The sequence below is a fragment of the Ahaetulla prasina genome, chromosome 13 (genome assembly GCF_028640845.1).
Source record: "Ahaetulla prasina isolate Xishuangbanna chromosome 13, ASM2864084v1, whole genome shotgun sequence".
NCBI lineage: Eukaryota > Metazoa > Chordata > Lepidosauria > Squamata > Colubridae > Ahaetulla > Ahaetulla prasina.
The window spans coordinates 7,910,301-8,182,388 of NC_080551.1; the positions used below are offsets into that span (position 1 = coordinate 7,910,301).

General features: G+C 43.1%; 1 protein-coding gene across 1 annotated transcript; it reads right to left on the reverse strand.

Annotated features, from left to right (window-relative positions):
• Window positions 1-21,240: 21,240 nt before the first annotated feature.
• Window positions 21,241-221,378, reverse strand: MCTP2 (multiple C2 and transmembrane domain containing 2). Its single transcript, XM_058156050.1, has 23 exons — window positions 221,233-221,378; window positions 181,347-181,896; window positions 176,342-176,398; window positions 175,037-175,142; window positions 149,718-149,860; window positions 144,921-144,997; window positions 141,710-141,821; window positions 139,060-139,095; window positions 117,017-117,181; window positions 115,214-115,344; window positions 105,342-105,528; window positions 103,976-104,069; window positions 102,533-102,635; window positions 99,143-99,245; window positions 84,252-84,353; window positions 83,085-83,159; window positions 81,524-81,643; window positions 54,050-54,172; window positions 45,729-45,770; window positions 36,367-36,476; window positions 31,445-31,554; window positions 24,670-24,767; window positions 21,241-21,812 (listed from the first exon to the last, which is right to left on the reverse strand). Exons 2-23 carry the CDS (start codon window positions 181,824-181,826, stop codon window positions 21,747-21,749), a joined length of 2,640 nt encoding a protein of 879 aa, XP_058012033.1. The 5' UTR covers window positions 181,827-181,896; window positions 221,233-221,378; the 3' UTR covers window positions 21,241-21,746.
• Window positions 221,379-272,088: the final 50,710 nt, after the last annotated feature.

Below are 272,088 nucleotides of genomic sequence, written 5' to 3' on the forward strand. Positions count from 1 at the left end.
TGATTATACACACTTTTGTTGGCAGGGTTATGTCTCTGCTTTTTAGTAGTTTGGACATGATCAAATGCCAATCCTTCTGGATCTGAAATTTTTGTTCTAATAAGAAGAAGAACTGGAGAGGATAACTCAAAGCAAAGACCTGCAACTAGAAATGGAATGACTGTGGCAAAAGAAAGCAAAGGTAATAACAATAGTCATAGGTGCCTTGGGTGGAATCCCAAAACAACTAGTGCATCCTTTGAATACCATTGGCACTGACTAATTCACCAGCAGTCAATCGCAAAAGGCAGCTCTACTTAGAACAGCTTACATCTTGCGACCATTCCTTTAACACTATCAAACACCCACAATTGCCTAACCCAGGTCTTTGGGAAGGACTCAATAGGTGGATAAAAATGCCAAATCCAGTCTGAACATCTGGCTGACCCGTGCAAAAAGCCCATAATAATAATAAACAACTGGAACACCACTTGAACACCACCGGCATTGACAAATTCACCACCAGTCAATTGCAAAAGGCAGCTCTACTTAGAACAGTTTACATCCTGCAATGATTCCTTTAACACTATCAAACACCCACAACTGCCTATCCCAGGTCCTTGGGAAAGACTCAGTAAGTGGGTATAAAAATGCCAAATCCAGTCTATAGGTGGATTAAAATGCCGGTCTGAACATCTGGTTGACCATCATAGTGCAACTTGTACTTGCTTTGCATTGGTATGGTTTGTTGGTATAAGGTAGGACCCACTTCATCTGTGGATGGGTCACCCACTTCAAATAAAGTTCCAATTTCTGCCAGATAGTAAAATTACCGAATGAAAGCAAATATGCATGTCCCAGGATAATGTTGGAGGAACCATTCTGGGTCAGTAGCTGTTGTCAGTTAACAGGAGTGCTGGTTCCCCGCTTACTTAGGAGGTGAGGGCTTGGGAGCACAAGGAAACAACAGCCAACAAGTTAATGCCAACCGTCAACAGCCAAACCAACCAATTAGAAGCTACACCCATCCAGGCGTCCCATAAATGCGATACATAGAATAGTCCAAAGCACGCATTTTGGTGAGAAAAAAGTTTCCTAAGGATGGGCTCCAACACAAGTCCAAAAACCAGGAAGATTAAACCTCTGTTCCCGGTGACCGACCCAGATTGGATTCTGTGGTAAAATCAGGGGTGAGCTGCTGGGGGTTCGCAGGGGTTCAGGAGAACCTCTAGCTAAGATTCTGTGCAGTTCGGAGAACCTCCAAATCCCCCCTGCCCATCCCTCCCCTCCCAGGAGTCCCCACGCAGCTTGTTTTGGATGCAGGTAAGTGCAGGGTGTGTACGGAGGATTGGGAAGGGTGAAAAATGGCCCTATAGGACGTCCGGGAAGTTCCAGCCTCCAGAGGGCCTCCAGAGCCTGGGGAGGCCATTTTTGCCCTCCCGGAAGCTTGAGGAAAACGTCCAGAGCCCAGAGCATTTTTTCCCTCCCCTCCCCCGTGGTGCAAGAGGCCAATTAGGCCACGTCCACATGGCCACGCCCACCCAGCAACTGGGCAGAGAGCTCCTTGCTAAAACTTTTGAAGGCCACCCCTCAACCCCTGAGGTTGAGGTTATTCTATTGGTCCTCACTCCTTTTGATACAAGAGCGTTTGCTTTCTAGGATTGTGCCACAATTCAGATTGTGGAAAGGTGGAGAGGTTGTGCAGGCGCGCGCATAGCACCTGGAAGCATTTCCTTAAAGGGAAAGTGTCTTTTTCCATGGGTCAATGCAAGACAAGGAAAAAGAAGTCACTTCTTCAGCCAAATTGTCCTACTTGAGAGCCCCCAGGGACCTGTTGCCTTTTGGCATCTGGACAGCTGCATCGCTCTTTCCAAGAACGAGATTCTTCCGTGATTGAAGGACGACACTCATTTAATTCTTGCGATCTGCCAAGGTTCATTGAATTTATTATCTTGTCTGTCTGTCTATTCACCCATCCCGTCCATATCTTAGAGAAGGGCCGATGGAAATAAAAAGGCGGCTTTTTTCTTTCTCTCTCTTTGACAATAATAAAAGCCGAACTGCTTCTTTGGGCCTCTGGGGGCGGGGGGGGGGATGAAATGACTTCTGGAAAGTTCTAATAGTTGCTCTCTTTCTCCTTAGCTACACAGCCCACTCCCCTTTCATTGTTGACCCCAAGGAAACAAGGGAGATCCCTTATGAACCGGCTCAGGTTGCTATGGTGACAGTTCAGAAAGGATTCAAGCATCAGTTTTGAGGGGATGTACAAGAGAAGGCCAGGAATAAACCCCCTCCACCCTTGTCAGGATTTCAGGACAGCTGTAACAACATTTGAGAATCCAAGCAACTATCTGGAAAGAAAAGGGGGGGGAAAACATACTAGCATTATTGTTCCCTTCTAAATGCTAGCAGATGCACATATGTGAAACATGCAAGCATGCATAGAAGTGGGTGCAAACTCTTGATTCGAGTTCTTTGATATACAGGAGGGCAGGAAATATTAAATTTCCTGTTGTGCTTCGTTTTCTAAAATTGGTATTCAAGCAACAAAAGAAAAAGAAAGAAAGGGTTAGGGCAGTGGTGGGATTCAAATCATTTAACAAGCGGTTCTCTGCCCTAATGACCAGCTGGGTAGGCGTGGCTCAGTGGTCATGTGACCGGGTGGGCGTGGCCAACTCAACGTCACTCACGGCGATGGGCGCTTCGCCTTAGCTGTTACAATGTAGTAATAAGGGTTAACCAGAGAGGCACTTTCTGTAAGCAGGGCAATAAAGATGAGGCTAGAAACAACACCAGAATGTTTCCTTCCTGACTTCCTTACAGGATTAGCCCTGTAAAGTGGGAAAAAAAACAAAATGAAATTTCTTCCAACAACCGGTTCTCCAAACTGCTTGGAAAGTTAACAACTGGTTCGCACGAATAGGTGCGAACTGGCTGAATCCCACTAGGTTAGGATGAATTAAGTCTGGGGAAAGAGCAAAACAAATTAGCAGCGCAAACCTCTAAAGTTAATTTTCATGTATGCGCTCTGGCTTGTATTAATTTATTCATTCCTTTAATATCTATCACCTATCCTCTAGGAGTTTAAGGTGGCAGACACCGCATTCCTTTCTCCAACTTTTCTGCACAACCAGCTTGCATCCAGGGCAAGGTGCGTGTGCACGCAGTGCACGCCAAAAGGAGGCATGGGGTAGGTAGAACAGCGCACAGGTGTGTGTGTGTGTGTGTGATCGGCTGTGGCACGCGATCTTTTTTTTTTACTTTTAAAAGCATTTTTTTACAACCTATTCGGCCAAATAGGTTGTAAAAAAATGCTTTTAAAAGTTTTTAAAAAGGCTCTGATGATCGCACGGCTCAGCTAGGATCATCAGAGCCTTTTTTTTACCTTTTAAAAGCATTTTTCACAACCTATTCGGCTGAATAGATTGTAAAAAAAAATGCCTTTAAAAGGTAAAAAAAAAAGCTCTGACGATCCCAGCTGAGCTGCACAATCGTCAGAGCCTTTTTTTTTTTTTTACTTTTAAAAGCATTTTTTTAAAGAAGCAGCAAGCAGGAAAGCGGGCAACCGGGTTTTGGGTGGGCATGGTTGGGGGGGCAGGGATTTTTGCTACTGATTCTCCGAACCACTCGCTGCCATTGCTACCGGATCAGTCGATCCGGTCTGAACTGAGGGCATTTCACCCCTGATTCAGGGGTATCTGCAAGGGGTGTACAAGGAGGTGTATTGTGATCAAATCCCTGTTCCTTTTGTAAATCATGCAATATTGATGGAGGTATGTCCATCGTCCTTCATGCAATGTGAGAGGGATCTTGGAGTCCTAGTAGATAATCACTTAAATATAGGTGGTCCTTGACTTATGGCCACAATGGAGCTGCAAATTTCAAATGGAAAGGAAATGCGCAATTATTGTTCTGCTGTTCTTTCACATGTGGGTTTGTGGGTTTCACTGGACACATCTGCCAGCTGTTTGCTTGCTTTTGTTTCGCGCTTTTGTTTTTTCATATTGCTTGGATTCTGAAATGTCTCTTTCATTGGCATGGCATTATTTTTGTTTTCCTTCTGGGAGTTCCACAATGGCTATAGATTTATTTATCACCCTGCAATTACACCAAGCAAATCTCTAGACTTTATTTTTAGTTAGTATGTTTCTTTCCTTGTAGGGAAAGTGAAGTGTAAGCGGAAACATCACAGCCTTGTCACAGACAATATTCTCCCACATTGCTCCGGCTAACCCTTGACTCGCGGTCTCATTCTCAGACAGGCAGCGCAATCAGTGAATGGGGAAGTCTAGTTTGAAAGAGAAGAAAGACGGAAAACAAACGTTTTAAGCCTTAATCCACTTGTTTTCAAAAAAAAATTCCCCAACCAATGGTAGCGGCCTTTAAACGCGAACCAAACTTCCAGCTCCAGACCCTCTGAGGACTTAGAACTGTGATGGTGAACCTATGGCCCGAGTGCCACAGGTGGCAGGCACTGGCCTCTCTGCGGGCACGCCAGCCATGCCCCAGTCCAGCTCCACCGTGCATGCCCGCGCACCTCCTGCTGGCCAGCTGGTCTTCGTGTCCCTGCCGTGTATGCACAGGGGCGGGGCTCATGCACGGGGAGTGCTCACATTGCATTTTGGGGATTGGGGCACATGCACATGCATTCGTGCACGCATGCTTTGGGCACTCGGCACCAAAAAGGTTAACCATTACTGACTTGGAACCATTAATTAGTGGATTAGTTGTGAATGCTCCAACACTGGAAGTTTTTAAGAAGATGTTGGATAACCATTTGTCTGAAGTGGTGTAGGGTTTCCTGCCTAGGCAGGGGGTTGGACTAGAAGACCTCCAAGGTCCCTTCCAAGTGTTGTGCCTCGGCCGCCCGCCTCTCTGCAGCCGGGCCCCTCTCATCTCCTGTTATCTCAGCCAGAGACGGATAATGAAGACGAACGGACTGGCATGCCTCCAGCCCCCAGTCCTGGCACCATGCCCGGACAGACCGAGCAAGACGAAGGACCTGGCATGCCTCCGGCCCCCGATCCTGGTACCATGCCCAGACAAACCGAGCAAATAAACCCCTCCTCCACAGCATGTGAACATGAAGAACCTGAAGCCAGTCACGAGCTGGAATTGCCGGCAGGTGATTGTGAATTGTGGAGGGTGGATGGATCCACGCTTCCGGAGAATGGGGAGGTGACGTCAGCAGAAGGAAGGGAGGGGCAGGCCTAGATAAGTGCTGAGTCATGGAGCCACACCCCATGGCCTATATAAAGGATCTGCTTTCTGGCATTCTTTGAGTCAGGCAAAGTCTAATTTGGATTGCTGAAGTCACATCTTGGACTCCTGCCTGCCCTGAGAACTCTGACAGAACTTTGGCAAAGCTGCAGAGGCTCTATGGCCACGCTTGATATAGACTTCCCCGACCCGGCCGTCAGAGGAGTGGGACACGACACCAACTCTGTTATTCTGTTCTGTTGTTCTGTTCTGTTCTATTCATTATCTTCACCAAACCGTTGCCACATTCTATAGCTTTCACCCAGCCTTCCTAAAATGTTTGCCCTAGTTCGTTCCACCTATTCCATCAAATTTCTTTTAAGGGTGGAAAGAGTTTTAAAATGTTTTTTTTTTCCTCCAAGTGTCCCAAAGGTGCTTTTTTTTTCCAAAAGGCAACTAGACTTTTTTTAAAAAATGAAGCTTCTTGGATGTAATTTTCAAAAGGAAAAAAAAAAACCAAACAAGAAAGTTCAGTTATCTTTTGGGAAAACTAGCTGTGGGACAACTATGACGTGGATGATTGAGAATCTCCATAGATTTTTCTCAAAGAGGTAAAGAACGTAGTAGACAACAGAGAATTAAAACCCTACGTTTGCAAGCTTTGAGACTTGCTCCGGGTCATAACAGTTAATGGGATAGGAAGGTAAAATTAGTAAACCCCTAAATGGAAAACAGTGTTCTTTATTGTTCCAGTGGTGAAATCCATTTTTTTTTACTACCGGTTCGGTGGGCGTGGCTTGGTGGACATGGTGTGGCTTGGTGGGCGTGACAGGGGAAGGATACTGCAAAATCTCCATTCCCTCCTCACTCCAGGGGAAGGATATTGCAAAATCCTCATTCCCTCTCCACTCCTGGGAGAAGGATATTGCAAAATCTGCTATTCCCACCCCACTCTGGGGCCAGCCAGAGGTGGTATTTGCCGGTTCTCCAAACTACTCAAAATTTCTGCTACTGGTTCTCCAAACTACTCAAAATTTCCGCTACCGGTTCTCTGAACTGCTCAAAATTTCTGCTACCCGTTCTCCAAACTCCTCAAAATTCTCCAGAACCTGTCAGAACCTGTCAGAACCTGCTGGATTTCACCCCTGGTCTGTTCTAATATTTATCTCTTCACTGTTCTGCATTTTGGCTTGGCACTAAGAGCAGATGTAGCCCTTATTATTAGCCCTTATTATTCGTGTATACTGCACAAATCAAGAAGAGGGCCGTGATAATATTTACAGATCCCTCACATCCTGGACATAAAATGTTTCAACTCCTACCATCAAAACGACGCTACAGAGCATTGCATACCAGAACAACTAGACACAAGAACAGTTTTTTCCCAAAGGCCATCACTCTGCTAAACAAATAATTCCCTCAACACTGCCGAACTATTTACTAAATCTACACTACTATTAAACTTCTCATCCTTTTCATCACCCATCTCCTTCCACTTATGACTGTAACTTTTTGTTGCTATCATTAAGGGTTAAATTGCAACCTATGACCATCATTTGTGTTGTAAATGTTGTACCTTTGATGAAGGTATTTTTTTTCTTTCCTTTTATGTACACTGAGAGCATATGCACCAAAACAAATTCCTTGTGTGTCCAATCACACTTGGCCAATAAAATTCTATTCTATTCTATTCTATTCTATTCTATTCTATTCTATTCTATTCTATTCTATTCTACTCTACTCTACTCTACTCTACTCTACTCTATTCCATTCTATTCTATTCTTATCCATGGAAGCGGTATACACCTGTAGCCTTTGATCCATGATCCATTGGCTGAGAAAAAATTGAAAGATCAAGTATAAGGCGTTTTTAGTTCTTCGTTCATCATCAGATACGATAGGAATCCAACCGCCAACCAGACAGATCTTTCTGAGCTGACTAAGGGGAAAACTTTGATTTCCAGTTTGCCGCCGTGTGTACAGCTTCACTAAAAACCCATTAGATTCTTTTATTCTCCTCAATCTCTAAAGCCTCATTGGTTTGCAGCCTCTGCAGCCCCAGAGGCCTTTGTCAAAGATAATTTAAAATTCCTGTAAAAGCAGCTCCCGTGTTCTGCCTTTTGAATGTGGAAATAACCAGCACCTAGCAGATCTCCACAGAGGAAAGAAAAGGTGTCAGAACTTGGCTAGCAAATAAATGTTACGCCGCGAAACTCCTCGGGAGAAATGCAACTCTTCTTTTGTTAAAGGCCCTACCTGGGTAACTTGAAGGGGAGAATTGGTGACAGACACATTAAAACACCATTAGACTGTGAAATGGAACATAGTGTGAAAATAGATTTAACCTTCACAGCCTATTGATCTCTACCCTGTGCAGTGCCTAACTTCTTGGACAACTGTTTTATAATAGGGGTTTTACTCATTTTCCCATTGCTGTTCCGACTACCTCAGAGGAGTATGTCGGTTCTAAAAGATCCTGACAGCTAAAGCCAGAGACAAGGAGGGGCGGGGAGCAGGGAGAAGAAGAAGCAAGAGCGATAACCTGGGTTTGTGTGCGTTCTCCCTTCCAGTGGGGAAGCTGAAACCTTGTCCAAAGCAAACGAACAGCTGAGATGGAATTGATGGAGGGCCAAACATCCAGGCATTTCTACTCTGTTTGCTTCATTCCTTACAAAGCAAACATTTGGCCTCAGGATGATTTTCCTACACCTATTCCAGCTAAACCAAGGTAAGAACAAATCCAGAGTTCAACTGAATTTCCCATTAAACTGATTTCCCATTCAAATCACTGGGACCTAAATTAGTTGCGTCCAGTTTTTAAGAGGGCTGTGAAAATATTTACAGACCCCTCGCATCCTGGACATAAACTGTTTCAACTCCTACCCTCAAAAAGATGCTACAGAGCACTGCATACCAGAACAACTAGACACAAGAAGTTTTTTCCCGAATGCCATTACTCTGCTAAACAAATAATTCCCTCAACACTGTCAAACTATTTACTAAGTCTGCACTACTATTAATCTTCTCATCGTTCCCATCACCCATCTCCTTTCATTTATGACTGTAACTTTGTTGCTTGCATCCTTATGATTTATATTGATATTGTTTCCTGATTGCTTATTTGTATCCTATGACTATCATTAAGTGTTGTAAGTGTTGTACTTTGATGAAGGTATCTTTTCTTTTATGTACACTGAGAGCATCTGCACCAAAGACAAATTCCTTGTGTGTCCAATCACACTTGGCCAATAAAAAATTATATCCTATTCTATTCTATTTTATGAGTCAAGTCGAAACCATCTGGAATGTGGAACTATAATTCTCAGAATGTGGACATGGTGACTAGGAATTAAAGGAACAGTGATCCAAAACATGGCTGGAGAATACTAAGTTAATTTAGGCTAAGGTGTATCGTATAGATGAGTAACTTAGCGGTGGTGTCTCTCAACCTTTCAGCTTGAAGATGTAGAATAAGAGATTTGGGAAGGACCTTTGAGGTCTTCTAGCTCAACTCACTGCTCAAGTAGGAGACTCTATACAATTTCAAATGACTGTCCAATCTCTTCTTTAAAAACTCCAATGTTGGAGCACTTACAACTTCTGGAGGCAACTGTTCCACTGGTTAATTGTTCTCACTGTCATGAAATTATTCCTTATGTCTAGGTTGGTTCTTTCTTTGATTAGTTTCCATCCATCGCTGCTTCTTCTGCCTTCGGGTACTTTGAAGAATAAGTTGACCCCCCTCTTCTTTGTGCCAGCCCCTTAGATATTAGAACACTGCTGTTCTTCCTTTTCATTAAAGTAGACATACCCAATTCCTGCAACTGTTCTTCATGTGTTTTAGCTTTCAAGTCTCCTAATTATCTTTGTTGCTCTTCTCTGCATTCTTGCTAGAGTCTCAACATGTGTGGACTTCTACTCCCAGAATGCTGGCTAGGGAATTCTGGGAGTCAAAAGTCCACACACCTTCTTGCTGCCAAGGTTGAGAAACATTGCAACGAAATGAGAGAAGCTATTGATTTTTATCCTGCCTTTTTGAAGATGTAAAATAAGGGGCAGACCTATCGAGTGTACCTTATCAGGGATATAGAAGAAAACGATGGTGATCAGAACTGTATACAGTATTCTAGATTGGAGGAGAAAAGATTTGAACATGCTATATTTAAACAGAATTTATAACAACAGAGTTGGAAGGGACTTCGGAGGTCTTCTAATCCAACCCCCTGCTCAAGCTGGAGACCCTATACCTATCATGGCGAACTTATGGCATGCGTGCCCAGAGCAGCACATGAAGCCATGTCACCTGGCATGCGTGGTGTCACCCGTTCCTCTTCCTGGTTTCTGGTGCATATGCACACATGACAATCAGCTGTCCTTTATGCATGTGGCAGTGCTGGAAACCAGAAGAGCTGGTCTTCTCTTTTCTAATGAGATCCTGCTTTCTCGCGATTTTAAATCACGCGGCATAGCTGATTGTTGGAAATACCTATTCAGAGCTTTTATCATTACCGGTTCACCAGTGCAAACCGGTAGCATTTCACCACTGGTTAGGAGGTTCCTGTGGCAAACTAACCTTACAATCGAAATTCAATACATGAAGGGAACAGAGCCCTTCCTATTGAAATACTCCCTTTAAAATTTCATCCACATTCGAAAGTCTTCCCCTTTCAAAGTCGTTTCTCAATCCGCTTTTCTTGAATGGAATGGAAGAGGAAACAAAAGGGGGGAACCTACAAGGAGGATGTTTCTGCTTCACCCACAGATCCTATTTAGCTCCAATGGTTGATTAGAGCCAAACCCACTTGCGATCAGGATTAACGCCGGTGAACAGAGGAAATGGAATAGAAAGGAGGATGTGTGAAGATTAGCTTGGGGAACCCGGATTTCTCACATTGTCACTTCCAAGAGACCAAAATGAGAGCTCACTATTCTCGCATGCCATTTGATCCCTGTCTTTCCTCAACACCATTTCGCCCTGCAAGAATATGCCCATTATCCAGGATTTCATTGTCCACACAAAAAAAAAAAATAGCCACCGACAATTAAAGAGAGGTGCTTTTTTCCCCTTTAGAAATAGATAAACAATTAAAAATGTATTGGAAATGGAACGAGGGGGAGGAGAGAGAGAGAGGGAGACAGAGACAGAGAGAGAGAGACAGAGAAATAATTCCTAATTAATTCTGGTGCCCTGCTCAACCTCAGTCTATTTGTAATCCTACAGGGAACATCTTTATTGATCTGGGGGACAGTGCTGCGGATTTTTGCTGCTTATCTCAGCATAAAAATAGGCACTCATGATGAGCAGTGATTTAATTACATGACAATCACTGTTAACAATGCATGGCGAATACCCAAACATATGCAGAATAAGATTGGCAATGATAAATGCGAGACGGTGGTGTTGACTTTCAGTAAAGTCATCCATTGCCAGGAAAGGAAGAAGGTGGAAATTCTACCTTTCTTAGGCTGCCTTTTGCTGTGTGGCGGGCTTTCCTTTCCTTAGGATCAGCTTTTGGGCCTCTGAGAAAGGTCATGAAACAGGAGGAATAGATGGATTGATAGATTGTGAGCTTAGGTAGGGGAGTAAGAAAGAGCTGCTCATCTAGGGAGATTCACCATCATCATCCAGGTCATGGTTGTTCTAAAGGTGCTTTTCTAAAAGGCAACTAGATTTTCTTGGGATTTTTTTCCCCTTGAAAATGTTTTGCTTCTCATCCGGGAAGCTTCTTCAGTTCCTCTGAAGAACTGAAGAAGCTTCTTGGATGAGAAGCAAAATGTTTGCCCAAGATTTCATTTTTGTTTCTTTTTACCGGTGCTCATGAATGTAAGAGAGAATGCTTCAAAATTTCAAAACCCTGTGCACAAAATAGCAGATCTGTCTACTCCCTCCTAAAGATTACCAAAGAGTCAAAGGAAGCTCCACTTAAATGGATCTACTGTATGTGTAATTAAAATGACACAACTCAACCACACAGGAAAATGAGTTCAATCCTTTGAGGGGGGAGGGAGCAATAAAGGTAGTGCTTTCCAGGAAGATTGAGGCTGCCCTGCGTGGTGGGTGGGTATTAGGCAGAGGTGGGTTTTAGCAAGCTCTGACCAGTTCTGGAGAACTGGTACTGGAAATTTTGAGTAGTTCAGAGAACCGGTAAATACCACCTCTGACTGGCCCTGTCCCCATCTATTCTTTGCCTCCCGAGTCCCAGCTGATTGGAAGGAAATGGGGATTTTGCAGTAATGTTCCCCTGGAGTGGGGAAGGAACGGAGATTTTACAGTATCCTTTCCATGCCACGCCCACCAAGCCACGCCCACCAAGCCATGCCCACAAAACCAGTAGTAAAAAATTTTGAGTCCCACCACTGGTATCAGGGGTGAAATGCTACCAGTTTAGACCAGTTCACGTGAACCAGTAGTAAAAAAAACAAAACAAAAAAAACTATCGGTTCGGGTGAACCGGTATTTCTGACGATTAGCTGTGCCACACAATTTATATTTGCTTGAAAGCAGGAAATCCTGCTTTTTAGTGAATCTAAATCGCGTGGCACAGCTGTTCCCATCCTCACTATTCTACTTACCAGAAAAGGCTTCTTAATACTCCTTTTTCAGCACTGCGCAATAGTGCCTGTGGTGCACATGCGGGTGAAGCGCGTGTTTGGCAAGCACCAAGCATGCGCGTACAAAGTAAACCGATAGCGAAGCGAACCAGTAGCAGACTTCAGAGCATTTCACCCCTGGTGGGTATCATATGAGCAAATCAAAATGGCTTATTGTAGCTGTTGCCATCCTGTCCACAAAGTATTATTAACCTGAAAATAAATCAAATCAGAGAGTGGAGACCTGGCTAAGTGGGAAAGAATGACCAGAAAGGAAAGGAAAGTCTAATATGAAAAAACAGATCCAAGGCTAAGAGAAGACTACAGTGAAAGAATGAGTTCCAAGTCAAAATCTCTTAGTTCAACCGGGAAAAGATCTGGTTTTTCCTTCTTCCCAGGATGAGCACTGGTGAAGATTCAGGAGAGAGGTATCAGGCCTGGAAGCCATCTTTTGCACTGGGCCCTCAGACCTGCCATATTTACTACTGTGGGAAACTGGGAGGGGGAACTGTATGGAGCCAGAGTGATATGTAGTCATAATAACATTCCTTTCTCAGAGAGTCAAGGATATCTTGCCCTGTACCTAGAAGGCTGGAACTGGGAGGCATCTCCAATTGGGACGGTGCTTGGATTGGACCTTGCAATAGACTTGTGGGTGCTGGGCAGGGACTTGGACTTTCCTTTGGGTGGGGAAAACCTGGAAGCTTTCAGATTCGGGTTTCCCCAGATGTGCCAATATGACATCTGTAATAAAATGTAGCTTTGAGGAAACCCAAGTCTTGGAGTTTTCTTTCGTTGGGGGTGTTACTTGGAACCCTGACAAGAGGTCTTGCCCAACCTCACCTTCTACCATTCCTCACTTTTGAGCACTGAAGAGGAGTCTCTTCTTTCCAGGAAAATAAATTCTTTCATGATTGCACACCAGTGATTCTTTGCCTGCTTGTCACTACTAATACAGCTTTAAATTGATTTTCAAGGCACAACACACAAAACTCCACTTTTAAAACAAATGCCTTCCCAGTCACACAAGAACATTGCTCCTCTAAATTCACCTTTAAAGCACCAGATAGCTGCATGCTCCTAATGGAGGCATGACCTAATCATTCTGTCCTTATTCAAAATTAAGGGATTGTAAACTGGACTACATATAAAGTTCGTCTCACAGAACTGTGTGAATTGCTACCCTTTTCCCTGCTGCAAAGTTGGACTATGTATGTATGTATCGGGGTGAAATCTATTTACCTTCCTTACCGGCTTGGAAATCCACACGCCGCACGCACAGACTTCCTGCGTGTGCGCAAAACCTTCTGCGCGTGTGCCGAAGGTAAAAAACATATTACTTCTTGGTTAAAACCAGGACGTAATGACACCCGGGGGGGGGGATGTTGGCAGTGGTTCGGCAATCGCTACCGGATTGCGAGATACAGTCAGAACTGGGAGCATTTCACCCCTGATATGTATGTATGTATGCAGTGATGGGATTCAAATAATGTAACAACCGGTTCTCTGACCAGCTGGGTAGGCGTAGCTCGGTGGTCATGTGACCGTGTGGGCGTGGCCAACTCAATATCTTTCACATTGATGGGCGCTTCGCCTTAGCTGTTACAATGTAATAAGGGTTAACCAGAGAGGCAGTTTCTGTAAGCAGGACAATAAAGATGAGGCTAGAAACAACACCAGAATGTTTCCTTCCTGCCTTCTGTACAGGATTAGCCCTGTAAAGTGGAAAAAAAATGAAATAAGATTTCTTCCAACAATCGGTTCTCTGAACTGCTTAGAAAATTAACCGGTTCTCCAGAATAGGTGTGAACTGGCTGAATCCTACCACTGTACACATGCATGTATGTATTTATGTAAGGATGTATGTATGTATGTGTATGTCCTCAACTTACAATCACAACTGAGGCCAAAATTTCCATTGCTAAGGAAGAGAGTTGTTAAGTTTCACCCTATTTTGCGACCTATTTCTTGACCTTTCTTGTTAAGTGAATCCCTGCGACTGATCAGTTAGTTAACATGATTAGTTAAGTGAAACTGACTTCCCCTTGACTTTGCTAGTCAGAAGGTCACAAAAAGTGATCACATCACACGCCGGGACACGCAATCGGCATAATGGCAACATGCCAGTTGCCAAGCCTCCGAAGTTGGTCACATGACCAGAGATGCTGCAACGGGTAGTGTGAAAAATGATGATGTCATTTTTTTCAGTGCTGATGTAACTTCGAGCGGTGACTAAACAAATGGTTGTAAGTTGTGGACATGACAGAAACTATTGGAACCTTATAATTTTTTTCATCAGTTTTCACTGGTACCTTCTAATTTCTTGGGCTACAACCCCTTACGCCTCCCACCGACCCGTACGCTCACACAGAGAGGGTCTTCTTAAGGTGCCGTCCGCCAAGCAATGTCGGCTGGCGGCCCCCAGGGGAAGGGCCTTCTCTGTTGGAGCACCTACCCTCTGGAACGAACTTCCCCCTGGTTTGCGTCAATTACCTGACCTTCGGACCTTTCGCCGTGAATTGAAAACGTACTTGTTCATCCAAGCGGAACTGGCTTAATTTTTAAATTTTTTAAATTTTTTAAATTTTTTGAATTTTAATAATTTTAATTGGGGTATTTTATTTATGGGTCAAATATGACGGTTTTAATTTTTGGCCATTTATAGAATAGGTTATTTTAACTGTGGTTTTAATTTGTATATTGTACTGTTTTAATTTGGCTGTACACCACCCTGAGTCCTTCGGGAGAAGGGCGGTATAAAAATCTAAATAATAAATAAATAAATAATAAAATAAAAATAATAACCAGCCATGGTAGAACAAAGACAGCATCAATCTAAGCACCCCTTGAGTGCACATTGATGTCCAGATGTGTGTCAATAGAACAGATAAAATGGCAACATTTGGAAATCTTGTCACATCTTTGAAAAGATTGCCTTCAGAAGCTATAATTCATAATTACTTCTTCCAAAGATTAGGTTTCTTCTTCTTCTGGAGTATAATGGTATATCAAGAATAAAAGGTATCCCTAATGACACTTACTTAAAAAAAAACAACCCATCAGATAATACTTACTCTTCCATTGGCTTATTGTACATATTGCAACCAGTTGTAAGTGGTTCTTTCTTGTAAGGCCGAAGTTGAGCAAGGTGGCTCCCCAAAACCACTGTTTCTCTCACCAGGACTGGGCCCATTCACTGGAGAAGAACAGGAAAAGGTTCCCCTCGCGCATATGTGCTAGTCGTTCCCGACTCTAGGAGGTGGTGCTCATCTCTGTTTCAAAGCCGAAGAGCCAGTGCTGTCCGAAGACGTCTCCGTGGTCATGTGGCCGGCATGACTCAACACTAAAGGTGCACGGAACGCTGTTACCTTCCCACCAAAGGCAGTCCCTATTTTTCAACTTGCATTTTTTACATGCTTTCGAACTGCTAGGTTGGCAGAAGCTGGGACAAGTAACAGGAGCTCACCCTGTTGCACGGCAGCACTAGGGATTCGAACTGCTGAACTACTGACCTTTTGATCGACAAGTTCAGTGTCTTAGCCACTGAGCCACCTCATCCCTGGAGAAGACCAAGGTACGAGCAAAATCCAGGTTTTGCCCACCATATTTCCCCAAAAGGTATCACAACACACACTGCCTGGATAAGTTGATTTGCCCAACACTTCCCTTTCCTATTTGGAGAAGACCCTGGTAAATAACAGAACATTTCTCAGTGGAGAATATTATAATATAATATAATATAACAACAGAGTTGGAAGGGACCTTGGAGGCTTTCTAGTCCAACCCCCTGCCCAGGCAGGAAACCCTACACCATCTCAGTCAGATGGTTATCCAACATTTTCTTAAAAATTTCCAGTGTTGGAGCATTCACAACTTCTGCAGGCAAGTCGTTCCACTTATTAGAATAGAATAGAATAGAATTTTATTGGCCAAGTGTGATTGGACACACAAGGAATTTGTCTTGGTGCATATGCTCTCAGTGTACATAAAAGAAAAGATACGTTCATCAAGGTACATTGTTCTAACTGTCAGGAAATTATCCTTAGTTCTAAGTTGCCTCTTTCCTTGATTAGTTTCCACCCATTGCTTCTTGTTCTACCCTCAGGTGCTTTGGAGAAGAGCCCAACTCCCTCTTCTTTGTGGCAACCCCTGAGATATTGGAACACTGCTATCATGTCTCCCCTAGTCCTTCTTTTCATTAAACTAGACATACCGAGTTCCTGCAACTGTTCTTCATATGTTTTAGCCTCCAGTCCCCTAATCATCTTTGTTGCTCTTCTCTGCACTCTTTCTAGAGTCTATTAAGGAGGAATGGCTCCACATCTCCAAGGAAAAAATGGGGGACACAGGCAATGTCAAGTGAATCTCCTCCTAGTGGTTCAGATGGCATCTCCCATGACCTCCTTCTGGGAGGTGTCTAAATTGGGACTCTTCCAGAGGACTTTCAAGTTAAACTCTGCTGCCATTGAGACAAATTAGCACTTCACCTGTCATTATTTATATATTTGCTAATCATTAGATGGGGGGGAGGGGCTTCTTGCTGCCCACTTCCTTCTCTGCAAAAACATCCCCCTGTAGATTTGATTTACACCGTAATCAAGGTTGAGGAAAGCAATCAGAATCTAGTCATATCAACCAGCCTTGGAGGAAGAAATGAACTGAAATGAAGAGATTCTTCCTGTGTAGGTGTAGATGATTTGACAAGTGTTTATAATTATCAGCATAGGGATATTTTGCTATTATTGTGTTAAATTTGTGGGTGGTAAGGTCAATTGTTTATCTGGTTCTATCTTTAGTTGTGTTTATGTAGTTGCCAGTTCCATTTATCTCATCTATCCATCATCTATCCATCCATCCATCTATCTGTCTGTCTATCTATCTATCTATCTATCTATCTATCATTGCTCTCTCTCATCTATCTATCTATCTATCTATCTTTCTATCTATCTATCTATCTATCTATCGCTCTCTCTCATCTATCTATCTATCTATGTATCATCGCTCTCTCTCATCTATCTATCTATCTATCTTTCTATCTATCTATCTATCTATCTATCTATCTATCTATCTATCTATCGCTCTCTCTCATCTATCTATCTATCTATCTATGTATCATCGCTCTCTCTCATCTATCTATCTATCTATCTATCTATCTATCTATCTATCTATCTATCTATCTATCTATCATCGCTCTCTCTCATCTATCTATCTATCTATCTATCTATCTATCTATCTATCTATCTATCATCGCTCTCTCTCATCTATCTATCTATCTATCTATCTATCTATCTATCTATCTATCTATGTATCATCGCTCTCTCTCATCTATCTATCATCGCTCTCTCTCATCTATCTATGTATCATCGCTCTCTCTCATCTATCTATCTATCTATCTATCTATCTATCTATCTATCTATCTATCTATGTATCATCGCTCTCTCTCATCTATCTATCTATCTATCTATCTATCTATCTATCTATCTATCTATCCATCATCTATCCATCCATCCATCCATCCATCCATCCATCCTTCTATCTATCTATCTATCTATCTATCTATCTATCTATCTATCTATCTATCTATCTATCTATCTATCTATCTATCTATCTATATCTCATCTATCTATCCTCTAAATATCTTTACATAAATTATCCAGGCCTTCAAATATCATCTACTCCAATCTGATCTTTATTGCATATCAAAACATATTAAAATATGTTTTGATAAAATTAAAATCACCCTCAGCCTGTCAATCCAAAAACTTGCTTGAAGGTCAACCGGTATCTGATAAAGCACAAGTTGACCTAAAGGTAAATGGATTTTTCTCAGTTCTGTTTTCATGGCCTTTTGAAAATGATCTCACCTAGTAAGATTCGTGTGCTACCTTCTTTCAGGATACTGTTTAGTGCCAGTGGATCTATTCTCAGTAATGTGTTTCAGATTTGTTGCCTTCACAGTCATGAACCTTCATCGTTTCAGCTATAAAGGTAATCTCTCAAAGCAGAGATTGCATGATATGTGGACCTCCAGCAACTTGGCAAACATGGACAATAGTAAGAGATGTTGACTGCAGAATCCGTAAGCTGAAAGCCTAACAATGTGCACTTACCAGATCAGGAAAAAGTAAAAGTCTCTCTGGGTTATCTCATTCCAAATCATCTAAATGATCTTCACATTACTCTTAATGGGTTGAGGTCCTTCAACCGTTCCACACTTTCGCTAAAGGACACTTTCTGTGATGAGCCAAGGGCTACCACATGCCACTTTTTCCCAAAAGAAACCGGTGGTCCTGAACAGGACCACTGAGAAGAATGAGAAAGCAACTGGCTTCTAAATCTTTCCCCAGGATCTCACTAAGGATCGCTATTTCTCTATTCCCATTTGTAGCATAGTATTCAACTGATTCAGTATCAGGAATGATGGGATAGATATGGAACCCAATGATTCCCGACAGAGATTTCCAAAGAATGATTGCTCCTTCATCAGCCAAGGGCCCTTTAGAAGCTCACATCAAAATTACTTCCTTTCCTGTCTTCCTGTCTTTGGTGCTACTTTTAAAAAATATAATGATCCCCTTGGAGGGGAAGTTTACCTGGAAGCTGAGCCTTAGAATAGGATGCTATTTCTTTCTGGTCTACAGGCTGTAGATGACATTTGAGAGGCATGCAATGACTAAATCCTAAACAGAGAGATCAGGACAAAACTATGATTGACCTCATGTCATTTATCTTCAGAGTTAGATAAAATTAACAATAACTAAATGTAGTCTTCTCCAGCAATGCATTTAATAATGTTTGTCTTCTTCTACAAGGCAAGCGTAAAATACCAGTAGCTTTCTGAAGACTCCGGTTCAGCAAATCTGTAATCCAAGGCTCAACAACTTTGGACCTCTAGATTTTTTAAAAAAAAAATATTTTAACTGTTTTATTAATGCCATAATCAACTCTGCCTGACCAAAGGCTTGAAAATAATGGCAGTTGTCAGTCAACAATATGGTTGGGAATCACTACTCAACACTCATTTATAATGTCGTTGTTGTTCAGTCGCTAAATTGTGTCCAACTCTTCATGACCCCAGAAGAAGCATCTTCAAAGAAAAACAAAGAAAGTCCAGTTACCTCTTGAAAAACCACCTTTGGAACAACCATGATCTGGATGACTGAGAACTTCCATAGACATATGATGTTACTATGCATCCAAGTTTAAATGGAATTCATGATTTTTGTTGTTCAGTTGCTAAGTCATGTCAGACTCTTGATGACCCTATAGACCATAGCACACCAGGTCCTCTTGTCCTCCATTGTCTCCCTGAGTCTACTCAAATTCATTACCACTGCATCAATGACACCATCTAACCATCTCCTTCTTTGCAGTCCCCTTCTCTTTTTGCCTTCCATCTTTCCCAACATCAGGGTCTTCTCCAAGGAGTCCTCTCTTCTCATTTGGTGGCCAAAGTATTTGATCTTCTTGTAGTCAAACGGACTCTCAAGTGTCTTCTCCAACATTTCAAGAATGTTCTCTGACATCATTTATAGTAATAATACTTACACATTAGTTAGAAGGGCCTGAGACTGAAAGTAGTGGATTCAACAACCAGTTTCTTTGTCCCTTCTGAATATTCTAGCTTTCTAGACGTTTGCCTTAAACGGCACAAGACAGACTAGATCTTAACAACTACTGTACTTGCTCTAAATCCATGTAAACAATACAGCAAACTCAACCTGGATTGCACAATTTAAATACAACAGCTTCTTTTAAAAATACATAAAAACAAAGGTGCCATTCCATTTTTGCCATGTGCTTTTCACCTGTCTATATAGTTATAAAAGTATTTTATATATGCACGATCAACGTATTATTGGAGTATGTCCTGCACTGAGGATGAGAAGACAAAGACTCCAACAAGATGGAGCTCTAGAAGGAAATCAAAACTGAGCAACAAATAACACAATAGAGTTAAATGATGGCTTGAAGGAAGTCTATTGCCAGCAACAGTCTCCTTCGAAATACAATCACTGTGGCCAAAACTTTGGGGGACGGAGGGAGGGAAGGAAGGGAGGAAGGAGAGAAGGGAGGGAGAGAGAGAAGGAAGGAAGGAGGGAGGGAGGGAGAGAAGGAAGGAAGGAGGGAGGGAAGGAGGGAGGGAGGGAGGAAGGAGAGAAGGGAGGGAGAGAGAGAAGGAAGGAAGGAGGGAGAAGAGAATGGAGGAAGGGAGGGAGAGAAAGAAGGGAGGAAGGGTGGGAGGGAGGGAGGAAGGAAGGAGAAGAGAGGGAGGGAGGAAGGAGAGAAGGGAGGGAGGGAAGGGAGGGAGGAGAAAAGAGAGGGAGGGAGGAAGGGGAAGGGAGAGAGAGATGTTGATCATTCCTCTGCAGTTCTGAGAATTTTTAAACTGAGCAGTGCTTTAAAACAGAAAACGAGTTTCAAAGATCTATTAATCTGCAGTTCAGAATCATCTACGTACAGTCATTGTCCAAGCAATGAAACCACTAATATCTTGATGTGTTTCTCTTTGGTGAAAAAAGCCCAGAAAGCAAAATTAAAAATTAATTTTTTTTAAAAAAAATCATCACTTCTCACCTTGAAAGCATTCCCACTTTTTAAGAGCAAACTGGCATCACTCTTAAGAATGGTGGAGGGAAAGAAGTCCTTCCCATGATAGAAAAAAATAAAGTCTTCCATATGATTTTGACTCCAGGTTCCATGCTAAGAAATTCCACTCAAGCTATGAAAAATTCTAGTTCTTTTTCTTCCAGTGTTCAGCTGGTATGCAAGACAGAAACAATTTTGCTTTGTTTGTTTGTTTGTTTTAAAAAAGAGGCACTTTTCTATTTTACAAAATAAGACAAAGTCAACCTGGGCTTCGACTCTGCAACCCATGATGAGAGTCAATCTGGCTTCCGTAGTTTTTTTAACTGTTAATGTCAGGGACAAACTGGCAGGCAAAAAATGGGAAGTTAAAAATAGCTTTTCCATCGTGAGGAAAGAAAGAAAGAAAGAAAGAAAGAAAGAAAGAAAGAAAGAAAGGAGGGAGGGAGGGAGGGAGGGAGGGAGGGAGGAGGAGGAAGGAAGGAAGGAAGGAAAGAAGGAAGGAGGGAGGGAGGAAGGCAGGAAAGAAAGAAAGAAAGAAAGAAAGAGGGAGGGAGGGAGGGAAGGCAGGAAAGAAAGAAAAAAAGAAAGAAAGAGGGAGGGAGGGAGGGAGGGAGGGAAGGGAAGGAAAGAAGGAAGGAGGGAGGGAGGGAAGGCAGGAAAGAAAGAAAGAAAGAAAGAAAGAAAGAAAGAAAGAAAGAAAGAAAGAGGGAGGGAGGGAGGGAAGGCAGGAAAGAAAGAAAAAAAGAAAGAAAGAGGGAGGGAGGGAGGGAGGGAGGGAAGGGAAGGAAAGAAGGAAGGAGGGAGGGAGGCAGGAGGAGGGAAGGAAAGAAAGAAAGAAAGAAAGAAAGAAAGAAAGAAAGAAAGAAAGAAAGAAAAAAAGAAAGAAAGAGGGAGGGAGGGAGGGAAGGCAGGAAAGAAAGAAAAAAGAAAAAAAGAGGGAGGGAAGGGAAAGAAAGAAGGAAGGAGGGAGGGAGGGAAGGCAGGAAAGAAAGAAAGAAAGAAAGAAAGAAAGAAAGAAAGAGAAAGAAAAAAGAAAGAAAGAAAGAAAGAAAGAAAGAAAGAAAGAAAGAAAGAAAGAAAGAAAGAAAGAAAGAAAACATGTCATCTGGCTTTGGTTCTCCAATCTGCGTTCAACGCCATGCTGGATTTGAAGAATTTTTTTTTCTGGTCTTCCAGGGACAAACCAGGCAGGTCAAGCTTCCTATGAACGACTTTGATTTTTTTTTGTTTGTTTGAAGTCCAGATATGACTTCCAGACAAGCCTGGATGGAGTGAACACAGCACTGATCGGATCTGCAAGGCGGAGAGTGAAGGGGGCTCATGGAGAGGCAGCCCATATGTGCAGCGTTCCCGGAAGGGGCACCTTGCATTCCAAGGATCATATCCTACTAGGCGCTCCTTTTCTTCCTAATGGGACTGGAACTGCTATATGGTTTCAATTCAGCCTGTTGCACCTGTAAAAACAAACAGACGCCACGTTGGAGAAAGGTAAGCCCAACTCACTCCTCCGTGTGTTAATGGCTCCCCAGAGAGGAATCAAAGAAAAACTAAGGAAGGTTCAATCGCTATGAATCATTTTCTAAACACAGGAACATGGGGGGATTAATTGCAGGAAGGATTGGAAGAGTCACGGATCATTTCTAGAACACCAAAATATTAAAAACAGATATATATATATATATATATATATATATATATATATATATATATTTCCTGATCATTCCTAATGAAATGCGCCAGAATAGAAATGCGCGGGGAATAGAAAAGCTTTTCACTTGATTAGGGACATGTTGCAGAAAATATCTTTTCTTTCTTCTTTTTGGAGTCTCTTTCTGAAGGTTGGATTTAAAGGAACTAGATTTCCCTGCTAGACACTCAAGGGTCCTTATTTTAAAAAAAAGGCAACTGGGCAATTTTTGGGAGGAGGAGGAGGAAGAAGAGGAGGAGGAGGAGGAGGAGGAGGAGGAGGAGGAGGAGGGGGAAGAAGAAGAGGAAGAAGAGGAAGAGGAAAAGGAAGGGGAAGGGGAGGGAGAAGAAGAAGGAGAAGGAGAAGGAGAAGGAGAAAGAGAAGCAGAAGGAGGAGGAGGAGGAGAAGGAGGAAGAAGAAGAAGAAGAAGAAGAAGAAGAAGAAGAAGAAGAAGAAGAAGAAGAAGAAGAAGAAGAAGAAGAAGAAGAAGAAGAAGAAGAAGAAGAAGAAGAAGAAGAAGAAGAAGAGGTAGTTGTTTCACCTCTCACCCAAGAAGCTTCATCGGTTCTGGTGTGGAGGGATGAGAAGTGAAGTGAAGTGGATGAGAAGTGAAACTTTTTCTTCCTCGAGGAAAAAAACAGTCCATTTGCCTTTTGAAGAAAAAGGTGCTTTTGAGACAACTATGGCCTGGATGACTGAGAATCTCCACAGACATCCTGCTAGACCCTGTTTCGTGAAGTTTGGGAAGATGTCAAGATGGCTAGGTTTGTGAATCAGACATCCAAAGTTTGTTAAAACCTAGGAAAAACCCTGTGGTATAAACTCTTTTTTCCCCTTGCAATCAACTGACTTAGAGTTGGAATCAATCATGTTCTGTTATATGTTCCATGACACTTTAAATCTATTTGACCCAAACTAATACATTCATCTTTATGTATCTGATGAAGTAGTATCTGGTATATGCATGCCACCATAAAATTTCTCACTTTTAAAGAATCGCTAGACACTGCTACGTCTTCGACAGGCATACTTGGACAGTTCGAGTTTATTCAAACTGAAAATCAATTTTGTCCTCTGTGACCCCATTCCTTTTAAAACCAACAATGCCAAGCAAAGCTCTTCTATTTTATTTTATTCCATTTGCAACAGGATTATTAAGCATAGACAACAGTCCTAGAATGCAGTGTTTTCTTGCTGAGTCCTTCTGTGAAACTTACTAATGACTTGAGCTGCTGGCACTCATTTTCAAATGCCTTTTTACTTCCCTAGCTATTTTTCACTCATTTCCCTTCTTCCTATATTTCAGCGGAAGGGGGCTTCTTATAGATGCAACTCAAAATTCCAAGTCTTTATCAAACGCCTTCGTTCCAACTGAAAGATCACAACACCCGATAAAATAATTAAAAGATGATCCAATGCAAGATACATTTATTTTATTTTTTAAAAAATGACCATTCATTTAAGTTTCATGATTTTGCAGTCTGGGAATTGGTCAAAAGCGATTGATTGAAGAAGCATGAACGTAAAAAGAAAAGATATATGATGTAAAGAAGGAGCCACGCAAACCCCAAATACACAGAAATTCTTAGAGGCCATCCAGTTCTCTTTTTATCTTATTAACTCATTCAGGGTGGCAAGACTTCTCCAATGCACCTTCCTCCTTCTATTTTCCCCACAATAACCCTGTGAGATGGGCTGGGCTGAGAGAGAGAGAAACTGGCTCAAAGCCACCCAGCTGGCTTTTGTGCCTAAAACTAGAATTCCCGCTTTCTAGTGTGGTACCTTAACCACTACACCAAACTGGTTTTCTGGTTAATGGTTAATCTCTCGCTCTCTTTATCTCTCTCTCTTTTTTTCCCTCCCTCCCTTTGTCTCCCTCCTTCCCTTTCTCTCTCCCTCCCTTACTCACTCACTCTCTTTCTCTCTCTCTCTCCTTTCCTCTCCCTCCCTTTCTTTCTCTCCCTTACTCCCTCCTTTTCTGTCTCTCTCTCTCTCGCTCTCTCCCTTCATCTTTCTTTCCCTCCCTCCCTTTCTTTCTCTCTCCCTTACTCCCTCCCTTTCTCTCTCTCTCCTTTCCCTCCCTTTCTCTCTCTTTCCCTCTCCCTCTCTCTCTCCCCCTTCCTCTTTCCCTCCCTCCCTCCCTCTCTCTTTCCTCTCTCTCTATAACCCCTAATAAATGCTAACTGACCGACACAGAAGGAATCATATTAAAATCAGAACAATCTTTGCTGGAATGTAAAATTGGGCAAATTTTCTCAATGTTACTTGACCCACCTTTTTTTTTTTAAGGGTTATTATGCTTTGCTTATTAAAAAAAAAGGGGGGGGGTGTAAATTCCTATAAATTCTTGTGAAAATACAAACCCGGGGCAACCTTTTTCTGTACCCCCCCCACCCCCCGGGCTTTTGGGGGGGGGGAAAACGAGAAGCATGTTTCAGAGATTTAGATGGCCTTTTTTTTTTTCCGGTTCCTGTGCCTGCCCTCGATCTTCTCACCCCTCCTGGTTAATGATCCCGTCCCGATGCTTGTGCACTGCTAGCCAAAAATGGCCCTCCAGCATCACACCTGCTGCTCTTTGGCCTCAGCTCCACTTCTCTCTGCTGGAGACCCCAACCCATACTTACCCTCTGAACATCAGATGGGACCCTGGAGAGGAAGTCCAGCAACTCATTATTGTCAATGGCATAAGGATTCCTTAGCTTCTTGGTAAATTTATGTATGCCTGCAAAAGAGAGAAGGGAAAAGGGGTTTTTAAAAAAAGCTGGGCGGGGAAGGGGAGCAGTAAAACACACACACACACACACACACACACACACACACACGCGCACATGCACCCCACAGCATGGAGCTGCCTGACATGCTCAGACAGGAAGGTGGGCGGGTGGCTGAGCGAGTTTTTACAAGGGAAAAGAATGAGTGTGAAAACACAGAGAAGCCGGACACATGTTGCTCTCACGTGGAATCGTGCACAAGCATTTCTTCCTTGAAGAAACCAGTGGGAGGTTTATTACAAAAGTCAGCCAGCCGTTCGCCTCAGGAATGAAAAATCCCATTGTTCGCACAAAGAAGGAGCAAAGGAAGTGAGAGCTGCCACCGGCAAGATGGCTAGCACATTTCTGACAGGCCTCAGAACCTGTCCGAACAAGATCTGGCGACTCTTAAGATGTCTCCTATGAAAATGTCCCTCTTGAGACTACTGTATTATCTATCTATCTATCTATCTATCTATCTATCTATCTATCTATCTATCTATCTATCTATCTAATCTATCATTCTCTCTATCATCTTCCTGTATCTGTCTGTCTGTCTGTATGTTTGTAGCTCTATCTATCGATTGATCGATCTATCATCTATCTATCTATCTATCTATCTATCTATCTATCTATCTATCTATCTATCTATCTATCTATCTATCACCTCTCTATCATCTACCTGTCTGTCTATCTGTCTGTCTGTCTGTCTATCTATCATCTCTATCACCTCTCTATCATCTACCTGTGTCTATCTGTCTGTCTATCTGTCTGTCTGTCTATCTATAATCTATCTATCTATCTATCTATCTATCTATCTATCTATCTATCTATCTATCTATCTATCTATCTATCTATCTATCTATCTACCTACCTACCTACCTACCTACCTACCTACCTACCTACCTACCTACCTACCTATCTATCTATCTATCTATCTATCTATCTATCTATCTAATCTCTCTCTATTGCTATCATCTACCTGTGTCTGTCTGTCTGTCTGTCTGTCTACCTAGGTATCATCTTTCTATCTATCTATCTATCTATCTATCTATCTATCTATCTATCTATCTAATCTCTCTCTATTGCTATCATCTACCTGTGTCTGTCTGTCTGTCTGTCTGTCTGTCTGTCTGTCTGTCTACCTAGGTATCATCTATCTATCTATCTATCTATCTATCTATCTATCTATCTATCTATCTATCTATCATCTTCTATGAAAGTGTCCCTCTTAAGACTTCTGCATTTTATATTTGGGAAGAGAAGCGATTCACCGTATGCCTCTTTCTTGAGAGTAGCTGGATCCTTTCTCAAAAGTAATTCAAGAGCCAGGAAAAACTACACACCAAGCCAGCCTATCATGGTCCCTCCTCCCTGTTCTCGAAAAGAGACTGATAGGGTAGGGCAGAATCATCAAGAGGTCAACTTGGAGGTGCACAAAGCCGTTGACCTGCAAATGTTCTGCAGGGAAGTTGAACACTTCCAAGATCTGCTTTTGCTATCATTTAACACACATGCACAAAAGATACGAGCATAAGAAAAGGAAGGAAAGCGCAAAGCTGGGTGAAAAGTCCCTCAGGAAAGATGAGGGACTCTACAAACACTGGGACCAGTGGTGGGATTCAAATAACAACCGGTTCTCTGTCCTAATGACGAGCTGGGTGAGCGTGGCCATGGTGGCAATGGCCAGAGGGTGTGACAGGCAGCACTCAGCCTCCTGCACCCCCCTGGGAGCAAAAACAGGCTGCGGGCAGGGAGGCACGCTGCCCCCTCCCCCCCATGGCCCGTTTTGGGCCTAGTAGGCCTCCCTGCACTTACCTGGGAGCCAAAACAAGATGCGTGGGGACTCCTGAAAGGGGCAGGGTGGGGAGACAGCAATTTAACAACTGGATCGCCCGAACCGTCCTGAACCGGCTGAATCCCACCACTGACTGGGACACGGATACTGTTAGTCCCTGACTTACAAATATTCCTTTAGTGACCAAAGTTACAACCCCACTGCAAAAAGTGACTTATGACCTCTTTTCACTTACAATCGCTGCAGCATCTCTGTGGTCACATAATCAAAATTCAAATGCTTGGCAACTGGCAGGTATTTAGGACAGTTTCAGTGTCCCAGGGTCCTGCAATCACCTTTTGCGACCTTGCCAGCAAGCAAAGTCAATGGGAAGCCAGATTCACTTAACAACCATGTTACTCACTTAACAACTGCAGTGATTCCCTGAATAACGGCGGCAAGAAAGATTGTCAAGTAGGGCAAAACTCACTTAACAAGTGCCTTACTCAGCAGTGGAGCTATTGGGCTCAATTGTGGTCATAAGCCGAGGACCAAGTTTTATTGTTTTATTTATTTATTCGAATTTTTATACCGCCCTATCTCCCAAAGGACTCAGGGCGGTGTACAGCCAAATAAAACATAGAAAAATACAAGTAAAAACAACAATTAAAAAACTTATTACATAGGCCGAAATTAAAACATCGCTAAAATAATATAAAACCCCATTAAAACTAAATTAAAACTAAACTTAAAACTAAAAACCCTAGGCTAGCCCTGCGCAAATAAATAGATGTGTCTTAAGCTCGCGGCGGAAGGTTCGGAGGTCGGGAAGTTGGCGCAGCCCTGGGGGAAGCTCGTTCCAGAGAGTGGGAGCCCCCACAGAGAAGGCCCTTCCTCTGGGTGTCACCAGCCGGCACTGCCTGGCGGACGGCACCCTAAGGAGTCCCTCTCTGTGAGAGCGTACGGGTCGGTGGGAGGCAATCGGTGGCAGTAGGCGGTCCTGTAAATAGCCCGGCCCTATGCCATTAGTGAATTAGAAAAGGGGGGGGGAAATGTTTTTGTTTTTTAAAAACTTTTTCAATTAAAAAAAAATAATAATAATAAAAAAAGAAACATCCCTTGTACAGGTAGCTGAACAATCACCCACTTCTATGTGGGCTGTTGCTCATCTATAGCCCTGTTCTTCTACCATCATCTGGAGATCCTGGAGGAAAGTATCCCAAAGGTGATTTTTTTCAAACGGCAACTGGACTTTGTTTTTCCTTGAAGACGTTTGGGTTCTCATCCAAGAAATTACTACTACTACTTCTCCTCCTCCTCCTCCTCCTTCTCCTCCTCCTTCTCCTTACTTTATAATCCCTTGCGGGGTAGAGTCTGGGCAACTGAATGGAGCTGAGCATTTACTGGCTGGATGCCCTTCCTGTCACCAATGCAGAGTACACAGCATATACATTCTCATTGCCCAGTGCCCAGAGAGAGAAATAGCTGACTCTACCTAGGATCAAACTCACAGCCTCCTGATGAGGTGAGAGCTCTACCTCTAGGCCACGCACCACTCAAAAACAAAGCCCAGTTGCTGTTTGAAAAAACACCTTTGGGACAACCACGACCTGGATGACTGAGAATCTCCACAGACACTGAAGGAAGTATCTTTCCAGAGGTGGCAGCTTTGATTTTAAAAGGTTTTTCCCACCATCACCCCACCGAGCCCTTACAAAAAGATTACCTGGAGTTCACAGTACGTTTTGGCAGCAGCAAACAAATCCTTCCTGAATATTTCTACAGCATGATTCTGTTTTGGTCTGTTTTGCTTCATCGCTGCTGTTGGGAATGGGCATGCTTGCCTTGCTTACATTAAGTATTAAATGTTGTTATATGGTTAACTAGAATTTAATTGTTATAACAGATATATTTTGGATAAGTTATAGGTGTAATTTTAATAATGTTATTTGATAAGGTAAAGTGAAGATTTTAATTATTACAATTGATATATTGGGGAGATAATATAGGATTAATAATAATATTTGTAATATTATTTGATGTATATAAATGATATCAAAGATATGAAAAGATGGATTATTGTTTACCCTTGAAGGTTGGACAGAAAAATTTAAGAAGTTAAGTTGGAAATATGAACTATTCTTGAGAGACTGCTTAAGGAAGAAAGACATTTTAGAAGAACCCTTGGTGAATATTGGAAGATGGAACGTTGTTTTGGTATTGATTGATGAAGTTTGGATATTAAAAACTATGTACTTTATTGAAGAACAAACACCAACTCAATCGGAAATTTCTGAGAATTCTAGGAGTGGAATGGTCTGATATATAATGGATTGGAAGAAATGTATTTTCTTTGTTTCTGGAAGGGGAGTTGAGGTTTTAAGGAGTGACTATGGATTATGATTTGTGTTATATTTTAATTTTTGCTGTTAGTTTTATACCCTGTATTCGGTTCTGGGAAGTCCCGGGGTGGGGAGGAGGGAAGGGAGGGGAGGGGGATGAGGGTAGAAATTGGATTGATAGTTAATGTACAAAGATGATTGAAGATGTATAATTAATGTAAGATCGGAGCTGCCTGGCTACCATTTCAGAATGGTGGGAAAGAAGGAAGTAGAAGAGAGAAGGAGGTAGGAAAGAGAAGAGGAGGAAGAGGAAAGGAAGGAAGAGGGATAGAAGAGGGAGAAGAAAGGAGTAGGGAGGAAGGAGGAGAGGATGTAGATAAGAGAAGGGGAGGATGGTCGTGGAAAGTAGAAGAAGGTAGAGAAGGGAAGAGTTAAAGGAAGGGGGTAGTGACCGGGCAGGTCCGATTAATTGTATATGATGGTACACTAAATATGTTATAGGATATGAATGTTAAATAAAACTTTTTTATATATAAAAAAAATTAAGTATTAAATTCAATTACTGGTCTTGCTTGTATTAAACTGTTTTTGCAATCTTTTCTAGGCTGTAGTGTAGGATACTCTGTGACCAGCTACGATTTAGGCAATCGCTGGAAATTTAAGTAACTAAACAGATTGTAAAAATTGTGACCAAATTGATTTTTTTTATTTTACTGCATAGATAAATGATTAAATACCTCCTAAGGGGTAATTATATTAACCAGAAATGTGCAAAGAGGCAATCTGGAATTGCCGTGTGTAATTTTTGCCCTGAAATGAGTCAATTAATATCTCAGAGATAGCGTGTGTAATTTCGGCAGAACAGTGGCTGCTACAAGAAATGACCAGAATATTAGAATTGCATGAATTTCTGTCAGTATGTGTCTCTGTCTGTCTGTCTGTCTAATCAGATCTATCTATCTATCTATCTATCTATCTATCTATCTATCTATCTATCTATCTATCTCTATCATCTCTCTCTCTCTATCATCTACCTGTATCTGTCCGTCTCTGTCAATCTGTCTGTCTATCTATCTATCTATCTATCTATCTATCTATCTATCTATCTATCTATCTATCTATCTATCTATCTATCTATATCTCATTATCTATCTATCTGTCTAATTTTTATCCCATCTTTATTACTTTCTAAGTAAATCAAGGCAGTGAACAGACCTAATATTGCTTCCTCCTACTGTCAGAACTGCCACCTCACTGCCCGTCTGCCATGAACCCTTCAGGGACGCTGAAAAGGAGGGCGAGGGGTTGGGGAAAAGGGAAACTGAACTGTGAGAACCGACAAAGACTTCAAGGTCACTTCAGTGGCAGAAGAATGCCAACATGTAGAGTGTTTCCAAAACACCTCTTTTAAAAATTGATTGGACGATGAGAGACAAGCAATGAGAAGGGAGGGAAAATTTGGCGGGCAAACCCTTAGTTCAGGCTTTGCACTACTGTCATTCTATTTTAATGACCTTTTTGGCCACTGTTGTTAAGCGAATCACTGCAGTTCACTAATTCATGTGGATCAAGTAAATGAATCTAGCTTTCCCTCCCCCACCCACCCTGGCACTGTTGACTTTGCTGGGAAAGTCACAAACGGCAATCGCATGACATTGCAGTTATTGTAAATACATACTGGTTGCCAAGCGCCCAAATTTTTGATGACGGGACTGTGGGGATGCTACGACAGTCGTAAATGCAAGAACAGGTCATAAGTCTCTTTCTTTCAATGCTGTTTTGTAACTCTGAATGGTTGGTAAACAGTAGTGGCCAAAATTGTACAGTAGTGGCCAACATTGTGGAAACCTTTTCGGAAAAGTTTATTTTCTAAAACTAGCTCATAACACAACTTTTTTTTAAATAGTACCCTAAAATTATATATCAATGGAAAGATAACTTAATCAAGAATGTAATGCAATAACTTTTATGAAGGATTTGCTAGTAGAATAGCGGTTACAGTAGAAAGAAGAAAAGTGAAACGTAGAAAAAATGAGATGTACAAAAATGATCACCATAGAAAAAAAGAGATATACAAAAATGATCCTCATGTCAGTTAATACTTAGTTGGGTAACCTTTAGCGTGAATTGCGGCCTTACAACATCTTCCCATGGAGTGAACCAAGTCTTTTGAGTTCTGCAGCTGTTATCATGTGAAACCAAGATTGAATGATGGCTTCTATTAACTGGGTTTTATTGCTGGGTCGCTTCTGACTAACAAGTTTCTTTAGTCGGCTCCATAGATTTTTCAATTGGGTGAAGGTCTGGGCTATTCTTAGGCCATTCCAGCAATAGAATATGATTATCTTGAAACTCCAAAAAAAGAATGGTGTTATTAGCCATCAAACCTCAAAAATACACTTTCCCCAAAAGGTTTCCACAATTTTGGCCACTACTGTAAGTGAAGGACTACCAGTATGTCTCCACAGACTGTTATAGAAATGCAGATAGTAGAATCGGCTGAAGTAAATGGAAGGAGGAATAGACTTACCCCATATTAAAACAATGTACCGCAACGGTATATAATACAGCACAATCATGGCTATTGTGAGCACCAAGCAAGCTAGCGCAGAGAGGAAAGGAACAGTCCAGTTGAACGTACTGAAACCAAAATGGAAAAATACATTTTAAAATAATTTTCTATTGATTGCATTTCTTAGTGTTTAATAAACACCGTGTGGTCTGGGTATTTAAATTGCGTAACAATATAGATTTCACTCTTACTTTCCACCCCTTTTTTCCAACCATTGGTAAAATAAATTCCATGTTTCAGAATATTCTGTGTCTTCTTTCTGTTTCATTTTCAATGTAGGTCTATCCATTTCTGCACAATCTAATACAGGGGTCTCCAACCTTGGCAACTTTAAGCCTGGCGGACCTCAACTCCCAGAATTCCCCAGCCAGCAAAGAGACCCCCTGATCTAATATCTTAATGATCTCTTTGTCTTGCGGTGTTTCTTTATTTTTCCAATGTTGTGCAAGGATCATCCTCACTGCTGTTAAGACGTGTGTAATATTAAATACATAATTTTCTTATCAAATTTGTTTTCCTGATATCCTCCCTAATAAAAAAAAGTTCAGGTTTGAAATCTACACTAAGCACGAGAGGCAGAGAGGAAAGGAATGGTCCAGTTGAACATACTGAAATCAACATGGAAAAAGATACCAGGGAAGACGTTAGTGGTTTCAAGTAATCATACTTTATTAATCCAGTAGTGTGACTGACATCTTGCAGAATAGTATCTTGCATGTAAGAGAAAGCTAGAGTACTCTAGTGCAGGGGTGTCAAACTCAAGGCCTGAGGCCCAGATCCGGCCCGCAAGATGCTTAGATCTGGCCCACGGGGCCATTCTGGAAACAGCAAAGGACCGGCCCGCAGTGCCTCTGCCAGCGAAAACAGACCTCGGGAGGGCCGCAGGCAGCCCTCCTGAGCTCCGTTTTCGCTGGCAGAGAGTTGCAGGAGGCCTTCACAGCCGAAAACGGAACTCACTGGCAGAGCGCTCAGGCCACCTCAGGTGCCCCCAACACAAGTGACATCGAGATGGCCACGCCCCCCCGGCTATCCCCCCCCCCTCCCCGAGATCAAACAGAACCCTGATGCAGCCCTCAATGAAATTGAGTTTGACACCCCTGCTCTAGTGCAACGGCCCTCAATGTTTTGGACACCAGGGACCGGTTCCATGGAGAGTGGTTTTTCCATAGACTGGAGAGCACCTGGTTTCACACACTGCCTTTATCCCACTGCGCTTGTTTGAGCAGACCGGTTTCTGGCATGCTGCGGCTCAGTGCTGGTTCACGGACTTGGAGTTGGGGACTCCTGATACTGATTCAAGTGAACTGCACAAGAATTGTTGTTACGGGAACCTGAGCATTCTTGTCCTTTGTTTTGATTCAAAACTTATTAGCTACATTTTTCAGAGGTTGGCAAATTAGGAGGCCCTTGATATCTGTTCATTTATAGATGCAACGGTACTGGTCCTTTCTGAAAATTCACCTCAATTATAATGTGGCCAATTTAATGTTAAGTAAAATACTTAATTTAGGCATTAAGGATTGCATAATTCAAGATTGCAGGTACAGTAGTCTCAAGGATGCTTTCCCCTAAGGCAACTGGACAGAATAGATTAGGATAGGATAGGATAGGATAGGATAGAATAGAAATAATGGAATGGGATGGGATGGAATGGAATGGATTGGATTGGATTGGAATGGAATGGAATAGAATAGAAATAATGGATTGGATTGGATTGGATTGGATTGGATTGGATTGGATTGGATTGGATTGGATTGGATTGGAATGGAATGGAATGGAATGGAATAGAATAGAATAGAATAACAGAGTTGGAAGGGACCTTGGAGGTCTTCTAGTCCAACCCCCTGCTTAGGCAGGAAACCCTACACCACTTTCAGACAAATGGTTATCCAACCTCTTCCTAAAAACTTCCAGTGTTGGAGCATTCACAACTTCTGGAGGCAAGTTGTTCCACTGATTAATTGTTCCAACTGTCAGGAAATTTCTCCTTAGTTCTAGTTGCTTCTCTCCTTGATTAGTTTCCACCCATTGCTTCTTATCCTGCCCTCAGGTGCTTTGGAGAATAGCTTAACCCCCTCTTCTTTGTGGCAGCCCCTGAGATATTGGAACAATAGATATTGCTATCATGTCTCCTCTAGTCCTTCTTTTCATTAAATTAGACACACCCAGCAATTGTTCTTTATATATTTTAGCCTCCAGTTCACCAATCACCTTTGTTGCTCTTCTCTTCCTTGAGTTTTTCCTTGAAAACATTTCACTTCTCATCTAAGCAGCTTCTTCAGTTTCAGTGAACTGAAGAAGCTTGTTGGATGAGAAGCGAAATGTTTTCAAGGGGAAAAAAAAAACCAAGGAAAGTCTAGTTGCTTTTTGGAAAAGCACCTTTGGGATAACTATGACCTGGATGATTGAGAATCTTCATAGACATCGGCGCAGGTCATTGGGAGACCAATGGCACCATCACGCTTCTTGCCTAATAGTGAGAAGTCGTCTCATTTGGCTTCCATGTAGAGCGATGTTGATGGTTAATTGGGCATGAAGGAGACAGAAGGCTTTGTTTTCTTCCCCTCCAAGGTCAGCCTTTAAAAAAAAACAACTAGTGGAAATCCATGGAAACATAGTTTCCAACTATCTTCACATCTAAAGGATGCAAATGAGATCAAAAGAGATCATACCAATTCTGCTTTGAGCATGTGCTTGACGCATATCAAGTCAAACACATGGTTGAAGAGTTGAGTATCTCTGCTTCCAGTTCTTCACCCATCTCTACATGTTATGAAATCCTTTGCTCCCCAGAGTGGCTGTGTGAATTGTGAACTTCGGGGGTCAAGCAGACACCCCCTGGGCCTTGATCAAAAGTAGGTCAGCTCTATCTTTCTGCCCTTTTACAAGACACTAAGAAATAATTCAGTCGGGTCATGAACAATGCTTTCTCTTAATTGATGAGGGTTTTTTAAAAAAATAAATAAATTAATGAATAGAGGAAATAATGCATTTCTCAGCTTCAGTGGAGACTTTCCCATTTAAATTAGAGTGAGGGTGAACGCAGGCCAATTAATATATGAAATGTATTTTTAAATCCCCGGAGTCGGATAGAAGCACGCTATTAAAAAGGTTCTTTGATACCAAGGGTTATGCTGATGGAAATGCTTGTGTAAACCATTGTGACACTTGTTCAAACTACTCCAGCGGACTTCCCCTCCTTCTTCTTCATCCACAGGAACATTACAATTGAGACACAATTGGATTCTTGAGGGATTAGGCAGGGCTACCATATTCATGTCCCACTGGGATCTTAAGGGATCATTGTCATAGAGCTGAATGCCAGAAGGAAGTCACCCAACGTTCACAATCTCATTGCCATCCAGCTGCACATAGAACAGTGCTCCGTTCAGACTCTAAAAGCCATTCTTACATATTCCCGGCCAGCTGGGACAGATGTGGCACAATCACAACACATGGGTTTCCAGTATTTTTAGACCCCACGCGGCTGCACTTTGAAAGAGGGGAATTGTGGACAAGGCTCCATTTGTCAGCTCCATGGGAGGGTTTGGAAGAGGGAGAAGAAAACAAGGTCACACAGTTATGCCAGAAAGCCTCTGTCCTCTTGGCTTCGTGGGGCCTATTCTCCACTGGCTGTGGCCCCAGAAAAAAAGGCTGAAATTTTCAGACGAAACAAAGCAAGGATAGACCTACTCAATGTAGGAATGGCAGACTGCCCGGTGATCGATGTAAAAGGCTGGGTGGAAAACAAGTGAGATATAACTTTGCTGTTAGTTGCGAAGTCGTGTCTGACCCATCACAACCTCATGGACAATGTTCCTTCAGGCCTTCCTGTCCTCTACCATCCCCTGGAGTCCATTTAAGATCACACCGACTGCTTCAGTGACCCCATCCAGCCACCTCGTTCTCTGTCATCCCCTTCTTCTTTTGCCCTCCATCTTTCCCAGCATTAGGCTCTTCTCCAGTGAGTCCTTCCTTCTCATTAGGTGGCAAAAGTAAGATATAACTACAATCAATTAAAAACGAATTTGGTGGCAAAGAAGAGGAGTTTAAATGGAATTCATGATTTTTGTTGTTCAGTTGTTAAGTCATGTCCAACTCTTCGTGAACCCATGGACCATAGCACACCAGGTCCTCCTGTCCTCCACTGGAGTTTGCCCAAATTCATGGTCATTGTGTTGATGACACTATCTAATCATCTCATCCTCTGCTGTAGACCTTCTCCTTCTGCCTTCCATCTTTCTCAACATCAGGGTCTTCTTCAGTGAGTCCTTCCTTCTCACTAGGTGACCAAAGTATCTGCGTTTCAGCTTCAGGATCTGACTCAGAGTTGATTTGACAGATGGGGGAATATGACTTTTCGTTCCATGAAGAGAAATTCACTTGTATGAATCTTGGATTTTTAATGCAGAGTTCAGAATTCCCATAGATTTCCTTCCTTCCTTCCTTCCTTCCTTCCTTCCTTCCTTCCTTCCTTCCTTCCCTCACTCCCCTCTTTCTTTCCTTCCTTCCTTCCCTCACTCCTTTCCTTCCTTCCTTCCTTCCTTCTCTCACTCCTTCCTTCCTTCCTAGGGCTGGGAGAAAGTGACTGGCCCAAGGACATCAAGTTGGCTCCATACTTAACATGGAACTGGAATGCCCGGTTTCTGGTTCTCCGTAAATTTCCAGCCATAATTAAATGTGTAAGAAATTCAGAAAGAAGAATTCTATAACGATAGATTATCACCACTGAGCTGACTTTCAGGTGAAGGAAACAACCTTTATTTCATTCTGCATTGGCTTTTAGAAATTCCCAGTTAAAGAGGTTTTTTTTTTCCAATTGTTTCCAGCCAATGGTGTTCAGAGGTTTTTCAGAGCACGGGAACAAAACTTCAACTTACTTTTTTATCCTTTCTGCAAAAGATGCTATTTCCTCCAGAAGTGTTTGGACGGTTATAACAATGTCTTGGACCATGTGAATTCTTTCTATTAAACCCTTTTTTTCAGACTCCTGCAAGGAGAGAGGAAAGAGAAGAAAAAGAAGAAAAAAATGTATTTATTTCCTTTTTTAAAAAGTGTCCTAGACAATAAAAGGTTATAAGAGAGGTTATCAGAAGTAACAGCATTCAGGATAGTTACATTTCAGATCCATATGTCTTCTTATTGCTGTATTGTAGTTTGGAAAACAGCCGTGTTTTCTCCAAATTACTAACCCTTTTTTTTTAAGACTTACAAACCAGCAAACAAACAACCAGATGCATTTCTTGTTCCAGCATTCTGTGAACATTTCAATCAAACCAGCTAGAATTTTTTTAAAAAAAAAACCCAGGACTGCTTAGGAAAGAAGACAAGAGAAAAAAGCAAAAAGAAACAAAGGGAAGCACCAAAATTATATTACTTAGAGCCAGCACAGCACCCATCACTAACTGTAATTGTTATATTTCTTGCCAATCACACTACTAACTGGATTATTTCTTCGTGAACTATACATTCAGACAATATAGGAAAAGGGGCTACATCTCTTTTTTTTTTTTTATAAATGAAGATCCCAAAATATGTGATGTTACTCCCAAAGGTGCTTTTTCAAGAGGCAACTGGACTTTTTGGTTTTTCTTTGAAGAGGTTTCTTTGAAGAGAGCTGAAGAAGCTTCTTGGAAAAGAAGCGAAATGTCTTCAAAGAAAAACAAAGTCCAGTTGCCTCTTGAAAAAGCACCTTTGGGACAACTATGACCTGGATGACGGAGAACCGCCACAGACATATGATGTAACTATGCATCCAAGTTTAAATGGAACTCACGATTTTTGTGGTTCAGTTGAGAAGTCAAGTCTGACCAGGAGTCGGATTCTATCGGTTTGGGCGAACTAGTAGCTCCCAATATCAGGTGGGCCTACCCATCCGCCAGCCCTGCGCTTTACTGACCTATATCTTCTCAGCTGATTCGTGCGGCAAGCGGTTTGTGCACCTCAGCTGTGTTACTCCCCAGCAGTAACATGGAAGGTAAGTTTTTATAAAACTGCATGCGCGCATAGCGCGCATCACACATATGTGCATGCAGAATGCGATCACCGAACCAGTTGTTAAATTGGCAGGATCCCACCATTGAGTCCGACCCATGGGCCATAGCAAACCAAGTTCTCCTGTCTGTCGTGTCCCACTCCTCCGCTGACGGCTGGGTCAGGGAAATCCGAATCAGGTGTGCCTCTGCAGCTCTGCCAAAGTCCTAGCAAAGTTCTCAAGGCAGGCAGGAGACCAGAAAGTGACTTCAGCAAGATAAAGTAGACTTTGCCTGACTCAGAGAATGCCAGAAAGCAGATCCTTTATATAGGCCATGGGGTGTGGCTCCATGACTCAGCACTTATCCAGGCCTGCCCCTCCCTTCCTTCTGTTGCCGCCACCTATCAATTCTCCTGAAGCGAGGGTCACTCCAGTCTGCAGCTGTTGGTAATTGACCTTCCTCAGGCTCACATGCTGTGGGGGAGGGGTCTAGTTGTTCCGTTTGCCTGGGCATGGAGCCAGAGCTGGGGGCTGGAGGCACTTCTTCCTCCTCGGCCTGTCTGGGCATGGAGCCAGGGCTGGGGCCGGGAGGCATGCTAGGACATTCCTCAGCGTTTGGAAGCAGATAAGATGGGCCCGGCTGCAGGAGAAGCGGACGAGGCACAACACTGTCCTCCACTGTCTCCTGGAGTTTGTCCAAATTCATGGACATTGTGCTGATGACATATCTAACCATCTCATCCTCTGCCATTCCCTTCTCCTTCTGCCTTCCATGTTTCCCAACATTGAGGTCTTCTCCAATGAGTCCTCTCTTCTCGTCTGGTGGCCAAAGTATCAGCTTCAGGATCTGTCCTTCTAAAAAGCACTCAGGGTTGATTTCCTTTAGGGCTGACTGATTTGATAACAAATGAGAAGTGGCTGGATTTTTTAATTCCTTAGAAGCTTTTAGAAGCTGTGTCTATTTTTTCAGCATTATGCAGCCAATAAATCTTAGACATACCAACAAAGGGGTGAACCGAGGAAGGAGATCACTTGGACAAAGAACCTCCATGGACATGTGATGGTACGATGCATCCAAGTTAAATAGGTCTGTTGCGGGCAGGAAAGTATTTCCACCAAGGAGGATGATGATGATGGACTTTGACAGGATTGCAAGTAATCATCCATGGCAAGCAAGACTCCGAGCCAATTAAATTCCTCAAAGAATACTTTTATTGGATTTATCATATTGGCACATATCTGGTGAAAACCGACTCTGAAAGCGCCCGCGGGTTTTTAAAAGCAAAAGATTTTCTACTTTCCCAAAACAATCAGTCACATGGTCCAATCGCTGTATGGTCTGATACACCGGGCAACATTACTCTGCCCTCCTCCGACCAGGTGTGAGAATATCCTTGGTTCCCAAGAGAAAGTATTTTGTTTTACCCCAGAATGCTGCATATGTCACAGTTACATAACAGTTGCTAAGTGCCTAAATTTTGATGACCCTGGAGACGTTATAGTAGTTATAAGCGCAAGGACTATTTGTAAGACTCTTTTCTCAGTGTCATTGTAACTTCAAATGGCCGCTAAATGATTAACTGTAGGTCAAGGACTATGTGCAAATAACTCAAGGTGACAAAGATACCTAATATTCCTTCCTCCACTTTTCACTACACTAAAGTTACTGAACTGGCTTTCATGCTTAAGGCAGAACTACAATAGTGGCCCAAATTGTGGAAACCTTTTGGGGAAAGTGTATTTTTGAGGTTTGATGGCTAATAACACCACTTTTTTGGGGGGGTGGAGTTTCAAGATATTCATATTCCACTGCTGGAATGGCCTGGGAATAGCCCAGACCTTCACCCAATGGAAAATCTATGGAGTCGACTAAAGAAACTTGTTAGTCAGAAGCGACCCAGCAATGAAACTCAGTTAATAGAAGCCATCATTCAATCTTGATTTCACATGATAACAGCTGCAGAACTAAAAGACTTGGTTCACTCCATGGGAAGACGTTGTAAGGCCATAATTCATGCTAAAGGTTACCCAACTAAGTATTAACTGACATGGGGATCATTTTTGTATATCTCGTTTATTCTATGGTGATCATTTTTGTATATCTCATTTTTTCTACCTATTTCACTTTTCTTCTTTATACTGTAACTGCTATGCTAATAGCAAATCCTTCATAAAAGTTATTGCATTACATTCTTGATTAAATTATCTTTCCATTGATATATAATTTTAGGGTACTACTCCAAAAAGAGTGGTGTTATGAGCTAGTTTTAGCAAATACACTTTTCCCAAAAGGTTTCCACAATTTTGGCCATTGCTGTAGAGCTCAGAGTTGCCCAGGTTCTATTCTTTAAAATGTTATGATAAAAGTAAGCAATATGTTGTTCTCTATCAGTGAGGATAGCATAAACGCGGGTTTTTCCCTAATGAATGTTGTACTCAAGATAACTATGAAGAGGGAGATGACCAGCAGGTCTCAAAAGATGCTTAAACTTCTCTTTCTGCTCATGTTTCTTTCCTACACACACACACACACCTCACCCATCCCCATAGTATTGAAAGTTTGATGTCAAGCACTAGTCAGACGTGTCAACAGAATAGAGCTGGAAGGGATCTTGGAGGTCTTCTAGTCCAACCCTCTGCTCAGGCAGGAGACCCTATACCATTCCAGTCCAAATGGATGTCCAGTCTCTTCTTTAAAACCTCCAGTGATGGAGCAACCACAATTTCTGGAGGCAACTTCTGTTCCATTGGTTAACTGTCCTCACTGTTAGGAAATGTCTCCTTAATTCCTGGTTGCTTCTCTCCTGGATTAGTTTCCATCTCTCCTGCCCTGTGGTGCTTTGGAAAATGTTGACACCTCACCCCTCCTTTGTGACAGCCCCTCAAATATTGGAATACTGCTATTCTGCTAATTAGAACTGCAGAAAAAATAATTGCTACCAACCTGCCTTCCATTGAGGACCTGTATACTGCACGAATCAAGAAGAGGGCCGGGAAAATATTTACAGATCCCTCACATCCAGGACATAAACTGTTTCAACTCCTACCCTCAAAACGACGCTATAGAGCACTGCACACCAGAACAACTAGATACAAGAACAGTTTTTTCTGGAAGGCCATCATTCTGCTAAACAAATAATTCCCTCAACACAGTCAAACTATTTATTAAATCTGCACTGCTATTAATATTCTCATCGTTCCCATCACCAATCTCTTTCCACTTATGCCTGTAGGACTGTGACTTTGTTGCTGGTAATCCTTATGATTTATATTGATATATTGACCATCATTTGTGTTGTAAATGTTGTACCTTGATGAAGGTATCTTTTCTTTTATGTACACTGAAAGCATATGTACCAAGACAAATTCCTTGTGTGTCCAATCACACTTGGCCAGTAAAAAATTCTATTCTATTCTATTCTATTCTATTCTATTCTATTCTATTCTATTCTATTCTATTCTATTCTATCATGTCACCCCTAGTCCTTCTCTTCTCTAGACTAGTCATACCCAGTTCCCGGAACCATTCTTGATATGTTTGAGTCTCTAAGCCTTTATGGTTCCCAAGCTCCAGCACACTGCTTCCAAATGTAAATGACTGAAGCGGATTCAAACTCGAGGGACTGAGTGCCATGTTTTTCCCAGTTTGATCTAACTTCTCACCAGTTCTTAACAGCAGCGAAATAAACATTTGCAAGTGAGATCTTTCCAAGCAAGCCTGTTCTTGCAGCATTGAACTGTGAAGGACCGTTATGTGGCAGCTGGATAGCTATCCTGCTGTCTTTGTTTACACATCTCAGATTGCGCTACAAAATTGTGGCGATCGCACAATTTTAGCCACACAATATTACATCTTCTCTTGTGAGCTTGCTGGACTGCCTGGGACTGAGAGATTGAATTAAGTAGGGATCAGGGATTTATTCTGACATCCAAAGAGTCACAAGGACCTTGCTTCGTAGATACATGTCTACATGTCCTATCACCAAGGTAGGAACAGTCTGTAGATGCTTTTCTGCAAGCCATCTCAATTGCAGAATACCTTCCAAAGGAAACACCAAGTCCCTGATCCATTCTTAACAAGTTCTAGAAGGGCAATACCTACCAGTTCTGTGAGCAGGACTTGGTGGGTGTGGCAGAGGAAGGATACTGCAAAGTCTCCATTCCCACCCCACTCCAGGGGAAGGATACCGCAAAGTCTCCATTCCTACCCCACTCCAGGGGGAGGATATTGCAAAATCTCCATTCCCACCCCACTCCAGGGGAAGGATACTGCAAAATACCCATTCCCTCCCCACTCTGGGGCCAACCAGAGGTGGTATTTGCCGGTTCTCCGAACTACTCAAAATTTCTTCTACCGGTTCTCCAGAACTCCAGAACTTGCTGGATTTCACCCCTGGGCAGTACTGCTCTTTTCTATCTTTAATGAATAAAATATTTGTTTTAAATAGAAACCTCATCTTGGTTTTATTCATGGTTATGAGTTGTTAGCATTACCGTATTAATATTGTAAATTAATTTAAGTTTTCATTCTGACAGCCTGTAAGATAAAGGTAAAGGTTCCCCTCGCACATACATGCCAGTCGTTCCCGACTCTAGGGGGCGGTGCTCATCTCCCTTTCAAAGCCGAAGAGCCAGGGCTGTCCAGAGACATTCTCCATGGTCATGTGGCCAGCATGACTCAATGCCAAAGACGCACAGAATGCTGTTACCTTCCCACCAAAGGTGGTCCCTATTTTTCTACTTGCATTTTTTACGTGCTTTCGAACTGCTAGGTTGGCAGAAGCTGGGACAAGTAATGGGAGCTTACCCCGTTATGCGGCATTAGGGATTCAAACCACCGAACTACCGACCTTTCTGATCAACAAGCTCAGCGTCTTAGCCACTGAGCCACGTCCGTATTTTCCTGTTCTGTTCATGTACAGTGAAAGCTCTGATTTTCTATTCTACGCTTTCTATTTTTTTCTTTTTACTCTTTTATTTAATGGTTAATAAAAGTACTATTTAAAAAGGGGAAAAAATTACAACCTTGCAAATAAATTCGCAGTTAAGAATTGATTAAAGAATACTTGCATTATCTTTCCCTCTTCTTCTGAACAGAGAAAGAATTTACTAGACCACAAAAGGGTAAGTTCAATCTTGCAGGGAAAAGAGGTTTGGTTTTTTTTAAAAAAAAAGAAAAAAAATTGTTGAACAGAATAAGAATTTTTAGTCTTTTGCCACAAAATAACCAGCCTGGAATTTTTTTTGGAAAATGAGGTCCATGGACATGGTTCAAGGGAGACTGAAATAGTCAAACATGTAAAATTTGTCATGCAGTCCTGAATAATGAGGTTGTTGAGGATTTATTCCAAAGAAGCAGGGATGAAATGCTCCCGGTTCGGACCGGATCGCGCGATCCGGTAGCGATGGGGGCAGGTAGTTTGGAGAACCGGTAGCAAAAAACCCTGCCCCCACCCCGCCCACGCCTCGTTTTTCCTCTTCTCTGCCCCTGAAGTGCTCAGTGGTGATATAGCTGCAAACGACCTTAAATGACTGCCGTGGCGCTTCAAAGGGCTGCACCTACAGCTGATCAGCACTGTAGGAGGCTAGTAGACCGGTGCCTCTATTTTTAAAGAAGGTAGACCTGTGTCTCCCAAAAAAGGGCAATTGGTAGACCGGTGCCTCTATTTTTAAAGAAGGTAGACCGGTGCCTCCCAAAAAAAGGCACTTGGTAGACCGGGGCCTCTATTTTTAAAAAAGGTAGACAGGTGCGCTCCCAAGTTTTGTATACTTTATTATTTTTATTATTTATTATTATTCCCATTCAGTCACCAAGCCACACCCACCAATTAAGCCACGCCCACAGAATCACTAGGGAAAATTTTTAGATTTCACCCCTGCAAAGAAGGCTATCTTTTTTAACATACCAGGTAATCCCGCTATTGTCTTGGCCAATCTGACCTTCAGGATAAAAGGTCCTGAGCCCCTTTGAGGAATTAACCAATTGGAAATCAGTAAGCAGAGAACGTTTAAGGAATTCCCCCTAACAATGATACAAAGTGGGCAAGGCCATTCTTTTTTGGGGGGGTGGGATCAGTGGTGAAATCCAATTTTTTACTAACGGTTCTGTGGGCGTGGCTTGGTGGGCGTGGTATGGCTTGGTGGGCATGGCAGGGGAAGGATACTGCAAAATCCCATTCCCTACTCACTCTGGGGCCAGCCAGAGGTAGTATTTGCTGGTTTTTCAAACTACTCAAAATTTCCACTACTGGTTCTCCAGAACCTGTCAGAACCTGCTGGATTTCACCCCTGGATGGGATCCTTGTTTTATGGGTGGGAATATAAGTAGGACTTTCATGTCTCTCCCTCCACATAACATAATGAAGCCAACTGTAGGAGCAGGAGTGGGGGTGGATTGAAAGGGGGAATCAGCCTAGAATCGTTACATAGCCACAAACAAAATAAATCGGACCCCACGCCCCTGTGTGTCGTTGGCCCTTATCTAACTCTAACCAGGTATTCATCATTAGTTAAGAAGATTCCTGTATGTAGGCTTTTAGCAATAAAACTGTTGTGGCCCGCCAGCAGCCAGAGGAGCTGGCAGCAGAGTCGGACAATGAGGAGGTTGGGGAGGAACATGGGCCGGTCTTGGGAGCTGGGGAAAGCTTGGACGAAGGTTGTGCATCGGAGGCAGAGAGGGAGATAGACAGCAGCGAGGCAGAGGAACCACTGGAGTCTGTTCCCAGTGTGCGCATGCACAGAGCTGCCAGAAAACAAAAACAACTAAGAAAGCAGGGTCGACTTGGGAGTAAAGCCATACCTTGGAGGTGATTGGCCCCTCCCATAGGAAACAAAAGAGGAGCAAACGGGGAGTGGGCTTTTGCAGGAAACAATTTGTTTGGTCGGTCGGTTCAAGAGTGGGAAGTTCTGTTTGTGACTCTAAGAAACTCTGTGCCAAGTTTTGCCCACACTGCATTTGGAAAATAGTTATCTGGCAGCTTTCCAAGTGAGATAAGGTTTGTGTTAATAAATAGTCCTCTGAAAGACTGTTTGCCAAGCCTTGCTGACTATGAATGAAAGAAATTCACAGTTGTGTAAATAAAAGGGGTTTTGCCGAGACCAAGACTCTGCTTCCTGCTTTTTAAGGAAGCCTAGGTCAGAACAGCAGTCTAATTGAACCTTCATATGTGGTCCTGGTTTTTCACACTTGACACCTGCATCCATCATACTGAAGAGGCTCTAGTCTACGGCCTACCTTAAGGGAGAGTTGTCCACTCTCGCTTTAAGTATACGGAGGGGAAAAACTGCTTTTCACAATACGGTCAGAAATGTAATTGGGCATCGAAGAACTGAATGAGAAAGCTAAGAAACAAAAGAAATGGGGGGGAGGTGTTCTCATTAACTAAGCCTATTTCAGTACACGGTCAAATCCCAGGAAAACTTGGTGAGGCCTTCTTTAATGACAAAATAAGCTCTCTCTCTCTTTTTTTTTTTCAGAAAAAAAAAGAGAATCCTTCTTTTAAAACTTTCATTTGGTACACAATGAAATGAAACCTGTGTCACTCTGGAAGCAGAAGAGAGAAAAGTGACGTTTTAGATGTCTTACAATTTCATGGAAGTAGACAGACTCGGTGGTTAAAGGCCACCACTAAGGAGAAACCTTTAATGGTAGCTTGCTTGGGAAACCAACCATTATTATTTTCCATCACAGTTAGTACTTGGAAAAGGAGGGGGGGGATATTTTTTTTTTTAAAAAAGGATCCAGCAGCCCAACATATTTTTTTTTTAGTTTAAAGTTCGACCGTTCATACGAAAAGGAATTAATTGGTTCCTCTGTTTTTTAATTAACTGTCTAAGGGGTTTCTAAGCTGTAAACAGTTAGTCTCCAAAGACATGTTACAATTCCCAGAAGCTCTCTCTGTTATGGTCAAGAAAGGTCTCTGTATATTTTGACAAGAACACAACCATCCACTTGATAGAAACCATGTTTCTCTGGGTTACATCCCAGCCAACTGTGATCCCTAAAAGTTGTTGCTATTGAGAATGTATTTCATTACATTTTTTTTTTTTAAAAAAGGTTGGTTTTTGTACATTTTACTAACCTGATGCAAAAAAAAAAAAGCAATCATAAATGCTTGAAATGCATAATTGGTTTTCTACAATGCCTTATTTTCTAATGTACAGGAATTACTCTTCTTAGACTAATGTTCCCAGTATGTGTGAATGAATATATGGTTGTAGAATCTTTATCTCCAGTTTAAGGTCTCGGATTCCATTACTCCCTCTTACCTTGTCATCATCATCCTCGTCCTCTTCTACGATAATGTAATCCTTTAAAATAAAAAAGAAGAAGAAAAATATTAGACCGTACATAAAAGTCCATACAATGTATAAGCAGTTCTTTTGAAAAATATATGCTTTTTATGCAAAAAAGGAGCATTAAACAAACCAGAAGAAAGTTCCCTTGTGTATTATTCAAATCTTGTCTCTGTCTGTCTGTCTCTTATCTCTCATTATCTATCTATCTATCTATCTATCTATCTACTATCTATTTATCTACCATCTATTTATCTATCTATTATCTATCGATCTATCTTCTATTTATCTTCTATCTATCTTCTATCAACTATCTATTTATCTATCTATCTATCTATCTATCTATCTATCTATCTATCTATCTATCTATCTATCTATCTATCTATCTATTATTTATCTATCATCTATTATCTATCTACCTATCTACCTATCTACCTATCTACCTATCTACCTATCTACCTATCTATCTTCTATCTATCTATCTATCTATTATGTATCTATCTATTCATCTATCTATCTATCTATCTATCTATCTATCTATCTATCTATCTATCTATCTATCTATCTATCTATCTATCTATCTATCTATCTATCTATCTATCATCTATCTATCTATCATCTATCTATCTATCTATCTATCTATCTATCTATCTATCTATCTATCTAACAGGATGGGACCATGAAGTCCAAAATATCCTTTTTTGGAATCACATGCTTTTAAAAAGTAAAACAACTAAGACTTTTTTCGCTTTCCCTGTGCTTTGCACAAAACTGCTTATTCCAGAAAGGAACAGTGTGATAGGCATGTCCACCATGCCAGTTAAAAATTGCTAATTTATTTTTCCTTTAACAATCACCTTTTTCTTTAACTCTCAAGGACGTGAAAGCTTAAAAAAAAGATAACAACAGAAAAACAGCAGCACCCAATAACCCTCGTCCTAGAAAACATGTTAACAAAACATATGAGGTCTAATTGTTCTGAAGGCCAGGAGGTTTTGAGAGACCTTATTTTATGTTATTTTAATTCATTGCCAAGTTTCTCTCCTGGTAAGGGTTTTTTTTTTGTTCATCATTTGACAAATGAACCAGTTGGAATGTCAAGGCTGAGATTCCGAACACTCTGTTTGTTCTCCCACTGTTCCTTCTTTCAATGATTGTTCCCTCCCTTTAGAGCCATTACGAAAACATTAGGAGGCAGAAAACACATTAGCACACACGTAATCAATCTTAAGAATCAGATACAAAATTCTATACAGCATTATCGCACCAATTGTTGAAAGAGAGGGTTAAAAAAAAAGTGAGGAAATGTCAGGGCAACGTGAATCTCAATATTTTTATTTTTTCAGGCAATGTATAAAAATATTCTTTGGGTTACGAATGGGCCAATTTTTTTTTTTAATAAGCCTTATATGTGATAAAGATACACAAATATAGCAGAATGAAAGAGATGCACCCAAGCAAAATTAAAAATAGTTTTGTTGAAAAAATTGCAAAGAAGAAGGAGGCAGTTCAGGAACAACTACGTACCGGAAAGGGAAAATTAATCTAGGACCGGGTTCTATAAAGCAAAATATTAAGTTGTCTTGGCAACAAAGAGTAGCTAAAAGGTAAGTGGACCCCAGTGTTAACATATGGCAAAGTGTGTCCTATGGATTCATCCCAGGTGAGGCAAATAGCAAACAACTGTTGCAAACTCCCTGCCTTGATCCAGTGGTGGGATTCAAATAATTTAACAACCGGTTCTCTGCCCTAATGACCAGCTGGGTAGGCGTGGCTCGGTGGTCATGTGACCGTGTGGGCGTGGCCAACTCAACGTTACTCATGTCAATGGGTGCTTCGCCTTAGTTGTTACAATATAATAAGAGTTAACCAGAGAGGCAGTTTCTGTAAGCAGGGCAATAAAGATTAGGCTAGAAATAACACCAGAATGTTTCCTTCCTGCCTTCTGTACAGGATTAGCCCTGTAAAGTGGAAAAATACAAAATAAGATTTCTTCCAATAACTGGTTCTCCAAACTGCTTAGAAATTTAACAACCGGTTCTCCCGAATAGGTGCGAACTGGCTGAATCCCACCACTGCCTTGATCCCATGATGAATGCAAGCCAGAAAACATTTCAGTTCTGTTCCCTGCTATTTTGGGCATCTCCAGATTCTGCACAACTAGGAGACTTTGCCTCTTCTAGTGGAGATCCAGGAGAAATGATTGAAAACGTGAACCACTTTGGCCAATTGTCCAGGGAGAGTCTCAGTCATCCTGATCATGGGTTGTCCCAAGGGGGCTTTTTCAAAAGGCAATTGGACATTGTTTTTCCTCAACGATGTTTCGCTTCCACTACCAGTTCTCCAGAACTGGTCAGAAGCTGCGGAAATCCACCATCTTTGGGACAACCATGACCTGGATGACTGAGAATCTCCATAGACACCTTTTGTGACCTTCTGACAACCAACATCAAAGGGGAAGTCAGATTCATTTACAACCATGTCACTAACTTAAATGATTCACTAAAAAACAGTGGCAAGAAAGGTCACAAAATGTGGCAAAACTACCTTAACAAATGTTTCACTTAACAACAGAAATCTGGGGCTCAATTGTGGTCCTAAGTCGAGAACCACCTGTAGTTGGACTGTATGACCAAAGAAACAGATATGAAGCAGGAGAACCAGATCAATTTCTGCTAATTCAATGATTTTTCTTTCATGGGCTAGACCAGAACAACACCTTTACACATGGATGTCACTAAACACAGCACACAAAAAACAACTTGACTATATTATTGGTACAAGGGAAAGGAAGGGCTCAGTTATCAGATTTCAGTTACAAGGAAGAGAAAACTATAACAGAGAAATGTGGCCACAGGCCGACTGTGAAATAGATCATAAGATGCTCGTGTGTAAGTTCCAGGTTAAGCTAAAGCAGAAGAAGACAGCCAGTTAATTTTCAGAAATGTGATCCTGAGAATATATCCCCACCCCATTAGGAATCTTTTTCAAGTCCTAAACCTCACTGATAGGGGAAGCAGAGGAACCGTGAAACGAAATGAAATCTTTATTAAGGTCACGGAAATCAAGAAAAGTTGCTACGGGTGAATGTGAAAAGAGACTGCCAAAGATGAAGAAACAGAAGAAAACAAACAATGAGAGAGGAGACAGTGGAAATTGCCAAGAACAGAAGAGAAGTCCAGGCCAAGAATGACAAGGATCTCAGGCAGGAACTGTACAAAGAATGTCAGAGAGCTTGTTAGAAGAGACGAGAGGCAATAGTGCAACATCTGTAAAGACATGGAAGCAACATGGAAAAACAAGAACAGCTTTCCAAAGGAACTCAGACAGAGGTTCCAACTTTGATTTTGTTTCTTAAAAGTTGCCAATGTATGGATGGGAGATGATTCAAATAAGATCAAACAGAGAGGGAAGAAGTCTATTGAACTGTAGGAGGGTCAACATCCAAAATAGTTTGGAAGATACTCCCTATTTATGAAACCTTCTAGGACGGACTAGAAGATGAAGTTACGTCAACCATCAATGGATGGAAACTATTCAAGGAGAAAATCAAGCTAGAATTAAACAGAAATTTCCTGACAATGAGAACAATTAATCAGTGGAACGGCTAGCCTCCAGTAGTTGTGGGTGCTCCGACACTGCAGGCTTTCAAGAAGAGAGTGTACAGCCATTTGTCTGGAATGGCACAAGGTCTCCTGCTCAAGCAGGGGGTTGGACTAAAAGAACTCCAAAGTCCCTATGATTCTGTTATTCAATCCTCTTGGTCATTACCAAATTCTGGAACCTTGACACAGAAAGCTTTTGGAATTGATGGGATATCTACAGATATATGGCACAAAATAAAAGCATCAGTAATGGTTCAGTCACACTATGGAAACAAATCTGGAGAACAACATATTGACCGTCTGTCCGTCCATCCATATCTATCTATCTATCTATCTATCTATCTATCTATCTATCTATCTATCTATCTATCTATCTCATCTCTATCGCCATCATCTACCTATATCTGTACCTGTATCTGTCTGTCTGTCTGTCTGTCTATCTATTCTATCTACTCCTCTCTCTCTCTCTCTCTGCTTATCATCTATCACTATCATCTACCTGATAGCGTATTTACCTGTATCTACCTGTCTGTCTATCTTATCTCTCATTATCTATCTATCTATCTATCTATCTATCTATCTATCTATCTATCTATCTATCTATCTATCTATCTATCTATCTATCTATCTATCTATCTATGAGCCACAGTGTCATAGTGGTTAGAGTGCAGTACTGCTGGCTATCTCTGCTGCCTGCCAGCTGCCTGCAATTTGGCAGTTCGAATCTCACCAGGCTCAAGGTTGGCTCAGCCTTTCATCCTTCCGAGATGGGTAAAATGAAGTCCCAGATTGTGGGGGCAAGAACCTGACTCTGTAAACCGCTTAAAGAGGGCTGTAGAGCACTCTGAAGCGGTTTATAAGTGCTAAGTGCTATCTAGCATAAACAAAGGGTTCATGAGTGTACCTCAGTACCCCAACATGTATATTTTGAGTTTGCAGAAGAGTTCTATTCATTGAAAGAGAACTTTGCAAGGACACAGCAGGATCAGGAAACAAGAGTATTCTCTGCAAAAAAAGAATAATCTATAACAACATCCATCATCTATTTAGCTGTATTTCACCGCATCTCGGATTTTAGTGAGCCATTGAAGAGACACCTGAGGAGGAATGATGGAGAGCAACGGTTTGTAACTCTGTATCCTCTGCCTAGATCGAATTTGCCTGACTTTTATACCCGTTCTTTGAAAATCCTCCTCTTGCATTTAATGGGTTGTTTGTTCCCAAATCCCCTCTAGTGGGAAAAGCTCTCATTTTCCAGATGCAATAAAAAAAAAAAATCCCATGCTAAATGGACTTGGGATTTAGCTAGGATCACCTAGTCTCTTATCATTTGTCATTGTTCTCAGCATGCCCGAAATGGTTGGTTAAGTAAAAATGAAATTTTGCCATATCTCTGGGGAGGCAGGAGAGGAGGCCCATAAGAGACCCATAACCAAAGCAGCAATATTAATATTATCAGTTTTACAACAGTAATAAAAACGGGGGTGTTTAAATGGCTCCAATTTACTTCAAGATGCTGTTTCTTATTTCTGTTGCAGAGTATATGCTTTCCTCCAAAATGGAGATAAGGTAAAGGCTCCCCTTGCACATATGTGCTAGTTGTTGCCGACTCTAGGGGGAGGTGCTCATCTCCGTTTCAAAGGCGAAGAACCCGCGCTGTCTGAAGACGTCTCCGTGGTCATGTGGCCAGCATGACTCAATGCCAAAGGCACATGGAATGCTATTACCTTCCCACCAAAGGTGGTCCCTATTTTTCTAGTTGCATTTTTTAAGTGCTTTCGAACTGCTAGGTTGGCAAAAGCTGGGATAAGTAACAGGAGCTCACCCTGTTACGTGGCACTAGGGATTCGAACCGCTGAACTGTTGACCTTTTGATCGACAAGCTCAGTGTCTTAGCCTCTGAGACACCGTGTCCCTTAAAATGGGGGTGGCTGTTCCAAAGCTGTTGACAAATTTTAATTTTAATTAAATATCCTGATTAAATATCAGGAAGCAATCACATAGACCGGTGCTTCCCAAACCTGGGTAAAAAAAAATTTCTTTGTGGTACCAACATACAAACTGATTACCCAATCACAAAAGGGATGTTTAAACTGATTTAAAATGTTTTGTCTACATTGAATAAAAACAACTTCCTGGTTAATGGTTTTGGGTAATGAAGGGAAAAGTTTGGGAAGCGCTAATATAGATTACTGTTTGCAACCGGTTGGACAATGGAGACCCAAATTCATTTGGTAGCCTCCCGCTGCAATGAACAAGGACATGGATTCAATTTCGCAACTACTATGATTGTTGGCTGAGCAGGGACAAAAATAGCTAGAGAGAAATGAATGAAGCCTGGGAAATGGGCTCTGTTGTGTCTGCACCCCCCGAGCCGGGCCTCCTGCCAGAAAGTGACTTGGATAGTGAGGGGGAAGGGCCGTCAGGACTTACCTCGGGAGCACCAGCTTCCCTGGCTCAGCTCCAGGAGCCAGAGGCAGGCCAGGTGGAGGAGATAACGAGGCCTCCATCCCCTGACTCTTTCCCTTCCCCAGGCCACGCCTCCAGACCCGGCTGATGGCAATCAGGCCTGGCTGGACCCTAGGTTTCATAGGCAGGAGAGGCGGGAACAACAGAAGCAGGGGTGGGACAGTCCTAGGAAGTGCTGAGTCATGGAGCCACACCCCACAGGATATAAAAGCAGCAAGGGCTGCTATACCACTTCGTGGCAAGCAAATCAACTGCTTAGAGGGAGAATTAGAGCTGAAGTCCTGTTTGTTCCTGGTTTCCTGGCTGACTCATCGGCATCAAGAGAGATAACAGAGACACTTGGCAGACGCTCGCTAGTTTGCTGCCAGAGCTGATAGTTGCCGGCTAATTAAGTCATCGCTCGTGTCTCCCAGACTGCGGAGGGGGACAGATCAGGCTCCTTGTCAGTCAACAGGAGTGCTGATTTACCACCAACTTACCATATACTTAGCAGCCGAGGGCATGGCACAGAGAAACAACAATCAACAACTTAATAGCTAGCCTTCAATTAACACGAATTAACAACTGAAAGCGACACACAACCGGGCACCATATAAATACAACATGTAAAACATCCCAGGGCACACTTTGGAGAAGTTCCCTATGATGAGCTCCAGCATGAATCCCAAAGCTTGGAAGAAGCGTTGTTGGTCCCGGTGACCAACTCAGATTAGAACCGACAGCATTATCCTGGGACACATCTATTTACCTTCATTCATGAGATTGTTGTTTGCTGCTCAGAGTTTTTACAGATTATCAGAGTTGGAAGGGACCTTATAGGTCATCTAGTCCAACCCCACGCTCAAGCAGGAGACTCTACACAATTTCTGACAAATGGCAGTCCAATCTTTTCTTGAAAGTCTCAAGCAATGAAGCTCCCACAACTTCCGAAGGCAACTTCTGTTCCACTGGTTGATTGTTCTCACTCTCAGAAAGTTCCTCCTTATTTCCAGGTTGAATCTCTCCATCAGCTTCCATCCATGGGAATTGTCTGGCCTTCGGGTACCTTGGGAAATAGCTTGACCCCCTTCCTCTCTGTGGCAGCCCCTCAAATATTGGAAGACAGCTATCATGTCTCCCCTGGTCCTTCTCTTCACTAGACTAGCCATGCCCAGTTCCTGCAACCGTTCATCATATGTTTTAGCCTCCAGTCCCCTAATCATCTTCGTTGCTCTTCTCTGCACTCTTTCTAGAGTCTCAACATCTTTTTTATAGTGTGGTGACCGAAACTGGACGCAGTACTCTAGGTGTGGTCTTACTAAGGCTTTATAGAGTGGTATTAGTATATTTATAGAGTGGTATTAGTTGATAACAGTGGAGCAACTCGTAAGTCCGGGAAATAAATAGATTCTTATTTTGACCTCACCCACTTTTTGGAGAACCAACGAACCCTCTTAGTGATTTTAGCTGGTTTCCCCAGGCAATTACAGGACTCCCAGGCTATCTTTCATGGAGCAATTACAATTAAGGTTATCAACTGGGATTTATCAATGCATGCCAGCATGGTCCTCAAAGGAAGGGAGTGGCTTTGGTCTAGGAAAGGTTGCCTGTTGTGTCCCACTCCTCCGCTGACGGCCGGGTCGGGGAAGTCCATATTAGGCGTGCCTCTGCAGCTCTGCCAAAGTCCTAGCAGAGTTCTCAAGGTAGGCAGGAGACCAGGAAGTGACTTCAGCAATCCAAGGTAGACTTTGCCTGACTCAGAGAATGCCAGAAAGCAGATCCTTTATATAGGCCATGGGGTGTGGCTCCATGACTCAGCACTTATCCAGGCCTGCCCCTCCCTTCCTTTTGCTGACGCCGCCTATCAATTCTCCTGAAGCGAGGATCTCTCCAGGCTCCAGCTGTTGGCAATTCACATTCCTCAGGCTCACATGCTGTGGGGGAGGGGGAGGGGTCTAGTTGCTCCGTTTGCCTGGGCATGGAGCCAGGGCTGGGGGCTGGAGGCACGTCAGGCCCTTCGTCTTGTTCGGCCTGTCTGGGCATGGTGCCAGGGCTGGGGCCTGGAGGCATGCCAGGACATTCCTCAGCGTTCGGCAGGAGATAAGAGGGACCCGGCTGCGGGGAAAGCGAGCGAGACACAACATTGCCCTTCTCTGATTCTCATTCTCCTGCATTCCACAAATGACGTCCCAGATGGATCTGGGGGAAAAAATAACACACACACATACACACCATACCTACCTGGGGGTCTTGTATGCTTAAGGCTTTGTCAGGACTGTTCAGGGAGATGTTGTACACAAAGAGCATCAACAATGCTAAGGGCACCATGTAGGGCTCAAAATGCCACACGGTGGTGACAAACACCTGGCGAAAGAGAAGAGAGGGAGGTTAGCGACGTTATTTGCATTAAGCTCCCCCCCCAAAGTCAAAAGATAACGTTAAAGGAGAACGAGAAAGACACTGGGAAGAAAGCTTTCAAAGCCTTTGTGTCTGAAAAATAAGGCTTGTAGCTTTTTTTGCCTCTCTGCTAACCTCTGATTCCTGACTGCCCATCCTCCTGAGGTTTGCATTCATGTCAGATACATCAGCCTGGATGCTTTTATATTTCTCGGGCCAAGTGTAATTTGCAAAGATTGCTTGCCTCACCTTCTCCTTTGAAATCTTACATGCGTATCAACAAGGAAAGCGGATAAATCTATACAACAGGTTTCAAGCATCTGCAAGTACAAACACACGCACCCCATGTAACAGGGTAGGGAAAAGTTGCTTCCTACAGAACCCAATTTCTTTGTAAAGGAACATCTCCAATACTATTATTTTGGGGGTTTTTGGGTGTTTTTTTTTTTAGATTAATAGAGTTGAAAGGTACCTTGTAGGTCATCTAGTCCAACCCTCCGCACAAGCAGGACACCCTATACCAGGGGTCTACAAACTTGGCTCTTTTAAGACTTGTGGACTTCAACTCCCAGAGTTCCTCAGCCAGCTTTGCTGGCTGAGGAACTCTGGGAGTTGATGTCCACAAGTCTTAAAAGAGCCAGGTTTGCAGACCCCTACCCTATACCATTTCTTTTCTTTTCTTTTCTTTTGAATCAATTTTATTGATTTTTTTTTCTTCACACAGACCCACATATTTTATGAACAGAGTATAGGCCATATCATATCTTATACAACTTATCATATCCAAATACGTTTTACTTAGTTACAATTTCTGCCAAAATATTCTTTTTCCATGTTTTTAATCATACCTTAATATTTCTACGCTTGTTTATATAAACCGCATCTTCTTTCGCCCTCAGGTTCTAATTTCTCCATTTTTACTCATATATATTCTCTTTTATTATTTTTTAGATAATTCAGTCTTTATCCTGATATGTTCAAACATGTTCGGGGTAGCCTTTCTTCCATTTCATCTTTTTTTGTTTTACAACAGTCTTTTTTCTCTTTCCTCTCCCTCCATTCTTTTATCCTTCCTACTTTCTTCTTCCCTTCTCTCCTACTCCTTCTCTACTTCCCCTTCCTTTCTCCCCCTCCTCTTTTCTTCCTCCCTATTCTTATTTCCCCTCCCTTTCTTCCTCCCCTCTTCCCTTTCTTCTATTCCTCTCTCTGCTTCTGCCTTACTTCCATCTCTCTACTCGGCTCCTTACATTTTCCAGGGCAGTCCCACAGGCTGGATCTGACCGCATCATGGGCTGGATTCAACCCGCAGCCCAAGTGTTTGACACCCCTGGTATAAGGTCTCCTGCAGTGGTGAAATCCAAATTATTTTACTACCTGTTCTGTGGGCGTGGCTTGGTGGGCGTGGTGTGGCTTGGGTGGGCGTAGCTTGGTGGGCATGGCGGGGAAAGGATACTGCAAAATCCCCATTCCCTCCCCACTCCACTGGTTTGTTTTTTTTCTTCCCCCAAACAATCCTTCCATTCCTGAATTTCAATTTCAACCTAAAATGGCTTGTCTGCTGCTACCATTTTTTCCTACCCTGCCTGGAGTCATTCTAAGCATGGATCATTTCCAACCCACCCGCTTCGTGCTCGTTCAGGTCTGAGCCAAGTTGAGCCTCTCTTCTTTTCGTGCCATAGAAGAAAATCACTCTTTTATTATACAACAGCACATAAAATATGAAGGGTCACCGTCAGGAAAAAAAAGAGAGGGGATGAGCTTTGCATATGTGCTACTAACCCAAATCCACAGGAGGCTTAAGCACAGTTACCATTTTTATTGACCCATAATGCCTGCATTACAGAATGCGCTAAAATAATCAGATGGCATTTTAAATATATCTCCCGTTTCTAAATTAACAGGAAGGGTGGAGAACAAGGCGAGCCCATAATATTGCCAACAGTATGACTAGGCAATAAAACTGGCCCGAATCCCTGAGGTCATTCACTTTCCAAACACAAAACCATCCGAAAAAGGCCAGGGAAGAAAGGAATTTAAAGCAGCCATTTATGCTTAAAAAACAAAACAAGCGCATTAAAGCCAAATGAGAACTTAAGGCATGTGTCATGTAGTTTTGAGACTAGGTGATGCCTTCAAACCAACGTTAGTCATGTTTGAAATCCAAAGTCAAATCTTATTGTCCCAGGAGCCCCGAGGTCAAAACGTTGATGGACCTGTGGACAACCAGTCTGTTGGAGATGCTGTAGGCCAGGGGTCCCCAACCTTTCGGACCTCAGGGACCACTAAATTCATAATTTTTAATCCCGTGGACCACTAATAAAGGTAAAGGTAAAGGTTCCCTCGCACATACGTGCTAGTCGTTGCCAACTCTAGGGGGCGGTGCTCATCTCCGTTTCAAAGCCGAAGAGCCAGCGCTGTCCGAAGACGTCTCCGTGGTCATGCAGCCAGCATGACTCAACGCCAAAGACGCACGGAACACTGTTACCTTCCCACCAAAGGTGGTCCCTATTTTTTCTACTTGTATTTTTACGTGCTTTCGAAACTGCTAGGTTGGCAGAAGCTGGGACAAGTAACGGGAGCTCACTCCGTTACACGGCAGCACTAGGGATTCGAACCACTAATAGGATCTGCTTAATGAGTGCCTGGGTGGGCATGGCTAGGTGGACATGTGACTGGGTGGGCGTGGCCAACTCGATGTCACTCAAATCAAGGGGCACCTCGCCAACCTCTACTCGCCCCTCCCCTCTCAGCCACTCCTCGCCTCCCCGCCCAGGCTCCTTAGGGCCCCAACAGGAAGCAGTTGTTGGAGCTAAGCAGCCACCACAAGAAAGAGTTGGCAAAACAGCTCAGTTCAAATTGGATCTGATCGAGAAGGAGGCTCACTAGAAGTACCTCACTGAGGACTAGGAGCATAGGCTTTCCAGCAGAGGGAAGATCTGCGGGAGTGCAAGGCCAGGTACTGGTGCCTGAAAGGTCAGCGGGCTGAGATGGTCATCCAGTTCCAGGCCATGAGGCAGTCCCACTGGAATTGGCTCTTCACTACCAGTGGCACTTCCCTCCAGGAGGCCGAAGCAGATCCCAAGTCAGAATTTCTGTTCCCCTCCGACCCACACAAAAAGACCCTGAAGGGGAAGACTCTCCGCAGCAACACAAACGTTCATTGAACGTATCCGTCCCAGGGGCTGTAGTTTGAGGACCCCTGATTTAGTGCAATATAAAAAATGCAAATGATTTTTCTGCGGACCACCAAAATTTTCTTGCAGACCACCAGTGGTCCGTTGGTGACCGCTGCTGTAGGCAACTCCACAGCCTCCAGAGTATTTTGGAAAATGCCCATGAAAGGGAACAACTGAATAACACCCATGGAAGTGTGATGTGAGGACATGTTTTCGGAGCCACATGCAAACCCTGCTCTAGTACAGGATGAATGTGAGTTCATGGTGCTCCATCTGGCTCAGCTATCTTCCAATAAGCAGAACAACAATGCCTTCCTCACCCTTGTGAGGAACAGATTGAACATTCTTTTAAACCACGTATGTGCCAATCGTCATATTTGGAAATTCTGTTGTGGTCCGCCAGCAGTCTGCGGAGGTGGCAACGGAGTCAGATAGCGATGAGGCTGAGGAAGAGCGTGGGCCAGTCCTGGAAGCTGGGGAAGGCCCGGATGAGGGTTCTGCGTCTGAGACAGAGGTGGGGCCAGGGCCATCGGGTAGTGATGTGTGGACTCCAGAGCCTGACAGTAGTGAGGCAGAGGAACAGGAGGAGCCTGTTCTTAATGCACGCATGAGAAGAGCTGCCAGAAGGCAAGAGCAGCTAAAGCAAAGAGGAGTAGGGCCAAGAGATGATTGGCCCCTCCCATAAGGCTTAAAAGACCAGCCACAGTGTTTGGGCTCTTTGCCGGAAAACAACGTTGATATCTTTGTCTTGTTGCATTTGTTTCTTATCAGCGTCTTCTGAACTTTTGCCAAGAAAGGCCTTTGGCAGTTTGCCTAATTAGACCAAAGTTTGTGATAAGACTGAGGAATTGTGTTGGTAAGAATTTGCTTTGATTCAGTTTGGACTACGCTGAGAATGAGTTAATTCTCAGCTGTTCTAATAAAGTTTGTTTGTTTTTAAACTGACTGAGTTTGCTACTACTTACTTGGACCTGGGTCACAACAAATTCTGAAATCGTGCTCCAGCTATTTAAACAAATATTCCTCCAGTAGTTTCCCACAGTGGTCTGAGTAATGCAATGCTTTCTTTCCACCAGCAGATGTCTCTCTCCAATTCACAAATCCCCCGGCAACAAAATGTCAATTGTAAATCCACAAAGATAATACTTTCTCTTCAATTAAATCCTTTTGTTGTTAAAGAATGCTTTTCCTCAGTTTTCTTTTTCTTTTATTACTTTCAGTTTCTTCCAAGTCCAATTTTAAATCCATATGGAAAGTTTTCCTTTTAGGACTTTAATCTTAAAGTTCCTCTTTGTTTTTTATTTTCCTTCACTTTGAATTTCCGTGTGCCAATTAACCGCTAATTTCGGGTTGGGACTTCTTTCAAGTTTTAAAATTTTTTCCTTCTTACCTGTGAGTTGGCCAATCACTCACCCTGTAACAATACTCCATTCAATCACTGCTCCTGCTCAAGTTTTAGTCCACTTGCCCCAGCTTGTAGTGGCCATTTCAATGGCCGCCCCCCCTGCTGCCAGGTCAAAGAGCTGCCTCCAACCTTTCGAGGAACTTGCCTGTTCTTCTTGGTGTTCTGGGGTGCCTCTCTTTTTCCCCCATCCTTCCAAGACGGTTCTGGTCCGAAGACACCCCCCGACAGCAATTTGTTTGGCTGGGTTTTCGCGAAGCTCATTGGAGCTTCGCTATTTCCCAACCAGTATTGCCGCGACGCTTCCAGTTCCTCACCCTACACCATTTCTGACAGACGGCAGTTGTCGCTTCTTGAAAGCTTCCAGTAATGAAGCTCCCATAACTTCCGAAGGCAACTTCTGTTCCATGGGTTGATTGTTCTCACCGTCAGAAAATTTCTCCTTATTTCTAGGTTGGGCATCCTTGCAAAACACTGTTTCTCAGAATGCTGAAATCCTTGTGTCCTTTCAAGGCTCCCACAGACTCTGGTAGCCTAGGCATGTGCCATTTCATGTATAAATATTTCTCCTTGGCGGCTGAGTTTCAACAGCCGAGATTAAGTGAGCATGTGGTAAAGTCACCCTTGGGGAAAGTTCAGCTCCTAACTACATGGATGGAGAGAGTGAGCAAAAGACACAGAAGTTCTCTTGGCAACCCTACAGGACCACTTTCCCACTGCTTCCTAATGGGGATCCAGCCAAGGATTAAACCAAGATTCTGCTTCATTTGCTCAGGTTCAGGTAACACCAGAGAGCAGCTATCACCCCTTTGATACAAGTTCACAGCCGCTTTGATAGAAGCTCCCACTTTCACTATTAAGATAGTGTTTACTATCCTTTCAGGCTGATGGCTGAGGACCAAACAAAGACCAAACATTCTCCTAAAAATCTGTTTTGGAAAGTGCCTAAGAAGCAGAGCTGAAGTCCAAAACTGCTATTCCAGACTATTCTGGGCAGTTTACAAACTCCATCCAAAAAGAGTTGCAGCCCAGACTATAATAAGAAGAAGAACAAAGAGTACAGAAATACAGTACAAGGGCCCGACTAATACAGAACCATCATATTAACCTCAGAGCTCTGGAGAGAAGGAATTAGATCTGTTCTTAAGCATCAGAGCCTTAAGAGTAACTCAAATGGACTACCACTCACCTCTGTCCCAGAAAAAGGACTGAATGTAAACTGAAATAATATTGTGTCCAGTTCTGGTCACCACACTACAAAAAAAAGATGTTGAGATCCTACAAAGGGTGCAGAGAAGAGCAGCAAATATGATAAGGAGACTGGAGGTTGAACGATACAATGAATGATTGAGGGAACTACTGTAGGTATGTGTTCCCTTCTATCACTACTGATTTAGGTCCTGCTGTCAGATCAAGATTGCGAGAGAAAGTAGCACCTAAACCAGTAGTGGTAGAAGGGGACATGATGTATTTCAGTACTCAAGGAACTGCCATGGAGAAGAAGGGATTGGCTTATTTTCCAAAACTGAGAGCAGGACAAAAGTAATGGGTGGAAGCTTGCTAAGAAGAGATCCAGTCTAGAAGGAAGGAGAAATTTCTCGACAGTGAGGAGAACTAATCAGTGGAGCTGCTTGCCTCCAGAAGTTGTGGGTGCTCCATCACTGGAGGCTTTCAAAAAGAGACAGGATAATCATTTATCTGAAATGGTATAGGGTCTCCTGCTAGAGCAAGGGTTTGGACTAGAAGACCTCCAAGGTCCCATCCAACTCTATTATTCTGTTTTCTATGTTCTAAGATGGGTCTCATCTTCTGGATACGTCCCGTCACCCCAATTTATCTTTGTCTTTTTTGCTGGACAGGTGGAATTCTTCTAAACAAAGCGCTGAGCTCCAGTCAGATACTATTTCTATTTTGATTTCTCGAGCCCAGGTAGTAATTTTTTGGAAATAAAGTTGATCAAATTTAGAGCGATCAAATGTACATTTGGCATTTTTATTTAAAAGAATTCAAAAGATTCAGGCAAACTGGAACCTCTGCAGAAAGGGACAAGAAGGAAGATCAAGAATTAGAAATTACATTTCTGTCCAGGAAGATCGGGGAAGTGGACACTAAGGACGGACATGTCAGCGTTCTTCAAATACTTGAAATGATGCCATGTTGAAGAAGGTCACGATTCGTCCTTTTGCATCAGCGTGAAAGGTGCGTTAGAAAACAAAGGTCTCAAGCTATAGGAGAGTAGAGTCTCCAGGTGAAAAAAAAAGTGCTAAGACTACAAGCCGTTCAACAATAGAACTAATGTGTCAACTCGCAAAGCATCCCTGTCCTGCTCTCAAGTTGCCATAGGCAACCGAGGAAGCAACACAGCAGCCAAAGACAGGAGCACATTCCAGACATATCTTTCTCAAGGCTGTCTCCCAGGATTATCCACAGCGGCCGGAGGGGAGTGATCTCTACAACCCACAAAATTGCTCCGTTGGTGAATGTGATTGATGACACACCCTGGGGGAGGGGGAAACAGGGTCATGATTGGGGCCGTAAATTACGTGGGGTCGGTGTTGGCTTCATTTGGGTACCTGCCAACATGAAGCTCCTAATAAATAACTGGATTTCTTTTGAAGCTTGGCTCGATGCTGATGATTTAATTAGGGCATCTGTCGGAACCCTGACATAATGACTGAGAAGGACTTTCTTGGAGATGTTCAACTAAAGAATCATCTTCTATGATTTTATATTGGGGTTTTATTAATATTTTAAATTTTAAATTCATTTTTAACTATCAGCCGTTTAGTAATTGCTATATTTTAATTCCTTTTAATTGTATATATCTTGTATTTTATTTCTGGCTGTACACCGCCCTGAGTCCTTCGGGAGAAGGGCGGTATAAAAATTTAATAAAATAAAATAAAATAAAATAAAATAAAATAATGATGGCTTAGTTTGGATTCCTGCACTGAACTTGGAATGGATTTGGTGACTTCAATTTTCACTTTCAACTTACAGGAAACAATGGATGGAATCAAATCAAGGAGAAAAGAAACTTGGAATTAAGGAGAAAATTCTTAACAGTGAGAAGAATTAACCAGTTAATGGTTAATTCTTCAGTTAATTAACCAGTCAACCCGGAATAGCTTGCCATCAGAAGTTGTGGGTGCTCCATCACTGGAGGCTTTTAAGAATAGAGTGGACAGCCGCTCATCTCAAATGGAATAGGGCAGGGGTATCAAATTCAATTTCATTGAGGGCCAACATCAGGGCTGTGGTTGATCTCGTGGGGCCATATCGGCATGGCCAACTGGGTGGGTATGGCCAACTGGGTGGGCGTGGCCAGCTTGATGCCACTCATTGGGCGTGGCCAACTGGGTAGGCATGGCCAGCTTGATGCCACTCCCCAAATTGTTGACATGTTTCCTCTTTGTGTTGGGTAGACCAGGTCAAAGCCACACTGGCCCAATGTTTCATCTTCACAATGAAGCAACGTGGGTCGGCTCCTTACATTTTCCAGGGCAGTCCCACAGGCTGGATCTGACAACATCATGGGCTGGATTCAACCCGCGGCCCAAGTGTTTGACACCCCTAGTATAAGGTCTCCTGCAGTGGTGAAATCCAAATTATTTTACTACCTGTTCTGTGGGCGTGGCTTGGTGGGTGTGGTGTGGCTTGGGTGGGCATAGCTTGGTGGGCATGGCGGGGGAAGGATACTGCAAAATCCCCATTCCCTCCCCACTCCAGGGGAAGAATATTGCAAATCTCCATTCCCACTCCACTCTGGGGCCAGCCAGAGGAGGTATTTGCCAGTTTTCTGAATTACTCAAAATTTCTGCTACCGGTTCTCCGAATTATTCAAAATTTCTGCTACCGGTTCTCTAGAACCTGTCAGAACCTGCTGGATTTCACCCCTGGTCTCCTGCCTTGAGCAAGAAAACCAGACTAGAAGTCCTCCAAATCCTTCCGGACCTACGATTCTATGAAATGACTTCCTAGTGTGAATTCCCAATGGATCTCTTCCAGAGTCAATTAGTGAGGCATGCCCTTTTTCCTTGATCTGAATGCTTCCCAAAGGACTGGGTTTCCCCCCCCCCAACAATCCTTCCATTCCTGAATTTCAATTTCAACCTAAAATGGCTTGTCTGCTGCTACCATTTTTTCCTACCCTGCCTGGAGTCATTCTAAGCATGGATCATTTCCAACCCACCCACTTCGTGCTCGTTCAGGTCTGAGCCAAGTTGAGCCTCTCTTCTTTTCGTGCCATAGAAGAAAATCACTCTTTAATTGTACAGCAGCACATAAAATATGAAGGGTCACCGTCAGGAAAAAAAAGAGAGGGGATGAGCTTTGCATATGTGCTACTAACCCAAATCCACAGGAGGCTTAAGCACAGTTACCATTTTTATTGACCCATAATGCCTGCATTACAGAATGCGCTAAAATAATCAGATGGCATTTTAAATATATCTCCCGTTTCTAAATTAACAGGAAGGGTGGAGAACAAGGCGAGCCCATAATATTGCCAACAGTATGACTAGGCAATAAAACTGGCCCGAATCCCTGAGGTCATTCACTTTCCAAACACAAAACCATCCGAAAAAGGCCAGGGAAGAAAGGAATTTAAAGCAGCCATTTATGCTTAAAAAACAAAACAAGCGCATTAAAGCCAAATGAGAACTTAAGGCATGTGTCATGTAGTTTTGAGACTAGGTGATGCCTTCAAACCAACGTTAGTCATGTTTGAAATCCAAAGTCAAATCTTACTGTCCCAGGAGCCCCGAGGTCAAAACGTTGATGGACCTGTGGACAACCAGGCTGTTGAAGAAGCAAAAAGATACAAGCATCTATGCTACCTCCTTCTCAGAAAGTGGTCCAACACTTTCACTGTGGGTGAGCAGGCAAACCCCTGAGAGAATTGCAAATCCTTCCAAGAAATCAGTACAGGTAGTCCTCGACTTAACAACAGTTCATTTAGTGACTGTTCAAAGTTACCACAGCACTGAAATAAGCGGCTGATGACATTTTTCACACTAACAACTGTTGTAGCATCCTCATGGTCACCTGATCAAAATTCAGTTGCTGGACAACTGGATCTTATTTATGATGGTTGTGGTGTCCCAGGGTCACACAATCCATTTCTTGCGACCCTCTGACAAGCAAAGTCAGTGGGAAAGCCAGATTCACTTAACAACCGGGTTACTAACTGAACGACTGCAACGATTCACTTAACAGTTTTGGCCAGGAAGGTTGTAAAATTCACTTCACCAATATTTCACTTAGCAACATAAATGTTGGGCTCGATGGTGGTCATACGTCGAGGACTTCCCTGTATTTCCAACTGAGAACTTGCAAAAAAGCCAACACCGCCTAAGACAGGGGTGTCAAACTCAAGGCCCACGGGGCCGTCCCGCTCTACCTGCATCACTTTGGCCCAGTCTACCCAACTTCCCCAGCGAAGAGGAAACATGCCAGCAGTTTGAGGAGTGGCGTCAAGCTGGCCACACCCACCCATCTGGCCATGCCCACTCAGTTGGCCAGGCCCAGTGAGTAGCATCAAGCTGACCATGCCCACCCGGTCAGCCACACGCACACACATACACACAGACACCCAAGGTCAACCACAACCCTGATGTGGCCCTCAATGAAATTGAGTTCGACAAGGTGGATTATACAAAATGTTTTGAAGAAGAAGATAATAATAATAATAATAATAATAATAATAATAATAATAATAATAATAATAATAATAATAATAATAATAATAATAATAATAATAATAATATTTTAATTTGTATACTGCCCTTCTCCCGAAGGACTCAGGGCGGTGCACAGCCAGAATAAAATACAAAAAGAACAATACATATAATATTAAGAATAACCCCTTAAAAAACTTATTCAATTGGCCAAAAATTTAAAATACAATAACACCCTATAAAATTTACAAAAATTTAAAACCCATAAAAGCAAATTAAAAATTTTAAAATCAAGCCAATCCAGCTAAACGGAATAAATAGGTTTTAAGTTCATGCAAAAGGTCCGAAGGTCGGATAGTTGACGAAGTCCAGGGGGAAGTTCGTTCCACAGGGTAGGAGCCCCCACAGAGAAGGCCCTCCCCCTGGGGGCCGCCAGTCGACATTGCTTGGCTGACGGCACCCTAAGGAGTCCCTCTCTGTGAGAACGCACCGGTCGCTGGGAGATAGAAGATGGCAGTAGACGGTCCCGTAAATATCCTGGTCCTAAGCCATGGAGCGCTTTGAAGGTAGTCACCAATACCTTGAAGCGCACCCGGAAGACAACAGGCAGCCAGTGCAGTCTGCGCAGGATGGGTGTTACATGGGAGCTCCGAACCGCTCCCTCTATCACCCGCGCAGCTGCATTCTGGACTAACTGGAGTCTCCGGGTGCTCTTCAAGGGGAGCCCCATGTAGAGAGCATTGCAATAGTCCAAGCGAGAGGTCACGAGAGCATGAGTGACCGTGCATAGGGCATCCCGGTCCAGGAAGGGGCGCAACTGGCGAATCAGGTGAACCTGATAAAAAGCTCTCCTGGAGACGGTCGTCAAATGGTCTTCGAAAGACAACCGCCCATCCAGGAGAACGCCCAAGTTGCGCACCCTTTCCATCGGGGCCAATGACTCGCCCCCAACAGTCAGCCGCGGCTGCAGCTGACTGTACCGGGGTGCTGGCATCCACAGCCACTCCATCTTGGAGGGATTAAGCTTGAGCCTGTTCCTCCCCATCCAGACCCGTACAGCTTCCAGACACCGGGACAGTACTTTGATAGCTTCATTGGGGTGGCCTGGGGTGGAAAAGTTCCTGCCGCAATTTTTCCTTTTGGGAATTATAATGAATTGTACGGTGACTGAGACTAAATTGATCTTGAACTTAATAACAGCAGCAAGGCTGCTGATTGGACAATATTGGAAGAAAAAAGAATTACCTACAATAGAAGAATGGATATTGAAAGTTATCAACTTGGCTGAGATGGCAAAAATCTCAGCCTTTTTGAAAGACAATACGCAGGAAAGATATTTAATTGAATGGAAAAAATGGATTGATTATTTACAAAATAGATATCAGATTAAGAGATATTAGATTGCCTTTGAATAATAAGGATGTATTATCTTAGAATGTTATAGGGGAGGTTAGGAAATGAAAAGACTCGGATGAGGTTAATTGGGTTGGAAGGGAAAATTTTAGTCTATGTTTGGCTTATGTGTAATAATTCCTTGTGATTGACCCGGGAAGCCGGGTGGGGGCGGAGATGGGGTTAAGGGAGGGGTTTTGAGGGGGGGGGGAAAGGGGGAAAAATGTTTGTTTGTTTTCTAAAACTTTTTCAATAAAAAAAAGAAAAGAAATTGAGTTCAACACCCCTGTCCTAACGTTTCAAGACCATAGATGGCATTGCACTTCTGCGGTTTCTCAGGATTTGACGATCTCAGAAGATATGAGGCATATTTTATCTCATAAAATTGGGAAGGAGTGAACTCTAGCATTACTTGAAAAGAGGTGTAATCCCCAGAGTATGACTAAACTGCTGCTTTCTTGGGACAATACCTAGACACATACAGTAAACAGATATCTCTCCCGTATACTTACACTCTCCAAGAAAGATGCTTCCAAGCGAATTCTTCATTAATAAATATTTATTGATAAATACTGCAACCAGACTGATGAAGAAAAAGAGCAAAGGCTCACCCCTTTACTGGGTGCTTCAAATATTCCGTGCTAAAGAACAGATCTAATTCTGCAAGTTAAAATCAAGGACAGGCGAGAGAGTGTTTTAGTAATTAAATAAATATGCATAATGAACCAGATGCCCAGGAGGGTCCTCTTTTTCCATGCAGGCCAGATTTTCACTTGCATTTTTAATTTTTATATAATACAGATGAAGACACTGGGCAGGGCGGAACACAACAGTGAGGTAACCCATCAGTCGTGAGGCACAGGAGGAAGAGGAAGAAGCTGTCGGCGTGAGGTTGAACAAAATGTCTGGGTGTGTCTAGCTTTCACGACTCAGCGGCAACAACCCCCCAAATTCTTGCAACCTTCCCTCCTCCTTTGAGAAAGTGTTTCAGAGGAAACCGCTTCTGAATTTCATGCTTGATGTGGAAAAGAATGTAATTTTGATTACATTAGATTGATAGATCGTTATAACAATGACTTGTTCATATTATTATCATATGGTTTGGTTCTGCAACCCAACAAGACAGACACAGACTTTATAGGATAATTAGAACTGCAGAAAACACCATCGCTACCAACCTGCCTTCCATGGAGGACCTGTATACTGCACGAGTCAAAAAGAGAGCTCTGAAAATATTTACAGACCCCTCACGTCCTGGACATAAACTGTTTCAACTCCTACCTTCAAAACGACCCTACAGAGCACTGCACACCAGAACAACTACACACAAGAGCAGTTTTTTTCCTGAACGCCATCACTCTGCTAAACAAATAATTCCCTCAACACTGTTGAACTATTGACTAAGTCTGCACTACTATTATTATTATTCTCATCCTTCCTAGTACCTATCTCCTCCCATTTATTATAACCTTGTTGCTTGTATCTGTATGATTTATATTGTTTTATTTGTTTCCTAGTATGATTTTATTGCTTATTTGTACCCTATGACTATCACTAAGTGTTGTACCTTATGATTCTTGACAAATGTATATTTTCTTTTATGTACACTGAGAGCGTATGCACCAAGACAAATTCCTTGTGTGTCCAATCACACTTAGCCAATAAAAAAATCTATTCTATTCTATTATGGAAAAACAAAAAGCTGTTATTTGATGTTAATTCTACTGCAACAGAGAGAGTTGGAAGTCAATGCTTCTCTTTCTTTTCTTTTCCCTACTTTTCCTCACTTCTGTTTCCCCTTCCGCTCCCTCGCTGCTCTTTTATTTACTTTTGTATTTTGCATTTTATAATACTTTGTAACGTAATAAAAATATTTTAAAGACAAAGTGTTTTAGACATCTTTGCATGAAAGAGATACTGAGAGCTTTTTCGGACCAACGCAAAAAAGCAAACAAACAGAACACCACTTGCTGGAAACCAAACTAAAAATAATGGCCAATTTCTTCGGACCAAACAAGAATTCTTTTTCTGCTCTTTATGGGACCTTGTGAGTTGGTCTCACTCTCCCAGTGGCCTTTAAGCCAAAACACTGTGCAAAGATAAACCCACTGATTAAACTGAGGACTTTTTCTATGCTCCAATCTTTTACAGTCTCATTTCCTGGCCTTTTCGCTAGAATAACAGGATCTAGACAGCCAAGCCTTGAAAAACGTCTATCAATAATCCCCTTGAAATGGGAAAAAAAATAAAATAAATTAGAATATTATTACTTCACACCTGCTTAACAAGGAAAGGAAAGGGAACACAGTTGGAGAAAGGAGAAACTTCTGAGGTCATGTTGGTTTGCCCCCTTAGGGGAGATCAATCTCTCCATTTCAGTTTCTCTGAAATTTCTCCTCCCCCCACCCCACCCCCAATGTGCTAATTTCAGGTGCTCAACTTTCCCTTTTCTTAGAAACTGTCAAACTCAGTTCATCAAACTCAGGGTTTAAAGTAAAGCCAGAATATTTGCACACTTCCCCCCCCAAAAAAAAAATATATGCAAGTTTCTTTGTAATTTTGTTTAACATCATCAGTTATGCAGAAAGAAAAAAAAATGGAACCAGCGTGCAAAGTAAAAGAGAGAATTCTGTACACTCTAGTTTGGGGATGATGGGAGCTGTAATCCAGTCACCCCGAAGGGCAAAGCAGGAAGAGGATTAGCTGGACTCAAAGGTACTGAAATATTGTTTGACAAATTGGTAAAAATTAAGTCTTACCGGCCCCTCCCTCCACCTCCCGTATCAGGTGGCTTGTAACGTATTTTTCATAAACATCTCCTTTCCCTTTTTGAATTACACAAGTGGCTAACATGATAATGAAACACTTTGGCAGAATGATGATCTTTTTGGATACGATGACAATTAGCACCCCCAAGTAGCACTCATTTTATAATGCCTTTTCGGCCTAAAGAAGCGCCTTAAGTTAGGAAATAAAAAGTTACTTATTTTGGAAAGTATGCAGAGTAGAGAATGACAGAATTGAAAAGGGCCTTGGAGGTCTTCTAATCCAACCATGTGTGTGTATATGTGTGAGCCTGGCTATATAATTGGCACTGCTCTTTATAGATAGCCCCAAGTCTTAAGGACATTGAATAACTAAATTACTGATATGCGTCTACCTCTTTTGAGGGATCTCAAACCGAAGGTAAACCAAAAACTCTTTTCTTGAGAACAGGGTAGAGCAAATATTAGACCTGGAATTTTGTGCATATAAAGCAGGGTAGGTCAAGCTTGATTTCATTGAGGGCCACATCAGGGTTGTGTTTGACCTCAGAGGGCTGGGTGGGGGGCGTGGCCGAGGATGGGCATGGGCATGATGGCCGTGGCCAGTTCGATGTCACTCGTGTCAGGGGCACTTTTGTTTAAAGTGACCAGATTTCAGCAATGGCAAAGTGGGACACCATTGATGGGGGGGCCAGGGGGGGGCTGCGCATGCGCGCTGAGTCTTGCCACCTGCCTGAAGGAGGAGGAGCGGCTGCTGCTTCTCCGCTCTTCCAGGCAGGCTCGGCTCTCCTCTCGGCTCTTCCAGGCAGGCTCGGCTCTCCTCGGCTCTCCTCTCTGCTCTTCTCTTCCTCTCGGGTGAAGTCAAGCGGCGTCTCTCCTCCCTCTCGCGCCCCCTTCTCCGCCACTCCCCCTTCTCCGCCTCCTCCTCTTGCGTTGCCACCTCCCATTTTCAGAATGGGAGTGAAACAAAAAAAAATTGGGACTTTTTGGAATTGCTGCGGGACGCGGGACAAATTATTAAAAAGCGGGACTGTCCCACCAAAAGCGGGACATCTGGTCACTATACCTTTGTTGGCCAAGTGCTAAGGCAGGACTTTCCTAAGACCATGGGTGGGCTGCTGGGGGTTCGCAGGGGTTCAGGAGAACTTCTAACTAAGACTCTGTGCAGTTCGGAGAACCCCACAAATCCCACTCCTGGCTGGCCCCGCCCACTGCCCCTCCCAAAAGTCCCCATGTGGCCCATTTTGGATGCACGTAAGTGCAGGGCGCACCCGGAGGCTCAGGGAGGGTTAAAAACGGGCCTAGGGGAAGTTCAGGAAGGCCGGAAATGGGCCCATTTCCAGCCTCCAGAGGGCCTCTGGAGCCTGGGGAGGCCATTTTCGGCCTCCTGGAGGCTCAAGGAAAGCCTCTGGAGCCCAGGGAGGGCAAAAACGTCTACCCCGTGCCGTGGTGCAGGAGGCTGACTAGCCCATGGCCACGCCCATCCAGCAACCGGGCAGAGAACCCTTGCTAAAATTTTTGAAGCCCAACCCTGCCTGGGACGCTCCTTCACTCTTATTATAATATCCTTCCTTCCTTCCTTCCTTCCTTCCTTCCTTCCTTCCTTCCTTCCTACCTACCTACCTTTTCTTTCCTTCCTTCTCTTTTTCCTTCCCTCTTCACTCTCCTTTCTTCGTCCTTCCCATCTTTCCTAATTTTTCTTTGTCTTTCCTCTTTCCCTTGCTCCTTTCCTGTCCCTTCTTGCATGCTCAAATGCAAAACGGGGAAACGTTTCTCCTTTTGTTTTGTTTTGAGTTTGTTTTGCTAGCCCTCTGCCAGTGAAAATGGAGCTCAGCCACCCCCACCCTCACCCGAGCTCCGTTTTCGCTGGCAGAGGCACCATGGGCCAGTCTTTTGCTATTTCCAGGCCAGACCCGCGTGCCAGATCTAAGTACCCCACTGGCTGGATCCAGCCCGCGTGCCTTGAGTTTGACACCCCGATATAAAGAATTCATTCTGCTACTGAGCAAGAAAACCTGCAAAAAAAAACTCCTGCTGAATTGCTCAATAAAAGCACAATGCAGTCTCAAGCAGCATTGATGTAGGACTTGAAATGGGCACCTAACGTTAGAACCATCATTAAAAAGCCACAACGAAGAACGTTCTTCCTACGTCAACTCAGAAAGCTCAGACTGCCCCAGGAGCTGCTGATATAGTTCGACAGAGGAATTATACAGTCTTGTCACTTGCACTTCTGTAACCGTCTGGTTTGGCACAGCAACCAAACAGGACAGGTACAGACTTCAACGGAGAGATAGGACTGCAGAAAAAAAAAACAGTTGCAATCAGCCTGCCTTCCATTGAGGCCCTGCCTACTGCACGAGCCAGAAAGAGGGCTGAGAAAATATCTACAGACCCCTCACATCCTGGACATAAAGTGTTTCAACTTCTCTTGGGGTGTTGCTATTATAGAACATTGCAGGCCAAAACAACTAGACACAGAGACAGCTTTACCCCCATGCTAACACCTAATTCCCACAACCCTGTCTTATGCCTAAGGATATTTACCTAGGTAGCAGGGCTACTATTCTCCTTCTCATCTTTCCTATTACCATCTCCAATTGGCATCTTATGATTTATGACTGTACCTTATAACTTATGATTGATCACTTTGTTGTTTGTATGTACACTGTGAGCTTATGCACCGGAGACCAATTCCTTATGTGTCCCATCACATTTGGCTAGTAACAAATGCTCTACTCTACTCTACTCTTCTTTCTTCTACTCTACTCTACTCTACTTTACATTACTTTTTGAGAACACAGGATGTTCGTTTATTTCTGGATATCAAGTAAACAGTGGCAAAAGCATTCCTCGTGTGTCCAATCACACTTGGCCAATAAAGAATTCTATTCTATTCTATTCTATTCTATTCTATTCTATTCTATTCTATTCTATTCATGATTCTTGATGAATGTATTTTATTCTCCTTAAGTACACTGAGAGCATATACATCAAAGACAAATTCCTTATGTGTCCAATCATACTTGGCCAATAAAGAATTCTATTCTATTCTATTCTATTCTATTCTATTCTATTCTATTTTATTCTATTCTATTCATGATTCTTGATGAATGTATTTTATTCTCCTTAAGTACACTGAGAGCATATACATCAAAGACAAATTCCTTGTGTGTCCAATCACACTTGGCCAATAAAGAATTCTCTTCTCTTCTCTTCTCTTCTCTTCTCTTCTCTTCTCTTCTCTTCTCTTCTCTTCTCTTCTATTTTGTGCCGTGCCGTGCTATTCCTTTTTGAGAACACAGAATGTGCATTTATTTCTGGATCTCAAGTAAACAGTGGCAAAGGCATTAGACTAGAAACTGGGAGGTCATGAGTTCTATTCCTGCCTTAGCGATTAGGTGACCTTGAGCTTTCGTCTCAACCCTAGGAAGGAGACAAACCCCTTCCAAAATCTTGCCAAGAAAACTGCCAGGACTTATCCAGGCAGTCACTAGAAGTCAATTCTGGGAAATACCTTCCATTATTAAATTCAGACTCAGTATTACTATAAAGACTCACTTCCAGCCCCTGGACCTACACCTGATTAGTAGGAAGCTACTAACCATCCCTATATCTCTTAGCAGCAAGATTCCACAAATGACACATTGTGCAAAGAATAGGGGTAGACAGTAAGAAGGCTAAGGAACTCATTAAAATAGCAGCATCGACTGCGAAACCAAAGTGCAGAGCAAAGAAGTCAGTCTTTTCTTTACTAGAGGGAGCCTAAATCCAGCCACTGGATACTCTCTGGCTGCAAATTGTGAGAGGTGAAGTTCAACGTACCTGAAAGGCAATAAATAGGTTCCAGTACCAGTAGAAATCCTGAATTTTACCTTGTAGGTGTGCTCTGGTTATGCAATTCTTTTTCCAAGTACAATAGCTTGGTACCATTCTCGATTAAACCTTGCATTCTTCAATGGTTTCATTAGTACAGTAGATTTATACTAATGTAACAATGGCTAATCTAGGGAAGAGAAGCACCAGGGGAGACATGATAGCAGTCTTCCAGTATTTGAGGAGCTGCCACAGAGAGGAGGGGGGGTCAAGCTTTCTCCAAGGCACCTGAAGGCCAGACAAAGAATAATGGATGGAAACTGATCAAGGAGAGATTCAACCTGGAAATAAGGAGAAGTTTTCTGACAGTGAGAACAATCAACCCATTGGAACAGAAGTTGCCTTCAGAAGTTATGGGAGCTTCATCACAGGAAGCTTTAAAGAAGAGACTGGGCTGCCCTCTGTCAAAAATGGTGTAGGGTCTCCTGCTTGGGCAGGGGGTTGGACTAGATGACCTACAAGGTCTCTTCTAACTCTGTTAAAACAATTGAATATTGCAATTAAATCCATCCATTTTCCTGCACTTAGGCAGGAAGGACCAGATGTATAGGTAGAGAATAGGCAGTATTTGATTCAACAGTAGTGCCCAGGTGTCCTAGTGGACCACCATTTAACTATGAATTTTGCAGCTACTAACAAAGCCAACACAGCCCTAGACTCCATCAACAGAAGGATATTATACTACTAACTAGAGCATACAAAACATTTGCTAGACCAATTCTTGAATACAGCTCATCTGTCTGGAACCCGCACTGCATATCGGACATAAATACAATCGAGAGAGTCCAGAGATATTTTACGAGAAAAGTCCTCCATTCCTCAATAAAATACCCGCAATAAAATACCTCATGCCACCAGACTCCAAATTTTGGGCTTAGACAACTTAGAACTGAGGCCGACTTCAGTCTGATCTAAGCATAGTACATAAAATTATCTACCACAATGTCCTACCTGACAATGACTACTTCAGCTTCAACCACAACAATACATGAGCAAATAATAGATACAAACTCAACCGCTCCAAACTCGATTGCAGAAAATATGACTTCAGTAACAGGGTGGTCAATGCCTGGAATGCACTACCTGACTCTGGAGTTTCTTCCCCAAACCCCCAAAACTTTAAGCTTAAACTGTCTACTGTTGACCTCACCCCATTCCTAAGAGGTCTGTAAGGGGCGTGCATGCGCACCAGCGTGCCTACCATCTCTGTCCTAATATTCCTTTCTTACTTACTCTTTTCATGTATCCAGATTATGTTTATACTTTTACCTGTATTATATATGATTAACAAAATAAATAAATAAAAATAAATAAATAAGTAACATCAACACCATGGGATAGCACCACTCAGTATAATACCAGTAAGGCCACATTTGAAGTACTGCACCCAGTTCGGGTCACCATGGTATAAAAAAAAAATGCTAAGGCTCTAAAAAGAGTGCAGAGAATAGCAACAAAAACTCCATCCAGCCACTTCATTCTCTGCTGTCCCCTTCTTTTGCTCTCAGTCTTTCCCAGCATTAGGCTCTTCTCCAGTGAGTCCTTCCTTCTCATTAGGTGGTCAAAGTATTTGAGTTTCATCTTTAGAATCTGACCTGAGCAGTCAGAGTTGATCTCCTCTAGGACTGACCGGTTGGATCGCCTTGCAGTCCAAGGGACTCGCAGGATTCTTCTCCAGCACCAGAGTTCAAAGGCCTCTATTCTTTGGCGCTCAGTCTTCCTTATGGTCCAATTTTCACAGCCATACATTGCAACTAGAAAAACCATAGCCTTGACTATACGCACTTTTGTTGGCAGGGTGATGTCTCTGTTTTTTAGTATGCTGTCTAGATTTGCCATAGCTTTCCTCCCCAGGAGCAAGCGTCTTTTAATTTCTTGGCTGTAGCTCCCATCTGTGGTGATCTTGGAGCCCAGGAAAATAAAATCTGTCACTACCTCCATTTCTTCCCCATCTATTTGCCAGGAATTGAGAGGGTGGGATGCCATGATCTTAGTTCTCTTAATGTTGAGTTTCAAGCCAACTTTTGCTTGAAATTTTTTTTAATGAAAAAGTGTTTTTCATTAATATTTGCCAATTCCTCAGCTACAACATATCACAAAGACTCAAGAAATTAACTCCTAAGTAGTGTATGCTCTTCCAACCTTCTAGTCTTTTTTTCCCGTCCATGACATTCAACCAACAAGAATCATTCCTTACGTATCCACAAAGTAGATGACTTCTCAACCTGCTAGAATCTGGATCACTTTTAGAAAATTGAAGGATGGAGAGGCGAAATTACATTTCGTTGTCCTTGGCGCGGCACTCAAAGCTCTGTGGATATTCCACTCCAAGATCATTTCATGGTTATTTTCTATGAATTGTAGCCAGAAGGGTAGCATTTTGATGTTTAAGTTTTCTAATGCATTAGACTCTATTTTCCTCAGAAGAGACGCGGCTAGAGAAAATTACAGGAAAAAGAATGGAGAATTAGCACTCTCTGTTGACTTGATAAGAGTATATGTCCGTGAGGGAATTCCACTCCTTCCTGCCCTCCACTTTGACTCCAAACTTCCCGTATATTTTGAATAAAAGCAGTTAACAGCAGCAAGGAAAATATCCAGCCTTTATTTTGCACAGTTACAGTGGCATGCATAATAATGCTCTTGCCTCTTAATATTTTTTTTGTTCCCCATAACAACTCAGAGAAGTGGGTTGGGCTAAAATAATACTAATAATAATAATGCTAACAACCGTTTGGAATAAGTGAGATGAGCAAGGGATGGTATAAGCAGGCGAAAGGAAGGAAATGGAAGGGCGGAGAAACCCAAAGTTTTTACCATTCTTGATTGTACATTGCCACCTACAGGAACTTCTCTTTTTGGGGGAAATAAAAATAATCTAATCTGCTGCTGTTGATTTAACTATCTTCTTTCACAAGGCCTCACGCAGGGAATTCCAGGTGGGAGGTTTCTAACGTCCCATTGGATTCAGAACCGAATCCGGTTGTATCTCCCTACCCGCCTACCGACAGCTGCCTGTTTGTAGTTTGTATGTTAAGACAAATGAAGTGTTCTTCTAGCATTTCAATGTACTTTACATCACAGTTATCCACAAACTGAGGGGGCATGAAAGTGAAGGCATATAAGGTCACCCAAAGCAAAAGCAAATTCACAGGGAAAATAAACCTCATCATCTTAGGGAACTAGCTGCTGCTCAGGATGATGGTATAAGGACCACATGCCAGCGACTGAGTTACGAAGACTTATTCTCTCCATTCTGTAAAGTTAAGTTTGTTTTTGTATGTATAGAACAGACATCTATTAAGCTATTAAGATGGTCTGGCTGCCCAGTGCCTAAAATGCAATCACGTGACCACAGGGTGGCATGTTGCTGTTGTAACTCTGAAAACTGGTCATAAGTAGTTCTGGGAAAGTCTGTCCTAACTTCGAATTATCATTAAATGACCAGTCATAAGTCAAAGGACCACCTGTACAGAAAAAAAAAACCCCCATCTCTTAAGCTTCCTGATGAACTGGACCAAAAACGTACAATATTCTACTGCAATATTATAAATTCAGTTCGGCTAGACTGGAAAGTTGAAAACATCCTGGAAGAGCACTTGATGATGTTACCTAGTTTTATAATGAAATGTCTGCAAGAAAGCCACCAAACTCTGAGGATAACAAATACCCCATTCGAGAAGATCACAATGATAGTGCAGATATTGTGCTACCAAAGAAGGTCAGAAGTCATCCTTTTTCTATTTTTCTTTCTTTTCTTTCCTCTTTCTTTCTTGCATTTCTACTTTTTTTCTTACCTGAATTTTTTCTGGGTTTTTTTTAAATGATCTTTTTAATCTTTTAACTTTGTATTTTTAAAATAATAATAGTGACATATGTAGTGTGTGTGGATGGAGGGATGATAGCTATAGATGATAGATGACATGATAGATGATAGGTAGATAGATAGATAGATAGATAGATAGATAGATAGATAGATAGATAGATAGATAGATGGTAGCTATAGATGGTAGATGATATGATAGATGATAGGTAGATAGATAATTAATGGATGGATGGATGGATGGATTGATGGATGATGGCTGTAAATGATAGATGACATGATTGATTGATTGATTGATTGATAGATGATGGATGGATGGATGGATGGATGATAGCTGTAGATGATAGATAGATGACATAATGGATGATAGATAGATAGATAGATAGATAGATAGATAGATAGATAGATAGATAGATAGATAGAGTGATAGAGATAATAAATAGATGATGGATGGAGGGATGGACAGACAGACAGACAGGAATCCAGTTTAAAAAATGGGCTTGCCAATGTGAGTCCGGACAGCACAGAGAATTGTGATTCTTCATAAATCGTGGTACAACGTAAGCTCTCTTCCCATTAACATCAGCTGGCAGCTGTCTACATGTATTGAAAAACGAGAGGCAACACTGAAAAAGCAAGGGTACCCATGATCGCAGTCGAGCCTATTTGGAATTCAGAAGGAATCCAATGATTAAGAGGTTAGCAGGCAAAACTGTGCCACAGACTGATGAATGGACCACAATGGGGAATTTCTCTCTCCAGAAAGGATCAGATCAGGCAGCTCAAATTATTAGACCAGTTCTCTTGTCACTGTTGCCTGAGGTGGGTCTAATTATAGGTTACTCTTGACAGCATGACCACTTTGTATGGGATTAAAACAGGAGCCATCGTTTGCCAAGCCCAGGCAGACAAGGGATGCACAGTCCAAGTCAAGAGAGGAGAGCCAGAAAGAGTTGTAAAAAACGACAGCTTGAACGTAAAATGAAAACACTCTGCAGTTTTCAGAAATAAGATACAAACACGAGTGGACAAGTTAGCTGGAAACATCACCCAGAGAGAGTGTAATTCTCTGATAGGGCAAGACAGAGCATTGTTTTCCCATCTGCTAGATTCAAGGTTGCGGTGCGATTATTATTTCCATAAAGACAGCGGTTGCATAATTTATGAAAGAGATAACAGGACAAGAGGCTGCCACAAAGAAGAGGGAATCAAACTTATTCTCCAAAGCACCTGAGGGTAGAACAAGAAGCAACGGGTAGAAACTCATCAAGGAGAGAAGCAACTTAGAACTAAGGAGAGATTTCCTGACAGTGAGAACAATTAATCAGTGGAACAACTTGCCTCCAGAAGTTGTGAATGCTCCAACACTGGATGTTTTTAAGAAGATGTTGGTTAACCGTTTGTCTGAAGTGGTACAGGGTTGCCAGCTTGAGAAGAGGGTTGATTTTGTGGTAGCGTTCTCGTCAACAAGAGAACTGATTTGGCCCTGCCTTTCTCCAGGAAGCCTTCCTCTCAACATCCAATGCCTTCTTCTTAACTTTCCAGTCTAGCCCTGGTTGTCTGCCATCCAAGAGATAACTAGGCCCTCTTAGCAAAGTCTGTGAGGAAGCAAGCAGTCTAAATCTCTTCCACCTCCCTTCATATTCCAGAAGGAGATAAGTATCTCTCAGGCCAAGAGGTGGAGAAGTGAGGGACCTGCCCTGATTTTTTTTTTTAATGGTTCATGGGATTATTGCAAAAACTCATGGAAAGTAATGAGTTCATGTCTTCTGGCCTTCTGCCCCACCTCAGTTCCTAGAATGCAAAGTGAGAGATGAAACCAATTTTAGGGTGTGTTTTTCCTCAGAGCCTGAAGACCTGGCTCCACCAACTGGTGAATGGGAGAATAGAATAGAATAGAATGGAATGGAATGGAATGGAATGGAATGGAATAGAATAGAATAGAATAGAATAGAATAGAATAGAATAGAATAGAATAGAATAGAATAGAATAGAATAGAATAGAATATCAGAAGAATGGAATGGAATGGAACGGAACTGAAGAATTGGAAGGGTCCTTGGAGGTCTTCTAGTCCAACCCCCTGCTTAGACAGGAAACCCTACACCACTTCAAAACTTCCAGTGTTGGAGCATTCACAACTTCTGGAGGCAAATTATTCCACTGATTAATGGTTCTAACAGTCAGGAAATTTCTCCTTAGTTCTAGGTTGCTTCTCTCCTTGATTAGTTTCCACCCATTGCTTCTTGTCCTGCCCTCAGGTGCTTTGGAGAATAGCTTGACTCCCTCTTCTTTGTGGCAGCCCCTGAGATATTCCATGCTGAGAGGTGGCTGCTGGATTGATGGCAGACAGGGAGTGGGGGAGGTTGAGCTTTAATTCCTGCTTAAAATATTCCTTGGGAAACATTCTGGTGGGCTTTTCCAGGAAGTTAAAGAAGGGGGATAGTTGAACGTGGTTTTTTTTTTAATTCTCAGATTACTATAATTGCATTAAGAAAAACTGTGATTTCATTCAATGACATTATTGCCATTAATTCATTGCAAACTCTTAATAGGCGGTATAATTATTCTGGGGGGAGGGGAAATCATAAACAGCATGTGCAGTGAAGCACAATTCCTCACAACAGCCATTCAATGTTTAAAACCAACCTTTAAATTGTATTGTACTATTAGGGACACGGTGGCTCAGTGGCTAAGACGCTGCGCTTGTCGATCGAAAGGTTGGCAGTTCAGTGGTTCGAATCCCTAGTGCCGCGTAATGGGGCGACCTCCCGTTGTCCCAGCTTCTGCCAACCTAGCAGTTTGAAAGCAGATAAAAAATGCAAGCAGAAAAATAGGGACCACCTTTGGTGTGAAGGGAACAGCGTTCCGTGTGCCTTTGGTGTTGAGTCATGCCAGCCACATGACCACGGAAACGTCTTCGGACAATGCTGGCTCTTCGGCTTTGAAACGGAGATGAGCACTGCCCCCTAAAGTCGGGAACGACTAGCACACATGTGCACGGGGAACCTTTACCCTCTTAGCAAAGTGAAATAAGGATTTGAGAACTCAATAGTGTTTCATTGTCCAGCTGAGTCTTCACAGGGTTGGCCCAAGGCTTACTTAGAGCTCCGTTTTAAAGAGATGGGCCGTTCATTTCAAAAAGGGAGATTTTGATACAATTGCTTTATTTCATCAGCCAGTTATTGCTTGCTCCGACAAGCTCCACGAGATCATTTAATTAGAAATGCTTGACAACCTGCTATAAACACAGCATGGATTTGTACACTTTTTAATCATCTTTTCCTGCAAATCGCTTCCTATTCCTTTTCAATCTTCTAAATATTTTTCTACCCTCTTGAAGCTTTGAAAACTCAGGGGGGAAAAACCTGCTTGAAAGAACTGGAAGTTCTCTAGTCATTTGTCTCTCTCCCGACCCTTTGTCTTATAAACTCTATGAGCATGTGTTTTTTTTAAAGAAAATAATATTTAACACAGCGTTCTTTAATTTGTTATTTTTTTAAAAAAAACACCTTGAACTTATACAATTTGCTGTGTTTTCAAGGCAATAAATCTAAACTCTTTTCCTTCCCATGCCAGGAAAAGAATTTCTAAAGTAATTTTCATTTCTGGTTTTTGTTTATTTTCAGGGAGCTGTAAATTTAGCAAAGGGAACTATATTTGGCTATTTCTGCGCCAACTCAGTAAGCTCAAACTGCCCAAGGAGCTGCTGATTCAGTTCTATAGAGGAATTATTGAGTCTGTCATTTGCACCTCTATAACTGTCTGGTTCGGTTCTGCAACCCAACAAGAAAAACACAGACTTCAGAGGATAATTAGAACTGCAGAAAAAATAATTGCTACCAACCTGCCTTCCATTGAGGACCTGTATACTGCACGAATCAAGAAGAGGGCCGTGAAAATATTTACAGACCCCTCGCATCCTGGACATAAACTGTTTCAACTCCTACCCTCAAAACGACGCTATAGAGCACTGCACACCAGAACAACTAGACACAAGGACAGTTTTTTCCCGAAGGCCATCACTCTGCTAAACAAATAATTCCATCAACACTGTCAAGACTATTTACTGAATCTGCACTACTATTAATTGTTTCATAGTTCCCATCACCAATCTCTTTCCGCTTATGACTGTATGACTATAACTTGTTGCTGGCAATCCTTATGATTTATATTGATCATCAATTGTGTTGTAAATGTTGTACCTTGATGAACGTATCTTTTCTTTTATGTACAATGAGAGCGTATGCACCAAGACAAATTCCTTGTGTGTCCAATCACACTTGGCCAATAAAAAATTCTATTCTATTCTATTCTAAAACATGTGGGCATATAGATACACACATGCCAAGGGAGGACTGCTGGGAGTTCGCAGGGGTTCGGAAGAACCTCTAGCTAAGATTCTGTGCAGTTCAGAGAACCCCCAAATCCCACTCCTGGCTGGCCCCACCCACCCTGCCCCTCCTCACCCAGGAGTCCCCATGCGAACTATTTTGGATGCATGTAAGTGCAGGACGTATGCGGAGGCTTGGGGAGGGTGAAAAATGGGCCTACTGGAAGTTTGGGAAGCCTGGCCGATTTCCGGCCTCCAGTGAGCCTGCGGAGCCTGGGGAGGCCGTTTTTGCCCTCCCGGAAACTCAAGGAAAGCCTCCGGAGCCCAGGGAAGGCAAAAATACCTCCCTTGCTATGATGCGGGAGCCAACTAGGCCACGCCCACCATGGCCACATCCACCCAGCAACCAGGCAGAGAACCCCTTGTTAAATTTTTTGAAGCCCACCCCTGATACATGCAAACATATTTCGGCATTACCCCAAGTCATAGTGTGGTTTGTTTTGGGGAGCAGGGGAGAAATTCAGCTTCCTTCCCCAAATAAAAGGTTCAGGCGAAAGAACAGACGTGTTTTCAGATCCATCCTTCTTCGAGCCTCTCAATCATATACTGTAGATCAGGGGTCTCCAACCTTGGCCCCTTTAAGACTTGTGGACTTCAACTCCCAGAGTTCTCTTCAACTCTGGGAGTTGAAGTCCATGAGTCTTAAAAGGACCAAGGTTGGAGACCCCGTGCTGTAGATCTTCTCTCAAGACATATAGTATCCCACCGACCCACCCCTCAAAAGCAGTTCAGTAGTTAACTAATTACAAAGGCCTCTTTAAAACACACACACACACACACACACTTAATTAGGTGTGTGAATTAATCCCACTCACCACAAAAGCTATCAAACTTCTTAGGGGAGATTCCCAGCGAAAGCAGCTCCCAAGGAACTGTATGGTGTTCCAGATTGCCATGGAGATTCTTTTCACCCGATCCACGTTTCTTGATAAGATCTGGTGGGCAGCCAAGGGAAGGAAAACAAGGGAGAGGATTGTTAGGAAGGCGGGCGAGGTTTTAGCGTAGACTGGACAGCAAAAACAACAACAACAACCACTAAACAGACTTAACGTATTCATATTTGTTCTGTTCTATGTATATAAAGGTGTTCTGACACAGCTCCCCAAACATGATAAGCTGTGTTTATTAGGAGTGCTGGTAGCCCCGGCAAAATGTTTCCCTCTTAACGCAGGCTAACTACATCCGCCCAGCCAGAAGATGAATAGTTGTCTGTTACATTTACTCATCTCTGCCCCCAGCCTTTTATCCTCAGAGCTAGGGTGGGGCTTCGCTAGCAGCGGCAGCTCTTCCGTCCCAAGGATCGGCCCATAGATTTCCACTGCTCTCCTCTCCTCTGCCTTCTGCACATTTGTGTGTCAGGCACTGAATCCAGCTGTTCCTCCTCTTCCTCATCAGCCACCTCCAGGCCTGGGGGCTGTTGACTCTTCATCTGTGGGCTGACAGAAGGCCCAGGATCTGCCTCTCTCTCTCTCTCACTGCCAGCTCCATTCCCTCTTCCCCCTGAGCTTTCAGGTTGCCTGATTCTCACTCCCACTCCTCCTCCTCCTCCTCCTCCTCCTCCTCCTCCTGATTCGGCTGCTGGAGGCGCCACAACAAAAAGACTTTTTAAAGTATTTTTATTGTCAGATAGGAGTGTTATACCAGGCTTGGAACACGCTGACAATTCTCTTTGCTCTGCAAGGCATCTTTCTTAAAATGGTAGAAAGCAATATGATGGGGGGGGGGGAAGTGTTTAATTGAAACAAGGATTTTTCCTGATTAAGGAACCCAATGAATCCTTACATTCAATCCTGAATCTAGCATTCCTATTCAGCATTAAGCTTCTCCTGGGGTGGGCAAGTGACGTCATGTAAGTCCAGAGGTTGCCATGGCAATAATGCAAATGATGTAATTTGGATGATATCATAGCTCATTTAACATCCTCCAATATCTACGGAGATTCTCAATCATCCAGGTCACAGTGGTCCCAAAGGTGTTTTTCCAAAAGGCAACTGGAATTCCTAGCTATTTTTGTCTTCGAAAATGTTTCGCTTCTCATCCAAGAAGCTTCTTCAATTTCTTCTTCAGTTCAGAGCTGAAGAAGCTTATTGGATGAGAAGCGAAACGCCTTCAAAGAAAAACAAGGAAGTCCAGTTGCCTTTTGAAAACACACCTTTGGGACATCCTCTGATTGATCACTCTGGTTTCTAACAGAGATCAATGTTTCTAAACCATCTCCTTTGTCCTGTAAGTTCAGCATCTAACAACGATCTTGAGAACTTTCATGTCTTTTATCTTGAAGTATGTGGAGAAGTGGCACTTTCCAAAGAATAAATAGAAAATTATGGAATTCTGGGATCAATAGGGTTTCATTGAGCAGCCTCAACATTGACCTACCTTCTTGGAAAACTTGCGGTTGTCTTCCAAGCATCTCCTCTCGCGTGGAGAAAAGGTTCTAACGCTCGCTCTTAACTGAAATAAAGTAGCAACAGCCACATAACGTCAGAATTCAGAGTTCCGTTTAAGCATTCAGCCACCATAGTGACAAGCGTACACCTGGATATCTTCTGCTAATATTCCTCTTATCTAAATAGTCCCTTGCTAAGACTGTTCTTCAGACTTGGAGAAAAGGTCACCCAGAAACAATCCCACATGATGAGGTTATTCAGGATAAACCAGTTTATGGAATGGGTGGCAGCTGGTCTAGGGTTTAGGTCCGTGATGGCGAACCTATGGCATGCATGCCACAGCTGGCACGCAGAGACCTCTCTGCAGACACGTGAGCTGTTGCCCAGCTCTGCTCCACCGCGCATGCGCCTCCTGCTGGCCAGCTGATTTTCGGGATGCGCGGGGAGTGGTGTACATGTGGGAGACCAGCGTGCATGCATGGGGGGGGGTCACACGCATGCATGGAGGCAGGGGTCACACACGCATGCATGGGGGTGGAAGCAGAGTGCAGGGGAGTGCGGTGCCCCCCCCCATACACAGCCCGTTTTTCAGCCCAGGAGGCTGCAAGGACACCTGCTAGGCCAAAAATGGGGGGCGGCAGGGGGTTGCGGGCGCATGCGCAGGGGGCGGGAACAGGGAGGGGTCACGTGCAGATGTGAGGGGGAGCAGGAAGGTCGTGTGTGCATTTGTGGGGAGGGGGGCATGCATTGCATTATGGATGCCAGCATGCACGCACGCTCTTGGTACACAATGAGAAAAAGGTTAGCCATCACTGGTCTAGGGTTGAAGTAAACCCAATTCTGATCTCTCTCAACACCGAAGCCAGAATCAGGAGAGAGAAACGCCAATTTCCACTTTTCAGGAACCCATTTATTTATTGAGAGTGGCGCAGAGGCTCTGTGGTTAAGATGCTGGGCTTGTCAGCTGAAAAGCCGACAGCCCCAGTTCGAGACCCGAGCTCCATGCGATGGGTTGAGCTCCCATCCTCAACCAGCATCTTGCCAACCTAGCAGTTCAAAAGCATGCAAATGCGAGTAGATAAATAGGTACTACTTCAGTGGGGAAGGCTAACACCAGATCATCTTATCCCTTCTCCTCTAAAGACCAAAGACTCACAGGATTAAACAGGACTTCTATTTCCAAATGGACCATGCCTTTTGATGGAAGTTCCAGATCTTTATTCTTTAACACGTAGCAACTTTGCTGTCCATTTTTAATCTGTAAGTAACAAATAAAGAAAAGTGTCAAAAATGAGCTCAATAAAGCTGCTATTTATATCACCTTCAATGCATTTGCACAGCTAATAAAGCACAGACAAGAGCAACAAGGATTAGGGGACTGGAGGCTAAAACATATAAAGAACAGTTGCAGGAACTGGGTATGTCAAATTTAATGAAAAGGAGGACTAAGAGTGACATGATAGCAGTCTTCCAAAATCTCAGGGGCTGCCACAAAGAAGAGGGAGTAAACTTATTCTCCAAAGCACCTGAAGGCAGGACAAGAAGCAATGGATGGAAACTACTGTATTTTTCAGAGAATAAGACGCACTTCCCCGCCACAAAAGTGGGCGGAAAAATCTGTGCATCTTATATAGCGAATATTGTGGTGGGGGGAAGGGAGTTGGTGAAACACCGATTAGCTGTTCTAGAATGGGCTGCGGCAGCAAATGGGCCATGGTGGCGAACGGACCGCGGTGAATGGGTGGTGGCGGCAGCGGTGAACAGGCGGCAGAGAATGGGCTGCACCAAACGGGCCATGGTGGCGAACGGACCATGGTGAATGGGTGGTGGCGGCAGCAGTGGCGAACGGACCATGGTGAATGGGTGGTGGCGGCAGCAGTGGCGAACGGACCATGGTGAATGGGTGGTGGCGGCAGCAGTGGCGAACGGACCATGGTGAATGGACCACGGCGGCGGCAAATGGGCGGGAGCAAACGGGCAGTGACTGGGTATAATCTCTTTTAAATACAAATAATAAATCTTATACGCACAATAGCTATAATTCTATTCGGTTCTATTCTATTCTATTCTATTCTATTCTATTCATTTCTTTATTCCATTATTCTATTCTCTTCTATTCTCAAGTCGAGCTTGCCTTGGAAGCTTCTTTTCAACTGCAGTGATTCACTTAACACCTGTGGCAGGAAAGGTCATAAAATGGGGCAACATTCAAATGTTTCATTTAACAAATGAAATTTTGGGCTCAGTTCTGGTCGTAAGTTGAGGACAACTGTAATCCTCAAAGCACAACAGCTACCTGAAATCCAGGAGCTTTCAATTCCACCCTCCCTCCATGATTATCTCCAAGTATGCTGAATCCACGAAATCATAACTGGAAAAAATATTCACACATACTCGAAATACACATGACCAAAATAAAGGGATTCCTATAAACACTGTGGTGGTGCCTTGAATATAAAGTGTATTTCCAAGGTTCTGCTTGTTGGCTTCTGTTGTGCTAAATGGGTAAAAAAAAACCAATTTCAAACCATTTGGCTCATCAGGAAAGGTGGCTTTGGCTTTTAAAAAATACGGGAGGAAAATAGACATTATACATGGTACAATAAGGATTGATTGCACATTTGGTTTCTGCTCTGTCTCTCTTCCTTCTCAACTCCGGGCCCTGCTTTTAAGCTGGGAAAATAACTGGATTCAAAATAATGTAACATGAAAGCTGCCACGGAAGGTGTGGGGGGGTGGGGGTGGAAGAATCGTCTTCGGCAGAACAAAATACCCAAAAGTTCATTATGAAATTGCAGCCGCATTTTAAGATGCTTTCGCAAAAGCCTCATCAAGATTTAAGGAACGAGTTCGGTAGGTTCAACAGCACATGGAACAGTCATGACTACCTGAGGGCGTGCATAAGCGCACAAACGTGCCTACCGTTCCTGTCCTATTGTTTTTCTTTTCTTCTATACCTTTATATACTATATAACCTTTCTGTATGATAGTTACATATATTGTTGTGACAAAATAAATAAATAAAATTTAAAAAAATGGTTTCATGACAGGTAAGAAACGGTCTTAGTAATTCAGTTCATTCACAAGGAGGGGGTGTCTGTTTGTTTGTTTGCTCGCTCGCTCATTCATTCATTCATGCATTCATTCATTCAGTTTCTCTAGTCAGTCATCTCAGTCCGTGTCTCTGGACAGCTTAAAATTCAAATTGTCTGTCTATCTGTCTGTCTGCCTGCCTGCCTATATATTATTTATCTATCTATCTATCTATCTATCTATCTATCTATCTATCTATCTATCTATCTATCTAACTATCTATCTATCTATCTATCTTCCATCCATCATCTATCTATCTATCTATCTATCTATCTATCTATCTATCTATCTATCTATCTATCTATCTATCTCTATATAATCTATCTATCATCTATATCTATTTATTCGCTATCTATCTATCATCTTATCTATCATCTATCATCTATCTATATCTATATCATCTATCTAATTATCTATCTATCTATCTATCTATCTATCTATCTATCTATCTATCTATCTATCTCATCTCTCATCTAATCAATATCTATCTATCATTTATCTATTTATCAATTATCTATCTATCTCATTTATCTATCTATCATCTATCAATCATCTATCTATCTATTTATCTAGCTGAAGTATTTGTAATGTCTGTGCATGTACGTATACACACACTCTGCAATTAAAATGACTGACAACAAAGTCCATGGGGAAGCCAAACTCACTTAACAACCGTGTTACTAACTTAAGAACTGCAGTGATTCACTTAACAGCTGTGGCAAGAAAACGAGGAAAAATTCACTTAACAACTACCTCGCTTAGCAACAGAAATTTTGGACCCTAAATTGAGCACCCCAAGCATGTGTTACTCTCGTTCCAGGACACGCTTTTCTGATGGGGGGGTCGCCTGTCAGACCTGAAAGCCATCTTTTACATTTGGGCCTTCAGGCCTGCCACATATTCTTCTGTGGGAAAGCGGGAGGAGGGATTGCATAGAGTATGGGTGATATGTAGTACGTAGTCAAAATAGCATTCCTTTCTCAGACAGTCAAGGACACATTGCCCTGGCACCTGTAGTTGGATGACTAGGAGGTGTCTCCCGTTTGGACGGTGGATGATTGGACCATGTGATGGACATGAGGGTGCTGGGCAGGGACTTGGATTTTCATTTGAGTGGAGAAAACCTGGAAACTTTCAGATTCGGGTTTTCCCAGAAGTGCCAATATGACATCTTCAATAAAAAGGAACTTTGAGGAAACTTAAGCCTCGTAGTTTTCTTTCATTGAGGGTGTTACTTGGAACCCTGACAAGGTCAAGGTTCCAACTGAGCAAGCACGATCAAGACAGTCCAATCTCTCAATGCAAAACTTTATTGAGTACATCATTTCAGCACGTTTCAAAGCAAAACCAGACCTAGATCTTTCCTGCGCTAACTCCTATAGTTGAAAGTTCAAATTCTACCACCCTCTCATTAGCTCGGGTCACATTGTCCAATACGGTCTCCAGATGTTGTTGTGGGAAAGTCTTTTCTTTTCTTTTTTTTGGCTTCTGTAAACCCCTGCCGAAATGGCCTTGGTTATCATGCCAACATCTCAATCTCTGGGCCATTTTAGAATAGAATAGAATAGAATAGAATATAGTAGAGTAGAGTAGAGTAGAGTAGAGTAGAGTAGAGTAGAGTAGAGTAGAGTAGAGTGGAGTGGAGTGGAGTGGAGTGGAGTGGAGTGGAGTGGAGTGGAATGGAATGGAATGGAATGGAATGGAATGGAATGGAATAGAATAGAATAGAATAGAATAGAATAGAATAGAATAGAATAGAATAGAATTTTATTGGCCAAGTGTGATTGGACACACAAGGAATTTGTCTTTGGTGCATACGCTCTCAGTGTACATAAAAAGACAAGATACATTTGTCAAGAATCATAAGGTACAACACTTAATGATAGTCATAGGGTACAAATAAGTAATCAAATCATACTAGGAAACAATCAATAAGGATACAAGCAACAAAGTTACAGTCATGCAGTCATAAGTGGAAGGAGATGGGTGATAGGAACGATGAGAAGACTAATAGTAATAGGAATGCAGACTTAGTGAATAGTTTGACAGTGTTGAGGGAATTTTCTATCTCCCTCTGCCTCCCTCCATCTTTCGTTGGCAAGCTGAGACGCGAGGATAATAATTTGCAACGGCAAAAGTCTTTTGAAGTCTTTTGCATCAGCAAACACACAGTCCACGTTGGGCTTTTAACATAATATCGGGCTGAACGGTGCTTTTCCTGCCTTGAAGAAATGTAGATTTCTCTCTCTCTCTCTTTCTTTCAAAGGGAGTCAATTAGAAAGAGGAGGGGGCTAATCTCCCACTGCTTCCACTTTCTTTTCTGTTCAACGATTATAGGACCACACAACTTTGCATCATTAGCTGACCAATAGCGAGCAGGAGAGTCACTGCAAATGAAAAAAGATGGCAACCTTGGCCTTAAGAGTAGAGCGGGCAGGTTATAAATCAAATAAATAAGAGAATGCACAATCAGGTTACACTTGTGAATTAAATAAAAAATAAAAAATAAAAAGCCACTGATGTCATTTAATTGTTCTGGGTTCTTTCAGTCAGTTTAGACAACAGGTTTCAGAGAAGTGTCTTTTGGAAATGTACTTGCCACATTTACAGACCCCTCATATCCTGGACATAAACTGTTTCAACTCCGACCCTCAAAATGATACTATAGAGCATTGCACATCAGAACAACTAGACACAAGGACAGTTTTTCCCCGAACGCCATCACTCTGCTAAACAAATAACTCCCTCAACACTGTCAAATTATTTACTAAATCTTCACTACTATTAATCTTCTCATCGTTCCCACAACTCAAATCCTTCCACTTATGACTGTATGACTGTAACTTTTTTGCTTGTATCCTTATCATTTATGTTGATATTGATTGTTTCCTGATTGCTTATTTGTTCCCTATGACTATCATTAAGTGTGGTACCTTATGATTCTTGATGAACACATCTTTTCTTTTATGTACACTGAGAGCATATGGACCAAGACAAATTCCTTGTGTGTCCAATCACACTCGGCCAATAAAGAATTCTATTCTATTCTATTCTAGAATAGCAGAAATTTTGAGTAGTTTGGAGAACTGGTAGCGGAAATTTTGAGTAGTTTGGAGAACTGGCAAATACCACCTCTGGCTGGCCCCAGGAGTGGGGAGGAAATGGGGATTTTGCAGTATCCTTCCCCTGGAGTGAGGTGGGCATAGAGATTTTGCAGTATCCTTCCCCTGCCATGCCCTCCAAGCCACGCCCACCGAACCAGTAGTAAAAAAAATTGGATTTTACCACTGGCTAAAACGGTTGCGGGAACTGGGCATGGGTAGTCTAGTAAAGAGAAGAACCAGGCGAAACATATAGCAGTGTTCCAATATTTGAGGGGCTGCCCCTGAGAGGAGGGGGTCAAGCTATTTTCCAAAGCATCCAAAGGCCAGACAAGGAATAATGCATGGAAACTGATCAAGGAGAGATTCAATCTAGAAATATGGAGAAATTTTCTGACAGTGAAAACAATCAACCCATGGGACAGAAATTGTTTTCAGAAGTTGTGGGAGCTTCATCACTGGAGGCTTTCAAGAAGAGACTGGACTGCCATTTATCAGAAATGGTGTAAGGTCTCCTGCTTGGGTGGAAGAGGTTGGACTAGATGACGTACAAGGTCACTTCCAGTTCTTTTAATCTATATCTGTTTGGAACTGGGCCTCAGCCCACTACCAGGCCATGGCCTGTTTGGAACCAGGCCGCATCAGCAACTGGCTGGTGCATGCATTCACACGCATCTCAAATTGCACAATTAGCGGGCCAATTCCCCCCCCCCCCCGCTGTATAAGTGCGAAAAACAGTCATAAGTCACTTTTTCCAGTGCCATCGTAACTTTGAACGGTCATTAAATGAACTGCTATAAGTCAAGGACCACCTGTATTTTATATAGCTGCATCCATGAAGTTACCAAAAGACCAGCTCAACTCAAAGGAATCATTGCTTGCTTCACTCATAACCCAAGTGGAAGGTATACGTCGAGATTAGAAAGCCCCAAATGTCATCTGAAACAAACCGAAATCCACTGGAATATCCGGAAATAAGAAATATTACCTTAATCTCAGCTCTGCTAATCTTAGGACCCTTCAGATCTCCCAGAATTCCCCAGCCAGCGTTGCCATTGAAAACTACCTATGTGAAGGATGCTCAGATTAGAGAAAGCTGTTCTAATCTCTCCAATATGACAAATTTGAAGCTTGAGTGATCTATTTAATGACAGATTAACAGTGTGGAAGGGACCTTGTAGGTTATCTAGTCCAACCACCACCACCCCTGCCCAAGCAGGAGACCCTACATCATTTCTGATAGATGGCAGCCTAGTGTCTTCTTGAAAGCTTCCAGTGATGAAGCTCCCACAACTTCTGAAGGCAATTTCTGTTCCATGGGGTGATTGTTTTCACTATTAGAAAATTTCTCCTTATTTCTAGGTTGAATCTCTCCTTATTCAGTTTCCATCCATTATTCCTTGTCTGGCCTTTGGGTGGTTTGGAAAATAGGTTGTCCCCCTCCTTTCTGTGGCAGCCCCTCAAATATTGGAAGACTGCTACTATGTCTCCTTCTGGACCTTCTCTTCACTAGGCTAGCCATGCCCTGTTCCTGCAACCATTCGTTGTATGTTTTAGCCTCCAGACCTTTGATCATTTTTGATGGATTCAGATTAACAGAGTTGGAAGGGACCTTATAGGTCATCTAGTCCAACCCCTTGCCCAAGCAGGAGAGCCTACACCATTTCTGATGGATGGCAGTCCCAGTCTCTTCTTGAAAGCCTTCAGTGATGAAGCTCCCACAACTTCTGAAGGCAACTTCTGTTCCATGGGTTGATCGTTGTCAATGACTGGGGAAAGGGGGAATATACAAACCTTGAGTATCTGGAAAAATCTAATATTTTTCATGTGAAGACTTCCAAACTGAATGTGTAAATGAAGATTCAATCATCCAGGCCAACAGTTTTCTTAAAAAAAAGGTTAAATCCCAGCAACTGGACCAAAGTTTATTCCAAACTGAACAAAACTGCATCCTCTAAACAGCCCTGCAGGATATCAGGCTTCAGGCCAGACTTTGCCCCAGCCTAATGGATAGATTTTGCTCAGCCATTTGTGCAAAACCTGCCAGGTGAAATGGATGCGTGGGAATTCAGCGCTACTAAAGAGAGCCAGCGCTACATCTATTAAGCGTCAACCTTTATTGACCGTTGGAGAATTTTAATGAAACGTTGGGGAAAACGTTGGGAGTTCTGATACTGAACAGGGCGCTAAGAGCTCTTAAGAGGGGGATGGCAGAGCTTGTGTTTGCTCTCGTCTGCAAGAAAAACGAGTTGGCAATTTTTTTCCCCTTTTTACACACACACACACACACACACACACCAACCCACACAAGCATTTATTTACAGAAGCACATCTGGCTTCAATGCAGATGCAGGCTCCGTGGTTGAAAGCATGGCACACAATGGTTCCAGCAGGATTTGCCACCGCCGGTTAACAGCTGCAAGGAATCATCGGCCATTCTCGTATCTGAGCCGAAATTCATCATTTGGCCAACCCAGGAAATTGCTGTCCAAATGTTGTGTACAGCTTCTCTCCTCCCTGCCCTACCATGCTCTGGTGCTGTTGCTTCCCGCCGCCTGATTTCCTTCTGTGAATTATCAGCCGCCAAAGAAATCTTTGTGACGGGTAACGTAGATAATCACAGAAGTCATCCGTTTTTTTGTGAATTTTTCCAAACGACTCCCTTCAATGTTAAGCCAAACGGAAGGGGGGGTGGGGTAGAGAAAAAGGAGAGAAATATAACTTGCCCTTGAGAAAGAACTCAATAATTAGCATTCAGTTGGGGAGGGGATTCAATGGGGATTCCGGGATTTGTCAAGTAGTTCTAAGCTTTACCAGTTTAGAAAAAAAAAACTTTATTCAGTGGGGCTCAGTCACAGCAAATTATGGGATTATAATTGTAAGTAAATTTCTACTTGCTAGGCACAATGTAGATTTTTCAGTTTGGGGATAAGCTTACTGGGCCAAAGAGATACAAGGAAAGTAAAGTCCAGAGCCTCATTTTTTGAAAAAAAATGTCATCAAACTGACAATGCTAAACTTTCTCTTTTAGTCTAGTAATTACTGCTATGGTAGCACAAGCTCTACCCAAACTTATTTTCCTTTCCTTTTCTTCCTTCCTTCCTTCCTCCTTCCCTTCCTCCCTCTTTCTTTCTTTCTCTTTTCTTTCTTTCTTTTTCTTTCCCTTTCTTTCTTTCTCTACTGTCTTTCTTTTCCTCTTTCCTTTCTTTCTTCCTCCTTCTTTCCTTCCTTCTTCCCTCCCTCCCTCTTTCTTTTTCTTTCCCTTTCTTTCTTTCTTTCTCTTTCTTTCTTTCTTTCTTTCTTTTTTTCTTTTTTTCTTTCTTCTTTCACCACTTTCTTTCTCCACTTTCTTTCTTTCCTCTTTCTTTCTCCCTTTCTTCCTTCTTCCCTCCCTCCCTTTCTTTCTCCATTTCCTTTCTTTTCCTCTCTGTCTTTCCTCTTTCCTCTTTCTCTTTCTCCCTCTCCTTCTTTCCTTCTTTCCTTTTTTCTTTTTTCCCCTTTCTCTTTCTTCCTCTCTCTCCTCCCTCCCTCCTTCCCTTCCTTCCTTTCTCCACTTTCTTTCTTTTCCTCTCTCTCTTTCCTCTTTCTTTCTCCCTTTCTTTCCTTCTTCCCTCCCTCCCTTTCTTTCTTCACTTTCTTTCTTTTCCTCTCTTTCCTCTTTCTCCCTCTCCTTCCTTCCTTTTTTCTTCCTTTTTTCTTTTCCCCCTCTTTCTCTTCCTCTCTCCCCCCTCCCTCCCTCCTTCCTTCCTGTCATGCTCATAAGTGATATGAAGCTCTGTCATATAATGCTGTGATTATATTATTTCCACACTGCATCCAGCCAACCAGATCTAGTTATGTATGGACAGTTAAAAAAACAACTAAGTCTATTCAGAGTGAGGGCTGTGCTTCTTAACACACTGATACTGTCATCAGATTAGATATATGGTGGATAAAGTGTGAGTTTCACAAAAAAAATGCAAGTTACTTTTGATGCTCTTATTTATGAAACTATTTATCTCCAGCATAAAAAACCCACCAAAGCAGGTCATCACTTTCATTCTCTGTAGTCCAAAAGCAAATTCAAACCCTTCTTTTCACAAACCATGATTTCCCAGTCCAGCTCCAGATGCAATAGAACAACAAACCCAGATATGGTGGGACTGCCTTTAGCCACATAGGCTTTTAAAAAAATCTACCGAATGCAGTCCTCAAACATCTGGATCTAAGCTGTAGCTCTCTGCTCCATCTCTGTAACACAAGGAAGGCCTTTTTTCCCTCCTCTTGTTTCAACAACCATTTCAGCACATTGTTCACTGGGGATGTGCAAAACACACCAATTCCAGATCGTTCTGCTGTCAGATTGGTTGAGTTTTGCACATTGCTATTCTTTGCTCCATTTGCTAGGACCCACCAAAGCACAAATAAAGGAAGATGAGAATTGGATCTAGTCTCGGGCAACCAGCTGGCCGCCCTTGAAATATTAATTTATTTACTTATTGTATTTCAAACCCATCCACTATCCAGATTTCTCAAAGCAGATTACAAAGTGACTAGACTCATCAAAAGGTTTTGAAAACATCTGAAAAAAAAAGATAAAAAGATTCAAACAGTGAAACCAATGCAAAACAATCAATAGCCCAAGAAGAATTCTTGGGCTATTCAATTCAATTCTATTCAATTCAATTCCACTATTGACCTCCCCCCATTCCTAAGAGGACTATAAGGGGCGTGCATAAGAGCACAAAAGTGCCTACCGTTCCTGTCCTATTGTTCTCTTCATTATAGTATTATATGCATACTTTTACTTATACTTTTACTTATGTATACTTTTTTCTCTCATGATGGGTTATTGTTTATGTTGATGATTGTATATACTGTTGTGACAAAATAAAATTAAAAAAAAGAAGTTTTGCAAAAAACAAAACAAAACAGAACAAGTCTGATCTTTTACCATTTATACACTAATGTGATTGTCCTCCTACAATATTTAAGTCTAGAAGAGGAACTAAGTTCAATTCAACTAGTAAATTGCCTAAGAAAGAGAGGGATGTTTTAGTTTAGTGCTAGGAAAAAAGGTTAACTTTATTGCTAATTTCAATCTGTCTTTTCCACTTACTGTGTTCTAATTCTGTGGTTTTGGTTTTAAAATTATGTTAGCCACTTGGAATACTCCCTAGAGCAGAAAAGCATCAAGTAAGCAAAATAATGCAGACACTCCTCGTCTTGCGACCCCCAATTGGTATCAGAATTTCAGTTGGCAAGCAATATGGTTCTTAAGCGCAACGCACCAATCTTACAAACTTTTTTTGGTGCAGTCATTCAACAAATCACACAATCATGAAGAAAATCCAGCTTGCCAATTGCCAAGCAACCAAATTTTGATCACATGACTGGGGTCGATACTACAATGGTTGCAAGTGGGAAGACCAGGTTGTGTGTCACTTTTTTCAGTCCCATCCTAACATTGAACAATTGCAAAACGAATGGTCGTAAGCAGTAAAGCAGTGGTGGGATTCAGCCAGTTCGCACCACTTCGGGAGAACCGGTTGTTATCTTTCTGAGCAGTTTGGCAAACTGGTTGTTGGAAGAAATCATTAGGGCAGAGAACCGGTTGTTAAATTACTTGAATCTCACCACTGATCGTAAGGACTGCCTGTAATTAAATAAATGCCATCCAGAATTAAGCATTCAGGTCCTACTTCTCTAGACAGCTCTAAGTTCCCCGGAGCGCTTCATCAAGCAGAAGGCATTCCTTGAGATAATCTAGCCTCAGGCTCTTTCAGGCTTTAGCAGAAGGATAGAATCAAGATCACTTGAATTATTAGTGCCATTTTATAAAGCTTTAGTAAGACCACACTTAGAATACTGCATCTAGTTTCGGTCACCGTATTATAAAGAAGATGTTAAGACTCTGGAAAGAGTACAGAGAGGAGCAACAAAGATGATTAAGGGACTGGACATATGAAGACTGGACATATGAAGAACGGTTGCTGGCTAGTCTAGTGTAGAGAAGGACCAGGAGAGACAGGATAGCATCTTCCAATACTTGAGGGGCTGTTACAGAGCGGAGGGGGGGCAGCCTGTTTTCCAAACCACCTGAAGGCCAGACAAGGAATAATGTATGGAAACTGAACAAGGAGAGAATTAACCTGGAAATAAGGAGAAATTTTCTGACAGTGAGAACCAGCAATCAATGGAACAGACGTTGCCTTCGGAAGTTGTGGGAGCTTCATTACTGGAAGCTTTCAAGAAGAGATTGGACTGCCATTTGTCAGGAATGGTGTAGGGTCAGGAATGGTGTAGGGTCTCCTGGTTGGGAGGGGGTGGACTAGATGACCTACAAGATCCCTTCCAACTCTGTTATTCTCTATGTGACTAAGTCTGGACCTGCCTCACCTGCTTCTGCAGTAAGTGAGCTGTGAAAGGTGAGACAATAAAAACTTGGCCAGAGTCTGTGCTTGCAGGCAACATTATCAAAACTTGCCATGTATAATCGAAGATGCTTAAGGGGCTGGAGGCTAAAACATAAGAAGAATTGGATTTGTCTAGTCTAGTGAAAAGAAGGACTAGGGGGGGTGACATGATAGCAGTGCTCCAATATTTGAGGGATTGCCACAAAGAAGAAGGGGTCAACCTATTTTCCCAAAGCATCAGAAGGCAAGACGAGAAGCCATGGGTGGAAACTAATCAAGGAGAGAAGCAAGCTAGAATTAATGAGAAGCTTCCTTTAACAGACAGAACAATTAACCAGTGGAACAGCTTGCCTTCAGAAGTTCTGGGTGCTCCATCACTTTTAAGGAGAGACTTGAGCAGAGCATTGGACTAGAAGACCTCGGAGGTCCCTTCCAATTCGGTTATTCTCTTATTCTCTTATAAACCAACTTTTTCAATGGAGCTAGAAATACACGGCAATATTATTTGTTCTTAACGCATCAGCTACGCAAAAGAGAGAGAGAGAGAGAGAGAATTAACATTCTCCTTCACTTTCTCCGTATCCAGCCACATGGACGTCTCCCTCCCTCTCACAACCCCGTTCGGGGAAATTGTGAGGGGCTCTTGACAAACGTCTATAAAATCAAGAGGAAAAAGGGGAGGAAATTGAGATCTAACATACCCCTGTCAAACTCACACAGCCGGCTGCCTCTCACACAAGCCATTTGGCAAACACTAGCTCTCCAGGAGACCAGCTGCTCATGCTGTTCCCGTCCAGCAGCATCAGGGATATGAGGATTTGGGGAGAAATTAACAGAGTCATCAAAAATTGAATAAAAGATGTTAAGGAGTTGTTCCTTCCCTGTAAACATCAAACGGTTCGGCGCACGACACGAGCTTTTGATAACCGTTCCAAAAAAAAAAGAAAAAAAAAAGAGCCATGCAAACATTGGAGAGCTTGAGATAACGAAAGAATAGGATCAAAAAGAGAATTATATCTATATATGCTTTTTTTAAAAGAAGAGAAGAAGAGATTAAACCAAGATATTTTGGGAAAGGATTGGCCAGCCTTGGAAGAACAGAATCTGAAGCATTGTGTATTCATGGCTGAGAGGGGGTGCAAAAATTACCTCAGCAAGTTTCAGACGTATAAAGCACATATAAACGTATCTTCGGAGGCAGCTGTTTCTGACAATAGTGAGATTTGAACATCTACCTGCTAGCCTCCCAAATGTTACTGTGGGATATATCCTAATTTTAAAAGTATGAGTTGCTCTTCAAAAGAAATTAGCCCCCACCTGCCTTAAAAAAAAAACAGTTTCAAAGGACAGTCAAAAAGGAAAAGAAATGGAACTGGGGAAACGGGCAGCTGAAAATACAGATCTGCGGAAGGAGAGTAATAAGTTTGAAGTGGCTCAAAGGTCAAAAGGGAACACCGGCCGTGAAGCTGCGCATTTTCAGATTCCTTTGAAAGCAAACTCTCTCGCAATTAAAATGTAGAAAGTTTTAAAGCTACGCTAGAAGCTATGAAAGTCGAGAAAAGAAACTGTAGCTTCCCTTCAGGCCACCTCGGGCAGCTGCTGATACGGTTTAATTAAAGAGGAGGACTTAATAAAGCTCTCCTGCAAAAGATGCTACGAGCGTTTTTTCCTTGCTTTAAAAAAAAAAGAAGAAGAAGAAAATCAGAAGTAGACTTAATGAGAAAACTAGAAGAAGAAATACTAACCCTGCTTCAACAGTGAGTCTTCCAGACAGGTTCTTTTGAGTCCTGAGTCTGGGCAACTGGGCTTATTATTTCTGGTTGGTTTGAAACGTTTTGCTTGCTTATCCAAGTAGCTTCTTAGAACACAGAATATGGAATAACAGAGTATGGGAGGGACCTTGGAGGTCATCTAGAACTAAGGAGAAATTCTTAGCTTCTTAGAACACTTATCTATCTATATATATAAAAGCGAAAACCTCTCATGCATTAATCACGAAATCTCCAGAATTGTACAGCCTATGAACTTGAAATTTGCCACGCATGTTCCTCTTGGCTTCTAGGTGCTCACTAAGAAAGGGTTTTTCGAAATGACCATCAGAGCATTAGTATTTCCTATATTATTATAACACGCTCTGATGCTCATTAGATAGATGTTCTACTCCCCCTCCCCACCTCAAAAGAAATCTGTTCCAAATCCAAAACACAAGCATAGGAGTTTCACTTTCAGTTTTACTTTCACAGCAGCAAGCAGCTTTACTACAGAACAGTTGAGCTAAGCCACGCCCAGCCTCTTTCCTGTCTCCTTCTTGCTCACACAGCAAATACTGTTTGAGTTTCCAAACACCCCTCAACTCTCTCACACACTGACAGGATGCTAGCCAGATGAATACCGATGGATGCTGCCGGCTGGGACATTCTACTCCCCATCCCCCTCTGTTCCAACTGCCAGTTGCATTATATTAACACACTCTGATGCTACGGAGTTACACCTTCTACATTATGTTTCAGGCTGCAAGTGTCAATTTATCAAGTCCGAGCACATAGTTTCATAGCGAAGCACAGGCGTCCAGCTAGTAGAATATAGAATAACAAAGAATGGAAGGGACCTTGGAGGTCATCTAGAATTAAGGAGAAATTCTTAGCTTCTTAGAACACATACAGAATATAGAATAACAGAGAATGGAAGGGACTTTGGAGGTCATCTAGAACTAAGGAGAAATTTCTTAACAGTGAAAACATTTAACCAGTGGAACAGCTTGCCTCTAGAAATTGTGGGAGCTCCATCACTGGAGATTTTTAAGAAATGACTGGATGACCACATGCCTTCTGCTTGAGCATGGGATTTCTTATTCTGTGTTCTTCACAGGGAAAGTACTCCGGAACAGATTTGCAGCCACGAGAAGGACAATAAGGTTCCCATATGAAATTAATCTTAAGTTGCAATCACAGAAAGCAAAGCCAGCAGCCCATCCAAAACGTAATGAAGAAGCTCAAACTGACCCAGATTTGACTCACAGAATACCATGCATTTGAATTGCCCTTGGTTCCCCCGAAACGTTACATCTGCTTTGAATCTCAACAAATAGTGGAAGTACCTAGAAAATAAGCTCTACTAATTAAGGCTTAGTCAAAGTACCCTGTGTGTGTCTTTGCATCCCCCTGCACACACCCAGCAGTGAAGTATGCAAGAGAGTAAACAAACAAGGTACAGAAATATGTTCTCAAGGAAATGCTTAGTAGATGAATCAAAGCTGCGCCAGGATTCCCGTCTTCCTTGTACACACAGAGAACATGATTGAAAGAGAATCATACCTACAAGGTAAAGGATTATCGCAATGCCAACATCAAGACAGGCTATTTGTCTTTCTGCACACATCGTTGCAGGAGGATAAGAAGGCAGCCCCGTCCCATGGAGGCCATTAAGGCTGAGATGAAGCAGAGAGAAAAATAACTTACAGACAGCAAAGGGATGGCAACTTTTCCAAGAAAGTCAGGTGGCTTATCTCCATCTTCATCAAACACCATGACTTCCAGAATGTCGTGAATGTCTTTAATAGGGCTGGAAAGAGATGGGAAGAATTAGGAATTCTTATTTGTTTCATTTGCCACAGAAAGAATTAGGCACTCGGTAATTAAGTTGAGATCACTTTGAGGTGTTAAAACGTGTATTTACTGCAGATGCAATTCCTCAACATACAGTAGTGGCCAAAATTGTGGAACCCTTTTGGGGAAAGTGTATTTTTGAGGTTTGATGGCTAATAACACCACCTTTTTTTTTTTTTTGGAGAGTCAAGATAATCCTATTCCACTGCTGGAATGGCCTGAGAATAGCCCAGACCTTCACCCAATGGAAAATCTATGGCGCCGACTAAAGAAACTTTTTACTCAGAAGTGACCCAGCAAAAAAACCCAGTTAATAGAAGCCATCCTTCCATCTTGGTTTCACATTATAACAGCTGCAGAACTAAAAGACTTGGTTCACTCCATGGGAAGACGTTGTAAGGCCGCTGTAATTCATGCTAAAGGTTACCCAACTAAGTATTGACTGACATGGTGATCATTTTTGTATATCTCATTTTTTCTACGTGTTTCACTTTTCTTCTTTATAACTGCTATTCTAATAGCAAATCCTTCATAAAAGTTATTGCATTACATTCTTGATTAAATTATCTTTCCATTGATATATAATTTTAGGGTACTACTGCAAAAAAAAAAAAGTGGTGTTATAAGCTAGTTTTAGAAAATACACTTTTCCCAAAAGGTTTCCACAATTTTGGCCACTATAGTAGGAGTTGATCACGGATCCAATCACATTAGTTTTATTTCTGCAAATCACGGGGGAGAAGGCAACTTGGGAGATCATCTGTCAACTCATCCCCCTGCTCACTGTTAAATATGCGACGCAAACATTCCCTCCAGCAAGCCTTCCAAACTAGTTGCTCACCACTCAAGGGGCCCACTTACAAATAGACCACACCCCGGTAATGGGCCACGGCCTGGGGTTGCTGACCTTTGTTTCAAATGAAGCCAAGTCCATTTTACTTGACATGATCTGCACTATTCCCACGTTCCTAATGTCCTATGAGTTCCACCGCTGCTTACAGCCTCTCTACTTTTGAGGTTCATGCTGTTTCTTGCAAACTTTCTCCTTTGAGTCTTCTTTCAAGAGGGCTGCCTACTGGCTTAACTAAATACTTCTAATTTTTTCCTAATAACCTGAAGTATACTACCATGTTTCCCCTAAAATAAAACCGGGTCTTATATTAATTTTTGCTCTTAAAAGACGCAGTATGGCTTATTTTCCGGTTAGATCTTATTTTGGGGAAAATACAGTACTAAACAGCCTCCGTCTGCTGACAATCTTAACTGGGGCTTATTTTGGGCACACTTATATGTGGCTTATATTAGGCACATGCGTAAAAACATGCTAGGTCTTATTTTTGGGATAGCAGGGAATGGTAAGAAGTTCTTCCCAATGTCTCATCTGTAGCTATCTCTTTGAAGTTTCATCTGGTCTCACTGAGAAAAATGAGAAGAAATCTGAAATTTCTCCAAGGTGACAAACCTTCAGATGTATGAAGACAGCTACCATGTTTCCCCTAAAATAAGACTGGGTCTTATATTAATTTTTGCTCCGAAAGACGCATTATAGTTTATTTTCCGGTTAGGTCTTATTTGGGGGGAAATACAGTACGAAACAGCCTCCGTCTGCTGACAATCTCAACTGGGGCTTATTTTGTGGGTAGGGCTTATATTACGAGCATCCTGAAAAATCATGCTAGGGCTTATTTTCCAGTTGGGTCTTATCTTCAGGGAAACGGGGTAGCATTCTTTTTTCCAATGTTTCTTCCAGCAGAGATACAAGCATGAACTTGCCGTAGGTCACGATGTTATCAATGAGTTGGAAGAGCTGTCATTTAGCCATCAAGTTCTGCCTCTTCTCAGTGGACCATGTTGTCTTCTAAAAGAAAATCCTCGAAGCCAAGAGGTCACTGAGAATGCACAACCTCTCTAGATGATTCTACCACCTCCTCGGCTAAAGGTTTCCCTGACTATCTTGCTAATTATTCACATTTATATTATCTGGGTTCAGAGCTGAAGCCTCTTGAAGTAATGAACCCGGCTTAGCTTAAGACTAATTAAGACTAAAACTATTAAGATGATAAACACAACAAACTCCAGACTGACAAAGCAGAATATTTGTAGCTGAGGGTTGAAAGGAGGGGTCTTTAGTGCTTTCTGAGCTTGGTGGTTTTCTTGCAGGTGTTTTATGACCCAACTAGGTAACATCATCAGTTTCAGTCAACTGGTGTTACCAAATTTGGGTGATGAATAACATCTGCAAGAAAACAACCAAGCTCAGAGAGCACCCAGGACCCCTCAAATTCTAGACTGTGGGTAAATTCAACAGAGGAATTATTGAGTCTGTCATCTGCACCTCTATAACTGTCTGGTTTGGTTCTGCAACTCAACAAGACAGACACAGACTTCAGAGGATCATTAGAACTGCAGAAAAAAGAACTGCTACCAACTTGCCTTCCAATGAGGACTTGTATACTGCACGAGTCAAAAAGTGGGTTGTGAAAATATTTGCAGACCCCTCACATCCTGGACATAAATTGTTTCAACTCCTACCCTCAAAAAGATGCTACAGAGCACTGCACATCAGAACAACTAGACACAAGGACAGTTTCTTCCTGAACACCATCACTCTGCTACACAAAAAATTCCCTCAACAGTCAAATTATTCACTAAGTCTGCACTACTATTAATCTTCTCATCGTTCCCATCACTCATCTCCTTCCACTTATGACTGTATGACTGTAACTTTGTTGCTTGTATCCTTATGATTTATATTGATATTGATTCTTTCCTGATTGCTTATTTGTACCCTATGACTATCATTAAGTGTTGTACCTTAGAATTCTTGATGAACGTATCTTTTCCTTTATGTACACTGAGAGCCTATGCACCAAGACAAATTCCTTGTGTGTCCAATCACACTTGGCCAATAAATTCTATTCTATTCTATTCTATTCTATTCTATTCTATTCTATTCTATTCTATTCTATTCTATTCTATTCTATTCTATTCTATTCTAAATGCCATAATTCTTTTCAAAAGAAAATATAAAGCACTGCTTTTGGATTTAAAGTGCAGATGCTCTAGAGAAGGTACGCCCTAAGCTAAATAATAGAATCTGTTATATTTTGAAAGTACCTACATGTCCCCCATTTCCTTTCCCAAGATTGGTTCCTACTTGATGGGCTACTTCTCTCTTGGCAAGTCTAACAAATATGCCAGGCATCCCTCACATCAGGAGTTTCAAGTTGCAAATCCACTTACAAAGTAAAGACCTGATTCCATTCTGGGTTGAGGTTTTTGTAAACAGTGTAACTCTGAAGTCTGCTGTTCCCTAATTCCAAGACACAGAAGGGATCGCTTTTGCCTACAGGAAGAAACCAAAATCTACGTATTATGTTCAATTTTTTTTTTCAATGAAAAGAAGCCTGCCAATATTCTGGTTAAGTTCTTGAGAGATTCTCCTCTTTGTTTCAGACCCTCCTTTATGGAATTGCATTTCCCGTATTTTTTGGCGTATAAGACATTCTGGACTATAAGACGCAAATACCTTTTTGGGGGGAGGAAAACAAGATATATGCTAGTGCATGGATATGGGGAAATACTATGAAATTTTACCAGTTTGGAACTGTTTTAAGTTTTTTCTTCTTTGCATAGATTGATATTGTAATAAGAATCAGTACGTTATTCAGCACACAATCTGTTAGATGTAAAGCTTTCCGCCCCCCTCTCTTTATTTTCCTTCAGCTAACATTTTAATTAAGTTAGTGAAATGCTTTTTAAATTCCAGCTAATTGTTGATTCTAGACAGAAATTTTACAACAAAAGGACACAAAGAAGAAAATAAGACCATAAAACAATCACAATAACTCTGCCTCCCAGTTTGCCTCCTTGCAGCAAACAGCCTGTTTTAGTTTCATTTTCATTTTCAGCACAAGGAAAAAAAAAAAATCTGCCTCCCAGCAATTTGCCTGCTTGTAGCAAGCAGCGGAGGCCCACAGTGGCAATAGGCCATGGCAATCCCTGCAGCCTGAAACAGCTGAGGGTTGGGAGGCCAATCCAACCAACAATCAACTGCTTGTGCTAATCAGGCTGTGCTGAAGCTGAATGGGTTGTTTTGCTGTTTGTTGCTTGCTGCAAGGAGGTAAATTGCTGGGAGGCAGAGGCCAAAGGGTGGGGGCTGGTGGGTGGGCGGAGCTACATTCGAAGTATAAAATGAACCCAAATTTTCACCCTCTTTGGCTAAAGTGACCAGATTTCAATGGGACATCATTGAGGTGGGGGGGGCCTGCACATGCACGCTAAGTCTTGCCACCTGCCTGAAGGAGGAGGAGCGGGTGCTGCTTCTCCGCTCCAGGCAGGCTCGGCTCTCCTCTCCACTCTTCTCTTCCTCTCGGGTGAAGTCAAGCGGCGTCTCTCCTCCCTCTCGCGCCCCCTTCTCCGCCACTCCCACTTCTTCGCCTCCTCCTCTTGCGTTGTCGCCTCCCATTTTCCGAATGGGAGTGAAACAAAAAAAAAAATGGGACTTTTTGGAATCGCCGTGGGACGTGGGACAAATTATTAAAAAGCAGGACTGTCCCGCCAAAAGCGGGACGTCTGGTCACTATATCTTTGGGGCAAGGGAGTGTGTCTTATACTCCGAAAAATACGGTATGTGAGATTCAACTCATGCTGAACAGAGTGAAAGAGAAATAAAACAATGCATACCTGAAAAATCTGCAGCTAACAGATCAACCGCTTTTAAAAGTTTGACTTGCAAAAACCCGATATCCTTCATGTTTTGGAAAGAGTTTCTTAAATTCTGAAAAGAAAATCATTGTTAGAAAAATAATGCTTCGTGAGTTTGTTTGTTTTATGTTTGATGTGTCAGCTTTTAAGAGCACATTTTTTTCAATCCAAATAGCCAGTTACCGCAATTAAGTAAGCCTCACATTAATTTCTTCTTATTCTTCTGATACTTTTTTGTAACCCACTTGGTCTTTAAATAAGAAACTCATGCCTGACTTCCTACTAGCGCATAGTACCGTTAAATATTTGTAACTGTGTTTAAATATATTGAACTGTTTGCAAACATTGTAAATCATAATGGGAGATGTACACATATGTATATATCCATGTGTATGTGTTTGCATATACATTTTATTTATCTGTGTTTCTGTTTGAGCATAAGTATGGATAGATGAGAGAGAGAGAGAGAGAGAGAATTAAATAATATGGATGGATGGATAGATGGAGATGGAGATGGAGGAGGAGGAGGAGGAAGAGAATGACTATGGAGTCCTTGGTGCTCTCTGAGCTTGGTGTGTTTCTTGCAGACATTTCATTACCCAAACTAGGTAACATCATCAATGCTAGAAGGGAGTGGGGTATGTGGATAGATAGATAGATAGATGATAGATAGGTAGATAGATAGATAGATAGATAGATAGATAGATAGATAGATAGATAGATAGATAGATAGATAGATAGATACGGAGGGAGGGAGGGAGGGAGGGGGAGAGAAAGAGAGAGATGATAGACAGACAGACAGACAGACAGACAGACAGACCAACCGACAATAAAAAATCCTAACTCTATACATACTGGAACAGAAATTATAGACCTGCCTTTTGTCTGAAAGCAATACTCTTGTGTTCACAGAACTCTATGCTCTTTTGCTTTTCATTTTCCCCTTCCTTTACTCTAAAAAAGTGATTATAAAGCGTAAAAGTCACTTTTGACTAAGGTTCAATTTTTTGTTACTATTTAACTGGTAGCAGCGACACAGAAGTGCTTGCCCACTGCCCAAATAGTTGGTCCTGCTTGGTTCTTGAGAACGTTCAAGATGAGCTGGAGGTTGTCTTTGGCTTGGGAAAAAACGGGCTGTTCAGATTTTCTGTACTGTTTTCACAGGCACCCTTTGCTCAGTCAAAAGCTGCCAGACGATGGACAGAGCACCACAACGCCCCTTTTGTACAGGCAAAAAAAGAAGATAAGGCCTTGATCACAATGCCATGCCTGCCATACTGCCTCTGTGGATATCCCTGTTTCAGGAGAAAGTGGGGGGAGAGGAAAAAGCTATCTAGAGACTCACATAACGCTGGGAAATCTGTTTTCTTTCGTTGGGGTCTCCCAGAGGACACACGCACAGATCAGAGATGGAAACCCCCAAGCAAGGTGCCACGGAGATCACCAGGACCAAGAAACCAGGTTGTTTCTCCAGGGGCAGTTCCAAACGGTTGGCTTGTTTGTCAGGGAGTTCTCCAACGTCGACTTTGCATCTAAACCATTGGAAGGCAAAAGAAAACACAGTCGCTTCATACCTTACACCATCATAGACATCCCTCTATACAAAGCAGGGGTGAAATGCTCCTGGTTCAGACCGGATCGCTTGATCCGGTAGCGATGGCGGCAGGTGGTTCGGAGAACCGGTAATAAAAATCCCTGCCACCCCCCACATGCCCAGCTGAGCTGCTTGAACATCAGAGGTAGGTTTTTTTTTTACTTTTAAAAGCATTTTTCTTCGGCTTTTAAAAGTAAAAAAAAAAAGCCTCTGATGATTGCGCAGCGCAGCTGGGATCATCAGAACCCTTTAAAAGCATTTTTTCTACAACCTCTTCAGCCGTAGAAAAAAAATGCTTTTAAAGGGTTCAGACAATCCCAGCTGGGTTGCCTGATCGCCAGAACTCTTTAAAAGCATTTTTTTGGCCGAAGAGGTTGTAAAAAAAATGCTTTTAAAAATCTCTGATGATCAGGCAACTCAGCTGGGATCGCCAGAAGAGCCTTTTAAAAGCATTTTTTCTACAACTTCTTTGGCCGAAGAGGTTGTAGAAAAAATGCTTTTAAAAGTAAATAAAAAAAATTGGCCACGCCCACCCAGTCACATTACCTCCCCCACCAAGCCACACCCACAGAACTGGTAGTCACAAATTTTACATTTCACCCCTGATACGAAGTGCTGGGTTCTGTACAATGTCCAGCATTGGATGGAGGGGTAAGAATTTATAACGTGCTCTGAAACCCCCCAAGAGATACTGTAGTTACAACTTTCCCACTTCAAAGGATGCAACTAATTTTGCCTTTCTGCCCCAAAATTACTAGTTTCTTTAACATCTATGGAGACTCTCAATCATCCAGGCTATGGTTATCCCAAAGGAAGCTGGACTTTCTCGGTGTTTTTTTTTCCTTGAAAAGGTTTCACTTCTCATCCAAGAAGCTTCTTCAGTTCTGAAGAACTGAACAGAATTGAAGAAGCTTCTTGGAGAAGAGAAACATTTTCAAGAAAAAAAGAAAGAAACCAAGAGAGTACAGTTGCCTTTTGGAACAGCACCTTTGGAATACTGCCTTTAATCCATGTACCCAAAATATTTATTGGAGAAAAAGGCACCCTAGCATAAACTGTGTTCCAGAAAGTGGTGGTCAAAAAGAATTAGAGATTTTAAAGACAGAGTTCTTAATCAGGAACATTGTAAGAATCAAACTGGAGAAGTTTCCCATGCACAGAACAATATTTTCTCATATTAAGAACAAATCAAGAGAACTGACATTCAACAATACACTATTGGAGAATCTGCAGATACACTTCCAAGAAACATTGCCTTTGAAAAATGGATGCATTGTGTTTGAATGTCTTTTAAAAACATTTAAAAATGGATGGGCCCTTATTTTGAGGCAGATGATCAAGGGGGACCTAATTTGTCTAACTTGATGAAAAGAAGGACTCAGGGTGACATGATAGCGGTGCTCCGATATCTCAGGGGCTGCCACAAAGAAGAGGGAGTCAAGCTATTCTCCAAAGCCGCTGAGGGCAGGACAAGAAGCAATGGGTGGAAACTAATCAAGGAGAGAAGCAACCTAGAACTAAAGAGGAATTTCCTAATGGTGAGAACAATTAATCAGTGGAACAACTTGCCTCCAGAAGCTGTGAATGCTCCAACGCTGGAAGTTTTTAAGAAGATGTTGGCTCACCATTTGTCTGAAGCAGTGTAGGGTTTCCTGCCTAAGCAGGGGGTTGGACTAGAAAGCCTCCAAGGTCCCTTCCAACTCTGTTATTCTATTTTACAAATGGGGCAGCCAGACACCCCCCCCCCACGGAAAGGGTCTAAATGGGTCACCACCTATCTCAGTTTTCATGACGATGCACTCCAGAGAACTGCTTCCAGAAAGCAGCATTTGCCATTTTAAGAAGAATTTAAAAAGTGCATTTCTTTTAAAGATAGCCACCCCACCCCACTCCCCAAAAAAAGAGCATTGAAATATCCAAAAGTGGATGAAAAGGGAGAAAGGAGGGTGGTGGGGGTGGGGAATCCTTCCTCAGATTTGTAGCAGCGAGAAGACCAGTGGTGTGAGCACTCAAAGCTCTTTTTATTTCGAAGCAAATGGAGCACAACTTCCAAGGAACTCTGCAGATTTCAGCTCTTATAGAAGATAAATACTCGCCGCCTCAGATCCCTGCCGGGTATTCACGGGAGTCAAGTTTCTGGATGGTGAGAGAGAAATTGGAACAGATTTTGACAGCGGAAGGCCTGTTGAAAGGCTTTTATTTAAAGCAAGGACCTGTTAAAGTGTTGCCTAATTAGAAGGAGGAGGAGGAGAAAAGGGGAGATCGCGTCCTGGGGGCTTCTGCTTGGGAAATGGAACATTCTAGGGCCTGAACACTTGGTGTCCATCTGCCACGACCTAAAAAAGAAAGAAAAATTCCATTTCTAACCAGCTGGTTTAGGAGAAGAAAGGAAGGCACAAAACCCCAGAGGTTTTCAGCAAATCTCCTTGCAAAATCTTCTGAAGGCTTCATTTTTAATAGGGTTCAGAGTCAAAGAGAGTGAAGCACCTCAAAACGTCTGTGGAGATTCTTCTCAGTCATCCACGTCTCAAAGGTGTTTTTTTTCCTTGAAAAGGTTTCACTTCTCATCCAAAAAGCTTCTTCAGTTCTGAAGAACTGAACAGAATTGAAGAAGCTTCTCGGAGGAGAAGAGAAACATTTTCAAGAAAGAAAGAAAGAAACCAAGAGAGTACAGTTGCCTTTTGGAACAGCACCTTTGGAATACTGCCTTTAATCCATGTACCCAAAATATTTATTGGAGAAAAAGGCACCCTAGCACAAACTGTGTTCCAGAAAGTGGTGGTCAAAAAGAATTAGAGATTTTAAAGACAGAGTTCTTAATCAGGAACATTGTAAGAATCAAACTGGAGAAGTTTCCCATGCACAGAACAATATTTTCTCATATTAAGAACAAATTAAGAGAACTGACATTCAGCATTACACTACTGGAGAATCTGCAGATACACTTCCAAGAAACATTGCCTTTGAAAAATGGATGCATTGTGTTTGAATGTCTTTTAAAAACATTTAAAAATGGATGGGCCCTTATTTTGAGGCAGATGATCAAGGGGGACCTAATTTGTCTAACTTGATGAAAAGAAGGACTCAGGGTGACATGATAGCAGTGCTCCGATATCTCAGGGGCTGCCACAAAGAAGAGGGAGTCAAGCTATTCTCCAAAGCCGCTGAGGGCAGGACAAGAAGCAATGGGTGGAAACTAATCAAGGAGAGAAGCAACCTAGAACTAAAGAGGAATTTCCTAATGGTGAGAACAATTAATCAGTGGAACAACTTGCCTCCAGAAGCTGTTAATGCTCCAACACTGGAAGTTTTTAAGAAGAGGTTGGCTCACCATTTGTCTGAAGTGGTGTAGGGTTTCCTGCCTAAGCAGGGGGTTGGACTAGAAAGCCTCCAAGGTCCCTTCCAACTCTGTTATTCTATTTTAGAAATGGGGCAGCCAGACACCAACCCACCCCCCCACGGAAAGGGTCTAAATGGGTCACCACCTATCTCAGTTTTCATGACGATGCGCTCCAGAGAACTGCTTCCAGAAAGCAGCATTTGCCATTTTAAGAAGAATAAAAAAAGTGCATTTCTTTTAAAGATAGCCACCCCACCCCACCCCCCAAAAAAAGAGCATTGAAATCTCCAAAAGTGGATGAAAAGGGAGAAAGGAGGGTGGTGGGGGTGGGGGTGGGGAATCCTTCCTCAGATTTGTAGCAGCGAGAAGACCAGTGGTGTGAGCACTCAAAGCTCTTTTTATTTCGAAGCAAATGGAGCACAACTTCCAAGGAACTCTGCAGATTTCAGCTCTTATAGAAGATAAATACTAGCCGCCTCAGATCCCTGCCGGGTATTCACGGGAGTCAAGTTTCTGGATGGTGAGAGAGAAATTGGAACAGATTTTGACAGCGGAAGGCCTGTTGAAAGGCTTTTATTTAAAGCAAGGACCTGTTAAAGTGTTGCCTAATTAGAAGGAGGAGGAGGAGAAAAGGGGAGATCGCGTCCTGGGGGCTTCTGCTTGGGAAATGGAACATTCTAGAGCCTGAACACTTGATGTCCATCTGCCACGACCTACAAAAGAAAAGAAAAAATTCCATTTCTAAACAGCTGGTTTTGGAGAAGAAAGGAAGGCACAAAACCCCAGAGGTTTTCAGCAAATCTCCTTGCAAAATCTTCTGAAGGCTTCATTTTTAATAGGGTTCAGAGTCAAAGAGAGTGAAGCACCTCAAAACGTCTGTGGAGATTCTTCTCAGTCATCCACGTCTCAAAGGTGTTTTTTTTTTTCTTCTTCTTCTTCTTCAAAAGACAACTGTTTGTTTGTTTGTTTTTTCCTTTGAGGAAAGAAGAAGAAGATGTTTCGCTTCTCATCCAAGAAGCTTCATCGATTCTGGCAGGATACTGGGGACGATGGAAGGATTAGTTCTGACAGGGATGTGGAGTTGGAGGTTGGAAAGATCGTATTTCTTTGCAGTCCTCTGGTTGTTAGCACTCTCCCTGAGTGTCAGCATTCCAGAAAACCCCTCCTGCAGAAAAGACTCCGAAACCAACATCTTTCAAAGTTCTTTTACTAGCATGGGTAAACTGGCACAGTTGGATGAAAACCGAAACTGGAGATTCCGGTTCGTCCCTCAGTAATACAAACCCCAAAATCTCCACCCTCATGACCCCTCTGCCGGTCACATGCTCCAATCCTCAACTGTCCCGTGTCAAAGCATCACTCCAGCCACTTCTTCTCCAGATGCAAACCCATCCTGACCTTGACCGGCAGAAAAATGTTATGTCTAATCATCCCTTGCACTACCACCCTCCTCCCCTCCTTTCCCACAGAGGAGAATTGTGGCAGCGCATGGAAGCCTTTGGCCTAGTATGGCTTCCAAAGCTGACACTGAGAGCTCTTGAGGCCACTTGGGAATTTATTTGTGCCCTCAGGGTCACCTGCATCGGAGTGCAAATGTGGGTGAGGATTTTCTTGGAAGTGATGAAAAGACAGAGTTACAGACTCTGGAAACTGCAGTGTAGACAAAACACCTCAACATGAGAATGACTTCTTCATGGCCAACCATGCGCATTCCACCTTCATCTCTTAAAGCCCTGCACTCAACTGCACGGCCCGTTAGAGACACACAAAATATATTCGAACGGTTACCTGCAATTGATGAAATGTTGCTGCTCACACAGCTGGTAATTTAAAGGAAGCATGATGAAGAAGGAACGAAAGTGTGCGCGAGGACCTGGTATTACAAGATTCCTCTGGCCGGATGTGAAAATAACTCATTGGTTCTGACACTTGAACGTTATAGTGGAAAGAGCAGGAAGGATGGGGAGTGGTATAAACGTACACTGTCTTGGATAAACGCTGGTTAGAGCTTGTTCTTATTATTTATAATAAGATAAAAATGTAATAGGATGGTTATTATTGTTTGACATAAGACTGTTAAATTCCAGGGACTCTTAAGCTCCTCAGAAAATCGTCTTGACAATTTAATCTGAACAGACAAAGACAGTTCCAACGTTCCTATATTATGGAATTTTCCACCCAATTTTATTTATATGATAACACAATTGGAAGGGACTTTGGAGGTCTTCTAGTCTAACCCTATATCTTTCTGGACAAATGGCTGTCCAGTCTCTTCTTTAAAAAAACCTCCAGTGATGGAGCACCCACAACTTTTGGAGGCAAATTCTTCCACTGATTAATTGTTTTCACTGACAGGAAATTTCTCCTTATTTCTAGGTTGGATCTCTCCTTGATTAGTTTCCATCTATCACTTCTGGTCCTGCCCTCAGGTATTTTGGAGAAGAGATTGAGCTCCATCTTCTCTGTGACAGCCCCTCAAATATTGGGACACTGATATCATGTCACCCCTAGTCCTTCTCTTCCTTAGACTACCCAGATCCAACAACCTTTCATTGTATGCTTTAGCCTCCATTCACCTAATCATCTTTGTTGCTCTTCTCTGCATTCTTTTCAGGGTCTCAACACCTTTTTGGGTTCATGGTGACCAAACCGGACACAGTATTTCAAGTGTAGACACACCAGTGCAGGGTATTAAACGTTGCTAGTACAAAGAACTTCCAATGTGGGATGGAGACTAGATTTGAAACAGTTAGGAGTGATGAAAGACCCTACAATAGAGGCTGTCAGATTCAATATGTAATTGCTGGTGTGCCTGAAATTATATTTTTATTTGCTCGATTGCACCACTTAGCTAAGGAACTGTAACTACAGTCAAACATTGGTGGCCAAACAATTCCAGGGCATGGATCCATGGAAACCATATCAAGACATGGTCATATTTAAACCCCCGACTAATTGAATTGAACTGATTCAGAAAGAGGAGGAGGAGGGAGGGAGGGGGAGAAGGACTTCGCTAAGAGCCAAACACATCTTGAGTTTAATGTACAATCAAGCTGTTTAATTACTTGGGAGTCTAATTGTTTGCACAGTGATTATTTCTCCCTGTCTAAGCAATAGAACTATCCTTTCCCTCTCTTACTATCGGGTGAGGATCCAATAGAAGGCAAGGGAACCCAGCAGCAGCTGTTCCAAACGAGGACCAGAGCACATCATAAACCCCCGCCATGGTCATGCTTTCAAAACGGTTTCCCCATGGCGAGAGATTCCCAACCCGCTTCTACTAACTGTTCCCAACTATTTAACACCAGAATTGCTGCAACCATATTGTCTTTTGCCAGACCTCCGCTGGTAATAAGCCAGTTGCATAGAACGGACAGGGGGTGGGAGTGGAAAGATAGAGAATCTCGTTTAAGGAGGCAATCCGTTCAGGAACTAGGAGGAGACATCACAGAGAGGTCCAAGGAGGAATCACTCACGGTGGGAGTAGCCACTTGCAAAGAAGTGGGGTGAGGGGGCTGAAAGTTTGTGGCACCACCACCTTGTCAGGGCCTGTGGAGCTGAGAGAAGTCCCAGGCTCAGAAACTTGGCATTTGTTAATCACTTCCTGTTGCGTGCAATTAAAGAGGCATTGCTCTGAGCGTTTCCCGCCAACAGATTTTCAGTAGAATTCTCATGGGCAGTGATAGAAGAACTTCTTATTTTGGATTCTTAGATTATAATTGATTTCCAAACTGTCTTGAAGTTGATGTGGTTTTGAACCCGAGCTCCAGATGTGTGGCTGTGAAAATATTTACAGACCCCCTCGTATCCTGGACATAAACTGTTTCAACTCCTACCCCCAAAACGACGCTACAGAGCACTGCGCACCAGAACAACTAGACACAAGAACAGTTTTTTCCCGAAGGCCATCATTCTGCTAAACAAATAATTTCCTCAACACTGTCAAACTATTCACAAAGTCTGCATTACTATTACTATTAATCTTCTCATCGTTCCTATCGCCCCATCTCTTCCCACTTACGACTGTAACTTGTTGCCGTATCCTTACAATTTATATTGATTGTTTCCTAGTATGATTCGATTGCTTATTTGTACCCTATGACTATCATTAAGTATTGTACCTTATGATACTTGACGAATGTATCTTGTCTTTTTATGTACACTGAGAGCAATATTCACCAAAGATAAATTCCTTGGGTGTCCAATCACACTTGGCCAATAAAGAATTGTATTCTATTCTATTATAATTGATTTCCAAACCATTTTAAAGCTGATGGGGTTTGGAACCTGAGCTCCAGATGTGTGGCCAAATCATAGTTTGGTTATCAAAGATGCTGATTGCGGTATCATAGGTGAAGTTGACTAGAACAAGATGTCCTTGAGAGTCATTTTAGTCCGCTGTCCTCTAGCTAATCTTTCCTACTTCCAAAAGGGAGGTGGAGAAGGAGGAGAAGAAGGGCAGATGGCTGAGCTCAGCAGTAAGAACACTGCTGTCATGATAGCCGTAGTCCAATATTTGAGAGGTTGCCACAAAAAGGAGCAGATCAACTTATTTTCCAAAGCACCAGAAGGCAGGACAAGAAACAATGGATGGAAAGTAATCAAGGAGAAGCAACCAGGAATTAAAGAGAAACTTCCTAACATTTTATAAATTATATAAATTATATATAAATTATAAAATAAATTTTGGGCTTAGACAGTTTAGAACTTCACCATCTTCAGTCTGACCCAAGCATAGTATATATAGCAGACATTATGTACATAGTATATAACATCTGCTATAATGTCCTACCAGCCAATGAATATTTCAGCTTCAACCAAAACAATACAAGAGCACACAATAGATACAAACTCATGGTAAACTGATCCAAACTAGACTGCAGAAAATACAACTTCAGTAGCAGAGTGGTCAACGCCTGGAATGCACTACCTGACTCTGTGGTTTCTTCCCCAAACCCCCAAAACTTTAACCTTAGACTGTCTCCTGTAGACCTCACCCCGTTCCTAAGAGCTCTGTAAGGGGCGTGCATAAGCACACCAGCGTGCCTACCATCCCTGTCCTAATGTTTTCTTTTATTCATATCCTTTACATGTATTTATAATTACGTTTACACTTGTATCTGTCATAAAATACATGCTTGACGAAATAAAATAAATAAAAATAAAAAATAAAAACAGTGAGAACAATTAACCAGTGGAACAGCTTGCCTGCAGAAGTTGTAGGTATGTCATCACTGGAGGTTTTAAAGAACAGACTGGACAGCCACTATCTGAAGTGGTATAGGGTCTCCTGCTTGAGCAGGAGGGTTGAACTAGAAAACGTCCAAGGTCCCTTCCCGCTCTATTCTGAATTGAATTGAAATCTGCTCTCCCCTCCTTTTAGCACCTCACTGGTTCCATGGGGAGGCAGCCAGGATAAAGGGATAACCCAGGATAAAGGGAGACACCAGAGGTAGAATCTACATAGCTGAGGGTGATCTTCCTTTCCAGATTTCACATGGACTTCAGGATCAAAGCCCAGGGCAGGAGCATCCCAACCTGCACATCTGCCCTGCAAGGACACATGCTAAAACCAACACGTATACAAACCACACTTCCGAGTTCACACCAAGGTCTAGTCCCCCCATAAAACCAAGCCTCTGGTCCTTATTTTTTCTGTAGCTACCACCCTTCTCAAAAAATCTCTTTGTTCTTAGGAATAAAATGAATCTCCTTTCTCTACAGTATGTCTGCATTTCATTTTGGATTTCTCCATTCAGTTGCCCAAATTCCACCCCGCAAGGGATTATGGGGTCATTAAACGATGATGATGATGATCTTCTGCTAGCGGACATGGAGACACCAGTGTTAAGCAACTGAAGAAGATCATGGGAGAGCAATGACTATTTTGACACTTGGCTACTATTTTCTTAATCATCGAAGGACAGTTGCTGGAGAAGACTTGTTTCTCCATGTTTCTGCCCAAACTGGGAAGCTCTTCAGTTGTGTCTGGATTGTACCACTATATCTCACAGAATTATCTTGGAGTACTTCTTCCAAAATACAGGGTTCTGCCCAATTAGAAACCCCGTGACTCGTTCCTGTTGTTGACCTACACAACGCTTGAGTGATATTTTTGAGAAGCTTCAGTTCTCAGGTTCTTGATGGGGAAAAAACCCCCACAACAATTAAAATATTACACAACAGAGAGCTAGCCACAGAGTTCTCTAGAGGGCCACCATTCTACATGGTCTTCCAAAGCTTTGCAACACATATTTAACGGTAATAAGAGGAGGCAACTTACATTCCCAAAATCTCTTCATGCTTTTTGTTATCTTTTCCCCAGATCTCAATTTCCAATACATCCTTCCTGTCAGAGAAGTAGTGAAAATCAAACTCTTCCTTCCACTGTGGATTTGCGCTCTTACACAGTGTCTAGAAAACACAGAGTGATAAAGAGATTTATCGTTCTTTCAAAAGATTGCAGCTTTCATATTTTTTTAAAATGTATCCCCCCCAACACACCCCGAAAAAGAGAGGCAAACTTTAAAGACCAACAAGTATGAAGAGGGAACAGCTGTCTTCTGCAACACAGAAGGGAAATTGAGGTGGGGGAGTCACTTTTTATATTACACATGGGAGAATTTAAACTTCTGACACTGAACCAAAGGGCCATGCATTCTTGCATATCCGGGGAAATACTAAGTTGCTTCAGAAGGCAGAGAGAGTTGGGGCAAAAGCTATGCGTGTTTTCATTCCATGAAATCCAAACGTATTTAATACAGTTAGTGTAATTACCCTATTAAACACAAAGGCTTTTTGTGGGGGGCTTGAAGCATGAGGGGGGTTATAGCCAATGGGGACTGTCTATTTGGATTAGAAAGGCCGGAGAGGGGATAGGAACTCTCCAAAGCTTATTTGTCAGTAAACAAGAAGAGTGTTGGTAATTCTCGGTTTTGCTTGTTTTCTGATATCAGCATTTGGGGCAGGTTGGTATCCTCCAAGTCCCCGGACTTCAAAGCTCAGAATTCTTAGCTGGAACCATGCTGGATGGGGAATTGTGGGAATTGAAACGGACTCATCTGAAAGGTGATTCAGCTGGGGTAGAGAAAGACTCTTGTCTATGAGCCATGGTGGCGCAGTGGTTAGAGTGCAGTACTGCAGGATCCTTCTGCTGCCTGCCGGCTGCCTGCAATTTGGCAGTTCGAATCTCACCAGGCTCAAAGTTGATTCAGCCTTCCATCCTTCTGAGGTGGGTAAAAATGAGGACCCAGATTGTTGGGGGAAAGAGGCTGACTCTGTAAACCACTTAGAAAGGGCTATAAAGCACTGTAAAACACTATATAAGTCTAAATGCTATTCCTATTGCTCAGGAGGTAGATCCTGGTTGAGTTGTAGGAATGACAGCTAAGCAATAAAAACAGGTTCATGAACTATGGTGGCACAGTGGTTAGTGCAGTACTGCAGGCTATTTCTGCTGACTGCCGGCTGCCTGCAATTTGGCAGTTCAAATCTCACCAGGCTCAAGGTTTACTCAGCCTTCCAACCTTCTGAGGTGGGTAAAATGAGGACCCAGATTGTTAGGGGCAAGAGGCTGACTCTGTAAACTGCTGTAAAGCAGGATATATGTCTAAGCCCTTTTACTATTGCTACATCAGAATTCTCCAAACTTTCTGAGTTGGCAGCCCAGAGTGGGTGGAGGGGGGAAAGGTTTTGTGGGAACGGTAGGAGCAGGAATGGGTGTGTACGTGTGCAAATATCCACCACTCGTACAAGAGGGCCATGAGTGCCTGCAACACTTCCGGTGACACGGGTGCGAATGGGCTGCAAGTGCCCACATGACGCTCACATGAATGGTGCTGTGCGCATGCGCACAAGTGCATGCACTGGCCAGCTACTCATGTGGCCCAGTGGCCAAAAGGCGATGGTCCAGGAGTGGGCTACGGCCCACAGGTTGGGGACCACTGGTCTACATAGAAAGACTCCAGTTTGTTGTATGATACAAATCCGTATATTAAATTATAGTTCAGGTGTAATTGACTTTCCAATGGATGGACTTCCTTCAAATCAAACCAGTTGGCAGCACACTTGTCTCAATCATGCTTACCTTACTTTTGAATTTTTCCTGGCCCATTTTCAACAAAACGAAGATGTGGGACATGCCCCCCATGGGGATATTCCTTCCTTCCAGTAAAGCCACAGTAACTGTTCCATTCCACAACTGGTTTTTTTGCAGCGTTTCTACCAGCCTGCTGGTTCTCATGAAGCTCGCCTAAAAATGTGGGGTGGGGGGGGGAGAGAATAAATTAGAATTTGGGAAGCTAAAAGCAGGAGTATGTCCATGAAGATTCAGGAAGTGATTGGATAACCATTTGTCTGAAGTGGGTGTAGGGTTTTCTGCCTAAGCAGGGGGTTGGACTAGAAGACCTCCAAGGTTCCTTCCAACTCTGTTATTCTAATTCGATCAACCAGGCCAAAGGTGTCTAAAGGTTGAACCTTGGCAACTGACACTGAAAGCAGGAGTGTACAGCTTCACCAAGAGGAAGAAGCAAATTATTCTATTTGCACTCTGTGAGATTGTTCCATACGCTCCAGTGGTAAAAGCCAATTTTTTTTACTACCAGTTCTGTGGGCATGGCTTGGTGGGCATGGTGTGGCTTAGTGGGTGTGGCAGGGGAAGGATACTGCAAAATCTCCATTCCTACCCCACTCTGGGGCCAGCCAGAGGTGGCATTTGCCAGTTCTCCAAACGACTCAAAATTTCCGCTACCGGTTCTCCAGAACCTGTCAGAATCTGCTGGATTTCACCCGATATGATCATCTATAAACTATTCCACCCAGTTTCTGCATTTATTGACATATTTAAAGGGTGGGGGAGAGACATTAAAAGGTACATTTATTTTGTCTCTCAATGTGTCTGTTCTCCTGGACTTTCCCTCAGGCATGAGGTTTAGAGGTCAGTTGCGCCCATCATTGTGAGTTTGTGCTTCCTGATTTGTCCTCAGCTGTCATTATTCTTATTATTGCCCTTGGTTGGTTTGGTTTTAATGCTATGTACGCTACAGGTCACGATTGTGACATGGGTGACTACATAAACTGATTACGTAAATATATAGATTTTCTTTTTAAAAAATGTTCTGAATTGCTTAAATGAGTGATGGCTAATCTTTCTGCCATGTGCCAAAAGCGGGAGGAGTACAGGGGGGTCACATGCGCGCGTGCCCACACCCATAATTCAATGTGCCCCTCTCCCCCGCGCACGCTTGCACACATACACACATCCATGCTTTTGGCACGCGATGGCACAGTAGGCCCGTTTTTCACTCTCTCCAGGCTCCAAAGGCTTTCTTGGAGCCTGGGGAGGGCGAAAATGGCCTTCCCCCTCACCCCGGAGGCCAGAAACACCCCAATTCCCATCTTCCGGTAGGCCCAGAAGGCCCGAAAATCAGCTGGCCAGCATGCATATGCGCGTTGGAGCTGAGCTAGGGCAATGCTCGCGTGCCCACAGATATGGCTCCGCATGCCACCTGTGGCACGGGTGGTATAGGTTTGCCATCATGGGCTTAAGTGTTCCACAGCATCTTTCCAACATCTCAAAGCTGACTCTTTTGGGCTTTTTGATTGCCTCTTTTGAACGGTATGGAGACATCGTTTATCTCTACATGCCTGTTGATGGCCGATATGTTTGAGTGCCGGGCTTCCAGGAATTTTTGGACTTTGGTCCAGAAAGGAGTTTTTTTTCCAAGTTCCTTAGCAACCCCTCCCTCCTCCTCCTCCTCCTCCTTCTTTTTGAAGTTTTCTTACTATTTTTATTTTTGTAAATTTTCATTCATAAACATTTTTGAAAAGCAGTGCATTGTCAGAGTATCATTTACAAATAGAACACAATCAACAAACATTGGTAGTAAATCTTAGCACACAAACTAATAGCAATAATAATAATATAATAGCAGTAATAATATAGCCAAAAACTTTAAACTAGGTTTCTTCTTGCATTAGCTTATTTACATTTTTATCAATTACTATGTTTATAGTTATATACCTCTTTACTTTCAATACTTATAACAGGGGTCTCCAACCTTGGCAACTTTAAGCCTGGTGGACTTCAACTCCCAGAATTCTTGAAGTAAAAGTCCTCCAGGCTTAAAGTTGCCAAGGTTGGAGACCCCTGACTTATAATATTAACGCTCGTCATCTTACTTTCTCTAATTTCTACCTCTTTTCTCTATCCATTCATAAAATTTATTCCATGTCCAATAGCATTCTGAATCTTCTTTATATTTAATTTTTAGTCTGTCCATTTCAGCACAGTTCCAATTTTTTCTAATTACAACCTCGTCCAGTGGGATGTTCGTATTTTCAGCAGCCCCTCCCTTCTAAAGCATCCTTCCTTGTTTTCGGATCTCCACTAAGCTTTTTACAAAGTCACATTAGCTAATTCTACCACCCCCCTTTTTTCCCCCACCTTAGAATTGTTTGCCAACTCCCTCACTTCGAGCTCCTTTATGCAGTAGCTTTTTCTGCCCTCCAATTCCGCTTATCACTGCTCTGAGAATAAAACCCTTCTTATTAACAGGAGGATACTCGGAGGAATAGTTGCAAATAGAGGCTGGTCCATTTATTTATTTACAGAGCTGGTAGGCCACTCCAATCTACCAACACTGAACAGCGTACAAGCCTCCGATGTATAATTGGTTTTAAACCATATAGTCAGTGTAAAAAAAACCCAAAAAAACCCAGCCCAACTACTACACAATGTTCTTATGGAATTGGGCATCCCAAATGGAGCCATTCACCATAACAATAAAAGACTCAATCTCCTGACCCAAGAGGAAGTGACAATTAAGCAATCACCTGGATTTGATGGAGCAACCAGGTTGTTGCCAGTGGTGAAATCCTCCGAGGATCGCCACCGGTTTGCTGCCCACGCACATGCACGGACTACACACATGCACAGCACACGCCGAAAGCATGCTGCACATGCGCATGTGCTGCGTGTGCCAAAAGGGCACTTCACGTGGAAAAAGAAGACTTCACTAGGTAAGTAGAACAGCGAGAGGGGGCACAGCTGTGCCACGCGATTTAGCTTCGCTAGAAAGCAGGAAATCCTGCTTTCTAGTGAATATAAACTACGCGGCACCGGTTTGGTTGAACCGGTAGCTTTTGTTATCTACCAGTTCACCCAAACTGGTAGCTTTCTTTTACTACCAGTTCACCCGAACCGGTAACTTCTTTTTCCTACCGGTTCGCCCGAACAGATAGGTTTTTTATCACTACAGAGTTTGCCTGAACCAGGATGAACCGGTAGCATTTCACCCCTGGTTGTCGCCAATTTCCTAAAAGGTAGATGAGAAAAGTGTGATCACACACAGGAGGGAGGGGGGGAGCCCAATTTCAGAGGAATTGAGAAGGTATACATGTGACAATTCCCCAATCAAGGGAAACTTCCTGATCAGACAGATGTTCCTGGGGGAAAGTGCTCCGCTGCAATACCCAAAAGATGAAAGGCTTAAAAGTGACGAGCAATGCCTTGAATTGTACCTAGAAGCCAATTGGCAACCAACAGCAGCTGTTCATATAGATAGGGAAGTGCCTTGAGATACACCGACCATTGCTTGAGCCACTGCACTCTAATCAGTTGTAGCTTCCAAATGATCTTCAAGGGCAGCCCCTTGGAGAGCATATTGCAACAGTCCAACTGGGAAATGAACTAAGAGAGATGACCAAAGCAACCAAATCTGGAAGCTAAACTATATGATGAACTTTAATGAGTTCACCAAGGAGATAAGTAACCTGGAATTAAGTAGAAACTTCCTAACAGTGAGAACAATCAACCAGTGGAATAGCTTGACTTCAGAAGTTGGGGGTGCTCCATCAAAGGCCCTCTTGGCCACAGGAGCAGGAGGGATGGTTCTAAGAGCATTTCCAAGGATGAACCAGCTCTGTCGGGAGTGGGGGCCAGTCATGTTCAGAGTGAATAAAAGGCATCTGACTGGAACTGACAAGCCTTCAAACACAAAATCCCTTCTTATTATAAAGAGAGACTTGTTCAGCTCCCACAACTCTCAATCAGAGCATATTCAAATAGCACTGACGGGTTACAGAAGCCATTCCCTTTACAATCCCCACACATCTCTATATTTCCATAGACTTACGAATTCCATATAACAGAATAACGGAGTTGGAAGGGACCTTGGAGGAAGGAAGGAAGGAAGGAAGGAAGGAAGGAAGGAAGGAAGGAAGGAAGGAAGGAAGGAAAGAAGAAAGAAGGAAAGAAGGAAAGAAGGAAGGAAAGAAAGAAAGGAAGGAAGGAAGGAAGGAAAGAAGGAAGGAAGGAGGGAGGGCAAAAGAAGGGAGGGAGGGAAGGAAGGAAAGATAGAAAGATAGAAAAAAGAAAAGAAGGAAAGAAAGAAAGAAGGAAGGGAGGGAGGGAGGGAGAAGGGAGGAAGGGAGCAAAGGAAGGAAGAAGGAAAGAAAGAAGGAAAGGAAGGAAGGAAGGAAGGAAAGAAAGAAAGAAAGAGGGAGGGTGGAATGGATGGGGAAGGAGGGGGAGAAAGAGAGATGGGGGGAGAGAAATGTCAGCCAAAGATCAAAGCTGCAATCGGCCAATTGCCTAACGGAAAAGCCGGCATTTCCTCGAAATACATTCTACAGTAAAGGTAATTGTGCGCCTCCCCATTTCTTTCCCCTTTTTTTTTTTTTCCAAATGGACTGTTTGTCTTGGAAAGCGCCCGCTCATCTTCCTCCTCGCTTGTCCATAAAAAGCCAGGCCCGCTCAAGCTCTGGGTGGCTCCGTGAAAATGGCATGGAAGGCTGGCCCATTAAAAAGGACCGGGAGATTGCTTCCATATGGCCAGACAGCAGGGGAGTGAAAGGGCCAAAGTCTACAGCCGGCTACATTTGGCTAGGAGCTCCTCCGCCTTTCCATGGACACTCGTTGCATTACAGAAGAACATCTGGATTATTGCTCGTAATGTCCCTGGGAAATATCCACTCCCCCATCCAAGGGCTTTATCTATCTCCGCTGCACTTTGAACATTTCAGCGCATAAGGCAGCCGGGTTTGATGCGGCACTTGCTGCCTTGCCAGCCGAAGCCGTTCCTCCCACCGCTTTAAAACACACACGCAACAACACACTCCCTGGGCTTGTTTCTTCCCCCTCCCCTCCTTGTTGTGCAGGGGGAGGGGGGGAAAAAGATCTTTGAGAAGAGTTCCCAGAAAGGCATAATAGATACCCCAACACTTTGGAATTGCTTTTTTGGCTTTTTTGTTTGTTTGTTTTTTCCCTTGAAAGACTCAATGTGTTTACAGGAATGGAACAGCTCAGAGAGGGGAGAAAAGGGGTGGGTGAGAAAGGGGAAAAAAGAAGAGTGCAGGAAAGGGAAGGGAGAAAAACACTTTGGGGGGGGGGTTGAATCAAAAGCGGCATCGCTAGCCAGAAAGTAGGCTCCAAAAACGCATCGTAGAGGATTGCCTTTTATGCAGGAAGCTGATGCAAAGTCATGGGATAGCAGGCAGATTTTTGGAAGGGCCTCCAGATACTATCAGGAAACATGCTGTTAAAACAAAAAATGAATCTTCCCATCTCACATGCAAGATGGAATGGAATGGAATGGAATGGAATGGAATGGAATAGAATGGAATAGAATAGAATAGAATAGAATAGAATAGAATAGAATAGAATAGAATAGAATAGAATAGAATAGAATGGAATAGAATAGAATAGAATAGAATAAAAATAATGGAATGGAATAGTTCAAAAATAATGGAATGGAATGGAATGGAATGGAATGGAATGGAATAGAATAGAATAGAATAGAATAGAATAGAATAGAATAGAATAGAATAGAATAGAATAGAATAGAATAGAATAGAATAGAATAGAATAGAAATAATGGAATGGAATAGTTCAGAAATAATGGAATGGAATGGAATAGAATAGAATAGAATAGAATGGAATGGAATGGAGTAGAATAGAAGTTGGAAGGGACCTTGGAGGTCTTCTAGTCCAATGCTCTCCTCAGGCAGGAAACCCTATACCAGTGGTTCTCAACCTTTATAGTGCTGCGACCCCTTTAATACAATTCCCCACGATATGGCGGCCCCAACCGTAAAATTATGTTCGTTTTGAATTTATCGCGCCTGAAGCCGTCAGACATAGCGATCTGAACTGTTTACATTGCCTTGAGGACGGAGGCATTAAAGCGGAGACTCCTCCCCTATTAAGTTTATGGCGCCTGAAGCCAGATTAGGCTAGCGATTGGGAGTGATTGCAGCTGGCGTGAGAGGGAGACATCAGAGCAAAGATTTCTCTCTTTTTAAATTCATCGCGCCTGAAGCTGAATTCGGCTAGCAATTTGAAGAGCCTGCAGCTGGCTTGTGGAGTCAACCATTGGAGCGCGATTCTTCGACTCGCAAGTATACTTCCCATATTTATGATGGTCCCTGGCAAATCGTCATTCGACCCTCAATGGGGTCGCGACCCACAGGTTGAGAACCGCTGCCCTATAGCATTTCAGGCAAATGGTTCTCCAATCTCTTCTTTAAAACCTCCAGTGTTGGGACACCCACAACTTGTAGAAGCAAGTTGTTCCACTGATAAAATTGTCCTCACGCTCAAGAAATTCCTCCTTAGTTCTAAGTTGCTTCTCTCCTTAATTAGTTTCCATCCGTTGCTTCTTGTCCTGCCCTCAGGACAAGAGAATACCTTGACTCCCTCTTCTTTATGGCAGCATCTCAAATTTCGGTATCAATGTCACCTTTAGTCCTTCTTTTCATTAAACGAGATATACCCAACTCCTGCAGGATATAAAGACGGCCATCCGACTTGCCTTAAACAGGGGATAAATTTATTTTTTTGCTGTTTTGCAAAGAAAATGTCATTTTGCTTCAGAAATATAGCAGCAACTTACTTACTTTAAATGGGTATTTATTTATTTAAGTTTATTTTCATTCTGTCTCTATCTATATATATAGATGTTATATATATAGATAGATAGATATATATAGATGTTGAGACTCTAGAAAGAGTGCAGAGAAGAGCAACAAAGATGATTAGGGGACTGGAGGCTAAAACATATGGAGAACGGTTGCAGGAACTGGGCATGTCTAGTTTAATGAAAAGAAGGACTAGGGGAGACAGGATAGCTGTGTTCCAATATCTCAGGGGCTGCCACAAAGAAGAGGGAGTCAGACTGTTCTCCAAAGCACCTGAGGGTAGAACAAGAAGCAATGGGTGGAAACTAATCAAGGAGAGAAGCAACTTAGAACTAAGGAGAAATTTCCTGACAGTTAGAACAATTAATAAGTGGAACGACTTGCCTGCAGAAGTTGTGAATGCTCCAACACTGGAAATTTTGAAGAAAATGTTGGATAACCATCTGACTGAGATGGTGTAGGGTTTCCTGCCTGGGCAGGGGGTTGGACTAGAAGGCCTCCAAGGTCCCTTCCAACTCTGATGTTATGTTATGTTATGTTATATCTATCTCTCCCCCTGCAAGTTACGATCACAATTGAACCCAACATTTATGTTACTAAGTGAAAGACTTCTTAACTGACTTTGCCCGTTTTATGACCTTGCTTGCCACAGTTGTTAAGTGAACCTGGCTTCCCCGTTGACTTTGCTTGTCAGAAGGTCGCAAAAAGGGATCACGTGACCCCAGGACACGGCAACCGTCATGAATATGAACCAGTTGCCAAGCATCTAAAAATTCTTCACGTCACCGTGGGGAGGCTACAATGGTCATAAGTGTGAAAAATGTTCATAAGTCACTTTTTTTCATTGCCGTTGTAACTCTGAACAATCATCAAATGAACTGTTGTCAGTCAAGGATTGCCTGTGCTTCAAACCTCTGACAGGTCTTTTTCTCTTGACAGCAGAAAATTCTTCCCCCCCCCCTTCCCATTTTCCCTTTCCATTATCCTTTCAGGTGGGAGGAGAAAGGAAGGAAGGAAGGAAGGAAGGAAGGAAGGAAGGAAGGAAGGAAGGAAGGAAAGGAAGGAAGGAAGGAAGGAAGGAAGGAAGGAAGGAAGGAAGGAAGGAAGGAAGGAAGGAAGGAAGGAAAGAAGGAAGAAGGAAGGAAGGAAGGAAGAAGGAAGGAAGGAAGGAAGGAAGAAGGAAGGAAGGAAGGAAGGAAGGAAGGAAGAAGGAAGGAAGGAAGGAAGGAAGGAAGAAGGAAGGAAGGAAGGAAGAAGGAAGGAAGAAGGAAGAAGGAAGGAAGGAAAGAAGGAAGGAAAGAAGAAAGAAAGGTAGTAAGCAAGGAAGAAAGGAAGAAAGAAGGAAAGAAAGAAAGGAAGGAAGGAAGGAAGAAAAGGGAAAAAGGAAGGAAGGAAGGAAGGAAGGAAGGAAGGAAGGAAGGAAGGAAGGAAGGAAGGAAGGAAGGAAGGAAAGAAGGAAGGAAGGAAGGAAGGAAGGAAGGAAGGAAGGAAGGAAGGAAGGAAGGAAGGAAGGAAGAAGGGCCGCGGTGTGGCTCAGGCTGTAAGAAGCCTGTTATTAAAACACAGCTGCCTGCAATTACTGCAGGTTCAAGTCCCACCAGGCCCAAGGTTGACTCAGCCTTCCATCCTTTATAAGGTAGGTAAAATGAGGACCCAGATTGTTGGGGGGGGGCAACAAGTTGACTTTGTAAATATACAAATAGAATGAGACTATTGCCTTACACACTGTAAGCCGCCCTGAGTCTTCGGAGAAGGGCGGGATATAAATGTAAATAAAAATAAAAAAAATAAAAAAATAAAAGGAAGAAAGAAAGAAGGGAGGGAGGGAAGGGAGGAGGGAAAGATAGAAAGATAGAAAAAAAAAGAAAAGAAAGAAAGAAAGAAAGAAAGAAAGAAAGAAAGAAAGAAAGAAAAAGAAAGAAAGAAGGAAAGAAAAGAAAGGGAGGGAGGGAGGGAGGGAGGGAGAAGGGAGGGAGGGAGCAAAGGAAGGAAGGAAGAAGGAAAGAAAGAAGGAAAGGAAGGAAGGAAGGAAGGAAGGAAGGAAAGAAAGAAAGAAAGAAAGAAAGAAAGAAAGAAAGAAAGAAAGAAAGAAAGAAAGAAAAAGAAAGAAAGAAAGAAAGAGGGAGGGTGGAATGGATGGGGAAGGAGGGGGAGAAAGAGAGATGGGGGAAGAGAAATGTCAGCCAAAGATCAAAGCTGCAATCGGCCAATTGCCTAACGGAAAAGCCGGCATTTCCTCGAAATACATTCTACAGTAAAGGTAATTGTGCGGCTCCCCATTTCTCTCCCCCCTTCTTTTTTTTTTTCAAATGGACTGTTTGTCTTGGAAAGCGCTCGCTCATCTTCCTCCTCGCTTGTCCATAAAAAGCCAGGCCCGCTCAAGCTCTGGGAGGCTCCGTGAAAATGGCATGGAAGGCTGGCCCATTAAAAAGGACCGGGAGATTGCTTCCATATGGCCAGACAGCAGGGGAGTGAAAGGGCCAAAGTCTACAGCCGGCTACATTTGGCTAGGAGCTCCTCCGCCTTTCCATGGACACTCGTTGCATTACAGAAGAACATCTGGATTATTGCTCGTAATGTCCCTGGGAAATATCCACTCCCCCATCCAAGGGCTTTATCTATCTCCGCTGCACTTTGAACATTTCAGCGCATAAGGCAGCCGGGTTTGATGCGGCACTTGCTGCCTTGCCAGCCGAAGCCGTTCCTCCCACCGCTTTAAAACACACACGCAACACATTCCTGGGCTTGTTTCTTCCCCCTCCCCTCCTTGTTGTGCAGGGGGAGGGGGGGAAAAAGATCTTTGAGAAGAGTTCCCAGAAAGGCATAATAGATACCCCAACACTTTGGAATTGCTTTTTTGGCTTTTTTGTTTGTTTGTTTTTTCCCTTGAAAGACTCAATGTGTTTACAGGAATGGAACAGCTCAGAGAGGGGAGAAAAGGGGTGGGTGAGAAAGGGGAAAAAAGAAGAGTGCAGAAAAGGGAAGGGAGAAAACACTTTGGGGGGGGGGTTGAATCAAAAGCGGCATCGCTAGCCAGAAAGTAGGCTCCAAAAACGCATCGTAGAGGACTGCCTTTTATGCAGGATGCTGATGCAAAGTCGTGGGATAGCAGGCAGATTTTTGGAAGGCCTCAGATACCATCAGGAAACATGCTGTTAAAGCAAAATGAATCTTCCCATCTCACGTGCAAGATGGATTGCAACAGTCCAACTGGGAAATGAACTAAGTGAGATGACCAAAACAACAAAGTCTGGAAGATAAACTATATGATGAACTTTAAGGAGTTCACCAAGGAGATAAGTAACCTGGAATTGAGGAGAAACTTCCTAACAGTGAGAACAATCAACCCGTGGAATAGCTTGACTTCAGAAGTTGTGGGTGCTCCATCAAAGGCCCTCTTGGCCACAGGAGCAGGAGGGATGGTTCTAAGAGCATTTCCATTGATTGATGGAACCAGCTCTGTCGGGGGTGGGGACCAATCATGTTCAGAGTGAATAAAAGGCATCTGACTGGAACTGACAAGCCTTCAAACACAAAATCCCTTCTTATTGTAAAGAGAGACTTGTTCAGCTCCCACAACTCTCAATCAGAGCATATTCAAATAGCACTGACGAGTTACAGAAGCCATTCCCTTTACAATCCCCACACATCTCTATATTTCCATAGACTTACGGAATTCCATATAACAGAATAATGGAGTTGGAAGGGACCTTGGAGGAAGGAAGGAAGGAAGGAAGGAAGGAAGGAAGGAAGGAAGGAAGGAAGGAAGGAAGGAAGGAAAGAAGAAAGAAGGAAAGAAGGAAGGAAGAAAAGAAGGAAGGAAGGAAGGAAGGAAGAAGGAAGAAGGAGGGAGGGAGCAAAGGAAGGAAGGAGGAGGAAAGATAGAAAGATAGAAAAAGAAAGAAAGAAAGAAAGAAAGAAAGAAAGAAAGAAAGAAAGAAAGAAAAAGAAAGAAAGAAGGAAAGAAAAGAAAGGGAGGAGGGAGGAGGGAGGGGAGAAGGAGGGAGGGAGCAAAGGAAGGAAGGAAGAAGGAAAGAAAGAAGGAAGGAAGGAAGAAGGAAGGAAGGAAGAAGGAAGGAAGGAAGGAAAGAAAGAAAGAAAGAAGGAAAGAAAGAAGGAAAGGAAGGAAGGAAGGAAGGAAAGAAAGAAAGAAAGAGGGAGGGTGGAATGGATGGGGAAGGAGGGGGAGAAAGAGAGATGGGGGGAGAGAAATGTCAGCCAAAGATCAAAGCTGCAATCGGCCAATTGCCTAACGGAAAAGCCGGCATTTCCTCGAAATACATTCTACAGTAAAGGTAATTGTGCGCCTCCCCATTTCTTTCCCCCCCTCTTTTTTTTTTTTTTTTTTCCAAATGGACTGTTTGTCTTGGAAAGCGCTCGCTCATCTTCCTCCTCGCTTGTCCATAAAAAGCCAGGCCCGCTCAAGCTCTGGGAGGCTCCGTGAAAATGGCATGGAAGGCTGGCCCATTAAAAAGGACCGGGAGATTGCTTCCATATGGCCAGACAGCAGGGGAGTGAAAGGGCCAAAGTCTACAGCCGGCTACATTTGGCTAGGAGCTCCTCCGCCTTTCCATGGACACTCGTTGCATTACAGAAGAACATCTGGATTATTGCTCGTAATGTCCCTGGGAAATATCCACTCCCCCATCCAAGGGCTTTATCTATCTCCGCTGCACTTTGAACATTTCAGCGCATAAGGCAGCCGGGTTTGATGCGGCACTTGCTGCCTTGCCAGCCGAAGCCGTTCCTCCCACCGCTTTAAAACACACACGCAACACATTCCCTGGGTTTGTTTCTTCCCCCTCCCCTCCTTGTTGTGCAGGGGGAGGGGGGGGGAAAGATCTTTGAGAAGAGTTCCCAGAAAGGCATAATAGATACCCCAACACTTTGGAATTGCTTTTTTGGCTTTTTTGTTTGTTTGTTTTTTCCCTTGAAAGACTCAATGTGTTTACAGGAATGGAACAGCTCAGAGAGGGGAGAAAAGGGGTGGGTGAGAAAGGGGAAAAAAGAAGAGTGCAGAAAAGGGAAGGGAGAAAAACACTTTGGGGGGGGGGTTGAATCAAAAGCGGCATCGCTAGCCAGAAAGTAGGCTCCAAAAACGCATCGTAGAGGACTGCCTTTTATGCAGGATGCTGATGCAAAGTCGTGGGATAGCAGGCAGATTTTTGGAAGGGCCTCCAGATACCATCAGGAAACATGCTGTTAAAGCAAAAAATGAATCTTCCCATCTCACGTGCAAGATGGAATGGAATGGAATGGAATGGAATGGAATGGAATGGAATGGAATGGAATGGAATAGAATAGAATAGAATAGAAATAATGGAATGGAATGGAATAGAATAGAATAGAATAAAAATAATGGAATGGAATAGTTCAAAAATAATGGAATGGAATGGAATGGAATGGAATGGAATGGAATAGAATAGAATAGAATAGAATAGAATAGAATAGAATAGAATAGAATAGAATAGAATAGAATAGAATAGAATAGAATAGAATAGAATAGAATAGAATAAAAATAATGGAATGGAATAGTTCAAAAATAATGGAATGGAATGGAATGGAATGGAATAGAATGGAATAGAATAGAATAGAATAGAATAGAATAGAATAGAATAGAAATAATGGAATGGAATGGAATGGAATGGAATGGAATAGAATAGAATAGAATAGAATAGAATAGAATAGAATAGAATAGAATAGAATAGAATAGAATAGAATAGAAATAATGGAATGGAATGGAATAGAATAGAATAGAATAGAATAGAATAGAATAGAATAGAATAGAATAGAATAGAATAGAATAGAAATACTGGAATGGAATGGAATGGAATAGAATAGAATAGAATAGAATAGAATAGAATAGAATAGAATAGAATAGAATAGAATAGAATAGAATAGAATAGAATAGAATAGAATAGAATAGAAATAATGGAATGGAATGGAATGGAATGGAATGGAATGGAATGGAATAGAATAGAATAGAATAGAATAGAATAGAATAGAATAGAATAGAAATAATGGAATGGAATGGAATGGAATGGAATAAAAATAATGGAATGGAATAGTTCAAAAATAATGGAATGGAATGGAATGGAATGGAATGGAATGGAATGGAATAGAATGGAATAGAATAGAATAGAATAGAATAGAATAGAATAGAAATAATGGAATGGAATGGAATGGAATGGAATGGAATAGAATAGAATAGAATAGAATAGAATAGAATAGAATAGAATAGAATAGAATAGATGGAATGGAATGGAATGGAATGGAATGGAATAGAATAGAATAGAATAGAATAGAATAGAATAGAATAGAATAGAATAGAATAGAATAGAAATAATGGAATGGAATGGAATGGAATAGAATAAAAATAATGGAATGGAATAGTTCAAAAATAATGGAATGGAATGGAATGGAATGGAATGGAATAGAATAGAATAGAATAGAATAGAATAGAATAGAATAGAATAGAATAGAATAGAATAGAATAGAAATAATGGAATGGAATGGAATGGAATGGAATAGAATGGAATAGAATAGAATAGAATAGAATAGAATAGAATAGAATAGAAATAATGGAATGGAATAGAATAGAATAGAATAGAATAGAATAGAATAGAATAGAATAGAATAGAATAGAATAGAATAGAATAGAATAGAATAGAAATAATGGAATGGAATGGAATGGAATGGAATAGAATAGAATAGAATAGAATAGAATAGAATAGAATAGAATAGAATAGAATAGAATAGAATAGAATAGAATAGAATAGAATAGAATAGAATAGAAATAATGGAATGGAATAGTTCAAAAATAATGGAATGGAATGGAATGGAATGGAATAGAATGGAATAGAATAGAAATAATGGAATGGAATAATTCAAAAATAATGGAACGGAATAGAATAGAATGGAATGGAATGGAATGGAATAGAATAGAATAGAAGTTGGAAGGGATCTTGCAGGTCTTCTAGTCCAGCTCCCTGCTCAAGCAGGAGACCCTATACAGGTAGTCCTCAACTTACAACAGTTTGTTTAGTGACTTTTCAAAGTTACAACGGCACTAAAAACAGGTAGTTATGACCATTTTTCACAATTACAACCTTTGCAGCATCCCCATGGTCACATGATCAAAATTCAGATGCTTGGCAACAGGTTCCTATTTATTACCGTTGCCGTGCCCTAAGGTCATGTGATCGCCTTTCGCGACCTTCTGACAAGCAATGGGGAAGCCACGCGAGAATATCCAAGCTAATCTTTCGACCAAGCCTTATAGATGACCCTCAATTATTAAAAAACAGTAAGTTTTGAACAAACAAAGTATTCTGTTGGAGTTCTGTTGGAGTCACATTTAAATTTTGGAAGAACGTTACGCCTTCTTTAGTGTATCCTAACAGAACTCGTAAGTTTAAAAAAAAATTGGGCTTGGACAATCTGGAACTACGCCTCCTACGGTCTGATCTAAGCACAGTACACAAAATTGTCTTGCTACAACGTCTTGCCTGTAAATGACTTCTTCAGCTTCAACCTCAATGATACTCGGGCAAACAATCGATAAAAACTCAATGTAAACCGCTCCAAACTCGATTGCAGAAAATACGACTTCAGCAACAGAGTGGTCAACGCCTGGAATGCTCTACCCAACTCGGTTGTTACAGCCTCAAACCCCCACAGCTTCAGCCTCAAACTGCCTACCGTGGACCTCACCCCATTCCTAAGAGGTCCGTAAAGGGGGCCTGCATAAGCGCACCAGCGTGCCTACCATCCCTCTCCTACTATCCCCATTTATTTGTACTCATTTCCTTCATTCATGTCTATGTTCGCATTTATACCTGCTATCTTGTACCGTGTTTCCCCGAACACAAAACTCTGTCTTATATTTTTTTGAACCCTGAAATAAGCGCTTGGCCTTATTGCCATGCGTTCAAAAGCCCGATTGGGCTTATTATCCAGGGGATGTCTTATTTTGGGGAAAACAGGGTACATGTTTGTCAAACTATTCTCCAAAGCACCTGAGGGTAGAACAAGAAGCAATGGGTGGAAACTGAGCAAGGAAAGAAGCAACTTAGAACTAAGGAGAAATTTCCTGACAGTCGGAATAATTAACCAGTGGAACAACTTGCCTTCAGAAGTTGTGAATGCTCCAACACTGGAAATTTTTAAGAAAATGTTGGATAACCATTTGTCTGAAATGGTGTAGGGTTTCCTGCCTGGGCAGGGGGTTGGACTAGAAGACCTCCAAGGTCCCTTCCAACTCTGTTGTTATTATTATAAACTAAGAAATAAAATAAAACAAATAGCCAGAATGCTTGATCATCCAAAAGTTGGGTTGTGTTTTGTTGTGCTTTGCTTAAATGTTTCCCAAACACTCAAACGCAAAACTTCTGATGTGTTGAGACGCGCCTACGGCAGAAGCTGCTCCAACCAAGATGAAGACGTCTTTCAAACGCCTGTCCTTTCAAAGATGTGACAGGAGGACAAAAAGACCTGTGAAGAGGTCAAAGCAGCAACCCAAACGCGAAAGGAAAATGGTTTGCGGCTCGTCAGATGCCTCGGTTTCCCACCCACCCCACCCCACCCAGCTCTGCTCATTAGGCAGGATAACCATTCCGGAGAAATATTTTTCCCATAGGAAGAAGGGGGAAAAAAATTAAGACAAATGAAAGGAGGCAGGTGAACACTCATGCAGTAGAATTCCACGGTTGTTTTAAATGCTTCAAAAGGACAATAGCCCAAAGCAGAATTCTGGAGATGGACAAATAAAAATAAGAAAGGCAGTGAGATGGGACAGGGATGCAACACCGGAGGTGTGAATTGAGCTCACAAGGACACAGAAGGGAGCCGGGCTTCCTTCTTTGGCCTTGCTTCAACTCCTATTCGTTTCTAGGGCCAATTTATCCAATTATTTGGACACCAGGGTGGCAATCAATTTGGTTTGGCTTCTGCACACGTTGCATGGGAAGGAGAAAAGGCCAGGAGTTCAAATCCCTACAGCAAGAACCCTTCGCCCGCTCGGTGCCCACTGAGTGTGCAAAGCACGCCCCACGTTGCAAAGGTTTCCAGCGCTTTACGCAAAGCAAACCTGAGATTAGAGGCTCTAATGAAGCTGTTGACAACTGCCTCTTGCATGCAAAAGCTCCCCAAGAAAACCACTGGCCCAGAAATCAAGGAATCTGTTTCTACTTTCTTTCCTTCCATCTTCCACGAATTTCATAACGTAGCTTATTCCAGTTATTATCGTCTCACACACCCAAAATACTGCTAAAACTCACATGGGGAATGGAGAAAACTGGAAATTAATTCGATGTCTACCCATTATCATCACTTATGCAATGATGAGAGAAACTAAGTCCTATAAATGTTGGCATGTTGCCAGAGTCACTTGATTTGAGAAAGAGGCAGTGCAAAATAAATTGATAATCCAAACAGTAATAATTGATTGCTTAACAGATGAACAACAACAAAAACAAAACAGTTCCTGAGCATTAATAGATTCAATAAGAAAAACGTTTGCTGCTAGAATAGGGAATTCCCCCCCCCTTTTTTTTCCAGCTGATGCACATATTTGATGGTTTGGGAGGATATCCAGAGCATGCAAAGATAAAAATTGTCATTAGAAGGAAGGTTACCAATTTTGGTATTATCTTAAACCTTTTAAGACACTCCTATAATAAGCATTTACAATTATGATCCTCTAAAAGGGTAGACCCACTTCCAGACAAAATTCTAAACTTCAGGCATAGACCAATTTCTATTTTCTGTGAGGTCACATAAAAAGCACGGCTATTTGGGGGGAAGTCACCATGTAAAAAAGATGTTGAGACTCTAGAAAGGGTGCAGAGAAGAGCAACAAAGATGATTAGGGGACTGGAGGCTAAAACATATGAAGAACGGTTGCTGGAACTGGGATATCTAGTTTGATGAAAAGAAGGACTAGGGGAGACATGATAGAAGTGTTCCAATATCTCAGGGGTTGCCACAAAGAAGAGGAAGTCAAGATATTCTCCAAAGCACCTGAGCGTAGAACAAGAAGCAATGGGTGGAAACTGATCAAGGAAAAAAGCAACTTAGAACTAAGGAGAAATTTCCTGACAGTTAGAACAATTAATAAGTGGAACGACTTGCCTTCAGAAGTTGTGAATGCTCCAACACTGGAAATTTTTAAGAAGAGGTTGGATAACCATTTGTCTGAAGTGGTATTGGGGTTTCCTGCTTGAGCAGGGGGTTGGACTAGAAGACCCTCAAGGTCCCTTCCAACTGTTTTATTCTGTTATGTCATTTTTAAAACATTTGCTTTAAAAACTCTCAAGCTAATTAAACACATTGAAAGTTCAAGTTGTATTGAGAAAATCTTTTTAAAAAAAGAATTAAAATGGAACAAGAAGTCTTGAGGAACACCAACCAAGGTCTCCTAACGAACAATGCTCATGGGAAAGAAGACCGAAGATCTCCTGGCTGGACCAATCCAAGGGCAATGACTTACACAGCTTTGAATTGTAGGAAGTTATCACCCAACCCTTTCCTAGGAAAATGAGATATTTTAGGAAATATTGAAAGGGCAGAATATTTCCCCTAAAAGGGAGGCAGAAATTCAGCCCTTTGTCAATGGACCTTTAAGACCTGGGCCAGCCTATTCTACATAACAAAGATCTACCTCCTTCTAGCAAAGTCATAATAGGACTTGCCCAAAGCCCTTTCATTACATCATCACCCAGCAAGGTTCAACCAAGCCTGGGACTCAGCACAGCCTACAGAGTTGCCCCTGTATGGCTCCATGGGAGTCTGACAACCAATCAGAATACAAGCTCAAATTCAAAAGCCCAACAGAGGGCATAAAACCCAGGCACTCTCAGCATCTCTACCCTTTTTTCAACCAAGATCTCCAAGGCATGTGATCCTGTTCATCAATAATCCTTCTTTACAAGCAACTTCCATGAATCCAGTGTCTTTTTCCCCAGTTGGAACTGAACCCAGAAGGATATTTCTTCCAACAGATTAATATTGATATTTACGTATCGCTTGGATCTGTGTTTTCAAAATGATATAATAAAATCTGTGTTTTCAAAATGATATAATAAAATCTGTGTTTTCAAAATGATATAATCCAGTTGCTTAAAATAACTAATGAATTTATAACCTAGTTCCACGATGCTAGAAAAATACTGTTGCCCGTGAGGTTTTAAGAAAAATGTGACATGCAGAGGAGGAAAAAGTTTTGCAGTGCCTGAATACCTAAACCTCATGCTGGCAACCAGCGGGGGAAACATGCAGACTGGCTGAGGCTGATGGACCTTGTAGTCTAGCCCGTGAAGATAATGCCAAACGAAGGAATGATTGCTCCATTCATTGCTTCTTCCACCGCCTCTCAAACTACTCCCCAAAACATTTGGATTCTCCCAGCTCTCTTTTATTTTTCCTTTGTTGACTTTATGATCCATTACAAAAAAAAAGAACCAAGAGAAAAAAATGGGAGGAAGGAAGGAAGGAAGGAAGAGAGCAAGTGCCAGCAATGTTTCCCCAGCTCCGTGTTTCCTAACTAAAGATAGTTATTGATGTACAACGCCGGCATTTTACTGTGGCAGCAGAATCAATAAAGAAGGAAATACTGCTTTGTCAAGAGTAGCCCAAGTACTGTAGGCTTGCTGGGAAATTCTTTACTGGCTCTGGGATGGCTACAGCAGCTTAAAAAAATCCTTCTATATATCCAATGATCGCATGGGCACCATGTGCTGAGACCTGACTGCCCTCTAGTGGCAGCAATACACAATGACCAAAGTCATTACAGGATTTTTTTTCCCTCCTTCCCTAATTCTTCCTTTCTGTTTTGTAAGAATGACTAAAAAGACTTCCCAAACCTTGAGAACCCAGTGAGTGACCCCAATGATTTAAAGATATATTCTCATTTAAAATAACAAAACAAAGTTATAACTCTGTAACAGAGTTATCAGTGCTTGGAACACATTACCTGACTCTGTGGTCTCTTCCCATAATCCCAAAAGCTTTAACCAAAAACTTTCTACTATTGACCTCACCCCATTCCTAAAAGGATTATAAGGGGCGTGCATAAGAGCACAAACTTGCGTGCCTACCGTTCCTGTCCTATTGTTTGCTTGTTTCTTTCTTTTCTTTTTTCCTTCTTATATATATATGCTTATACTTCCTTATATTATCTCAAATATATGTTTATATACTATATAACAGTGATTCCCAAACCCGCTGGCTCCAGAGCGCTATCGCACGGAATATCTGCGGCCGCTGGGTCCGGCGCTGATGCGCCATTTCTGGGGCGTCTGGTGCGCATGCGCAGTTGCAGGTCGGATTTCCGGGGAGCCGCGGGCGCGTCTGGTGCGCATGCGCAGTTGCAGGTCGGATTTCCGGGGGAACCGCGGGCGAAAAAGATTGGGAACCTCTGCTATATAATCTTTTTATGTGATGCTTATATATAATGTTGTGACAAAATAAATAAATAAATAAAGTGCCAGCCCCAAGTCATATGTGAATATCCGTGCAAAAGGTAAAGGTTCCCCTCGCACATATGTGCTGGTCATTCCTGACTCTAGAGGGTGGTGCTCATCTCCGTTTCTAAGCCGAAGAGGCAGCACTGTCCGAAGACGTCTCCGTGGTCATGTAGCCAGCATGACTCAACACCAAAGGCCCACGGAATGTTGTTCCCTTCCCACTGAAGGTGGTCCCTATTTTTTCTACTTGCATTTTTTACGTGCTTTCGAACTGCAGGTTGGCAGAAGCTGGGACAAGTTACACGGCAGCACTAGGGATTCGAACCGCTGAACTGTCGACCTTTTGATCGACAAGCTCAGTGTCTTAGCCTCTGAGCCACAGCATCCCTGTGTCCGTGCAAAAGGAAACTCCAAAATCAACCCGTAGGGATTTTTCTGATGCTCTCTGAGCTTGGTGGTTTTCTTGCAGATGTTTCATTAACAAACTAGGGAATGAAGGGCACTGATGATGTTCCTTAGTTGGGTCATGAAACATCTGCAAGAAAACTACCAAGCTCAAAGAGCACCAAGGATCCCCTCATTTCAATTCTGAGCTACAAATGCTCTCTAAAATGCTCTCTACATGGGGCTCCCCTTGAGGGGCATCCGGAGGCTTCAGTTAGTCCAGAATGCGGCTGCGCGGGTGATAGAGGGAGCCCCTCGTGGCTCCCGTGTGACACCTATCCTGCGCAGACTGCACTGGCTACCTGTGGCCTTCCGGGTGCGCTTCAAGGTTTTGGTGACCATCTTCAAAGCGCTCCATGGCATAGGGCCGGGTTATTTACGGGACCGCCTACTGCTACCGAATACCTCTCACCGACCCGTGCGCTCTCAAAGAGAGGGACTCCTCAGGGTGCCGTCAGCAAGGCAGTGTCGTCTGGTGACGCCCAGGGGAAGGGCCTTCTCTGTGGGGGCTCCCACCCTCTGGAACGAACTCCCTCCAGGACTTCGCCAACTTCCGGACCTCCGAACCTTCCGTCGCGAGCTTAAAACACACTTCTTCATCTGCGCAGGACTGGATTAGATTTTAAATTTATTGGTTTTAAATGGGTTTTATGTTTTATAATGTTTTTAAACATTCGGCCTTTTAGAATAAGTTTTTTTAATTGTTATTTTAATCTGTATTTATATGTTTTTATTTGCCTGTGAACCGCCCTGAGTCCCTAGGGAGATAGGGCGGTATATAAATATGAAAAATAAATAAATAAATAAATAAATAAAAAATAAAATCAAGAAGTAGGGGTCAGGAGAAGTCATGAGGGTATCTAGAATGGAAATGAGGATCAATGTATTGACATATTGAACGCAAAGCAGACCTCTTATCATCTTGTTGGAGTAGAAATAAATATGGCCGAAATCTGAATTTATTTTTCTTATGTGGAGGGAATTTAGTGGGTTAAACTGTAAAATGGGTACAAGTCTTGTAGGTGTTGAGTATTTTGTAGTTAATACAGAAACTTTTTTTAAAAGAGAAAGACATGGGAATACAACAGAATGCTGTATGTTGTTTTAACTGTTCATAGCGAGCCAAGAAAGAAAGAGAGAGAGAAGGAAGGAAGGAAGGAAGGAAGGAAGGAAGGAAGGAAGGAAGGAAGGAAGGAAGGAAGGAAGGAAGGAAGGAAGGAAGGAAAAGAAAGAAAGAAAGAAAGAAAGAAAGAAAGAAAGAAAGAAAGAAAGAAAGAAAGAAAGAAAGAAAGAAAGAAAGAAAGAAAGAAAGAATCACAATCCAGATATATTGATCTTTAACAAGAGAAAAAATTAAGAGGGAGGAGGAAAAAAGGAATAGAGAAGGAGGGAGGGATGGAGGGAGGAAAGGAAGGAAGGAAGGAAGGAAGGAAGGAAGGAAGGAAGGAAGGAAGGAAGGAAGGAAGGAAGGAAGGAAGGAAGGTCATGTGAATCAAAGCAAAACAAAACAACACCAATTTTTGGAGCTACTAAAAATAGAAAAACCTAAGATTGATTTAATGAACTGCATAATTATTTATCTGAGCTCTGTTAAATACAATGAAGCCCACATTTTCTCCTCCTGCAACATTAAACATGCCACTCTGATGGCAACATTTGAAGGGACCAATCCAAAGTTCTTTTCTCTTTCACCTGGCACACCTTCCCGAGGCATCACCTTTGACCCACCGAAGCTTCAGAGAGAAGCTAAAGAAGAACAGAAAGTGACAGGCAACCTTTTTTTAAAAAAAAAAACGAAAAAAACCAACAACCCTCTATTCCAGTAGTTTTAAATTCCAGGAATCTCCTCATAGTTTCTGTGTGGATTTGATCTGCGCTAAATCTTCCCCACCACATTAACTGTAATATATTATTGATAGACTGTAATCCTAAAAAAAAAAAAAAAGGATAGAACTATAAGGCTGACATCACAACATATGTTCTCCTGCCCACGAATCTGCCAGACTTACTGACAGATTTCGGTATGCCTGCTTCCAATTTAGAACAACTTCACAAAAGACACCGTATTCTTGCTACGGAATGGCTGACAGGAGCTCTTCGCCTGGCAGTCCTGACAACGTTTGATGCTGAAAAGAAGCTTCTGGAAAGAAGGCGCTCAGCAAAATGTCTCCATATCTGCATTCGACGTACCCATCTCTGTTTTGCATTACTTAGAAGCAGCTGGATGGCTTTTCCCAGCTGAGGAAAAGAAAAGAAAAACAAAACCCCACAATAACACAACTATGGAGGACAAAGAAAGTGTTACCTTTGGTACAGAGCATCTCCTTCGGTTTGGCCATCGCTGCGTGCACACACACACACACACCAGAGGTTCAACATGGGACATCCAAGAGAGGATCCACAAACAAAAATGAGAGAGAGAGAGAGAGAGAGAGAGGGAGAGGGAGGGAAGGAGGGAGGGAGAGAGATGGGGATAGTTAGTCATCATATGAGCTAAAAATCCACTTTATTCTCTTTATTCTCAAGTCCCACTTCAAATATTGTTCCACAGCTGCACGTATTTCAAGAATACAAATGAGAAATAGTATACTCTGGTTTCTCTTCAGATCGTATAAATCTTTCGCCTTTTACAAATGAGAAACAGTTCCCGGAAGGGTAAGCAGGTTAATCACAGATTTGGAAATAGTGGGGCTCTTGGTACTCTCTGAGTTTGGTGATTTTCTTATAGACGTTTTATTACCCAACTAGGTAACATCATCAGTACTAGAATGGAGTGGGGTGTGCAGAAAGGAGGAGGAGGAGGAGGACGATGACTATGGGATCCTTGATGCTCTCTGACGTTGGTGGTTTTCTTGCAGATAAATATGATATTGGAGTTCCACAAAGTTAGAGATTCTTCACTTTGACAGTAGAGCCCCATCTCAAAGGAGATCATCAACTCTCAAATATTTTAATATTTTAAACTAAGACTGCCTACTGTTGACCTCACCCCATTCCTAAGAGGTCTGTAAGGGGCGTGCATAAGAGCGCCAGCGTGCCTACCGCCCCTGTCCTAATGTTCCCTTTAATTGTATTCATTTTACGTATTCGATTCATGCTTATACTTCTATATATTATCTAATAGGTACTCGACAAAAATAAATAAATAAAATATAAGCCGGACAGACAATTGCCGGGAAAGTTTTCCTCACACTTTTATCTCATTTTGATGGCTGAGTTTGGAGCCTATCCTGTTGAGGGAAAGCAGAAAATCTTTTACCTCACAAGTTTCATAGCTTTATTTGACTAGACCAGCATATAGAGGAGAAACTGCTATCCATGTCCTGCTCCAAAACGTTTTATGAATCATGGGAAGGAAGGAGTGGCGGAAGGGTTAGAGTAATTTTCAGTGGCGATGTCTCACTTGGCTTTCTTGTCAGTGCTAGATTTTTTAAAAAATCCCTTCATTTGTCCAAGTTTTTGAATTGGTTATGAATACGGAACGTTATGATGACCGCTGACCTCTTTTCACAGGCTGTCATGGTTGGAATCTGACTGAGCCTCCTCCTCCATAAATGATAGGACTACAATTCAGTGCAGATGTGTCGCTGAAGAATCGGTAATTCTCACCAATCCTTTTTACTACCTCACTCCAAGCATCTGTTTCCACACTGTTTTGGAATGTAAGAACCTTCGAAACTGCTACTCAGGGAGCTCGGAACGTTATAGTAGTAGGTAAATATTAAAAATGGCTCCCCATATCCTCCAGCAGAGCAACCCATGAGTGATGTTCTGTTCCCAATAGGCTGAATCCAAACTATAATGGCTTTCTCAGAGCTTGGGAAAAGAAGACGACTGCTTACAAAATATTACGAACATCGCACATCTGCAGATTCTGGCTGCAGAAAGAGAAATACTAGGCTAGCTCTTCTTCGCCTTACATCCATTCTTGGAATCAGAAAACCTTCCAATTCTGTAATTCTGCTATTCGTTCACACTTTTAATTCAGTGATATCACAGCTCTGTCCACAGCAAGATGAAGTGCCTGATGGATTTTATCTGGCATTTAGAAGTTAAAGCGGCATCCGATTTAGTTGGTACTTGGATGAAAGAGCTCCGGCAAATCTCATATATTTATATCTCTGTAGGATACTCCAGGGAAGTTACAATTATGCTGTGGAAGAAAATGATAAATGCCTTCATGCTGTGGCCGAGAAAACTATGCAGATGTGTTCATGAAGCCACTAGGAAGGCAGGGACAAGCCTTCCCTAAGGTTCACCTCGCATATATGTGCTAGTCGTTCCCGACTCTAGGGGGCAGTGCTCATCTCCGTTTCAAAGCCGAAGAGCCAGCGCTGTCTGAAGATGTCTCTGTGGTCATGTGGCTGGCATGACTCAATGCCAAAGGCGCATGGAATGCTGTTACCTTCCCACCAAAGGTGGTCCCTATTTTTCTACTTGCCTTTTTTACGTGCTTTCGAACTGCTAGGTTAGCAGAAGCTGGGACAAGGAACGGGAGCTCATCCCGTTACGCGGCACTAGGGATTCGAACTGCTGAACTGCTGACCTTTCGATCGACAAGCTCAGTGTCTTACCCACTAAGCCACCGCGTCCCTTTGGCTTTTCCCTACTGGAGCCCAATAGGTATACAATGGTACATGGGTACTCCACTGCTTTCAAACTCACCTAAGTTGGTACTCAATGCATTTTGATGTGGCACTCATCATTTTTTGGGTAGACAACGCACAAGCCAGATCTTGTCAGTGTCCGCTACCTTGTGACTCACTTTATTCTGTTTGGTACACATTGTTTTTGGTACTCATCGTGCCTCCCAGAACCAATTAACGATGAATACTGAAGTATCACTGTAGTATGAATTTGCCTGCCACGACAACACACAACCACAGATGCCGGCCCTCTGTCCATCTCTTCCTTCCCACCCGGAAAACCAGAATGCCTCTGATAGTCTTGCTTACATTTCTTTTAATATCGCCCGACTTCACAACAAGTCTTAAATTCAGCACGATCACACCCATATCATCCTCCAAGCTATTTGGGTCTTCCAGTTTAAGGATGCTCTCAGTCGTCCTGGATGAGGAAAAAGAAATTAGACTAAGTTAGCAACCAGAGTCAACCAAAAGCAGTCTTTATAGGTGTCTATGGAGATTCTCAATTATCCAGGTCATGGTGGTTGTGGCCTGTCGGCCAGCGGCCCCTCCAGCAGCTGAATCAGATGTGGGCGTAGGGTGGGAGTCAGGGCCTCTGGTGGCTCTACAGACTAATGCAGTCTGTTATAAACACAGCTGCTTGCAGTTATTGCAAGTTCAAGTCCCACCAGGCCCAAGGTTGACTCAGCCTTCCATCCTTTATAAGGTAGGTAAAATGAGGACCCAGATTGTTGGGGGCAATAAAAGTTGACTTTGTATATAATATACAAATGGATGAGACTATTGCTTAACACAATGTAAGCCGCCCTGAGTCTTCGGAGAAGGGCGGGATATAAATTCAAATAAAAAAAAAAGGGCCAGCATCAAGGCAACTTGAGAGCTCCGAGGGGGAAGAGGGAATGGAGCGGTCAGAGATAGAGACAGAGGCCATCCGTCAGCCCTCAGATGGAGAGTCAACAGGACTAGAGGTGGCTGATGAGGAAGAGGAGGAACAGCTGGGTCCAGTGCCTGGCACATGGATGCGCAGCAGGCAGAGGAGAGGACAGGAGTGGAAATCTATGGGCCGGTTCCTTGGGACAGAAGAGCCAGCACTGCTAGTGGAGCCCCATCCTAGCTCTGGGGATAAAAGGCAGGGAGTGGAGATGAATAGATGTGGCAGACAACTATTCATCTCCCTGCAGGACGATCTTGCCAGCCTGCTGTGTGTGTGTATGTGTGTGTGTGTGAGAGAGAGAGAGAGAGAGAGAAAGAGAGACAGACAGACAGACAGACAGACAGACAAATTTTTTGCCAGGGCTGCTGGCGCTCCTAATAAAGGGAACATTTGTTTAACTAACACTGAGCCCTCTGGTGGCTCAGACTGGTATGACAGTCTGTTATTAACACAGCTGCCTGCAATTACAATTACTGCAGGTTCAAGCCCCACCAGGCCCAAGGTTGACTCAGCCTTCCATCCTTTATAAGGTAGGTAAAATGAGGACCCAGATTGTTGGGGGCAATAAGTTGACTTTGTATCTAATATACAAATGGATGAAGACTATTGCTTGACATAGTGTAAGCCACCCTGAGTCTTCGGAGAAGGGCGGGATATAAATGCAAATAAAATAAATAAAAATAAATAAATAAATAAATAAAAATAAACTACAGAGGATTTGTCATGTTTGGGAGCCAGGTCAGAATACATGGTTTCCCCAAAGATGTTTTATTAAAAGGTAACCGGACTTTTTTAGGTTTTTCCTTAAAGATATTTTGCTTCTCATCCAAGAAGTCTTCGGTTCAAACTGAAGAAGCTTCTTGGGAGAGAAGCAAGAAGTGTTCAAGTAAAAAAAAACAAAAAAAAACACAAGAAAGTCTACTTGCCTTTTGACAAAGCGTTTTGAGACAGTTCCTTTAATCTATGTACCCAAAACGTTTATTGGAGATAAATGCACCCATGAGTTAAAATGTCTAGTTGACAAAGTACTTTTGGGACAGCTTTTATAGGGGTTTTTTTCCCCCAAAAAAAAAAATTGGGGGGGGGAGAGGGACGAAAAAATGGATGGATGATTATTCTTTCTCCAAGGAAAAATAAAAATTATTTCTACCACTTAGTAGCAACGGAAGTACCACTGATGGAAAAACTCTCTGAGAAGAATTCCTTCCGGGAAGGTCTCCATCGGTACAGATAGTCCTCAACTTACGACCACAATGGAGACTTCAATTTCAACCATGAGATCATTGCTGTCGTAAGTCGAGGCACCACGTAACAGGACCTGTTTTTACGACTGGTTTTACAACGATGGTAAAATGAGTCACCATGAGTCCTTAAGCAGATCACATGGTTGTTAAGCGAATCCAGCATATCAAATGGGGTGGCTTTTTTTGCCATCATCGTGCAATTAATCTGATCTATCTCCTTATTATTATTGTTTTTCTTTCTCTGTTGCCAGCTACTGTTTGGAGGGTCCTAGGGAAAACACGATACTGAACTGAGCCCATCTAGAATAGAATAGAGCTGGAAGGGACCCTGGAGGACTTCTAGTCCAGCCCCCTGCTTAAGCAGGAGAACCTATATTATTTCAGGTAAGTGGCTGTCTAGTCTCTTCTTAAAAACCTCCAGTGATGCCCACGATTTCTGAAAGCAACTTCTGTTCCACTGGTTAATTGTCCTCACTGTTAGGAAGTTTCTCCTGAATTCCAGGTTGCTTCTCTCCTTGATCAGTTTCCAACCATTGTTTCTTTTCCTACATCTAGAAGTAAAGTTGATTCAGTATTCAGAAATGTAGAAGCAAAAAGGCTGTTTGTCTATGGAGAATCTCAGTCATCCAGGTCATGGTTGTCCCAAAGGTGCTTTTTCAAGAGGTAACCGGATTTTCTAGCAGTTTTCCCAGTATCACAGGGGCTGCCCCAAAGAAGAGGAAGTCAAACTATTCTCCAAAGCACCTGAGGGCAGGACAAGAAGCAATGGGTGGAAACTCATCAAGGAGAGAAGCAACTTAGAACTAAGGAGGAATTTCCTGACAGTTAGAACAATTAATTGAGGAAATTGCCTCCAGAAGTTGTGAATGCTCCAACACCGGAAATTTTGAAGATGATGTTGGATAACCATTTGTCTGAAATAGTGTAGGGTTTCCTGCCTAAGCGGGGGGTTGGACTAGAAGACCTCCAAGGTCCCTTCCAACTCTGTTATTGCATTGCATTGCATTGCATTGCATTGCATTGCATTGCACTGCATTGCATTGCAATCTATTCTATTCTATTCTTTCTTTGAAGACGTTACACTTCTCATCCAAGAAAACTTCTTACTGAAGAAGCTTCTTAGATGAGAAGCGAAACATCTTCAAAGAAAAAACCAGAAAGTCCAGTTGCCTCTTGAAAAAGCACCTTTGGGGCAAAAAAGGCTCATATTTAATTTAAGAGCAAAACAGTGAAAAAGACTCCACTATTCATCGAGCCGTATAGAATGCAGCCGTGCCAAGCACCTTAAGTGCTCTGTAATGGAGAGCTGCATTTTGAAAGACAAATATAAATGTTAGATTACCTGTTCAGTTCCAGTTTGTGAAGCATTAGGACTGCCGAACCCATAAAATCAGAAGACGTCAAATCTCTGTCATAAACCTGAGGCATATGGAACGGGAGAAGAGGAGGAGGAAGGGGGGAGAAAAAATACAGATCTGATTATCTGAAAATAATTTCAGGACGGTCTTCCGGCGTGAGTTGAAGACTCTTTTATTTCATCGTGCAGGACTGGCCTAATAGTTTTTTAATGGGTTTTTTTTAGCAGTTTTTAGAATTTTCAGCCTATTTAAATTAATCTTTTAAATTCGTTTTTAATGTTTATATTTGTTGTTCTTAGCTGGCTGTAAACCGCCCTGAGTCCTTCGGGAGAAGGGCGGTATAGAAATTGAAATAATAAATAAATAAATAAATAAATAAATTAGTTCAGTGTCTGCCAATGAAACTGAACCAATCATGAATATTTATTTATTATTTTTTATTTTATTTTTTTATTTTATTTTTCGTATTTTTATACCGCCCTATCTCCCTAGGGACTCAGGGCGGTTTACAGGCAAATAAAACTATACATATAAATACAAGATAAAACATCAATTAAAAAAATTATTCCAATTAGCCGAATAATTAAAAATAACAGTATACATAATAAAACCCATTTAAAACCAGTTTAAATTTAAAATTTAAAATCTAAAATCTAGTCCAGTCTATATAGCAAACAAGAATAAGCTTTCAGTCTCTTTAACCATGGCCTTGTTGTTGTTGTTGTTGTTGCTGTTGTGTTGCTATCCCTGATTGAACTATTCTCAAAAATATACATCACATTTCAAGAAATGTATATTCCCCCCCCCCTTTCCAAGTGCCATCTTTTATCTGTTACAAACCAAGATGGGGTTTGTACACGTTACCAGTAAGCCACCCGCAATCTACTACCCTGTTTCCCCGAAAATAAGACCCAACCGGAAAAATAAGTCGTAGCATGATTTTTCAGGATGCTCATAATATAAGCCCTACCCCCAAAATAAGCCCCAATGAAGATTATTAAATGGTTGCATTTAGTACCATATTTTCCCCAAAATAAGAGCTAACCAGAAAATAAGCCCTAATGTGTTTTTTGAAGCAAAAATTAATATAAGACCCGGTCTTATTTTTGGGGAAACACAGTAATTATTTATTTTTACAACTGTAGTTTGGGAAACTAAATAGGCCCATGTTTAAGATACTTAAAAGTCCCAAAGTTTATGGTTTCCCTACAAATGCCATGTTTGCCTCCTTCAGACAGGCAGGTCCAAACAAACTAAAACAGAGTTAGTTCCAGAAAGTCTTCTGAATCATCATCATCAACTTCATTTAATGACCCCATAATCCCCTGCGGGGTGGAATCTGGGCAACTGAATGGAGGTAGCAGAGTGTTTTAATGGCTGGATGCCCTTCCTGTCGCCAATGCGGAGTTTTGTCCAGCAGACATATTCTCAGTGTGCCCTGAGAGAGAAATATCTGCCTCTACCTAGGATTGAACTCACAGCCTCCTAATTGTGAAGCGAGAGCTCCACCTCTAGGCCACCGAACCACTCACCAGAAAGTCTTCTGAATGTCGCCACCTAATTTGGAGTTAGAAAAAATTAGGAAAAATTTTCGTAGAGGTTTTCTAGTAGGGAATACACTGTTACTGAAAATATCTTTGTAAGCAGGTTCCATCTGCGATTTTTCCAGCGGTGAAATCCAATTTTTTTTTACTATCAGTTCTGTGGGCGTGGCTTGGTGGGCATGATGTGGCTTGTTGGCGTGGCAGGAGAAGGATACTGCAAAATCCCCATTCCCACCCCACTCCTGTGGAAGGATACTGCAAAATCTCCATTCTTCCCCCACTCCAGGGGAAGGATATTGCAAAATCCCCATTCCCACCCCACTCCTAGGGCCAGCCAGAAGTGGTATTTGCTGGTTCTCCGAACTGCTCAAAATTTCTGCTACTGGTTCTCCAGAATCTGTCAGAACCTGCTGGATTTCACCCCTGGATTTTTCGTTGACACACAATGGATGTGTGGGAAGCCAAGAGCTGCCAATTCCCAGTTTGTGAAGCATTACAACTGCTGAACCCACAAAATCAGAAGAACTCTGATCAGACATCTGATACATATGGAATGGGAGAAGAGGGAGTGGAAGGAAAAACAGAGATCTGGTTGTCGGAAAATAATTTCAGATTGGTCTTTTTCAGTTCCAATATTTGCCAATGAAACTGAACCAACTCTTAATGTAACACAAAAAGGAATAAGTTCTCGGTCTCAGGAGCAAGGGTTTGTCTTCAATTTAGCAGGATTCTTTTGGGTTCAGAAGCAATGATCACGTCAGTAGGAGTATTGAAGGCAGTATAAAGCCATGAATAAATCCAAGACACCGTAAGAAAAGAACATAACGTGAATATTTAAGAATACAAGAATACTACAAGGCAAGAAATATTGTGAGCCCATTCAGCCAGTCAGGGAACCCCCAAAGAGATAATGGTAATGGTCCTCTTCAAAGCCATCAGCTACTCGGTTAGGTCTTCACTGAAGATACGTTATAAGCTCTTGACCACATTTACTGACATCTGTTTCGCATATTTCATTCTACTGAAATTTACCAAGGACAAGTCTATCTTATCTTATGTTTGGAATGCTTCATCTAGTTTTGCCAAAAACCATCAAGGATAAGGAGGATTTGTTTATGCCAGATGTCGATGAGACCATCTCAAGGTTATGGAACATCTGTTTCTCAAGGTTTGGGGTTTTAAGATGACAAGATCACCCTACTTTAGAGCAGTGGTGAAATCCAATTTTTTTTCCTACCGGTTCTGTGGGCATGGCAGGGGAAGGATATTGCAAAATCTCCATTCCCTCCCCACTCCGGGGGAAGGATATTGCAAAATCCCCATTCCTTCCCCACTCTGGGGTCAGCCAGAGGTGGCATTTGCCGGTTCTCCGAACTGCTCAAAATTTCTGCTACCGGTTCTCCAGAACCTGTCAGAACCTGCTGGATTTCATCCCTGCTCTACAGAGATGGACCACCAAGAACAGGTCAAAGAAAAGGCATGGATGGAGTTTAAGAAAAAGTTTTTCGCTGTGCATCTGGATGTCAATCAATCCAGGACTCACCGCCCCCCCCCATCCCCCAGGCACGTACAGGTAATCCTCGACTTACAATAGTTCATTTAGTGACCGTTCAAAATTACAACGGCACTGAAAAAGGTGACTTACGGCCATTTTTCAAACTTACAACCATTGCAGTATCCTCTAGTCACGTGATCAAAATTCAACGTGCTTGGCAACTGACTCATACCTATAACGTTTGCCGTATTCCAAGGTCATGTGATCCCCTTTTGTGACCTTCTGACACGAAAAATCAACGGGGAAGCCAGATTCACTTAACAACGGTGTTACTGTCTTAACAACTGCAGTGATTCCCTTAGCAACTGCGGCAAGAAAGGTCGCAAAATGGGGCAAAATTCACTTAACAAGTGTCTCACTTAGCAACAGAAATTTGGGGCTCTGTTGTGGTCGCAAGTTGAGGACTACCTGTAGTATATTCTGCATTCCTGAAAGGCTACAGTGCATTAGCAAAAAAAAAAGGATTACGTTTGTCAAGATTATAGCTTTTAATTCCGTTGCTGATCAATTTCTGGAACAATTTCTTTGTAGGACACAATTGCATCCCTGAATAAGTGGCTGCTCTGCCTTCGCTTTATTTTGGTCTCAGGATGCGTTTTGAGAAGCCATGATACATGTGTAGGAGATGACCAGGCTGAGTGTGAAGAGGGAGTCAAATGCATCATCAGTTTGGAATCTCTATGCTGCCGTAAGAGACCTAAGGCTAACTTCCCTTGAAATCCATCGACTCATATGGCACCAATTCCCTTGAGCTTGAATAGCTCAGATTCTTATGTAAGGGTAACATGAAATAAGTTTGTAGTACTTTTGAACTCTCTCCTGGTTCCCGACTTCTTGTACCTGGCAATATGGGGTTCGACATATGGAAAATAAAGGTAAAGGTTCCCCTCGCACATATGTGCTAGTTGTTCCCGACACTAGGAGGCGGAGCTCATCTCTGTTTTAAAGCTGAAGCCAGCACTGTCCAAAGACGTCTCCATGGTCATGTGGCCAGCATGACTAAACATCAAAGGCGCATGGAACGCTGTTCCCTTCCTACCAAAGGTGGTCCCTATTTTTCTATTTGCATTTTTTTTACGTGCTTTCAAATTGCTAGGTTGGCAGAAGCTGGGACAAGTAATGGGAGCTCACCCCGTTACGCGGCACTTCCGACCTTTCGCTTGACAAGCTCAGCATCTTAGACACAGAGCTACTACGTCCGTTATGGAAAATATAGGTAAGGAAATGATGGGAAATACAGATAAGGAAATGATGGGAAATATAGGAAAGAAAATGATAGAAAATATAGGAAAGGAAATGATGGAAAATATAGGAAAGGAAATGATGGAAAATGTAGGTAAGGAATTCAACACAATTTTATGCATGGAGAGAAATTGCACGCAATGAGTTTTGCTTTGGAAGACAGAAAGAGGGAGCTTGCAAAGTTGTGGCGACATCCTTAAAGGAAGTGAAGGAAGCTTGTACAGTTTGCACTCCAAGCAGGCCATCTGGTTGTAAACATCCCCAAAGAGAATTACCTACATCTGCAAGATTCCTTTAGGTAACCAGCCTTTCCTCAAACAAAAAAATTAAAAATGCATGGATGAATTCTCATGAAAATCCTCTTGTTAACACAACCAAGTTGGCTTGCAGGGACAATATCACATATGGCGATGTTTGATGCGGTCGGATGGATGGCTTACCTTCACCCAGAGTCTGTGGTCCAAAGACTGTATAGGAAGCACAACGGTTTCATCCCAAACTGGATTCAGGTTTTTATAGACCACTTTGCTTTTATACAACGTTTTTCCGTTCAGCTTAAACTTCACGTATGGATCGCTTGTACCTTAGTAAGCAAAGCATAATAAAAGATCGTGTTAACAGAGCTCAGAGTTGTGGAGGACTTGGGCAGAGTACAAATTTATTCAATAATAATAATATGCAAAACTACTGTGGGATTTCTGAATACAGACTGATAAAGTTTTGGAACACAATACCCCGGATATCACAAATGTGGAAAAGAAAAAAGTGTGGATAGTCGACATTGCTATACCTGGTCAGCATGACTAATCAGTTGCAGAATTGATGAGAAACAACTTGAAAAAGTCACCAGATATCAAGATTTGAGAATCGAATTGCAGAGTCTCTGACATAAACCAGTGCAGGTGGTTCCAGTGGTACTCGACACACTGGGAGCTGTGCCTAAAGACCTAGGCAAGCCCTTAAAAGCAATTGGCACTGACAAGATCACCATTGGTCAGCTGCAGAAGGCCACCTTACTGGGATCTGCTCGCATAATTCGCCGATACATCACACAGTCTTAAACGCTTGGGAAGTGTTCGACTAGTGATCTGTGATACGAAATCCAGCATAGTTATCTCGTTTGCTGTGTATACTGTCATTTTGTGTAAATAATAATAATAATAATAATAATAATAATAATAATAATAATAATAATAATAATAATAATAATAATAATAATAATAATAATAATAGCAGTGAAGCAAAATTAATGGTTAAAGGAAACCGGGCTGTCAAAAACCCAGTGGCTGGATACCATCAAAACCAGTGGCTGGATACCACAGCTGGAATGCGAGCTGTCACCCAGCTCAGCTTCACCATGCATGGGTGCATGTCTCCCGCCAGCCAGCTGATTTTTGGGATACGTGGGGGTTCAGGTTGCATGTGGGAGATGTGTGTGCGGGCGCGAGGGGGGTGGGGGGAGTGGGGCACATGCATGCATGTGGGGCCCACGTGTGCAAGCGTGGGGGGCGGGGCACATGCATTGGGGCCGTGTACACATTGCATTTTGGGGGTTCGGACACGCGTTTGCGCATTCACGCGCATGTGCTTTGGGCACTCAGTCTGGAAAAGGTTAACCATCACTGGTCTACCTGAAAGAGGCCACAGAAAGAAAAGTCCATGAGGAATTAAAGTGGCCTCAGGGCACAATGTATACGTTGTTTGAGAGGTGATCCATGCCAGTAATGAAATCCAATTTTTTTTTACTACTGGTTCTGTGGGCGTAGCTTGATGGGCATAGTGTGGCTTGGTCGGCGTGGCAGGAGAAGGATACTGCAAAATCCCCATTCCCACCCCACTCTGGGGCCAGCCAGAGATGGTATTTGCCGGTTCTCTGACCTACTCAAAAGTTCCGCTACCGGTTCTCTAAACTGCTAAAAATTTATACTACCAGTTCTCCAAACTGCTCAAAATTTCCATTACCGGTTCTTCGAACCGCTCAAAATTTCTGCTACCAGTTCTCCAAACTGCTCAAAATTTCCGCTACCGGTTCTTCGAACTGCTCAAAAGTTCCGCTACCAGTTCTCCAGAACCTGTGTCAGAACCTACTGGATTTCACCCCTGATCCATGCCACAAATCTCAATTTCAAAATGCAAAGTACGGGCCATAGTTATCCCCACAACATTTCTCCTCCTAAATAGGGGGGGGGAGAAATGACCCCACACAACAGCATCGACCACACAACAGCTTCGGCTGGGCGAGATAACCTCTCCCTTTGCCTCTTTCCTGCAAAACTAATGCAACCTCTCAGCCCAAAGGAGCTTTTTTTTTCTTTCTTTCCCTTTTTTTGGGGGGGTGAGGAAGGGGGAGGAGAGTGGGTGTGGGGGGGGGAGAAAGGCAAAATATAATGAAAGAGTATTTTAATTAAATGAGATGGGTTCCTTGGGATCAAGCCTTCACGCCTTTCAGCTCCCTCTCCAAATAAACATCTCCGAAGCGGGTCCTCGGTGGTGTCACTTACGGAGGGGGGAAGTAAGTGGGGGGGGGAGAAGCATGCTGGGTAATCCCCGGGCATCTTGACAGCTACCTAATGTTCAAACTGTTTCACGGGTGAATGGCGGCCCTTGCGTGAAAGAAAATATTAATGTCTGGAATTAATAGGGAGATGGACGGGGCGGGGTGGTGTATGGGGAGGGGGGGTGTAGGATAGGATAGGATAGCCAGATAGCCCAAATGAGGGGAAGATGTGTCAAGTTAGGAGAATGTTAATTGTGGGGAGTGGTGGGGGGGAGGAATAATTGAGAGGTTATTGGAGAAGAGAGGCACAGCGGGGAAGGAGGGAGGGTGGGTGGGTGGGTGGATGGATAGATGGATGGATGCATTCTACACAAACACACACACACACACACACACACACACACACACACACCCTCAGCAAAGCCAACCAAACAAGCCAGACACAAGGAGAGCTTGTCAAGAAAGTAACATCTCAACCAGGCGAATGACAGGGTGGGGAAGAGCAACAAATGGAGACAGGAGAAGGAGGAGGGTGGGGTGGGGTGGGGGGGTCTTAAGAACGCAAGACAGGGGGTGGTGGAAATCCCAGGGGGGGCTCCGTCAGTGTCAACTAACAGATGGGGTGAAACCTCCATCTCGGCAGCTTTTACAAACAACCGAGTCGTGGGCATTGACTTAAACAGCCCGGGCTGACAAGAAGCTGTCGGTTGAGTCCCCACAGTCCTGGCGCTGTTGTTTTAAAGGATCTTTTTTACCTTTCCTCCTCCTCCTCTTTTTTTTTTTTTCTTTCAAAAGAGAGTAAATATTTTCTCTCTGAACAACATCCTGAAAGCCGTTGTTTTCTCGAAGGGAGTCAGAAGGGGAAGGGAATGAACTAAAAACTTTGAAAGAGCTCTATCCTTCGATGTGCTTCCTAAATCGTATTCTCATTTTTATTTTATTTTTTTTGTAATTCAGGACATTGGGGGAAGGGGGAAGGCCAGAAGAATTATCTGTTTGATTCCATCCAGAAACGGGATGCTTCTTTGGTGGAAATAAAGACATGAATATTCAAAAGAGCGGCTAAAACAATTCGCTATCCTCCCAAGTAAATAACATCTCTTTAAAGAAACAAGACGAGAGGAAATGAAACCATGAACTTGCAAAGATCTTTTTGTGCTCAGAGAACAGAGAACAAGAGAATTGGAAGAGACCTTGAAGGTCTTCTAGTCCAGCGGTCACCAATTGGTGGTCCGTGGACCGTTGGTTGGTCTGCGAGAAAATGTTGGTGGTCTGCAGAAAAATTATTTGCATTTTTTAATATTGCACTAAATCAGGGGTCCTCAAACTACGGCCCCTGGGACGGATACGTGCAATGAACGTTTGTGTTGCTGCAGAGAGTCTCCCCCTTTGGGGTCTTTTTGTGTGGGTCGGAGGGGGGCAGAAATTCTGACTTGGAGTCTGCTTCAACCTCCTGGTGTGGGGCTTTGGGTGAAGGCTGGTGGCGAAGAACCAGAGGACCTTGTTCCAGTGGAACTGCATCACAGCCTGGAACTGGCTGACCATCTCGACTCGCTGAACCGCCAGGCTCTGGTACCTGGCCTTGCACTCCCTCACATCTTCCCTCTGCTTGGAAAGCCTATGCTCCTAGTCCTCAGTGAGGTGCTTCTGCTGAGCTTCCTTCTCAGCCAGATCCAATTTGAACTGAGCCAGCTGTTTTGCCAACTCTTTCTCGTGGTGGCTGCTTAGCTCCAACAACTGCTTCCTGTTAGGGCCCTAAGGAGCCCGGGCGGGCAGGTGAGGAGTGGCTGGGAGGGGAGGGGCGAGTAGAGGCACCCTGTGACATGAATGACATCAAGTTGGCCACGCCCACCCAGTTACATGACCACCTGGCCACGCCCACCCAGCCAGTCATTAGGCAGATCGTATTAGTGATCCATGGGATTTAAAATCATGAATTTAGTGGTCCCTGAGGTCTGAAAGGTTGGGGATCCCTGCTCCAAGGTGTTTTCCAAGTCTGTTATTATATTATTTCTGTTATCCCTTAGGTCTGTTTTGCCAACTCTTTCTCATGGTGGCTGCTTAGCTCCAGCAACTGCTTCTTATTGGGGCGCTAAGGAGCCCAGGCGGGCAGGCGAGGAGTGGCAAGTAGAGGCTGGCAAGACGCCCCTCAACGTGACTGACATTGAGTTGGCCACGCCCATCCAGTCACATGACTACCTAGCCATGCCCACCCAGCCGGTCATTAGGCAGATCCTATTAGTGGTCCACGGGATTTAAAATTACAGTATGTATTTAGTGGTCCCTGAGGTCCGAAAGGTTGGGGACCCCTTATTGTGTCTGCATCCCCCAAGCCGGGCCCCCTGACAGAAAGTGACTTGGAAAGTGAGGGGGAAGGGTCATCAGGACTTACCTCAGGAGCACTGGTTTCCCTGGCTCAGCTCCAGGAGCCAGAGGCAGGCCAGGTGGAAGAGATAACGAGGCCTCCGTCCCCTGACTCTTCCCCCCCCCAGGCCATGCCTTCAGACCCAGCTGATGGCAATCAGGCCTGGCTGGACCCTAGGTTTCGTAGGCAGGAGAGGAGGGAACAACAGAAGCAGGGGTGGGGCAGGCCTATGAAGTGCTGAGTCATGGAGCCACACCCCACAGGATATAAAGGCAGCAAGAGCTGCTGTGCCTCTTCGTAGCAGGCAAATTAACTGCTAACTGAGAGCTGTAGTACTGTTCGGCATCGAGAGAGATAACAGAGACACTTGGCAGATGCTTGCTATTTTGCTGCCAGAGCTGATAGTGCCGGCTAATTAAGGGACTGGCATAAAATGGGTTTTATTTGGATTTTAATGGGGTTTTATATTGCTATGTATTCTATATTAATTATCAGCCAATTTGAATAAGTTTTTTAATTTTGATTTTATTGTATTATATTTATCTATGCTATTTTTACCTGGCTGTAAACCGCCCCGAGTCCTTCAGGAGAAGGGCGGTATACAAATAATAATAATAATAACAACAACAACAACAACAACAACAACAACAACAACAACAACTATTATTATTATTATTATTATTATTATTATTATTATTATTATTATTATTATTATTATTATTATTATTATTAAGCCATCGCTCGGACGGAGGCGAAGGGGGACAGGACACCCCTGCTCGAGCAAGGCGACCATTCCTAACAAATGGTTGTCCTATTTCAACTCCTCTCAGACTCAGCCTTTCAACTGCAGTTGTTAAAAATCATAAGCCTGATTTCCTTTCATTCCCGGGTTTATTCTTATCACAGAATAAACAGACCATCTCGGTTCACCAGAAGAAAAAAACCAATACCCACTTTTGCCTTCTTAGCTGGTGAAGGCAACGTTGCTGCAAATACTGAAAAAGTGAACCAAAGAAGCTTCTTGGATGAGAAGCGAAACGTCTTCAAGGAAAAACAAAGTCCAGTTGCCTCTTGAAAAAGCACCTTTGGGACAACCATGATATGGATGGCTGAGAATCTCCGTAGCTATCGCTACAAATAAGTATATTGTTCACTTAATATGTTGTTAAGATTATTACTGTTAAGATAAAAGTTTTCCTGCCCAGTGATATCCAATTTTGGGGAACGGTGATCATCTCCATTTCTTGGCCAAGATAGCCAGCACTGTCTGAAAACAACGGGCCTCTGTGGCTCAGACTGCTAAGACAGTCTGTTATTAACACAGCTGCTTGCAATTACTGCAGGTTCAAGTCCCACCAGGCCCAAGGTTGACTCAGCCTTCCATCCTTTATAAGGTAGGTAAAATGAGGACCCAGATTGTTTGGGGCAATAAGTTGACTTTGTATATAAATATACAAATAGGATGAAGATTATTGCTAACATAGTGTAAGCCGACCTGAGTCTTCGGAGAAGGGCGGGATATAAATGCAAATTAAAAAAAAAAAATTCCATGATCATGTGGCCATTACAGCTATATGCCAAAGATTCACGGAATGCTGCTACCTTCCCGTCAAAGTGGTACCTATTTATCTACTCGCATTTGCATGCTTTAGAATTGCTAGGTGTGCGGGAGCTGGGGAGAGTAACAGGAGCTCACCCCATCACACGGCAGTCAGATCTCGAACCCAGGCTGTCAGTTCTCCAGCTGTCAAGCTCAATGACTTTAACCACTGAGCCATCGCACCTCTTGTACAATTACTCTTAAATTCTACCATTGCAAACAAGATATCATAAAAGAGCTTGCCGGGCATGAAGATACATGAGCACCAGGCCAGCTGCGTACATCATGGTGATATCAATACTCCCTCCCACCTTGTTCTAGATAAGTTACTCCCTGTTCTAGATCAGGTGCCCCTTGTTCTGAGAGGTTTCCAACCGGGCTGCAATAACGGACAGCAAGACCATGGGCACACACATCCTTACTTGCACAAGGAGCAGGCAAGCACGCATGCTCCGTTTAAGTGAGTGGCAGGCGTGCATGCACGGCGCTTGTGCAAATGGAGCCGTGTGCAAGCTTGCCAGCCGTTCAGGCCAGAACCATCCCCTCTCCCCCCCACCGGGCTAGTCTGCAAAGTTGAAAATGTTGGGGAACGCTATTCTAGATTGGCTACTCTTTGCTCCAAATAAGCTTAGTGGCTAAGACGCTGAGCTTGTCGATCAGAAGGTCGGCAGTTCAGTGGTTCGAATCCCTAGTGCTGTATAATGGGGTGAGCTCCCATTACTTGTCCCAGCTTCTGCCAACTTAGCAGTTCGGAAGCACCTAAAAAATGCAAGTAGAAAAATAGGGACCACCTTTGGTGGGAAGGTAACAGCGTTCCGTGCGCCTTTGGCATTGAGCCATGCTGGCCACATGACCACCGAGACGTCTTCGGACAACGCTGGCTCTTCGGCTTTGAAACCGAGATGAGCACCGTCCCCTAGAGTCGGGAATGAGTAGCACGGATTTGCGAGGGGAACCTTTACCTTTACTTACTCTGGATGGACTACCCTTCAATCTAAATCATCATCATTATCAAGCCCCAGTCCGTGGACCAGCACTGGCCCCATCCGCGGGATGCAGGCGTGCACAAATCCATGCCCCCTTCTGGTCCAGGGAAAACCCTCTCTCCATGGAACCAGTTCCTGGTGCCCAAAAGGTTTTGGAGGGGGGATTGCTCTAAATCAGGGGTCTCCAACCTTGTCAACTTTAAGCCTGGAGGACTTCAACTCCCAGTTTTGCTGGCTGGGGAATTCTGGAAGTTGAAGTGCTCCAGGTTTAAAGTTGACAAGGTTGGAGACCCCTGCTCTAAATAGGCTGTCCCTTTCTCTGGATGGGCTATCCTTTACTCTGAGTAGGAGATTCTTTGCTCTGGATGGGCTATGTTGTGCTCATTTATAACTCAAACAAACAAATGCCGGAACCAGAACCAACTGTGCAGCAGGATAGCTACTTACTTCCTTCAATTACAAGAAAAGTTGACTCGTTCTCGCTCTCTATTTACTATTCCCTTCCTAGAGTCACAAAGGTGAGCAAATTTACTCCGGAGACTTTGTGAGAAACTGTCAGATGGCTTTGAACGTTTAAATAAATGACAGCTACCAGGTCCATCCACCTGCTTCCTGAATTCCCCAAGAATTTTAATAGGCTAATATGTTACATTTGCAGGAGCTGTAATGTTGATTTATCTTTCCACAACACTCGTTCTTGCGTGAGATTGATAACAATATCTACAATAAAGCCGCTATTAATTTATCCAGAAAAGGCATTCAGTTAAATGGGTCTGTAATTGCTTTGATGTCCCATCCCCCACTCCAAGCCACCCCACCCCACTCCACTCCCTACCCCCACCCTTGTTATAGGAACAGCTTGGATTCCTCTTCAAAGCCTGGCGTAACTTGGCTAGCACAGTGGTTCTCAAAATTTGCAATAACGCACCTCCTAAATTTGCAATAACGCACCTCCTAAAATCATAAATGACTTTGATGGTGATTCTCATGAATAAGACGAAATTGATAAATAAGTCAATAAAACAGGAATGGTTGTGGTTGACGGTTGGTTCAATTCCAATTCTTTCTCTTACGATCTGGGTTTTTTTATTATTATTATTTTATCCCTTCTGGTCACTCCGGCAGCCTTCCTCAAACATCTCATTTCCGTGGTGAGTAACTTTCAGTTAGGTTTTATCGCAAGTGTGCAAAGAAACTTACGCTACATACAAAAGCAGCAAGTAAAGTGGTTTCTAAATAGATAGGGAAGAAATGGAGGTAGTGACACATTTTATTTTCCTGGGCTCCAAGATCACCGCACATGGGGACTGCAGCCAAGAAATTAAAAGACACTTGCTCCTGGGGCGGAAAGCTGTGGCAAAGTTAGACAGCATACTAAAAAGCAGAGACATCACCCTGCCAACAAAACTGTGTATAGTCAAGGCTCTGGTTTTCCCAGTTGCAATGTATGGCTGTGAAAGTTGGACCATAAGAAAGGCTTAGCGCCAAAGAATTGAGGCCGTTGAACTATGGTGCTGGAGAAGACTCCTGCGAGTCCCTTAGACTGCAAGGCGATCCAACTGGTCAGTTCTAGAGGAGATCAACCCTGACTGCTCTTTAGAAGGCCAGATCTTGAAGATGAAACTCAAATACTTTGGCCACCTAATGAGAAGGAAGGACTCACTGGAGAAGAGCCGAATGCTGGGAACGATGGAGGGCAAAAGAAGAAGGGGACGACAGAGAACGAGGTGGCTGGATGGAATCACTGAAGCAGTCAGCGTGAGCAGAGGATGGTAGAGGATAGGAAGGCCTGGAGGAACGTCATCCATGGGGTCAGACACGACTTCGCAACTAACAATAACAACAGCAAGTGGTTTCTTGATCTGGAGGGAGCGTCTTGGGATTCTATTCCATACAAAGCATATACAAAAAGAGGAGAAGGCCAAAGAACCCGAGGCAGACCCAGAAGAAGATGGAGAGACAATATCAAAGACATGACAGCACCAGATAACAATGGTTGACGCCACCAGAAGCAGTAAAAGAAGAATGGAGGAGGAGGAACAGGAAGAAGAAGAGCAGGAGGAGGAGGAGCAGGAGGAGGTGTAGAGGGTGAAGAAGCAGGAGGAGGAGCAGGAGGAGGAGAAAGAGGAGAGGAGAAAGAGCAGGAGAGGACGAGCAGGAGGGACAGGAGGAGCAATAGGAGCAGGAGGAGGAATGTGATATGGGCACATGGTTACATTTAGCCTTCTTGCAAAACCTGCTCACTTCCCCACTACAAACTTACCACAGGCTTAGGTGTGCAAAAGCATTGCAATCCTGTAGTGGTGAATTTCATTCTACTTGCCATAAAGGTAAATTTATTGTCACCCAGCTAGTCTTGTGCCTAAGGCAGGACTAGAACTCACAGTCTCCTGGTTTCTAGCCCAATGCATTAAGCCAAGAGTGTCAAACTCAAGGCCCGGGGGTCAGATTCGGCTCGTGGAGTGCTTAGATATGGCCCACGGGGCCACCCTGGAAACAGCAAAGGACCAGCCTGCGATGCCTCTGCCAGTGAAAATGGCACTCAGGAGGGTCGCATTGCTGGCAGAGGGTTGCAGGAGGCCATCACAGCCGAAAACGATGTTCGGGAGCCCGTTTTCGCTGGCAGAGCACTCGGGCCACCACCGGCACCTCCAACACAAATGATGTCGAGCTGGCCACACCCATCCTGGCCATGCCCACCCGAGGTCAAACACAACCCTGATGCGGCCCTCAATGAAATCAAGTTTGACACCCCTGCCTTAAGCCCTATACCTAACAGGCTCTAAGCGCTATCCAGGTTCAATGCTGAGTTTGCTAGTTTGTTAGTTCATTTGTTTGTTTGTTCATTTTACTTACTTACTTAGAAAATTTATATGGCTGCCTAATTCATTCATATTACTCTGGGCAGCTTAGAAAAGAGTAGATTTCTAGATCACACTCATAATTTAGCGATGTACAACCAATTTTGGTGGCTGCGTACATGTAAGTATTGATGCATGTCTAAATCAACTTTCAGAATTTTCATACATTAACATGAATAAAGCAATAGAGAGTTCATTGAGAAGGAGAGTCAGTACAGCAAGGGCTCAATAGAATAAAATAGAATGATATTACAGGGAGGGACCACCCTACCTCTGAAGTCACACAAAATGTTAGATAAAAGTAAAGGTTCCCCTTGCACATATGTGCTAGTCATTCCCGACTCTAGGGGGCGGTGCTCATCTCCATTTCAAAGCCGAAGGGCCAGCGCTGTCCAAAGACGTCTCCGTGGTCATGTGGCCAGCATGACTCAACACCAAAGGCACACAGAACGCTGTTACCTTCCCACCAAAGGTGGTCCCAATTTTTCTACTTGCATTTTTTACCGGCTTTCGAACTGGTAGGTTGGCAGAAGCTGGGACAAGTCACGGGAGCTCACCCCGTTATACGGCACTAGGGATTTGAACCGCTGAACTGCTGACCTTTCAATTGACAAGCCACTGAGCCACCATGTCCCCTACACAAAATGTTAGGTTAGGATAAAATGGAGGTGGATAGTTCGTGGCTGAATGTGTTGTGAGAATTCAGTCTTGGTCTTAATATCTGCTGTAAGCCACACTGACATGTTGAGCAATCATAGAGTTTGCTTTTAGCTTTCCGTTTCAGCCCAGCTGAGGTTTCCTTCTGAATTTCACAACAGACACTGTTGTGACTCGTCCTCCCTCCTCTCCTCAGCCGGGCCCCTCCCGTCTCCAACCGGGCCTTTTATCAGACTCGGAGTCTGATAATGAAGATGAACGGCCTGTCATGACTCCAGCCCCTGGCCCTGGCCCCATGCCCGGAGAGGACTCAAGGAGTGAAAGGACAAGCCCGATAAACCTCACTCATACAGCATGTGTTGCTTTGGCTCAGTCTTCAGAGCAGGAAGCCAGCCAGGTGGTGGAATTAACTGGGCCTACTCCCTCTGACCCCTTCCTTTCCCAGACGCTGACAGCAGATCCAGCTGAAAACAATTCAGTGGGGGTGGACCCTCGCTTCAGGAGATCTGAGAGGCGACGCCAGCAGAAGGAAGGGTGGGGCAGGCCTGGATAAATGCTGAGTCATGGAGCCACACCCCACAGCCTATATAAAGGACCTGCTTTTGGCATCCAACCTTGAGTCAAGCAAAGTCTTATCAAGTTTTTTCAATAATCAAGAATTATTATATCAGACCCTATCACTGGAGTCACAACTTGGACTCCTGCCTGCCCTGATAAACCTCGAAGGAGCTTGGCAAGCTGTAGAGGCTTCGTTGCCACGTTTGTTACAGACATCCTTGACTCATTCGTCGGAGTGGGAGTGGGACACGACAGATACAAAGCGAGCAGGTTGGACAGAAAGTTTTGAGCGAAAATGAGAGGTCTTTTTGCATTTCCCCCCAAACAAAGAGAAGTGACGGTGCAGAAATGCATATGCAAAAACAGCCAGCGCCAGGTTCTAAAGCAATAAGAAAAGACCTGAAAACCATGTGATTGCTTTAACAATTTTTTTAAAAATGTTAAAATTCTCTTTCGAGCAATAATAACAAACAAACAGAGTTGGAAGGGACCTAGGAGCTCTTCTAGTCCAACCCCCTCCTCAAGCAGGAGACTCTATACCATTCGGGGAAAATGGCTGTCCAGTCTCTTCTTAAAACCTCCAGTGATGGAGCACCCACAACTTCTGGGGGCAAGCTGTTCCACTGGTTAATTGTTCTAACTGTCAGGAAAATTCCCCTTAGCATCCATCTATTATTTCTTGTTATACACTCAGGGGCTTTAGAGAATAGGTTGACCTTTTCTGCTACGTGATAGTCCCTCAAATATTGGAAAAATATCAAGTCATCCCTAATCCTTCTCTTTGTTAGACTTAGATATACCCATTTCCTGCAACTGTTCATCATATGTTTTAGCCCCCAGTTCCTTAATGATTCAGACCCTAATAAGTGATTTTCACAACCTAGTTAAGAATCCCTACACTTCAGTCTAACAATTCAGTACTAGAGGCTGGAAAGGGATCCTCCCCTTGACAAGTAGAACAGAACAGAACAGAACAGAACAGAACAGAATAGGAATAGGAATAGGAATAGGGAATGGAATGGAATGGAATGGAATGGAATGGAATAGAATAGAATAGAATAGAATAGAATAGAATAGAATAGAATAGAATAATGGAATGGAATGGAATGGAATAGAATAGAATAGAATAGAATAGAATAGAATAGAATAGAATAGAATAGAATAGAATAGAACAGAACAGAACAGAACAGAACAGAACAGAACAGAACAGAAAGGAATTGGAATGGAATGGAATGGAATGGAATGGAATAGAATAGAATAGAATAGAATAGAATAGAATAGAATAGAATAGAATAATGGAATGGAATGGAATGGAATAGAATAGAATAGAATAGAATAGAATAGAATAGAATAGAATAGAATAGAATAGAATAGAATAGAATAGAATAGAATAGAATAGAATAGAATAGAATAGAATAGAATAATGGAATGGAATGGAATGGAATGGAATGGAATGGAATGGAATAGAATAGAATAGAATAGAATAGAATAGAATAGAATAGAATAGAATAGAATAGAATAGAATAGAATAGAATAGAATAGAATAGAATAGAATAGAATTCTTTATTGGCCAAGTGTGATTGGACACACAAGGAATTTGTCTTTGATGTATATGCTCTCAGTGTACATATGGAAAATAAAATACATTCATCAAGAATCATAAGGTACAACACTTAATGATAGTCATAGGGAAACAGTCAATATAAATCATAAGGATACCAGCAACAAAGTTACAGTCATACAGTCATAAGTGGGAGGAGATGGGTATGATGAAAAGATTAATAGAAGTGCAGATTTAGTAAATAGTTTGACAGTGTTGAGGGAATTATTTGTTTAGCAGAGTGATGGCATTCGGGAAAAAACTGTCCTTGTGTCTAGTTGTTCTGGTGTGCAGTGCTCTATAGCATCGTTTTGAGGGTAGGAGTTGAAACAGTTTATGTCCAGGATGTGAGGGATCTGTAGATATTTTCACAGCCCTCTTTTTGACTCGTGCAGTATACAGGTTTTCCATGGAAGGCAGGTTGGTAGCCATTATTTTTTCTGCACTTCTAATTATCCTCTGAAAAAGAAAATCTAGATTTTCTTTTCTTCTTTAAAAGAGCTTCTGCTTTTTTCCAGTTTTACCCAAGATGACAATTGGGTGAGGTGCCTATCATAACAACAAAGCCATGAAGCAAGACAACAATGATTCACACACTTGAATAAAGCAATAGAGAGTTCATTGAGAAGGAGAGTCAGTACAGCAAGGGCTCAATAGAATAAAATAGAATGATATTACAGGGAGGGACCACCCTACCTCTGAAGTCACACAAAATGTTAGATAAAAGTAAAGGTTCCCCTTGCACATATGTGCTAGTCATTCCCGACTCTAGGGGGCGGTGCTCATCTCCATTTCAAAGCCGAAGAGCTGTCAAGGCGTCTCCGTGGTCATGTGGCCAGCATGATTCAACACCAAAGGCACACGGAACGCTGTTACCTTCCCACCAAAGGTGGTCCCAATTTTTCTACTTGCATTTTTTACCGGCTTTCGAACTGGTAGGTTGGCAGAAGCTGGGACAAGTCACGGGAGCTCACCCCGTTATACGGCACTAGGGATTTGAACCGCTGAACTGCTGGCCTTTCAATTGACAAGCCACTGAGCCACCATGTCCCCTACACAAAATGTTAGGTTAGGATAAAATGGAGGTGGATAGTTCGTGGCTGAATGTATTGTGAGAATTCAGTCTTGGTCTTAATATCTGGTGTAAGCCACACTGACATGTTGAGCAATCATAGAGTTTGCTTTTAGCTTTCCGTTTCAGCCCAGCTGAGGTTTCCTTCTGAATTTCACAACAGACACTGTTGTGACTCGTCCTCTCTCCTCTCCTCAGCCGGGCCTCCGTCTCCACCTTTATCAGACTCGGAGTCTGATAATGAAGATGAACGGCCTGTCATGACTCCAGCCCCTGGCCCTGGCCCCATGCCCGGAGAGGACTCAAGGAGTGAAAGGACAAGCCCGATAAACCTCACTCATACAGCGTGTGTTCCTTTGGCTCAGTCTTCAGAGCAGGAAGCCAGCCAGGTGGTGGAATTAACTGGGCCTACTCCCTCTGACCCCTTCCTTTCCCAGACGCTGACAGCAGATCCAGCTGAAAACAATTCAGTGGGGGTGGACCCTCGCTTCAGGAGATCTGAGAGGCGACGCCAGCAGAAGGAAGGGTGGGGCAGGCCTGGATAAATGCTGAGTCATGGAGCCACACCCCACAGCCTATATAAAGGACCTGCTTTTGGCATCCAACCTTGAGTCAAGCAAAGTCTTATCAAGTTTGCTGATATCAGACCCTATCACTGGAGTCACAACTTGGACTCCTGCCTGCCCTGATAAACCTCGAAGGAGCTTGGCAAGCTGTAAAGGCTTCGTTGCCACGTTTGTTACAGACATCCTTGACTCATTCGTCGGAGTGGGAGTGGGACACGACAGATACAAAGCGAGCAGGTTGGACAGAAAATGAGAGGTCTTTTGCATTCCCCAAACAAAGAGAAGTGACGGTGCAGAAATGCATATGCAAAAACAGCCGGCGCCAGGTTCTAAAGCAATAAGAAAAGACCTGAAAACCATGTGATTGCTTTAACAATTTTTTTAAAAATGTTAAAATTCTCTTTCGAGCAATAATAACAAACAAACAGAGTTGGAAGGGACCTAGGAGCTCTTCTAGTCCAACCCCCTCCTCAAGCAGGAGACTCTATACCATTTGGGAAAATGGCTGTCCAGTGTCTTCTTAAAACCTCCAGTGATGGAGCACCCACAACTTCTGGGGCAAGCTGTTCCAGTGGTTAATTATTCTAACTGTCAGGAAATTTCTCCTTAGTTCTAAGTTGCTTCTTTCCTTGGTCAGTTTCCACCCATTGCTTCTTGTTCTAGACCTGCTCCAGTCCGGTTTCCGACCCGGTTACAGCACGGAGACGGCTTTGGTCGCGTTGGTAGATGATCTCTGGAGGGCCAGGGATAGGGGTTGTTCCTCTGCCCTGGTCCTATTAGATCTCTCAGCGGCTTTCGATACCATCGACCATGGTATCCTGCTGTGCCGGTTGGGGGGATTGGGAGTGGGAGGCACCGTTTACCGGTGGTTCTCCTCCTATCTCTCCGACCGGTCGCAGTCGGTGTTGACAGGGGGGCAGAGGTCGTCCCCGAGGCGCCTCACTTGTGGGGTGCCGCAGGGTCGATTCTCTCGCCTTCTGTTTAACATCTACATGAAACCGCTGGGTGAGATCATCAGTGGTTTCGTGTGAAGTATCAGCTGTATGCGGATGATACTCAGCTGTACTTTCTACACGAACCACCCCAACGGTTATCAAGTGCTGTCCCGGTGTCTGGAGGCCGACGGGTCTGGATGGGGAGAAACAGGCTCAAGCTCAATCCCGCCAAGACAGAGTGGCTGTGGATGCGGCATCCCGGTACAGTCAGCTAAATCATGGCTGAACATCGGTGGCGAGTCATTGGCCCCGATGGAGAGGGTCCGCAACTTAGGCGTCCTCCTGGATGAGCGGCTGTCTCTAGAAGAGCATTTGACGGCCGCCTCCAGGAGAGCGTTCTACCAGGTTCGCCTGGTACGCCAGTTGCGCCTTTCTGGACCGGGATGCCCTATCCACGGTTACTCAGGCAAGTCGTTCCACTTATTAATTGTTCTAACTGTCAGGAAAATTCCTTAGCATCCATCTATTATTTCTTGTTATACACTCAGGGCTTTAGAGAATAGGTTGACCTTTTCTGCTACGTGATAGTCCCTCAAATATTGGAAAATATCAAGTCACCCTAATCCTTCTCTTTGTTAGACTTAGATATACACATTTCCTGCAACTGTTCATCATATGTTTTAGCCCCCAGTTCCTTAATGATTCAGACCCTAATAAGTGATTTTCACAACCTAGTTAAGAATCCCTACACTTCAGTCTAACAATTCAGTACTAGAGGCTGGAAAGGGATCGTCCCCTTGACAACTAGAATAGAATAGAACAGAACAGAACAGAACAGAACAGAACAGAACAGAACAGAAAGGAATAGGAATAGGGAATGGAATGGAATGGAATGGAATGGAATGGAATGGAATGGAATAGAATAGAATAGAATAGAATAGAATAGAATAGAATAGAATAGAATAGAATAATGGAATGGAATGGAATGGAATGGAATGGAATGGAATAGAATAGAATAGAATAGAATAGAATAGAATAGAATAGAATAGAATAGAATAGAATAGAATAGAATAGAATAGAATAGAATAGAATAATGGAATAGAATGGAATAGAATAGAATAATGGAATGGAATGGAATGGAATAGAATAGAATAGAATAGAATAGAATAGAATAGAATAGAATAGAATAGAATAGAATAGAATAGAATAGAATAGAATAGAATAGAATAGAATAGAATAGAATAGAATTCTTTATTGGCCAAGTGTGATTGGACACACAAGGAATTTGTCTTTGATGTATAGAGAGAGTTCCTGGAGGTCTAGCCGTTCGGAAGCTGATCGGACACTAGTGAAGTCCTATACTAGGACTTACCTAGTGGCATTGAGGGAAGCGAGGCGTAGCTACGCCTCCTCCCTCATTGCATCGGCAGATAACCGCCCGGCCGCCCTGTTTGGTGACTCGCTCCCTCCTTCATCAGGGGAGCGGGATGACCCGCTGCAGGGACGGGCTGAGGAGTTTAACGGTTATCTATACGATAAAATCGCTCAGCTTCGGGATGGTCTGGACCAAGATTGCGGTGATGCGGGTGAGACGCCGAGGGTGGTCTTGGCGACATTATTTGGGATGAGTTTGACCCTGTGGCTCCGAGGACATGGACAGGTTGCTGGGTAGGTTGAATGCCACCACGTGTTTACTGGACCCGTGCCCCTCCTGGCTGGTGCTGGCCACTCGGGAGGTGACACGAGGCTGGCTCCAGGCGATTACGATCGCTTCTTTGGTGGAGGTGTCTTCCGGCCGCCTTGAAAGAGGCGGTGGTGAGGCCCTCCTTAAGAAGCCTTCCTGACCCGCTGTTTTAGGTAATTATCGTCCGGTCTCCAACCTTCGCTTTGCGGCAAAGGTTGTAGAGAGTATGGTGGCATATCAGCTTCCCTTGCACCTGGATGAAACTGTCTATCTAGACCCGTTCCAGTCCGGTTTCCGACCCGGTTACAGCACGGAGACGGCTTTGGTCGCGTTGGTAGATGATCTCTGGAGGGCCAGGGATAGGGGTTGTTCCTCTGCCCTGGTCCTATTAGATCTCTCAGCGGCTTTCGATACCATCGACCATGGTATCCTGCTGCGCCGGTTGGGGGGATTGGGAGTGGGAGGCACCGTTTATCGGTGGTTCTCCTCCTATCTCTCCGACCGGTCGCAGTCGGTGTTGACAGGGGGCAGAGGTCGCCCCGAGGCGCCTCACTTGTGGGGTGCCGCAGGGTCGATTCTCTCGCCTTCTGTTTAACATCTACATGAAACCGCTGGGTGAGATCATCAGTGGTTTCGTGTGAAGTATCAGCTGTATGCGGATGATACTCAGCTGTATTTTCACACCGAACCACCCCAACGGTTATCAAGTGCTGTCCCGGTGTCTGGAGGCCGACGGGTCTGGATGGGGAGAAACAGGCTCAAGCTCAATCCCGCCAAGACAGAGTGGCTGTGGATGCCGCATCCCGGTACAGTCAGCTAAATCATGGCTGAACATCGGTGGCGAGTCATTGGCCCCGATGGAGAGGGTCCGCAACTTAGGCGTCCTCCTGGATGAACGGCTGTCTCTAGAAGAGCATTTGACGGCCGCCTCCAGGAGAGCGTTCTACCAGGTTCGCCTGGTACGCCAGTTGCGCCTTTCTGGACCGGGATGCCCTATCCACGGTTACTCACGCACTCGTGACGTCTCGCCTGGATTACTGCAATGCTCTCTACATGGGGCTCCCTTGAGGGGCATCCGGAGGCTACAGTTAGTCCAGAATGCAGCTGCGCTGGTGATAGATGGAGCCCTCGTGGCTCCCATATGACACCTATCCTGCGCAGACTGCACTGGCTTCCTGTGGCCTTCCGGTGCGCTTCAAGGTTTTGGTGACCACCTTTAAAGCGCCCATGGCATTGGGCCGGGTTATTTACGGGACCGCCTACTGCAACCGAATACCTCCCACCGTCCCGTGCGCTCTCACAGAGAGGGTCTCCTCAGGGTGCCGTCAGCGAGGCAATGTCGCCTGGCGACGCCCAGGAAGGGCCTTCTGTGGGGCTCCCACCCTCTGGAACGATCTACCCCGGACTTCGCCAGCTGGACCTTCGGACCTTCCGCCGCGGGCTTAAAACATACTTATTTAATTGTGCAGGACTGAGCTAGATTTTAAATTTTGGGTTTTAAATTGGGTTTTATTTCTATTTTTAATTGGACGGGCTTTAGAATAAGTTTTTTAAATGTTTTATATTGTATTTATATTCTATTTATCTGTTTTTAGTGCCTGTAAACCGCCCTGAGTCCCTTGGGAGATAGGGCGGTATATAAATATGATTAAATAAAATAAATAAATAAATAAATATGCTCTCAGTGTACATAAGGAAAATAAAATACATTCATCAAGAATCATAAGGTACAACACTTAATGATAGTCATAGGAAACAGTCAATATAAATCATAAGGATACCAGCAACAAAGTTACAGTCATACAGTCATAAGTGGGAGGAGATGGGTACGATGAGAAGATTAATAGAAGTGCAGATTTAGTAAATAGTTTGACAGTGTTGAGGGAATTATTTGTTTAGCAGAGTGATGGCATTTGGGGAAAAACTGTTCTTGTGTCTAGTTGTTCTGGTGTGCAGTGCTCTATAGCGTCATTTTGAGGGTAGGAGTTGAAACAGTTTATGTCCAGGATGTGAGAGATCTGTAGATATTTTCACAGCCCTCTTTTTGACTCGTGCAATATACAGGTCTTCCATGAAAGGCAGGTTGGTAGCCATTATTTTTTCTGCACTTCTAATTATCCTCTGAAAAAGAAAATCTAGATTTTCTTTTCTTCTTTAAAAGAGCTTCTGCTTTTTTCCAGTTTTACCCAAGATGACAATTGGGTGAGGTGCCTATCATAACAACAAAGCCATGAAGCAAGACAACAATGATTCACACACTTGAATAAAGCATGAGTTTTCTTTCCCTGGCCTGGGTTACACATGGGGAGAGTGTGTGTGAGAGAGAGAGAGCTCTATGTCTCGCTGTGCAATCCACAACCACCCCTAAATGAATGTCGAAGCAGAAAGAGTTGATCTACAGGCGGCTGTTACGTATAAGCTGGGTTTACAACATCACAAATGAGGAGGTGATAAGCCGCCTGGGAAAGCAAAGGGAAATCCTCAAAGCCATTAAAAAGCAAAAGTTAGAATATTTTGGACTTTTGATGCGACACCTGGAAAAATACACCATACTTATAATAATATAATATAACAACAGAGTTGGAAGGGACCTTGGAGGCCTTCTAGTCCAACCCCCTGCCCAGGCAGGAAACCCTACACCATCTCAGTCAGATGGTTATCCAACATTTTCTTAAAAATTTCCAGTGTTGGAGCATTCACAACTTCTGCAGGCAAGTCGTTCCACTTATTAATTGTTCTAACTGTCAGGAAATTTCTCCTTACTTCTAAGTTGCTTCTTTCCTTGGTCAGTTTCCACCCATTGCTTCTTGTTCTACCCTCAGGTGCTTTGGAGAATAGTTTGACTCCCTCTTCTTTGTGGCAACCCCTGAGATATTGGAACACTGCTATCATGTCTCCCCTAGTCCTTCTTTTCATTAAACTAGACATACCGAGTTCCTGCAATCGTTCTTCATATGTTTTAGCCTCCAGTCCCCTAATCATCTTTGTTGCTCTTCTCTGCACTCTTTCACTTAATCCTCCAGGGAAAGATGGAAGGCAAACGAGGTCCAGGCAGAAGAAGAATATCACGGCTTCAAAAACTAAGGGACTTAGGTTTAACAAGAGAACCTATATAAAATGTTTTATAGGTGGCACCTACCACCAGCCAGGCTAGCCAAAATGTACAAAAATGTATCACCTAAATGCTGGAAATGTGATCAAATACCGGGCACCTGTTACCACTTATGGTGGACATGTAGAAAAGCAAAAGAATATTGGCACAGGATCCAAATGTGGTTAGAAGAAATGACAGCTCAGAAAGTGGAACTCAAACTAGAACTATTTTTATTAGGAATTATAAAAGAAGGTCTAAGTAAAGGGCTAACATATTTAACACTGCATATCATAACAGCAGCAAAAATAGTTTATGCCCTAAAATCCTTAATTGTGCAGAAATGGACAGACTCACCTTGGAGCTCAAGGATAAAAGTGAATCAGCATACTACAAAATCTGGACTAAATTTTATGAATGGTTGGACAAGAAGAGGAATGCTAAGATGAAGGTGTAGTGAATGTCTAGAAATGGGTATGTCAATGTATGTTAAACTTGTACGCAAGATATGATTATATTGAGTATGGATGTAGCTGTCTAGGAGGAAATAACCTATATATTTGTAACTAATGTAAATTTGTACAAAGATAAAGAAGTATATTATTTATTAGTTTAAATTTGAAGACAATGCTTAAAACCAGAGATGTTAAACCATTTCCATTGGGGTTTTTTTAATCTGAATTACTACTAATAAAAAACTTTTTAAAAAAGAAGTAGTTTATGCCCAATAATGGGAGAGTGAAAACGTACCGAAAGAATGGGGAATAATAAAGAAAATACTTGAATGTGCAGAATGTGATAGACTGACGTTAGAACGGAAAAATAAAGGAGAGACAGAATGCTATGAGATTTGGAATAAATTTTACCAATGGTTAGACTTAAGGAATGGAAGTCGGGACAGATAAGAACAAGGACGTATCGATCAAAACAAGATGCAATATATGTAATATAGTATGCATCTGTAAACCTGTAAAAGAAGTTAAGTTTGTATATAGAATTAGTAAGTAGTAAGATAAATTGAAAATTTAAGAAACTTATACTATATTTTGTATGGCGGAGATTTTGCCAGGACGGTTCCACTGTGTCCAACTTTTGTTTTAACAATAAAGGTTTAATTTTTTAAAAAAAAAAAACTGAGGGGCTGGTTTGGACAAAACCCAGCAGCACTTTTTCATGCGGCTGTTGACAAAAATAGGATTGGCAACATGATCGCCAAGGTCCTATGACGGATATGGAAGAAGAAGAAGAAGAAGAAGAAGAAGAAGAAGAAGAAGAAGAAGAAGAAGAAGAAGAAGAAGAAGAAGAAGGAGAAGGAGAAGGAGAAGGAGAAGGAGAAGGAGAAGAGGAGGAGGAGGAGGAGGAGGAGGAGGAGAAGAGGGGGGGGGAGGAGGAGGAGGAGGAGGAGGAGGAGGAGGAGGAGGAGGAGGAGGAGGAGGAGGAGGAGGAGGGGGGGGGAGGAGGAGGAGGAGGAGGAAGAAGAAAGAGATGAATAGGAACATCACATCCATTTATTTATTTATTTATTTTGTCACAACAATATATATTAAGTATCATACAAAAAATATTATATAGTATATAAACATATATATGAGGAAATATAAGGAAGTATAAGCATATATATATATAAGAAGAAGAAAAAGAAAAACAATAGGACAGGAACGGTAGGCACGTTTGTGCGCTTATGCACGCCCCTTATGGTCCTCTTAGGAATGGGGTGAGGTCAATATTAGAAAGTTTTTGGTTAAAGCTTTTGGGATTATGGGAAGAGACCACAGAGTCAGGTAAAGTGTTCCAAGCACTGATGATTCTGTTACAGAAGTCATATTTTCTGCAATCTAGATTAAAGCGGTTAACATTAAGTTTAAATCTATTGGTTGCTCTTGTATTATTGCAATTAAAGCTGAAGTAGTCTTTAACAGGAAGGACATTACAATAGATGATTCTATGAGTTAAACTTAGGTCTTGTCAAAGGTGACGGAGTTCCAAGTTTTCTAAGCCTAGGATTTCAAGTCTGGTGGGATAAGGTATTTTGTTGTTTTCAGAGGAATGGAGAACTCTTCTTGTAAAATATTTCTGGACATGTTCAATTGTATTGATGTCAGAAATGTGGTGAGGGTTCCAGACAGGTGAGCTGTATTCTAGAATTGGTCTAGCAAATGTTTTATATGCTCTGGTTAGTAGTGTAGTGTTTTTGGAAAAGAAGCTACGCAAGATTAGGTTTACAACTGTTAGAGCCTTTTTTGCTATGTATATTTTTGCTATGTATATTTCATCCATAGGTGAAAGAAAAATAACGGAGGGAAAAGAGAGGACTCCAGCAACTTCCACCACCTCTTAGCCATAAGGCTGACTGAAAATGCAACCCCAGCAAATCTGAAATAAATTCTAAAGAATATTGACAACAAGGAAGTAAAAATAATAATAATAACCCCTGCCTTTTTGCAAGAGAAAGCTTTTAGGAAAAGGAGAAGTCAGATTAGACTTTGATCCAAACAATGTGCTTTTGAATATAGAGGCTGATTTAAGAAGCTTGAAATAGGGGAAATAGTAATAGCAGTCTTTATTTTGCTGAAGAGATTATCAACAGATTGCTGTTGGCAAAACACTGGAGGTTCACATTTGCTGAATTCTTCTAATACATTGCAATGTTACAAAATATCCAGCAGAGGGAGCCACTAAAACATAAATTAAATGTTTTTCCTCCCATTGACCAGGACTGAATCTATAAGGTCTGTTTATAAATAAAATAAAAAAGATATTTTTTTAAAATCTGTTTATACATAAGATATCAGCCATGGGATGAAACGATTGTTGCTCTCAGCAAGAAGCTGATGTCATTAAAATTGTTTTTACTTGTGATGAAAGGGGAAGTTATTTCTACATTTCCTTTTCTTTGCCGTGTTCTTATTTTTTCCTCTATTTTTCCAATTTACTTTTATTCTTTGATTTCTTGCCGTTTGCATTCATTTTTATCTGTAATTAAAGGTAACCTTCAATAAAAACTATATATAAATATATATATTTGTCTCAACTGATTGGCACAATGGACTAAGCCAGGGGTCGACACTCAAAAGAGCCACAAATGTCCTAACCGGAAGGCCCCCCCCCATTCAATTCTGGAACCGGAAGTCCGGTTCCCCCACCATAGAGTCTCCTCCTACTGTGGCATCCTTTTTCCTCTGCCGACTGGAAGTCCAGTTCCCCCACCATAGAGTCTCCTCCTAGTGTGGCGTCCTTTTTCCTCTGCCGACTGGAAGTCCGGTTCCCACACAATAGAGTCTCTTCCTAGTGTGGCGTCCTTTTTCCTCTACCGACTGGAAGTCCGGTTCCCCCACCATAGAGTCTCCTCCTAGTGTGGCGTCCTTTTTCCTCTACCGACTGGAAGTCCGGTTCCCCCACCATAGAGTCTCCTCCTAGTGTGGCGTCCTTTTTCCTCTACCGACTGGAAGTCCGGTTCCCCCACACCATAGAGTCTCCTCCTAGTGTGGCGTCCTTTTTCGTCTACCGACTGGTTCCCCCACCATAGAGTCTCCTAATGTGGCATCCTTTTTCCTCTACCGACTGGAAGTCCGGTTCCCCCACCATAGAGTCTCCTCCTAGTTTAGTGTCCTTTTTCCTCTACCAGTCCTAACCGAAACCTCTATCAATTGTGGAGCCGACCGGCGACAGAGAGCCGCAGCAGAGGGATGAAAGAGCCACATGCGGCTCCAGAGCCACAGGTTGCCAACCCCTGGACTAAGCCATCATCCAAAGTGTTGGGACCACAAACTCAGCTACTGCAGCCTGCTTAACAAACCACAGTTAAAAGAAACCATGACAGATGAAACATAAGCCACTGTTCTTTTCGCTTTGATGAAAGGACCTTTTTATTGAAACAAAAACTTCTTTTGGAAAAAAAGAAGAGAGGACAAGTTCTAATCCATATTAGATATTTTGCATCGTGGAACATAATACAATAAAATCTTTTTCTTTTCTTTTCTTTTTTTTGGGGAGGTAATTTTTTTCCCCACCAATTCAAAGAATTTGGTAGCGTGGGCAGGGGGCCTTGCTGTGTAAAGACTTGCTAAAACAACCTCTAAACCAAAATACCACCAAAAGGAAACAAGAGTGACATCACATTCTCACTAAACTCAACTGGCCTTTTTTAAAAAAATGCAGAATAATTTCAGATCTTTCATTAAGGGGAATTGCTGCCCACTTCCTATGGAAAGCTATTTAGATGAGTTTCTTTAAGTAAGAATCTCCATTTCCACAGGCAGCAGGAAGCAGCCTTCGTAGATGGTTAGAGCTGGTATATGATTGGAGGCTACCGGAAAATTCAAGGAGTGTAGGCTAGACTGGATGCCATTCTGTTCTGGCACTTAATTTGGTTTGTTTGTTTGTTTTAATTCAGAGAGCTACAAAGTCCAAACCAGGGTAACGGATCATATCCTAAGGACCTCTGGAGGTGCTGGAACTGCAACTTAAACAATTCACAGCAATTTCTCTAAGAAGAAGAGAAGGGAAGGAGAAAGGAGAAAAGGAAGGGAAAGGGAAAGGGAAAGGGAAGGGAAGGAGAAAGGAGAAAGGAGAAAAGAGAAAGGAGAAGGAAGGAAAGGAAAGGAAGGAAGGAAGGAAGGAAGGAAGGAAGGGAAGGAAGGAAGGAAGGAAGGAAGGAAGGAAGGGAAGGGAAGGGAAGGGAAGGATTGGAAAAAGAGAGGAAGGGAAGGAGGAAGAGAAGGAAAGGAAAAAGAGATGAAGGAAAGGGAAGGGAAAGGAAGGAGGAAAGGGAAGGAAAGGAAAGGAAAGGAAAGGAAAGGAAAGGAAAGGAAAGGAAAGGAAAGGAAAGGTTCACATATACATTGTTCTTTAACAAAAGAAAGAATTAAGAGCTTCTTACTCGTCTGATTATTTCCTTCCTTCCTTCCTTCCTTCCTTCCTTCCTTCCTTCCTTCCTTCCTTCCTACCTATCTACCTACCTACCTACCTTCCTTCCTTCCTTCCTTCCCTCCCTCCCTCCCTCCCTCTGCATTTATTTCATAATTCTTTCCCATTTGTTCCTGCTTCACTCTGGTTTTGTTCTTTTAAACTTTGCTGATCACTGACCAAATCAATATTACCCCATCTATTAACTTGGAAGTCCCAGAGGGTCCCGCGGAGACCAGCAGTTCGTTCAGCAAGAGCCAACTGCTGAATTTCAGTAGCAAAATTTCTCACAGAAACCAAAACCATTAAAATGTATACAGACTTCATGGGCATCTGCATTTATGTGTCTCAGAAATCAGAAACGATTCAGAAAGCGACTCACCACAACGATCCCGGATGACCAGGTTCCTGCCTTCTTTCAGGTGTATCATCAGCAGGTACGCAAAAGAACTGGGTTTACTCAAACCATCATTGGCTCCCTCAAGAGTCTTGGAAAAAGAAAGTCAGCTATCAGTTTCATTTTCCCTGAAGGGCCAACACAGACAATACTCAATCAACTGACTTCACAAAAAGTCAAACTCCTTGCTGCACTCAACTCTTGATTTGGTCGCTGTCAGACCAATCATCATCCACTTCTCTTTTCCTTCTCCGTTGTTTATTCCATCCCCTGCGTGACTACCTAAGTCTCCAAACCAAATATATCTGTCAGGATGTTTTATGCTTCTTACTGGAAATCACATACAACCTCTTCTTTAGAAAACTGACAAATTAAATATGGGAACGGGCATCAATGTCTAAAATAAATCTAATATAAAAATGTAATTCAACCTGAAAATCTATACAGCTCTCAACATTGACTTAGAACATGTTCAAATTTGTGGGCCTCTTTAACCTACAGCTTTCACATATTAGCTTTTGCCTGTCTGGTTAAATAAGGTTTAGAACTTTTTAGATCAGAGAGAAACTTGAATTGTTTACTTTTGAGTCGAGATTCATATTAAACAGGCTATCTTTGTTCATTGTTCAATACTGATCTTAATACGTTTTGGCCACTTCTACAGGCAGCACTGACCTAGCGTTACTTCAAACATTTCAATCAGTTTTAAAGTTTGTAAATCACTTTCTGGTTTTCTTTTTGGCTTTCTCACTTTTCTCTCTTGTTTTTTACTAGACTGTGCCTTGAGAAACCCATGACGTTCCCCGCTTCCCTTTTTCCTTTCTTAATTTCCCCAATATTTGCTTCTGTATTCTTTTTGTATGTCATGTTATAAATTAATAAAATTATAAAAGTTGGGGGGGAAAGAGAGAGAAATCTATATAAAGTAAATAAATACACAGAGAGTGCCTCTGATTTCGGTGAATGTTCTGTGTTTTTTATAAGATGTGTTTTCCACTTGATGGGCCTCCACTCAGCCATGCCAATCGGACCTCTCTCACAAAACATGTGATGGAACTAGAAGAAATAATCAAATAATTTCCGTTGCTAAGATTGTCCGATGCGGCTGTTAAAAACTCCAGAAGCTGCAGCCCCAATATATATTTGCTGCAAAGAAATCTCTCACCACTAAAGTAATAAACTAAGTAAACGCCACTAAATATCTACTGAACCGATATTTAGATGCATCCAATTAACGTCTTATTTCTTGAGTTTCACTCCGTTTCAAACAAAAACAACAGAATTACTCACAGGCTCAGTTGTCTGAGAAGAATATGAGGAGTCTAGGCTGGAATCTCCATATGATTGCTACAGAAAAAGAAGAAATTGTGAATTAGGGAGGTTTTGTTGACATGTCATCACGTTGCATTGATGAAAGGTTCCACCAGTGTTTAACTAAAAATAATATAGGTAGCCCTCGATCTATGACCCACAATGGGACCAGGATTTCTGTTGCTAAGCAAGATGGTCATTAAGTCAGTCCTACCCAATTCTTTTGCCACCGTTAAGTGAATCATGCAACCACTAAACAAATCTGGCTTCCTTCACTGATTCTGTGTCAACCCTGAAGCTGGCCTGGCTGCAGCCATCTTGGAGCTTCAGTGCTGCCATACTGGAGCTGAGGGATAGGGAGGGGGGGATTAGAGATAGTTGGGGCCGTGTAGTCAAAACAAAATACTTTCTCTTGGGAACCAAGGTCATTCTCGCACCTGGCCGGAGGAAGGGGAAGTGATGACACCAGACCAGCGGACGCTGCCTGGATTGGGCCATCTGACTGATTGTTTGGAATCGGGGGGGAAACTTTCACTTTTAATTGGGTGAAAACCATGGGACATTTCAGAATCAGTTTTCACCAGATATGTGCCAATGTGATATTTCCAATAAAACTATTCTTTGAGGAATCTACCTGCCTCAGAGTTTTTGCATGTGACGGATCTATAACTTGGATACTCTGCTGGTCAGAATTTGTCCGGGAAGGTCACAAATGGTGATCACGTGATCCCAGGACATTGCAAACATCACAAATACATGCTGTTTGCCAAGCACCCAAAGTTTGATCACATGACCTTGGAGATGTTGCAGTAACTTCAAACCAGTTGCTAAATAAATTGTTGTACATTGAGGACTACCTATAATAGTGAATGAAGAATTGATATGCAGGAAGATGGGGGTTTTTTGAGGAGGGAAGATTCAGACTTTTCCAGAAAATTGCCTGGCTGATAGATCCTGTTACGCTTTGGATTGTTTAGTGATTATCTGTTGACTAAGCCCTAATTGATGTTTGCATACCACAGGTTTGTTGAGGTTGATCAGTTGCACTCCTTTACTTTATATAAATAATCATTTTTCTTTTTGACAGGAAAACTTCTCCTGCCTTACCCTCTGATTGCTTATTTGTACCCTATGACTATCATTAAGTGTTGTACTTTATGATTCTTGATGAACGCATCTTGTCTTTTTATGTATACTGAGAGCTTATGCACCAGAGACAAATTTCTTGTGTGCCCAATCACACTTGGCCAATAAAAACATTCTATTCTATTCTATTCTATTCTATTCTATTCTATTCTATTCTATTCTATTCTTACCCTCTGAAGCAACACAAAGGAAGAAGAAAATACAAAGTGAACGAAACGTACGGTATGAATAATATGAAATTAATGACTGCCAAATTTTTGAATGAACAATTAATTTCTACAGCGATTTGAAAGACAAGGAAGAGCAAAACACTAGAAACTGCATTCAATCCCTGGTAAAGACAGACAAGATACCCTTCCAAATGACATCAATTATCTTCTTGAAACAGCTCAGGCCTTGTGAGAGTGCAGAAATGTTTCAAGGTTTCTGGGGAAGATTATGAGGTTATTAAAGCTCATGGGGTTTCAGGAATAACCGAATAACCAACATGGAAGGGACCTTAGAGGTCTTCAGCTCCAACCCCCTGCTCAAACAGGAGACCCCATACCAGTGATGGCTAACCTTTTTGCCGTTGCATGCCAAAAGTTTGGGGAGCATGGGGGGGTTGTGTGCACATGTGCCCACACCCATAATTCAATGTGCCCCATCCCCACGCGTATGCGCACGTGACCCTCCCCTGTGCTCCCCCCGCTTTTGGCACGTGATGGCGTGGTAGGCCTGTTTTTCACCCTCCCCAGGCTCCAGAGACTTTCTTGGAGCCTGGGGAGGGCAAAATCAGCCTTCTCCACCCCCCTGAGTGCCCTCCGGAGGCTAGAAACAGCCCATTTCCCGACTTCCAGTGGGACCAGAAGGCCCTTTTTTCACTCCCCAGGGTCCAGAGGCTTTCTAGGAGCCTGGGAAGGGCAAAAATGGCCTTCCCCACACCAAGGCCCTCCAGAAGCCAGAAACAGCCTGTTTCCTGACATCCGGTGGGCCCGGAAGGCTAAAAAATCAGCTGGGTGGTACGCGCATGCACGCTGGAGCTGAGCTAGGACAATGCTTGTGTGCCCACCGATATGGCTCCGTGTGCCACTTGTGGCACGTGTGCCATAGGTTCATGATCACAGCCCTATACCATTCTAGACAAATGGCTGTCCAATCTCTTCTTAAAAACCTCCAGTGATGGAGCACCCACAACTATCTGAAAGATTCCGAGATGGGGGAATGACTTGAACCATCTCCAACTAATCTGATGTGCAATATGTCCAGCCCCAAAAATAGCCGCTGAAAAGCAGCATGTTCAAGCTACCCTGAGAAGAAAATTGGAGGGTTTGCTTCAGCTAAATTGTATGAGTCAACTGAAAAATGAAGTCCAAGGATGAAAGATAAGAATGTCATCAGAGGTACTTAGTTCCCATATCAACAGCTGCCACTTGCCTCAAATAGCTTTTGACTGATTTTTAAATTTGGTATTACTAGATATATATGGTTTTCCATATATATCTAGTATGATATATTATATCATATGATATATATATATATGGTTTTCCCAGTTGCAATGTATGGCTGTGAAGGTTGGACCATAAGAAAGGCTGAGCGCCAAAGAATTGAGGCCCTTGAACTCTGGTGCTGGAGAAGACTCCCGCAAGTCCCTTGGACTGCAAGGCGATCAAACCGGTTTAGCTCACGCTGGTAAAAGCCTGTTATTAAGAACACAGTAGCCTGCAATTACTGCAGGTTCGAGCCCGGCCCAAGGTTGACTCAGCCTTCCATCCTTTATAAGGTAGGTAAAATGAGGACCCAGATTGTTGGGGGGGCAATAAGTTGACTTTGTAAAAATATACAAATAGAATGAGACTATTGCCTTATACACTGTAAGGCGCCCTGAGTCTTCGGAGAAGGGCGGGGTATAAATGTAAACAAAAAAAAAAAAAAAACGGTCAGTCCTAGAAGAGATCAACCCTGACTGCTCTTTAGAAGGCCAGATCCTGAAGAGGAAACTCAAATACTTTGACCACCTAATGAAAAGGAAGGACTCACTGGAGAAGAGCCTAATGCTGGGAAAGATTGAAGGCAAAAGAAGAAGGGGATGGCAGAGAACGAGGTGGCTGGATGGAGTCACTGAAGCAGTCGGCGTGAGCTTAAATGGACTCCAGAGGATGGTAGAGGACAGGAAGGCCTGGAGGAATGTTGTCCATGGGGTCGCGATGGGTCGGACACGACTTCGCAACTAACAACAACAACAACAACAACAACAAAAGATATATATATTTTTATCCAGAAATTAAAATGTGTATTTTGGTTTGGGTGCAACAGCGCTTACTCAGATGAGTAACCCTTAATTTTACAATTTTGTTTAATGCAAAATATTAGGCCAATTGATGTCTTTTTGAGATGCAAATGGGAAACAAACAATCTTACACACTCAATTATTTTTGATACCACCACTAAGAAAGCAAATGAGAGAGAGAGAAAGAGAGAGAGAGAAAAAGAAAGAGAGAGAGAGAGAGAGAGAAAGAGAGAGAGAGAAATCCGGGGCCGGGATAGCTCAGGCAATAGAGAAGCCTGTTATTAGAACACAAAGCCTGCAATTACTGCAGGTTCGAGCCCGGCCCAAGGTTGACTCAGCCTTCCATCCTTTATAAGGTAGGTAAAATGAGGACCCAGATTGTTGGGGGGGCAATAAGTTTGTAAAAATATACAAATAGAATGAGACTATTGCCTTATACATTGTAAGCCACCCTGAGTCTTCGGAGAAGGGCGGGGTATAAATGTAAACAAACAAACAAAAAAGACAGAGAGACAGAGAGAGATGGAAAGAGAGAGAGAGAGAAAGAGAGAGAGAGAGAAAGACAGAGAGAGAGAGAAAGACAGAGAGAAAGCAAAACAGAGAAAGAGAGAGACTGGGAGGGAGGGAGGAAGGAGATTAGACAGCAAATCGTCTAAACAGCAAATGGCCAATAAGATTGTAGGAGTTTGAAGTTTAAAAAATCTATGATTTTCTAAAGTCGTTTCTAAAGTGGTTGAATCTATACCATTTTGTTGCCTTAAATATATTTCAGCTCAAATGGAAAAAGTTTTCATTCGATTTCCCGTAAGTAAATTCAACTTACTCACCGCCCTGAGTCCTTCGGGAGAAGGGCAGTCTAGAAATTTAATAAATAATAATAATAATAATAATAACTTAATTTGTTGGGACTACAAAACCTAAAATTTGGGGAGGGAGATATGACTGGTTGAAGAAAGCGGCAAGGACAATGATTAAAACAGTCCTTTTTAAAAGCAGAAATACAATTTGCAGTAACAACATCCTTGAGTTGATCTTGACTTATAGACAGGTCCCTTGGCTGATCTCAGAAAAGCTGTGTATTATTGAAATCGTTTGCCTTGGATTGTAGACTAGACTTTAGTTGTTACAAACAAAACAACAACAAGGCAGTATCAAATCATTTCCACCTTGTATCAAACCAACTACGTGCAATCTTGGATTATCTTCTATAAATCAAGGCTTCTAGATCAGTGTTTTTCAAACTTGGCAAGCTGAAGATATGTGGACTTCAACTCCCGGAATTCCCCAGCCAGCATGGCGCTGGCTGGGGAATTCTGGGAGCTGGAAGTCCACGCCTCTCCAATTCACCAAGGTTAAGAAACACCGCTCTAGATGAATTAGATCTACATCAATTCTCCAGTGATATAAACCTTTTTGTGAATTTAAGCCTATCTCCCACCCACCCCCAAAAAAGATTAATTTTGATTTGCCCTATTTTTTGTAAATTGCCCAAGGCTTAGGAAACATGCTGTGAAGAAACTTATATCAGATTTAATTGTCCTGTTCCATCCGCCCCCCTAAGCACATTACCTCAAGGGGGTCTTCCATAAGGTCATTGTTGAAAGTATTCCTTTGCAGCAGCTCAAAAAAATCCTCGCTGGATTTCCGCCTCTCTTCCAAATCTGGTCCACAAACCACCAGCTCTTCCGTTTCCTGAACCCCAATTTCCAAGCGGACGGTCTCCTCCTTCCGCCATTGCCATTCTTCCTCCGTCTGCTTGGTGGAAGAGCTACTGCTGGTTTCAAGAAACAACTCGGTGGCGGAGAAGCCGCTCGGGAAGTAAGTGGACATGGCTTTGGCCCTGGAATAGTGGGTCTCTTCTTCAAGTTTCGTTTCTACATTTAGCACGTCGGGCACCGAGGAGCTGAGTCGGCAATCTAAAGGATGAATCTGTCTCTTCTCGGTGAGTTTGGCTGAGCTTTTTTTAGTCCTTCTGACGCTCAGGTTTTGTAACAAAGGCTTTGTCCTTTGTTTCAGCGATCCCCAAACAGAAGGTTTCTCCAGATCCATTATTAAGCTGACAGCCTTATATAATGCTCCGAGTTGTACGCCTCTCACCAACTCCTAAAAAACAACGGAGCTAAAAGAGAGCGAGAGAGAGAGAGAGAGCAAAAGAGCAGTTATTTTCTGGAAATGTACTGATTTCAATCGTATGCCAAGATGTCTCTGGCAGATACCTTGAACAGATCCCGATCAAAACAGATTGCATTACTAATTTTGCCCAACGTGGAAAGTCAACACAAAACATAAAAAAAAAAAACCTTTCACAGGCAAATGTTATTCTTACTAGGAAGGAAATCAATTCTTGATTCCACACCAGTCATGAGGATAAAAATAGTGAAGGGTGAGCTATTTCAGTTGTCTCCCAGAAATTACACAATGGCAATTCCCAAAAGGTTGTAAATTATTTAGAGCTAATTTATTTAGAGTTAACCAGAAATTGTGCATGGAAGAGATAGCTCAATTAAGGCACCCTCCTAGGTGTGGAAGAGAAAAAAAGACTTGACCCCCCCTAGGAAAAAAATATGGTTAGTGTTACACTTCTTGGATTCTCGGGAATTCCCACCATCCTATGTTGGCTAAAAACCAATGAGTAAGTTAGTTAGACTTCTGGGAAGAGTAACTCTGGATGCCTTACAACAGGCTGAGGAAGGGTGACCTAGATCTTCTAAATGACGGAGCCGTCTACTTGGAGCATGAGAGAACTTTCCACAGACTGGAGACCCACAATATTAGCTTATGCCATCATCCAATTGACTAGCTTGCTCCCATCCCCATAAACCACACACTACAGGCCTTTTCATCATCTTCAACAGCTTCATTGTCTTGAGAATAAGAGGAGTAGCAGGTCACTGGTGAATGTGCTTGAGACTAGGTGTATAAATTGGGCTTAACCATTCATTCTCTTGCTCGTGGGGAGGAAAGCTATGGCAAATCTAGACAGCATACTAAAAAGCAGAGACATCACCCAACCAACAAAAGCGTGTACAGTCAAGGCTCTGGTTTTCCCAGTTGCGATGTATGGCTGTGAAAGTTGGACCATAAGGAAGGCTGAGTGCCAAAGAATTGAGGCCTTTGAACTCTGGTGCTGGAGAAGACTCCTGAGAGTTCTTTGGACTGCAAGGCGATCCAACTGGTCAGTCCTAGAGGAGATCAACCCTGACTGCTCTTTAGAAGGCCAGATCCTGAAGAGGAAACTCAAATACTTTGGCCACCTAATGAGAAGGAAGGACTCCCTGGAGAAGAGCCTAATGCTGGGAAAGATTGAGGGCAAAAGAAGAACGGGATGGCAGAGAATGAGGTGGCTGGATGGAGTCACTGAAGCAGTCGGCATGAGCTTAAATAGACTCCAGGGAATGGTAGAGGACAGAAAGGCCTGGAGAAACATGGTCCATGGGATCATGATGGGTCAGAGATGACTTTGCAACTAACAACAACAAATTCATTCTCTCTCCTGTCTCTCTTTATTGCCATCCCTTTCAGTCTCTCTTTTCTTCACCACAAGTATCGGGTCAAGCAAGAGTCCACTTCCTAGAAGTTTAAACTGATGACTTCCCATGGCCTTTTGAACTTCAGATGAGTGTCATGTAGGCTCTTAGGACTAGAGACTGCAGATGGTTTTCTATTCTGAAAACTTTTTTTGAAACGATCCAACAGTCAGAAGTGACCTGATAGCACTTTTTTCAAATTAATAAATTTTATCCAAAGGTGGAAAGTTACAGCTCAGTCCACCATAGAGGGATTAGACTCAGTATCACCAGAGATTGTCACAAAGAGGAGGGGGGTCAACCTACCCTCCAAAGCCACCTGAGGGAAGGACAGGAAGTAACGGACAGGAAATTTATCAAAGAGAGAAGCAACCTAGAACTAAGGAGAAGTTTCCTGACAATGAGAACAATAGAACAGAAGTTGCCTCCAGAAGTTGTAGGTGCTCCATCACTGGAGGTTTTTAAGAAGAGATAGGACAACCATCTGTCCAGAATGGTATATAGCTGTGATGGCCAACCTATGACACATGTGCCACAGGTGGCACGTGGAGCTATATCTGTGGGCACACGAGTGTTGCCCTAGCTCAGCTCCTGCACGGCCAGCTGATTTTGGGGCCTGCCGGACCCACTGGAAATCGGGAAATGGGCCATTTCCAGCCTCCAGAGAGCCTTGTGGGGGAGGCCATTTTTGCCCTCCCCAGGCTCCAAGAAAGTCTCTGGAGCCTGGGGAGGGCAAAAAACAGGCCTACCAGGCCCGCCAATAACCTTTTTGCCGTCGCGTACCAAAAGCGGGGAGAGCACAGTGGGATTGTGTGTGCATATATGGGGTGGGTGGGTGGGGCATGGGGGGCATTGAATTATGGGTGTGGGCACGCTCACATGTGCCCCCCCCCCCCCGCATTCCCCCCACTTTTGACACACGATTGCAAAAAGGTTAGCCATCACTGGTATATGGGGTTTCCTGCTTGAGCAGGAAATTAAAATCCGGTTTTTGGAGGCTGGGAGAAGACAGGTATTTTGTTGTTGTTAGTTGCGAAGTCGTGTCCGACCCGTCGCGACCCCATGGACAACGTTCCTCCAAGTCTTCCTGTGCTCTACGATCCCCCGGAGTCCATTTAAGCTCATGCCTACTGCTTCAGTGACTCCATCCAGCCACTTCATTCTCTGCTGTCCCCTCAGTAAGCTCAAACTGCCCAAGGAGCTGCTGATCCAATTCTACAGAGGAATTATTGAGTCTGTCATTTGCACCTCTATAACTGTCTGGTTTGGTTCTGCAACCCAACAAGAAAAACACAGACTTCAGAGGATAATTAGAACTGCAGAAAAAATAATTGCTACCAACTTGCCTTCCATTGAGGACCTGTATACTGCACGAATCAAGAAGAGGGCCGTGAAAATATTTGCAGATCCCTTGCATCCTGGTCATAAACTGTTTCAACTCCTACCCTCAAAACGATGCTATAGAGCACTGCACACCAGAACAACTAGACACAAGAACAGTTTTTTCCCCGAAGGCCATCACTCTGCTAAACAAATAATTCCCTCAACACTGTCAGACTATTTACTGAATCTGCACTACTATTAATCGTTTCATAGTTCCCATCGCCAATCTCTTTCCACTTATGACTGTATGACTATAACTTGTTGCTGGCAATCCTTATGATTTATATTGATATATTGATCATCAATTGTGTTGTAAATGTTGTACCTTGATGAAAGTATCTTTTCTTTTATGTACACTGAGAGCATATGCACCAAGACAAATTCCTTGTGTGTCCAATCACACTTGGCCAATAAAAAAATTCTATTCTATTCTATTCTCTTTTTCCCTCAATCTTTCCCCAGCATTAGGCTCTTCTCCAGGGAGTCCTTCCTTCTCATTAGGTGGCCAAAGTATTTGAGTTTCATCTTCAGGATCTGACCTTCTAAAGAGCAGTCGGGGTTGATCTCCTCTAGGACTGACCAGTTGGATCACCTTGCTGTCCAAGGGACTCGCAGGAGTCTTCTCCAGCACCAGAGTTCAAAGGCCTCCATTCTTTGGCGCTCAGCCTTTCTTATGGTCCAACCTTCACAGCCATACATTGCAATTGTATATTTCCACTTTTAAGTCAAGCAAGGAAAGAAGGTCAACCATCAGAAAGCATTTCAAAGCAGGAGACGTTTACCACAACTTATAGCTCTCAATTGCCTTCATAAATTGTTTGTGAGGTATTTAAAACAGGGAAGGTCTTTCCTTTCAAGAACCAGTAAGTGGAAAAATAGTTATTTCAACCTTCGTTCAATCATCGCTGGCTCTAAGGTGGGAAAAGAGGCAGCTTTCACCACATCCTGGACAAAAAAGAAAAAAAAAACATATGAAGATGTCTCTCTAAAGTAAATATATATATATTTTTAGAAGGACCTTCCCTTGTCAACAAAAGGAAACTGATAGTATTTCAAGAAAGTGGAAAAGGAAAATATGAATAGATAAGATGTTGAGACAAAATGCAAAACAAAAACAAAAAAACCCCAAGCCCAAAAGATGTTGAGATTTTGGAAAAAGTGCAGAGAAGAACAACTAAGGTAATGAAAGGCCTGGAAACTAAAATGTACAAAGAAACGGTTGCAAGAATTGGATATGGCTAGCCTGGAGAAAAGAAGGACTAGGGGTGACAGGATAGCAGTCTTCCAATAGTTGAGGAGCTGCCATAAAGAGGAGTGGAGGGGTCAACATATTCTCTAAAGCAGTTGAAGGCAGGACAAAAAACAATGAATGGAAACTGATAAAGGAGAGAATTATCTGTATGTGTGTCGGGATTTGATTCCTATGCTTTTAGTGACACTGAATCTCATGGATGGATGGATGAATGGATGGATGGATAGATAGAAAGATAGATAGATAATAGGTGGGTGGGTGGGTGGATGAATAGATAGAAGATAGATAGGTAGATGATGGATGGATGGATGGATGGATGGATGGATGGATGGATGGATGGATGGATGGAGATAGATAGATAGATAGATAGATAGATAGATAGATAGATAGATAGATAGATAGATAGATAGATAGATAGATAGATAGATAGATAGATATGGATGATAGGTGGATGGATGGATGAATAGATCTATCTATCTATCTAATCTAGATAGATACATATATCTATATCTACAGACAGATAGACAGTATATACATACATTTATATATATTTCTGTCTGTCTCTATCTATCTATCTATCTATCATCTATATCATCTATCGTCCGTCTATCTGTCTGTCTATCTATTTCTATCTATCTCTCTTTCTCTCTCTCTCTCTCTCCCTCTCTATCATCTATCTCCATCTCTCCATTTATCCCTCTCTCTCATCTGTCTGTCTGTCTGTCTGTCTATCTATCTATCTATCTATCTATCTATCTATCTTTTATCATTTCTATCTCTATCTATTTCCTGCTTCTTCTCGTAGTGCTTAGAAATCTTTATTTTTAGATTGTGGCTGTAAATTAATAAGCTGAACTTTTAAGTGTCAGCCTCTATTTTCATTGCTTTAGGGCTGGTGGATTTTTTTTTATGTGATCTGTGGTTTAACTTTTTTTATTTTTAGCTCATTTTAATGGTAACGGGAATATTTCATTGTTATGATTGTCACTGCCAAGAGTCTTTTAATTGAGGCAGGCAAAAAAAAGTGAATAAATAAGCACATATAAATTGAAGAAGAACTACACGGAGACTTAATTCAAAGAACAAACCGACCAGTCTTAAAGACAGAAGTGTGCAGAACCTTTTCTGTAAGAGTTTCTGTGCTCAATAGAACATTCCCTTCAAGGAAAATAAGGAGGAAGGATAAAATAGCCTTCCTTGAGCCATTACAATCAAGAATAAACTAGCTTTTTGCAACCTGATAGCCTTCCATAAATGTTTCACTACAATTCCCATCACTCTGGGTTGGGAGGTAACCACATCGGAGAAGACAGAGACATGTTGATTAAATGCAGCTATTTATATCAGGAAGCTGCAGCCTTTTTTTTTATTTGCATTTATATCCCGCCCTTCTCCGAAGACTCAGGGCGGCTTGAACTATGTTAAGCAATAGTCTTCATCCATTTGTATATTATATACAAAGTCAACTTATTGTCCCCAACAATCTGGGTCCTCATTTTACCTACCTTATAAAGGATGGAAGGCTGAGTCAACCTTGGGCCTGGTGGGACTTGAACCTGCAGTAATTGCAAGCAGCTGTGTTAATAACAGACTGTCTTAGCAGTCTGAGCCACCAGAGGCCTTTCACAGTTCACAAGCTTTCCTCATCCTGGTGATGACATTAAGTTCCAATAAAACAAGTATTTCTAATGAACAATGGCTTCCTTCTTTGGAAGCTACTGCAGTTCAGTGTGAGCAAACGTAAGGTCATCTGGAAACAGGGCCTTCCTCATGTGCCATGCCTCCAAACGTCGTTTTCCTGAAGTGAGCCTACTGAACAGGCATGCATAGAATTAAACAAGCTAGATTATTACAAATATGCAACAAAAACATAGTTGAAAACAAATAGTAATTGTGACAAAAACTTAATATGTTAAGGTGGAAAACCTTAAGCTTTGCTTCTTTGTTTTTTTGTTTTTACTGATAACTATTTCTGTTCCATTTACAAGAAATGGGATCCTTTTAATCACACTCATCTGCACCATTCACCATATGTGGTACCTCACTCAATAGTAATAACTGTGAGAGGGATCTTGGAGTCCTAGTAGACAACCATTTAAATATGAGCCAGCCCTGTGTATCAGCTGCCAAAAAAGCCAATACAGTTCTAGGCTGCATAAACAGAAGGATAGAATTAAGATCACTTGATGATTTACTTAAAACTTGGCAACTCCAAATCTCAACCAGCAAATGCTCAGTCTTACATATTGGGAAAAAGAACCCTAACACTAAGTACAGGCTTGATGGACATTACCTTACAGATGACCCACACCCTGTTAAAGACCTTGGAGTTTTCATATCAAATGACGTAAGTGCCAAAGCCCACTGCAACTACATAACAAAAAAGGCTCTAAGTGTTGTAAACCTAATTTTATGCAGCTTCTTTTCCAAAAACTCTACACTACTAACCAGAGCATACAAAACATTTGCTAGACCTATTCTTGAATACAGCTCACCAGTCTGGAATCCATACCACATCTCAGACATTAATACAATTGAATGCGTCCAGAAATATTTTACAAGAAGAGTTCTCCGCTCCTCTGAATACAACAAAATACCTTATACCACCAGACTTGAAATCCTGGGATTAGAAAACCTAGAACTCCGCCGACTCCAACAAGACCTGTGTTTAACACACAAAATCATCTATTGCAATGTCCTTCCTGTTAAAGATTACTTCAGCTTCAATCGCAATAATACAAGAGCAACCAATAGATTTAAACTTAATGTTAACTGCTTTAATCTAGATTGCAGAAAATATGACTTCTGTAACAGAATCATCAGTGCTTGGAATACTTTACCTGACTCTGTGGTCTCTTTCCATAATCCCAAAAGTTTTAACCAAAAACTTTCTAATATTGACCTCACCCCATTCCTAAGAGGACCATAAGGGGCGTGCATAAGAGCACAAATGTGCCTACCGTTCCTGTCCTATTGTTTTTCTTTTTCTTTTTCTTCATATATATATATATGCTTATTCCTCCTAATATTTACTCATAGATATGTTTATACACTATATAATCTTTTTGTAAGATACTTATATATATTGTTGTGACAAAATAAATAAATAAATAAAATAAATAAATAAACAAACAATAGATTCAAACTTAAATGTTAACCGCTTCAATCTTGATTGCAAAAAATATGACTTCTGTAACAGAGTTGTTAACGCTTGGAACTCACTACCTGACTCTGTGGTCTCTTCTCAAAATCCCAAAATCTTCAGCCAAAAACTGTCTACTATTGACCTCACTCCATTCCTAAGAGGACTATAAGGGGCATGCATAAGAGCACAAAAGTGCCTACCGTTCCTGTCCTATTGTTCCCTTTCATTATATCAAATTAATACTTTTGCTTATATATACATATGTATACATATTTTATATTTATATATATATTATATTTTATACATATTTTAGCCTATATATATATGTTTATATGATGTGTTGTTGTTTTTATGTCAATGTTTGCGTATACTGTTGTGACAAAATAATTTTTTAAAAAGTGTTAATACCACTTTATAATGCCTTGTGATAAGGCCACACTTGGAATACTGCATTCAGTTTTGGTCGCCATGATGTGAAAAAGATGCTGAGACTCTAGAAAGAGTGCAGAGAAGAGCAACAAAGATGATTAGGGGACTGGAGACTAAAACATATGAAGAACGGTTGCAGGGAAAGATACTTAAATGAATGGAAAAAATGGATTGACTATATTCAAAACAGGTATCAGATGAAGAGATATCAGACTGCCTTTGAATGATTAGGATGTATTATTTCTGATTGCATTGGGGAGGTTAGGATTTGACGAGAAATGCAGGAGTATAACTGAGTTAGGAGGGAAAATTTTTAGCATATGTTTGTTTTTTGTTTTTGTTTTTATTTACATTTATATCCCGCTGTTCTCCGAAGACTCAGGGCGGCTTACATTGTGTAAGGCAATAGTCTCATTCTATTTGTATATTTATATACAAAGTCAACTTATTGCCCCCCCCAACAATCTGGGTCCTCATTTTACCTACCTTATAAAGGATGGAAGGTTGAGTCAACCTTGGGCCTGGTGGGACTCGAGCCTGCAGTAATTGCAAGCAGCTGTGTTTAATAACAGGCTGTCTTACAGCCTGAGCCACACCGCGGCCCTTTTAACTATACCTTGTGTTTGTTCCAGGAAGTCGGGGAGGGGTTTGAAGGAGGGGAGGGGAAAGGGGAGGGGAAGGGGAAGCTTTTTTTTTTGTAAAAACTTTTTCAATAAAAAAAAAGAACGGTTGCAGGAACTGGGTATGTCTAGTTTGATGAAAAGAAGGACTAGGGAAGACATGATAGCAGTGTTCCAATATCTCAGGGTCTGCCATAAAGAAGAGTGAAGTCAAGCCAATGGTGGGTTGCCCCCGGTTTGGACGGCAGGAGGTTAAAACCGGCGGGAGGCTCTGCCCACTGACCCAAACATCATCAAAAGTCTTCTGCACATGCGCACAAGAGCCCGCACGCGGGCACGATGCGAACCGGTAGTAAACATAAGTAGAACCCACCCCTGAGTCAAGCTATTCTCCAAAGCACCTGAGGGCAGAACAAGAAGCAATGGGTGGAAACTAATCAAGGAGAGAAGCAATTTAGAACTAAGGAGGAATTTCCTGAGTGTTAGAACAATTAATCAGTGGAACAACTTGTCTGCAGAAGTTGTGAATGTTCCAACACTGGTAGTTTTTAAGAAGAGATTGGATAACCATTTGTCTGAAACGCTATAGGGTTTTGTGCCAAAGCAGGGGATTGGACTAGAAGACCTCCAAGGTCCAATTTCCAACTCTGTTTTCTGTTCTGTTCTGTTCTGTTCCGTTCCGTTCCGTTAGGTTCCGTTCCAAAGATCATGCTGAATTCTCCTAAAATATACAGCTATCAGTGCTCAGCATCCTGGAGCAAAACTACACATGCAAAGATTCAGGTTTTCAAGATGTACGTGGCAAAACGTAGCTACACTATTTCATTTGGAAATTAAACGAACCAGGCCTGCTCCCTGGGACAGCAAAAGACATTTCTGTTATTAAGTTATAGAGACACCAAATCTGGTATCTGCAATAACAAAATTATCAGGTTAATATGGGGATAAACACGTTTTAATATGTGTAATCATATCTGTTCCTTCTTAGGGCAGCTCACGATAAGTTAAACAATCGAAAAACGGTTGAAAAATATATAATGCCACAATTATACTAAAGAACGATGAGACCTGTATTCTTTAAAAAATGGAAATTTGACAAGTTGAAATTAGAGATTTATAAGACTGCAGAGAATAAAGAAATTGTCTTCCGTTCACCAAAAATAGCAAAATGGAGCAGGGAGTGAAGAGTTTGTTTTAAATTTGAATAATTTTAGCAAGGACCAAAATTTCCTTCTTCCATTGCTACTGGAATGGAAAAACTCTCACTTTTTGTCCTAAACAGATGGAAGATTTATTATCTTTCTCTTCTGGTACCTGTAATAAGATTTGATACAGGCCTTTAAGCTTTTAATTCCTCTGTGTTTAAGATGAAGGATCTAGAAACAGAAGTCCTGCCAACGAAGGAAGATGCAGAGAAGGACATGGACAAAATTGATTACAGATCTACTTAGATGCAATCAAGAGAACAAAATGCTGGATCTTCAAAACCATGATAAATGTTGGCCATGCAAGGTGGACAATCTGATCCATCTTTCCGTGCGTCTTTTAAAATTTGGTTTGCTTACCATGGCTAAAATATAGTGAGAGGAATGGCCAATTTTCCCTTCTCCTTGACCGACACTCTCTCAGTCTGCACAGATGTACAAAGTCAACAAAGAGACTTGCTCCCCCTCCTAAAAGCAATTATGTGAAATAGGAAAGAGATGTTCCATCAGTAAATTGGATGATCAAAGAGAGATGAACTTGAATCTGCTTCATGTCATTGCAAGATGCTGCTCCTGTCAATTATTCCGCACTCTCAAAATGTGATTTAATACATTGTTTCTCAACCTTAATGACTTTCAGATGTCCAGACTTCCATTGTCGGTGTTTGTCACCAGTACGGTGGCCATCTCTGTTCTACTAAGAGTTGAAGTCCACCATACGGAGGTTGCCAAGGTTGAAAAACACAGGTTTAATAAGATCATCCTAGATAAAATCATCAGCCAAGTTCAGCCTTTGGGGAAAACAAGTAGGATAAGGTAGTACAGGTAGTGTCTGCCATGAATTCCATGCACGGGGCAGAGAGGGGGGCATGGGGCAGCTGGATGGCTTTGCTATATCTCCTGCGACATGGTTTCAAGGTTAGAGGGCTGAGAATGAAATGCAAGAGGCGGAAAGGAGTATATACTGGGGAGGAGGAATCTTATTTTATAGAGAGTTTGCTTTCACAACGTGACAATTATTAGCAATTACTCTTACTTTAATAGCCTAATTCTCCATGCTATCTGCTGAGGACAACTTTAACCGGGGTGATGAATGGAATGTTTGCAAACATTTCATCACTGTTCGAGGAGACATCATCAGTGAGTTTTGAATTGTGCTCCTCTGTCAGAGCACTGGACTTTAAATACCATTTTTTATGTGATGCAAATTAGTGTGGATGTTATTTGCTACTTCTGAGTCATGGTCTTATTGTTGATTGGCTGTTGTTATGGAGGCATGATTTTAAGTACTGTCTGTGTGATGTAAATTAGTGTTGGTTGGTTGTTTAAATGCTTCTGAATCCTGGTCTGTCTATGGAGATTCTCAGTCATCCAGGTCATGGTTGTCCCAAAGGTGCTTTTTCAAGAGGCAACTGGACTTTCTGGTTTTTCTTTGAGGATGTTTCCCTTCTCATCCAAGAAGCTTCTTCAGCTGACCTGAATAATTGGAGGGTTTGAGTTTTTGTTGTTGTTGCTGTTTTTGTTTTGTATATGGGATTAGGAAGCAGGGCGAGTTTCTATTCTTTCTACATAGTACCAAAAATTGAGAGTGCAAGTTGTTTCTCAAACTTCAGAAATGGGACAAAAAGCACACAATGAAACATGCAGGTAAAAACAATACCTCTTAATGTTTTTTTCTCCCAAAATATAGGTCTCGAATTTACCTTTGCTTACTAAGAGCAAGAGCAGGCTAGGACTTGAACCAAATATTTATTTCTCCAGTCAAGACTTCTTGAATTCTTCTTTGGCTAAAGAACCAGTGAAATTCTTTGTAAGCTCTACTAAGCCCCTCTTGCTAATTTCCGATTGTGCAATACTGTGAACAATGCAAGTATTTGCAAAAGCACCTTTATAGGTGATGAATCTGAGTCATCCCAGTCCATGAGGGCTCCAGAATTGGACTGAAGAGGAAATTCATTGTCTTAAGCTTGAAAGGAAAGTGCTAAATAATGAGCTCCATTTATTCCCCAGAGGAGGAAATCCCTCTAGATTTCAGGGGTGTTTCAATTTCTTTTTAATACGTGAGGAAGTATGAAAAATGATGTTGCAGATGAGGATGGGGATATGAGCCTTAAAGCGGTTCAGGCATTGTTGGCAAATTCCAACAATGTTGGCTATCAAAACCCAGTGTGTCCATTTCATTTATTACATTATATTGCATCTTTCTCTTAATCAGGAGTGAAATCTTACCGGTTCAGACCGGTTCGGGTGAACCGCTAGGAATTATGGGCATCAGTTCACTGAATCTGTAGTAATTATCCATCCTTGGCTCCACCCACACCCGGCTGTTTGCCGCTCACTTCTTCCAGGCGCTTGATATTCCACAGAATTCAAAGTTAATGTTGTGCCTCAATCGCCCCCCTCTCTGCAGCCGGGCCCCTCCCATCTCCTGCTATCTCAGCCAGAGACTGATAATGAAGACGAATGGCCTGGCATGCCTCCAGCCCCCAGTCCTGGCACCATGCCCGGACAGACTGAGCAAGACAAATGGCCTGGCATGCCTCCAGCCCCCAGTACTGGCACCATGCCCGGACAGACTGAGCAAATAAACCTCCCCCCCCCCCACAGCATGTGAGCATGATGAGCATGAAGCCAGTCACAAGCTAGAATTGCTGGCAGCTGGGCAGGCAGACGAAGGGTGGACAGATCCACGCTTCCGGAGAATGGAGAGGCAACTTCAGCAAAAGGAAGGGAGGGGCAGGCCTGGATAAGTGCTGAGTCATGGAGCCACACCCCATGGCCTATATAAAGGATCTGCTTTCTGGCATTCTTTGAGTCAGGCAAAGTCTAATCTGGTTGCTGAAGTCACACCTTGGATTCCTGCCTGTCCTGAGAATTCTGACAGGATTTTGGCAAAGCTGCAGAGGCTTCGTGGCCACGCTTGATACAGACTTTCCAGACCCGGCTGTCAGAGGAGGAGTGGGACACGACAGTTAAATGCAGCAGAGAGAATGCTGATTTTTCTCCCTCCATTCAGAACGGAGCTGTTGCAGCCGATCCCTTTAAGGTAGTCCCCAGGAGGGAGGGGGCCGGGAGGGAACCATAAAGGGAGCAGCAGCTCTGTTGTGAATGGAGGGAGAAAAGTTAGCATTCTCTCTGCCACAGAATTCAATGATAAATGCAGCAGAGAGAATGCTAACTTTTCTCCCTCCATTCACAACGGAGCTGCTGCAGCCTATCCCTTTAACGTAGGGATCAGGCAAACCTTCAACTAGAGAAATTCCATTGAACAGAGGAATGTTGTCCAAAAAATGAAAGTCAGGCTCTTATTATCACCTTGCTGAGAGAGCTTCTTATCAGTTTATTGAAAAATAAGTGGATTTTTTTTAGCAATGGTACAAGTAGAGTCAGCCATCAGCGATGACCTTCAGAAACCCAAAACTGTTTAGATCTTGGAAAGGAAGGATGTCCAACCAGGGAATTATAGACATGGAGGGAAATTTGCAAAGAAGACTTTGTCATGATCTGAGAATGGTTGAAATGTTTCACCTAGGCCAGTGATGGCTAACCTTTTTGCCATTGTGTGCCAGGAGGAGGGGGCAGGGAGGGCAGGGGGGGTCACATGCGTGCATGCCCACACCCATAATTTTAGGCACCCTGCCCCTGTGGGCATGACCCCCCAATCCCTCCCGTTCCTGGAACGCAATGGCCCGGTAGGCCCGTTTTTCTCTCTCACCTGGCTCCAGAGCCTCTCTATGAGTCTGGGGAGGGTAAAAACGGCCTTCCCCATCCCCTCAGAGGCTCTCCGAAGGCCAGAAATGACTCGTTTCCCAACTTCCGATTGGACAGGAAGTGACTTTTTTGCTGTCCCCAGCCTCCAGTGACTCCTGGAGAGGCCATCACGGACTTAGGCATTCCTCCTTGTTCTGCATTTAAAACAAATGCACTTAAGTCAAGGACAACTTCACATAACAGATGCTGCTTCTCTCACATCTGTACAAAGAAACAAAACCCAACAGAAAAGACGCATCCATGTCCCAAAACCAAACTGACTTTGATAAAATAAGACTGTATAACAAAGGAATTTCACAACCTCAGATTATTATTTTTTTTTACTTCTCGGATTTAGATCCACACCAGCTTTGAATTTTCTCGGTAGACCAACCCAAGGTCAAAAATTCATTCTTCAATGCATCTGTTAAAGAAAGAACAAGTTTCATCTAGAGCTAAATTGAACCCATTGATGAATCTGCAGGGGTTTTTTTCTTCTCCTTTCTTCAGCTGTCAAGATCATCACACATGGCTTAACTCTGAATCTTATTTGCCCCAAACTCCGGTCAAAAATGTTGCTTTCTTGCAGGAAAGATATTTAATTGAATGGAAAAAATGGATTGATTATTTACAAAACAGATATCAGATTAAGAAATATCAGATTGCCTTTGAATAGTTAGAAAGTTATTTTATGTAATGGGGAGGGGGTTGGGAGATGAAAAGCTTTGGATGTGGTTATTTGGATTGGAAGGGAAAATTTTATTCTATGTTTGGTTTATGTATAACAATACCTTGTGATTGACCCGGGAAGCCGGGGGGGGGGGGGAGGGAGGGGGGAAGGGGTTTTTTTGGGAGGGAGGGGGGAAAAATGTTTTTGTTTTTTAAAACTCTTTCAATAAAAAAAAATGTTGCTTTCTTTCATAGAAAACATGCAATTTCCTCTTTTCTTTTTTTTTAACCTGAAGTTTTATGTTCCCACCCATTGGAGTTATCCACTTTGAAACTTTGCACCCAATTTCTATTAATCTGCAGCCATGAGGAAGTAACTCTGCCTATTGCCACACATCCTATCCGTTCTCCCTTGACAGTTTCCAAATATATCAAATTACACTGTGATCCATAAAACCTGGTGGGGCTTTTGTTTTTTTTCTTTGCTTCCTGATATTTTCAAGGTGCAAACAGATGTCCCTCAACCACTTCCTCCTCTTCTCCTCTCCAAACCATTTGCAAGAAATCAAATCGCTGCATTTCACCCCAGGACTGGTCACTGATTCTTCAAATGAGCATTATCAAGACTGGGAAAGAAGAAATAAGTGAGACGTTGGAAACTTAAAAGAGTTCTACCTGTCTTTCAAATTGCATTCTGGGTTGAGCGGCAAGTTCAGTAACAAACCAGCTAGGCCAGGGGTCGGCAACCTGTGGCTCTGGAGCCGCATGTGGCTCTTTTATCCCTTTGCTGCGGCTCCCTGTCACCAGTTGGCTCCACAATTCATAGGGCTTTTGGTTAGGACAGGTAGAGGAAAAAGGACACCGTGCTAGGAGGAGACTCTATGGTTGGGGAACCCGACTTCCGGTCGGCTCCAGAATTGAATGCGGGGCTTCCGGTTAGGCTTTGTGGCTTTTTGAGTGTTTAAGATTGCCGACCCCTGAGCTAGTCTTTAAGTAAAACAAGTAAAATTGGACATTGTTTCTGGACTGCAACATATTCTTAGAAATAACTTCATTTATTTTTATCATTTGTTAAGAGTTATATCTCGCTTTTTCTTCAGAAGCTCACATTGTCTCCAACTTGTATCCCACTTGTACTTGTATCCTATCCTATTTGTACCCTCACATCATTCTACTTGGGAGGTGAATGTAACTACTTGGGTGCCAGGTGCAAGGGATCAGGACCGTATGTCAAGTTGCAATTCAAAACAGATTTATTGCTCAAGCTTACACACACAAAATGTAGTCAACTACAGCACTGAATTGGATTTAAGACTGTTTGTGACAACATAATGACTCCAAAGTGCTAACACACTTAACTCTGCCCCTAGCTCTGTTTGCTCTTCTCCTACAGACTTGGACCTTAGGGAAGACATGACCAGAATCCCTCAAATCAAAGTCAACACATTACACTAAGGAAACCTAGGGCCCAGCCATCACAACTCCTTCAACCTCCTTCCAAAGACATTGCCCAAACTGAAATTTGCTTTCTAGTGGAAGTTTGTCTACTTTTCTTCCCATCAGAAAGCAAATTTCAGTCTGGCAGTATCTGCGGAAGGAGGTTGAAGGAGTTGTGAGAGATGTTATGTCTACTTCTCTTTTACTGAAAGACAAAGAAACAACCCTGCCAAATTTCTTATGAAAAATTGACGTTTGGGACTGGTTGTACTCTACCTGTAACAACTATTTTGTGTGCGATCTCATTGTGTGCTTCTTATTTCTGAGCCAAGTCTTCGCAGAACAATTGGGAGGGAAAATGAAACATCTACATAAAATGCGAACGTTCCTGCTCGCATATATTTCCTCTTTCAAACATAGGATTTCTATTTGAGATATTTTTACTACAGAATAAAAATGCACCAAAAAGGCCCACTTAGTGACTAACAAAGACCAGCATTAAGATAAACATGTCACTGAGCCAGGTTAATTTCACTCGCTGGGTTATATTTTGTTTTATATTTCTGATCCGGACCTCAGCTTAACTAGGATATTGGCAAACAGCATGCTTAGTCATGTTAAGATCTGCCCACAGTCCATCTTCAATAAAAATCAGATCCTTCCCTACAATGGATTTTAGACCAATGTTGCAAAAAAGGCACCTGGAGGGAAGCTTTTACTTCAGAAAAAAAAAAAATGAGTCATCCGGAATTTGTCACCTTGAGCTATCCGAGGATAACTTTAAAGCAACAGAAGAAAGCAGGAGATATTTGAATGTCCTGATAGAAATACTCATTTAGAAACTTCCAACTTCATAGCACAAACCTTAGCCCATAGTTTGGTGATTAACTATTCAGAACAGTAGTGGGTTTCAAAACCCAGCGCTACTGGTTCGCTATCGGTAGAGTGGGGGGGTTTCTGCGCATGCGCATATCGTTTTTGATGAAGTCTGGGCAGGTGGGCGGAGACTTCTGCCACCGCCACTACCAGTTCACCAGAACTGGGGCGAACCGCGAGCAACCCACCACTGATTCAGAAGTTATACGTTGTGGACAGATAAAATTAAGGAACCAGTTCTTCGTGACATTTTTTTAATCTTTAAATCAGATTTGGACTTTCGAAAGAGTACAGGCAGTCCTTGACTTATGACAACCATTGAGGCCAACATTTCTGTTTTTAAGTGAGACATTTAAGTGAGTTTTGCTCCATTTTACGACCTGTCTGGCCACAGTTGTGAAGTGAATCACTCCAGTGGATAGGTTAGTAACCCAGCCGTTAAGTGACTCTGGCTTCCCCATCGACTTTGCTGGTTAGAAGATCGCAAAAGGGGATCACGTGACCTTGGGACGCCGCGACCGTCATAAATATGAACCGGTTGCCAAGCGTCTGAGTTTCGATCACGTGACTGTGGAGATGCTGCAAAGGTCATAACTGTGGGAAACGGTCCTAAGTCACTTTTTTCAGTGCCGTATGAACAGTCACTAAAGGAACTGCTGTAATTCAAGGTGTCAGGCTGCCTGTGATTATATTTAGGAAAGAATACACCTTGACTTCATTTGAAAATAAAGAAAAGTACTTTTACTAAATACATCCGGACTGCAGCAGTGTAAAGTTGGATCTGAGACAAAATTTGGCTAACATTCCATATCCCCTCGTTAGTCCCTCCTCCCCACAAGAGGTCAGGCAGGGCTGGTCCAATGCCAGCTCCTTCTCGCCCCCCTCCGTGGTAATCGTCTTCCCGCAGGTCTCTGGCTGTTAATCATCTCAGGAATGCAGTCTTCATTGGAAAGCCCGCGCTGTCGTGTTCCACTCCTCCGCTGACGGCCGGGTCAGGGAAATCCGAATCAGGCTTGCCTCTGCAGCTCTGCCCAAAGTCCTAGCAAAGTCCTCAGAGCAGGCAGGAGACCAAAAAGTGACTTCAGCAAGATAAGTTCGACTTTGCCTGACTCAGAGACTGCCAGAAAGCAGATCCTTTATATAGGCCATGGGGTGTGGCTCCATGACTCAGCACTCATTAAGGCCTGCCCCTCCCTTCCTTCTGTTGCCTCCGCCTATCCAGTCTTCTGATGCGAGGGTCACTCCAATCAGCAGCTGTTGGAAATAAACTTTCCTCAGGCTCACATGCTGTGGAGGAGGGGGAGGGGTCTAGCTGCTCCGTTTGCTTGGGCATGGAGCCAGGGCTGGGACCGGGAGGTGCCTCCTCCTCTTCAGCTTGTCTGGGCATGGAGCCAGGACTGGGGCCGGGAGGCATACATTCCTCCGTGTTCGGGAGCAGATAAGTAGGCCCCGGCTGCTGTGAGAGCGGGCAAGACACAACACGCGCTTTCATGCTGATTTCAAACCGTTACTCCCCCCTCCCTTTGTTCTTATGTCAGACGACACTCTTAAAGGGCCCTCTTCTCTTAACCTGATTAGGATGGTAATACAATTTAAATCCTTGAGCTATTTTACATTACACATAAAACCCATTGCAATCTAACTACTGAATATAAATTTTACAAAAGGAAGTGAGGATTGGAGTGGAGGCTGACACAAGGTCTGCCTGTATAATATTGTCCGCATACAAGATCATAGTCAAAGGTTCAGCATATGACCCCAAAACTGCAGAAAGGTGTCAAAACGGTATTTGGAAAAGGAATAAAGAAACAGGTGTGAACAGATAATCTTCCCTAGAAACATTTCCTACAGAGAGTAATTTTAATAATGGGAGGAGAGAAAGTAATTCAACTCTGTCTCAGATTCTCAGCAGCTGCATTCTTTGGGATTTCTGTTTCTGTGATTTGAGGACTGAAACCTCTCTTCTCTCCTTTGCATCGATCTAGAATAGAATAGAATAACAAGAGTTGGAATGGACCTTAGAGGTCTTCTAGTCTGACCCCCTTGCTTAGGCAGGAGGCCCTGTACCACTTCAGACAAATGGTTATCCAACCTCTTCTTAAAAACTTCCACTGTTAGAGCATTCGCAACTTCTGGAGGCAAGTTGTTCCACTGATGAATTAAATCCACTAGCTTGGAGACCAATGGAGAAGAAGTCTCTTTCCGGCCATCTTGGGTGGCATGGACTGCAGAAAACCAAAAGGATTCACTGAGAATCAGGAGCAAAATACGAGCAACTCTGAATGAGACCAAATATCAGTTAAGAATCCAGAAGACAACAACTATAGTCTTTCATATCCACCACAGGACATTTAACAGAGTTGGAAGGGACCTTGTAGGTCATCTAGTCCAACCCCCCACCCAAGCAAGAGACCCTACGCCATTTTAGTCCAGTCTCTTCTTGAAAGCTTCCAGTGATGAAGCTCCCACAACTTCTGAAGGCAACTTCTGTTCCATCGGTTGATTGTTCTCACTGTCAGAAAGTTCCTCCTTATTTCCAGGTTGAATCTCTCCTTGATCAGTTTCCATCCATTATTCCTTGTCTGGCCTTCAGGTGCTTTGGAGAATAGATTGGCCCCTTCCTCTCTGTGGCAGCCCCTCAAGTATTGAAAGACTGCTATCATGTCTCCCCTGGTCCTTCTCTTCACTAGACTAGCCATGCCCAGTTCCTGCAATTGTCCATCAGATGTTTTAGCCTCCAGTCTCCTGATCATCTTGGTTGCTCTTCTCTGCACTTTTTCTAGAGTCTCAACATCTTTTTTATAGTGTGGTGACCAAAACTGGATGCAGTATTGAAATATTCAGCAAAAGAGCATTTTCTTTGCAGGAGAGAGCAAATGGTTTAAACCAGGGGTGAAATGCTTCGGTTTGGACCGGATCGCATGATCCGGTAGCAATGGGGTCGGGTAGTTCAGAGAACCAGTAGCAAAAATCCCTGCCCCCCCCCCGCCCACGCCTTACTGTTCCTCGTCTCTGTCCCTGAAGCTCTCGGTGGTGATATAGCTGCAAATGGCCTTAAATGACTGCCGCGGCACTTCAAAGGGCCGCACTACAGCTGATCAGCGCTATAGACAGCTAGTAGATCGGTGCCTCTATTTTTAAAGAAGGTAGACTGGTGCGCTCCCAAAAAAAGGCAATTAGTAGACCGGTGCCTCTATTTTTAAAGAAGTGCACTCCCAAGTTTTGTATACTTTGTTTATTATTTTTATTATTTATTATTATTGGCCATGCCCATTCAGTCACCTGACCACCAAGCCATGCCCACCAGGTCACTTGACCATCAAGTCATGTCCACCAATTAAGCCATGCCCACAGAACTGATAGGGAAAATTTTTAGATTTCACCTCTGGTTTAAACCATTGCATTAAACCAGTGGTGAGTTGCTACCAGTTCGCCACAGTTCAGGCATACTGTTAGCAGCGGCGGCGGGAAGCTCCACCCAGACGTCATCAAATACACTCTGCACAAGCACAGAAGCTTCTGTGCATACGCAGAAGTGGCATGCGCACAAGTGAACCAGTAGCAAAGATAAGTGAAACCCACCCCTGCATTAAACCATGGTTGGGTTCCTAAAACCCCATTCACAGTCTTGGGCAATAAAAAAATGACCTCTTCTGTTGATTGTGCTAATCTATGACTTCATCCTGGTTTTCCAAATTGTACTGCATTTGCAAATACAAAGTGTTCACTTAGAGCTTACCAACCATTAAGAGCTGGATTCTGAGAACACATTAACCCAAAACCACATTTTTTTAAAAAACAAAACATTATGGGTTCAAAGCAACATGTGAACCCAGCCCAGGTTCTGCATAACCAAGTTAGTTAGAAGAAGCTTTAGGAGACTCCTGTGTGTCAATGCGCAAGATCAAACATGTTTTCCGATTGAAATAATCCTACCCTGCCAAAGCAGACAACGTTAGCCAATATTTGGGAGCCAGAAACTTATCTGCAAGAGGCCTTGCCTGATCGGGGGTTGCAATTAATGTGCCTTGAACGACAAATGGTTTTCACAACACTTGACTGTGGATGGAATTGTTTACAATTTGAACTGCCCATAACTGAAAATAATTACATAACAACATACAATTGAAGGAAGAAACTGTGCCTTACAGTATGCGGAAATTTTCTTTTCTCCCTTGGCGAGATTTCTATCTCATCTTAGGAAGAACCATCGCAGGAATTGGGAATGTCACTCCCGGAGATATCACAGCACTCCTCCAATATCTAAGGGGCTGCCACAAAAAAGAGGGAGCGGTCAACCTATTCTCCAAAGCACCAGAAAGCAGAACAAGAAGCAATTGGTAGAAACTAATCAGTGAGAGAACTTAATGAGGAGGAAGGACTCACTGGAGAAGAGCCTCATGCTGGGAACGATTGAGGGCAAAAGAAGAAGGGGATGGCAGAGAACGAGGTGGCTGGATGGAGTCACTGAAGCAGTCGGTGTGAGCTTAAATGGACTCCAGGGGATGGTAGAGGACAGGAAGGCCTGGAGGAACATTGTCCATGGGGTTGCAATGGGTCAGACACGATTTTGCAACTAACAACAATGACAAAGGAAGGCTGAATGCCAAAGAATTGAGGCCCTTGAACTCTGGTGCTGGAGAAAACTCCTGCGAATCCCTTGGACTGCAAGGCGATCCAACCGGTCAGTCCTAGAGGAGATCAACCCTGACTGCTCCTTAGAAGGCCAAATCCTGAAGATGAGACTCAAATACTTTGGCCACCTAATGAGAAGGAAGGACTCACTGAAGAAGAGCCTAATGCTGGGAAAGATTGAGGGCAAAGGAAGAAGGGGACGACAGAGGAATGAGGTGGCTGGAAGGAGTCACTAAAGCAGTCGGTGTGAACTTAAATGGACTCTGGGGGATGGTAGAGGATAGGAAGGCCTGGAGGAACGTTGTCCATGGGGTCGCGATGGGTTGGACACGACTTTGACTAACAACAACAAAAAAATATCAGTGAGAGAAGCAACCTAGAACTAATGGCTAAGGAGAAATTTCCTGACAGTTAGAACAATTAATCAGTGGAATGACCTGCCTCCAGAATATGTGGGTGCTTCAACACTGGAGGTTTTTAAGTAGAAATTGGACAATTTGTCTGAAATGCTATAGGGCCGTGATGGTGAACCTATGGCACGGGTGCCAGAAGTGGCACACAGAGCCATCTCTTTGGGCACACCAGCTGTCACCCGTTGGCTCTTCCAGCTTGCGTGCCAGCCAGTGTCGTGTCCCACTCCTCCGCTGACGGCCGGGTCAGGGAAATCCGAATCAGGCGTGCCTCTGCAGCTCTGCCAAAGTCCTAGCAAAGTCCTCAGGGCAGGCAGGAGACCAGAAAGTGACTTCAGCAAGATATGTTTAGACTTTGCCTGACTCAGAGAATGCCAGAAAGCAGATCCTTTATATAAGCCATGGGATGTGGCTCCATGACTCAGCACTTATCCAGGCCTGCCCCTCCCTTCCTTCTGTTGCCTCCGCCTATCAAGTCTTCTGACGCGAGGGTCACTCCAGTCGGCAGCTGTTGGTAATTGACCTCCCTCAGGCTCACATGCTGTGGGGGAGGGGTCTAGTTGCTCCGTTTGCCTGGGCATGGAGCCAGAGCTGGGGGTTGGAGGTATTTCCTCCTCTTCAGCCTGTCTGGGCATGGAGCCAGGGCTGGGGCCAGGAGGCATACTAGGACATTCCTCCATGTTCAGAAGCAGATAAGAAGACCCCGGCTGTGGTGAGATCGCACGAGACACAACAGCCAGCTGGTCTTCACACACACATGCGCACCAGAAACCAGAAGCTCAGCTTCCCGGGGCACACATGCCCACTGGGGGAAGTGCTCTTCCCGTTTCTGGTGTTCCCAGACGTGTGCGCACGTGCTCCCATTTCGGCACTCGGTGCCAAAAAGGTTCACCAACACTGGTATCCTGCTTCAGCAGAAGGTTGGACTAGAAGACCTCCAAGGTCTCTTCCAACTATGTTATTCTGTTATTCTTTCCTTTAAAATGGCTTGCCTAGGAAATTCCAATCTTTTCCCCAGCTCTGACCACAGCAATCTTTGAGGTTGGCTGGGTTGGGAAAGTGTGGCCCAAAGTCACCCAGTGAGTTACGCATCACTTCTGAACCAACTCACATCTTGGGTGGCATGGACTGCAGAAAACCAAAAGGATTCACTGAGAATCAGGAGCAAAATACGAGCAATTCTGAATGAGACCAAATATCAGTTAAGAATCCAGAAGACAACAACTATAGTCTTTCATATACACCAAAGGACATTTAACAGAGTTGGAAGGGACCTTGTAGGTCATCTAGTCCAACCCCCCGCCCAAGCAAGAGACCCTACACCATTTCTGACAGATGGCAGTCCAGTCTCTTTCTGAAAGCCTCCAGTGATGAAGCTCCCACAACTTCTGAAGGCAACTTCTGTTCCATGGGTTGATTGTTCTCACCGTTAGGAAATTCCTCCTCATTTCTTGGTTGAATCTCTCCTTGTTCAGTTTCCATCCATTATTCCTTGCCTGGCCGTCAGGTGCTTTGGAAAATAGCTTGATCCCCTCCTCTCTGTGGCAGCCAATCGAAAGAGGCCATGGAGTCCAATCCTGCTGGTGGGGATTTAACTCCTCTCGAAATGCAGAAGACCCCAATTCGTTCAGAAATAGGTTCCAATGGGAGACAGATTCGATCGAAGAAGCTTTTCCTAACATTCAGTCAAAATCTGCATTTGGGCAATTTCAGATTATTGTTAGGTCTGACACTCCTGACCTTCTCTTCTGTGGAACTCTTTTAGTTTCCTTTCTCAAAGCTAAGCGCTTCTACTTCCCTCAGTCTCTGTATATTTTATTTATTTATTTATTTATTTATTTAGTCATAACAATATCCATAAGCATCACACAAAAAAAGATTCTATAGTATATAAACATATATATGAAGAAATATGAGGAGGTATAAGCATATATATATATGTGTGTTCTGAGGTTTTCGCGGGTGTTTGTATGTAGATCTTTGGTTATTCGGGTTTTCTCCCGCGTAAAATTGGAAGTGTCTTGGCGACGTTTCGACAAAGTCTCATTCGTCATCTTCAGGCTTCAGCTTCGTGCTTATATATATATATAAGAAGAAAAAAAGAAACAAGCAAACAATAGGACAGGAACGGTAGGCACCTTTGTGCTCTTATGCACGCCCCTTATGGTCCTCTTAGGAATGGGGTGAGGTCAATGGTAGACAGTTTTTGGTTGAAGCTTTTGGGATTATGGGAAGAGATCACAGAGTCAGGTAAAGTGTTCCAAGCACTGATGATTCTGTTACAGAAGTCATATTTTCTGCAATCTAGATTAAAGCGGTTAACATTAAGTTTAAATCTATTGGTCGCTCTTGTATTATTGCAATTAAAGCTGAAGTAGTCTTTAACAGGAAGGACGTTACAATAGATGATTCTATAAGTTAAACTTAGGTCTTGTCGAAGGCGACGGAGTTCTAAGTTTTCTAAGCCTAGGATTTCAAGTCTGATGGGATAAGGTATTTTGTTGTTTTCAGAGGAATGGAGAACTCTTCTTGTAAAATATTTCTGGACACGTTCAATTGTAATTTTCCAATAGGGTAGTGTGTTGTTTTCCTGTGGTCTATGGCAGGGGTCTCCAACCTTGGCAACTTTAAGCCTGGCGGACTTCAACTCCCAGAATTCTGAGTTGAGGTCCGCCAGGCTTAAAGTTGCCAAGGTTGGAGACGGCTGGTCTAAGGGATAACAGAGTAATATAATAACAAACTTGGGAAAAAACCTTGGAGGTCTTCTAGTCCAAACCCCCCCCCCAAGCAGGAGACCCTGTACCAGTGATGGCAAACCTTTTCAACATCGAGTGCCCAAACTGCAACTCTGTTGTGTACCAGAGCACCGGAAACCTGAAGACCAGCTGGCCAACGCACGCATGACTGGATTTTTGGCCATTTTGGAGGCCATTTTCAGATGTTTTTGGGTTGTTTTCAGGCTGTTTTTTAGGCTGTTTCAGGCAGTTTTTCAGCTGTTTTAGGCCTGAAAAATGGCCTGGGGTTTTTTGCCATTTTTCGGGCCCTTTACAGGCTGTTTTAGGGGTCATTTTCAGGCTGTTTTTGGGGACATTTTCCTGCCATTTTTTGGGCCATTTTCAGGACCGTTTTTGGGCTGTTTTTCAGAAAACAGAAGAGCAACTGGCGACAGCACATGTACTCACAAAGAGGGCTCCGTGTGCCACCTCTAGCAGGGTTCGCCATAACAGCCCTATACTATTCCAGACAGAGTATTCCATTCCATACCATTGCAAACATGGGTGTTCTCCTGGATGCACGGCTGTCGTTTGAAGATCATTTGACGGCTGTCTCCAGGAGAGCCTTTCACCAGGTTCGCCTGGTTTGCCAGTTGCGCCCCTTCCTCGATTGGGATGCCTTATGCACAGTCACTCATGCTCTCGTTACCTCTCGCCTGGATTATTGCAATGCTCTCTACATGGGGCTCCCCTTGGGGTGCACTCGGAGGCTTCAATTGGTCCAGAATGCAGCTGCATGGGTGATAGAGGGAGTTCCACATAGCTCCCATGTAACACCTCTCCTGCGCAGACTGCACTGGCTACCTGTTGCCTTTCGGGTGCATTTCAAGGTTTTGGTTACCACCTTCAAAGCGCTCCATGGCTTGGGGCCTGGGTACTTACGGGACCGCCTGCTGTTACCTCATGCCTCCCACCGATCCGTACGCTCATACAGAGAGGGACTTCTCAGGGTGCTGTCCGCCAAACAATGTCGGCTGGCGGCCCCCAGGGGAAGATCCTTCTCTGTGGGGGCTCCTACTCTCTGGAATGAACTTCCCCCTGGTTTACGCCAAATACCTGACCTTCGGACCTTTCGCCGCGAATTGAAAACACATTTGTTTATTCGTGCGGGGCTGGCTTAAGTTTTTCTTAAACTGCTTAAATTTTTTAAATTCTAAATTCTATTTATGTTTTAAATTAGGGTTTTTAGATTTTAAATATTTTAATTTTTCGGCCAATTGTATAATAAGTTTCGTAATTTAGTTTTTAATTGTACATTGTTTATGTTTTATCCTGGCTGTACACCGCCCTGAGTCCTTCGGGAGAAGGGCGGTCTAGAAATCCAATAAATAATAATAATAATAAAAGATCTATTTATATGCACACACAAATGCAACTTAAAACATAAAAGCACTATTACGCTGTCAGGGTTGCCTCCTACTTGTTCATCAGCATTTCAGTTCTAAATGCTGGGCTCAGAACTGATCTGACCACCACAGAGGAGAGTGAAAGCTGCTGCCGACTTGGCTGTAAAACAACTATTGACACGACTTAAAATTATTGCTAATTTTACTGCAATTCACTCTAGGGGGAACTGCTTTTGAATGTTATCTGGAAATCCCTATAGAATGGAAATTGCAAAAAACATATTTTCAGCGGGCTTTAGATCTTTTGCCACGTGGTTTCCCTTGATAAATCAAAGTGATGTAGGTTATCTAAGGATCTGCTATGACGTCGCTCCACTATCTTAAGACTTTCTCTTCTAACTATGATCTTCTCAGAAGTGCTTGCTTTTGGTTCTCAGCCTACGTGAGGTTGAGAGAACGTAAAACTGGAGGCTGAACTTCCCTCTGATGGAACATTTGGTCCCCATTGTTCCCTTTTCAACCACCCAATAAATAATGTTTAGAGTGCAGTACTGCAGGCTACTTCTGCTGACTGCTGGCTGCCTGCAATTTGGCAGTTTGAATCCCACCAGGCTCAAGTTTGACTCAGCCTTCCATCCTTCCAAGGTGGGAAAAATGAGGACCCAGATTGTTGTGGGCAAGAGGCTGACTCTGTAAACCACTTAGAGAGGGCTGTAAAGCACTGTAAAGTCTAAGTGCTATTGCTATTGATTGTCGTCTTTACTGTATTGTTGTTGTTACTACAAACCACTTGGATAGAAGAAAAAATATGTGTAATAAATACATTTATGGTAGGTACCTGGTTGGGAAAACACTCTTCTGGATAAGTATTCTTAATCTGCCCAAATAACCAGGATGTAACAGTGACTCAGTCTTTCCAATAAACTACTTTTAGAAGTAGAGAGAAAGGAAAGCACAAAGTCATATTTTCCCAACATTGTATTCAGTGTCCCAATTATTTTCTGCTGGTTTTCTGCACTGGTTGTCACATATGCAAAGCAGGAAGACAATAAACAACACCAACAGAAAGCTATTCCCACAGCTAGAAAACTAGTTCAATTGTTCTATGCTAGCTTTGGTTAGCTATCCACAAATCTGAGTTTCACTTTTTCAGCCCTATAGTGCTATCTTCTCACACACACCCCTTTTTTTTTTCTCCTGATCTACATGTTTACCAAAAACTGCTTCAATCACAGATTAAGACAGTTTAGATCAGGGGTCTCCAACCTTGACAACTTTACGACTTATGGACTTCAACTCCCAGAATTCCTCAGCCATCTGTGCTGAGTGAGGAATTTTGGGAGTTGAAGTCCACAAGTCATAAAGTTGCCAAGGTTGGAGACCCCTGGTTTAGAGCACAGGTATCCAACCTTGGCAACTTTAAGACTTGTCAGGGTGGATAAAAATTGATGATTTAAAAAAAAAATTTTAAAAAATCAGATTTTTTAAATTTAAATTGGATTTTTTTTAATTTAAATCGGGGTTTTTATTTTTATCAAATTTATTTTAATAAAATGCTTTTGGAGTAAAAAAAAATCTATATAAAGATAGGTTTCTATTTAAGATACGATAATAATTTAGTTTATTCAGCATGAAATGGGGCTTAGTTATGTAGCATGAGCCTGTCTATTCTGCAATATTTACATTTTTGGTAAACTCATTCAATGAATCCAAGTTCTGCAAGCTGAGATAACATGCAGTGCGTTGATGAATTCACACAATTTCACAGTAACCATGAGATAAATCATAAAACAAAGTTCAGGACTATTCCTTTATCCCCTTGTTTTGCAAATCTATCCACACTACAAACTTGTATGATTGTTCGAAGAGAAATGCATCTGTACCCCCAGGCTCTAAGTGTGAGGAGGAAGGCCAAGCGGTAAAAATGAAAGTGAAACCTTCTAAGCAGCTTATAAATATAATATTAAAAGGCGCCTCTTAGCGGGCATCCACTCACTGCAGCCTGCCACGTCCCTCACCTTGTTGTGTCCCTACCATATCACCAGCCGTCCCATTGAAGTGACTGCGACTGTCAGTGAGTCAATTGAGGGTCAGAGGATGAGACGACAGTTGCTCTTTAAAAATTATGATTTAAATCGGGTTGATTTAAAGCAAGCCTTTTTACTAATGATTTAAATTATGATTTAAATCATGGTTTGAACCGACTTGGTTTAAATCAAATCCACCCTGAGATTTGTGGATGTCAGCTCCCAGAATTCCCCAGCCAGCCATTCTGAGAATAGACGCCCACAAGTTTTAATGTCGCCAAGGTTGGATAACCCTGGTTCGGCGCATCGGATCTATAAAGATCGGTCCACGATAGAAAGTGTCCTCATGGACCGTATCATAGTGTGGTATGCTGGTCTAACAGCGGCAGACAGAAAGGCATTACAGAGAGCGATCAATTTGGCACAAGAAACCATTGGTTGCCCTCTAACACCACTGGATGACATCGCCAGGTCTCGCTGCTTTAGCAGACTAAGGAAGATACTCAGAGATGATTCACACCCTGGCCAGTGTCTCTTTTCACTTTCACCATCGGGCAGAAGACATCTAAGTATAGCCAGCCGGACAAACAGGTTTAAAAACAGCTTCTACCCTGGGCTGTCAGACTCCTAAACACAATCACAATCACTCCACACACATACAGAAGTGTATGACTAGGGTTTTTTTTTCCGTTCCCCAATTACTTGTATAAGGATTATTCTCTATACCAGGGGTCTCCAACCTTGGTCCCTTTAAGACTTGTGGACTTCAACTCCCAGAGTTCCTCAGCCAGCTTTGCTGGCTGAGGGACTCTGGGAGTTGAAGTCCACAAGTCTTAAAGGGACCAGGGTTGGAGACCCCTGCTCTATACTATTCATGTTGTCTTGTATTTTCTGTTATGGATTGCATCAGTAGAGGCTAAATCAATTTCATTGTTTAAATGATGTAAAGGCTATTATTATTGTTATTGTTATTATTATTTACTTTATTCATTAAACATGAAACTCAGTCAACTGAACATTCAAAAATGCATCACAAATACCACTGACTGGTGCTAATGGTTGATACGGGTTGCTGCCAGCATCCTAGGTATCAACCAAGTACCTTCTTAAGATGTACGATATTCCAAGTAGCACAGTTTTTTGCAGTTCTGCTGGTGTCATTGCAGGAAGCTGTTTTGTTGATGTATCTTATAAAATTCTTAGACATGGTACAAAGTGCCCTGATGACAATGGGTATCTGTTACATGTTTCATCCATAGCCATGTAGTTTCGATGGCCAGGTCGCAATATTTTGTGATTTTTTTCCAGTTCATTTTCTTTGACTCTGGCATCTCCCGGTACTGCGATACCAATAAATTGTACATTTCAGTTTTCAACAACTGTGATATCTGCCGTGTTGTGTTCCAAATGATGATCTGTCCGTAATCAAAAGTCACACAAGATCTTCACCTTCTCATTTTCTATAACTTTTTCCACTTTATGTTCCCATGACGTTTTGGATACAGGCAAGTCGTATTTTTTTACATAATGACAGGTGGATTAATTTAGCAACTCGGTCGTATCTAGCTTTGTAATCAGTTTGTGCGATTTTGCTGCGTTCACATATTAAATGCAAAACAGTTTCGACTTTGTCGTTGCAAAGTCGACAGTTTGGATTGTCGGTGGATTTTTGTATCTTTGCATTCATGGCATTAGTTTGTAGTTCTTGGTCTTGAGCAGCCAGTATTAAACCTTCCATTTCTTTCTTGATGGTTCCCATCTTAAGCCATGCCCATTATTATTAGTAGTAGTAGTAATGTTGTTGTTGTTGTTGTTGTTGTTGTTATTTTCATATAATAAGCCCAACGATGATTAGCTGAACTTCAAATTCAGACGTTCTGCAGCAACACAACTCTTGCCCCGCCCACCCAGGATGCAAGGACATTAAAGCCATGGGTTTTTTTCTCAACCTTGGCAGTTTTAAACATGCTGGCTGGGGAATTCTGGGAATTGAAGTTCACACATCTTAAAAGTTGCCACGGTTGAGAAACGCCGGCCCAGAAGATACGAATGGCGCAACCTTCCACCACAGCCGGTTCTCGAGAAAAACTAATTTCCTTACTTCACCCTGGAGGTATAACTTGATAATAAACACTTCTTACCCAACAGGCTGATCTGAAGGAGGTTCAGCTCTCCTAAGCAAATAGTTTCAGTACAATATCCGGTCAACCAAAGATGCCAAGAAGGTGGATAGCGGAAAAAGAGGGGATGAGAAGGAGGTTTGTCCCAAGTTGGAAACTCCTGAGGAATTCAGATGCAAAGTGTCTTTGCACTTGTGCATTAGCTACAAGGGTGAAAATTGCCACGCCTGCACTTGCAGCCTGGGTTAGTCTTAACCATGGTGAAATCTCTTTAACCATGGTTGATTAATTTGTGATTCAATGCATCATTATTTTATTTATTTATTTATTTATTTATTTATTTATTTATTTAATTAATTAATTAATTAATTAAATTTTTATACCGCCCTTCTCCTGAAGAACTCAGGGCGATTCACAGCCAGATAAAACAAAAATGAATAAATACAAAATAAAACAGGAATTAAAAAACTTATTAGATATGGCCCCAAGTTAAAATATATTTAAAACAATAAAACCCACTAAATAAAATTAAAACCGAATAAAAAACATCTAAAATTCTATGCCAGTCCTGCGCAAATAAATAAATATGTCTTCAGCTCGCGGCGAAAGGTCCGAAGGTCAGGAAGTTGACAAAGTCCTGGGGGAAGTTCCTTCCAGAGGGTGGGAGCCCCCACAGAGAAGGCTCTTCCCATGGGGGCCACCAGCCGACATTGCTTGGCTGACGGTACCCTGAGGAGTCCCTCGTGAGAGCGCACGGGTCGATGGGAGGCAAACGGTGGCAGTTTGCCTCCCATCATGCATTGAAACCCAGGAAAGATGAAGGGTCTTCGTGCCGAGAAGAGCAACAAAGATAACTAGGGGACTGGGGTAGTGGTGGGATTCAAAATGTTTTACTACCGGTTCTGTGAGTGTGGCTTGGTGGGCGTGGCAGGGGAAGGATACTGCAAAATCCCCATTCCCACCCCACTCCTGGGGGAAGGATACTGCAAAATCTCCATTCCCACCCAATCCTCGGGGAAGGATATTGCAAAATCTCCATTCCCACCCCACTCTGGGCCAGCCAGAGGTGGTATTTGCCGGTTCTCCGAACTACTCAAAATTTCCGCTACCGGTTCTTCACCCCTGCTCCATTCCCTCCCCACTCCAGGGGAAGGTTGCTGCAAAATCCCCATTTCCTCCCAATCAGCTGGGACTCAGGAGGCAGAGAATAGATGGGGGCGGGGCCAGTCAGTCAGAGGTAGTATTTACTGGTTCTACTCAAAATTTCTGCTACTGGTTCTCCAGAACTAGCCAGAACTTGCTGAATACCACCTCTGGACAGGGTGCTAAAACATCTGAAGTACGGTTGTAGGTATGTCTAAGAAAGACTTGGGGAGACATGATAGCAGTCTTCCAATATTTGAGGGGCTGCCACAAAGAAGAGGGAGTCAAGCTATTCTCCAAAGCACCTGAGGGCAGGACAAGAAGCAATGGGTGGAAACTAATCAAAGAAAGAAGCAACCTAGAACTAAGTGAGAACAATCCACCAGCGGCATGGCTTGTTGAAGAATGGAAGAAGCTTCTTGGATGAAAAGCAAAACGTCTTCAAGGAAAAACAAAGTACAGTTGCCTTTTGAAAAAAAGCACCTCTGGGGACTTGCCTTCGGAAGTTGTGGATGCTCCATTACTGAAAATTTTCAAGAAGAGACTGAGCCGCCATTTGTCCAGAATGGTATAGAAGAGGGGTCTCCAACCTTGGCAACTTTAAGACTTGGGGACTTCAACTCTCAGATTTGAACTCTGGGAGTTGAAGTTGAAGTCCCCAAATTTTAAATTTGCCAAGGTTGGAGACCCCTGGTATAGAATCTCCTACTGGAGCCGGAGATTGGATTAGGAGACCTCCAAGGTCCCTTCCAACTCTTTTATTCTGTTAACATCAAGAGCTCCACATCTCAACCGTGAATTATATTCTCTTCTATCAGTACCAGGAAAGATGTCAATTCAATAGCCAGGTGAAGCCCGTGGTATCATCCAGGTAATACAAAGCCTGGAATGGCACAGCACCAAGAATTCCTGTGGTTTCAGGGCCACCCTATTTCTCAAGAAATGTTTTTTATTGCACTGGCTATATTATGTTATGTGCACAAGCCCTTGCTCTGTTTGGGAGAGGCATCAGCATTCCAAAGAAACCTGCGGGATCAACAGTAGCAGGCGGGCGTACACCAGGTATGGCCCCTCATTGCGCAAAGGCTTAATATCACAAAGAACTATGTTGGTTGAAGCCAAGCTGTCTGTGGTCATCAGGGACAATAGGGTGGCATTGTTCAAATTCCTGACCCCCCCCCCACAACATTTCAAAACCAGCCTCAAATGCTCTCATTTTTAAAAAAAGACTCTTTCAACTTTTATTCTTCCAAAAAATATTGAATTCTGACTCATAAGGTAAAGGTAAAGGTTCTCCTCGCACATATGTGCTAGTCGTTCCCGACTTTAGGGGGTGGTGCTCATCTCCATTTCAAAGCCAAAGAGCCAGTGCTGTCCAAAGACATCTCCGTGGTCATGTGGCCGGCATGACTCAACGCCAATGACGCACAGAACGCTGTTACCTTCCCACCAAAGGTGGTCCCTATTTTTCTACTTGCATTTTTTACGTGCTTTCGAACTGCTAGGTTGGCAGAAGCTGGGACAAGTAACAGGATCTCACTCCATTATGCAGCGCTAGGGATTCGAACCACTTAACTACCGACCTTTTGATCAACAAGCTCACTGTCTTATCCACTGAGCCCCCGCATCCCATTTGACTCATAGTACCTTCTAAATTTGCAACAGCCTCTCTTGGACAACTTGTCCCATGGTACCCACCAGCACAGTCCTTGGGTATGATGGCCTGGGGAGAAAACATGTAACCCAGCGGTGAAATGTAAAATTTGTTACTACTGGCTCTATGGGTGTGGCTTGGTGGGGGGATGTGACTGAGTGGGCGTGGCCAACTTTTTTTTTTTTTTACTTTTAAAAGCATTTTTTCTACAACTTCTTTGGCCGAAGAGGTTGTAAAAAAATGCTTTTACAAGGCTCCTCTGGCGATCAGGCAACTCAGCTGGGATCGTCAGAGGAGCCTTTTAAAAGCATTTTTTTACAACCTCTTCGGCCCAAGAGGTTGTAGAAAAAATGCTTTTAAAGGGTTCTGACAATCCCAGCTGAGCTGCGCGATCATCAGAGGCTCCTTTTTTTTTTTTAAAAGCATTTTTCTACAACTTCTTTGGTCAAGAGGTTGTAAAAATGCTTTAAAAGGCTCCTCTGGCGATCAGGCAACTCAGCTGGGATCGTCAGAGGAGTTTAAAGATTTTTTACAACTTCTTCGGCCCAAGAGGTTGTAGAAAAAATGCTTTTAAAGGGTTCTGACAATCCCAGCTGAGCTGCGCGATCATCAGAGGCTCTTTTTTTTTTTTACTTTTAAAATCATTTTTTCACCTGAAGAAAAAATGCTTTTAAAAATAAAAAAAAACAAAACTCTGATGGTCGCGCTGCTCAGCTGGGCATGTGGGGGGCAGTGATTTTTGCTACCGGTTCTCCGAACCACCCGCCACCATCACTACCGGATCGGGCGATCCAGTCTGAACCAGGAGCATTTCACCCCTGATGCAACCCTTCCAGGACCAGGACAGGGCTCTGAAAACATTCCTGATAAAGCCTAGATGTTCAGAAAGAATTTCAACCCACAAGAAGGTTGCGCTCTTTTGGGGAGGTGTCGCTATCTGCTCTCCCTGATCTTCCTACTTTCACCATCTTGCTTACAGCCAAGTGTTGATTAGAAATGATTAATATAATCATCATGCTGCCAACAAGAGTTTTCAGCGTTAAAGCACCGCCTTCCAAAGGGGAACATTTAGCCGTGAATGGCGGACTATCAGAAAGGCTGGATGAAGAAAAATGGATTCCTTTGAAGCGTAGCACTGGTGAAAATTGCTAAAAATGTCTTGGGTCCCTAAGAAATCGCAAGCAGTAAATGAAATAAATCCAGACTGCTGCTGAACTGAAGCTTAAATATTCGGGACAAATGATGCGAAGGAAAGGAAACCCTGATGCAGGGAAAATCAAGATAGCTATAGCAATAGCACTTAGACTTTACAATGCTTTTGCAGCCCTCTCTAAGCGGTTTAGAGAGTCAACCTCTTGCCCCCAGCAATCTGGCTCCTCATTTGACCCACCTCGGAAGGATGGAAGGCTGAGTCAACCTTGAGCCTGGTGAGATTCGAGCTGCAAAATTGCAGGCAGCCGGCAGTCAGTAGAAATAGTCTGCAATACTGCACTAACCACTGAGCCACCATAGTTCATGAACCTGTTTTTATTGCTTAGCTGTCATTCCTACAACTCAACCAGGATCTACCTCCTGAGCAATAGGAATAGCATTTAGACTTAGATACTCTTTTACAATGCTTTACAGCCCTCTCTAAATGGTTTACAGAGTCAGCCTCTTAGCCCCAACAATCTGGGTCCTCATTTTTACCCACCTCGGAAGGATGGAAGGCTGAGTTAACCTTGAGCCTAGAAGACATCCAAGCAGTGGTGAAATGAAAAATTTGTTACTACCGGTTCTCTGGGCGTGGCTTGGTGGGGGGTAATTTGTTACTATCGGTTCTCTGGGCATGGCTCTGGGTGGGCATGGCCAATTTATTTTTTTTTAACTTTTAAAACCATTTTTTCTACAACCTTTTTGCCGAAGAGGTTGTAAAAAAAATGCTTTTAAAAGGCTCTGACGATCCCAGCTGAGCCATGCGATCATCAGGTTTTGTGTGTTTTTTTTTACTTTTAAAAGCATTTTTTTCGGCCGAAGAAAATTGCTTTTAAAAGTAAAAAAAACAAAAAACTCTGACGATAATACGGCTCAGCTGGGGCATGGAGGGAGGAGCAGTGTTTTTGCTACCGGTTCTCCAAACCACCCGCTGCCATTGCTACCGGATCGGGTGATCCGGTCCGAACTGGGAGCATTTCCCCCCTGCCTCCAAGGTTCCTTCCAACTCTGTTAGTTGATTAATTGGAAAGGTCCTAAGCATGATTACAACACATCATCGCAAGAGACATACAAAAAAATAATAATTGAAGGTCAATTTCTACCAATAGAATTATATGTTTCATTGTCATCTGTGGCCCCAGGCCTGAACATGATTAGAGTAATGCAATATAACTGTAGCAATGCGGTCGAATGTGTCGCTTTCCTCCTTCAGCCTGGAGATCTTTTCAGTTATCGCCAATTGCAGAAGCAAAAACCACACGAGCCAGGGCCCGCACGCGAAATTGCACTTCCAATTGCCACAATTTCAGAGCCTGTTACACAAACATCAAAACAGCAACCACAAGGGTTGGAGGGCTTGCCAAGTTTTCACCAATCCCAACCCCGTGGGCTTTTTGAAATAATTTCAGGAAGAGTAGGACAGATTGCCACAAGTTTTGTGTTACCGCAGGTTTAATTTCTGCAAATCATACTTTTGTTTTATTCCTTCTGGCCTGTTTTTAAATAGCCACTACTGCAGCCTGCAAAGTAACATACAAACAGTCTCTCTCATTATTTCTTTCTTTCTTTCTTCCTTCCTTCCTTCCTTTCTTTCTTTCAGAACAACTAGACACAAGAACAGTTTTTTCCAAAACGCCATCATTCGGCTAAACAAATAATTCCCTCAACATTGTTAAACTATTTACTAAATCTGCACTACTATTAATCTCATCGTTCCCATCACCCATCTCCCCCCATATCAGAATGAATCGTAAGGATACAAGCAACAAAGTCATGTAACTTTGTTGCTTGTATCCTTACGATTCATACTGATATTGTTTCCTGATTGCTTAACTGTAGCCTATGACTATCATTAAGTGTTGTATCATTAAGTGTTAAATTTGTACCCTATGACTATCATTAAGTGTTGTAAGTGTTGTACCTTGATGAAGGTATCTTTTCTTTTATGTACACTGAGAGCATATGCACCAAGACAAATTCCTTGTGTGTCCAATCACACTTGGCCAATAAAAAAAATCTATTCTATTCTATTCTATTCTATTCTATTCTATTCTATTCTATTCTATTCTATTCTATTCTCTCTCTCTCTCTCTCTTGCACACCCATGTCTGAACTGAAGCTTTCAAAGCCATAAATTAGCTGTGGCTTTTCTCCAAACATGCCTCATAAATCCATCAACCTTGGCAGACAGATGTTTGGGAAAAATCCTACAGGACAGGTCAATCCGACATGCTGCTGTTTGATGCAGTGCCCTTAGCAGGGAAGGTACTTATTAAACCATCCCCAGGTAGTCCTCGACTTACAACAATTCGTTTAGTGACCAAAGTTACAACGGCTGTAAAAAAAAAAGTGACGTATGGCCATTTTTCATACGTACGACCACTGTAGCATTCCCCAGATCAAAATTCAGATACTTGGCAGCCGTTTCATATTTACGACGGTTGCAGAGTCCCGATTAACTTCGCAACCTTGATAGTAACTGAACAACTGCAGTGATTCACTTAACAACAGTGGCAAAAAAAGGTCATAAAATGGGGCGAAATTCACTTACCAACTGTCTCATTTAACAACAGAAGCATTGGGCTCAATTATGGTTATAAGTCGAGGACTACCTGTATTGGAACTGGGGGGGGGAGGTTAAAGGTTGGGGACCAGCCTCCCCCATCAATCCAGGGGATTGTCAATTTACAGGGGAAAGTCTGAAATTCTCTATTCTCAGCCTATTTGGAAAGGCAACAAATAGGTTCTCCTATCTGTGTAAAAAAAAAACCCGCACTGCATATCGGACACGAATACAATCGAGAGAGTCCAGAGATATTTCACAAGAAGAGTCCTCCACTCCTCTGCTCGCAATAAAATACCTTATGCCAACACACTTCAAATTTTGGGCTTAGACAACTTAGAACTCCGCAGACTTCAGTCTGACCTAAGCATAGTACATAAAATTATCTACCACAATGTCCTACCTGACAATGACTACTTCAGCTTCAATCGCAACAATACACGAGCACACAATAGATTTAAACTTAATGTGAACCGCTCCAATCTTGATTGTAGAAAATATGACTTCGGCAACAGAGTTGTTAATCCCTGGAATGCACTACCTGACTCTGTGGTCTCTTCCCAAAATCCCCAAAGCTTTAAACAAAGACTACCTACTATTGACCTCACCCCATTCCTAAGAGGTCTGTAAGGTGTGTGCATAAGTGCACCTGCGTGCCTAGTCCCTGTCCTAATGTTCCTTTTTACTTACTCTTTTCATGTATCCAAATTATGTTTATACTTTTATCTGTTGTCTTATATATGATTGACAAAGAAACAAAGAAACAAAGAAATGAAATAAAATGAAATAAAACAAAACAAAACAGAACAGAACAGAACAGAACAGAACAGAACAGAACAAAACAAAACAAAACGTTAGTAATTTGTCCAGCTGGACAGCAACCTCTAGCCAACTTTGAAAAGATTGAGAAACGAAGCAGGATCGTGACTGCTTAGGGCTTGGAAGGGAGACCACTAGGAAAGTCCAGAGTGGATTACACTGAGAAGTGAAGACCTTAGAAGAAGATCCCAGCTGAACGCTTCTGCACACAGCTGCAAAGGCGATTCCATGGATGAGCGCACAAAATTCCCAGGAGCCAAACGCCTGTCAAGGAGACATTTTGCCTTACCTTGCAAGATCTCCTTAAGATCGCCTCCCTGTTCTGCAAACTCAGGCCACCTGTACCCCCACCCCCTCCACACTCCAACCCACCTCAGTCACAACTGCCAACTGCCAAAAAAAAAAAAAAAGGCTGGCTGGCAAAGCTTTTTGTACTTTCAAGCCACAGAGGTTGGACTGGTTTGGCAGAAAATCCGTAAGCACACACAAAAGCAACAACACTCTTTGCCCAGAGTGGGACAAATAAGAGAGAGCCTTCCAAGGGTTGGAATTAACCTGGGTGTCAGCCGATGCCTCCCGCCCCCCCACCCTCACCCCATCCCCCACCAAGCAAGAGGGGAAAAGTGGCAGAACATTTTTAGAAACAGGCTCAGAAAATCCCACAGAATTGAGTGGGGTTTTCCTTCCCCTGGTACGCCTTTCTCAGTTCATGCCACCGGATGAATTGAGGGTGGGCTGTTCAGAAGTGAAACTTAACGGGCAGCTGCAAGCTTGGAGCCCCTCATCGCATCCTGGCTGGGGGGTGATGGCAGGCACTGGAGTCCAGCATGTTTTAGGGAACACCAGGTTGGGAAAGGCTAGATGACCTCATAGGTTGAGTTTCCTTCCCATGAGTCTTTGGGGTTGTCCGTTTTTTCGGGGGGGGGAGGGACGGGGAGGCATCCTTGAGGGTCTTGCTTTGAGGCTCAACCTCTGCAACCTCTGCAATCAAGCCTAGATTCCTCAAAAATGAGGATAAGGGGCTTCGTAGCTCCCCCACCACCACAACCCTCAAGGCAGGCTCAACCCAGATACAGCCGCTGCTTTGGGGGAGTCTCCACCATCCAACCTTAAACCCCCTCCTCTCTTACTTTTCCTACCCGGCTTGGCAAACCCTGCCTCCCATTCCTTTTAGCCAACATTCCCCCAGCCCCCAATAACCCCGCTTCTCCCATCCACGACCTGGCTTGGCATCACACACGTCTGAAGGTCAACTCAGCCTTACCTACCTGGAGCCCTCTTCCCAAGGGGTCCCTAAAGCCTAACCTCCCTTCCTCATCCCAGGGGAATGAGTAAGGCTGCATCTTCAGTCTTACCAGCCACATTGTGAGAACCCAGCCAGAGGGTCTTCCGGGCAGAGTGGGGTTTCTTGGGGCCAGTCTAGATGCCCTCTCCCCTCTTTGCCCACCTCTCAAGGAGTCCCTAAGGTCTAAACTCCTCCCCCTCCCCCATCCCAGGACCTCCTACCCATGTCTCAAGCCTCACCTGCAGGAGCCCAGCCAGGAGCGACAGCTGTCTACAAAGAGACACCAGACTCTTCTGGGCAAAGGGGGCTTCTTAGAGCCCGGGTCCTCGCCTCTATTTGCCCCCCTCCAGAGGGATCTCTAAAACCTAACCCCTTCGTCCCTTCCCCATCGCAGCCCCTCCCCCACCGCTCGCGGCTCCAGCCTCACCTGCAGGAGCCCAGCCACGCGGGTCAGCTGTCTACAACGGGTCGTGGGAAACCACTAGAGATTTTTCTGAGCAACGGGGGTTTCTAGGGGCCAGGTCTAGATGCCCTCTCCCCTCTTTGTCCCACTTCTTACCCCTCCTTCTTTCCACCCCCCATCCCAAGACCCTCACACGTGTCTCTATCCTTACCTCCCGGAGCCCAGCCACGAGGGTCGCCTGTCTACAACGGGTCGTGGGAAACCACTAGAGATTTTTCTGAGCAAAGGGGGTTTCTCGGGGCCAGGTCTAGATGCCGTCTCCCCTCTTTGTCCCACTTCTTACCCCTCCTTCTTCCTCCTCCTCCCCATCCCAAGCCCCCCCCACGTGTCTCTATCCTTACCCCCCGGAGCCCAGCCACGAGGGTCGCCTGTCTACAACGGATCGTGGGAAACCACTAGAGACTTTTCTGGGCAAAGGGGGCTTCTCGGGGCCAGGTCTAGATGCCGTCTCCCCTCTTTGTCCCACTTCTTACCCCTCCTTCTTCCCTCCCTCCCCCATCCCAGGACCCCCACGCCTGTCTCTAACCTTAGTTGCCAGAGCCCAGCCACGAGGGTCGCCTGTCTACAACGGGTCGTGGGAACCCACTAGAGACTTTTCCGGGCTTCTCGGAGCCGGGTCTCTCTCTCTATATATATATATGCTCTCCCGAGAGGTCCCCCATCCTCCTCCTCCTCCTCCCTTCCCTTCCCCATCTCCCCCGGCGCTCCACTCGCGTGGTCCAGCCTTACCTGCACACGAGCGGGGCTCCCTCGCGAGCTTCGCCCCCGCGCTGCTCTTCCTCCTCCTCCTCCTCGTTCTTCTTCTCAAGCGCCGTTTCCTCCCTCTCGCCGCTTCTTTCCCTCCACAAACCGCGGGGGGCGGACACGAGTGGGGAGGAGGAGCCGTAGAAGCCACCTCGTGGCCGCCCCGCGGGAGGAATCCCCACGCCTCGCGCTGCTCCTCCTCCTCCTCCTCCTCCTCCGCGGTTCCAGCTGGCCGGGGAAAGCCCCGCCCACCCCCTTGGGCTAGGCCCCGCCCCTGGAAGGCTTTGAGGCGGTGGGAAGGGGAATTGGGGGGGGGGAATTGCGTCCCCTCCCCACCCCCACCCCCAAATAGGGGTTCCTGTGTTTGCCAATCCTTGGACTGGAGTCTGTCAAAAAAAACCTGGTTTGTTTGTTTGTTTTTTTGTTTGTTTGTTTTGGTTTTGGTTTTTTTTGTGTGTGTGTGGCACAACAGCCTTGCAGAGTAGTCCAATGCTTTTTATTATCTGCTCTGGCCGTCTCAGGAAGGGGCTGCTGGGATGGTGGGAATGGCTTCAGAAGACCCCCTGTGAAGTAGGTCAGGCAAGGTAGGACTGGTAGGACCCACCCACCCCAGTTCTCATTTTTATGCACCGGGTTCAGGTACGGGGGAGGGAGGGGGAGTGAAAGTGAGATCAAGCAAAAGGAGATGGGTGATGTGAAGCCCCCCCTCCGCCCCGCCCGCCCCTCAACTCAAGGCACCTACAGGTAGTCCTCAGCGTACGACCACAATGGAGGCCAAGATTTAGGCATGTTGCTAAGTGAGACAGTCCCCTAGGAGCCTTCAAACAGTAGCCGGCAACAGAGAAAGAATAACAATAATAATAATAATAAGCTAGATGATAATAGTAAGCTAATTGCAAGATAATTCTGAATTAAAATATTCTGGATAATTTTTGCTTCTTAATTCATATTAGCTCCTAAAATTAGTGTGTGTGTGTGAATAAGTCTCTACAGGTAGTCCTCAGCGTACGACAACAATGGAGTCCAAGATTTACGTATGCTGTTAAGTGAGAAATTCCCCTGGGACCCTTCAAACAATAGCTGGTAACATAGAAAGAAAAACAACAACAATAATAATAAGCTGATAATAATAATAAGCTTTAATAAAGATAATAAAAATTAATAAATAAAAAATGCAAGACAATTCAGAATAAAATATTCTGGATAATTTTTGCTTCTTAATTCATATTATCTCCTAAAATTAAAATTTGTGTGTGTGTGTGAATAAGTCTCTACAGGTAGTCCTCAACTTATGACACAATGGAGTCCAAAATTTATGTTGCTAAATGGGAAATTTGTCAAGTGAGTTTTGCCCCATTCTATGACCTTTCTTGCCACATTTGTTAAGGGAATCCCGCAGTTGTTTTAAGTTAGCAACGTTGTTAAGTGAGTTTTGCCCCATTCTATGACCTTTCTTGCCACGGTTGTTAAGGGAATCCCGCAGTTGTTTTAAGTTAGCAACGTTGTTAAGGGAATCCCGCAGTTGTTTTAAGTAGCAACGTTGTTAAGTGAATCTGGCTCCCTATTAACTTGGCTTGTCAGAAGGTCGCAAGAGGGGATCACCTGACCACTGCAACCGTCATAAATATGAACCAGTGATCGAGCGGGACCGCCTACTTTACGGGACCGGCTACTTTACGGGACCGCCTACTTTACGGGACCGCCTACTTTACGGGACCGCCTACTTTACGGGACCGGCTACTGCCACCGATTGCCTCCCACCGACCCGTACGCTCTCACAGAGAGGGACTCCTCAGGGTGCCGTCGGCCAGGCAGTGCCGGCTGGCGACACCCAGAGGAAGGGCCTTCTCTCTGGGGACTCCCACCCTCTGGAACAAACTTCCCCCAGGGCTGCGCCAACTTCCCGACCTCCGAACCTTCTGCCGCGAGCTTAAGACACATCTATTTATTTGCACAGGGCTAGCCTAGGGTTTTAGTTTTAAATTTAGTTTTAATGGGGGTTTAGTTTTAAATTTTACTATGAATTTTAATGGGTTTTAGTTTTATATGTTTTAAAGTCTTAGGCCAATGGTGTAATAAGTTTTTAATTCGGGTTTTAATTGTATATTGTATTGTTTTGTTTTATTTTGGCTGTACACCGCCTGAGTCCTTGGGAGAAGGCGGTATAAAATCAAATTAATAATAATAATAATAATAATAATAATAATAACAACAACAACAACAACAACAACAACAACAACAACAACAACAACTAAGGAGAAATTTCCTGACAGTCAGAACAATTAATCAGTGGAACAACTTGCCTGCAGAAGTTGTGAATGCTCCAACACTTGAAATTTTTAAGAAAATGTTGGATAACCATCCGACTGAGATGGTTTAGGGTTTCCTGCCTGGGCAGGAGGTTGGACTAGAAGGCCTCCAAAGTCCCTTCCAATTCTGTTGTTGTTGTTGTTATTATAAGTTGTTCAATGATTAATGTGGTTGTTAAGTGAACTTGGATTCCCCATTGCCTTTGCTTGTCAGAAGGTCGCAAGAGGGGATCACCTGACCGCTGCAACCGTCATAAATATGAACCAGTGATCAAGCATCCAACTTCACCATGGAGATGCCGCAAGGGACATAAGTATGAAAAATCGGGCATAAGTCGTGGTTTTCAGTGCTGCTGTAACTTTAGTGAAAGGTCACTAAATGAACTGTTATAAGTTGAGGACTACCTTATTAAAATCATCCCAGGGAAGTTTCTTTGGTTCGAATTCCAAAGTCTCCATGGTCTCCATGGAGCTTACGTACCAACGATAACAGGTAGTCCTAAACTTACAACCAACAACTGAGCCCAGCAATTCTGTTGCTAAGTGAGACAACTGTCCAGTGAGTTTTGCCCCATTTTACGACCCTTTCTTGCCACGGTTGTTAAGGGAATCCCCGCAGTTGTTTTAAGTTAGCAACGTTGTTAAGTGAATCTGGCTCCCCTATTAACTTGGCTTGTCAGAAAGTCACAAAAGGTGATGAACACATGACTCCAGGATATTGCAACCGCCATAAACATGAGTCGGTTGCCAAGCATCCAGATTTTGATCTGTGACCATGGGGATGCCACAATGGTCATAAGTGTGAATAAAGGGTCACAAGTCACTTTTTTCCAGAGCCGGTGTAACTTCGGTCACTAAACGAACCATTGTAAATGGAAGACTACCGGTACGCTTCTAAAAACTGCAAGCAAATCTCTTTCTTTGCTGGAAAAAAATAATAATAATTTGAGAATCGTTGGGTTAAGAGCAAGGGATGAAATTCACTTACCTTTGCTACCGAGTTTGCAAATGTGAGTGTGCGCACCTTCTCTATGCATGCGCAGAGCCTTCCGCGCACGCGCAGAGGATCAAAAATGGGACGTGATGATGTCCAGGCGGGTGGGTGGAGCCTCCCGCCACCGGTGCTACCGGTTCGCCTGAGCCAGTTAGAACCAGCTGAATTTCCCCACTGGTTAAGAGCAACTGTCTTCCCCATGGCTGGAATTGTAAATTGTATTTCTATGACCAGGTAGGATGTTTTCTTTCAACTCTGCTGTAATAAACAAACTTTCTCTTTTTATTTTTTTTAGCTTTTTTATTGTTTTATTGTGATACACAATCTGACAAACACACAACATATAAATATCTCCTATTTTTAAACAACGTTTCCTAGTGGTCTTCTTTCGCTTTTATACCTTTCCCCCCCCCCCATATCTCCTTTATTATTTTATAATAAACAAACTTTCTCTTTCGGCTGCAAAGGTTCCCCTTCCTTCCCACCGATCTCCCTTCCTTTGCTTGTTTTCTCTGATACATCTTAGCCAAATAATCGTGGAGCGAATGCAAACATCCCATAAAGTTTAAGCCTGCTAGACTCGGAACCGGTTTTGTCAGGAACATCTGTCTGTCAGTGGATCCAAGTTTTTACAGGGCGTAAAAAATCATGACCAATAATTACCCTGACAGAAAAGGCTCTGGAGTTTGTCGCTCCGCTAAACAATGAATTCCCACAACACGGACTTAGCCCCTAGGATGTCAAACCACATAGTAGGGCTGTATTATTATTATCCTTCTCGTCTTTCCTATTACCTATTCTTTTAGCATTGTAAGTTGTTTTTTTTTGTTTGTTTACATTTATACCCCGCCCTTCTCCGAAGACTCAGGGCGGCTTACAATGTATAAGGCAATAGTCTCATTCTATTTGTATTTTTTTTTTTTACAAAGTCAACTTATTGCCCCCCAACAATCTGGGTCCTCATTTTACCTACCTTATAAAGGGTGGAAGGCTGAGTCAACCTTGGGCCGGGCTCGAACCTGCAGTAATTGCAGGCTCTGTGTTCTAATAACAGGCTTCTCTACTGCCTGAGCTATCCCGTTATAAGTTATTATAACTGTGCTATTTGCATCTTAGCATTTATGTGGATTTCTTTTATTTAGTATCCTATGACTTATCACTGAAGTGTTGCATCTTACCATTTATGATGATTGCATTTTATAATTGTGATCATGATTTGTCAGTTGTTGCTTGTATGTACACACGATTCCTTGTGTGTCCATTCACACTTGGCCAATAAAGAATTCCTATTCTATTCTATTCTATTCTATTCTATTCTATTCTATTCTATTCCATTCCATTCCATTCCATTCCATTCCACTCCTATTCCTATTCCTATTCCTATTCCTATTCCTATTCCTATTCTGTTCTGTTCTGTTCTGTTCTGTTCTGTTCTGTTCCATTCCATTCCATTCCATTCCACTCCACTCCTATTCTATTCTATTCTATTCTATTCTATTCTATTCTATTCTATTCCATTCCATTCCATTCCATTCCATTCCTACTCCTACTCCTATTCCTATTCCATTCCTGTTCCTGTTCCTGTTCCTGTTCCTATTCCATTCCATTCCATTCCATTCCATTCCATTCCTATTCCTATTCCTATTCCTATTCCTATTCCTATTCTATTCTATTCTATTCTATTCTATTCTATTCTATTCTATTCTATTCCATTCCATTCCATTCCACTCCACTCCACTCCACTCCTATTCTATTTTATTCCTACTCCTATTCCTATTCCTATTCCATTCCATTCCATTCCATTCCATTCCTATTCCTATTCCATTCCATTCCATTCCATTCCTATTCCTATTCCTATTCCTATTCCATTCCATTCCATTCCTATTCTATTCTATTCTATTCTATTCTATTCTATTCTATTCTATTCTATTCTATTCTATTCTATTCTACTCTACTCTACTCTACTCTACTCTACTATTCTAATTTTGGAGCCTAATGCTATTTATGGAAAGAGCTAGGAACTATATCCCCAGTTGCAACTGTTTAGGCCGAAAACTTACACCATCTTAATCCTGGGGATTAGCTCTGCTGAATTTAGCAAGAAGCTTAATTGATACTGGTGAGATAGAGGTAAGATTCTTAATTTACTGAGCAGTCAGGAGCTGGATGGTGTTATGGACTGGACCTGTTTCCCGAAATAGATCCGCCTGTTCGGTGTCGTGACAAAAGAACACAAAAGCATCTCACAGCCAAATTCTGCAAACTGCCCTAAAATTAGGTGCATGGGTGGAGGTTGCATCTAAGGGGGAGGGGGGTCAAAACTGGTGTCCTTTCTGGATCTGGTTGGAGTTTCTGTCTGTAATTAAAGAGGGACAACCTACATTTCTTAAAGGCTCCATTCCTTTATAGTTTATCAATTTCAGCTCCAGCAATGCCATATCTTCATTCAGTACCCATCATCATACCAGTCCTATTCTGGGGGCATTGCTGAAGATAAAACAACAGCATGCTGTTTTCTCACATGCACCAGGGAAAATGGAATCCTGTGAAATTTAGGGATTTAGGAATTTTGCAATATCCTTCCCCCAGGAGTGGGGAGGGAATGGGGATTTTGCAGTATCCTTCCCCCAGGAGTGGGGAGGGAATGGGGATTTTGCATATCCTTCCCTCAGGAGTGGGAAGGGAATGGGGATTTTGCAATATCCTTCCCCCAGGAGTGGGGAGGGAATGGGGATTTTGCAGTATCCTTCCCCCGGGAGTGGGGAGGGAATGGGGATTTTGCAGTATCCTTCCCCCAGGAGTGGGGAGGGAATGGGGATTTTGCAGTATCTGTTAGGTTCGGGAAGTAACGAGGCTGGAGACCAGGGTAGTGACAACAGCTCTTTAATATAGGGTGAACCCAGCAACAGGCTGGGGGAAAAACCTCTCCTTTTATACAGTTCTGCAGGAGGCTTCGTCCAATCAGCAACGTGCTGATTTCCCGCTCAAATATTTAAAGGTACAACTGTTAATACATAACACTCCTCCCCTCCCAGAAAACACTTTGTCTCTATTTACATATTTATTTACATGTTATTTTTCGACGTAGTCACGCAAATAACCTGGGCGTCTCCTAGTTCTTTCTGACCTGCGCGGTTCAGTTCTGGGTGGTGTTTTGAGCTGGTCGGAGGGGCTGTTGTCTCCTCCCAGCTCTTTCTCTGAGCCATCGGCCCGGATTATTGGCCGACTCTTTTCTTGGCCAGCCGGCCTTGATTAATTTTGAATTTTCCTGCTGCTTCCCTCGGGACCTGATGGCGTCGCTGGAACTCTGGGACCTCAGCTAAGTCTTGCGCCTCCCGGTCATTGTCAGCTGTGGATTCAAAGTGGTATTGGTCATTACCTGTCTCTATTGGTTTGGTTTGGTCAGTTATTCGCTTCCTTAACTGATCTATGTGGCGCCGCCACACTCGGTTGTCTGGTAGCTCTACCACGACGATTTTGGGCCTGTTATCTTTGTTACTTGTCCTGCGACCCAACTCGGCCGTCCCCATAGTTTCGGCCCACACCGGTCGCCTATGCTCATTTCCCTTGTCTTTCTAGTTCCCCTTGTAACCCTCGGTGTGTAATGGGGTTCAAACGTCAAGTGGGCACCGGAGTTTCCGTCCCATTAGCAATTCGGCTGGGCTTTTCCCAGTGGCTGTGCTTGGGGTTCTGTGCTGACGGCTAGGAAAGTCTATTTTTGTTTGCCAGTCACCTGGCTGGAGCCTGGACAATGCCTCCTTAGCGCCCGGACGGAACGCTCTGCAAGGCCATTCGACGCAGGGTGGAAAGGCGCAGAGAGGCATGTCGGATGCCTTCCTCTGCCAGGTACTCTTCAAACTGGGCTGCCGTGAATTGGGGCCCATTGTCGGACACCAGAGTGTCCGGCAACCCGTGAGTTGCGAATAGGTGGCGCAGGGTTGCGATTACTGCCTCGGCCGTGGTGGACTTCATGAGTATGATCTCCAACCATTTGGAATATGCATCCACCACCACTAGGAATGTTTGGCCGTGAAAGGGGCCAGCAAAGTCAATGTGGATTCTTGACCACGGCCCTTGGGGCTTTTCCCATTCTCTGACAGGGGCTGTTGGGGGTAGCGGTCTGGACTCTTGGCAAGCTTGGCATTTCCCTACCCTCTCAGCAATCTCTGCGTCCATGAGTGGCCACCATACATAGCTTCTAGCTAACCCTTCATCCTTACGATGCCTGGGTGACCTCGTGGAGGAGGTCCAATACCTTGCCTTAACTTAACAGGAATTATTACACGATCACCCCATAACAGGCACCCCTTGAGCCGAGAGCTCATCCGCTTTCTTAACAAATTCTTTGAACTGTCACCGCAGCGGCCACCCTCTCTGTACCCAACCGAGTACAGTCCTTAACACAATGTCCCGGTATGATGCCCGAGCCACTTCCTTTGATGTGACTGGGCCAGAGTCAACGAGTCAATAAGGAGGATGGGTGTCCCGAGTGGGGTCTTCGGTCGCCCCTGGCAGTGGGCATCGGCTCAACGCGCCTGCATGCCCCACTTCTTTCCCGGTCGATGCTGCAGCTTGTATGAATAAGCGGCTAAAAATATAGTCCATCGGGTCAATCGTGGCGAAAGTGCCACAGGCGTTGGGTCGCCAGCCAGTAATCCTAGTAGCGGTCTGTGGTCAGTCACGATTTCAAAATTCCGCCCAAAGACATACTCATGGAATTTTTGACCCTGATACAATGGCTAGTGCTTCTTTGTCTAATTGGCTGTAGTTCCTCTCTGGGGAGGACATCGCTCTAGAGTAGAACGCTATAGGGGCTTCTGTGCCGTTTGAAGTCTATGGCTGAGTACAGCCCCACCCCATAAGGGGATGCATCGCAAACCAGCACTAGGGTAGTGAGTCGTGATATTGGATGAGCAGGCTATCACTTGAGAGCAGGTTCTTTACTGCTTCAAAAGCCCTATTTTCTGACTTTCCCAAGACCAAACAGTATTTTTCCTAAGAGCCTATGCAGCGGTTCCAAGAACGGTTGCTTTGTTCTTTAAAAGACCGCGAAAATTAACCAATCCCAGGAATGCCTGCAGCTCTGCTTTGTTTTTGGGCGCTGGAGCCTTCCTAATTGCCTTAACCTTGCTCTCAGTAGGGTGAATTCCTTTCTTGTCTATCCGTAGCCCAAGAAATCGACGATTCGACCCCTATCTGGCATTTATTTGTCTTGACTTTTAACCGCTGTCCGGAAAATGCTCAAGACCTTTCTTAACCGCCTCCCCAATTCCTCCATGTTTTCCCTGAAATTAGGACATCATCAAGTAGGGAACTACCCTGGGAGCCCTTGCAGTAGTCGTTCCATCAGGTTTTGGAACAGCCCTGGTGCCACACTAACCCCAAATTGCAATCGGTGCACTTGAAGGCCCCCTGTGTGTCACAATCGCTTGGGCTTCAGCTGTGCGGGCGCCTACTGGCAGTTGTTGGTAGGCTTGGGCCAAGTCTAACTTTGCAAAGACTTGCCCTTGCCCCAAAGAGTGCAATAAGTGTTGCACCACGGGAACCGGTAAGCGCTTTTCTGTAAGGCTTTGTTAAGCCGCCTTGTAGTCAGCGCAAATTCTAATTGACCCGTCCGGTTTGATGGGGTGACGATTGGCCTCCCACTTTGCGTGATCGACTGGCACCAAAATCCCTGATTTATGAGCTTGTCCAGCTCCTTATCGATTTTGGTTTTAGGGCAAAAGGGACTCTCCTCGCCTTAAGCCTAATGGGGCTACCTGGGGTCTAAGTTGAAGGAAATAGGGGTCCCTTGTACTTGCCCAGGCAGTCCGTGAAGACATCTTCGAACTCGTTAAAGAGAATGTCTTTCAAATTGCAGTCACTTCTGTAGATGCCAGTCACTCCCATGCCCAGGGCACGAAACCAGTCTAGTCCCAACAGACTGGGCAGAGTTCCTTCGACGATCGTGATGGGCAGGGTCTTCTTGTGAGGGCCGACTGACTCGGACGGAGGTGGTCCTCGAACAGGGATGCGATTCCCTGGTAGTCGTGGACTCGTAGTCGTTGTGCTTGCAGGTGGCGTCATGACGGACGGCAGCGACTTCGCCAAAGTGTCCCAGGACATGATGGTGATCGCTGATCCCGTGTCTACTTCAAGCCGCACCGCACTCTCTATTTTTGGCTTGGTGAAGATCTTCTTCCACTTTGGTCGAGGCGCGCCTATGACCACAGTTGTTTGGTTGGAATCCGCGCCTTTTTGTTTGAGCCAATCGCGGGTCGCCTTGCCGATTCCGCGCCTGATTGGCCGATTTGAATTTTCGGCGGAAGGTTGGGCCGCCGACAAACTTGAGCTAGGTGCCCTTTCTTCCCACACCGACATGTCGCATCTTTAAATTTGCAGCGTTGGCGCTGGTGTTGACCCCGCAGCTTCCGCATTCGCCTCGGTCCCCTTTGTCGCGCTCGCGGCAGACCCTTCCTCATCTTCACCGCCGGATTCGGTCTGAACCTCCTCCTGGTGCACCGTTGCTTCGGCCGCCTTTGGTGGGAGGCTTCTGCAGTGTCTCTGCCGCTTGGGATGACATTTCATGTGCTCTGGCTTCGCCCAGAGCGTGGCCAGCGTTAGGTTGCTCTTTGCTAGCAGTCGCCGCAAACGGATGTCTTTGACCTCGGATGAGTTGCTCGAGGAGCACCTCGCCCAGGTCACGGTATCCGCAGTCCTTGACGCTTCTTAGGGCGCCATGTAGTCACCGGCGGACTCGCCTCCATCTGCCTTCGCCTCCGAATTCAAACCGCCGCACGTATTTGGACGGCGCAGCGGCGGTTTTTTAGCAAAGTCTGTAGAGTTGGCCACGACACCGACTGCAACGGGCGTTGGCTCTGCCAGGGCTTCCGCGATGTCAATGACCTCCGACCGCAGTGGCTTAAGAAATAAGCCCTTTTTCGGTTATCTGGAACTCCTGCAGTTCGTTGGCTTCTAGAAAGCTTTCAAACGGGTCATATGTTCCCCATTTCTCCTTAGCCGGGTCAAACGGTGCGGGTGGAGTGTAACTGGCCATCTCGCTTTTCTGCCCTGAGTTTGCTGGGTTCGGGTCTATCGTGCTTCAGCTCGGTTCTGGTTCTCCTTAGCCTCGAGATCCCACCTCGCCGCCAATGTTAAGTTCTGGAAGTAACGAGGCTGGAGACCAGGGTAGTGACAACAGCTCTTTAATATAGGCTCCATTCCTTTATAGTTTATCAATTTCAGCTCCAGCAATGCCATATCTTCATTCAGTACCCATCATCATACCAGTCCTATTCTGGGGGCATTGCTGAAGATAAAACAACAGCATGCTGTTTTCTCACATGCACCAGGGAAAATGGAATCCTGTGAAATTTAGGGATTTAGGAATTTTGCAATATCCTTCCCCCAGGAGTGGGGAGGGAATGGGGATTTTGCAGTATCCTTCCCCCAGGAGTGGGGAGGGAATGGGGATTTTGCATATCCTTCCCTCAGGAGTGGGGAGGGAATGGGGATTTTGCAATATCCTTCCCCCAGGAGTGGGGAGGGAATGGGGATTTTGCATATCCTTCCCTCAGGAGTGGGGAGGGAATGGAGATTTTGCAATATCCTTCCCCCAGGAGTGGTGAGGGAATGGAGATTTTGCAATATCCTTCCCCCGGGAATGGGGAGGGAATGGAGATTTTGCAATATCCTTCCCCCAGGAGTGGGGAGGGAATGGGGATTTTGCAGTATCCTTCCCCCAGGAGTGGGGAGGGAATGGGGATTTTGCATATCCTTCCCTCAGGAGTGGGGAGGGGATGGAGATTTTGCAATATCCTTCCCCAGGAGTGGGAGGAATGGGATTTTGCAGTATCCTTCCCGGGAGTGGGAGGGAATGGGATTTTGCAGTATCCTTCCCCAGGAGTGGGAGGAATGGGATTTTGCAGTATCCTTCCCCCAGGAGTGGGGAGGGAATGGGGATTTTGCATATCCTTCCCTCAGGAGTGGGGAGGGAATGGAGATTTTGCAATATCCTTCCCCCAGGAGTGGTGAGGGAATGGAGATTTTGCAATATCCTTCCCCCGGGAATGGGGAGGGAATGGAGATTTTGCAATATCCTTCCCCCAGGAGTGGGGAGGGAATGGGGATTTTGCAGTATCCTTCCCCCAGGAGTGGGGAGGGAATGGGGATTTTGCATATCCTTCCCCCGGGAATGGGGAGGGAATGGGGATTTTGCAATATCCTTCCCCCAGGAGTGGGGAGGGAATGGGGATTTTGCAGTATCCTTCCACGCCCACCAAGCCACACGATGCCCACCAAACCATACCCACAGAACCACTAGTAAAAAAAATTGGATTTCACCACTGGGCAAAATTCACTTAACCAATGTCTCACTTAGCAACAGAAAATTTGGGCTCAGTTGTGGTCATAAGTCAAAAACTTCATCGGTACTTCATTTAAGTCTTGCTTATCAAAGGGAGTAACAAATAGCAATAGGGGGATTACCTTACTCTCAGGTGTTGGCTTGGAATAGCCAGGAGATTAGCCTTTCCAAGCATATTTTAATAGTAACTCCCAGAATTAGGAATTTGCTTTTTTTAAAAAAAATAAATAGCCATTGCAAACTGAGAGGGAGAAATATCTGACCTTTGGGCTTCATAGAATCTCTGAGGATTGTTGATTTATTTCCTGTGTTTGCATAAAGTCACACCGTGCTGGAAAACCTGAGTCTCCATATCCTGGGTTCAGGTTTTCTGGAACGCTTGCCAATCTAATCTTTCCTTGCTCCCGCCAAGCTTGTTCTCGTTAAACTTGGTGTTATTGCCAGCGAAAATTACTCACACGCCATTAACTCCCAAAGCCATATCGTTGGCGCAAGTTTTTTTTTTGTGTGTGTGTTTTGTGGCATCTACAGTTCCTGACAGTGCAAGGGTTGTGTGTGTCTGTTTGTGTGTATGAGTGTGTGTGTGTTTGTGTGTGTGCTGCTCAGTCCATTCCCCCCCCCACCCAAAAAAAGAAAAGAAAGAGAAAAGCCATTCTTTGCATCCACAAAGAAATAGAACAAACCGCGGTACCCAAATGTGAGAATAATTCTGCAGCTGGTGAAAGAAAGCCGGGCTCAAATAGGCTTGCTGAGTTTTTCCTGTTGTAAAGGATGTTTGTCAAAGGCAGGGACTGCAGAATGAACAGAATAAACAGAGATGACTGGGACCCTAGTAAAGGTAAAGGTTCCCCTGGCACATACGTGCTAGTCGTTGCCGACTCTAGGGGGCGGTGCTCATCTCCGTTTCAAAGTCGAAGAGCCAGCGATGTCCGAAGACGTTTCCGTGGTCATGTGGTCAGCATGACTAAACGCCAAAAGCGCACGGAACGCTGTTTCCTTCCCACCAAAGGTGGTTCTTATTTTTTCTACTTGCATTTTTACGTGCTTTCGAAACTGCTAGGTTGGCAGAAGCTGGAATACACAACTGGACAGTCCCTTGCCTGAAAGGGTATATGAGGGTCTCCAGCTTGAGCAGGTTTTTTTTTTATTTATTTACATTTATATCCCGCCCTTCTCCGAAGACTCAGGGCATCTTACAGTGTATTGGACACTTACAGTGGGTTGGACTAGAACAGGGATCCCCAACCTCTGGTGGCTCAACAGACTAATGCAGTCTGTTATTAACAGCAGCTGCTTGCAATTACTGCAGGTTCAAGCCCCACCAGGCCCAAGGTTGACTCAGCCTTCCATCCTTTATAAGGTAGGTAAAATGAGGACCCAGATTGTTGGGGGCAATAAGTTGACTTTGTATATAATATACAAATGGATGAAGACTATTGCTTGACATAGTGTAAGCCGCCCTGAGTCTTCGGAGAAGGGCGGGATATAAATGCAAATAAATAAAAAAAAACCTTGGCAACTTTAAGCCTGGTGGACTTCAACTCTCAGAATACCCCAGCCAGCTTAAAGTTGCCAAGGTTGGAGACCCCTGGACTAGAAGACCTCCGAGGTCCCTTCCAGCTCTATTTCAATCTGACGGATTGAAAAAGAGCTGCGTTACAGGTAATCCTCGACTTACCACCAGAACTGAGCCCAAACATCCTGTTTGCTAAGGGAGACACTTGTGAAGTGAGTTTTGCATCATTTTACCACCTTTCTTGCCACCGTTGTTAAGTGAAGCAGTGCAGTTGTTAAGCTACCTATATCGTCAAGCATTGGGTGGTTGAGATGGACCTTATTGTTATGAACTCTACCAAAAGGTGAGCACAAAGCCAGTGACCTCATGAACATCTATAAAAACAACAAAAACGTGTGTGGGGAGGAGGATCCCTCTACAGCTAGTCCTCAATTTACAACAGTTCATTTAGTGACCGTGCAAAGTCACAGCGGCACTGAAAAAAGTGACTTACAACCGTTTTTTCACACTTAACGACCATTGCCGCATCCCTCCATGATCACGGGATCAAGGTCAAAGTTCAAATGCTTTTGGCAACTGACTCACATTTATGACGGTTGCAGCGTCCCGGGGTCACGCGATCCCCTTCTGTGACCTTCTGGCAAGCAAAGTCAATGGGTAAGCTCAATTGACTTAGCAATCGTGTTGCTAATGGAACAACGGCAGTGATTCGCTTAACAAACACGGTGGCAGGAAAAATCGCAAAACGGGGCAAAAGAAAACTCACTTAACCAGCAGAGCTGAAAAAGCTACATAGAATAGAATAGAATAGAATAGAATAGAATAGAATAGAATAGAATAGAATAGAATAGAATTCTTTATTGGCCAAGCGTAATTGGACACACAAGGAATTTGTCTTGGTGCATAAGCTCTCAGTGTATATAAAAGAAAAGATACCTTCATCAAGAATCATAAGATACAACACTTAATGATAGTCATAGGGTACAAATAAGAATAGAATAGAATAGAATAGAATAGAATAGAATAGAATAGAATAGAATAGAATAGAATAGAATAGAATAGAATAGAATAGAATAGAATAGAATAGAATAGCACAACAGAACAAAACAAAACAGAACAGAATAGAATTTTTTATTGGTGATTGGACACACAAGGAATTTGTCTTGGTGCATATGCTCTCAGTGTAAATAAAAGAAAAGATACCTTCATCAAGGTACAACACTTAAAACCACTTAATGATAGTCATTCATTGGATGAGAAGCTAAACGTCTTCCAAAAAAACCCCGAGAAAGTCCAATTGCTTCTTGGAAAAAAACAAAGAAACCTTTGGGACACTTAAGAAATGTTTCACTTTGCGACATAAACATTGGGCTCCCTTGCGGTCATATCTCGAGGACTACCCCGTACAACGAAGGCCATTCTGAATCGATCGGGGTAAAACAAAGGTTATCTGTTATTTTTATGGCTCAGAATTTTTCTCCTATCATCCTTTCTACCCTTTTCGGCCTCCAGGCTTTTTTGCTGGGTCCCAGCCAAGTTGCATAACACATTTTACGGGAAGCGATTCTTTCGGCAATGCTGGAAACGAGCAGAAGAAGCAAAGAAAGCATGCAGACTCATCCGACGCAGGTTTCCTGCGGGAGGCAGAAATAAGAAGAATGTTCTTTCCTAAAGAGGTAAATGGAGTATTGTAGCAAAGCAGCGATAAATTATTCTCCCCCTCTCACTTCACCCTCGCATTGTGGAATTTCCAATAAGGCAAAACATAACTTTCCCTGGTCCCCTTTAAAAAACAAAACAAAACAACCCAGGCGTTATAACATTCAGCCTGTGATGCAAAGTGCTGGAATTTATTTTTTCCATGTTTTAGATCTGTTGAATTAATGGTTTGCTTTGTGTTTTGAGGGGCTTTTCGAGAAACAAGCAGATAAGAGACACTTTCTCCTCTTCCGTTAAAGAGTACATGATCTAGCCAAGGGTAATTCCCTATAAATACAGGTAGTCCTCCACTTACGACCACAATTGAACACCCTCCCCATTTACGTTGTTAAGTGACACATTTCTTAAGTGGGTTTCGCCCCGTTTTGCGAGCTTTCTTGCCCCGGTTGTTAAGGGAAGCACTGCAGTGGATAAGTTAGTAGCACAGTTGTTCAGAGAATCTGGCTTCTTCCATGGACTTGGCTTGTCAGAAGGTCGCAAAAGGGGATCGTGTGACCCCGGGATACAGTGACCGTCATAACTATGAAACCAGTTTGCCAACCGTCTGAATTTTGATCACAAGACCGGGAATGGATGCTGGATAGTTCATAACTCTGAAAAACGGCCAGGAGTCACGTTTTTCAGTGCCATCGTAAGTTCGAACGGTCACTAAACGAACTGTTGTAAGTTGAGGACTACCTGTACCGATGAAGGAGACTACAGGTAGACCTCAACTTCCGACCACAGTTGAACCCCAAATTTCTGTTGCTAAGCGAGGTATTTGTTAAATGAGGTTTGCTCCATTTTACGACCTTTGTTTCATAGTTGGTAAGGGAATCACTGCAGTTTTTAAGTTAGTAGCACGGTTGTTCAGAGAATCTGGCTTCTTCCATGGACTTGGCTTGTCAGAAGGTTGCAAAAGGAGATTGTGTGACCCTGGGACGCTGTGACCGTCATAACTACGAACCAGTTTGCCCAGCGTCTGAATTTTGATCACGTGACCTGGAATGGATGCTGGAAAGGTCGTCACTGTGGAAAACAGTCATAAGTCACATTTTTCAGTGCCGTCGTACGTCAAGGTGTCAGGCACAAGGATTCCTTGTAACCTTCTGCCCAATCTTCCTAAATTTCACAGGATTTGTTGTGTCTTGCCCGCTCTCACCGCAGCCGGGGTCTGCTTATCTGCTTCCGAACGCTGAAGAATGTCCTCCCGGCCCCAGCCCTGGCTCCATGCCCAGGCAAACGGAGCAACTAGACCCCTCCCCCTCCTCCACAGCATGTGAGCCTGAGGAAGGTTTATTTCCAACAGCTGCTGATTGGAGTGACCCTCGCATCAGAAGATTGGATAGGCGGAGGCAACAGAAGGAAGGGAGGGGCAGGCCTTAATGAGTGCTGAGTCATGGAGCCACACCCCATGGCCTATATAAAGGATCTGCTTTCTGGCAGTCTCTGAGTCAGGCAAAGTCGAACTTATCTTGCTGAAGTCACTTACTGGTCTCCTGCCTGCTCTGAGGACTTTGCTAGGACTTTGGGCAGAGCTGCAGAGGCAAGCCTGATTCGGATTTCCCTGACCCGGCCGTCAGCGGAGGAGTGGGACACGACAGGATTCCTTTTTCCCTGGTGCATGTGAGAAAACAGCATGCTGTTGTTTTATCTTCAGCAGTGCCCCCAGAATAGGACTGGTACGATGATGGGTACGGAATGAAGATATGGCATTGCTGGGGCTGAAATTGATAAACTATAAAGGAATGGAGCCTTTAAGAAATGTAGGCTCCTGGAACACACTGTCCCGCTTTAATTACAGACAGAAACTCCAACCAGATCCAGAAAGGGCACCAGTTTTGATCCCCCTTAGATGCAACCTCCACCGCTGTACCTAATTTTAGGGCAGTTTGCAGAATTTGTCTGTGAGATGCGTTTGTGTTCTTTTGTCACAACGCTGAACAAGCGGATCTATTTCGGGAAATAGCTCCAGTGATTTCAGTGTCTTTGTAACTCTGGACGGTCATTAAATGAACTGTTGTAAGGCGAAGACTACTCATATTCAGAGGATCTTGGGGGGGAAAAAAACCTCAGATTAAAAGAATGTGGATGTACAGGTTAAAGGAGCACCATTTTCAGTTGGAGCGGAAATGGTTTATTGCAGTAGTGACGTAAGTACTCATGGTTAAATTATAACAGGCCAATAAAATGGGTAGAAGAGATATTGACAAATGAATTTCCTAGTGGAAATTCTAAGAGTTCAGAATTTCCCTGAATGGCGTCATTATGATTTTGATTCTCAAAAACTGAAGAAGCTTCTTGGATGAGAGGCGAAATGTCTTCACAGAAAAACAAAGAAAGTCCCCACTGCCTCTTGAAAAAGCTCATTTGGGACAACCATGATCTGGATGACTGAGAATCTTCACAGACATTTAGCTTCTATCACCGTTAAAGATAAATTTTGTCCTTCAGAATTGGTTGGAGAACTTCAGCTTCCATTAGCGAAATTCAGGACCTTGTGCCACCCAAGTTCTTTGCTCATAAATTTGGTGGAGAATCACAAAAGGCCAGGAGGTCTCCCAATTCTACTTTTAATATTTCTACCTTAGCAAGAAGGGTAGATCCTTGGTCAGGGGGAAGAAGAACTCTGGTCTTCCTTGACTGACAAACCTTCTGATCATTAATCTACTGTAACTTCCATCTTGAAAGATGCTTCAAATTTGTACCCAATCAATTATACTGTCTAAAATGGAGGTCAGCTTTGAGGAATGGCTGAAGAGATTGCGCAAAACTGGATGGATGGTCCCTTCACGTGGAGGTCAGCCTTGAACTGATACAACAATGAACCTTACCGCCTGATCCCAGTCCTTTCGTCCAAGGGATTTATGAAGAATTGCAAAACAGGCGGGTGATCTTCTTTCATGAAAGAAGAGGGAAAAAATGGGGGGGGCAGGGCATGTCCCAGGCCTTCAACAGTAGAAACTGAATCATAATAGATCAGAAAAACAGAATAACAGAGGTGGAAGGGACCTTGGAGGTCTTCTAGTCCAATTCCTTGCTCAGGAAACCCTATACCATTTCAGACAAATGGTTGTCCAATCTCTTCTTAAAACCTTCCAGTGTTGGAGCATTCACAACTTCTGGAGGCAAGTTGTTCCACTGATTAATTGTTTTCAATGTCAGGAAATTTCTCCTTAGTTCTAGGTTGGTTCTCTCCTTGATTAGTTTCCATCCGTTACTTCATGTCCTGCCTTCAGATGCTTTGGAGGATAGCTTGACTCCCTCTTCTTTGTAGCAATCCCTGAGATATTGGAATACTGCTATCATGTCACTCCTAGTCCTTCTTTTCATTAAACCCAGTTCCAGCAACCGTTCTTTATATGTTTTAGCCTCCAGTCCCCTAAACATTTTTGTTGCTCTTCTCTGCACTCTTTCTAGAGTCTCAACATCTTTTTTACATCACGGCGACCAAAACTGAATATAGATTCACATGACCTTGATTCTCTCCCTCAACTATCCAGGATCCCACCAAGACCAGAAGGAGTAGGACTAAAATAGAATGGATGAGCTAGAAGGGACATTTGAGGTCTTCTAGTCCAGCAGGAGAACCTATACCATTTCAGATAAGTAGCTGTCTAGTCTTGTCTTAAAAACATCCAGTGATGGAGCGCCCACAATTTCTGGAGGCAAGCTGTTCCACTGGTTAATTGTCCTCCTCACTGTTAGGAAGTTTCTCCTTAATTCCAGGTTGCTTCTCTGTTTGATTAGTTTCCAACCATTGTTTCTTGTCCTGCCCTCTGATGTGTTGTAGAATAATTTGACTCCCTCTTCTTTGTGGCAGCCCCTCAAATACTGGAATACTGCTATGATGGCACCCGTAATTTTTCTTTTCTTTAGACTAGCCAAACTCAAATCTTGCAACAGTTCTGGATATGTTTTAGTCTCCAGGCCTTTGATCATCTCAGTTACTCTTTTCTGAATTTTTTCTAAAGTCTCAACATCTTTTTATAGTGCGGTGACCAAAATCGGTTGCTGTATTCGAGGTGGGGTCTTACTGGGGTTTTATAAAGCAGCAGTAATACTTCCTGTGATCTAAAGAAAATGGTTTTTAAAAAGACAAGTAGAGAAAGGATGTAGGTCACGAGTTTTGAATTTCCTACTTTCAGAGGTGTCCTCAAAAAGAGAGAAAGAAAAAAACAACCAAGCTGCAACCTAAGGTGAGATTTCAATTGCATGTGGCTGTCATCTTGAATTTTTGACCTCTCCTTCAGGACAAACTTACTTTACAACATTCTGTTGGATTGAAAGAAAAGGAGACCAAGAGGTGCTTCATAGTTAAAGTAGTGGCCAAAATTGTGGAAACCTTTTGGGAAAAGGGTATTTTTGAGGTTTGATGGTTAATAACACAGCTTTTTTTTTTTGGAGTTTCAAGAGAATCCTATTCCACTGCTGGAATGGCCTGGGAATAGCCCAGACCTTCTAAACTCAATTGAAAATCTATGGAGCCAACTAAAGAAACTTGTTAGTCAGAAGCGACCCAGCAATAAAACCCAGTTAATAAAAGCAATTATTCAATCTTGGTTTCACATTATAACAGCTGCAGAACTCAAAGAATTGGTTTACTCCATGGGAAGGCGTTGTAAGGCCGTAATTCATGCTAAAGGTTACCCAATTAAGTATTAACTGACATGGTGATCATTTTTGTATATCTCATTTTTTTCTACGTGTTTCACTTTTCTGCTTTATAACTGCTATTCTAATAGCAAATCCTTCATAAAAGTTATTGCATTCCATTCTTGATTAAATTATCTTATCATTGATATATAATTTTAGGGTACTACTCCCCAAAAAAAAAGTGGTGTTATGAGGTAGTTTTAGAAAATACGCTTTTCCCAAAAGCTTCCCACAATTTTGGCCACTAGTGTAACACAGTGCCCCTCTCATTATCTGTGGCATGGCTTTTTTTCAATCTTTTGACTTCTGCCAGCATGGAATGAAATGGCTTTTTTTCAATCTTTTGACTTCTGCCAGCATGGAATGAAATGTGCAACCTGCCCTGCCGCTTAGAATGAAGGGAAATCTGCCCTGCTAAATTTCAGATGGACTGATACAGAAGCTTAAAGCAAGTCAGAGTCTTTTCTGGGAATTATTCATAAATTAAATTGTTTCTATTTGGGGACCCGAGAGAACAAATGTCTTTAAACGACCAGATGGTTGCCTTTAATTTTGGGCAAAATTAGGAAAAGGACATTTGGGGGAATTTCTGTGCCTAGGCATCTTTCATATTGTCTCGGAACAAATGAAATATATTTATTGCGCCTTCTTAAATAGTCATCTGAGAGGCACTGGCCAAATGCATTTTGCTTGTGGCGGTTATATAATCAACATCGACTCTGCACTTACACAAAAGCCTTAATTGGGTTACCCATTTGACTCCTTTTGGAGGGGGGGGGATGCTTTGCACACAATGTTTGGAGCCACAAAAAACAACAACAACAACAACCTTAAATAAAAAAATAATAATCAGTCTGAGCATATTGCACATAGATTTCACCTGTGTTGATTAACCCGGCTATGCAAACAAATCCACACCATAATCAAATAATGTTTGGCAAAAGACATCTGGTGTCAGAACACCTTCCAAACCCAACCCTTTGCTTAGCAGGGTTTGGAAACAGGAGGGGGGAAAAATGAGAATGCTATTTCTTGTGAAAGGAAGAAGAGTTCCCAGGAATAATGAAAGAGGCAGAGAGCTTCACCTTGGCCAAACAGATAAAGTTCCGATGCTTTATTTAGGGCAAAGAAGAGCCCATCAAAGAGCGCATGGCAGAACCCACCTGGAGCAGGAGATATCCCACTTAGAGTGAAGCGTAGCCCATCCATAGCAAAGTATCAAAGGGAAATAAGACCTCATGTTCCCCGAATCATCCTTGGAGAAGGAAACAGTAGAAGATCTTCAGTTCGGTTCCAGGAACATTGGAGCATTGAACATCAGTTGGGGACAATCTTCAGCAGCACCTGGCAGCTACAAAGGCCAACTTTGCAAAGAAGCTGCAGCTGAAGAAGACCAAGGGCAAATTAAAACAACACAACGGAGTGTGAGTGGAGATTCTCAATCATCCATATCAATGGTGAAATCCACATTTTTTTACCACCAGTTCCGTGGCCGTGGCTTGGTGGGCTTGGTGTGGCTTGGTGGGCGTAGCTTGGTGGGCGTGGCAGGGAAAGGATACTGGAAAATCTCCATTCCCACCCCACCCCAGGGGAAGGATATGGCAAAATCCCCATTCCCACCCCACTCCAGGGGAAGGATACTGCAAAATCTCCATTCCCACCCCACTCTGCGGCCAACCAGAGGTGGTATTTGCCGGTTCTCCGAACAGTTCAAAATTTCCACTACCAGTTCTCCAGAACCTGTCAGAACCTGCTGAATTTCACCCCTGATCCATGTCATGGTTGTCCCAAAGGTGTTTTTTTTTCAAAAGGCAACTGGTCTTTGTTTATTTCTTTGAAAACATTTCACTTCTCATCCAAGAAGGTTCTTCCGTTCTGATTTCCGTTCTGACTTCAGTTCTTCAGTCAGAACTGAAGAAGCTTCTTGGGTGAGAAGCGAAACGTTTTCAGAGAAATAAACAAAGGCCAATTGCCTTTTGAAAAAGCCCCTTGGGGGACAACCCAACAGAGGCTCCTATGTAGGATCAGATTTCCTTGCCAATATGCCTCCACTTCTCTGCCATCTGCTCAGTCCAGGGGTCTCTCTCTCTCTCTCTCTCTCTCTGTGTCTCTCTCTCTCACACACACACACACACAAAACAGAGTTTCACTCGCCCTGTCACAGCTGTCATCTTCGTGTTCTGACCACATCCTGCAGACACCCACAACTCATCCTAAAAGTAAATAGCAGCTTTCAGAAGCCTAAGAGCAGTTATCACCTGGCACACCTCCCGTGATTCACTGTAATTGAACAAGTGAATGTCACCAAGGATCTTCAGCTTTCCTTATGTCAAAATGAAGCTTTTGCTCCTGCGTGACCTCAGCAATATTAAATTTAGTAAGGCAGGAGCATCCTGTCCGAAAGCAAAAATTTTAATACCGTGTGGGATTCTGTTCTCTGTAAACAATTGCGTATTGCCGGCTTTGACCTCCAACAGGTTTTTAAACTAATCAGTCACAGCAACAAGAGTTTATTTATTTATTTACTTACTTATTTATTTATTTATTTATTTATTTTGTCACAACATCATACAAAAAGATTATATAGTATATAAACATATATATGAGTAAATGTTAGGAGGTATAAGCATATATATATACATAGGAAGAAGAAAAGAAAAACAACAGGACAGGAACGGTAGGCACGTTTGTGCGCTTATGCACGCCCCTTATGGTCCTCTTAGGAATGGGGTGAGGTCCATAGTAGAAAGTTTTTGGTTAAAGCTTTTGGGATTATGGGAAGAGACCACAGAGTCAGCTAAAGTATTCCAAGCACTGATGATTCTGTTACAGAAGTCATATTTTCTGCAATCTAGATTAAAGCGGTTAACATTAAGTTTAAATCTATTGGTTGCCCTTGTATTATTGCAATTAAAGCTGAAGCAGTCTTTGACAGGAAGGACATTACAATAGATGATTCTGTGAGTTATTCTATTCTATTCTATTCTATTCTATTCTATTCTATTCTATTCTATTCTATTCTATTCTATTCTATTCTATTCTATTCTGTACCATTCCGGACAAACGGCTGTCCAATCTCTTCTTACAAACCGCCAGTATTGGAGCAAGAGTGTTGACAGCCATCTTAATTTTGTTTACCCCAGTCCTGCAGACACACCTCGTTTGAAAGAACACAAGGTAAAAACTCTACGCTTAATCCACCTCCGGTTCCAATGAGGATCTTATAAGTTTTCACAAGCACTGTCCACATCTCACCACAAGGGGGAGGAATTGCTTCACAGATAGATCAGATTTGCTTTGCAAGTAAAATACTTCTCTCTAGTAAGCACAGTTGAGACTAACAGAGGGGAGAAAATGACCCTTAAGCTGCTGGAGAATTTCCTCTGCTTCCAGTCTTACTTTTAATTATTTTTATCTCGAAAAAGAAAAGCATCGGACACAAACCCCTCCGCACTTCTAAAATGGAACATAAATGTGTAGAAGAAGTACTTGAATCAACCACATTGGATGCATTTTCAGGACAGCGTTAGGAAAACGGGTTTGCCATTGTCTGACTTCAGGATGTTTTTCTGATTTTTCTAATCAAGCCAACAGCTTGTATCCTGTCGCTCCCATCCAGCTATCAGCTAGATCTGACCTTGCTTAGCTCCTCAAGAGCAGCCAGGGTCAGCCAGATGGTGCCAAGTCTTGTAGGTATGTCTCGTTTCCTACTCAACTGAAGCCCTTGGTGATTTCATGAATATATCCACGTAGATTTCTGGCTGGTTATGCAGAAATAATTCTTCCAGAATCATTTCCTGATTCCTGGCCTCGCTTCAGCTCTACAATTTCTTAAGAACTGCCCTCCCCATCCAAGGGTTAGCCAACCTCCATCCTGCTTAGCTTCCAGGATCAGCTGTAGGCTAGAATAATAGAATTGGAAAGGGACCTTAGAGGTCTTCTAGTCCAACCCTCTGCTTAGGCAGGAAACCCTGTACTACATTGGAAGAAATGTCCATCTGGGTTCAGTTCCAAGTGGGGAGAAAGACATTGGAAACATGGAGACTGATTGAAAAGATGGTTTAATGGTGGGCAGGACCACATGGTTTTGAGGTCCTGGTCAAAAAAGGCACATGGGTGAGGGAGAGAGAGAGATTTATACCCTCCGTTGGGCTTTGAATTTGAACTTGTATTCTGATTGGTTGTCAGACTCCCATGGGGCCATGCAGGGGTAACGTTGTAGGTTGTCTTTTGAATCCCAGGCTTGGTTGAGCCTTGCTGGGTGATGCAATCTCCCCAGGTGCCATGTGGTGAGTTCTTTTTTTTATATATAAAAAGTTTTATTTTTACAATCATATCAAATAATTCATCCAATGTAGTTATATACAATTAGTCGGGCTTGCCCAGTCACCACCACCCTTTTTAACACTCTTCCCTCTTCTACCTTCTTTTACTTTCCAAACCTTCCTCTCCTTCTCTTATCTACATCCGCTCCTCCCTCCACCCTACACCTTCCTTCTCCCTCTACTATCCTCTTCCTTCCTCTTCTCCTCTTTCCTACCTCCTACTCTCTTTTCTTCCTCCTCACCGTTCTAAAATGGTAACTATGCAGACCCGACCCTACATTAATTATATTTCTTCAATAATCCCTGTACATTAACTATCACTCCATCTCTACCAAACCCCCAATTCCCTCCCCTTACCCCCACCCCCACCCGACTTCCCAGAACAAAATGCAGGGTATCAAAACTAACAATCATAATCCAAAATAATTCCTAAATTATAATCTCTAGTCACACCACACTTAGTCACACTCTCAATTCCCCTCTCCTTCAAAAATATATCTAATACAAAATATTTCCTAAATTTACTCATATGCTATTCGATATTTTTTTTATCTGATACTTATTTTAAATATAATCAATCCACATTTTCCATTCTAAAATATATTTTTCTAGTGTATAGTCTTTCAAGTAAGCGGAGATTTTTGTCATCTCTGCCAGATTTGATACTTTGAGTGTCCATTCTTCGATTGTAGGTAATTCTTCTTTCTTCCAATACTGAGCAATCAAAAGTCTTGCGACTGTTATTAAGTTCAAAATCAATTTAGTCTCTATAGCTGTATAGTCCATAATTATTCCTAGTAGAAAGAACTGCGGAGTAAACTTAATCTTCTTTTTCAAAATATTCTGCATGATCCACCATACTTTAATCCAAATGATAATAAGTAGCATCTTCACAATCGCATCTCCAACATTTAGCAAGATCTAATATGTGTTTCTTGTAAACAGGTAATGTCATTTTTAAATTGTTTCAAATAATGAAATACTTTCCTTCTCTTCTGCGGTGAATTCAGGCCATTAACATTCCAAGATAATAGTTTAATTGCCATTATCGGCCGAAGGAAACTTTTGGAACACCAGCCGCAGATCACATTTTACTTTAGGCCTTGCTCCTCCCACTGTTTCCGTTGTAGTAGTTGCCAGTTGTTGTTGTGCCTTCATCTCTTGTTCCTTGCGTTTAGCAGCAGCTCTTGTCAGCCTTTGTTCTTTTGAATCTAAACCCGTCGTAGGTATTTCCAACACTTGTAATAAATCTTCTTCCATCACAATCTGTTCTTGTACCTGCTTCACTTCTCTTTCCTTCACTTCAGCCTCCTTCTTCTAGCTTCCAATGTGGGAAGACTTCCAACTTTTAATACCTCAACATAAAATTCTCTTGCTTTTCCAACTGTATTGAAACGATGTACTTTCCCTGCATAATATACTATTATACCAGTTGGAATATCCCATCTATATTCAATCTGATGTTTTTTAAGTTCATTCACCAGGAAGGCAAATTCCTTCCTAGCCCTTAACATTTTGGTGGAATTTCCTTTAATATCAAAATATCTTGACCAGCAATCTGAATCTTCTCCCCCTTATATGAAGCTTGCAAAATCTGATTTCTCACTGTTCTGTTTGTAAAATAAATAACAACATCCCTTGGCAACTTTTTTTGCCTTGCTATCCAAGAATTCACACGATATATTTTATCAATTTGATAAGCCACATCTGCTGGACGAGCTGCTAATATCTCAGCAAATACTTCAGAAAATAATTTCCTTAAATTCTCTTCTTATTTTCTTTCAAACCTCGAATTCTAAGAGAAAATTCCATATTTCTATATTGTATCAAAACTATTTCATCCTCTGTTTTTCCATTTTACTTTGAAATTCATCCATTTTATTTTCTAATTTTAAATTATGTTGCTTAATTTCTTCAACCTCCTCTTCCAATAAAATCACATTCGTTGCCAAACTTCGTACTGCCATTACAAATCCTTCTTTAACTTCTTTATTTCCCACTTGAATTTCTGATATCTGCTCTTTCATTTCAGACATCTCATCAGTTATTACTTTAAATTTTTCTTCTATAAAGCCTTTTAAGTTCTCTTGTAACGCCTCTAAATTCAATGTTCTAGTCTCTGCTGTATGAGCTGGAGAGGCACCAGCTGATAAAGTTCCAGAGCTCTTTGTTACAGTAGACTTTAATTGTTTGGCTGCCATCTTCTATAAAATTATTTATTTATTTATTTCCAACTTAATATTCACTTTAAATCTTCTTAACCTCTAAGAAACACAGTCTTTTAAAGCAGTATTTAAAAATCTCCCCTAGATTCTATCAGCAGGCAGCAAAGAGTTAAAGAACAGACTCAGACTCAATCCCACCAAGACCGAGTGGCTGTGGATGCCGGCGGCCCGGTACAGTCAGCTAATTCCATCACTGACCATTGGGGGCGAACTATTGGCCCCCACGGAAAGGGCTCGTAATCTGGGCGTCCTCCTGGATGCACGGCTGTCTTTAGAAGATCATACGATAGCTGTCACCAGGGGAGCCTTTCATCAGGTTCGCCTGATACGCCAGTTACGCCCCTTTCTGGATCGGGCTTCCTTATGCACGGTCGCTCATGCCCTTGTTACATCCCGCCTGGACTACTGTAATGCTCTCTACATGGGGCTCCCTTGAAGTGTGCCCGGAGACTCCAACTGGTCCAGAATGCGGCTGCGCTGGTGATAGAGGGAGCACCTTTGGCTCCCATGTAACACCCTCCTGCGTAACCTGCACTGGCTCCCAGTGGTCTTCCGGGTTCACTTTAAGGTACTTGTCATCACCTTTAAAACGCTCCATGGCCTAGGGCCGGGATATTTACGGGACCGCCTACTGCCACCATTAGCCTCTCACCGACCAGTGCGCTCTCACAGAGAGGGACTCCTCCGGATACCGTCAGCTAAACAATGTCGGCTGGCGGCCTCTAGGGGGGGGGCCTTCTCTGTGGGGGCCCCTACCCTCTGGAACGAGCTCCCTCTGGGGCTTCGTCAACTCCCCGATCTCAAGTCCTTCCGCCGCGAGCTGAAGACGTTGCTGTTTCGAAGAGCAGGACTAGCCTGAATGTAGTTTTTTAAATTGGGATTTTTAAAAAAGGGGTTTAAATGAGGTTTTAAATTTGTATTCAAAAGTTAGAGCATCAATTGAATTCAACTATCTATTCTTTAGCTGTTTTTAATCTATTATATGTTTTCTGTTGTTTTTTGTCTGTGAACCGCCCTGAGTCCTTCGGGAGAAGGGCGGTATACAAATATAATAAATAAATAAATAAATAAATAAATAAAGAGTAAAAGCAGCAAGTAACATGCAAATTACCAACTGCAGACAAACGCTGAAAGTATCACTTTCGCTTTCCACTCGTTAACTTGTTAACAATTCGCCTCCATTTTTTTACTGTTTTCAAGCTTGTTACAAGGTATCGGGGAATCGGCTTGGCTACTTGCATAAAGTTCTCCCACTTTCGTTCTGTCCGGTATAATCCTTTATTGTCCAAAATAAATCTCGGCGTTTGGTCGTGGTGATTGGTTCCGCCAAAGCAGAAGAATCCTCGGATCTGGAGCACTTCGGGTTACTGGAGGGAACTTAACCCTTCAAACCCCTTTTTTCTCAGGGGCTTTAGGGAGATTCAACCTCTGCCCTCAGCTCACCCCTTCTCCTTCTCCCGAAGAGGGGGTTTTCCGAACCGCTGGACAGCAGATTTAAGCTGTCCTAGCGATTCCACATAATCCAGAGGTTGGTGATCGTAAAGATCACCGCCATCACCTACGGTGCCAAACCGGAAGTTGCCCATGTGGTGAGTTCTGTTGCTAGATGGGTAGAGGGCTAATCTTATCTTTGTTTGGACAGGTTGTTGGGTAGGTTGAATGCCACCACATTTTACTGGACCCGTGCCCCTCCTGGCTGGTGCTGGCCACTCAGGAGGTGACACGAGGCTGGCTCCAGGCGATTACGATTGCTTCTTTGGTGGAGGGTGTCTTTCCGGCCGCCTTGAAAGAGGCGGTGGTGAGGCCCCTCCTCAAGAAGCCTTCCCTGGACCCGGCTGTTTTAGGTAATTATCGTCCGGTCTCCAACCCGTCATGCGCGAAGGTTGTAGAGAGTATGGTGGCATATCAATTTCCCTTACACCTGGATGAAACTGTCTATCTAGACCCGTTCCAGTCCGGTTTCCGGCCCGGTTACAGCACGGAGACGGCTTTGGTCGCGTTGGTGGATGATCTCTGGAGGGCCAGGGATAGGGGTTGTTCCTCTGCCCTGGTCCTATTAGACCTCTCAGCGGCTTTCGATACCATCGACCATGGTATCCTGCTGTGCCGGTTAGAGGGATTGGGAGTGGGAGGCACCGCTCATCGGTGGTTCTCCTCCATCTCTCCGACCGGTCGCAGTCGGTGTTGACAGGGGCAGAGGTCGCCCCGAGGCGCCTCACTTGTGGGGTGCCGAGGATCGATCCTCTCGCCTTCTGTTCAACATCTACATGAAGCCGCTGGGTGAGATCATCAGTGGTTTCGTGTGAGGTACCAGCTGTATGCGGATGACACCCAGCTGTACTTTTCCACACCGGACCACCCCAACGAAGCTATCAAGTGCTGTCCCAGTGTCTGGAGGCCGACGGGTCTGGATGGGGAGAAACAGGCTCAAGCTCAATCCCTCCAAGACAGAGTGGCTGTGGATGCGGCATCCCGGTACAGTCAGCTAAGTCCGCGGCTGACCATCGGTGGCGAGTCATTGGCCCCGATGGAGAGGGTGCGCAACTTAGCGCCTCCTGGATGAATGGCTGTCTCTAGAAGATCATTTGACGCCGCTCCAGGAGAGCGTTTACCAGGTTCGCCTGGTGCACCAGTTGCGCCTTTCTGGACCGGGATGCCCTATGCACGGTCACCACGCACTCGTGACGCCTCGCCTGGATTACTGCAATGCTCTCTACATGGGGCTCCTTGAAGGGCATCCGAGACTGCAGTTAGTCCAGAATGCGGCTGCTGGTGATAGAGGAGCCTCGTGGCTCCCGCATAACACCTATCCTGCGCAGACTGCACTGGCTACCTGTGGCCTTCCGGGTGCGCTTCAAGGTTTTGGTGACCACCTTTAAAGCGCTCCATGGCATAGGGCCGGGTTACTTACGGGACCGCCTACTGCTACCAAATACCTCTCACCGACCCGTGCGCTCTCATAGAGAGGGACTCCTCAGGGTGCCGTCAGCGAGGCAATGTCGTCTGGCGACGCCCAGGGGAAGGGCCTTCTCTGTGGGGGCTCCCACCCTCTGGAACGAACTACCCCCAGGACTTCGTCAGCTTCCGGACCTTCGGACCTTCCGCCGCGAGCTTAAAACACACTTATTTAATTGCGCAGGACTGAGTTAGATTTTAAATTTATGGGTTTTAACTTGGGTTTTATTTTCATATTTTTAATTATTGGGCTTTTAGAATAAGTTTTTTAATTGTTTTTATGCTGTATTTATGTGTTTTTAAGTGCCTGTTAACCGCCCTGAGTCCTTCGGGAGATAGGGCGGTATACAAATATGATTAAATAAATAAATAAATAAATAAATAATAAATGTTGGATCTTGGGCGAGGGCATTTGCTTATGAATAGACCTAGCTATCTCTTTATCTCTTAAGTGCAGACATCTGCTGTGGGCTATTGAGGAGGGGGGGGCTATTAAGAGGGAGTCTGCTTCCTGCCTCAAAAAACAAGATTTTCCATTTCTCATCCAGGGAGGGTATAATAGTCTGCCTTTTTAATATTTCCTAGAATATTTCATTCTTATAGGAGAGGGGTGGGTGCTAACTTCCTACAGCTATTTCAGTCAAACGGTTATCCAACTTCTTAAAAACTTCCAGTGTTGGAGAATTCACAACTTCTGGAGGCAAGTTGTTCCACTGATTAATTGTTCTCACTGTCAGGAAATTTCTCCTTAGTTCTAAGTTGCTTCTTTCCTTGATCAGTTTCCACCCATTGCTTCTTGTTCTACCCTCAGGTGCTTTGGAGAATAGCTTGACTCCCTCTTCTTTGTGGCTGCCCCTGAGATATTGGAAGACCGCTATCATGTCTCCCCTAGTCCTTCTTTTCATCAGACTACCCAGTTCCAGCAACCGTTCTTCATATGTGTTATGCTATCACTCCTTAAAGTTAAAATCAGTGTTTCCTGACCACTGGCAACTTTGAGATCTGTGATCCTTTTTTTAAAAAAAAAACTTAACCGCAAAGGAATATAAATTTTCCACCTCCACCCACCATCCAGTCACAACCGAAGAAGCTTCTTGGAGGAGAAGCAGAACGTCTTCCTGGAGGCAAAAAACGGAGGCCAGTTGCCTTTTTGTAAAAAGCACCTTTGAGAACAATCTGAAGCAACCTTGATGCACAGGGAGTTGAGGTCTGCCCATCTTAAAGGTTCAGTTCCCTCATTGAGCCATCAGGGGGCAGTGTTTCCTATAGATTCCATTATGTGGCCCTATTTTTCCCCATTCAGGTCAATACAGTGAGTCCAACATAGATTACATAGATTAACAGGAGTTGGAAGGGACCTAGAAGGCCATCCAGCCCAACCCCGTGACCAAGCAGGAGACCCTACACCAGTGATGGCTAACCTTTTTCTTGTCGTGTGCCAAAAGTGTGTGCATGCGCGCACGTGCTGGCACCCATAATGCAATGCGCCCCTCCCCTTGCGCATGTGCACACAACCCCCCCCATGCTCCCCCACCACCCCACCATGCGCACGCGACCCTCCCCGCTAGGTTTTGGGCCTAGCAGGCCTCCCTGCAGCCTCCTAGAGCCACCTCATCCCCCGCCCCCTGTTTTGGGCCATTTTGGGGCCCTGCAGCTTCCTGGGCTCAAAAATGGGCCGTGAGGGGGGGCGCTGCACGCCCCACGCTCCCCCCACCTCCATGCATGCGCCCCCCTCTACATGTGCCTGCATACGTGTCTCCCACATGTGCCCCGCTCCCCATGCATGCTGAAAATCCTGAAAATCAGCTGCCTAGCAGGAGACACGCGCGCATGCGCGGTGAAGCTCAACTGGGCAACGGCTCGCGTGCCCACAGAGAGGGTTCTGCGTGCCAGCTGTGGCACATGTGCCATAGGTTCACCATTACAACCCTACACCACTCCCATTGTTACCCAGCAAAGGGTGGAAACTAATCAAGGAGAGAAGCAACTTAGAACTAAGGAGAAATTTCCTGACAGTGAGAACAATTAATCAGTGGAACAACTTTCCTCCAGAGGTTGTAAATGCTCCAACATTGGAGGTTTTTAAGAAGAGACTGGACAACCATTTTTCCAGAATAATTTATTTATTTTTATTTATTTATAATTTGCATTTCTCCCGAAGGACTCAGGGCGGTTCACAGCCAGTTAAAAAATACAATAAATACAAATTAAAAAACAGACTAAAATTTATAAAAATAGTGGCCAAAATATTTAAAAAACTAAACAATATAAAAATATATAACAATATACTTATTCAGGCTAACCCAGCTCAATGGAATAAAAGAGTCTTTTTTTTTTTTGTTTACATTTATACCCCGCCCTTCTCCGAAGACTCAGGGCGGCTTACAATGTATAAGGCAATAGTCTCATTCTATTTGTATTTTTTTTTTTTACAAAGTCAACTTATTGCCCCCCAACAATCTGGGTCCTCATTTTACCTACCTTATAAAGGGTGGAAGGCTGAGTCAACCTTGGGCCGGGCTCGAACCTGCAGTAATTGCAGGCTCTGTGTTCTAATAACAGGCTTCTCTATTGCCTGAGCTATCCCAGCTCACGGCGGAAGGTCCGAAGGTCGGGGAGTTGGCAAAGCCCTGGAGGCAGCTTATTCCAGAGGGCAGGAGCCCCCACAGAGAAGGCCCTGCCCCTGGGGGTCGCCAGTCGACATTGTTTCACCGACGGCACCCCAAGGAGGCCCTCCGTGTGGGAGTGCACAGGTTGGTGAGAGGCTGTTTCTGGCAGTAGGCGGTCCCGTAAATAGCCCGGACCTAATAAAAGGTCTCCTGCTTGAGAAGGACTAGAAGATGTCACTTTCTGCCTGAAGTCTCACCTATTTTTCTAATTTGCACCCTGCCCCTCAGTATACAACCTAAAGACCAAATATGGTCCTTGGATCCCCCCAAAAATTGTGCCTTCTCTAATTTATAAAATTCTAGACATTTGTTTCTAGCAATGCCGAGAATATTATTTTATCTCATAAATTTTAGGGTGGTTTAACACTGCAATTAAATAATGATTACAATTAAGAATAATTCAAATAAATTATTATCCAGAAAGAGGGGGGAAAAAACCCCCTCAGAATTATTAAGAAAAATCAGTCTCTCTTTAATTTCTTCAGCTGTGATGTGCACTAAAGGCTTTAATTAAGGCATACAGAATTAAAATAAATTATCTCTAATTCTGGCTTTTGAATTGGAAATAATAAAAAGATATTGCCCCAAAGCAATATTGAAAAAAAAATGTATAAAATGTTATTTTAAATATTAAAAGAAGATTAGCACTTTAAGGAGAAACAAGAGAAAATAGATCATTGAAACTGTTTTGTAAAAGGTCACAAAGTTTGGGTTGTTGTGGGCAGATGGTTAGAAAAAAAATCAAGGTAGTGTCAATGACCATTAGTATGGAAACAGATACTATCTTGATTTTTTTTTATCCACAACCCCTGAAAAAGTTGAAGGAGGGAGAGGAGGGAGTCAAACTATTCTCCAAAGCACTTGAGGGAAGAACAAGAAGCAATGGGTGGAAACTAATCAAGGAGAGAAGCAACTTAGAACTAAGGAGAAATTTCCTGACAACGAGAACAATTAATCAGTGGAACAACTTGCCTGCAGAAGTTGTGAATGCTCCAACACTGGAAATTTTTAAGAAAATGTTGGATAACCATTTGTCTGAAATGGTGTAGGGTTTCCTGCCTGGGCAGCGGGTTGGACTAGAAGACCTCCAAGGTCCCTTCCAACTCTGATATTATTATTATTATTATTATTATTATTATTATTATTATTATTATTATTATTATTATTATTAATTTATTTATTCATTCATTCATTCACATTTATATCCCGCCCTTCTCCGAAGACTCAGGGCGTCTTACACTATGTTAGCAATAGTCTTCATCCTATTTGTATATTTATATACAAAGTCAACTTCATTGCCCCCAACAATCTGAGTCCTCATTTTACCTACCTTATAAAGGATGAAGGCTGAGTCAACCTTGGGCCTGGTGGGACTAGAACCTGCAGTAATTGCAGGCAGCTATGTTAATAACAGACTGCATTAGTCTGTTGAGCCACAGGGGTTATTATTATTATGTTTCATTTTGACACATCTGGGAACAAATTAATATGTCCGTATGTTTGAGTGTGTGTCTGTGTGTGTGTGTATATACACACACGGTCAATTTTCCCTGCATTGTCTCCTCTTATTTCATTTCTGTATATCATCTTGCATGGCCTAAGGTGAAATTAATTGGAAAAAAATCATCAAATGCATGAAACGAAACATAACGCTCTCTCCCTTTGATGTCAGGTTTCATTCCTAATATCCTGTTGAATTACAAGACTCATTATTCGCTGGGCTGGATTTGCTCTTATCCCAGAGAAACCCTGGGGAATCAGAGAATTTCCCCCTGGTTTACGCCAAATACTTGACCTTCGGACTTTTCGCCGCAAATTGAAAACTCATCTATTTATTCGCGCGGGGCTGGCTTAAATTTTATTGGGTTTTTTATTGGGTTTTTTTAAAAATTTTATTATGAATTTTAATGGGTTTTTTAGTTTTATATGTTTTAAAGTCTTAGGCCAATGGTGTAATAAGTTTTTTAATTTGGGTTTTAATTGTATATTGTATTGTTTGTTTTATTTTGGCTGTACATCGCCCTGAGTCCCGAAGGAGAAGGGCGGTATAAAAATCGAATAAATAATAATAATAATAATAATAATAATAATAATAATAATAATAATAACAACAACAACAACAACAACAACAACAACAACAATAATAATAATAATAGAATCATAAGCTGGAGGACTCACTACTCAAGCATGAGACCCTATATACCAGTGATGGTTAATCTTTTCAGGGCTGAGTTCCCAAAGCCCGCGTCCGCGCGCAAATGCACATCTGCATGCCAAAACCCCCAAAATGCAATGCGAGCGCCCCCCCCACGCATGCACCCTGGCCCCGAGCATGTGCACACGTCCCCTGCACATGTGCCCCCCCCCGCGTGCACCTCCCCGTGCCCCATTTTGGGCCTGGAAAGCTTCCTGCACAAACCTGCACCCCCCGCACATGCACCCCCACACACACACGCATGTGCACACGCATCCCCTGCATGTGCCCTGCCCCGCGCATGCGCGGCAGAGATCCAGCAAGAGGCATACACGCATGTGCGGTGGAGCTGGGCTGGGGCAACAGATGGTATGCCTGCAGAGAGGGGTCTGCATGCCACCTGTGGCACATGTGCCATGGGTGTTATGGCTCCAGCCCCCGAACCTGGCCCCATGCCTGAAAGTGACTCTGAGAGTGAGGGGGAAGGGCCGGTAAGGCTTACCACGGGAGCACCGATTCCTTTGGCCCGGCTCCAGGAGCCAGAACCAGGCCAGTCGGAGGACGTAATGAGGCCGACATCCCCTGATTCCTCCCTTCCTCAGGCTACACCTTCAGACACAGCTGATAATCATACCAATCAAGCCTGGACCGATCCGCGTTTCAGAAAATTAGAGAGGAGGTGTCATCAAAGCGAAGGGTGGGGCAGGAGCCCCACCCCACAGGATATATAAAGAGTTTTGGGACTGCTTTCAGTCTACGGAAAGCAAATTAGCTGAACCGTGTCAAAGTGAGCTGAAGTCTTAATCTATTAGAACTTTTTGGCAGGCAGCTGCGTTTTCCCGGCCAGGACTGATAAGAGCCGTGTATCCACTGGCTGAAGGCCAGCTCGTTACTCCAGAGTGAGGACGGAAACAGAACAATAGGTTTGCCATCACAGCTATATACCATTCCGGACAAATGGCTCACCAATCTCTTCTTGAAATCCTCCAGTGATGGAGCACCCACTACTCCTTGAGGCTAGCTGTTCCACTGATTAATTATTCTGATGGAAATTATAGATGTGTAAGCAGTGGTTCGAATCCCTAGTGCTGCCGTGTAATGGGGTGAGCTCCCGTTACTTGTCCCAGCTTCTGCCAACCTAGCAGTTCGAAAGCCCGTAAAAAATGCAAGTAGAAAAAATAGGGACCACCTTTGGTGGGAAGGGACCAGCGTTCTGTGCACCTTTGGTGTTGAGTCATGCCGGCCATATGACCACGGATATGTCTTCGGACAGCGCTGGCTCTTCGGCTTTGAAACGGAGATGAGCACCACCCCCTAGAGTCGGGAACAACTAGCACGCATGTGCGAGGGGAACTTTTACCTTAAGCAGCTATAACAGAAGCTATGAACTCATTTACCCTCTTAAAAAGATGCAACCGTGTGATTCAGAAAGCTAAAACAGAAGACGGCTATGGTTCCTCACACCCAACTCTCTCCAGGACCAGTTGACTGCTGTTTGCCTTTTTTTCTTATTATATCATTTATTTTCCCTTGTGAGAACATTATTTTAGTATAAGAATGGCTGCAAACCTACAGCCCAGCCTGATCATCTCCTACACCTGCTCTGATGGGCAGGATCCTCCCCTCAGCACCAGGCAAGGCAAGGTTCCCTTTGCTTTAAGATGGGTCGGCTGTTGTGACCCAGGCCCAAGTAGGTAGTATTAGACTCAATTAGTTCAAAAACAAACAGACTTTATTAGAACAGCTGAGAATTAACTCATTCTCATCATCGTCCAAACTAAATTAAAACAAATTATTCATAACGTAATTCTTCAGTCTTATCACCAAACTTGGTCTAATTAGGCAAACTGCCAAAAGCTTTTCCTGGCAAAAGTTCAAAAGCAGAAGACGCTGACAAGAAATAAATGCAGCAAGACAAGGAGCAAGGCTATCAACATTGTTTTCCGGCAAAGAGCCCAAACACCGTTCCTGGTTTTTTAAGCATTATGGGAGGGGCCAATCATCTCTTGGTGCTATTCCTGAGTCATCCTCTTTGCTTGAGCTGCTCTTGCCTTCTGGCCGCTCTTCTCATGAGTGCACTAGGAACAGGCTCCTCCTCTTCCTCTGCCTCACTACTGTCAGCCTGTGGAGGCTCCAGAGTCCGCACATCACTCTCAGCGGGCCCTGGCCACAGCTCTGCCTCCAATGCAGAGCCCTCATCCGGGCTTTCCCCAGCCTCCAGGACTGGCCCATGTTCTTCCTCAGCCTTATCACTGTCTGACTCCGCTGCCAGCTCCGCAGGCTGCTGGCGGACCACAACATCGGCAACCTTAAACACTCAAAGAGCCACAAAGGTCCTAACCGGAAGCTCCCGTTCAATTCTGGAGCTGACCGGAAGTCCGGTTCCCCTACCATAGAGTCTCCTCCTAGCATGGCATCCTTTTTCCTCTACCTATCCTAACTGAAAGTCCTATCAATTGTGGAGCCGACCAGCAACAGGGAGCCGCAGCAGGGGGATGAAAGAGCCACATGCGGCTCCAGAGCCACAGATTGCTGACCCTTGTTCTAAGAGGAGAGGCTGCTTTGTATTCTCTGTTTGACGTCCTTTCTTTTTTAAAAAAAAGAAAGGAAAAAAAACACCCTTTTTGGCTCTCCTCGCTGAGCTGTTTGGATTATTAGCTTTCCCAGCACTTTCAAAGTTCCTTTCTTAGCTTTTAGTCCATGGCAAAATAGGCAAATAAATACCAAAGAGCCCTTTTGAGCTAACGCGCCTACTTTCCTTTCTCTTTCTTCTTCTCCTTCTTCTTTTTTTTTTCCTCCTGCCTCCCAGCCCAGTTTTCTTCGCTTTCCTTTTTCTCCAAAGGCAGTTTGCAGCCTGCTTTTCTTCTTCTTCTGATTTTTTTTTTTTTTTGTAAATCTTCCTTTTTCTTGTGCTCTGTTCCCCCTCAACGCTTTCTTTCACTCCCCAGCTGCTATTGTTATCCAGGAAGATCCTTCTAGCTTTAACCAGCTCTCCAGGTATTTTATTCGCTGAGTGGAAAGTCCGTCTCGGCTGTGTGCAAACATTTGGAAACTTTCTGAAAGAAAGTAAATTGGCCAGAATTCTTTGCAATCGGTGCCCAAATGGAGAAAGGCAACTTCCAGATGCTTTTTGTTGTTGTTGTTGTTTTTGTCGTCCAGGTAGTCCTCAACATATGACAAGTGAGCCCAACGTGTCTGTTGTTAGATGAGACATTTGTTAAGTGAGTTTTGCCCCATTTTACAACTTTTCTTGCCACCGCTGTTAAGTGAATCACTGTAGGTGTGAAGTGAGTAACACGGTTGTTAAGTGAATCTGGCTTCCCCGTTGACTTTGCTTGTCAGAAGGTCACAAAAGGGGATCAGAGCAGTCATAAATACGAGTCGTGACCAAGCATCTGAATTTGGATCACAGGGATACTGCAAAAGTCGCAAGTGTGAAAAGCAGGAAAACCTATTCCATTCCAGGGTCGCCTCAAAGGTGCTTTTTCAAGAGGCAACTGGACTTTCTGGTTTTCCTTTTTCCTTTCCTTTGCTTTCCCTTCCCTTCCTTCCCTTCCCTTCCCTTCTCTCCTTTCTTTTTCCTTTACTCTTTTTCCCTTTCCTTTCCCCTTTTCATTTTCCTCTCCCTTCCCTTTCCTCTCTTTCCTTTCCTTTCCTTCCCTTCCCTTCCCTTCCTTTCCCTTTTCTTTTCCTTTTCCTTTTCCTTTTCCTTCCCTTCCCTTCCCTTCTTCCCTTCTCTTCCCTTCCCTTTCCTCTCTTTCCTTTCCTTCTTTCTTTTCCTTTCCTTTCCTTTCTTTCTCTTTCTTCTCTCTTCCTTTCCTTTTCTTCCCTACCCTTCCCTTCCCCTTCCTCTCTTCCCTTCCCTTCCCTTCCTTCCCTTCCTTTCCTCTCTTTTCTTCCCTTCCCTTCCCTTCCTTTCCCTTCCCTTTTCCTTTTCCTCTCCCTTCCCTTCCCTTCCCTTCCCTTCCCTTCCCTTCCCTTTCCTCTCTTTTCTTTCCTTCTTACCTTTCCTTTCTTTCCCTTTCTTCTCTCTTCCCTTCCCTTTCTTCCCTTCCCTTCCCTTCCCTTCCTTTCCTTTCCTTTCCTTTCCTCCCTTTCTTTTCCCTTCCCTTCCCTTTCCCTTTCCCTTTTCCTTTTCCTTTTCCTTTCCTTTCCTTTCCTTTCCTTTCCTTTCCTCCCTTTTCCTTCCCTTCCTTTCCCTTTCCTTTCCTTTCTTTTCAGTCCCCTTTTTTTCCCCTTTCCCCCCCCCTCCTTTCCCTCCTCTCTTCAGCCAGGGACGAGAGGCTTATGCAGGCAGATGGGGGTCTACTCTGCTGCTCAGAGGCGGGGTGAGGTGGGGGAAAGCAGCCCTATTGTCCTCCTGGGAATTGAGAGCCCCCTTTTTCCCATCAGAGCAGAGGAGGCTCCTTTGAACCGCTGCCCAGGCTCTGGTGGCCGTTCTCCCCCACCCCACCTTGTTTGCTTTCCCACATTCTCTTCCCCTGCTCATGAATATTCAGAGGCGGCTGTCCTGTTGGGAGGCTATTGAGAGCCCTTGTTCACACTCTGCTAATGATGGGTGTCTTCAATGTGGGGGGGGGAAGTCCAGATAAGAGCTTGTTAGCAAAGAGGGGCAATTCTCCACCTAACAAGATTTCCATTGACTTGGGCACTTGCAGATGCCTCCTCTACGAAGTGGCTTTTTTTGGGGGGGGAGCGTTTCTCCCTCTCTCTTGCTTAGTCTCTCTCTCTCCCTCCGCATTTCAAACCCCTTCCCTTCAAGTAGCAAGCTCCTTCGGAAGAACTCAGGCATTTCTCCGGCCAAATGATATAAATGGGTCAAATTCAGGGGAAGCGCAGCCTTAGCACCCCACAAAAGATCGACTGGAATCCAGCCTGGAGGCCCAGAATCACACAGCTCAGAGGGAGCCCAAGGTTAACAACACTCACTCGTGTTTTCCTTTTAAATAGAGACTAGAAGAGAAGAGAAGAGAAGAGAAGAGAAGAGAAGAGAAGAGAAGAGAAGAGAAGAGAAGAGAAGAGAATATATGGAATAGAATAGAATAGAATAGAATAGAATAGAATAGAATAGAACAGAACAGAACAGAACAGAACAGAACAGAATAGAATAGAATAGAATAGAATAGAATAGAATAGAATTTTATTGGCCAAGTGTGATTGGACACACAAGGAATTTGTCTTGGTGCATATGCTCTCAGTGTAGGAACAGAGCAGAGCAGAGCAGAGCAGAACAGAACAGAACAGAACAGAACAGAACAGAACAGAATAGAATATATGGAATGGAATAGGAATAAAAATAGAATAGGACAGAACAGAATAGAAAATATGGAATAGGAATAGAACAGAACAGAATAGAATAGAATAGGAATAAGAATAAGACAGGACAGGACAGGACAGGATAGGACAGGACAGGACAGGACAGAATAGAAATAGAAAATATGGGATAGAACACGACAGGACAGAACAAAATAGAATAGAATATATGGAATATGTTAAGTTCGGGCAATGAAGAGGCAGGAGACGATACAAGTGACAACAGCTCTTTAGTTTATTGTGATCCCAGCAAAAGCCAACAGGCAAAAACCCCTCTTTAAATAGTAATTTGGCTGACGCATCAGCCAATCAGCAACGTGCATTTTCCCGCTCAAATTTCCCTCCTAAAATTCAAATACATTGCAGAATAGAATAAGAATAGAATAGTATAGGACAGAAGAGAAGAGAAGAGAAGAGAAGAGAAGAGAAGAGAAGAGAAGAGAAGAGAAGAGAAGAGAAGAGAAGAGAAGAGAAGAGAAAAGAAAATATGGAATAGGAATACAACAGAACAGAATGAAATAGAATAGAATAGGAATAAGAATAAGAATAAAACAGGACAGGACAGAAGAGAAGAGAAGAGAAAATATGGAATAGAATGGACAGGACAGGACAGAACAGAACAGAATATATGGAATAGGAATAAGAATAGAACAGAACAGAACAGAATGGAGTAGAGTAGAGTACAGTAGAGTAGAGTAGAGTAGAATAGAAAATATGGAATAGGAATAGAACAGAACAGAATAGAACATTCTTTATTGGCCAAGTGTGATTGGACACACAAGGAATTTGTCTCCGGTGCATAAGCTTTCAGTGTACATACAAGCAATAAGTGATAAATCATGATCATAGTCATCGTAAAAATACATTCATCATAAATCATAAGATACAACACTTAGTGATAGGATACGAAATAAGCATTCAACATAAATCATATCAGGATACTAAACAAAACAATATAAACCTTAAAGATACAAGCAACAAAGTTATAGTCATAAGAAGATAAAGAGATAGAATAGAACATAAGAAAGATGAAAAGAAGGATATAATACAGCCTTACTAGATAGTTTGACAGTGTTGTGGGGAATTAGTTGTTTAGCAGAGTGATGGTAAAACTGCAGAAGTGGAGTTTCAGTCCTCCCCCTTCCCTTCCCTCCCCTTTTCCTCCCCCCCCCTCCCAGACAGGACCATCTGTGGAAAGCAAACTGCCAGATTGGTCTTCGCAGCGCCCAACTGTTTTGCAAAGCGAAAGGGAAGAAAAAATGTGGTACCTTGATGAAGGATGGAAAAAGAAAGAGAGGGAATTGCAGTCCGGAAAGGGGAAAAGAGAAACCCAGGTCCTGGGGAGGAAACTAGAGGTCAGAACAGTAGGAGTATTTCTCAGCATCAGGATGTAGGATTTTAGGTGCGGTGCGATTACTACAAGATAAAGCAGACCGATGAAGTCTTTTGATCTGGAGACTGTATTAGAGCAGATTAACTCTAGGAGAGTACAGGTAGACCTCGACTTACAACCGGAGCTGAGCCCCAAATTTCTGTTGCTAAGCGAAACATTTGCTAAGTCAATCTAAGACCATCGTTCTTAAGTGAATCGCTGCAGTTGTTAAAGCTAATGACACGATTGTTAAGTGAATCTGGCTTCCTCATCGACTTTGAGAAGAGGCGATGATTGGACACTGATCAAGGAGAGAAGCAATCGAGAACTAAGGAGAAATTTCCTGACATTGAAAACAAATAACCAGTGGAACGGCTTGCCACGGGAAGTGGTGGGTTCTCCATCACTGGAGGCTTTTAAGAAGAGACTGGGCAGCCACTTGTCTGGAATGATATACGGTTTCCTGCTTGAGCAGGGGTTTGGACTCCAAGGTCCTTCCAACCCTAGGTTGGACTACACCTCCAAGGTCCTTCCAACCCTAGGTTGGATTAGACCTCCAAGGTCCTTCCAACCCTAGGTTGGACTGGAACCTCCAAGGTCCTTCCAACCCTAGGTTGGATTAGACCTCCAAGGTCCTTCCAACCCTAGGTTGGACTGGAACCTCCAAGGTCCCTCCAACCCTACTTTGGACTAGACCTCCAAGGTCCTTTCAACCCTAGGTTGGACTAGACCTCCAAGGTCTTTCCAACCCTAGGTTGGACTAGACCTCTAAGGTCCTTCCAACCCTACTTTGGACTGGACCTCCAAGGTCCTTCCAACCCTACATTGGACTGGACCTCCAAGGTCCTTCCAACCCTACATTGGACTGGACCTCCAAGGTCCTTCCAACCCTAGGTTGGACTAGACCTCCAAGGTCCTTCCAACCCTAGGTTGGACTAGACCTCCAAGGTCCTTCCAACCCTACGTTGGACTAGACCTCCAAGCTCCTTCCAACCCTAGGTTGGACTAGACCTCCAAGCTCCTTCCAACCCTAGGTTGGACTGGACCTCCAAGGTCCTTCTAACCCTAGGTTGGACTAGTCCTCCAAGGTCCTTCCAACTCTATTTTGGACTAAACCTCCAAGGTCCCTTCCACCTTTGTTATTCTATCATTCTGTCCTTCTGTTTCCTAACCTTTCACAGCTGCATCCAGCATAAGCAGTAACGTTGTCACTTGTGCTGTGAGATGCTCATAATGCCCAGAATAGGACTTGTCCCCATTCCTCTGTCCCACCCTCTGGATGCTTATTCATTAGGGCAGCTGCATTTTTTTCAGGCTGGCATCCCACCGAGATAAGAGTGGGGAGAATCAAAACAAACCAAGAAACAAATAAGCCAAAACAGTCTCTCAGATGGACACACCTGTCTCTTGAATTCTTGGAGGGTGGGGAAAAAAACCCGGATTCCCACCATTAAGTTACAAGTGATGCCACCTGATCTTCGGCTCCCAAATTGGGCCATTTCTGCTCAGGATCCAATTTTCTCTGGAAATGCATAGAAACGGCAGAAGGCCTGGTGAGGGGTGGGTGAGGTGGGGAGAAGCTATGTTCAGTGTTGAACCTGGAAGTTTGGGATGGAATTCTTGACAGCAAATGCCTTTCTGGGTGGGTTCAATGACTCTCCAAGGCTGAAATGCACTCGGCTGGTGTGATGTGTAACTGGAGCCGATGTCCTCCTGCAGGAGTCCATTGAGTGGACTTGTTGACCTCCCTCACCAACATCAAAGCCGGGGTGGGGAGGGGAAGGGAGGGGAGAAGCCGGTGCAGCTGTTCTGAGCTGCCATGCCTGCTTCCAGCAAGCAAAATTGCCACTGCATTTGGCAGTCTTTGAAACAGAGCTGGGGGTGGGGATTGGGGTAGGCTAGGGAATGTCGCCCCCTTTTCTGGGGTTATTTGCTATTTCTATTCTTGGTAGCCAGTTCTGTTCTGATGGAAGGAAAGAGATTTTGAGGAGGGGGCTGGGGCGGGGGGGAATGTCCTCCATTTTCAGATCCTCTCCTCCTGCCTTCAGTTGAACCTTACGAGTCCTTGAAGTTACAGTAGTGGCCAAAATTGTGGAAACCTTTTGGGAAAAGGATATTTTTGAGGTTTGGTGGCTAATAACACCCCCTTTTTTGGGGGGGGGGAGTTTCAAGATAATCCTATTCCACTGCTGGAATGGCCTGGGAATAGCCCAGACCTTAACCCAATGGAAAATCTATGGAGCCGACTAAAGTCAGAAGCGACCCAACAATAAAACCCAACTAGTAAAAATTCTGACTGGCCCTGCCTCCATCTATTCTCTGCCTCCCAAGTTCCAGCTGATCAGGAGGAAATGAGGATTTTGCAATAACCTTCCCCTGGATTGGGATGGGAATGGAGATTTTACAGTATCCTTCCCCTGCTACGCCCACCAAGCCACGCCCACAGAACCGGTAGTAAATTTTTTTGAAACCCACCACTGGAGCCGACTAAAGAAACTTGTTGGTCAGAAGCGACCCAGCGATAAAACCCAGTTAATAGAAGCAATCATTCAATCTTGGTTTCACATGGTAACAGCTGCAGAACTAAAAGACCTGGTTCACTCCATGGGAAGACGTTATAAGGCCGTAATTCAAGCTAAAGGTTACCCAACTAAGTATTAACTGACATGGTGATAAGTTTTGTATATCTTGTTTTTTCTACATTGATAGTTTTTGTATATCTCATTTTTTCTACGTGTTTCACTTTTCTTCTTTATGCTGTAACTGCTATTCTAATAGCGAATCCTTCATAAAAATTATTGCATTACATTCTTGATTAAATTATCTTTCCATTGATATATAATTTTATGGTACCACTGCAAAAAAGGGGGGGGGTGTTATTAGCTAGTTTTAGAAAATACACTTTTCCAAAAGGTTTCCACAATTTTGGCCACTACTTTGAGTTTTGCAAACCATTCTATCAGACTGGAAGTTGCACAGTAGCTGAAGAAGTGAATTTGGGTTTGGTTTTTGATAACCAAGAACGAGAGGGCTTGAATTTTAGTATTTTGAATTGAATGCATCGTATCCTGAGTTGCTCCCACCTAAGGCAATATCCCACCAATTGATTATTCTCAATTGGCCAAATGAAAGAACCAAGGTTTGTTTATTATTTACTAAATGGGTTTTTCAGCTGATTTTATTTTCCTCTGGACAACATAAACCAAAAAAATAACCCCTTTCTTTTGATTGGTTAGCTACACAGAACAGAAAAAGAAAAGATGTCGGGAAAATAACAATGTCTCCGGCAACAATTCTTAGGGAATTGCTCAGTTCAGTTCTTTTGAAGATCATTTGACGACCGTCTCCAGGAGAGCTTTTTATCAGGTTCGCCTGATCCGCCAGTTGCGTCCCTTCCTGGACTGGGATGCCCTATGCACGGTCACTCATGCTCTCGTTACCTCTCGTCTGGACTACTGCAATGCTCTCTACATGGGGCTCCCCTTGAAGAGCACCCGGAGACTTCAGCTAATCCAGAATGCGGCTGCGCGGGTTATTGAGAGAGAGGTTCAGAGCTCCCACGTAACACCTATCCTGCGCAGACTGCACTGGCTACCTGTTGTTTTCCGGGTGCGCTTCAAGGTATTGGTTACCACCTTTAAAGCGCTCCATGGCTTAGGACCGGGTTACTTACGGGACCGCCTACTGCCGGCCTCTATCTCCCAGCGTCCGGTGCATTCCCACAGAGAGGGACTCCTCAGGGTGCCGTCAGCCAAACAATGTCGACTGGCCCCAGGAGGGCCTTCTCTGTGGGGGCTCCTACCCTGTGGAACGAGCTTCCCCTTGGTCTTCGACAACTACCTGACCTTAGGACCTTTCGCCGCGAACTTAAAACCTATTTATTTCGTATGGCTGGACTGGCCTGATTTTAAATTTTAAATTTTTAATTGAATTTCGATGGGTTTTAAATTTTTGTAATTCTTATGGGGTGTAATGTTATTTTAAATTTTTTGGCAAATTTGAATCAGTTTTTTAAAGGTTGTTTTAATTATTGTGTATGTTTCTGTTTGTATTTTATTTGCCTGTTCACCGCCCTGAGTCCTTCGGGAGAAGGGCGGTATACAAATTAAAACATCATTATTATTATTATTATTATTATTATTATTATTATTATTATTATTATTATTATTATTATTATTATTATTATTATTATTATTATTATTATAGCAAGCAACTCTAATACAGCTGTTCATTTTTTGGCTAGCTCATAGTATGCTGAGTTTGACCTATATGCATTTCGACCCAATATTACTGCTTTTCGTATTTGAAGTATTTGTATCCTAACAGAATAGCAGAATTGGAAGGGACCGTGGAGGTCTTCTAGTCCACTCCAACCCAAGCAGGAAATCCTATACCGTTTCGGACAAATGGCTGTCCAATCTCTTCTTAAAAGCTTCCAGTGATGGAGTACCCACAGCTTCTGAAGGAAAGCTGTTCCACTGGTTAATTGTTCTCACCGTTAGGAAATTTCTCCTTAGTTCTAGGTTGCTTCTCACCTTGATTCATTTCCATCCATTGCTGCTTTGGAGAATAGATTGACTCCTTGTTCTTTATGGCAGCCCCTAAAATATTAGAAAACTACTATCATGTCTGTCCTAGTCCTTCTTTTCATTAAGCTAGATATACCCAATTCCAACAACTGTTCATGATATATTTCAGCCTCTAGTCCCCCAATCATAGTTGCTGTTGTTCTCTGTACTCTTTCTAGAGTCTCAACATCTCTAGAAATCTCAACATTTCTAGAGTCTCGACATCCAGAAACCATCCTAGTCAAAGTCTTTGCCGTTTCCTTAAAACTACTTTCTAATTTGTCTTTGGTTACATTTGGGTTCCCCCATCTGGGTTGCCAAGATCCCAAAGACGGCATCCCAGGACCTATAAAATACACTCAGTCGTCTAGATTTCTTTAGCGGTTGTGATCATAGTAGTTGTATGTATAGTGTATAGAACAGGGGTGAAATCTACTTACCTTCCTTACCAGTTCAGAAGTGTATGTACCCCGGTTGTAAAATGAGGTAAAATTCACTTCACAAATGTCTCGCTTAGCAATAGAAATGTTGAGCTCAAAATTGTGGTCGTAAGTCAAGGACTACCTGAATGGACTGGAAAAACACAATGGACCAATCACTAGATGGCAATCATCATCTTCTTTTAACGGCCCCATAATCCCTTGCAGTGTGGAGTCTAGGCAACTGAATGGAGCTGAGTGCTTTTTTTTAATTAATTTATTTATTTTTGTCACAACATTATATACAAGCACATATAATGAAAGGAAACAATAGGACAAAAACGGTAGGCATGGAGGTATAAGGTATTTTGTTGTTTACAGAGGAGCGGAGAACTCTTCTTGTAAAATATTTCTGGACACGTTCAATTGTATTAATGTCAGAGATGTGGTATGGATTCCAGACGGATGAGCTGTATTCAAGAATAGGTCTGGCAAATGTTTTGTATGCTCTGGTTAGTAGTGTAGAGTTTTTGGAAAAGAAGCTACACAAAATTAGGTTTACAACTCTTAGAGCCTTTTTTGCTATGTAGTTGCAGTAGGCTTTGGCACTTAGATCATTGGATATGAAAACTCCAAGGTCTTTTACAGGGTGGGGGTCATCTGTAAGGTAATATCCATCAAGCTTGTACTTAGCGTTTGGGTTCTTTTTTCCAATATGTAAGACTGAGCATTTGCTGGTTGAGATTTGGAGTTGCCACGTTTTAGACCAATCTGATACAAAGTCAAGGTCTTTTTGAAGGGTAGTAGTATTGTTGGTGGTGTTAAATAGTTTGACATCGTCAGCAAAGAGAACACAATAACTTGAGATATGGTCACAGAGATCATTTATGTATAGTATGTACAGCTTACTGGCTGTATGTATGTACAGCTTACTGGCTGGATGCCCTTCCTGTCACCAATGTGGAGTTTTGTTCAGCAAATATAATCTCATTGTGCCCAGAGAGAGAAATATCTGCCTCTATCTAGGATCAGAACTCTCAGCCTCCTGATTGTGAGCTCTACCTCTAGGCCACGACACCACTCAACCACTAGATGGCGATGAGGACAGAATTTTTCTCTGTCCTTTGCTGCCCTCTGGTGTTAGTTTAGATTTCAACCACCGGGATATGGTAGCCCAGTCTAAAGTCCATTTATAATCCAATTTATCATTTGTTCAGTATAAAACAAATGAGCGTTTTCTGGATAGTCGGGTCTTAAGTCCTTTGAACTGGTTTGTGATTTAAGATGCAAGCCGGGTTTTTTTTTTCTCTACATAAAACTGTACAGTCCAGTCCATAAATAACCCTTATTCATGAGAGCCGTTCCTAGCACGGGCTCCGTAGCACAATTGCTGAAATTATGCAGATGACTGCTGTGCCAGACCTTGGAACAAATCTGCAACAGGAGTCAGAAAGCTGAAAGAATGGAAAAGCAGCGATGTGCAATCAGTCTTTCTGAAATTGCGTGTCAAGGGAGGGTGAAAAAGGACACAAGTTTGATTAATAGAAAAATGGAAAGATTAAAGCCAGCTGGTCCGAGCCTGGAACATTATCTCTTGCACTCCACTCTCTTTCTCCGCAGGGAAGCGGAGAAAGTTTTATATAAAGAGCTTACCGTCGGCAGAAGCGAAGAAGGAAGAGTGTAAAGAGGAGGATTTAGTCTCTGCGTCATGCCTTCTTTTCCTTAATCGTGATTTCATGACAAAACCTCTGGTGACTGGCTCATTCAGTCGGATAAACGGATGGATTGGCAGTGCGGGAATGACAGGTGGCCACTAATATCTTGTAGTATTGAAAATGTCTCCCAAAATAAGCCTATTTGGAGTATAGGGGGTTCTCTCGAGACCGTTCACAATATTGACTCACTTGTAATTTTATTTTATTTTTTAAAAAGAAAATGACGACAATGATATTCTACAACATTGAGATGAATACAGTATTTTTAAAGTGGATTTTTTTTCATTTTTATTCCTGTAACATAGCAAGAACTCTCACTGTTAGTATAGTCAGTGGTGGGTTTCAAATTTTTTTACTACCGATTCTGTGGGCGTGGCATGGCTTGGTGGGCGTGGCAGGGGAAGGATACTGTAAAATCTCCATTCCCACCCCACTTCAGGGGAAGGATTCTCTAAAATCCCCATTTCTTCCCGATCAACTGGGACTCAGGAGGCAGAGACTAGATGGGGGCGGGGCCAGTCAGAGGTGGTATTTACCGGTTCTCCGAACTACTCAAAATTTCCGCTACTGGTTCTCCAGAACTGGTCAGAACCTGCTGAAACCCACCTCTGGTGCAGCTGCTTACAAAGGCCGCTAAACCCTTGCTTTAAACTCCAGCATTGTATCTTCCAATCTTAAGCAAAATTTATTATTGCTGCTAAGAGCATCTATCTCATTAAATTATTATGTTTCGTGGTTGTTGTTTTTTTCCTAAGATTACACCTAGTGGGAAAATACATGGTTGCATATTAGGTGGCTCAGTGGCTAAGACACTGAGCTTGTCGATCAGAAAGGTCGGCAGTTCGGCGGTTCGAATCCCTAGAACAGGTTTCCTGCATGAGCTGACTAGATCAGGGGTCTCCAAAGCTGGCTGAGGAATTCAGGGAGTTGACGTCCACAAGTCTTAAAGGGAGCAGGGTTGGAGACCCCTGGACTAGATGACTACGTGAGTTGGACTAGATGACCTCCAAGGTCCCTTCCAACTTTGTTACTGTTACTGCATATCGAGAGTTAAATTTCAAATTTTATGTGTGTCTTTCCAGTAAATGTGGTCCTCACTTAACAACCATAGTGGGGAATGGAAGGATTTGTATTCCTTGCAGACAGCTGGTAATCTGCAAGGAATATAAATCCTTCCATTCCCCACTGTCCTGTCGGAGCTGAAGAAACTTCTTGGATGAGAGGCGAAACGTCTTCAAAAGAAAGAAAAAAACCAGAAAGTTCAGCTGCCTCCTGAAAAAAGCACCTTTGGGACAACCATGATCTGGATGACTGAGAATCTCTACAGACTTTTAGCTATACAATTTGGGATGAACACCCTTGGAATGGTGTGGGAGGAAAAATGTTAAGTTTCTCCTTAATTCCAGGTTGCTTCTCCCTTTGGTTAGTTTCAATCCATTCTTTCTTGTCCTGCCCTCTGCTGCCTTGGAGAATAATTTGACCCCCTTCTTCTTTGTGGCAGCCCCTCAAATACTGGAACACCGCTATGATGTCACCCCCTCATTCTTTTCTTCTTTAGACTAGCCAAATCCAAAAACTGTAGCCCTTCTTCATATGGTTTAGTCTCCAGGTCTTTGATCATCTTAGTTGCTCTTCTGTGACCTTTTTCCAAAGTCTCAATATCTTTTTTGTAGGATGGTGACCAAAATTGGTTGCAGTATTCCACGTGTGGCCTTGCTAGGATTTTATAAAGCAGTACTAATAGCACAGGACAAGCTGCGCCCGTTTCCCAGTGTCCTTCCCTCCATTCAAGATGGATATTGATCCAAAGCTGATCTAAGTATTGTTGCATCCGATTACAAGGTAGTAATTCTCCATTCCCCTGAAAACAACAAAATACCTTATCCCACCAGACTTGAAATCCTAGGCTTAGAAAACTTGGAACTTCGTCGCCTTCGACAAGACCTAAGTTTAAGTCATAGAATCATCTATTATAATGTCCTTCCTGTTAAAGACTACTTCAGCTTTAATTGCAATAATACAAGAGCAACCAATAGATTTAAACTTAATGTCAACCGCTTTAATCTAGATTGCAGAAAATATGACTTCTGTAACAGAATCATCAGTGCTTGGAACACTTTACCTGACTCTGTGGTCTCTTCCCATAATCCTAAAATCTTCAACCAAAAACTCTCTACTATTGACCTCACCCCATTCCTAAGAGGACCATAAGGGGCGTGAATAAGAGCACAAACGTGCCTACCGTTCCTGTCCTATTGTTTTTCTTTTCTTCTTCCTATATATATATATATGCTTATACCTCCTAATATTTACTCATATATATGTTTATATACTAAATAATCTTTTTGTATGATACTTACATATATTGTTGTGACAAAATAAATAAATAAATAAATAAATAAATAAATAAATAAATAAATAAAATAGTTGTATGTGCTATGAAATGAAGACTGAGAGAGATAATGAAAAAAAAGAAAATACGCAGCAAAGAGAAGCAGAGATGGCCAAATTGATTCTTTTATCCAAAGAAGAGAATATATCTAACCTTGTTTCTCTTTTGAAATTGCTTCCCGATTTTTGTACTTGGAATGAAAACGAATAATGAAACTTCGATTTTGTTTTTGCTAACTAGATGGTTTATTGTTATAGAAATGGCTCGTACATACTGTTGTACAAGTCAGTTCCTTTTTCTTTTCTTTTCCTTCTTTACACCGTTTTCCCTCCCTCCCCCTCCTCCTAGTTTTCTATAACCTTTTTGAATTTCTCTTTGTATTTTATATTTTGATACACCAATAAAGAGTTTTTTAAAAAAAGAGAGAAAAAGAAAATGCAAAACCATTTGAGTAATCAGATTTTCTAGGCAAGATCTCCATGAAGAAGCCAGCTAGGTTTTGGAGTCATTTTCGGTGTCTTTTCTTCTTGGTTATGAGGTTGATGTAGGAGATGGCCAGATACAGATTAACAGAGTTGGAAGGGACCTTGTAGGTCATCTAGTCTAACCCCCCGCCCCCCAAGCAGCAGGCCCTACACCATTTTTGATGGATGGCAGCCCAGTCTCTTCTTGAAAGTTTCCAGTGACAAAGCTCCCACAACTTCTGAAGGCAACTTCTGTTCCATGGGTTGATTGTTCTCGAAGGCAGAGTCAAACATGTCATCAGTTTGGAGTCATTCCGTTCCCACGAGAGACCCAAGTGCAGCTCCTCACCCTCCAACCCCATGATTTCTGCTCACCCTTCTATAATGCCATCTTGGCTTGACCAATAATAGATCAGATACCTGAGTATAGGTAGCAGGAAATAAACTTTCAGCACTTTCAACTCTATTCCTCTTCCTGCTTTCTCGCGCCTAACGTTTGCTTTCCTTTCCTAGTTAATTTTGATACCCTAATCCTGCTGCTCCAGATGGGGCTGACATATAAACCAGCACCAGACAATGAAGGTTTATTAATAGCTGCGTCGAGATTCAGAGCCAGGCTTAGAAGGGAGGAGGGGGGAGCCCACTCGGTTCATGCCATCAGCAATCTATAAATAGAGACCACACCACCGCCTTGTCATTTTACAAAGCAGTCA

What these genes read in the sequence shown, in the direction of transcription:
- MCTP2 (XM_058156050.1), bottom strand. Translation starts at nt 181,826, where the DNA reads ATGGATCTGGAGAAACCTTCTGTTTGGGGATCGCTGAAACAAAGGACA. An exon ending in CACAAACTGGAACTGAACAG is followed by an intron (nt 141,822 to 144,920) that starts GTAATCTAACAT and finishes TTCCTCATCCAG; the next exon opens with GACGACTGAGAGCATCCTTA. An exon ending in CATGAAGAGATTTTGGGAAT is followed by an intron (nt 105,529 to 115,213) that starts GTAAGTTGCCTC and finishes CCAATGGTTTAG; the next exon opens with ATGCAAAGTCGACGTTGGAG.